The following is a 234,859-nucleotide window of genomic DNA, read 5'->3' as shown; positions in this document are numbered from 1 at the left end:
CGGACTCATTTCAAGTTTCAAAAAAGTGTAGATAAAAGAAGAAAAAACTTGTCCCCAGGGCATTTTGGCTTGTTCATGATTACTCGTCGGCCACAAGACCATGGGTACGACGTTGACCCATCCTTTATTCATTCAGGACTTGTTTGTTGGGGGGAAAAAGGCCCTAGGAGGTTGTGTACACACGGCTTTTGATTTTTGTTTGGGAGATCGAGATGGCGGGAACAAAAACCGAAACAAAAACACAGTACGGTTATCATCGGGATATATATATGCTATAGGAAATTTTTATCTTTGCATGCAACGTCAATCTTCCCCCAATAATGACATTTGAGGAGCATAACTAAGCAGCTTAAGCTCAACTTTAGAGTATATGTAGCTAGCTATAGAGCTAGCGCTAGTTACACATAAAGTTGCAATTTAATTAAAAACTGAAACTGCTATGCCGATAGCTATATGCGCCCACCAGTACTGGTTCTTTCCCAGTTTGGGTGACTCTACCCTGATTGCGAAGGAAATCACCCAATCCAGTGAGTCTACCATATTCTACAATGTCAAAACAAGAGACGAGCACTTTAATTTATATACATAAACGAACCAAAATCCTTAAAATACTCAGTGCTGACTAAAAATACTTTGAGTCAGATATGATATATGTGGACTTTTTTCTTTATATAGCACCTATACTTGCTTTCTACTAAACTAACTCAAAAAAGGAAGTTCCTAGCTAGAGAGCCTGCTGAATATATACGTATTCAGAGCCTGAATATATACATAGTTTACATATAGTCTACTTATAGTCTACGACTTATTTAAACAAAAATCTGCACCATTTCATCAATCCAGGTCAATTAGGCATTAATAGCGCTAGAACCACATGGTGATTTTTTTAATTGGTGATCAGTACATACATAATTAGTTTATGATTTCATGTAAACAAAAATTATTTTGCATTTTTGGCCCATAGCTTACCCTTTTTGAACGCAAGAAAGAAAATAACTCACCCGGTTTAGGTAAGTCTGATTAGGAAAGAGTCACCTGATCAGGGAAAGATCCTGTACTGCCCACTTACATAGCGCTCAAATTTCTTGTTCTTTAACCCTATTTTGTCCCAGATGGTGGACCCCCCATACCCTTTTTTTAAGAACTCTTTTTTTGTTCTGCGTCATGGTAGGAGGCCATTATCACAAATATGTTTGGTTCAGGTCCTTTTGACCTGTTAATTTAAGGGTAGGCAGATGATATGGAATATTATTAGGATCTACTAAAAACTGCTCCTATTTTGTCATCATTCAACAACAAGCTGTGAAGAGTGAAAAATACGATATGGAGAAGAAGTTACTTGTCTTGTTCCCAGTGGTTATTCCATTTTTTCGCTCATTAATTTTATATATATTTTTTACATTTAATTGATTAAACAGCATTTTTTATCATATAAATTAATCAATACAAGAGGTCTAGTAACAAAGTTGTACATGCACACTAACAATATGCAGTGATGTGAGGGAAAGGCGGAGATGGCACACTGTATGGGTCATTGCATACAGGAGGAAGTTGTCTGGTAGAGCTCAGACCCTAATTGGGTCTACAAAGCTCAAAATGAGCAATTAAATGCTACAGAACTCAAAGTTAACAACGTAAACGTTAACAAAGAGATTTTAGACATGTCTGCTAAGAAATTGCAATAGATGCCTGTTATAAAAAGTTTAAAATAAAAGGTTTAAAAATTCTGAATTACTATTAATAACAAACACGGGAGCATAAACTCAGCACACAAGTGAAGTCTTGTGAAACAAAATTTTTATATTCTTTCTGGGAAAACTGACTGTTACAAGTAAATCACAATGTATTTATGAAATATTAATACTCTTGGAAAATCGTTCAGCTTATTTAAAAGTTAGGGTAACAATGGGGTAACAGAACAATTGGTACACCCAAATTTCATGGCCTGAAGCTGGTCATCCTAATTCAGGGTTGACACGTCTTTTTGAAATTTTAACTTTACAACCTGCTCTATGTTTTTTTTTTCAAAATACATAGTAATGCTACATTTCCAAAGCAATATTTTGTTCTTCATTCAGGGAAGTACCTTTAAAATCTTCTTGCGTTTCTTACAAATGGTTGAGAATTCACATTAAAATTTCTCAAATCAAGTGTGACAACTCTAATTGTTCTACCTTTCTAACTTATATCTTACCAAGCTAAAACCTTTATTCTAAGAACATCTACCCTAAAGCCCTCAAGAAATGTTTTTTAATGTTCACAATATATATTTTTATATCATGACTTTTAATATGCATTTTAGATAAAAAAAAATACTTTAAGAAAAATATGAATGATGTTATAGTTGATTGGTCAAATACAAAAGAAGCCCTGGAAAAGCTGGTGTCACTTTTTAAATGTGTATCGTGGTAAAATTATTTTTTACAATTTTTGTATCTGGCAGATAGTTATGCATCTGTCAAATAATTTATTTATTCATTTGTTCATTCATTAGATAAATAAAGCATTCATCATTGCCGACCTAAAACGGTGATGGATGTTGACATTTGCCAGCATTTGATTGTTTAACTATCAAGCTCTTGGTTAACTGACCTAAAACAACTAAAGGCGGTACAGTAGCATGCAATTACATCTGATAAATGCACAGGCTTTTGTGAATTGCATATACAGTGGCAAGCTTCTCAAATATTATGCACATCCTTCAATACTGAATTTAAGCGAGTGTAACAATTTCAAATTCATGAAAAATCAAGGTTTGATTATCCATGTCACCAATAATAAAACTAGTAGATAGTAAATCTACCTTCTTGCATAGCAATGCATTGAAATACTGGTCATATGGAGATAAAAATTATGCCTTCTCTTATTTTACAAAATTGGAAAAAATGTATATATTGTATTTTTCTGTGCAAAACACATTGGATAAGGATAAAAGAAATACAGATTGTCTAATGTCTATGGTCATAGATGGTGCAATAATAGCACCTTTGGTTTTTTATGATAAGGTTTCAGGTTTGGGTTTCCACTTAAACACGCATTAAAGCCTATTGGAAGCCATCTACTGACTGTGAATTCACTTATGTGTCAGGCAAGCAAGTTAGAGCAATGTATATCTGTGGGGGAAATGTAACAGTTACAGTTTGTGTGGAGGAAGAGCCAACCATAAGAGGGTGCATTTTAAAGAATGTTAAACTTTAAAGGATGTTAAACTGTAAACTCTTACTAAACATATACTTATTATTATCGCCATACTAATTTGTCTTTCTTTACTGATTTTCATTTCTATTTTACTATTGTTAAATTTCTTTGTTTTATAGCAAATCCATCTTGAAAGAACCATGTTCATTTGATATATGTAATCATTACTTCTGCAAGTGAGAAAAAATTTGTTTGTTTTTTCTGCATCAACAGGTTTATGATGTCATCAAAAAAACATTAAATTCCAGTATCTTGATAATTATTTTTGTTGAAGGCACATGATTCTGTACAAAATACAAAAAATTTTGTGTGTTGTCAGGTTACAGTTCATGACGTCATTAAAGTATACCCATAATTGTTTGCTACCCTAATCAAGTGGATTTTTTATGGGCCATTCAACTAGTTCACTAATGTTGTGGTGAGTATATTAAAAGGGAGAAGGATTGTAAAATCTTTTTCAAAGGGTACTAAAGTGCTCATTTGAGCACCTAAGACGTTTCAGAATTGTTTCTTAGATAGTGCTACCTATTCGAGGGGAAAATGGAAACAAAAAGAAAATTATATAGATTTTGTTACTTTCCTTTTTTTCGTATTCATGACACAAACACTACTAAATTTGTCCTTTGTTGATGTACACGTAGATACATTTAAAAAGGCTCTTTTTGTATAAATTTGCAGTAGTTTCAATTATGCTCACTAAAATTCAAATAAACTCAATATACCAACTGTTTGTATGATGTATGATGACTATTCATTACTGCAGATGGTAGTCTCAAATTTTAATTACTCATGTGCATATTGCTTAATGTAGTTGACTATGATTCACATCGTCTACAACACACAGAGCCTGCATTGTCAAAACCTATCAGACAAGAAAAACCTATGTCAAAAAAATTGATCACCAATGATTTGTGATATCTTCATAATAATGTTTTGTTTTACATAGGGAATGTGCATTACAGCTTGTTAATAATGCTTTGAAATGTCCCCAGTGCGATGCAGTGCTGTGGAAAGAACACATGCAGATCAGTTTAAAAATCCCAGAAGTGCTTAGCATTTGTAACAAGCTGAAGGGTTTAATCAACTGCAATGGTATGTCGATGCTTGTTTTTATGTCAGCTATCGAGAGCCCTTATTATACCTTGCTATGAGTTATTTTGTGTGTGTTTCAGACAGTGGCACTGAGGTGGTTGAAGCAGAAAAGAAGGATGCAGAAGGAGAAGAAAAAGAAGAAGAAGAAAAAAAAGGACAATTTAAAGAAGAGGCAGAGCAGGAGGAAAGTGAAGGACAAAATACAGAATATGCTCAAGGTGGTGAGACTTATCAATTTCAACCAATGGAAGAAGCTTCATCAAAATCTTCAGATGAAATGGAATTAAAACACAATGATGAAGACAAGGTTTTGCTTCAAAGTTTTGTCTTTATCAAAAAGAGCGGCAAAATTATTAACCAAAACTGGTCACAACCAGTAGCTTATTACCTTTCGTACAGTAAAAAAAAACAGTCTAACCTAACCCAAACTATATCTTACTTGTCAAGTATTAATGTATTAATTTTAGTGCAGCAAAAAAATAATTTGGCGTGTATTAATTTTCAAGCAAATTTTAACCCTATTAGGTCCTTGGGGGGAGGATTCCGCCCTTCCCCCTGACGGTTTTTTTTATAACTCCTTATTACTATGTTATATGGCTATGAAACTTACTGAGTTTCAATATTTATCTATTAGATACCTGCATGCCATATTTTTAGGTCCCATACCTTTCAGAGGCTTTTATATTGGCCATTACTCGAAACTACCCCTATAATGGGAAAAATTTAATAACTCCTGTTAGGATTATCTTTAGAACTTGAAACTTGCAACACAACTTTGTTTTATTAAGAAGAATCATTTTGCATTATTTGGACACGTGATTAATCTGATTTCCTGATTTTGTCGGATTTTACCTGAAAATTGGAAAAAACAGATTTCCGGGCAATATTTGGCACTTTTTTATGCAATCCACATAAAAAGCAGAAGATATGTTAAATAACTTTTATTTAGCTTTCAGAAACTTCAAACAGAATGCAAAAATTCGCTCTGTAACAAAAGTAATTAAATTTTAAGTAGATAGTGGCATTTTCAACAAATTTCGTCATACCATAAGTGTGCCTATGAAAAGTTATTGAGGGGGGCGGATCCCCCCACCCCCCGACATAGTATGTTTGAAAACCCCGGACCGAATAGGGTTAAATTTCCCCTCACAAATAGCAAAAAAATAGTAAAATCAGGGTTTTTCATGTCTTTATTTTTGTAACCTAACATACATTTTTAATGTACAAAATTTTGTGCAAAGGTATAACCTTTTCAGTGTATACAAAGCTGTGTGTTTTTCTTTCACTATTTAAGCTGAACTAATGTATTGATTTTACTATGATGTAATTTCAACTTTACTCTTAATAATAGGAGCGGCCCGTAAAACCAGATCAACAATCAGATCTAGAATTGGATGATGAAGAAGAAAATGATAAAGAAGAAATGGTGGAAACATGTTTCATTGATGAAGACAAAGTTCCCAGCAAGAAATCTTTAAATGAAAAACACACAGCTGATATCCATGCACCCCTATTGTTTTCACGTAACATTGAGGGGGGAGAAATGGAAACAGAAATACAAGAGAATTTTATTAGTCCGCCAAAATCACAATTCTCTAATGCTCTCACTGAAAATGAAGTAAAAAAGGGTATTCAACAGAATCCAAGAAGAATGTTAAAGAAACCAAAATTCACGTATGGTAGAAAACATTCAATTAACACTGATCGTAAAGACATTCCAAACAAAAAAGAAATATTGACATTAATAGAACCTTCTGTATCAGATGCACCAGCAGCTCCTGATGGAGAGTTTTCTGTGTTTGATTTTTCAAGTGGACAGTGCCTAAAGAAAGAACAATCGGAGAAAAATACAAATTTGAAAGCTACAAATCATGGAAGAAGGAGAAAAAAAGTCAAACTGAACCTTCCTGAACAGCGACGAAACTCAAAAGCTAGTGGTTCTTTACAGCATCCTGGTTTGTGTGTTTTAATATTTTACTGTTACTATTGTTAAAGTTTCCACAAGAACTAATTAGGAGAAGGATTCTAGCAGGATTTTTTAACATACTTTCAATTTATTTTGTGTTTTAAAGGGTTGTTATGCAGGAAACATAACAAAGTTTACTGGAGTTGAAGTTTACGTAATTATTGCTGAAGGTAATCTTTAAGAGAGGAAAAAAATTCCAAGCTTGAAGAAAGTAAATTATCCCGAATTTTGCGAATAGCAAGTTACTCAATAATTTTCGCGAGAAGTAAATTTTTGCGAAAATGAAAATTAGCAAAATTCGCTAAAATTAATTCCCTTAAGGTACATATATATATTGTGTATAAATTAACCTAATGTTGGAGTTGACTTGTAGAATCATACAGACACGTTTTTTAGTAGTCTTTGTAATTAAGGGTCTTTTGTGATTTGATTGTTATAAATCCAATATCCCCCATATGGTTAAAGATGACTTTTTTAACCTCAGAGACGGAAACAGACAAGAAAATTGAAAAGCCCAATAATCTTGGAAAGAAAAAGCAAGTAAAGAATTTGGAAAAACGAAACACTAAAGGTGAAACGCCTTTACATGCAGCATGTATAAAGGTAATCTTTTATTGACTGTTTGGTAGCTTTTATTGTTGGTAAACTTTTTATTAAGCGATACAAAAAACCGGTTGGTATAAAAAAATCCTGTTTGGTTTACAGATGTAGTCATGTAATAAAACGGATATTGATCGGTTTTGATATTGTACTGTAAAAATACAATGCTTTGGTCAAGACCCTGCAAGTATGGTCGTTAATTCTGACGTCCGGTTTTATATTTTACTGTACGAAATCAAAAACCGATCAATTTTCGTTTATTACTTGTTTTTGTTTCTAGGGAAAGTATGAAAAAGCTAAGGAACTGCTTCAACTGGGAGCTGAACCGAACACAAAAGATAATGCTGGATGGACACCCCTTGTATGTATTAAAAAGATTAAAAACAATTGCGTTTATAATGGGATATTTAGCAATGCTCATCAATTTTTACAAATTTTTCTTGCCAGTGCTTGCCCATTTGCTGAGTGACATTTAAAAGGTTTTGTAAAATTGACATGGCATTTTTTTCCAACTGAATCTATTCTACCTGTGTTTTGTTAAGCATTGGTGTTTACCAAATAGAGGTAAGTCATATCCTTTTAAAGAAGAGCCTGTTACTATAATTTGAGCTATCCTGGTCCATTGAAATTGTTTAGAGCACAAATAGGAATAACTTACCTTCATTTCTGAATGCTTTTTAAATGTCGTCGATCATTATTTTAAATTAATTTCTGCAGTCATAGACATGGCCTTTTTTTCAAAAATTTGGACCTGATTTTTTTTTCCTTTAAAATAGACAGAATTCTTAAAAATAAAACTTTAAAAAAGCGATAGAGATTAGTGACAAACATTAGTTCGTGTCCACGAAAGGCCACTTATCATTTAAGCGTTATTACTCGCACTGCGACGTTTATACACAGGGACGTGTGGCCACGAATGCTTTTTAAGCTTTAAAGAAGCCTTAAAAAAGTGGTGAGTCGTATTGCTTTCAGTGGACACAAAGTTTTTCCAGAGAAAAAAAAATTTGTATAAAAGCAAATGCGTCTAATTATTCACTAAGGTTTTATTTACCGGTTGTTTTTTGTATTTCTAGCATGAAGCTTGCAACCATGGTCGAGAAGAAATTGTTGAACTGCTACTAGATCATGGTGCTATCATAGACATAGTGGCAGGGGAGGATAACGACACACCACTTCACGATGCTACATCAAATAAACATGTGAATGTTGTCAAATTATTACTTCAGAGGGGTGCACCAGTCAATATTAGGTAAATATTAGTGTGATTTCAGCTAAAAGTGTCTCTTTTCAATTTTTACAACATTTCCTTCTTTGACAGAAAAATGTTTTAGCTGGAACTGTTTTTTTTTAAATCACGTTGAAAATCCTGTTTATAATGCTAATTTACATCTCTAAACTGCTTCTTTGATCTGTAACCACTTCTTGGAAGCTTTAAGGGGGATTTACACGAAGCGAATTTGTGGGCGAATTCGGCGGCGAATTTTTTTTTTTTGATTTCCACCTGAAACAAAAAACTTGTGGCGAACTCTGTTGGGTAATAAAAACAAGACAGTTATTTTGAATTCTTTCCAGTAACTATTTTTTTCTTAAAATAAGCAATGAATATTAAAATTTCGAGTATCCCTTGTATAAGTACGGTAACCTATTATTATTTGTTTCAGAAACCGCGCGGGTTTACTACCGATTGATTACGCTACATCAAGTGAGATGAAAAACTTATTTAAAGAGATTGATATGGTGTGTTCTTATTCTCTCTGTTTGTGTTAATTTTAAAGCTGATGTTAAAGACTTTTTTGAATGGACTGCATTTTCCGCTAGTTTTTAGGTAGCGCATTACAAAACACCGCCGGGTGAGAGGTTTTTTGTGCTGTGGAAAAGTTGAATTCACTGGCGACGTTATTTGAATATTTTAACCTTTGCTTAACCGCGAAAATTTATTTCCGCGAAAAAAATTCAACTAATAGTCAAAATATGATTTGTTGGAGTTGAAATTGCGAACCGCGATATTTTACTTAAGCGAAGTATATGAAACACTTGAATAAGCGAAAGTTTTTTCATGCGAAAATTTGTCAAAAGACTTTGCTGCAAAATTAATTCCTAAAATTGCGCGTTGGTTTTGATAACAAGGAAGCGTGAAAAAACATTTAACTATCAAATCGATTTCGTGGGAATACAAGACTTGGTAAAACATATGGAGATACAGACTTTTTTTACTAAGAGAAATAGAAAAAGAGAGTTATATGTTGCAGTTTTCTTGTTGTAGCTACAGCTGGAAACAAGTGCATGTGACGTCACAATTTATGACGAGGCCTCGAGTAATAAACCAAAAATATTTCTTACAACCAATCTTAGTAATGTTGAAAAGGTAGGCTTTTGTTATGTCGCATTTAGCTCTTTGTTATATCTATGTCAACGTATTTTCCACTAAATTTTTTCAATCATTTTTGATTTGATTTGTTTTTTTATTTTTAGCAACAAGTAAAGAAATGGTGTCAAGATATTGGTGGTACAGAAGTGTCTGAATTTGATGAGACAGGTAGATGAAAAATGATTTTGACTTAAATCCTAATGTTTTATTTTTTAATATATTTCCACCTCTCGACCTATTATATAGATCTATAGGTGGCTATGACGCCATCGCGATAGCTGCGATGTAATTAGCTTTATTCACGTAACGCTATTAGGCTGTGACTTTCCGGGTAACGTTTCATCAGTTTTTACTCTGCATCTTTAGCATCAAGTTTTTTAAACACTAGGTGGACAGACACAGCAATCTAACTACTATTTCTTGTGTTCTTTCTAACAAAACTTTGTTATGTGACGCGAATAAAGTCAGCAGTGAAACTGTCGTATATTTATCTATTTTCCACTGATAAGCAGCCATTATGTTTATAATTTCCCCGACAAGTGGGTCACTCGTCACTATTCCCCCGCGACATGGATAAGGCTAACGGCATGAGTGCTAATGCGTTACAAAATATCGCAGTATAATACAAACAACAGACGTATCTTTTTAGTTAGTCACGTGATATGTGGTGTTAATGAGCATGGCTTGCCGAAGGCGCGGACACTGAAGTACTTGTTCGGCTTGTTAACAGGAAAATGGCTTGTCTCCTTTGAATGTAAGATCTTTGTACCCTACATGCTAATGTATTGTGCCTTATTGTAAGGGATTTTCTTGATATTTTCATGAACTGACTTTTGTAGATTTTATTTATTCTAGGGGCACAAGCATGTATGTCTACAAAAGAATGGATTTCTGAGATCGAATATGAACTAAAAGGTACCTCAGATACGTCTTCGGATGCTCCTCGAAAGTCGCGCATAAATGCTTACAAGAAAGTACGTATGTTTGTGTTGTTACTTTCGGTCAGTCGTTCGTTCGTTCGTTCGTTCGTTCGGTCGGTCGGTCAGTCGGTCGGTTGATTTCGTTCAAAGTATAAAGATTCTCATGCTACATTAATCTAACACATTATTATGCTCTGTTTAGCAACCAAAATTGTTTGACGGTTGTTCGTTTTATTTCTCTGGTTTGTTTGACAACTCTCTACCGAAAGAATCCCTTGTACAATTAACGAAAATTGGTGGCGGGAAAATTCTTATGAGGGAACCGAAAACAAGCGACATTGACCCGTTAATAACTCCGCTCTCGCCCGCTGTTAGTAAGCTCAATCTTCTACCAAAACATTATAAACCTAAGGTTATATACCACGCGATGGAGACATCTGCGCAAACTTGCTGTGCAGAGTACATAATATACGATCCGAAGAAATCTCCAACTCACAAGAAAGTCAGTAGTCCGGTACTATGTACGGCACCTGTATCGTGGTTGCTGGATTGCATCTCTTCATTTCAAATAGTTGATGTGAGAGATGAACATGATACAAAGGTGGGACTGAAGTCTAGTCAAGTGTAGTGTTTTATTATTATTTTTTCATTGTAATAAATTGGATTTGGGTAACAAAAGTGTGTTTCTTTTTTGACTTGAAAAAAATGCTTTCAGGGCACAAAATCTTCCGTTTTTTCGAATCTTTCCCGGATAAAGCTAATTAAGCTTATTTTTAAGGCTTCCAACTCGCGAATGGACCAAAAATTAACCCTATATCAGCAATCTCCTGCTTCAAATATATCAGACTTTAATTCTGAAATCCAATCATATTTGTTATGTTTTTGCTTGGTTGGTTAATTGTATTAGCGAGTTGCAATACGATTTTTCTTGTGCATCATTAGAGCGAATAATAAAAATTTAATCGAATTTCCTTGCACTCTCCTAAATACTTTGCATAGAATTTAAAGCTGGATTTATCCGAAACTAAATTCGCATAAGCCGAAACTTAATTTTTGTTTGTCTGCTAGGTTCAATTTCGTCCCCAGTGCCTCCTTTTCCCCTTCTGGGTATGCGTGCTGGGGCGCAGCCACATATCAGAAAGCCAAAAAGAAGCCCCGGGGACGAAATTGCTGCTTTTTTAAGAAAACAATAAAAACACCCATCATTTTTTTCTTCTCAATGAATAAGCTAAATAAAAATAAAATTTGAATCGCCTTGACCAGCTGATGTTGCGCATGCGTAGAAGTGTGTAGCGCTTTTTAACACGATCTAATTTTGCCTAACATTAAGGTATAACATTTTTACTGATTTCAGGTTATGGTGTTGCTTTAATTTATATAATGCGCCGGTGTAAAAAGTACTTAAAAATAAACGTTTTTTAAAGACTAGTTTAAACTATCCTAATTTATAGAACGAAGCAGCCTCCTGAAATCTTCTCCGAAAGTTGTCTTCTATCTCAAATCTCTTCAGTTTTCGTTAGGGTTTGTGACATGTTTTTTATTTCAAAATGCGTAAAAATCGTGACTATAAAAAAGAGTGGCAACCTGAAAACGTCGAGGCTAAATTACGTCCCAGTTAAATGTATCGAGAGTTCTTTTATAAATTAGAATTGCTGTGGTAGTAAATTGGCTAGTCAAGTTTTGGAAAAAATAAATTTAATTTTTAAAATCTTTGTTTTGTTTTTCTACTTTCTTTTTTGCATGAGTTCCCCTTTAATTTTGCAATCTTCGGAAGAGCACAAAAAATGAGTAAAAAAAACTCAAGCGTCGATAAAAAAAATATTCTATTCTTTTTCTGTAAAAAGCAAGGCTATAGTAAATTTCTATATTAGTAATATATTTTCTAAAACTAATTTAAGTGTACTGAAAATGTCAAATTCTCGTTCCCAGGCTCCATTGTACCGTGGGATAACTGTCCAACCACATAAAAGGAAATTGCGCCCTGTAAACGAGGTTTGGGATCTCACTCATGCAATGCTAAAATCGCCATTCTACTAAGTATTCTGGAAATCTATTAAGAAATTGTAACTCAATCTCATTTCCAGGACTTCTTTTTATTTTAAATTATGGCTTAAGCCCTGGGATTGCGTTTCGTTATACGAAAAGAGGGTATACCAAATGGAAAAAAAGGAAGGTCTTAAATAGAGAATATTTGGTCGAAAGTGCTTCTTCTAAAGTACTAGTTTGTCGGAAATCTCTGTTCAATTTGTTCGTTTGTACATGACCCCTCCCTCTCTGGCGTTCGGAGTGATCATACTTTCTAACTACCTCCCACCCCCTACCTTGGTGCATTGTTTTGGTACGTTCTCTGCCAGGTCTACTCGTTTGCCGAGGTTAATCATCAGCAGCCTGCCGACTTTGGTTGGCGATTCTGTAAACAGCCATTCTCTGAAATAATCTATATTAAAATACCCGCATACGTCTGTCCGTCACGCAAAATGGTAGCTTAGCTGCGCAAATAGCGAGACGCACGCAATGCAGTATAAAAAGGACGGGCGAACCCGTGGATTTTTCCACGGCCTAACGACTAGTAATCTTAAATTGTAGTTTCTAAAAAATCTAAAAAAAGCCGTGCATCGTGCATGTGTGCATGAGTGAGTGTCACACCAACCGATTCCATAGAGAACAAACGAATCTTTTTTTTTTTGGTCGAAAAAGCAACTGCGATATATTCTTGTTAGTTTTTAATTTAAGCGTAGTTGGTTTTTGTTAACGTCACATTAATAAAAAATCTTAATAAAGTCTGCTTATTTTCAATAAGATGTTATGTGTTTCGCGAAACGATCAAAATTTTCTTTAAATTTGGGAGTTTTTTTTGACACTCCAAAACAGATGCTCCTAATGGATTATATTTCCAATGTTTATCAACATCGTTGCAAACGTAATCACAAAATAGCAAGTAGTCACGTGCCACACCTGTTATAACAAGCTCATACCTAGTATCCTTCTCAACAACAGCAACATAAAACGACCCATGTGAGTTGGGAACGAATCTGGTAGCTTTAAATAATTTATTACGTAAAAATAATTTCCTAATTTGTGTACAAAAGAAACTGAAAGAACGTAGTGTTTATCGTGCACATGAAAACACGTGCGAAGGAGAGCAAAACAGTTTTGCGAAAGCTTAACGCTACAGTAAAAAGCCTAAACGTATCAATAAAATATTGTTTTTGATTTTCCATCTTAGTAGATGGATATATTTAAGAGAGCAATTAATCTATTCAATGAATATTGATTTCAAAAAAAATTCTCTGCTTCTGATACCGAAACAAACTCGCGATGGAAACGCAAGATTACGTGGTTTTGGTCGTGCTTATCGTATTAATATTAGCAGATATCGTGTGCTTTTTTCACAATAATCCGCACCATGGTAGTGAAGAAGAAACAACGAAGAAATATCCGCAAGATAACTTAAAAAATCTTCTTCCACCAGTTGAGACTGCGAGTAAATTGCCAAACACCAGAAAATTTTTGGCGCGAAAATCTATATTTCAAGCAGACGAAACATTCGGTGCGCTGAGAAATCTAGAAGAATGTGAATATATCTAGCGTGTTGTTAAAAAATTATTGCATCGTTACTGCCTTGGTTACTTTTAACAGTGGTGTGATTAAAATACAACTAACACAAGATAATCGAGACAATTTTTGTAAACAGAAGTATATTCTTCAAACATGGCCCTATGAATATGATAAGAAACATTTACAAATTATCCTACATATATCGATAAGTTGCATGAATACCACTGCTTATTCAGCGTTTTGAAGTTAACTCAGACAAAGCCGTTTCGATGAAAGATTACGCACATGCAGACTATATAAAGTCCTTACGATGATGCAGACACTAGCTGTGAACGTTACCCAAAGACAAACTATATTCACAATTATTCAAAACCAAAAATTTCATAAAAAATTTACTACAAAAACTATTCTCGCCTTCGCTACCTCGCACGTTCGACAATTGATTTTGTAAGATTAACCAGCGCTTCCTTTTCAACAGAGTCTTGTAATGTGTTTATAGTTTTTGCAGCTTGGTTGGCGTACTGTTTAGCTAGTATGAACGTTTCCTTGATAGCGTCACTCTGAAAAATATCAAGACATAAATTCAGAGAGCTTTATTTTGATAGCTCTTTATCAACTTGTGCCAACAATCAACTTTTTGGAATTAAATAAAGCTTGCCCTTAATAACTAATCTTTTTTATAAGCATGACATTTATAATCATCCGTAGGCTTAAATTTGGTCATTTTTCAAACATATGCTAAGCATTATGTAAAGCCTAAGAAAATGTTGTGAATTTTTGTACTTTTTGTTTCGTGAGTAGTTTTTCTTTTTATTCCTTATGTCTTAATTAACCAATATGTAGTAGGCATTTAAGTTGTAATTACTGATGCTCAAAATTTAAATGCAACATTTTTTCTTTCAAATAAGCATATTTTGAGCATGATCATGTGTTTTTCATACGCATATTCCAATAAATCTTTTTGCGATTAGGCGTAACCTAAGCATATTTTGAGCCTGAAAATGTATTTTTCATAAGCATCCTCAAGTCTAATTTAGGAACTTCAATTGCTTATAAAAAAACATGTAGTTTCACAAAAAAAACTTCCATGCTGCAGCTGACTTCTTTTAGCTGTTTTAATGTTTTCTGGATTTCATCATGGAGGTATAATTTCATTAACTGTGATGAGCTTGACTAAAAATTTCACTGGTCGAGTTTAAATTTATCCATAAACGATCTCCATTGGGGCTTATTCAACGCAAAATCATAGAGAGTTTCAGAAACGAAATCACCCATATCTAAATTTTCGATCGCGCAAATAAATTCATGAATTTTCTTTACTTTCAAAAAAACAGTTCACAAAACAGAACCTAACGACATAACCGGTATTTCTAAAATGAAAATAATTTTTCAGGCTGTGGTCACACCTACCTTTTGTACGTATTGAAAAGCAAGCTCGACATCTCCTTTGTTGTTAAATCGACGACCAATTAGAACATGTAAGTCTGGATACTAAAAAAATTATCAGAAAAAATATTATAAACATGAAAACATAATACAGATTTTCCAGTCAAAACGTCTTGTGTTCTTTTTTGACAAATACCACCACTGACTAAGATCAAAAGGTGTTAAGTTGCAATTATTTTTGTCCGTTAGATAGACAAATGCCTCCCACTAGTTCACTTCTCAATTCAGCATCTATTATTTATAAGGTTCTAAATTTCCCCTGTTATATATTTATATATCTACTGATGTAGTTGTTTCGCAAAACCTTCATGACAAAGTATATAGTGAAGAATAATTATTGCACATAAATGTTTGAATTTAATGATTTTAAATCTTTATTCAATATTACATGAACTTATTCCCAGGAGGGTTGTTTTAGGTATCTGTGACCAGAGAAAATAGAATTTTTTTTCCAGACAGCGTTCGTTCTGTAGAAGACTTTAAAGAAAATTCCGGACTAGGTCTCAAGGCCTTTCTAGCTAGCACCCTGGATCACAAATTTTCTAACTCAATAACCACTACCCTATATTAACACCTCATTTCATTATTCCTCCGACCCTTTAGGCGTTGAGTAGGATTTACTTACCTACCCATCCCACCCACCCTTGCAATCAAGAACAAAAAAATTGTTTGAATTTTATGACTTCCTTTATGTTGTTCTTTACTTGGTGTCTATTACTCCCCCCTTACCTTTTCTGCTGCGAATAACACAGCAGCTACCCATCCCACCCACCCTTGAAATCAAGAACAAAAAAATTGTTCGAATTTCACGACTTCTTTGATGTTGTTCTTTACTTGGTGTCTATTACTCCCCCCTTACCTTTTCTGCTGCGAATAACACAGGAGCTGTCGCCAAACCAAGATTCAAATCAACGCCTGTCAATTTTCCCATTGTTTCTGATGTTGATACAAAATCCAAAGCATCGTCAACCAACTGAAACAGAAAACAAAAACAATGACAACATAATCACATTGAAGACAAATATCAAGGTAGATACTGTAAAAAACACAAAATAAGCTCTTCTTCTCCCCTTTCCGAAAAAAAACCCATATTTACTAATATTATTTCTCACGCGGGGATTTTTACGTAGATCACAAAAAATTAAACTTTACTAAAGTTAAAAAAAGTAATATTTTGTACAATATTAGATTTTTAACCATTTAATATCGACATTCTCTAGAACTCTGCGGAAGCACGAATTTTTTTTTTACTGCGAAAACTTTTGACCTTTAATACATGATGTTTTTGACTTTAAAAAAACGGAGTGGCCAAAGCGTTGATATTTTATAATTTAAGAAGGTATAGCACCAAAGTGAACATACGGTATCGTAAGAGAAAAATAGTTATTTAAGTCATTTTCGAACGCTGCAATTGTGTTTGGCAATTGTTTTCCTTAAATTTAAAATAATTTTACCTGAAAAGCTATGCCTATATTTTTACCATAATCAAACGCTGTTTGTTGAAGTGTTTCATCGCCGCCACCCATAAGTGCAACCTATATAAGAAAACATAAACACACTGTGTTGATCTAACTTCTAACCAAAAATTGAATCCCATTAGATGTTGGTTTTGTAGCAGAGTAACTGTACCATAAATCTCTGAGGTTTTGATAAACCACCTTTTAATTCACAATATAAAAAAATACTCCTCGACATAATATGCAAGACCATGTTCACACGTTGTGGGTAGGTATAATTCTGGAATATGTGTACAGGCAGAAAGAACTACAGTTGTAAACCAATACATAAGCGTTTGTTTATCTTTTATATCGCCATTATGTTTCGATGCTTTTGTTCATTACACGAAACCGTTTTAGTATTGCGGTGAAATTATTTAATTTTTTTAATCACGTGGGAATAATCCAATCCAGCATATCAGAAAGAATTTTGCAAAAGTTTATCCACAACGTACAGAATTTGGTCCAAAAATTCCACATCAACAGCTATGACAAAAACAACTTACGGATTTACAGCTATACGCAACTAATGAAGCAGTTTTGCGAAACGTTTTAGATAAGTAGTGGTTAAAGCGTTCATTGATATCATCCTTTGCAACTAGCTGCATCAATTCACCTAGGATACAATCAAGAAGACACTGCTCTGAAATTGTTAAGGAGCTTACCTTATATTTTTCCCTAATAATTTTCACAGGTACTAATCATCGCAAAATTTGCAAAAATTGGATAAATGCGCCAGCATCTGTATACCAACTTGTCCATTACAAAGTTTGTGGAATTTAAACTTCTGATGAGGTTGTGTTAAAATTTATGCACCAAAACATGCTATGTATTCATTTATGTTCAATAATATAAAAACCACACCTTTGACAAGATTATCTATGATGTGCGCAAAATATTCCACAGCCTTGGTGTTTCCAAGCTGTGCGAGAAGGATTGAAGCTCTGGACAGTATAAAATCGCCTGCTAATATGGCTTGTTTCTGACTAAACACGTGGTTCACTGAGGGTTTATTTCGTCTTGTGGTAGCATCATCAATGACGTCATCATGTAGTAGGCTGGCAGTGTGAATCATTTCTGCAATCATTGCCATGCGCTTTTGACTTTGTAACAAAGAGCTGAAAAAAAAGAAAAGCTTGATTCTTTGATTTGTAATATACAGTAGGCTCTCTGTATTCAAACGTTTAGGAAAACTCTTTCGAATTATAGACTTCCAATTATAGAATATTTGACAAGATATTATAAATTAATAAAATACACGACTGACGCTGTATACTCATTTATTCTCTTGAATGTAAAATGTAAAAAGGTGTAAAAAAAACGTCAGAATAATGAAGCTGTACAAATAATGGTGGTTCATATAATAGAGATTTAAATATGGAGGTTCGAATCATGGAGGCTCGAATCATAAAGATTTACATACAGGATTGTTTAAACTTTTTAACAAAAAGGGTGGAATATATGGGTCCCATATATAATCAACCTACATACATAATCAAACCAAGAGGCAAAAACATTATTTGAAAGTTGCCTTTTATTCGTATATGGAATACAAGTTGAAAAAATTAACTACGGCATATACAGAAAAATTCCACCCTACTTATTCTTGATCCTCGTTTACCTATTATTATCTTATCGTTTACTTGCCCCTTGAAAATGTTTCTCACCTACCTATTTTTTCGAAGATGTGCATTACAAGCTCTCCCTACCAATGTTACAGCCATTGGTCGAAACAACTTGCCTTGTTCATCGAAATAATAATGACAGCAGTCACTTAGGACTCCCAACCTGGTTGACAGTTCCTAGAAAATGTGGTGTATGAATTGCAGAGTTATGGTGAATTTAAACATTTTTTAATTTTGACATCCCATTTGTAAGCATTACCAGGCTCACACAATCTAAGCATACCTCAAAATCACACTAAGGCAAGAGTAAAAAGAAAGTAAAATCAGCCTTTTTAAATTCAAGTCTGCACTTGCCACTTGCCAGAGCAGATGCCAACAGGTTAACAAAAGTTCTTGATTCGTGTCAGTAAATATTTGTCAATGTTAAACACATTGACAAATATTTAAGTTAGACAAAACTTAAACACAAGTTATTCTCTCTTTTAATTTACTATTTTTTGGGTATGGGAGCGTGCAAAATATAAATTGTCTACGTCAAGCACTAGTTTACCAATTTTAAGCAATGTAGGAAAATTGATGAAAATCAATTTATTTTAATTTTATGAAACAGATTTACTTTAAAGCAAAATTGTGGATCAGGACTGACCTTAACTTTTGCAGGCAAAAAAATCTTCGGCAAATTTTACAAAAACCATCAAATTGATAAAATTTACTTCTGCAAACAATTTCTTTTCTCTATTGACCATTTTAAATAAAAATGCCATACCTTCTTTATGTCTTGGTGTAGAGAGGCTAAATCATTTTTCGTCAGAACTACTGGATCAGATTTTTCTTGAATATTTTTCACACTACAACAAAACATATAATTTTAAAAACTGTCTTAAAAACACACCAAGATAAATTTTGAAGACTAAAATGAATGATACCTGTTTTGTTGACATCTGTATTGTTGCGTGATTTGATAAATGGTAGGTTGAAATAGTGTTTTTAAATATAAATGGGATAAAAATTTATGTTTCGATTGCGCCATGACACACTCACAACCTATATTAAACATTTTTATAATAATTGCTAAAACAGAAAATTGACAGTGTGTAAATAAAAACATGAACATCTTTTTGTCAGGAAATATGAACAGAGACTATGAAGATAGTGCTTTAAAATTATTTGTACATTTCATGGCCTCCATCTTTAAATTTAAAACACCAAATATATTTCTATCTATGCACTTTATTATTTTAATGGATTTTAAAGTGTTCGAGATAATTTTAGATCCATGTTGATTCTTTTAGAAAGAGATTTTAAAGACTTATCAAAACATATTAGGTTGGTATCATCAGCAAAGTGATGAACCGTGGAAAATTTTATGGCACAATTTAAATCATTTATATAAATAAGAAAGAGAAGAGGGCCTAAAACACATCCTTGTGGTACACCATGTCTAATAAGTTTGTACTCAGATTCAGTTCCATTAATTGATACAAATTGTTGTCTGCTAGATAAATAAGAATGAAACAGATTAAGAGGAGTTCCTCTGATACCATAATGAAAAAGTTTTTTCAGGAGAATTTCGTGATCAACAGTGTCAAAAGCCTTCTGGAGATCAACAAAAACACCACAAGCAAACTGGCCATTATCAAGGGCATCCATTATTTTTTGGCATATATTTTGAAGAGCTTGTGCAGTGGAGTGTTTTTGTCTGAATCCAAATTGTTGAAAGTACAAAATTCAGTGTTGTGATAAAAACTGATATACACGTTTGTAGATCAGTTTTTTAAAGATTTTCTTTAATACTTTTTTTTTCATATTTTTACCATGCAAAACTTTTAAAAGTTCTTTTTATAAAAAGCAAGGTTTAACAACGCAAATAAAAAAACCTACATTTGAGACTTTTCCTTCATGATAAGATTTTGAAAACAAATTAACTTTAATTTTGACGTTCTTGATAAATCAAAACACTCATTGTAAGAACATTTTCTTTTTGTGATGCGATCTAAAAAAGCAATTCTATCGCTGCTTTTTGTTCCTGATCTTTTAAAAAATGACCTAATGAAGCTTTTCTATTGCCGTTCTTTATTCTTAAATTTTTATAACACGATCTAGAATAAAAGCATTTCTATCATTGCTCTTTGTGTTTAAACTTTTAAAACGCAATCTAACAAAGCCTTTCTATTGTGGTTCTTAGTTTTTAAATTTTTAAAATGCGATCTAAAAAAGCTTTTTTGTTACCGTTTTTAAATTTTTAAAACATGATTTAACGAAGCTTTTCTATCAAAATTTAAGTTTTAATCTTTGTAAATATAATTATTTCTATCGCTTAAAAGTTTTATTTACCCTGCGCAACCAACAGTGCCTTCTCGCTAGTCCACACAAAACTTTTATTAAACAATGGCTCTTCGTGTCACATTGTTGAGTCGATAACATTTGCAATTATATATGCTATTGGAAATAATTATGTTTACACTTTTTAACAATAGTTACGCACAGTTATAATAAGTTATTTTTTCTTCAATAATCTTTTGTTTATTACACGCAAGGTAATGATTTCACAAGATAATACACCCAATCATAGTGCCGTGTTTTTCCAGCGCGCAGAAATGGAGGTAACTTTTCCGCTTAGTTTGTTTACATTTTTCCTCCATTTCTGCACATGCATCGGGCATTACGTATTCACTTAGATGCATGCGCAAGTAAATATCCAGACTGTGATTCCATGTATCAATAAGGACAAAAGATAAAGAACTACTACCTCTGAGAAAAAGGTGTAAAACTTAAGCGTACTCGTACACTTACATCTGGACTGTACTGTACATATGTTGGATAGCCATAATTTATTTGGTATAAAAGCACAAACTCAAGTTTTCTAGTAAAATAAACTTTAAATTTTTTGAAGATGTCTATCTAGCTAGTTATATCCTTCAGAATGTGTTGCTTACAAGATAACATGGTAAAAAGATAGACATCATGAATAAGGTTTTAGAGTCTCCCGACCAACCCTAATTTGTTGTCAAATTTTTTTATACAGCAGATACGCGCTTCTTGTTGTCTTCCTTTTCAAACACCAGCAATGAGCGAAAATTATCCCAAGAACTTGAACACGAAACTCTATTTCTCGCCAGGTTATACTGTGTCCAAAGATTGTGCAAAAAATCCACTACACTATTATCCTGGTACATTATACAATATTATCCTGGTGCATTATATCTGCTTATCTATACTATAAAGCTAGCTAGCTAGCATAAATATGAGGCCACCTCTTTGATACATGAGACACAACCAGTTCAAAGAGACACTTAGAAACCTAAAATTACTGTACTCTATGGAAGCGTATTAGTGCCACTTTTGCCTGCTCACTGCATATGCCTTTTCAAATGGTTTTACACGTGTTTTTAACCTTTTCTTCTTTATATTTTTTTACAAGTGGTTATTTTTAACATTTCCTCAACCACTTAATATTTTATATATAAGTGGTTTTTTATTAAAAAATATTTTTTCAATCACTTAATACTTTTAAGTGGTTTTTCTTATTAATAAATATATTCTCGACCACTTAATATTTTTTATATAAGTGGTTTTTTATTAAAAAATATTTTTTCGACCACTTAATATTTTTTAAGTGGTTTTTTATTAAAAAATATTTTTTCGATCACTTTATATTTTTTAGATGGTTTTTTTATCAAAAAAAATATTCTCAACCACTTAATATTTTTAAGTGGTTTTTTTTATGGCACGCTCCATCGTTCTGTTTATTTAAATTAAATTGGAAGATCCGCAATATACAACCTCTGCGGTAAACCGTTTTGTAAATAAACGAAGCGAATAAGTAAAGTTATGATGAAACAAAAATGTTATTAAGGATTCCCCTAAAAAATTACATTATATAGTAAAAATCTGAAGACTGCAAATATGAACGAATAAATGTTGTGGCCATTACTACTCTCGTCCGCCATCTTCGCCACTTTCCAAAACAAATATTACTGCATACGGCAGGAAAACAGAGCACCACGTGGAGGATAAAAATGAAAACCATTTGTTAATTTAACAAGTGGAAAAATTCTTAACGGAAAAAACCACTTGTAAAAAAATTAAACAAGTGGAAAAATACTTAATGCACAAAACCACTTGCAAAAAATTAACAAGTGGAAAAATACTAATGCACAAAACCACTTGTAAAAAAATTTAACAAGTGGAAAAATACTTAATGCACAAAACCACTTGTAAAAAAATTTAACAAGTGGAAAAAGTAGGTCAGTACAGATGGCACTAATAAGCTTCCGTAGTATTCACATTAAAGCTATGCAAGGAGGCCAAAAAAAAGCGTGTAGTACTGGACTTTCAACCCAAACTATAGCTACCCTGCCATTTTACATTTAACAGCTCTCGTGTAAAATATCACGAAACCTTACGACGAATAACTAACTGTCTGTTGTCTCCTTTAAAAATTTTGCTCGCGCCGTCGGGACGGACGCCGGATTTCCAGGTAAAAAAACAATAGGTGTATGGCTTAAAACGATAGAGAAATAATGACAAGCCTTGTTAGAATTTTGGTATTCTGATAAAAAATAGCGTGTAGCGGTCTGTTTTATTGTTGTTGTACAGAACTTATTTTTTTAGAAATAGAAAAGTCTCCGGAAACCATTGCTGTTTTTATAAACTCTGTTTTTTTTTTGTCATCATTCCTTTTATTTATTTACACACATTTCGGGGTGGCAGTTTCCACCCTGAGTCTTCACTTTGTTGCAAAATTCCTCGTGCTGTAAATATAAAAAAGCGTGGAAGAAGTAAAACAGCACAAAACCTTGTCGCATTTTTTCCTTTTTCTTTTTCAGGTCGATCCCTGGGCTTCCTTTTCACTTTCTATGTGGCTATTTTATTTATTTTCTGATGTTTCTAATTCATCTCTGGCACGTGTATCGAAAAGTGAAACAGAAACTCTAAATGGGAGGGAGAAAGATTCAAACCACGTGAGCTAATATAACGTTTAAACAAACCTAAACATAACAAAGATGTCTTGAATCGAACATTACTACAATTTTTTCTGAACCAAAGAAAAACAGCTTTATAACCCTTGCAGATATAGCCTTCGCAAAATATGGTAACCACAACAAGGTTTAAAAAATCAGTTTATTTAAATCGATTTGCGCGGAGCATTTTCACTTTATACTGGGTTGCAACAATTTTGTGTTGTAGCTCAATTTTCAGCATGGCTTTCTCGTGACAGTCAGGTATATCCATAATCATACGCGTAAGCAATTCACCAAACAGCTCATCTTGAGACTTATTTCCTTCCGTAGGCGTACTTAGAACTAATTCTTTATTTTCAGATGCAGCCGTTTCTTCGCTGTCCGACTTTTTTATCACTTTCAATCTCTTTTTCATATTTTTATCTTGGTAGTTTTCATTTGAAGTATTTAAGGAAGCTTTTTCTGCTTTCCTATCATTAGCTGTAACCTCGATTACATTTCGATGTATGATTTGATCAGCTAAAAAGTTTAAGTGTTTATAAAACTTCCATTTACTCACAAATACGCTCTCACTGGAATTCTTCTTTGAATTTTCGATTAATCTTCTTTGACCGCCATAGTAAATACGCAAACTGATAAGTTTTTCGTTTATCTGTCTCGTAGAAAACATTAGACCATTTGCAACAAGCTCATCTTGAATGGCCTCAAGTGCCTTAATGCGTTCTTCCTTGTTGTTGTAGAAGGGATGTTTGAGATTAAAGAGAATTTCTTTGGTTGCCCAAAGTTCTATAAGTAAACGAACTGCCCTGTCTGGCCATTTTTTGTGCTCGTCTGTCTTGGGCTTCCACGTTTTGTCGAAAGAATTAGCCTCGGAACAACATCCGTCATCTTTTAGGCACTGTTCACACTCGCAGATTTCTAACTCAATGATGTCGCTTCTATGCTCCGTCGAATCCACGGTATCAGCTACAAAAAAATCTAAATCATCAACCTCGACTCCAGGTAATATTTTCTCTTTTTGATATCTGACGGTATAAAAAGAGACAACAAGTCCTGGTGTCGAAGTTGGGGAATAATCACATTGGTAAACAGAAAATTATAGGGACTTTCTGACAATAAAAAATAAACATGAAAAATTTACTTTCCTTTCAAAAATTCAAAAAACAAAAATCAGCATGGAAACATCTAAAAGAATTTTCGCTCATACCTTCGCTTAACTTTCTCTTTCGGGCAGAATCTTTGGTATTTTCCATTGAAAACCTGTTTAATTTTAGCTAAAATTATTTTCCTGACCCAGCAGTCCGCAGCAGTTCGCAGTCTTCAAATTTCTAACATAATTTTTTTTCACTAAAACTTTTTTCAAATCATTTTCAAAAATTTTGCAGGTGCAGTGTAAATAATTAATGAGAAATTATTTAAAGTGACTGGGAACTAGTAGTAAAAGAAATGGTCTCAACATCGTTTCCAGGTCCTTTTTTAGCTTTTTGATACCGTCCTCGACAGAATTTTATAACGCATGCCTTGATAGCTAGATGAAAAAGTGCGAGGTAAGAGTTTGATAGCAGTGACTAGTAATAGTGACTCATAGGTCATTAGACTCCGAGGACGATGGTGGCTACTGTTGAGTCACCGAAAGAAAAAAAGGTTGGTTTTCAGATTTGTTCCCTGGGCCTTTTTTGATTTTTTGATGCAGCAAATTAGTAAAAAAGAACGTCCCCCTCCCTTGTTGTCTTGTTTGAGAAAGATTAAGACATGTGTGTGTCATACAGTGTTTTTACTCATAACTTACTATGTACAGGTTGGTTCACGTATATATATCATCGTCCTGATGCGAGAGTCGCAGTCTTATTTTCTTACTTGACGGGTAGCAAGCCACCGGTTTCAATGTCAAAAGGGCTTAGGGACGAGGTTGTTGTTTGTATATTACTTTCAAGGAATATGAACTTTTGCGACATCGTCCCTAGCAGAGAATATACTGGGGACGAAGTAGGAACTTTCACATGGACATAGTAAAGAGGTTCGGGTGCCAAACAGTTTTCCAGATTTGCAAAGACTTATGGATAATCTGTTGAAATTTTAAAGATGCTTTGCTACACTAGAAACTGGCGTGTTTTACAACAGTAAAGAGAGCTATTTATTTAGGTTGCTGTCAGCATTACTTCATATCTGCACTCCGTTGTTATTTAAACAATCAGTGTACACAAATACACATGTTGTTCAACACGTGAGGTGGAGAGCATCTGAACAGTTAGCTGAAAGAGGGTATTATAGGATTTATTGCAAGGATGTTAGTAGAGAAAATTAACATAACATTTTTTGAGAAATAGAATTTAAATATATCTGAAACTTGAAACAAAACTTCTTATAAGCAACTGATCGGACAGATGGACAGCGTGACAGATTGTTTTGCAGTATGATAAATATGAAGCCTAGGTATACAGCATTTGTGTATTATTTTTTGTTTCTGTTTTGTTTTGTTTCAAAGCATTTACATAAAGCTTGGAGCATAAAGCTAGAAAATATAATCGCTTAATCAAAGCAGAGTGATCATTGAAAGAGGCTACCTTAGAAAAGAATAAGATCATATAATCTTAACGTCTTTTTAATGTTGCTTCCCTGACATGAATACAATGACTGCATCGTTGACGTCTTTTCAACTTCGTTACCTCAACGTATTTTTAATTGACGTGATATAAAGGTTGATACAACGTCGAAAAATGACGTTGTTTGGGCAACCTAAAAACAACGTGTTCATTCATATAAAGCTAGGAAAATCCGGTGAAATATAATTGTCCAATTAAAAAAACCAAGTGATTCGTTGAAGGACCTTGGGTTAGAATAAGATCATACAACTTCGTCCCCGGGGATTTATGCCTCTCACCGACGCTGCAGATCTGACGAAAAAGGTCCTAGAACAGGCTTGTTTTTTTCCAAATTGTGATTGGCTAAGACTTTTCACTTAATTATACAGTAGATAATTCGTTAGTCGTTCCGTATAATAATATCCACGCTGAAAAAAGGGTTAACAATAAAGTCAGAGCTAATGATACATATGTTCTGCCCGATCAGGAAAATGTTTGGTAAAACGTTTTAGCAGGAAATTTAAATCATTTAGCTTTTATTAATTTTAATCTAACTAAACTTTATCCAAAGATTAAGGTATGTGTCCTTGCTGCCGAAAGTTGTAGTTTTTTTTATGAGCAACTGAACAAGATAGTAAGCTAGCGACCTCGACCCCCGGACTCTTTGTATCGCTTTAGTCCTAGGATCAAGGTTGATTTAGGTAGTTGATTACAAAATGTACAAACATAGCTAGCCATGGCTAAGTAAGCATGTATTTTTTGCAGGAGCAAGTTTTTACTGCATAATAATTATATATTATAAATATGGATGTTCATAGACCTATATTAGGGTTTTTATTTTAAGGCCGTCTTCTTTGCTTGAAGCTCTTCTTGACAGCAGCACCGGTGCTTTGTCCGGGCATTTGCACTGGAAATTTTCTCGCCTGTTATTTCCCGATTTTGAAAGTTATGACGAGTCAATTTCCAAGTAGGCAGACAACTTTTTAACAACCAATAAAAATTTCAAAAACACTGCCATTTTTAATGTGATTAAAATTATGGGTATTGAGCGCTAACGGTTAAACCCTTGGAGTTGCGGCTCCAAAGGTCGTAAATTGAAAACAGCTTTTAGAAAGATTACACTATAATACCAAACATCGAATCTAGGAGAAAAGACAAAAAATGACAGAGGGAAAAACCGAATCAGGTTATTACCCACGTAAGTTGGTTAATAGATCTGGGTACCAACTTATTTGTTTGCATTCATTTGAATGATTCGTAATGCCTTAATTAAAGTTTTTGTTTAAAAACTTTCGAATGAATAAAAGGAGACAATACCTTTGTGCCGTATCAGCTATTAGGAAAAATTAATAAAAACCGTAAGTAGAGATATCAAAATAATCAAATACAATCAACTCCTCGGAAAGTAGCATGTCTGTTATATGCTAAAATTTTCTGTGTAAGTGCATTTCGCTTAATGCTTTTCAATGTTTTGTAGCTTTATTTTATAGTTTTTTAGTTTATAAGATTATTATGAAACGCCAAAGTTTGGTGGTATTCAAGTCAGGCAACAGTAATTTTATTAACAGATATTTTGCTTTGAGTTGTAAGTAAGGCAAGATCAGTGACGTGAGCGGACTCAACTCAATGTAAAATCTCCTTATTTGTAGGAAACAAAATGAAATGACGGTCATACTTTCATAATAAAACCTCTATGTAGCGGATATTTTAAAGAGGGCACCTCTATATAATGTAAACTCTTCTTAGGAATAGATAACACGGCAGTCAGACTCTCATAACAAACCTTATGTAGCGGACACTTTATAGTGTCCCAACTACCCCCTAAAACTGACCTTTCTAAAGCGGACACGCCCATCAATAGGTCATATAAAGGAGTGGCATAACATTATTGCAGAACAATTATTTCAGACATTAGCCCGTATTATTATATTAGCGTTTATTCACCAATATTTTTAATTTCACCGCATTGTCTTTTAAAAATTGTTAAAAAGAACTCTAAAAGTTAGCTTAAATGTCGATTTTTCAAAAACCACGAAGCTCAAGCAATAAAGTACGTTTCTTTTAGATAATTGATTGCTATATTTATTTTTATTTTTGGAATTTGATATCTGAAAGGGTAAATAAATACATTAAGATTTATTTGCTGTCAGAAGCAAATTGTTTTGCTCAAAGCAACTCGAAACAAGTGAAATTTGCTCCTCACGAAGAGCAAGATATGTAGAACACAGGGATAAAAACAATTATTGTATGAGATATTTTTTATAAAATCTACTAAATATCCAAACCTTTTCCAAGTACACGAATTTTTAAGAAAGTCCCACTGAGGCTGTCCGGCAGGAATTTCCCTAATTTCAAAGGACTATGACGATGATACTGAGGTTGTTCTTGCTTATAAAATACAAAAAATTCAACAGATCACGAAGGATAGTCAAGTTCCTCAAGGTGTGTTCTACTTTTTGTTTCAGTAAAAAAATTATAATTTTTTGTAAGGCTCCTATTTTTGCCAATAAAAGGCTCAAAGTACTTATTAGTTTTCTATAAAATTTCTAAAAATTGAGCCGTGTTTCCATTGTTTGTTTGTTTGTTTGTTTTGTTTGTTGTTTGTATATAACCTTGGAGTAAGAAATATAACATAACTCAGTGATTTTAATCTCACCAAAATGACTGGAGCTAATGTAGAAAAAAAATCTCACCACCAAGCACTAGAATAAAAACAACAACGATATTTCCAATGATGCTTTAACCCTTAAAAAGCTGTCTTTTCTTCAGCTAACATGGTTGAAAAATGTACCTGGATTAATTTTTCAATAATTTTTTTTGAATTGTACGCGATTTTTTCACAAGAACACGAAATATGGCTGTGACTCAAAAGTTTTTTCTCTTTTAGACTTTCTTATGATCGTGACCATTTTTTGCAAAAAATAACTAAGTGTAATAACTTTCTACACAGCGCTGACACATGCTGACAACAGCTCATATAAGTCTTATAAGCTAATTAAGTTTTGCAAGCACGCAGCTAAATCGTTGCTATCAGCTCATTTACTGCACCAATTTCTTTCAGTCTTATTATTATTATTTTAAAATAGGCAATTGTGCGATATCAAACGTAATTGGAAACTACAGTATTGAACTATAATCAAGGACAAAGTTCTGTTAACAAAACCAGTTTTTTCGTTATTTTTCAGAATAGTCAAAAACATTAGATGACCAATATTTTTCATCCTACAAACCACAACATTGCTACCTTTGTACATACGTAGACATGCGGATAGCGTTTAAAATCTTTTAGTAAAACTTTCTGGCCCCGCTGCCTTGCTGAATAATTCATATCGTCGTCCATGAAGACGCTGTGAATTAAAAAAAAGTCTCAAGGGAAGTACTCATATGAGATCGGTTAGCCAGAAAGACTCGATTTACCGAACTGGAAACGGGCCGGGATAAAAAAAGTCACATGAAAGGTTTTTAATTAAGTTCTCACATATAATTATTTTTTATATATATTATTTTTTAGCGAAAACTTTCAATGCCAAAAAAAATAAATAATTTTGTTGATAAAAGATTGTAGATAAATGCCAAAATTAACAAATTTAAGCAAAACATTCTTTAGTTTTTAATAATCTTTTTTATCTGTCTTAGCAGGTAAATGGCGACGTCATCAAACTTTGAACCACCTTTTCTCATGAAAGGACTCGTCTTTAAATCTCCACCAGAAAAAGATTTCGATAGAAAACGATGGCATGAACGATGGTGTACGTTAAAAACTTTATATACCAAACCAAAAAGTCTGAAAAAGAAGAAAAAGCGCTCCAGTATTAGAAACGCCCTTAGTTTTAGATTAAGCTCTTCCAACACAGAGGAAAAAGCCTCTAGCGAAGCTTCTGAGGATGATGCCAAAGAATATATGGTTTTCTCCTATTATGAAAAAGAACAAAATGATACTCCCATACGTGAGTAATTATTTACAATTTTTAAAAGGTTTACTAATGCTATGCTTGTTTAACTACTAATAAAAGAGATTTTATTGACAATCAACAAGCGAAGCAAGTTGCCGAAACAGATGGGGTCCAACGCATTTTTAGAGTCCTAAAACACGTAAAACGGCTATACCTTGGACTTCAGAAAAGCTTTGTTTATTGGCAGAAAATAAAAAATTATTACTTAGCATAAAAGTGGCGCCGCCCCTGTTTTTGTACCATTCTTTTAAAATTTCTCAGCTATTCGCCTCCGAACTCTTTGCTTCTTGAGACTTCTTTGAAAATTCTTGGGAAAGTGACCCAAGACACCGAAATCCGCAATCTACAAATGCCATTTCAAATTATTGAACATTCATGCGCAAATAATTACTTATCGGTGTTGCATTTTCAGCAGTTTTGTCGTTCAAGAGGTGCTCGTGTTAAATAGTATATTGATGTTGCTGCATCAAATATGCGATAAAATGTTTGTTTGTAAAAATGTTTTCAGCCATTTTTTACATTCTCCCGCTTCTCCGTGAATGTTCTTTCTTCGTCGATTTGTTTACATCACGTGGGTATAAATCAATAACCTCATTGAATAAATTTTAATCGATTGACAAAAAAGTAGAAAGAAATCCTACTTTTGAATTTGATCGCATTCGACTGCCAGATCGACGTCGATGATCGACAAAAATCATGCAATGTTCTATTTTAAGTAACATCGATTCGATCGACGTCGGTCAATTCGATCACAGACAGAATCCGGCTATTAGTATTAAAGACTAGTTGTTTTTCGCGAAAACATTCACGGATGCGCTAGTCGCACATAATTCAGGCAAAAGGTTTTTGTCCGTCGTACGAATTCTGGATGCCGCTATTTTGTGCATTTCAAGCGATTAGGCAACCATATTGAACCATATTGAACAATGTTGCTCCGACATAAGCGTTTTTTTTAAGTTGACTAACACTTCTCGTTTTAATTTTTTAATTACTATTAAGTACCACCCATTTTGCGCCGTTATAGTCTGTTGTCAAATCTTTTTATAGAAGAGTTTATCGTGGATGGAGCCAATGTAACGAAGCATGCGGGAGGTATACATAATTATAAATATGCAATTGAAATAAAGCTCTCTAACTTTGACAATAACAGATTGATATATTTATGCCATAAGGAAGATAAAAAACATGAACACGAACAATGGTTGGAGGCTCTCTTACGTAAAGACAAATTAGATGTAAGTTAAATTTAGCTACTAAAAAGCTGGGGTGATGTTAAAAAGAACGACCCCACTTTGTACTTTATCCTTTTTTTGAGGGTATGGGAAAGGGGGGAGGTTGTTGGTAGTAAATTCACTTTTTTTCCAGATGTGACATTATGTGTCTTAATTACAAGACCTGGAAAGTTATATATCCGCAAAAGTTGGGTTTTTTAACTTTTGTCAAAGCTGGTTGAAACGATTTTTAAGTTTATTTTTTTTCAACAAAATTTTGTTTATTTCCCCTAATCTAAATATACTTCTGAAAGTAAACTAGGCTAATACTTATTGATAAAAAAGAAAAAAAAATCATATATGAAGCCAGCAGATATTATAATCAAATCAGTATTTCCATTTTAGATATATATCGCAGTGGGCCAATTTCTGAGTTTTATTCTTAATAAAATTACGCTAATTAGTTCTACACCGCGACATTGATTTAAGGAAATACCGGTTTATAAAAGTATGCTGTATAGCCACATGACCACGTCTTCAAACTCTTTTGAAAGAAACGGTGGTTTGATAGAATGAAACAACAACAATGAATCCAGAGACTCCAAAAATTCTTAAACTTTATTGACTCACATTTACAGGGAGAGGATAATGACAACGAGTATTCACAGTACACAGAAAAATCCGAAGTTTTTATACCAGACGAAAATAATCCGTAAGTACATCCCGTTTAATTCGACGAATAAGCACTCCTCTTCAATAAGTGTCAACCCCTTCTAAATAAGTACACCCTCTTTGTTTAAAAGCAGCATCATTTGACAGTCCTACCTTTTGTTCTGACAATATTTTCCTATATCTCTCCTCCTGAAACTTCGTCGCGATATGAGTACCACAATAGTGGTTTGACTAACATTTTGAACAAAAAGCGGCTATTTTCAAAGATACGGTTGCATTACTGGTATGATTTTTTTAATAAAAATAAATGCGATGTGTATTTAGGACCTAAAGTTGAACAGACAGTTACATACCAAATTAGAGGTATTTTATACGTATACATTTAGAATACTACAAAATCTTCGTAGAACACAGGAAAAAATGTTACTTGAAGAGAGTTACGATGTATTGCAGACAGATACATTATGTGAGGAAATCAACAGATTCCAAAGTGGGAAGGAACAAACTGACTCAGGAATATCAGGTGGCTCAGATTATGTCGTCATTGATTAATGATATTCTTTGTAAATATGTATTTTAGAATTAAAAAAATATTGATTTTTAGGAGTGTTTAAGTTGCTGCGTTGTTTGTTGCCTTTTACGATGCCAGTTCAAGTTATCACCATTTACATTTATTTTCAAATTTAAACAGTCAAATTTTCATATCGGCATTTTTTATGTCACCATATGACAACTAAGATCAGTCAGTGGAAGATCGGCTAACAAACAACCTAGTCCTTAGTGTTTGCCCATAGAGCCGCCCTGTCGGCATTTCATAAGGCGAACAAATTAGTGATAGTGTATTTTTATATTTATACTTATTTGTCATTGTATATAAAAAATTGTAATATCTTTTTCATTATTTGTGACTAGTGTTATTAAGATATTAATATGGACATCCACACCACAGTCTTGCCACCTTTTAAAGCGCATTTACGATCAAGTTGAAAAAGGGTAAAATTTATGGCATGCATTTTTTAGCATTTCCGGAAGGTGTTTTCAAATGCAATTTTTGGTCACATCTAGGATAACATTTATATTAAGATTTTAAGCCTTGTTTATGTAGCTAACCAACAAACCTTTCAGAGAATTCTGCCATTTAAATAATGGCTAATCATATTGTTTAATATCTTTTTCAAAAATTCACATTTTTTAAGGTTATGATAAAACAAGCCTATAGGTAGCATTTTCAATTTGCAAATTAGGTTTCCGTGTATATTCAAAATTAATTGTTAGTGGTTGTACAATGATACAAATAAACCATGTAGAACCTAGTAGAACAGAAAAAATATCTTCCTCACATTTTGGTTTAACTCTATTTACACCGCATAGAATTTAGACTAAATATTTATCACCTTTTCTTTAAAATTCTAATTTCTCTGCACTTGATAAAGCATGTGATTTGAAACCTAGGACACATTTCATCTATCTGACTTACTTATCTGACTTACTTGACTTGAGAATTGCTTTATTATAATATTTTTATGCACATGCACGCTGTCAAAAACAGTTTATCTGCGTCCCTGAAAATGGCTAAAATTGAAAACTCTGGAACTATGACGCCTGCCACCATTTCATCAAACCAAATCCGAGCCTAAATAGTTGTTTAAAGTTGCGTAAGTGATATGACAAAACGAATCTTTTTGATTAGGAATTTTCAGAACGTTTGACTACATTTGCGAAATTCATTTCTTGTAAAACACCTCCGCACAACTGATTTGCCACTCACACCTTTCTTTTTTTTTTCTTTTTCCGTCATCTGGAATTGACGAGAATTTTTTCTCATATGTTAGTATCCACAACGGCCTACATAATTTAAGACATGTAGCTAGTACCAACCTTTCTGTTCGCTGCCAATGAGTCAGGGACGCAGTACTAAAAGTTCAAGGGCCATCTTTGAGTAATGTGGAAGGACCTACCACTGTTGGGCCTTCCGCCACGTTTTATGCAACTTTCACGAGATTTGAAGTTCATACAAATAAGGAAGATTTAGTTGCAAAAGAGACAAACATAACCAGATCAAACAGGTTAGTAAAAAATTTAAAATATTTTATCAGTATCTTCTCGATAGCCACTTTGAATGTCTAATGCAAAAGAGCATCGGGTTAAATTACATTGGCTAATGTTATTTAAAAGTTTGTGTTTTTAAAACTTTTATAATATCCTAAAATACTAAAAAATAATTGATTTGCGGTGTTTCCTGTTCTAAAATATTTCGAGAGTAAAAAGTTGATTTTTTGTATTCTGCACGTCGCGTAAGTGCATGAGTAGCTAACTATAGAGGACGCACTTGCAAAACAAAGACAAAAAAATGTATTTTCAGTCCATTGCAGACTTTTGCCACCTAAGAAATCATAAGAACCGATCTATTTAACTAATTTATACCCTGGTGTAGGGGCGGTTTCACGGATAGTGACGTTCGTCGTGCGAAGATCCTGCTTCAACGTTATCTTTGCTATTAAATACCGTACTTGTGTTGTATATTATTGTATTCTTCATGTGGAACACGGTCTTCAACCACCACTAAATTTTTTTTCTGTCTTCAGAACAAAAATCGAAGACACCACAAGTAATCTAAGATTATTTACAACTACCTCAACCTGTTATTACTTTCATAAACAGCCTTAAACTTATGAGTAAGGAAAATAAAATCCTGAGTAACGTCGGGATACTGCAATTATATTGCTACAAATATTTGGAGGGTGGCAGGCTGCCCTTGGGTTTGATGCGCCTACTTTGCGTAACACCCTCGTTGTTGCGGCCTCCGCACATATTAACGAACGGAACTGCTTGCATCAATTTTGGCTAGGACTTATCAAACCGAAAAGATGAAATTTTATGTCTTTATTAATTTTGAAATGCCTCTTTCGATCACCGTTGTTTGTTTGTTTGTTTAAAAATGATTTTATAGCCAAGTCATGGCGTCAAGACCTATTCAAAATATATTGTGAACGTGCTTAAAAACGGCGTGATGTGTAAAGACCATTAACCCTGTTAACACATGACTTTTTAGATATTAATGGGTTCGTGTGTGTGTGGTAGGTGGGGTGCGCGCATGTCATATAAAGCAAGTAACGGTGATAATCCATAATCCACTTCCTATTAACTTCGTTGAAAAAATTTTTAGGAGTAAAACTACAATGAAAGTGGAAAGCAACACAACTGCACTTCACGATTGGCTAAGAAATCGTGATCTGGAACTGGAGACAACGCAAACAAATACCACCAACTAGTACAAGTGAAGGAATTTTTATTTGGGTTTACAAATTTTTTTTAGGCACCCGAAAATTAGATTTACAGAACGGAAATCCCTTTCTGATAATAGAGGTTGGTCGCATCTTGGATAACATTTATTTTGAGATTCTAAGCCGTGTTTATGTAGCTGGCCAACAAACGTTTTAGAGAATTATGTAGCTATATGGAACTTTTAGGTATTTACAATCTTCTCAGTCAAGATTTGAGTATATAGGTAGTTATGCAGGGTATTGTATGATGGCCAACAACGATCTGGCTTAAATACAATTCTGCATATCGTCATAAAATAAAAAAAAACATTGGGATCAACTAAGAAGTTTGATAACCAATTTATTATTTAAGTAGCTAGAAGACCTACAGTCTGGATTGAACACTTAGAACAGGTTATATAATGTGTCACAAATCCAGTTGAGCACAAATAGCTATACAGTATTGTATAACATCTTTTTTAAAAAATCATCTTCCTGAGAGTTATGATGAAACCTATTGCTACGTCGCCACGCAGTTAGCCTTTTTTGTTTTGCAAATTAAGGTTCCGTGGATGTAGAGTCTGGAAGAACACAAAAAGTAAGTAAAAAGTCAACCACCACTAAACTTTTTTTTCTGTCTTCAGAACAAAAATCGAAGACACCACAAGTAATCTAAGATTATTTACAACTACCTCAGCCTGTTGTTACTTTCATAATCAGCCTTAAACTTATGAGTAAGGAAAATAAAATCCTGAGTAACGTCGGGATACTGCAATTATATTGCTACAAATATTTGGAGGGTGGCAGGCTGCCCTTGGGTTTGATGCGCCTACTTTGCGTAACACCCTCATTGTTGCGGCCTCCGCACATATTAACGAACGGAATTGCTTGCATCAATTTTGGCTAGGACTTATCAAACCGAAAAGATGAAATTTTATGTCTTTATTAATTTTAAAATGCCTCTTTCGATCACCGTTGTTTGTTTGTTTGTTTAAAAATGATTTTATAGCCAAGTCATGGCGTCAAGACCTATTCAAAATATATTGTGAACGTGCTTAAAAACGGCGTGATGTGTAAAGACCATTAACCCTGTTAACACATGACTTTTTAGATATTAATGGGTTCGTGTGTGTGTGGTAGGTGGGGTGCGCGCATGTCATATAAAGCAATTAACGGTGATAATCCATAATCCACTTCCTATTAACTTCGTTGAAAAAATTTTTAGGAGTAAAACTACAATGAAAGTGGAAAGCAACACAACTGCACTTCACGATTGGCTAAGAAATCGTGATCTGGAACTGGAGACAACGCAAACAAATACCACCAACTAGTAGAAGTGAAGGAATTTTTATTTGGGTTTACAAATTTTTTTAGGCACCCGAAAATTAGATTTACAGAACGGAAATCCCTTTCTGATAATAGAGGTTGGTCGCATCTTGGATAACATTTATTTTGAGATTCTAAGCCGTGTTTATGTAGCTGGCCAACAAACGTTTTAGAGAATTATGTAGCTATACGAAACTTTTAGGTATTTACAATCTTCTCAGTCAAGATTTGAGTATATAGGTAGTTATGCAGGGTATTGTATGATGGCCAACAACGATCTGGCTTAAATACAATTCTGCATATCGTCATAAAATAAAAAAACATTGGGATCAACTAAGAAGTTTGATAACCAATTTATTATTTAAGTAGCTAGAAGACCTACAGTCTGGATTGAACACTTAGAACAGGTTATATAATGTGTCACAAATCCAGTTGAGCGCAAATAGCTATACAGTATTGAATAACATCTTTTTTAAAAAATCATCTTCCTGAGAGTTATGATGAAACCTATTGCTACGTCGCCAACGCAGTTAGCCTTTTTTGTTTTGCAAATTAAGGTTCCGTGGATGTAGAATCTGGAAGAACACAAAAAGTAAGCTCATTGCACTTGGCTTAACTCTATTTACACCGTATAAAACTTAGACTTAATATTTGGCACCCTTTTTTCAAAGCAAATTCCTAATTTCTATGGACTAGATAAAGTATTTGATCTAAATCTAGCGCACATTTCAACTATACAACATTATTTCGATCATGATAGCATAACACAGTTGTGTTAAAATGTTTGTTATAGGGAAAATATCCATTTGAGATCAAAAAAAGGCTATAACGATATACAATTTTCTTCTTCAAGCAATCTCGTTACTAAAGCTATAAGCCACAAACTGGACCAAAAAAGGTGGATTGTTCAGCAACTCTTAAATCTCATATGACTTCCCTGAACACTCCCGCAACAAACTTTCCATTTTGTTACGCAACACTTCCTAAGAAACATATTGGTTCAAAAATGTCAGCGTAAAAAAGTCCGTCAAAATATTACTCATCTGCATCAACCTCGTCCCGGAAGTCTTGTGGCCCCTTAGTCATTATTACGGAAAGGTCAACAATTAGCGTCTTTTTCGCCGCTATTAAATAATCAGAAAGGCAAAATGTCCTGGGAACAAGTTTGCATTAATCTAGCTTGTGACGAGCAGACCCAAAGAATCAAAGTATAGTCCGAGATGTGATAAATGTGTCGGTAAGAAGGGTCTATAACAATCAACAGTGTTTCCTCTCTAAAATGAGTAAAGGCAAAGTTGCACCTTAAAATGTTTTTGCTATGTGCATAGATGGTTTATGAGAAACCAATACTAAACAACCCGAGGTGAATCTTAAAGCTTACCTCCCGCAAAGAAAAAATACTTGGTTTTATATAAAAAGCTTAAAAAGTTATCTAGAAGTCATTTCAAATGTTTGGACTTAGATATTTTAATAAATATGCTAATTAATGCATGACGTCGTGTATTTGATATAAATAAGGTGTTATTTTAAGAGTTTATTAACGTGTGCGGTTGTAAATATGTAAATATATTTCATCTTTCCAGTTTAATATTTGGAATATATTTAAAGAAATCTTTCGCATTTTATGTCCTTAACATGTTCATGGAATAATTAAGTATTATTATTACTTATTTATTATTACTTATTATTACTTACTTATTTTTTTTTCACTCCATTTGTTTTATTCCTGCCAAATATTTTGTACCAGATCTGCTACACGGGGAGCTTTAGGACTCTCTGGAATTACTTTTTCATTTAATCTTTTTTTGCACCAACGAATTGTTTCTGACTCGCTATTTCATGCTGGGTCTTGGTTTTTAATGCGTTATTTAAACAGGTCCTTTGTCAGCAGTATAGTGTCATACTGCCAACGATCATTATAAGACGCTTCCTGAACTTATTTTGTTTATTTTCTTTGATGTGTCGCAGCTTTTTTGGAAATGTTTGTAAAAAAGTATGAAAAATATTTGAAATCCTCGCCAATTTAATAAAGTGTAAAATTGTCAAAATTATACCCTAAACCTTTGTTTGAGGCTTCCAACACAAATCAAAAATGAAGAAGGATTTTCTAAAGCTCAAACGAGTTATAATTAACACGCTAATTTAACTTTACTGACTTTAAACATCAAGAAAAAAAATCGTAGAAAAAAAGTTTTAATGAAATGAAAAAACAGATTAAGAATGAAGCACAAACACGTAGCGTTTAACTCTATTAAAGACTTATGAAACATCACTCACACATTTTCACGACATACGACCATCCTGCACATATGGTGGGCAAACATGACCAGATGAAACAGTTCATAAAAAAATTGGCTTTCCAAGGAGGCTGTTTTAAAGTCTATACTTAAAACGTTTTTTATATCCTAAGATGCTGAAAAATAGTTAGTTTGCGGTGTTTCCTGATCTAAAAGATTTCGAGAGTAAAAAGTTGCTTTTCGGGACTTTGCACGGCGTAAGTGCATATGTAGCTAACTATAGCGGACGCACTTGCAAAACGAAGAGTCCATCGCAGACTTCAAAGTTTTGCCACCAAAAAAATCATAAGAACCGATCTATTTAACTATTGTATACCTTGGTAAAGGGGCGGTTTCACGGAGAGTGACGTTCGTCGTGCGAAGATCCCACTTCAACGTTATCTTTGCTATTTATTATCGTACTTGTATTGTGTAATATTATATTCTTCATGTGTATCAATTAATTTTTTATAGGCTTATAACCGGGTATGTTGAGATACAGTCAATGTACACTTTTCTTTGTCACGTGACCAAGGAATAAGCGGGAAAATGTCACACATCGTTAGTTAGTTTTGCACACCCACCCACCCGCTCTTAGTGTCAGACTTTTTGAGTAAAAAAATTATATCTTCCTTGCAATTCTTTTGTAAATTTTATATTCCGACTGCATAACTAAATAGTCTGATTACTACACTTGTATCGCATGTACGAAGGTTATGCAGAGTTAATAAATGAAGTTATTTTCGATTGAATGCAATGAATTAGAAAATAACGGTTCTTAGCCGCTGCTTCATCTGCGTTCAGAGCAAAAATCGCATACACCACAATTAATCTAAGACTGGTTAAAACTGCCTCAATCTTTTATGACTATCATAATCAGCCTTAAACTTATGAGTAAGGAAAATAAAATCCTGAGTAACGCCGGGATACTGCAAATACATTGCTACAAATATTTGGAGGGTGGCAGGCTGCCCTTGGGTTTGATACGCCTACTTTGCGTAACACCCTTGTTGTTGCGGCCTCCGCACATAGTAAGGAACGGAATTTTTTGGTTAAACTACAATATACAACTTTACTGCACAGTACACGCTATGTCGATAGTCATCTACGAAAAAGTGCGATTCCTCATGGAGAAACAGAATTTTAGATGTCAGAAATCACAAACATTTATAACCGCACATATTAACGAACAGAATTGCTTGGATCAATTCTGGCTAAAACGTAGTAGACCGAAAAGATCAAATTATAATGTGGCGTGTTAAAATGCTAATTTTATCACTTAAGCGTTAGTAGTTCTGGAAGTATGACACGGCACCTTACCCACCACACCCACTCCTCCCATAAGTATCTAAAAATCCCGTGTTAACAGGATTGAAGGTCTTTACACATGACGTCTTCTTTCAACATATCCATAATATATTTTAAGAAAGTCCTGACTGCATGAATTTACTATAAAACTATCATAACAAAGAAACAACAACAAAGAGGCATTTGAAAGTTGATAATGACATAAAATTTGATTTTTTCGGTCTAATAAGTTTTAGCCAAAATAGTTCCAATAATTAAATTTCTGCTTTTCGATGGCATTATTTTTCACGTTGAACAATAAACGAAAGCTTATCATGACAGTTATGAAATGTTTTCGATTTTTGGCACCTAACATTCTGTTTCTTCACAGAATTATCGCACTTTTTTGTACATAACTATCGTCACAGAGTGCACTGCGCGATAATGTCGCGTATTTTGCTTTAACCAAGCAATTACGTTCCTTGCAACAAATTTTGCAGTATCCCGACGTTACTCAGGATTATATTTTCCTTCCTCATAAGTTTAAGGCTGATTTAAGCAATACCAATATTTGAACTTGTCTAATCCCGTTTTCTTCTGCTTGTGGTACCAATTTTAAGCATTGGTGAAGTAACGTTTTAATTATTCACGTGGCTTGAATGGGCGGTTTCTAAGCATCTAACTTAGATGTCATAAATCCACATTGTTAGCCAAACCTATATCTTGGAACACAAGAAAGATTTTGAAAAAAAATAGAAAGATTCATAGTTTTATAGTTTTTTTTGCTGAAAGTAAGCTTGACTAGGAAGAAGTAAAATTAGTATTTTTCTATACAATCTATGTGGTGAAAGTCTTGCTTATAAGGTACGGCAAGTTATCTTTTTTATTTAACTAGGGCGCAAGCTAACTTTATATTGCATTTCAAAAACATTTTTAATAAGACAGGGATAATCTATTTTTTCCTAACTTCGTTGAAAAACCTTTGGGAGTAAAACTGTAATAAAAGTTAAAACTTTCAAAAACTACACGTTTGACAAGGTTTCTTATAAACAAAAAAAAGCATGTATTAGTTTCGGGAGGTGTGTAGGTTGTAGAAGTGATAAGTATCAACTATATTCACATCACAAGCCTAATATTTCTTTTACAGTTTGGTAGATTTCTTTCACAACATTAGAGATTGGAAAGCTCGAAATAAGGGAAAGTTTATATAATAAATAACGAAAATATACAAATATAAAGGTGGTAATTAGTGTTTTAATTTCACGCCTTTTACCATTATAAATAGATATTGTTATTTCTCATTTTTACTCATTACACGCGCAAACCAAACACCTTTTAAAAATAATATTAAAAAAAAGAATAAAATATATATACATCTATATATCTGTTTATTCCACGTGGTGCATGCAGGTGGAAATAAAAGTAGGAAAATATTACGCAAAAAAAAGTTATCACACATTTAGAATATCCGTAAATAGGAAACTTTAGAGCTAAATGATTTTTAATTTTCTACCAGTTCTAGACTAGAGTGTTCCTAATTTATTCTTAAACCCACATAAGCAAATGGAGGAATCTTGCATGTAAATGTATTACAGCATGTCTTAGAAGTTCAACCTCATTGTTTTCTGTAAAGAACAGCTGAAATTCACTATTTATATTTTTCGTGCTCTTAAAGAGAGAATAGTAGTCAGAATAATTCTACGTTATGTATAGGTTCGTTTGTCGAGCTCCAATAAAAACGTATTTTTTTTGCAGTTTAAGTACCATACAGCTAAATGAACACACCCTGGGTGGTATAGGGTGTACACTGGGTTTTCTGCTGATAATGTGATACATACGTTTCATGTTTTTTTACTAGAAAAAGGCAGGTGCATTTTGATAGTTGAAATGTGTTGTTGTTATTCTCTTGAAGCACAGGTGCAAGTTCTTCGTTAATATTGCGAAAAAATACGAACGCACTGCCCAGTGTTAAATTAGACTACGATCCCGGACTTAATTTATTAGACAAGAGGGCCGAATTTCATAGTTTGTCCCACAAGCAGTTGTAAACACTGTTTCTACAAAAGACAAAGGCTTGTCTAATTTCTCTTGTCAATGATCGTAAACGGACTTTGGTTAGTTTCAAATTCTTAACCCTTACTAAATTTTGCTGAAGTCAGCACACCCCGTTTCCCCGATTATAGCACCTTAGCGGGCCGTTGTGTGGATTGTTCCGAAATGCAGACATGACAGAAACTGCCAGTAGGGCATTTTCGACGCTATTTATTTGGCCTATACACATCTCCCAAAGCGAAGTTTTTGCAGCCTACCGGCTGCAGAGTTTTGACAAGGCGATTCCATTTGGACAGTTCGAGAAATAGCCAAAAATCGGCCTTTTCCTATAATATTATGTCGAGGATTGTAGCTGTAACACCCTAAGACAATAAAAACAGTGAAAAAAGATAAATAATGATGAAATAAATGTTGTTAGATTCAGAGAATTGATGTTTAATAGTATTTTTAAAATAGTTAAAAAAAATATAAGATATTAATGTACGAAATATTAAAACAACTTCAGTGTTAAAGAACAAAAGATATAAAGCTGAAGTTAAGTCTTTAGTGATGTGGCTAGATATTGACGTATGGCTATTGGGTGGGGCTGGGGGTACTTAAAATAATCAAAGTTCTCAAATATATATTGTGCAAATTTTTATTGCGATATCAATTGTGATGCTTGAATATGCTTTTAATGTGACCATGAAAAATCTCTAAATAATGTCTTTATATTCAGGTTTAATAAGAAAAATATTAGAACTTTGTTTTTTTTTCGCAGGAAAAAACATGGTAATGAAATATTTTAGCGAGGGCTAAATCTTAAACTTCAATCAAATTTTAATCTTAACTGTTTTTAACGTGTTTTTCTATCAAAACTTGTTCTTATACAAAATGTTTTATTTTAATCTATGACGTCATGCGTTTAATTTATGACGTCATGCGTTATTCCAAGCCTTTCCACTGAATATAGGGATAGAGAAAATTGATCATGCTATCTTTGTTTTTTTTAATTATTTTCTATTTTCTTCAACTTCTGGTTATTTTCTGAAGTTGAGCATAATTTAAAGGTGGTCTAAATTTCCGTGGTAATAAAAAAGTGACAAAAATCTATTCGTATCTCTGCCAGGAAGTTTAATAATTTGATCGGAATGTCTGCCTTCTGCAATCCCTGGGCGTAATAAAATAGCTGGATAATTTTTATTTCTGCAGGTTGTAAACCTGTTTTTTTCAAGTCTTTCCTTTCACACATCTATATTCACTCATCAATGTTAATAGTTAAAAGTATTTCCAGTTATTTCAATGCTAATATAAACCGCCCCGCTTTTTTCTGTACTGCGGTTTATCTTGTCTTAAAGTTCATTTGAAAAACTGAAAAGAAGTATTCTAACTGCCTACAATTTCTCCTATTCGCGTTTTAGCGCCATTTTCCATACATGTTATATGGTGTTCCATGTATATCCATATATATCAACGTCCCAATGCTCCACTAGCCTTATTCTAGAAGAAGAAGAAGAAGAAGAAGAAGAAGAAGAAGAAGAAGAAGAAGAAGAAGAAGAAGAAGAAGAAGAAGAAGAAGAAGAAGAAGAAGAAGAAGAAGAAGAAGAAGAAGAAGAAGAAGAAGAAGAAGAAGAAGAAGAAGAAGAAGAAGAAGAAGAAGAAGAAGAAGAAGAAGAAGAAGAAGAAGAAGAAGAAGAAGAAGAAGAAGAAGAAGAAGAAGAAGAAGAAGAAGAAGAAGAAGAAGAAGAAGAAGAAGAAGAAGAAGAAGAAGAAGAAGAAGAAGAAGAAGAAGAAGAAGAAGAAGAAGAAGAAGAAGAAGAAGAAGAAGAAGAAGAAGAAGAAGAAGAAGAAGAAGAAAAAGAAGAAGAAGAAGAAGAAGAAGAAGAAGAAGAAGAAGAAGAAGAAGAAGAAGAAGAAGAAGAAGAAGAAGAAGAAGAAGAAGAAGAAGAAGAAGAAGAAGAAGAAGAAGAAGAAGAAGAAGAAGAAGAAGAAGAAGAAGAAGAAGAAGAAGAAGAAGAAGAAGAAGAAGAAGAAGAAGAAGAAGAAGAAAAAAGTTAAAAATAAACTTTTATGTCAAACAAGACAGTTGTGATTTTTCTATTTCATTTCTTTTGTTTTATTTATAAGTTGTGTTTTTCTTATGCAATACCAATGTATAAGCTATCAACGAACAAACACTTCCCTCGCCACCCACTTGTTTTGATTGTGTCAACTTTTACAACAATATGACGTCAAGGTATAAAAAAAATAATGTTACATAGCTTGCGTAACCATTTCACACAAAAAAAACGAATTTATACGTTCCACCAAATACTAAAATTTTCCCAAAATTTGTTGTAGAATTTACATTCTCCCCTGTTAAATTAAATAACATGCCAGAGAACCAGTCGTCTAAAATCTTTCTATAGGTGTGGAAAAGGTAATGAACATATATACCTTAGATATTCTTTAATATTCTTCAATATGCTTTTTTATTTATTTGAATATTGTCGATACATTTTTAAGGTATATAGTTTCTAATTTTAAAATGAACCTCTTTGATATAACCAAATTTAGGTAAAAACTTTGCATGCTATGACGTCATTATCTAGCCATTTTCATGCAACTGATGACGTAACAAAGAGAAATGTAGAAATATTCTCAAAAAAGTTTTTTAAAAAAATTCTTTTTCTTTAAAGAAAAAAAAATAAATAAGAATTTTTTCTTTCATGTTGTAATTTAAAGATAGATAACAAAGAACTAAAAAAAGGTGGTAAAAAAATGTAAAAATAAAAAATAATAGGAATAAAGAGAATACGAACAAAAGGATTTTTCAATATTAAACATGAAAAAGAACATTAAAATAGACACCTATTATTGATTCTTGAATTTGATTGGTGGAAATAATTTTATATTGATTGATGTTTTGATTGGTTTAAAGTGAAATTTAAAGAAAATAAAAGAGACGATGAAGGAAAAAAATTTTCTATTTCACATATGGGCAATTAGAAGAAATTACGACATCTACAAGTGAAAAGTTGAGCACCACTGAAAATCAGCTGTTTCTGTTAGAGTAGCATGATGAATAACGAATAAAAAAAATTGTTTATGAAAGATTTCATTTTTTTTAATGGTTAATATAAATTCAAAGCACTGTTTTTTAAAACACAAATAGATTTTTATTTATTAAATTCTTAACCAACTTTAAAATTTAACTTAACTATGTTTGGTTGCGTCCAGTTCATGTTCTTATAACAGTTGTGGTAGGAATATATACCGTATAGTGTACTGTGAAGTAGCAAGAGAAAAAAAGAAGAAAAAGAAGAAGAAGAAAAAGAAGAATTAAAGTTTTTTAAGTTCAAATATTGGTTTTTTGGTTGTGACTTGTTATTCATACATTTACTTTATTTAAAATTAGAGAAAATATAAGATATAGGAAGAAAGAAAAAAAATAACTAAAAAATGTACCGCGGAGAGGATTTGGACCAAGAAGTACCGTATATATACCCAGAGGTAAGATTTTTTTTCTACTTGAAACAAACAGCTTATTATATATACATTAGTGGTTAGTGCAACATCCATAGGATTTATTAAAAACATATCGCATTTGCTATTTCGGCTAAAAATATTTCGTGCGTTTTTAACATGAAATCGAACCGTGTAGCAGAATAAAATATGAATATTTATAAAGGAGGCTGATCGTAAGCCAGTGCAAAAAACCCATGGATACGCCCCTCGTTCATGTGGAGGTCATCAGGCTTCCGCCCGTCGCCCATATCCCGGGTATCGCAATTACGCGCATCAATTATCAAGTATCAATTTGGCTACCATTTTGAACAAAACATGATTATTAATATAAGACTTCTACAGTGTACAAAAACACATACGTGAAAAAGCATATATTTTATCTTCAATATTTTTAATATAGGAATCGCTACCTCTACTATCTCACGAGGAGGAGTTACTATCCAATCAGAGAGATGAACAAGAGAAATTCTCCCTTTATCAGAACGACGACAAAATTTCTTTTGACACACAAGGTAAGGATGTAACAAAGCCAAAAGTTACATCACTATCGCCAACAACAAACCTACGCTTTGATTAATTTTTTATTGTCTTAAAATTTGCTGTATGTAATATATGGTTTGAGGGCGGGAAATTGGGGGAGGGGATCCATTGTTATGGTGCAAAAACTATATCGGTATTTTCTTAGCCTATATATATTTTTTGGATGTTTTTTCGTAATTTCTTTTTATCGATCGAGCTAATAAAAAAACAACCTCGGCACCATTCCCATAACAGAAATAGAAAAGATGTCCTTGGAAGAAAGGTGGGGACTAAGAGCCTGAAGAGATTTTTTGTTATCCTTTGCTTTGCATTTTTCTGATATTTAGACTTATTTCAAGATTTGTCGCAAATGCAAGAACACTGGATGAGAGCTGGTGAGTACAATATATACAAGCTTGCTTTGCTAAGATACATTTTAAAGATGGCACCCATAATTCAAATTTTAAGTAACTGTGAATTTTCTCATCTGTAAACAAAACTAAAGATTCAACATAAGCTAAATTTTACCGTATGGTAAGGGGGAATATAGGGCCGCTTAAAGGCGACCCTTGACGCCTCTCTTGCTCTCATAACTCTTGCTCTCATAAACTTACTCTTCTTCCTTCCTAATGACGTTAAAGTAAAAATAAAAAACTAGCATGCGCTTTTTATTTCACAAAGAATTTGCTGGGTGGTCCAGTTTCAATGATTTCTAATTCTCCGCCACAATTTTTTTTTACTTCAAAAAAGTATGCTCTTGACAAAATCGGCATACATTAATTAATTCTATTTTTTTACCTGGATCCAAAAGCTTTTTTAAAGTTGGGGTGGTAAATAACTTATAAACTGTTTTAGTTAAAAAAAACAGAACACAAAATAGCAAAGTAGATACTTAAAATTAGGTGCAAAAAATAGTTAAAAATTTAACTCTAAGCAATAAACAATTTAAGAATGCTTTAAACTGTAAAGGTTAAAAAGATATAATGAATAAATTTATGATTTAAACACGAACATTAATTTCGCAAGACAAAAAAGGCAAAAATTTATGATTCTTTAATTTTAAGTAGAATGAATGAACATTATATATAATTAAAAATTTATATTTGTTTTCGAGGCACATAGAGAAAGTCACAGTCAGTGACGTCATTACACGAATTGAATAATTTATGCAGCTTTCTTTCGTCCATTTTCCTCATAATGTCCTTGCATTAGTTTGTAGATGAACCTCTCAAAATGGCGCCCCTTAGCAATGAATAATATAATTCCGTGCTGTTATTATTTTCAATGTTATTAATAATTTACTAAGAATAAATCTCTAAAAATTGTTGTGAAAAAGCAACTTAAATACCAGGTCATCAAGCCAGTTTAAATTTTAGGCTATAACTGTCGGTTTTACTCGCTCTTTTGTAGAGCTACTTAGCTCTCAGTTTCTTATGAGAGGGTTAAAACTTTCCCTCTAGAATGAACTTAAGCAAAATGCTGCAAGGATATTAAAATACATATATTTAGAAAAAGAGTGAAGAATTATATAAAATTAAACAAAAAAAGTTTAAAAATAAACAAATACAATTAAAACTAAAGAAGTGAAGAATTGTGTTTTCTTATTTTTCACTTCTGTCTATGTTTGGTTTCTTTCATTTTAACATATTAACGTCGATGCGCTAAACAATGTTTCACTTTACCGCCAAAACAAACATGGCGGAGAGATCAACGAAATTGAAAACATACACGAACAAAAGAAAAATTATCAGAAAGGAAAACGTAGATAAAAACAAAGATAAAAAAGAAGAAAGGAAAAAATAAATCGTAAACAAAAATAATACCAAAAACAAAAAGTAAAAATATTTGGACGGCTTTACAACATCTTCAAACAAACCATTTAGACAAAAATGATTATATTAACCATAAAATCAAGCAGAACTAATTTCTGCGAATCTATTTCATCGCATGTATAAGTTTTCGTGAGTTAACTCATATTTTTCCTACATTTTAATTATAATGTGAAATGAAAAAATTTCTAAAGTAATCATTTCGAGCTTGAAAATTTCCAAGACTTTTTTTTAACAAAAATCCAAAATTTACTTTGTTTATTTTCTCGTTAACGGCCATCCTTCTTAGAGTTATGCCACTTGCTGGAAAGCCACTCCTTCGCTCTTTAATTTTAAGTAATTAACATCGCGCACTCCTTCCCCTATTCTTTCTTTGTTATCGCTTATCTGTCTCTTATTTCACATGTGGTATTTTTCTCAAACTAAAAAACAAAAAACAACTCGCGCACAACTAAACCTTACACGAGCCCAGCATTCGAAAATCCCTTTAACCCCGATTTGTGGCCATCTGCTACCTCAACATTTGTGGAATTGAAAGATGCCGGATAGGCAATGTATTCTTTTTTATATACACTTTGATTTCTCAAAGTTAAGCGGTCACGGGTTTGGCTAATAAATTGGCATATTTGCAGTTTAAACAAAATTAAGTATAAAAAAGATTTAAAATGTTTGAGTTAAAAAACATTGCAATAATAATCCTGTGATTGTTTTAACATTTTCCTGATAACACAAATTTCAAATGTAAAATAGATGGAAATTAAACATTTTTTCCTTTCAGCGCAAACGGTAAAAGAAGACCAGTTTGTCCCCGAAGTTTTGAAAACACCGACAGGAGTAGAAAAGCCAAGAAAACAAGTGGTCCAAACAGGTTAGACATATGACCTTTGTCTTTATAACATCACTGTCACCTGAATATTATCTCTTCCTAAGTACTATATTAGTGGATTAAATCCAGTTTTGCTGGACAGCCTTTATTGTCAATATTGTGTCATATATTTTATTAAATTCATGCTTTTTCATTTTAGAATACGGTCCAGTTCAGATTAAAATTGAGGATGATATTGCTACTGAAAGTGAATACACACCCAATTGCTGTATGGTAAAAGACGAACCGATCGATAATGATGTAAACGAAACCCTTTTGCAATCCAATGATCCATCACAATCGTGTTTATCCCCATCTTGTAATGTCAACTTGTCGCTGTTATCGCCTCGATCAGACGATAACTATCAAATACCTTCTCCATGTAACGTTGAATACATCGAGTCCCTTGGTTCACCAATTTACCCGCCACAACGTTCAGCGTATACAAAATGCGATGATATGATTGGTGGAAACAACAATAACAGCAGATCTTCACCAATGTATCCTGCTCATCCACCGGAGTTGATCCGGTCGAGTTATAACTCCGGACGCTTAAATCACGGTTATCAATCGAACAGCTTTGAAACTATCAAAAGCTTGGAGACGACAAAAACATTTAATCCTGTCAAAATATTTGACTCTGGGAAACCATTTGACTCGATTAAATCAGAAATAAGCGAGACAACTTACGGTGAATCTCCAACCAAAGGTAAGGTTACACCTTTAGCCTGATTATTAATCATAGTACCCATAATGCATTATTTGAATATTCCCAAAGTGAGAAATAATGTTGTTGACGTTCTAGTTTATCCGACAATCAAGCTTTCGACAACAAGCGAATATTATGGCGCACGATATGAACCTCAAAGATATAAACCCCGTTACCATTACACAGGTTAGTATAATGGAACACAATCTAACCTGCACATAGTAAAGACACATGAAAATCCAAAGCCTGCTCACTGCAAACATGTATGAATGTAACAAGTGTACTATGTGTCGGCTAGAGTGCAGTTCAAATTATTGCTTGTCAGCGTTGATATGAATGCACACTAAAGTGTTTTTTTACCTAGGTCGCTACAATCCGTATAAAGACCATTGTGAAACGAATCATCACCATCGATCCTATCATAGGCGTGGAACATTACAGTTATGGCAATTCCTCGTCGCACTTTTGTCAGAGAAAGATTGTCAGCAATATATTGCGTGGGTCGGAAGAGGTCTGGAATTCAAACTTATCGACCCTGAAGAAGTTGCGCGCAGATGGGGCATTCAAAAAAATCGGCCTGCTATGAATTATGACAAGTTAAGTCGCTCTTTAAGATATTATTACGAGAAAGGGATTATGCAGAAGGTTGCCGGTGAGAGATACGTCTATCGATTTGTTTGTAATCCAGAGGCCTTATTCAGTCTCGCTTTCCCAGACGGAATGAGACCATTATTAAAACCTCAGTGTTGTCAGCCTCAAAAAGTTACAGATCAACAGATGTTAGCAGGATCACGTGACCACTACTCAATTTCAGCATACTTGAACACTTCAAATACAGGAGCACATTACCCAACCACTTGGGTGTCGAAACCGCCAGAAAGTTATGCTTTTCAACAGTAAATCAATCCTGCTCTAACTATCAAAAGCTAGTGTTTGTTTCAAATAATAACATCTTCGAGCGTTTTAATTACCTAATCTAAGTGGTATGTATCAAAAACACAAAATATATCCCAATTTTTTTTTAAGTATGAAACTAAAAACAGTAAAAATTTCCTTTTGGCGTTTTTTTTACGAAGAATGTAATTGGATTCTTGACAGAACGATATTCATCGATACGCATCATGTGTCTTTTGGAGCTGCCTTATACCGTATCTATACCTGAAAGAATATATTTTTCAAATAAGGTATATTCTGTACCAAACTTAGCTCGTACCACTACTTCTTACAGTAGAAAGTTCCCTGAAGCAAAAAAAAATTCAATTTCAGAGTGACAGTTGTTTTTTTCAAAATATTAAGTAGTAGACTTTGTTTACTATTTTCCGCTGGTCCGGAAAATATTTAAACTGTTGAACAGACCCGCTCGATCACATGTTGTCTTCTTAGGATGGTCGTCCAGACATTGTTCCTATTTCTGTTGCAGTTGTTGTTGTTTCCTTGTTTCCTTGTGTGTATTTGTGTGCTTGTTTGTTTGTTTGTTTGTTTGTTTGTTTGTTTGTTTGTTTGTTTGTTTGTTTGTTTGTTTATAGTATTGTGACACAAAATTATAAAGTCAATATTTACTTTTATGAATAAACCTTAATTATTTTTATCAAAACATAATTTGTATCATAAATTAATCTAATGTATATTTAATAATATATTACTCAAAATAAATAATACTAAAAATGTTCTTTCCGATTTTCTTTACAATTCCAAATTTTGTCCACATGTCTAACTCTAGGTCGCAGCTAGAGAATCTTTGTTCATTAATATCCTGGAACTCAAATAAATAACACTTGTGCTCTTCCCTTCCAATATTGTTTGATACTGTTGATATTTTCCGCACCTATGCATGGCATGGTATTATTAGCATCCAGGGAAGGGGTGGGAATATGGAGGCCATTGCAATGGCAATGTTCGTACTGAGAATTGCATTTGCACTGTAATGGTGTCTTCATTTATTTTTGGTGAACCCTTTTCCTGTGACAATATAGCTATCACCAATATCAGGAAGTTGAACACGAGTTATCTCAACCATTTTTCGTCTGGCATTCGTAGTCTTCGTTTTTATTTTCAAATGTTCCTGATGGCGATGTTTGGATGCAGTGTGACCAGTAATAAACAATTCTTGCGTCTCATTAAAAGGTGAATTTTGATTTGCTGCGACTTCTTGGTTTCTAAAAAGAGACATGTAGATTTTCTATAAAAAACAGATTAAAAAAGAAAAAAAGCACACATTGAAACGTGATATTTGAAAATAACAAATTTTGTCATTAAGATATACATTTTCATTAAACTTTGCACAAGTGTAGCAATAATAAAGAGCACGAAGGCAACTAAAATATCTCTATTTTGTTTTAACGCTTTAGCGAACGGTGGATGTGTGTGGAGTTGTTATTGTTGATGTGGAAGAGGAAGGGAAGGGAAGGGGGGGGGGGGAAAGGGGTGGTGAGGGAGAGGGGAGAAAAGAATCTGGTAAATGATCATGTTATCACCCTCTGTTTATTTGCAATACCTTTTTTCCACTAATTTTATGATGTCAAATAACTTCTTCTGTATTTTTGTTTGCTATTTCAAGTTTCACAGTCATACCGTTTGTACTTCCTTGAATTTCATAGGAGTGGTGAAAATACCGGCTAAAACGAGACCCCTGTACCCCCTATTGAAGTAGGGTTAATGATTGCATTGCGATACACTAAACAAATGAATACAAAGTAAGGAATAAAAAAAAACACATACAGGATTGGTAAGGTGTCAACACATTCTTCTGTCGCCACACTGTTGGGAGTTTGATGTGTTACGTGCCCAGTAGTTGAGTACATCTCATGATAATCCCTCATATATTTGCTGACATCATCAAGATATGTGAATTTCATCCGATTTCGACAAGAGTACGTGCAATTTTTTGTTAACTTTCTACAGTTTTGGCAGTCTTTCACAAAGTTTTTCAATTTCTTTTCTTTTACGCTCTCGTGACGCGCAGTGACTTTAGTAGTTGGTGCTTCTATCCAAGGCGCCATGTTTACGTTTTTCATGCGACAGCTATATGGCTTATTAGTACCATGTTCTGCACTAATTTCTAATAGATTCTCTGCAATTTTTTCATGGCTATTTTTCACAAAAAAACTCTTGTCCATGTTCAAATTTTGTCCGCATTCAAACTTCTTTGACGAAAACAAATGTTTCTAATTTTAGCTTGCTAATATATTTATGCATCACAAGGTGTCATAATCTGCTAAAATACTTAGCATCCAGATAATCATTTCCTCGTCATCTGCAAGTGTTTCGTACACGTGTTGAAAAGTGACAACAAAACTTAAAAGCGAGAAAATTTCACGCGAATATTAAGCAAATTATAAAAAATAAAATAATATTCAAGATGAATTGAAAATTTTTATCGGGATTTTTTTTAACCTCATAGCTTTAAAATAAAAAAGTTTTAATATTTGATGATAAATTCTTAAAATATAATTTCTAGAATAAATCAACGTATTCACTAAAAACTGTGAGACTTCTGAGTTTGATACAGATGAGTGACAACCCATTTTATTTGATACTAAGATGTAAAGTTGAATAGAAGGTCATTTGCGACGTAACAAATAGCAACCGTTCCTACGCTAAAGACAAAAAGAGACCTGTCTCCTAGTAATGAGGTCGGGTAGCTATCATAGATGTATTTCAAACAACAAACATATTGTCGAGTGTGCACAAATACACTGCTTGTTAAATAAAAACAAAGAAAATTGAAATAAATTATTACATATAAGCAAATACACGAGCGTCTACTGCAATGTTTCGCATTATATTCAAGTCCAATTCATGGTGACTTATTTAGGTTGAATAGTACATAGTGTCTTCTTGTTCAACCTTTTTGCCAGGGCTTTTTGCCTCTCACCAGCGCTATGCTTTTTGATAGGCTTGACGAAACAAGAACGTGGATAAGGCTTGCTTCATGGTCATGATATGTCCACGATAAAACTTAGTAGAGGGATCGATTGGCTTAGTACGAACTAAGCCAATCGATCCCTCTACAAATGTTTTGTAGTTGTTACACAATATTTTTTGGAAAATAAAATTTTTGACGAGTTGTTTAAAACATTTATAACTTTAATCAGTTTTAATTAGGGAACTCAACATTTTCTAGTGGGTGCATGCTGATAAGATAAATTTACGGTCCTGGACGCAACATTTGTATAGATAACCAAATTCTGGCTATTAGCAAAACAAGATTACTTGGTTAGTCAGAAGGCAGAAAATAGAAACTTTTGGCAACTGGAGGTTTGTGCACACTATATTTTCCCCTTTTCTTCAGTACGTTTCCGGAGATAGCTTCCACAAAAACAAAAAAAAAGCTTACAAAATTTAGATATTTTCGCATATTTTAGTCTTAGCGCAAATTTTTTATTGAACATTTTATTTTGGTTTGTCAATTCAGTATTCATATTATTGTGGAAAGTTTATCATTTTGAAGTAGGCTTCTCCCATCATCGGGTAAAGTAAAATGATGTTGAGCATGTTTTTATATAAATATTTTCCCTCTCATTTGCGTATAATTTCGCCCACCAACAAACTTTTTTAGCGCGAATGCTCAATAAACAGTGCACGCGAAAAATTAATACGAATAAGCTAAAAGTGTAAACTAGCTGTGACTGCTAGTTACTTTTATGAAAAATCAAAATGTAAAGCAATAAACTTTTAAATTAGATTTTTGCGAATTGCTTGAGCAGTCTTTGTTGGATGTGGCTGCAAAATATCTTGATGTTTTGAACATTGTGTTTCCTCAACAAGAGATAAAATTTTAAAGAGTAATAACATATGAACCGTTCATCTAACAACATTTACATGCAAACCAATCCTGAGTCTTCATAGTCATTGGTAAAAACATGTGTTCTAAAAATAATGGTAACGTCATCGTCAAATCGCTGATTCTTATCACTGATTATCATTTACTTTTTACTGTATATTACTAAGTTTAATCAACAGAAATAAGACCGTTATTTGAAGTGGTTACCCCTTAGAAGTTTCACATATAATATTATACATGGCATTGCACTTTATAAAGCATAAACCAATTAATACGAAGTTGTTCGTAAAAATACTGCAAAAAATTTCTTGATTTACTTATAAGAACAAAGTTGGAATGTATAGTAGTATGTACGGTATCCAAAGTTAGGCCTCAAACTTTTTCCAAATTCCACACAACCGCAGAGAATCAATTTATTTAACGGCAGTTAGGGGGATTAACGATTTACTGGCCGGTAAATAAAAAGATGGTGTATTAATCCAGCACATTTTTTTTTATTATTATTATTCCCAATATTTATACAGGAAAGCTACTTCAGTGTTGGAAACACTGTTATTAATGTGAGTCCCATGTGCTGAATGTATACATCAAGTATACACCGGCATTGCTTACCCAATTTCCCTCCCAGGACATTGGTTGACCCGTAGCTGTGGTAAAGGAATTTACTAAACATGTCTGCGCTATGAACAGAACCACCGACCTTGTTTTTACGATAAAAAACCACAAGGCCACGCGCCAAAAGTCTTTCCCATTCCAAAAAAACATCAAAATGCACAGTTTGTTTGGTTTCACGACTTCAATTCTTAAAAGAAAGTTCCATTTCCAACCATCATAATAAATTATTGAAGATATTATTTCGGTTTGTCTGTTCAGTATTCATATTACTGTGGAAAGTTTATCATTTCTTGAACATGATAGTTTAGTAGGCGACGTTTCGGGAGATCCTTCTCCCATCATCGGGCAAAGTAAAATGATGTTGCGCATGTATTTATATAATTGCAGAGGATCGAAATTCATAAAAATAACCAATCAGAAACGAGCTGATAATTACAGTTAATTACGGTAATTAACATTTTCGGACCTGGATGTAGGTAACTACTTCTTCTGTAGGGCTGGTAACCAAATCTCAGGAAGTTGATACGAGATGCTGTTTATGTGTTTGTTACGTTCTACACTGTTGATGGTTTCTTTAATCTTCCTGGCCGTTGTTCTGGATTCTCTGTCAATGATTTTCTTCTCATCCCAATTAAACTGATGACTTCTGCTCCAGCTGTGGTCCGCAATTTCGTTTTTATTCACATCTCCGTTTCTCACTGCGCGCATATGTTCTTGTACTCGTTGCTTAAACTTTCTTTTTGTTTCGCCTATATACACTGCATCACAATCTTTACACGGGATTTCGTAAACAACATTGTTTTGCTCTTCCAGGTTTATTTTGTCTTTTGGTTTAGACAAAATGCTTCTTAGGGTGTCTTTAGAGGTAAGAATGCATTTGATCTTGTGTTGCCTTAAAACTCGACGAAGGATCTCGCTGGTACCTGGTACGAAGGGTAGGAATGCTGATGCGATAAATTCCTCTGATGTTTCCTTGTTGTCTCCGTTGCATCTTCTCTTCATTTTATTTTCTACTTGCGTGATGACTTTATGACTGTATCCATTTGTGATTAATGCATTTCTTACACGTCGAATTTCTATTTTCCTCTCCTGTTTGTCACTGACTACACTGTTGGCACGATTCAGTAATGAAGATATGACACTTTCTTTGCAAGATTTCTGATGGTTTGATTCGAAGTTAAGGTACTGGTCAGTGTGTGTTGGTTTACGATACACTGAAACTGAAATGGAACCATTCTTGCGTTTGACCAAAGTGTCCAGGAAAGCGATACTTCCATCGTGTTCAAGCTCAACAGTGAATTTGATTTGTCGATGTAGGCCGTTGATGTGTTCATGGAACTTTTCTAGATGAGATCTTTTGATTATGGCGAATACGTCGTCAACAAATCTTTTCCAAACCTTTGGACGTCTGTCTGATGTGACTAATGCTGTTGTCTCGTGTGCTTGCATGTATATTTCTGCGACTACTGATGATGCAGGGCCTCCCATGGCAACTCCGTCTGTTTGAGTGTAGAAGTTCTTATTAAACAGATACCATGTTTTGGTTAGAACAAGTTCGACCAAACGCAGAAAATCCGGTAGTGGAATCTTTGTCTTTTCACCGAATGCAGCATCGTTTTCGATAATGTCTTTAATGATGTTTAAGGTGTCTTTTATGGGAACATTTGTGTAGAGTGATGTGACATCAAATGATACCATGCATTCGTCGTCTGCTATCTCTATTTCTCTGATGTATTCCGAAAATTCTTTTGAGTTTTTGCTGTGGTCACTTGCTGTGAATTTGCTGAGGATGGAAGTAACAAATTTTGATAGGTTGTATAACGGTGTTCCAGTGGAAACTATTGGTTGAATTGGATTTCCCTGTTCATGAATTTTGGGTAGTCCGTAAAATCGCGGTGGTGGTCCGTCACAAGGCTTCAGTCGGTAATACTGCTTATCGTCGATGTATTCTTTTCTCTTCAACTCCATTAAGATGTTCCTCGCTTCTCGTTTGATGACTTCTGTGGGATCTTTCTTGAGAAGTTTGTAAGGCCCGTTGTTGATGTGTTCGTTGCACTTGTTGATGTAGTCAAGTGTATTCATGATAACCGTTGTTCTCCCCTTGTCTGCCGGTAGGATTATGATATCTTTGTCCTTCTTTAGATTCTTCAATGACAGTCTTTCAGATTTTTGCAAATTGTCCTTTGGTGTTTTGCTTTTCTGTAGCGTGAGGCTTACTTTAGCTCTTACTGTGTCTGCCTCTTCTTTTGGTAGATCTTTAATTGCCTCTTCCACTTTCGCAACTATTTCATTCTTTGGAATTGAAGCTGGTGTCATGCAGAAATTCATTCCTTTTGATAAAAGGTTTGTTTCTTCTGTCGTGAGTTGTCTGTTGGAGAGATTGACAATCCATTTGCTCCTTTCTATACCCGTTGTGTATCATCATTGAATCTGTCATTGATTTTGTTGAACTTTTTAAGGTGTCTGTCTTTAAACGATCTCATTTTTATTCATGATAGCGTGTATGAAAAAGAAATGAGATCGGTTAAAGACAGACACCTTAAAAAGTTCAACAAAATCAATGACAGATTCAATGATGATACACAAACGGGTATAGAAAAGAGCAAATGGATTGTCAATCTCTCCAACAGACAACTCACGACAGAAGAAACAAACCTTTTATCAAAAGGAATGAATTTCTGCATGACACCGGCTTCAATTCCAAAGAATTAAATAGTTGCGAAAGTGGAAGAGGCAATTAAAGATCTACCAAAAGAAGAGGCAGACACAGTAAGAGCTAAAGTAAGCCTCACGCTACAGAAAAGCAAAACACCAAAGGACAATTTGCAAAAATCTGAAAGACTGTCATTGAAGAATCTAAAGAAGGACAAAGATATCATAATCCTACCAGCAGACAAGGGGAGAACAACGGTTATCATGAATACACTTGACTACATCAACAAGTGCAACGAACACATCAACAACGGGCCTTACAAACTTCTCAAGAAAGATCCCACAGAAGTCATCAAACGAGAAGCGAGGAACATCTTAATGGAGTTGAAGAGAAAAGAATACATCGACGATAAGCAGTATTACCGACTGAAGCCTTGTGACGGACCACCACCGCGATTTTACGGACTACCCAAAATTCATAAACAGGGAAATCCAATTCGACCAATAGTTTCCTGCACTGGAACACCGTTATACAACCTATCAAAATTTGTTGCTTCCATCCTCAGCAAATTCACAGCAAGTGACCACAGCAAAAACTCAAAAGAATTTTCGGAATACATCAGAGAAATAGAGATAGCAGACGACGAATGCATGGTATCATTTGATGTCACATCACTCTACACAAATGTTCCCATAAAAGACACCTTAAACATCATTAAAGACATTATCGAAAACGATGCTGCATTCGGTGAAAAGACAAAGATTCCACTACCGGATTTTCTGCGTTTGGTCGAACTTGTTCTAACCAAAACATGGTATCTGTTTAATAAGAACTTCTACACTCAAACAGACGGAGTTGCCATGGGAGGCCCTGCATCATCTGTAGTCGCAGAAATATACATGCAAGCACACGAGACAACAGCATTAGTCACATCAGACAGACGTTCAAAGGTTTGGAAAAGATTTGTTGACGACGTATTCGCCATAATCAAAAGATCTCATCTAGAAGAGTTCCATGAACACATCAACGGCCTACATCGACAAATCAAATTCACTGTTGAGCTTGACCACGATGGAAGTATCGCTTTCCTGGACACTTTGGTCAAACGCAAGAATGGTTCCATTTCAGTTTCAGTGTATCGTAAACCAACACACACTGACCAGTACCTTAACTTCGAATCAAACCATCAGAAATCTTGCAAAGAAAGTGTCATATCTTCATTACTGAATCGTGCCAACAGTGTAGTCAGTGACAAACAGGAGAGGAAAATAGAAATTCGACGTGTAAGAAATGCATTAATCACAAATGGATACAGTCATAAAGTCATCACGCAAGTAGAAAATAAAATGAAGAGAAGATGCAACGGAGACAACAAGGAAACATCAGAGGAATTTATCGCATCAGCATTCCTACCCTTCGTACCAGGTACCAGCGAGATCCTTCGTCGAGTTTTAAGGCAACACAAGATCAAATGCATTCTTACCTCTAAAGACACCCTAAGAAGCACTTTGTCTAAACCAAAAGACAAAATAAACCTGGAAGAGCAAAACAATGTTGTTTACGAAATCCCGTGTAAAGATTGTGATGCAGTGTATATAGGCGAAACAAAAAGAAAGTTTAAGCAACGAGTACAAGAACATATGCGCGCAGTGAGAAACGGAGATGTGAATAAAAACGAAATTGCGGACCACAGCTGGAGCAGAAGTCATCAGTTTAATTGGGATGAGAAGAAAATAATTGACAGAGAATCCAGAACAACGGCCAGGAAGATTAAAGAAACCATCAACAGTGTAGAACGTAACAAACACATAAACAGCATCTCGTATCAACTTCCTGAGATTTGGTTACCAGCCCTACAGAAGAAGTAGTTACCTACATCCAGGTCCGAAAATGTTAATTACCGTAATTAACTGTAATTATCAGATCGTTTCTGATTGGTTATTTTCATGAATTTCGATCCTCTGCAATTATATAAATACATGCGCAACATCATTTTACTTTGCCCGATGATGGGAGAAGGATCTCCCGAAACGTCGCCTACTAAACTATCATGTTCAAGAAATGATAAACTTTCCACAGTAATACATCATAATAAACTTTAGAACAAAAATGAACCTCACTTCCTCGTGACTGGTAAATTAGAAATTCTGGATGAACAAGACAAGAGTACATTCATCAAAAATCATAAATCTTCAATTCAACGTAACCAGCCTTCTTTAGGAACTTTTTTGTCAAGTGTTAATAAGCTAACCGCATTTCACCGGACAGCTCGCTGGTGCCTACTACATGCGCTACGTATATACCTCAACTAAATTGTTGCTGTGGTCAAGCAAGTATAATCACACAGGCTTTTTGTCACAAGATATTCGCGTAAACATAAAAATCTTTCTGTTATTTTCGCTAGTGTAGCAGGTTGATTGACACCGTGTTTACGGAACTTAAAACCGAATCTCCACTGGACGATATTCGCGACGATTTTTGTGACAAAAAGTAAAAACTAATTCAACTTTTCGACAAGAAAAAAAATGCGACGAATTAAATTTGAGTATTGATGACGATCGTCGTAAAAAGCGCCCTGTGAAGATTCGCCTTAAAGCTGTTGCACAAAAGAATCTTCGGTAAGGAGTGTCAAGTATACCTTTTATCGGACAGGATACTGATTTTCTATCCCATCTTAATGAAATTTAGAGTAATGATTTTTCAGTGTATTTGGTTTCATGTACCAAAGAGCGCTGCCTTAGCTATGCAAATCTTGATTCTCTCACATTTTTTATTTTTAGAAGCTAGAGATTTATCACTTTTGTTGAATAAGATTACATGGCCGGCGCACCAATTAAAAAAATTATTGTGTGTTCTTAATGTTCAACCCATACCTGTCATCCTCTTCTCAGTAAAAAAGACTGGAAAGGAGATTGTATTATGTTCTTGTCTTTCTTTCATGTAATAGTTAATCTTTAAATATTCTGGAGATCAAAGCTGCCATTTTGACTCTGACCACAATTAAAGTTTTTGCATAATTACTTCAGTTGTTCTTATTTTTACGTTGCTAGGAGGAATTCAAAAAGGACAATCTTGTTACCACGGTGACAAAATACTTAAACTTAATAAAGTGTATTATTTCATCTATTTTATATTATACATAATAAAAAATTAGCCTTATCTTTATATTTGATTAATGTCATTTTAACTTGGTAAGCTTGGTTTCTGTTTGTGACATGTTTTACAGTAAACAGTAACTCAGAAGTTTGAAATCATTAATATCTGTTTTTATGAATCGAACAAACAAATATGAGGTCAACCACTCCGGAGAAATTCGCATGGAGAAGTTTGTCAATAGTTGTAAATACTGGTTCGGTCTTGTGACAGCGTTATACTATGGTGGTACCATTGTTTGTTTGTCTCTCTTTCATGATGAATCCGCATCTGGTTTACCGAGAAATAGAAGGCAGTTATATAAGGCACTAACAAGACAAAAAGGATTTCTACATAGTCTAATGAAACACGGTGTGCTTTCTCTTGAAGAATGGGATACCATTTTTACAAAGGAAGAGGAAACCAATTCGGAAAATTTTGATCTCGGATTACTTATGGCATTGCTTCAAGCTCTGATTCTTCCCGAACCTAAAAACGGCTGGATGGATCCGGACCCATCAGACATCAGTTACTCTGCTTTTTTAGTCAAACTGAGATTTATGAAGGACAAACTGACCATGATGAAGGACCCTCATGACATGAGTTCGTCAGATTTTCGTTACTACTGGGACGAGCTTTGTGAAATTTTAAATGCATTAGGATTTGACCTGACCAAGATTTACCATCTTTATCGTGCAACGAAACATGAGACATTTCACATCAGCACTCATCATGCATACAAGTTCCAGCATTCTCTTGATGCGTCTAAAAAGATCTACATTCATAAAACATTAGCCGATTTGAAAAGTTTTTATTCACGGCACTTATCAAACGTTTGCACTGTCCTGAGCGTGGTCAAACACTCTAAGATAGAAAGGATTGAAGAAGAATGCTTGAAACAAAAAAAACCACTGGCCGAATTGGAAAACTCATTAGATCACCTACGTTATTCAGATTATAAACACGCGCAGAAGTTTTTAACGCAATGCACCAAGGTACACCAGGCAGTCAAGACAAATGAAGATGCACTCGATATCCTGATAGCAAAATACAACGAAAATTTAGAAAAGGAAGAAGAAAAGTTGAGGAAAAGAGGAGATGATGATGAAGATATGAACATGCGAAAGAGAAGCAACACTTTTAGTAAATATTCTTTAGAAATATTTTTGTATATTTTCTCCCTCAACTTTACTTTTGTTGTTATAGTGGCCATAACAACGGTCTCGATAACCTCAGTCTGAAAGACATGTTTTCTCTTGGAACGTTAAGCAGAATTTATAATAAGTGAATTAGCATATAACTACAGGAATCTGATCAGTAATTTCATATCTTCGTTTGTTTAGCTCTCAAGAAGGCAGCCGTTGTTGGTTGGTTGCGAAGAAACACATTACGTAGTCTGAATCCAAGACGAAGGACCTCGCTGCACCAAACATCTGCACCTCCTGAGGAACAAACTGTGGTTGATTTGGGAAATTATTAAATCAGTGATTGTTTTTTTTTTTGGTTAATTTCAGTTGATAAACAATGACATTGTGTATGCCATAATTACAGGTGATACCAACATATCTCTATGTACTTTTAAATGAAGTACATATATACTCCTGCATTAAATTTTTTTTTGTATATGTTAATTTATTTGTTTAAATAGGCGAACTAGCAAAAAGTATTCTACAACGACCACTTACCCTATGTATGCAGCGAGCGCATATTGTTAGATGCTTTGTCTACTTCTGTTTCCATGATGGTAGACGTTGTGAGAAAATCTATACATCTCTGGCATTTTTTTTCCGTAATGTGATGTTTGTTGCATCATAGTGAATTTTAATATCTCTTTTTAACTGTATCTCCAAAGCGTCAACACAACCCCAGGGCTTGGTTGTTTTTGTACTGGGTTTTATTGGAATATATAAAAAGTCCTGGGAAACAAGTTTATGTATTAGAATATTTTAAAACCACAACCACAATTTTTTTGTACAAATGGCAGACGCAGCAAAAAAAAAACATTTGTCATAACCCACACATAATACACGTTTCCCGAATTTTTTTGTCTTTTTTTTTGACTAACAAGTTGTCCAGCATTTTACCCACCACTTTTAGAAGCAATGAAAAATACAACAGACACGCTATAAAATATTATGGATTTTATAGTCGACATCTATTAACATAAAAAGTTCTATCGGTTTTATCACTTTCATGGAAACGCAAGTTATGCAAGAAAATGTCACAAAAGATGTTACACAAATTTGTAGTTGTTTTTTTTATTGTTAACTTTTTAATAGTTTCTTATATATAGTTGTTATTTTTATAGTTGTTGGCTCAGTTTAAAAAACATTCCTACCTTTTCCTCTGAATAGTTGAATGTAAATATTAGTAACTGTAGAATTAAAATACTCTAAAAAATTTTTTCCTTCTTTCTTTAACTTTTTATTCACTACAGGCTTCACCAACATTCCATCCAACATTTTTTCCCATGTTGAATGAAAAAATGCATGTTGGATGAAGCAAAATTTAAAGTTTGTGGGACTGGTTTTAAAAACATTCGAACGAACTCGTCGATTCAGACGATGAAAAACCAACATGCGGAAAAACAAGAGAGTGGATAAAGAGGATGGGACAAAATGGATATTTTAGTAATATCATTAAAGAAATGAAGATCGAAGACAGATTCGGATTTAGGGAAATGTTTCGGATGGATGTGGGGGATTTCGATTTCCTCTTTAATTAAATATCCCATCTAATATCACCGGGCCAGATGAGCAACTGTGGTGGACACAGACATTTCATGGCAGAAAAAAGACTCGCCCTTACTCTTCGTTTTCTTGCGACAGGAGAATCGTTTCAACTACTTCACCTCCAGTTCAGAATTTCTTTGAATGCAGTATCCTATATAATAAGGGTGTTGCAAGGCTTTGGTGGATAAATTGATGAAAAGTACCACCAAACCAATCCAACATGAAAATTCACGCAACTCAGTTAGAGAATTCTTTTGATCTTGCCGAAAATGTTGGATGAAATCAAACTTCATCCAACATCGTCCAACACTATTTTTCTCTTCTTTTTCGAAAATTTCAATTGTTTTCAAAGTTTTGAAGTGACTCAAACCAGTCCAACATTTCATCCAACATCACAAAAATTGCATGTTGGATGAAGTGTTGGACTGGTTTGCCCCCGACTTACTAAATATTAAAAAGCAACTAAGTATTACCACCGATAAAAGGTTCGCTTTCACAACTGTTCTTCTTGCTGCAAAGGTACGAAAATAATGCGCAGAAGATCATTTACATATTCCTCTGTGCTAAGCAGCACAAGTGTCCACAAACGTTTTTCGGAAAGGATAAAACAACAATTGAGTTTGGCATAGTTAGGATATTCGGTAAGGCTCCATCGTATCAAGCATTGCTGATTTCATATAGTTTTTTCCATGTAAGGATGCAAAGCCACAAGTGTTTACAAACATTTTTTGGAAAGGATAAAACAATATTAAGTGCATGGCGACTATTGCCCTAACGACCTCCAGTGGTCTGGAGTGCGGGTTTAAAACTCGTAGCCGATGAAATTTGGAGTGGATCTATTTCACCTTTGGGGCGTTACAAGAAGAACGTGATTGACATTTTGCATCTGGAATTCCGCAGTTGTAAGGTGTCTGAGTGTCTCATTTCCACCTTCAACGTATCCCAATTAGCCTGTATCGACATGTAGTTTGTTACTTCGTTGTATAAATTTTTTGTAAACGAAGTTTTCATGACAATTTGCTGACTCCATTTCTCCTTAAAAAATGGTTAAAATACAATCCCACGCATCTGCAAATATAAACTTTTTATCATATTAACTTTGGTGTATTGAATGTTATATGGCATAGTGAATCGTACGTTCAAACCTTATCTACTGAGTATCAATTTTTAGGTGCTGCAGAAATTCTTTTGTAATAAACTCGTCTCTCTTTACTTCTCTTCATAATACACCTTTCCCAAATTTCATAAATTATAATAATTATGAGGTCGTCCGAAGTTTTATAATGGTTCTGTGCGCTTCAAATAAGGATATTCAGGTAGAATATTAAATTATCATGACAAAAATTAATTTTTCAGGGTAATATTCTACTCTGGTTGGTTTTTATTTACATTTAAAGGAAATAATTACTTTTAAAACGAGGCTATTCTTGCAAAGGTCGGCTATATGAACGGCTTGACCGTAACTTTCAGCTGGGAATTGATTCAGTAAATTAATAGAAACATTTGTGAAATTAGTTAAATTGTTCAACCTTTTGCTAAGGAAATTTGGGATAAAATCGTTTTTAATATCGACAGCTTTAATTGAGTTTGGCATAGTTAGGTAATTCGGGAGAAGTCTATCGTATTAAGCATTCCTAATTTCATATGTTTTTTTTCATGTAAAAATGCAAGGCCACAAGTGTTTACAACCGTTCTTTGGAAAGGATAAAACAATGTTAAGTGCTTGCCACTATCGCCCTAACAACCTCCAGTGGTCTGGAGTGCGGGTTTAAAACTCGTAGCCGATGAAAGTTGGAGTGGATCTATTCCACCTTTGGGGCGTTACAAGAAGAACTTGATAAACCATTTGCATCTTGAACTCCGCAGTTGTAAGATGTCTGAGTGATTCAATCCCACCTTCAGGGTGTCACAATTAGCCTACTTCGACCTTTAGTTTGTTACTTCTTTGTATAAATTTTTTATAAACGAAATTTTCATGACAATTTGCTGATTCCATTTCTCTTCAAAAAAGGTTAAATACAATCCCACGCATCTGCAAATATGAATTTTTTATCTTATTAACTGTGGTGTATTGAATATCATATGGGCTAGTCAATCGTACGTTCGAACATTTTCTACTGAGTATCACTTTTCTGGTGCTGCAGAAATTCTTTTGTAATAATCTCATCACTCTTTATTTTTCTCCATAATACACCTTTCCCGAATTTCATAAGTTATAACAATCATGAGGTCATCCGGAATTTTATAATGGCTCTGTGCACTTCAAATACGGATATTGAGGTAGAATATGAAATTATCATGACAAAATTAAGTTTTTAAAGTAATGTAATATTTTGGTTTGGTTTTACTTAGATTTGAAGGAAATAAATACTTTTAAAACGAGGCTATTCTTGCAAAGGTCGGTTATATAAGGGGTTTAATGGTAACTTGCAGCTCGGAATTGAGTCACTAAACTAATAAAAACATTTAAGAAATTAGGTAAATTGTTCTATCTTTTGCTAAGGAAATTAGGGATAAAAATCGTTTTTAATATTGACTGCTTTAATTGAGTTTGGCATAGTTAGGAAATTCGGGAGAGCTCCATCGTATCAAGCATTGCTGATTTCATATAATATTTATCCATGTAAAGGTGCAAAGCCACAAGTGTTTACAAACGCTTTTGAAAAGGATAAAACAATGTTAAGTGCGTGACAACTACTGCCCTAACGACCTCCAGTAGTCTGGAGTGCGGGCTTCAAACCCGTAGCCGATGAAAGTCGGAGTGGTTCAATTCCACCTTTGGGGCGTTACAAGAAAATCGTGATTGACAATTTGCATCTTGAACTCCGCAGTTGTAAGATGTCTGACTGATTCATTTTCACATGCAGGGTGTCACAATTAGCCTTTTTCGACCATTAGTTTGTTACTTCTTTGTATAAATTTTTTATAAACGAAGTGTTCATGACAATTTGCTGATTCCATTTCTCCTTAAAAATTGTTAAAATACAATCCCACGCATCTGCAAATATAAACTTTTTTATCTTATTAACTGTGGTGTATTGAATGTTATATGGGCTAGTCAATCGTACGTTCGAACCTTTTCTACTGAGTATCACTTTTTACGCGCTGCAGAAATTCTTTTGTAATAATCTCATCACTCTTTATTTTTCTCCATAATACACCTTTCCCGAATTTCATAAGTTATAACAATCATGAGGTCATCCGAAATTTTATAATGGCTCTGTGCACTTCAAATACGGATATTGAGGTAGAATATGAAATTATCATGACAAAAATTAAGGTTTAGCGTAAAGTAATATTGTGGTTGGATTTTATTTAGATTTGAAGGAAATAATTAATTTAAAAACGAGGCTATTCTTGCAAAGGTCTGTTATATAAAAGGTTTAATGGTAACTTTCAGCTCGTAATTGAGTCACTAAACTAACAAAAACATTTACAAAATTAGGTAAATTTTTCTATCTTTTGCTAAGGAAATTAGGGATAAAAATCGTTTTTAATATTGACTGCTTTAATTGAGTTTGGCATAGTTAGGAAATTCGGGAGAGCTCTATCGAATCAAGCATTGCTGATTTCATATAACATTTATCCATGTAAAGGTGAAAAGCCACAAGTGTTTACAAACGTTTTTAGGAAAGGATAAAACAATATTAAGTGCGTGACAAGTAATGCCCTAACAACCTCCAGTGGTCTGAAGTGCGGGCTTCAAACCCGTAGCCGATGAAAGTCGGAGTGGTTCAATTCCACCTTTGGGGCGTTACAAGAAAATCGTGATTGGCAATTTGCATCTTGAACTCCGCAGTTGTAACATGTCTGACTGATTCAATTCCACCTTCAGGGTGTCACAATTAGCCTTCTTCGACCATTAGTTTGTTACTTCGTTGTATAAATTTTTTGTAAACGAAGTTTTCATGACAATTTGCTGACTCCATTTCTCCTTAAAAAATGGTTAAAATACAATCCCACGCATCTGCAAATATAAACTTCTTTATCATATTAACTTTGCTGTATTGAATGTTATGTGGGCTAGTCAATCGTACGTTCGAACATTTTCTACTGAGTATCACTTTTCTGGTGCTGCAGAAATTCTTTTGTAATAATCTCATCACTCTTTATTTTTCTCCATAATACACCTTTCCCGAATTTCATAAATTATAACAAGTATGAGGTCATCCGAAATTTTATAATGGCTCTGTGCACTTCAAATAAGGATATTCAAGTAGAATATTAAATTATCATGACAAAAATTAAGGTTTAGCGTAATGTAATATTGTGGTTGGATTTTATTTAGATTTGAAGGAAATAAGTAATTTAAAAAACGAGGCTATTATTGCAAAGGTATATATAAAAGGTTTAATGGTAACTTTCAGCTCGGAATTGAGTCACTAAAGTAATAGAAATGTTTACGAAATTAGGTAAATTGTTCTACCTTTTGCTAAGGAAATTAGGGATAAAAATCGTTTTTAAAATCGACTGCTTTAATTGAGTTTGGCATAGTTAGGTAATTCGGGAGAAGTCATCGTATCAGGCATTGCTGATTTCTTATAATTTTTTTTCATGCAAAATTGGAAGGCCACAAGTGTTTACAAACGTTTTTTGGAAAGGATGAAACAATATTAAGTGCTTGACAACTAATGCCCTAACGACCTCCAGTGGTCTGGAGTGCGGGCTTCAAACCCGTAGCCGATGAAAGTCGGAGTGGTTCAATTCCACCTTTGGGGCGTTACAAAGAAAACTTGATTGACATTTTGCATCTTGAATCCCGCAGTTTTAAGATGTCTGAGTGATTCAATTCCACCTTCAGGGTGTCACAATTAGCCTTCTTCGACCATTAGTTTGTTACTTCTTTGTATAAATTTTTTATAAACGAAATTTTCATGACAATTTTCTGATTCCATTTCTCTTCAAAAAAGGTTAAATACAATCCCACGCATCTGCAAATATGAATTTTTTATCTTATTAACTGTGGTGTATTGAATATCATATGGGCTAGTCAATCGTACGTTCGAACATTTTCTACTGAGTATCACTTTTTTGGTGCTGCAGAAATTCTTTTGCAATAATCTCATCACTCTTTATTTTTCTCCATAATACACCTTTCCCGAATTTCATAAATTATAACAACCATGAGGTCATCCGAAACTTTATAATGGGTCTGTGCACTTAAAATACGGATATTGAGGTAGAATATTAAATTATCATGACAAAAATTAAGTTTTTAGAGTAATGTAATATTTTGGTTGGGTTTTATTTAGATTTGAAGGAAATAATTACTTTTAGAACGAGGCTATTCTTGCAAAGGTCGGTTATATAAAAGGTTTAAATGTAACTTTCAGCTCTGAAATGAGTCACTAAACTAATAGAAACATTTACGAAAGTAGGTAAATTGTTCTACCTTTTGCTAAGGAAATTAGGGATAAAAATCGTTTTTAATATTGACTGCTTTAATTGAGTTTGGCATAGTTAGGAAATTCGGGAGAGCTCCATCGTATCAAGCATTGCTGATTTCATATAATATTTATCCATGTAAAGGTGCAAAGCCACAAGTGTTTACAAACGCTTTTTGAAAAGGATAAAACAATATTAAGTGCATGACAGCTACTGCCCTAACGACCTCCAGTGGTCTGGAGTGCGGGCTTCAAACCCGTAGCCGATGAAAGTCGGAGTGGTTCAATTCCACCTTTGGGGCATTACAAGAAAATCGTGATTGGCAATTTGCATCTTGAACTCCGCAATTGTAACATGTCTGACTGATTCAATTCCACCTTCAGGGTGTCACAATTAGCCTTCTTTGACCATTAGTTTGTTACTTCGTTCTATAAATTTTTTGTAAACGAAGTTTTCATGACAATTTGCTGACTCCATTTCTCCTTAAAAAATGGTTAAAATACAATCCCACGCATCTGCAAATATGAATTTTTTATCTTATTAACTGTGGTGTATTGAATATCATATGGGCTAGTCAATCGTACGTTCGAACATTTTCTACTGAGTATCACTTTTCTGGTGCTGCAGAAATTCTTTTGTAATAATCTCATCACTCTTTATTTTTCTCCATAATACACCTATCCCGAATTTCATAGATTATAACAAGTATGAGGTCATCCAAAGTTTTATAATGGCTCTGTGCGCTTCAAATGAGGACATTCAGGTAGAATATGAAATTATCATGACAAAAGTTAAGTTTTTAAAGTAATGTAATATTTTGGTTTGGTTTTACTTAGATTTGAAGGAAATAAATACTTTTAAAACGAGGCTATTCTTGCAAAGGTCGGTTATATAAGGGGTTTAATGGTAACTTTCAGCTCGGAATTGAGTCACTAAACTATTAAAAACATTTACGAAATTAATTAAATTGTTCTATCTTTTGCTAAGGAAATTAGGGATAAAAATCGTTTTTAATATTGACTGCTTTAATCGAGTTGGGCATAGTTAGGAAATTCGGGAGAGCTCCATCGTATCAAGCATTGCTGATTTCATATAATATTTATCAATGTAAAGGTGCAAAGTCACAAGTGTTTACAAACGCTTTTTAGAAAGGATAAAACAATATTAAGTGCATGACAACTACTGCCCTAACGACCTCCAGTGGTCTGGAGTGCGGGCTTCAAACCCGTAGCCGATGAAAGTCGGAGTGGTTCAATTCCACCTTTGGGGCGTTACAAGAAAATCGTGATTGGCAATTTGCATCTTGAACTCCGCAGTTGTAACATGTCTGACTGATTCAATTCCACCTTCAGTGTGTCACAATTAGCCTTCTTCAACCATTAGTTTGTTACTTCGTTGTATAAATTTTTTGTAAACGAAGTTTTCATGACAATTTGCTGAATCCATTTCTCCTTAAAAAATGGTTAAAATACAATCCCACGCATCTGCAAATATAAACTTCTTTATCATATTAACTTTGTTGTATTGAATGTTATATGGGATAGTCAATCGTACGTTCGAACATTTTCTACTGAGTATCACTTTTTGGTGCTGCAGAAATTCTTTTGTAATAATCTCATCACTCTTTATTTTTCTCCATAATACACCTTTCCCGAATTTCATAAATTATAACAACCATGAGGTCATCCGAAATTTTATAATGGGTCTGTGCACTTAAAATACGGATATTGAGGTAGAATATTAAATTATCATGACAAAAATTAAGTTTTTAGAGTAATGTAATATTTTGGTTGGGTTTTATTTAGATTTGAAGGAAATAATTACTTTTAGAACGAGGCTATTCTTGCAAAGGTCGGTTATATAAAAGGTTTAAATGTAACTTTCAGCTCTGAAATGAGTCACTAAACTAATAGAAACATTTACGAAAGTAGGTAAATTGTTCTACCTTTTGCTAAGGAAATTAGGGATAAAAATCGTTTTTAATATTGACTGCTTTAATTGAGTTTGGCATAGTTAGGAAATTCGGGAGAGCTCCATCGTATCAAGCATTGCTGATTTCATATAATATTTATCCATGTAAAGGTGCAAAGCCACAAGTGTTTACAAACGCTTTTGAAAAGGATAAAACAATGTTAAGTGCGTGACAACTACTGCCCTAACGACCTCCAGTAGTCTGGAGTGCGGGCTTCAAACCCGTAGCCGATGAAAGTCGGAGTGGTTCAATTCCACCTTTGGGGCGTTACAAGAAAATCGTGATTGACAATTTGCATCTTGAACTCCGCAGTTGTAAGATGTCTGACTGATTCATTTTCACATGCAGGGTGTCACAATTAGCCTTTTTCGACCATTAGTTTGTTACTTCTTTGTATAAATTTTTTATAAACGAAGTGTTCATGACAATTTGCTGATTCCATTTCTCCTTAAAAATTGTTAAAATACAATCCCACGCATCTGCAAATATAAACTTTTTTATCTTATTAACTGTGGTGTATTGAATGTTATATGGGCTAGTCAATCGTACGTTCGAACCTTTTCTACTGAGTATCACATTTTACGCGCTGCAGAAATTTTTTTGTAATAATCTCATCACTCTTTATTTTTCTCCATAATACACCTTTCCCGAATTTCATAAATTATAACAACCATGAGGTCATCCGAAATTTTATAATGGGTCTGTGCACTTAAAATACGGATATTGAGGTAGAATATTAAATTATCATGACAAAAATTAAGTTTTTAGAGTAATGTAATATTTTGGTTGGGTTTTATTTAGATTTGAAGGAAATAATTACTTTTAGAACGAGGCTATTCTTGCAAAGGTCGGTTATATAAAAGGTTTAAATGTAACTTTCAGCTCTGAAATGAGTCACTAAATTAATAGAAACATTTACGAAAGTAGGTAAATTGTTCTACCTTTTGCTAAGGAAATTAGGGATAAAAATCGTTGTTAAAATCGACTGCTTTAATTGTGTTTGGCATAGTTAGGAAATTCGGTAAAGTTCTATCGTATCAAGCATTGCTGATTTCATATAATTTTTTTTCATGTAAAAATGCAAAGCCACAAGTGTTTACAAACGTTTTTAGGAAAGGATAAAACAATATTAAGTGCTTGACAACTAATGCCCTAACGACCTCCAGTGGTCTGGAGTGCGGGCTTCAACCCCGTAGCCGATGAAAGTCGGAGTGGTTCAATTCCACCTTTGGGGCGTTACAAGAAAATCGTGATTGGCAATTTGCATCTTGAACTCCGCAGTTGTAACATGTCTGACTGATTCAATTCCACCTTCAGGGTGTCACAATTAGCCTTCTTTGACCATTAGTTTGTTACTTCTTTGTATAAATTTTTATAAATGAAGTTTTCATGACAATTTGCTGATTCCATTTCTCCTTAAAAAATGTTAAAATACAATCCCACGCATCTGCAAATATAAACTTCTTTTATCTTATTAACTGTGGTGTATTGAATGTTATATGGGATAGTCAATCGTACGTTCGAACCTTTTCTACTGAGTGTCACTTTTTACGCGCTGCAGAAATTTTTTTGTAATAATCTCATCACTCTTTATTTTTCTCCATAATACACCTTTCCCGATTTTAATAGTTATAATAACTATGAGGTCATCCCAAATTTTATAATGCTTCTGGGCGCTTCAAATATAAAGATATTCAGGTAGAATATTAAATTTTCATGACAAAAATTAGGTTTTTAGAGTATTATAATTTTCTGGTTGGTTTATATTTAGATTTGAAAGAAATCATTATTTTTAAAACGAGGCTATTCTTGCAACGCTTGGCCATATAAAGGGTTTGACCGTACCTCAGAGCTTGGAATTGAGTCACTCAACGAACAGAAACATTTGCAAAATGAGGTAAATAGTTCTATCTTTTGCTAAGGAAATTAAGGAAAAAATCGTTTTTAATATTGACTGCTTTAATTGAGTTTGACATAGTTAGGAAATTCGGTAAAGCTCTATCGTATCAAGCATTGCTGATATCATATAATTTTTTTCATGTAAAAATGCAAAACCACAAGTGTTTACAAACGTTTTTAGGAAAGGATAAAACAATATTAAGTGCATGACAACTAATCCCCTAACGACCTCCAGTGGTCTGGAGTGCGGGCTTCAAACCCGTAGCCGATGAAAGTCGGAGTGGTTCAATTCCACCTTTGGGACGTTGCAAGAAAATCGTGATTGACAATTTGCATCTTGAATTCCGCAGTTGTAAGATGTCTGACTGATTCAATTTCACCTTCAGGGTGTCACAATTAGCCTTCTTCGACCATTAGTTTCTTACTTCTTTGTATAAATTTTTTATAAACGAAGTTTTCATGACAATTTGCTGATTCCATTCCTCCTTAAAAAATGTTAAAATACAATCCCACGCATCTGCAAATATAAACTTTTTTATCTTATTAACTGTGGTGTATTGAATGTTATAGGGGCTAGTCAATCGTACGTTCGAACCTTTTCTACTGAGTATCACTTTTTACGCGCTGCAGAAATTTTTTTGAAATAATCTCATCACTCTTTATTTTTCTCCATAATACACCTATCCCGAATTTCATAAATTATAACAAGTATGAGGTCATCCGAAGTTTTATAATAGCTCTGTGCGCTTCAAATGAGGATGTTCAGGTAGAATATGAAATTATCATGACAAAAGTTAAGTTTTTAAAGTAATGTAATATTTTGGTTTGGTTTTACTTAGATTTGAAGGAAATAAATACTTTTAAAACGAGGCTATTCTTGCAAAGGTCGGTTATATAAGGGGTTTAATGGTAACTTTCAGCTTGGAATTGAGTCACTATACTAATAAAAACATTTACGAAGTTAGGTAAATTGTTCTACCTTTTGCTAAGGAAATTAGGGATAAAAATCATTTTTAAAATCGATTGCTTTAATTGTGTTTGGCATAGTTAGGAAATTCGGTAAAGTTCTATCGTATCAAGCATTGCTGATTTCATATAATTTTTTTTCATGTAAAAATGCAAAGCCACAAGTGTTTACAAACGTTTTTAGGAGAGGATAAAACAATATTAAGTGTTTGTCAACTAATGCCCTAACGACCTCCAGTGGTCTGGAGTGCGGGCTTCAAACCCGTAGCCGATGAAAGTCGGAGTGGTTCAATTCCACCTTTGGGGCGTTACAAGAAAATCGTGATTGGCAATTTGCATCTTGAACTCCGCAGTTGTAACATGTATGACTGATTCAATTCCACCTTCAGGGTGTCACAATTAGCCTTCTTCGACCATTAGTTTGTTACTTCTTTGTATAAATTTTTATAAATGAAGTTTTCATGACAATTTGCTGATTCCATTTCTCCTTAAAAAATGTTAAAATACAATCCCACGCATCTGCAAATATAAATTTTTTTTATCTTATTAACTGTGGTGTATTGAATGTTATATGGGCTAGTCAATCGTACGTTCGAACCTTTTCTACTGAGTGTCACTTTTTACGCGCTGCAGAAATTTTTTTGTAATAATCTCATCACTCTTTATTTTTCTCCATAATGCACCTTTCCCGATTTTAATAATTATAATAACTATGAGGTCATCCCAAATTTTATAATGCTTCTGGGCGCTTCAAATAAAGATATTCAAGTAGAATATTAAATTTTCATGACAAAAATTAGGTTTTTAGAGTATTATAATTTTCTGGTTGGTTTATATTTAGATTTGAAAGAAATCATTTTTTTTAAAACGAGGCTATTCTTGCAACGCTTGGCCATATAAAGGGTTTGACCGTACCTCTGAGCTTGGAATTGAGTCACTCAACGAACAGAAACATTTGCAAAATGAGGTAAATAGTTCTATCTTTTGCTAAGGAAATTTGGGAAAAAATCGTTTTTAATATTGACTGCTTTAATTGAGTTTGACATAGTTAGGAAATTCGGTAAAGCTCTATCGTATCAAGCATTGCTGATATCATATAATTTTTTTCATGTAAAAATGCAAAGCCACAAGTGTTTACAAACGTTTTTAGGAAAGGATAAAACAATATTAAGTGCTTGACAACTAATCCCCTAACGACCTCCAGTGGTCTGGAGTGCGGGCTTCAAACCCGTAGCCGATGAAAGTCGGAGTGGTTCAATTCCACCTTTGGGACGTTGCAAGAAAATCGTGATGACAATTTGCATCTTGAATTCCGCAGTTGTAAGATGTCTAACTGATTCAATTTCACCTTCAGGGTGTCACAATTAGACCATTAGTTTGTTACTTCTTTGTATAAATTTTTTATAAATGAAGTTTTCATGACAATTTGCTGATTCCATTCCTCCTTAAAAAATGTTAAAATACAATCCCACGCATCTGCAAATATAAACTTTTTTATCTTATTAACTGTGGTGTATTGAATGTTATATGGGCTAGAAAATCGTACGTTCGAACCTTTTCCACTGAGTATCACTTTTTACGCGCTGCAGAAATTTTTTTGTAATAATCTCATCACTCTTTATTTTTCTCCATAATACACCTTTCCCGATTTTAATAATTATTACAAGTATGAGGTCATCCGAAGTTTTATAATGGCTCTGTGCGCTTCAAATGAGGATATTCAGGTAGAATATGAAATTATCATGACAAAAGTTAAGTTTTTAAAGTAATGTAATATTTTGGTTTGGTTTTACTTAGATTTGAAGGAAATAAATACTTTTAAAACGAGGCTATTCTTGCAAAAGTCGGTTATATAAGGGGTTTAATGGTAACTTTTAGCTCGGAATTGAGTCACAAAAGTAATAGAAATGTTTACGAAATTAGGTAAATTGTTATACCATTTGTCAAGGAAATTAGGGATAAAAATCGTTTTTAAAATCGACTGCTTTAATTGAGTTTGGCATAGTTAGGTAATTCGGGAGAAGTCATCGTATCAGGCATTGCTGATTTCTTTTAATTTTTTTTCATGTAAAATTGCAAGGCCACAAGTGTTTACAAACGTTTTTAGGAAAGGATGAAACAATATTAAGTGCGTGACAACTAATGCCCTAACGACCTCCAGTGGTCTGGAGTGCGGGCTTCAAGCCCGTAGCCGATGAAAGTCGGAGTGGTTCAATTCCACCTTTGGAGCGTTACAAGAAAATCGTGATTGACAATTTGCATCTTGAACTCCGCAGTTGTAAGATGTCTGACTGATTCAATTCCACATGCAGGGTGTCACAATTAGCCTTTTTCGACCATTAGTTTGTTACTTCTTTGTATAAATTTTTTATAAACGAAGTGTTCATGACAATTTGCTGATTCCATTTCTCCTTAAAAATTGTTAAAATACAATCCCACGCATCTGCAAATATAAACTTTTTTATCTTATTAACTGTGGTGTATTGAATGTTATATGGGCTAGTCAATCGTACGTTCGAACCTTTTCTACTGAGTATCACATTTTACGCGCTGCAGAAATTTTTTTGTAATAATCTCATCACTCTTTATTTTTCTCCATAATACACCTATCCCGAATTTCATAAATTATAACAAGTATGAGGTCATCCGAAGTTTTATAATGGCTCTGTGCGCTTCAAATGAGGATATTCAGGTAGAATATGAATTTATCATGACAAAAGTTAAGTTTTTAAAGTAATATAATATTTTGGTTTGGTTTTACTTAGATTTGAAGGAAATAAATAGTTTTAAAACGAGGCTATTCTTGCAAAGGTCGGTTATATAAAGGGTTTAATGGTAACTTTCAGCTCGGAATTGAGTCACTAAACTATTAAAAACATTTACAAAATTAATTAAATTGTTCTATCTTTTGCTAAGGAAATTAGGGATAAAAATCGTTTTTAATATTGACTGCTTTAATCGAGTTTGGCATAGTTAGGAAATTCGGGAGAGCTCCATCGTATCAAGTATTGCTGATTTCATATAATATTTATCCATGTAAAGGTGCAAAGTCACAAGTGTTTACAAACGCTTTTTGGAAAGGTAAAACAATATTAAGTGCATGACAACTACTGCCCTAACGACCTCCAGTGGTCTGGAGTGCGGGTTTCAAACCCGTAGCCTATGAAAGTCGGAGTGGTTCAATTCCACCTTTGGGGCGTTACAAGAAAATCGTGATTGGCAATTTGCATCTCGAACTCTGCAGTTGTAACATGTCTGACTGATTCAATTCCACCTTCAGGGTGTCACAATTAGCCTTCTTCGACCATTAATTTGTTACTTCGTTGTATAAATTTTTTGTAAACGAAGTTTTCATGACAATTTGCTGACTCCATTTCTCCTTAAAAAATGGTTAAAATACAATCCCACGCATCTGCAAATATAAACTTCTTTATCTTATTAACTTTGCTGTATTGAATGTTATATGGGATAGTCAATCGTACGTTCGAACATTTTCTACTGAGTATCACTTTTTTAGTGCTACAGAAATTCTTTTGTAATAATCTCATCACTCTTTATTTTTCTCCATAATACACCTATCCCGAATTTCATAAATTATAACAACCATGAGGTCATCCGAAATTTTATAATGGGTCTGTGCACTTAAAATACGGATATTGAGGTAGAATATTAAATTATCATGACAAAAATTAAGTTTTTAGAGTAATGTAATATTTTGGTTGGGTTTTATTTAGATTTGAAGGAAATAATTACTTTTAGAACGAGGCTATTCTTGCAAAGGTCGGTTATATAAAAGGTTTAAATGTAACTTTCAGCTCTGAAATGAGTCACTAAACTAATAGAAACATTTACGAAAGTAGGTAAATTGTTCTACCTTTTGCTAAGGAAATTAGGGATAAAAATCGTTGTTAAAATCGACTGCTTTAATTGAGTTTGGCATAGTTAGGAAATTCGGTAAAGTTCTATCGTATCAAGCATTGCTGATTTCATATAATTTTTTTTCATGTAAAAATGCAAAGCCACAAGTGTTTACAAACGTTTTTAGGAAAGGATAAAACAATATTAAGTGCTTGACAACTAATGCCCTAACGACCTCCAGTGGTCTGGAGTGCGGGCTTCAAACCCGTAGCCGATGAAAGTCGGAGTGGTTCAATTCCACCTTTGGGGCGTTGCAAGAAAATCGTGATTGACAATTTGCATCTTGAATTCCGCAGTTGTAAGATGTCTGACTTATTCAATTTCACCTTCAGGGTGTCACAATTAGCCTTCTTCGACCATTAGTTTCTTACTTCTTTGTATAAATTTTTTATAAACGAAGTTTTCATGACAATTTGCTGATTCCATTCCTCCTTAAAAAATGTTAAAATACAATCCCACGCATCTGCAAATATAAACTTTTTTATCTTATTAACTGTGGTGTATTGAATGTTATATGGGCTAGTCAATCGTACGTTCGAACCTTTTCTACTGAGTATCACTTTTTACGCGCTGCAGAAATTCTTTTGTAATAATCTCATCACTCTTTATTTTTCTCCATAATACACCTTTCCCGAATTTCATAAGTTATAACAATCATGAGGTCATCCGAAATTTTATAATGGCTCTGTGCACTTCAAATAAGGATATTCAAGTAGAATATTAAATTATCATGACAAAAATTAAGGTTTAGCGTAATGTAACATTGTGGTTGGATTTTACTTAGATTTGAAGGAAATAAATACTTTTAAAACGAGGCTATTCTTGCAAAGGTCGGTTATTTAAGGGGTTTAATGGTAACTTTCAGCTGGGAATTGAGTCACTAAATTATTAAAAACATTTACGAAATTAATTAAATTGTTCTATCTTTTGCTAAGGAAATTAGGGATAAAAATCGTTTTTAATATTGACTGCTTTAATCGATTTTGGCATAGTTAGGAAATTCAGGAGAGCTCCATCGTATCAAGCATTGCTGACTTCATATAATATTTATCCATGTAAAGGTGCAAAGTCACAAGTGTTTACAAACGCTTTTTGGAAAGGATAAAATAATATTAAGTGCATGACAACTACTGCCCTAACGACCTCCAGTGGTCTGGAGTGCGGGCTTCAAACCCGTAGCCGATGAAAGTCGGAGTGGTTCAATTCCATTTTTGGGGCGTTACAAGAAAATCGTGATTGGCAATTTGCATCTTGAACTCCGCAGTTGTAACATGTCTGACTGATTCAATTCCACCTTCAGGGTGTCACAATTAGCCTTCTTTGACCATTAGTTTGTTACTTCTTTGTATAAATTTTTATAAATGAAGTTTTCATGACAATTTGCTGATTCCATTTCTCCTTAAAAAATGTTAAAATACAATCCCACACATCTGCAAATATAAACTTCTTTTATCTTATTAACTGTGGTGTATTGAATGTTATATGGGCTAGTCAATCGTACGTTCGAACCTTTTCTACTGAGTGTCACTTTTTACGCGCTGCAGAAATTTTTTTGTAATAATCTCATCACTCTGTATTTTTCTCCATAATGCACCTTTCCCGATTTTAATAGTTATAATAACTATGAGGTCATCCCAAATTTTATAATGCTTCTGGGCGCTTCAAATATAAAGATATTCAGGTAGAATATTAAATTTTCATGACAAAAATTAGGTTTTTAGAGTATTATAATTTTCTGGTTGGTTTATATTTAGATTTGAAAGAAATCATTATTTTTAAAACGAGGCTATTCTTGCAACGCTTGGCCATATAAAGGGTTTGACCGTACCTCTGAGCTTGGAATTGAGTCACTCAACGAACAGAAACATTTGCAAAATGAGGTAAATAGTTCTATCTTTTGCTAAGGAAATTAAGGAAAAAATCGTTTTTAATATTGACTGCTTTAATTGAGTTTGACATAGTTAGGAAATTCGGTAAAGCTCTATCGTATCAAGCATTGCTGATATCATATAATTTTTTTCATGTAAAAATGCAAAACCACAAGTGTTTACAAACGTTTTTAGGAAAGGATAAAACAATATTAAGTGCATGACAACTAATCCCCTAACGACCTCCAGTGGTCTGGAGTGCGGGCTTCAAACCCGTAGCCGATGAAAGTCGGAGTGGTTCAATTCCACCTTTGGGGCGTTGCAAGAAAATCGTGATTGACAATTTGCATCTTGAATTCCGCAGTTGTAAGATGTCTGACTGATTCAATTTCACCTTCAGGGTGTCACAATTAGCCTTCTTCGACCATTAGTTTCTTACTTCTTTGTATAAATTTTTTATAAACGAAGTTTTCATGACAATTTGCTGATTCCATTCCTCCTTAAAAAATGTTAAAATACAATCCCACGCATCTGCAAATATAAACTTTTTTATCTTATTAACTGTGGTGTATTGAATGTTATAGGGGCTAGTCAATCGTACGTTCGAACCTTTTCTACTGAGTATCACTTTCTACGCGCTGCAGAAATTTTTTTGTAATAATCTCATCACTCTTTATTTTTCTCCATAATACACCTATCCCGAATTTCATAAATTATAACAAGTATGAGGTCATCCGAAGTTTTATAATGGCTCTGTGCGCTTCAAATGAGGATGTTCAGGTAGAATATGAAATTATCATGACAAAAGTTAAGTTTTTAAAGTAATATAATATTTTGGTTTGGTTTTACTTAGATTTGAAGGAAATAAATACTTTTAAAACGAGGCTACTCTTGCAAAGGTCGGTTATATAAGGGGTTTAATGGTAACTTTCAGCTCGGAATTGAGTCACTATACTAATAAAAACATTTACGAAGTTAGGTAAATTGTTCTACCTTTTGCTAAGGAAATTAGGGATAAAAATCGTTTTTAAAATCGATTGCTTTAATTGTGTTTGGCATAGTTAGGAAATTCGGTAAAGTTCTATCGTATCAAGTATTGCTGATTTCATATAATTTTTTTTCATGTAAAAATGCAAAGCCACAAGTGTTTACAAACGTTTTTAGGAGAGGATAAAACAATATTAAGTGCTTGTCAACTAATGCCCTAACGACCTCCAGTGGTCTGGAGTGCGGGCTTCAAACCCGTAGCCGATGAAAGTCGGAGTGGTTCAATTCCACCTTTGGGGCGTTACAAGAAAATCGTGATTGGCAATTTGCATCTTGAACTCCGCAGTTGTAACATGTCTGACTGATTCAATTCCACCTTCAGGGTGTCACAATTAGCCTTCTTCGACCATTAGTTTGTTACTTCTTTGTATAAATTTTTTATAAATGAAGTTTTCATGACAATTTGCTGATTCCATTTCTCCTTAAAAAATGTTAAAATACAATCCCACGCATCTGCAAATATAAATTTTTTTTATCTTATTAACTGTGGTGTATTGAATGTTATATGGGCTAGTCAATCGTACGTTCGAACCTTTTCTACTGAGTGTCACTTTTTACGCGCTGCAGAAATTTTTTTGTAATAATCTCATCACTCTTTATTTTTCTCCATAATGCACCTTTCCCGATTTTAATAATTATAATAACTATGAGGTCATCCCAAATTTTATAATGCTTCTGGGCGCTTCAAATAAAGATATTCAGGTAGAATATTAAATTTTCATGACAAAAATTAGGTTTTTAGAGTATTATAATTTTCTGGTTGGTTTATATTTAGATTTGAAAGAAATCATTATTTTTAAAACGAGGCTATTCTTGCAACGCTTGGCCATATAAAGGGTTTGACCGTACCTCTGAGCTTGGAATTGAGTCACTAAACTATTAAAAACATTTACAAAATTAATTAAATTGTTCTATCTTTTGCTAAGGAAATTAGGGATAAAAATCGTTTTTAATATTGACTGCTTTAATCGAGTTTGGCATAGTTAGGAAATTCGGGAGAGCTCCATCGTATCAAGTATTGCTGATTTCATATAATATTTATCCATGTAAAGGTGCAAAGTCACAAGTGTTTACAAACGCTTTTTGGAAAGGATAAAACAATATTAAGTGCATGACAACTACTGCCCTAACGACCTCCAGTGGTCTGGAGTGCGGGTTTCAAACCCGTAGCCTATGAAAGTCGGAGTGGTTCAATTCCACCTTTGGGGCGTTACAAGAAAATCGTGATTGGCAATTTGCATCTCGAACTCTGCAGTTGTAACATGTCTGACTGATTCAATTCCACCTTCAGGGTGTCACAGTTAGCCTTCTTCGACCATTAACTTGTTACTTCGTTGTATAAATTTTTTGTAAACGAAGTTTTCATGACAATTTGCTGACTCCATTTCTCCTTAAAAAATGGTTAAAATACAATCCCACGCATCTGCAAATATAAACTTCTTTATCATATTAACTTTGCTGTATTGAATGTTATATGGGATAGTCAATCGTACGTTCGAACATTTTCTACTGAGTATCACTTTTTTAGTGCTGCAGAAATTCTTTTGTAATAATCTCATCACTCTTTATTTTTCTCCATAATACACCTATCCCGAATTTCATAAATTATAACAACCATGAGGTCATCCGAAATTTTATAATGGGTCTGTGCACTTAAAATACGGATATTCAGGTAGAATATGAAATTATCATGACAAAAGTTAAGTTTTTAAAGTAATGTAATATTTTGGTTTGGTTTTACTTAGATTTGAAGGAAATAAATACTTTTAAAACGAGGCTATTCTTGCAAAGGTCGGTTATATAAGGGGTTTAATGGTAACTTTTAGCTCGGAATTGAGTCACTATACTAATAAAAACATTTACAAAGTTAGGTAAATTGTTCTACCTTTTGCTAAGGACATTAGGGATAAAAATCGTTTTTAAAATCGACTGCTTTAATTGAGTTTGGCATAGCTAGGCAATTCGGGAGAAGTCTATCGTATCAGGCATTGCTGATTTCATATAATATTTATCCATGTAAAGGTGCAAAGCCACAAGTGTTTACAAACGCTTTTTGAAAAGGATAAAACAATATTAAGTGCATGACAACTACTGCCCTAACGACCTCCAGTGGTCTGGAGTGCGGGTTTCAAACCCGTAGCCGATGAAAGTCGGAGTGGTTCAATTCCACCTTTGGGGCGTTACAAGAAAATCGTAATTGGCAATTTGCATCTTGAACTCCGCAGTTGTAACATGTCTGACTGATTCAATTCCACCTTCAGGGTGTCACAAATTAGCCTTCTTTGACCATTAGTTTGTTACTTCGTTGTATAAATTTTTTATAAACGAAGTGTTCATGACAATTTGCTGATTCCATTTCTCCTTAAAAATGGTTAAAATACAATCCCACGCATCTGCAAATATAAACTTCTTTATCATATTAACTTTGCTGTATTGAATGTTATATGGGATAGTCAATCGTACGTTCGAACCTTTTCTACTGAGTATCACTTTTTTGGTGCTGCAGAAATTCTTTTGTAATAATCTCATCACTCTTTATTTTTCTCCATAATACACCTTTCCCGAATTTCATAAATTCTAACAACCATGAGGTCATCCGAAATTTTATAATGGGTCTGTGCACTTAAAATACGGATATTCAGGTAGAATATTAAATAATCATGACAAAATATAAGTTTTTAGAGTAATGTAATATTTTGGTTGGGTTTTATTTAGATTTGAAGGAAATAATTACTTTTAGAACGAGGCTATTCTTGCAAAGGTCGATTATATAAAAGGTTTAAATGTAACTTTCAGCTCTGAAATGAGTCACTAAACTAATAGAAACATTTACGAAAGTAGGTAAATTGTTCTACCTTTTGCTAAGGAAATTAGGGATAAAAATCGTTGTTAAAATCGACTGCTTTAATTGTGTTTGGCATAGTTAGGAAATTCGGTAAAGTTCTATCGTATCAAGCATTGCTGATTTCATATAATTTTTTTTCATGTAAAAATGCAAAGCCACAAGTGTTTACAAACGTTTTTAGGAAAGGATAAAACAATATTAAGTGCTTGACAACTAATGCCCTAACGACCTCCAGTGGTCTGGAGTGCGGGCTTCAAACCCGTAGCCGATGAAAGTCGGAGTGGTTCAATTCCACCTTTGGGGCGTTACAAGAAAATCGTGATTGGCAATTTGCATCTTGAACTCCGCAGTTGTAACATGTCTGACTGATTCAATTCCACCTTCAGGGTGTCACAATTAGCCTTCTTTGACCATTAGTTTGTTACTTCTTTGTATAAATTTTTATAAATGAAGTTTTCATGACAATTTGCTGATTCTATTTCTCCTTAAAAAATGTTAAAATACAATCCCACGCATCTGCAAATATAAACTTTTTTTTATCTTATTAATTGTGGTGTATTGAATGTTATATGGGCTAGTCAATCGTACGTTCGAACCTTTTCTACTGAGTGTCACTTTTTACGCGCTGCAGAAATTTTTTTGTAATAATCTCATCACTCTTTATTTTTCTCCATAATGCACCTTTCCCGATTTTAATAGTTATAATAACTATGAGGTCATCCCAAATTTTATAATGCTTCTGGGCGCTTCAAATATAAAGATATTCAGGTAGAATATTAAATTTTCATGACAAAAATTAGGTTTTTAGAGTATTATAATTTTCTGGTTGGTTTATATTTAGATTTGAAAGAAATCATTATTTTTAAAACGAGGCTATTCTTGCAACGCTTGGCCATATAAAGGGTTTGACCGTACCTCTGAGCTTGGAATTGAGTCACTCAACGAACAGAAACATTTGCAAAATGAGGTAAATAGTTCTATCCTTTGCTAAGGAAATTAAGGAAAAAATCGTTTTTAATATTGACTGCTTTAATTGAGTTTGACATAGTTAGGAAATTCAGTAAAGCTCTATCGTATCAAGCATTGCTGATATCATATAATTTTTTTCATGTAAAAATGCAAAACCACAAGTGTTTACAAACGTTTTTAGGAAAGGATAAAACAATATTAAGTGCATGACAACTAATCCCCTAACGACCTCCAGTGGTCTGGAGTGCGGGCTTCAAACCCGTAGCCGATGAAAGTCGGAGTGGTTCAATTCCACCTTTGGGGCGTTGCAAGAAAATCGTGATTGACAATTTGCATCTTGAATTCCGCAGTTGTAAGATGTCTGACTGATTCAATTTCACCTTCAGGGTGTCACAATTAGCCTTCTTCGACCATTAGTTTCTTACTTCTTTGTATAAATTTTTTATAAACGAAGTTTTCATGACAATTTTCTGATTCCATTCCTCCTTAAAAAATGTTAAAATACAATCCCACGCATCCGCAAATATAAACTTTTTTATCTTATTAACTGTGGTGTATTGAATGTTATAGGGGCTAGTCAATCGTACGTTCGAACCTTTTCTACTGAGTATCAATTTTTACGCGCTGCAGAAATTTTTTTGTAATAATCTCATCACTCCTTATTTTTCTCCATAATACACCTATCCCGAATTTCATAAATTATAACAAGTATGAGGTCATCCGAAGTTTTATAATGGCTCTGTGCGCTTCAAATGAGGATGTTCAGGTAGAATATGAAATTATCATGACAAAAGTTAAGTTTTTAAAGTAATGTAATATTTTGGTTTGGTTTTACTTAGATTTGAAGGAAATAAATACTTTTAAAACGAGGCTACTCTTGCAAAGGTCGGTTATATAAGGGGTTTAATGGTAACTTTCAGCTCGGAATTGAGTCACTATACTAATAAAAACATTTACGAAGTTAGGTAAATTGTTCTACCTTTTGCTAAGGAAATTAGGGATAAAAATCGTTTTTAAAATCGATTGCTTTAATTGTGTTTGGCATAGTTAGGAAATTCGGTAAAGTTCTATCGTATCAAGCATTGCTGATTTCATATAATTTTTTTTCATGTAAAAATGCAAAGCCACAAGTGTTTACAAACGTTTTTAGGAGAGGATAAAACAATATTAAGTGCTTGACAACTAATGCCCTAACGACCTCCAGTGGTCTGGAGTGCGGGCTTCAAACCCGTAGCCGATGAAAGTCGGAGTGGTTCAATTCCACCTTTGGGGCGTTACAAGAAAATCGTGATTGGCACATTGCATCTTGAACTCCGCAGTTGTAACATGTCTGACTGATTCAATTCCACCTTCAGGGTGTCACAATTAGCCTTCTTCGACCATTAGTTTGTTACTTCTTTGTATAAATTTTTTATAAATGAAGTTTTCATGACAATTTGCTGATTCCATTTCTCCTTAAAAAATGTTAAAATACAATCCCACGCATCTGCAAATATAATTTTTTTTTATCTTATTAACTGTGGTGTATTGAATGTTATATGGGCTAGTCAATCGTACGTTCGAACTTTTTCTACTGAGTGTCACTTTTTACGCGCTGCAGAAATTTTTTTGTAATAATCTCATCACTCTTTATTTTTCTCCATAATGCACCTTTCCCGATTTTAATAATTATAATAACTATGAGGTCATCCCAAATTTTATAATGCTTCTGGGCGCTTCAAATAAAGATATTCAGGTAGAATATTAAATTTTCATGACAAAAATTAGGTTTTTAGAGTATTATAATTTTCTGGTTGGTTTATATTTAGATTTGAAAGAAATCATTATTTTTAAAACGAGGCTATTCTTGCAACGCTTGGCCATATAAAGGGTTTGACCGTACCTCTGAGCTTGGAATTGAGTCACTCAACGAACAGAAACATTTGCAAAATGAGGTAAATAGTTCTATCTTTTGCTAAGGAAATTAGGGAAAAAATCGTTTTTAATATTGACTGCTTTAATTGAGTTTGACATAGTTAGGAAATTCGGTAAAGCTCTATCGTATCAAGCATTGCTGATATCATATAATTTTTTTCATGTAAAAATGCAAAGCCACAAGTGTTTACAAACGTTTTTAGGAAAGGATAAAACAATATTAAGTGCTTGACAACTAATCCCCTAACGACCTCCAGTGGTCTGGAGTGCGGGCTTCAAACCCGTAGCCGATGAAAGTCGGAGTGGTTCAATTCCACCTTTGGGACGTTGCAAGAAAATCGTGATTGACAATTTGCATCTTGAATTCCGCAGTTGTAAGATGTCTGACTGATTCAATTTCACCTTCAGGGTGTCACAATTAGACCATTATATAAAGGGTTATATAAAGGGTTTAATGGTAACATTCAGCTCGGAATTGAGTCACTAAACTATTAAAAACATTTACAAAATTAATTAAATTATTCTATCTTTTGCTAAGGAAATTAGGGATAAAAATCGTTTTTAATATTGACTGCTTTAATCGAGTTTGGCATAGTTAGGAAATTCGGGAGAGCTCCATCGTATCAAGTATTGCTGATTTCATATAATATTTATCCATGTAAAGGTGCAAAGTCACAAGTGTTTACAAACGCTTTTTGGAAAGGATAAAACAATATTAAGTGCATGACAACTACTGCCCTAACGACCTCCAGTGGTCTGGAGTGCGGGTTTCAAACCCGTAGCCGATGAAAGTCGGAGTGGTTCAATTCCACCTTTGGGGCGTTACAAGAAAATCGTGATTGGCAATTTGCATCTCGAACTCTGCAGTTGTAACATGTCTGACTGATTCAATTCCACCTTCAGGGTGTCACAATTAGCCTTCTTCGACCATTAATTTGTTACTTCGTTGTATAAATTTTTTGTAAACGAAGTTTTCATGACAATTTGCTGACTCCATTTCTCCTTAAAAAATGGTTAAAATACAATCCCACGCATCTGCAAATATAAACTTCCTTATCATATTAACTTTGCTGTATTGAATGTTATATGGAATAGTCAATCGTACGTTCGAACATTTTCTACTGAGTATCACTTTTTTGGTGCTGCAGAAATTCTTTTGTAATAATCTCATCACTCTTTATTTTTCTCCATAATACACCTTTCCCGAATTTCATAAATTATAACAACCATGAGGTCATCCGAAATTTTATAATGGGTCTGTGCACTTAAAATACGGATATTCAGGTAGAATATTAAATTATCATGACAAAAATTAAGTTTTTAGAGTAATGTAATATTTTGGTTCGGTTTTATTTAGATTTGAAGGAAATAATTACTTTTAGAACGAGGCTATTCTTGCAAAGGTCGGTTATATAAAAGGTTTAAATGTAACTTTCAGCTCTGAAATGAGTCACTAAACTAATAGAAACATTTACGAAAGTAGGTAAATTGTTCTACCTTTTGCTAAGGAAATTAGGGATAAAAATCGTTGTTAAAATCGACTGCTTTAATTGAGTTTGGCATAGTTAGGAAATTCGGTAAAATTCTATCGTATCAAGCATTGCTGATTTCATATAATTTTTTTTCATGTAAAAATGCAAAGCCACAAGTGTTTACAAACGTTTTTAGGAAAGGATAAAACAATATTAAGTGCTTGACAACTAATGCCCTAACAACCTCCACTGGTCTGGAGTGCGGGCTTCAAAGCCGTAGCCGATGAAAGTCGGAGTGGTTCAATTCCACCTTTGGGGCGTTACAAGAAAATCGTGATTGGCAATTTGCATCTTGAACTCCGCAGTTGTAACATGTCTGACTGATTCAATTCCACCTTCAGGGTGTCACAATTAGCCTTCTTCGACCATTAGTTTGTTACTTCTTTGTATAAATTTTTTATAAATGAAGTTTTCATGACAATTTGCTGATTCCATTTCTCCTTAAAAAATGTTAAAATACAATCCCACGCATCTGCAAATATAATTTTTTTTTATCTTATTAACTGTGGTGTATTGAATGTTATATGGGCTAGTCAATCGTACGTTCGAACTTTTTCTACTGAGTGTCACTTTTTACGCGCTGCAGAAATTTTTTTGTAATAATCTCATCACTCTTTATTTTTCTCCATAATGCACCTTTCCCGATTTTAATAATTATAATAACTATGAGGTCATCCCAAATTTTATAATGCTTCTGGGCGCTTCAAATAAAGATATTCAGGTAGAATATTAAATTTTCATGACAAAAATTAGGTTTTTAGAGTATTATAATTTTCTGGTTGGTTTATATTTAGATTTGAAAGAAATCATTATTTTTAAAACGAGGCTATTCTTGCAACGCTTGGCCATATAAAGGGTTTGACCGTACCTCTGAGCTTGGAATTGAGTCACTCAACGAACAGAAACATTTGCAAAATGAGGTAAATAGTTCTATCTTTTGCTAAGGAAATTAGGGAAAAAATCGTTTTTAATATTGACTGCTTTAATTGAGTTTGACATAGTTAGGAAATTCGGTAAAGCTCTATCGTATCAAGCATTGCTGATATCATATAATTTTTTTCATGTAAAAATGCAAAACCACAAGTGTTTACAAACGTTTTTAGGAAAGGATAAAACAATATTAAGTGCTTGACAACTAATCCCCTAACGACCTCCAGTGGTCTGGAGTGCGGGCTTCAAACCCGTAGCCGATGAAAGTCGGAGTGGTTCAATTCCACCTTTGGGACGTTGCAAGAAAATCGTGATTGACAATTTGCATCTTGAATTCCGCAGTTGTAAGATGTCTGACTGATTCAATTTCACCTTCAGGGTGTCACAATTAGCCTTCTTCGACCATTAATTTGTTACTTCGTTGTATAAATTTTTTGTAAACGAAGTTTTCATGACAATTTGCTGACTCCATTTCTCCTTAAAAAATGGTTAAAATACAATCCCACGCATCTGCAAATATAAACTTCTTTATCATATTAACTTTGCTGTATTGAATGTTATATGGAATAGTCAATCGTACGTTCGAACATTTTCTACTGAGTATCACTTTTTTGGTGCTGCAGAAATTCTTTTGTAATAATCTCATCACTCTTTATTTTTCTCCATAATACACCTTTCCCGAATTTCATAAATTATAACAACCATGAGGTCATCCGAAATTTTATAATGGGTCTGTGCACTTAAAATACGGATATTCAGGTAGAATATTAAATTATCATGACAAAAATTAAGTTTTTAGAGTAATGTAATATTTTGGTTCGGTTTTATTTAGATTTGAAGGAAATAATTACTTTTAGAACGAGGCTATTCTTGCAAAGGTCGGTTATATAAAAGGTTTAAATGTAACTTTCAGCTCTGAAATGAGTCACTAAACTAATAGAAACATTTACGAAAGTAGGTAAATTGTTCTACCTTTTGCTAAGGAAATTAGGGATAAAAATCGTTGTTAAAATCGACTGCTTTAATTGAGTTTGGCATAGTTAGGAAATTCGGTAAAATTCTATCGTATCAAGCATTGCTGATTTCATATAATTTTTTTTCATGTAAAAATGCAAAGCCACAAGTGTTTACAAACGTTTTTAGGAAAGGATAAAACAATATTAAGTGCTTGACAACTAATGCCCTAACAACCTCCACTAGTCTGGAGTGCGGGCTTCAAACCCGTAGCCGATGAAAGTCGGAGTGGTTCAATTCCACCTTTGGGGCGTTACAAGAAAATCGTGATTGGCAATTTGCATCTTGAACTCCGCAGTTGTAACATGTCTGACTGATTCAATTCCACCTTCAGGGTGTCACAATTAGCCTTCTTTGACCATTAGTTTGTTACTTCTTTGTATAAATTTTTTATAAATGAAGTTTTCATGACAATTTGCTGATTCCATTTCTCCTTAAAAAATGTTAAAATACAATCCCACGCATCTGCAAATATAAACTTTTTTTATCTTATTAACTGTGGTGTATTGAATGTTATATGGGCTAGTCAATCGTACGTTCGAACCTTTTCTACTGAGTGTCACTTTTTACGCGCTGCAGAAATTTTTTTGTAATAATCTCATCACTCTTTATTTTTCTCCATAATGCACCTTTCCCGACTTTAATAATTATAATAACTATGAGGTCATCCCGAATTTTATAATGCTTCTGGGCGCTTCAAATAAAGATATTCAGGTAGAATATTAAATTTTCATGACAAAAATTAGGTTTTTAGAGTATTATAATTTTCTGGTTGGTTTATATTTAGATTTGAAAGAAATCATTATTTTTAAAACGAGGCTATTCTTGCAAGGCTTGGCCATATAAAGGGTTTGACCGTACCTCTGAGCTTGGAATTGAGTCACTCAACGAACAGAAACATTTGCAAAATGAGGTAAATAGTTCTATCTTTTGCTAAGGAAATTAAGGAAAAAATCGTTTTTAATATTGACTGCTTTAATTGAGTTTGACATAGTTAGGAAATTCGGTAAAGCTCTATCGTATCAAGCATTGCTGATATCATATAATTTTTTTCATGTAAAAATGCAGAGCCACAAGTGCTTACAAACGCTTTTAGGAAAGGATAAAACAATATTAAGTGCTTGACAACTAATGCCCTAACGACCTCCAGTGGTCTGGAGTGCGGGCTTCAAACCCGTAGCCGATGAAAGTCGGAGTGGTTCAATTCCACCTTTGGGGCGTTACAACAACAACGTGATTTACAAAATGCATCTGGAATTCCGCAGTTGTAAGTGTCTTAGTATCTCAATTTCACCTTCAACGTGTCCCAATTAGCCTTCATCGACATGTAGTTTGTTACTTTGTTGCATAAATTTTTTGTAAACGAAGTTTTCATGACAATTTGCTGATTCCTTTTCTCCTTAAAAACGGTTGAAATACAATCCTACGCATCTGCAAATATAAATTTTTTTATCTTATTAACTGTGGTGTATTGAATATTATATGGTTAGTCAATCGTACGTTCGAACCTTTTCTACTGAGTATCACTTTTCAGGGGCTGCAGAAATTCTTTTGTAATAATCTCATCACTCTTTATTTTATTCCATAATGCACCTATCCCAAAATTCATAAATTGTAATAACTATGAGGTAATTCCAAATTTTTTAATGCTTCTGGGCGCTTCAAATAAAGATATTCAGGTAGAATATTAATTTATCATGACAAAAATTAGGTTTTTAGGGCAATATTATTTTCTGGTTGGTTTATATTTAGATTTGAAGAAACTAATTATTTTTAAAACGGGGCTATTTTTGCAAAGCTCGGCTATATAAAGGGTTTGACCGTAATTTTGAGCTCGGAATTGAGTCACTTAACGAACAGAAACATTTGCAAAATGAGGTAAATTGTTATATATTTTGCTAAGGAAATTAGGGATAAGAATCGTTTTCAATATTGACTGCTTTAATTGAGTTTGACATAGTTAGGAAATTCGGGAGGGCTCTATCGTATCAAGCATTGCTGATTTCATATAACTTTTTTCCATGTAAGGATACATATCACAAGTGTTTACAAAAGCTTTTTGAAAAGGATAAAACAATATTAAGTGCATGACGACTATTGCCTTAACGACCTCCAGTGATCTGGGGTGCGGGCTTCGAACCCGTGGCCGATGAAAGTCGGAGTGGTTCAATTCCACCTTTGGGGCGTTACAATAACAACGTGATTTACAAAATGCATCTGGAATTCCGCAGTTGTAAGTGTCTTAGTATCTCAATTTCACCTTCAACGTGTCCCAATTAGCCTTCATCGACATGTAGTTTGTTACTTTGTTGCATAAATTTTTTGTAAACGAAGTTTTCATGACAATTTGCTGATTCCTTTTCTCCTTAAAAGTGGTTAAAATACAATCCCACGCAACTGCAAATATAAACTTTTTATTTTATTAACTGTGGTGTATTGAATATTATATGGTTAGTCAATCGCACGTTTGAAACTTTTCTACTGAGTATCACTCTTCAGGTGCTGCAGAAATTCTTTTGTAATAATCTCATCCGTCTTTATTTTATTCCATAATACACCTTTCCCGAATTTCATAAATTGTAATAACTATAAGGTCATTCCTTATATTTTAATGCTTCTGGGCGCTTCAAATAGAGATATTCAGGTAGAATATTAAATTATCATGACAAAAATTAGGTTTTTAGGGCAATATAATTTTCTGTTGGTTATATTTAGATTTGAAGGAACTAATTATTTTTTAAACGGGGCTATTCTTGCAAAGCTCGGCTATATAAAGGGTTTGACCGTAATTTTGAGCTCGGAATTGAGTCACTTAACGAACAGAAACATTTGTAAAATGAGGTAAATTGTTCTATCTTTTGCTAAGGAAATTAGGGATAAGAATCGTTTGCAATATTGACTGCTTTAATTGAGTTTGGCATAGTTAGGAAATTCGGTAAAGCTCTATCGTATCAAGCATTGCTGATTTCATATAATTTTTTTCCATGTAAAGATGCAAAGCCACAAGTGTTTACAAACACTTTTTGAAAGGATAAAACAATATTAAGTGCATGACGACTATTGCCCTAACGACCTCCAGTGGTCTGGAGTGCGGGCTTCAAACCCGTAGCCGATGAAAGTCGGAGTGGTTCTATTCCACCTTTGGGGCGTTACAATAACAACATAATTTACAAATTGCATCTGGAATTCCGCAGTTGTAAGTGTCTTAGTATCTCAATTTCATCTTCAACGTGTCCCAATTAGCCTTCATCGACATGTAGTTTGTTACTTTGTTGCATAAATTTTTTGTAAACGAAGTTTTCATGACAATTTGCTGATTCCTTTTCTCCTTAAAAAAGGTTAAAATACAATCCCACGCATCTGCAAATATAAACTTTTTTATCTTATTAACTGTGGTGTATTGAATATTATATGGTTAGTCAATCGCACGTTGGAAACTTCTATACTGAGTATCACTTTTCAGGTGCTGCAGAAATTCTTTTGTAATAATCTCATCACTCTTTTGTTTCATTCCATAATACACCTTTCCCGAATTTCATAAATTGTAATAACTATGAGGTCATTCCTAATTTTTTAATGCTTCTGGGCGCTTCAAATAAAGATATTCAGGTAGAATATTAAATTATCATGACAAAAATTAGGTTTTTAGGGTAATATACTTTTCTGGTTGGTTTATATTTAGATTTGAAGGAAATAATTATTTTTAAAACGAGGCTATTCTTGCAAAGCTCGGCTATATAAAGAATTTGACCGTAACTTTGAGCTCGGAATTGAGTCACTTAACGAACAGAAACATTTGCAAACTGAGGTAAATTGTTATATCTTTTGCTAAGGAAATTAGGGATAAGAATCGTTTTCAATATTGACTGCTTTAATTGAGTTTGGCATAGTTAGGAAATTCGGGAGAGCTCTATCGTATCAAGCATTGCTGATTTCATATAATTTTTTTCCATGTAAGGATGCAAAGCCACAAGTGTTTACAAACACTTTTTGGAAAGGATAAAACAATATTAAGTGCATGACGACTATTGCCCTAACGACCTGCAGTGGTCTGCAGTGCGGGCTTCAAACCCGTAGCCGATGAGAAGTCGGAGTGGTTCAATTCCACCTTTGGGGCGTTACAATAACAACGTGATTTACAAATTGCATCTGGAATTCCGAATTTGTAAGTGTCTGACTTTCTCAATTCCAGCTTCAATGTGTCCGAATTAGCTTCCATCGACATGTAGTTTGTTACTTTGTTGCATAAATTTTTGTGAACGAAGTTTTCATGACAATTTGCTAATTCCGTTTCTCCTTAAAAAAGGTTAAAATACAATCCCTCGCATGTGCAAATATAAACTTTTTTATCATATTAACTTTGGTGAATTGAATGTTATATGGGATAGTCAATCGTACGTTTAAACCTTTTCTACTGAGTATCAATTTTTAGGTGCTGCAGAAATTCTTTTGTAATAAATTCGTCTCTCTTTATTTTTCTTCATAATACACCTTTCCCAAATTTCATAAATTATAATGATTATGAGGTCGTCCGAAGTTTCATAATGGCTCTGTGCGCTTCAAATAACGATATTCAGGTAGAATATTAAATTATCATGACAAAAATTAATTTTTCAGGGTAATATTCTATTCTGGTTGGTTTTTATTTACATTTAAAGGAAATAATTACTTTTAAAACGAGGCTATTCTTGCAAAGTTCGGCTATATGAATGGCTTGACCGTAACTTTCAGCTCGGAATTGATTCAGTAAATTAATAGAAACATTTGTGAAATTAGTTAAATTGTTCCACTTTTTGCTGAGGAAATTTGGGATGAAATCGTTTTTAATATCGACAGCTTTAATTAAGTTTGACATAGTTAGGTAATTCGGGAGAAGTCTATCGTATTAAGCATTCCTAATTTCATGAAACAATGTTAAGTGCTTGACACTATTGCCCTAACGACCTCCAGTGTTCTGGAGTGCAGGTTTAAAACTCGTTACCGATGAAAGTTGGAGTGGTTCTATTCCACCTTTGGGGCGTTACAAGAAAAACTTGATTGATAATTTGCATCCTGAACTCCGCAGTTGTAAGATGTCTGAGTGATTCAATTCCACCTTCAGGGTGTCACAATTAGCCTTCTTCGACCTTTAGTTTGTTACTTCTTTGTATAAATTTTTTATAAACGAAGTTTTCATGAGAATTTGCTGATTCCATTTCTCTTCAAAAAAGGTTAAAATACAATCCCACGCATCTGCAAATATAAACTTTTTTATCTTATTAACTGTGGTGTATTGAATGTTATGTGGGCTAGTCAATCGTACGTTCGAACCTTCTCTACTGAGTATCACTTTTCAGGTGCTGTAGAAATTCTTTTGTAATAATCTCATCACTCTTTATTTTTCTCCATAATACACCTTTCCTGAATTTCATAAGGTATAACAATTATGAGGTCATCCGAAATTTTATAATGGCTCTGTGCACTTCAAATAAGGATATTCAAGTAGAATATTAAATTATCATGACAAAAATTAAGGTTTAGCGTAATGTAATATTGTGGTTGGATTTTATTTAGATTTGAAGGAAATAATTAATTTAAAAAACGAGGCTATTCTTGCAAAGGTCTGTTATATAAAAGGTTTAATGGTAACTTTCAGCTCGGAATTGAGTCACTAAAGTAATAGAAATGTTTACGAAATTAGGTAAATTGTTCTACCTTTTGCTAAGGAAATTAGGGATAAAAATCGTTGTTAAAATCGACTGCTTTAATTGAGTTTGGCATAGTTAGGAAATTCGGTAAAGTTCTATCGTATCAAGCATTGCTGATTTTATATAATTTTTTTTCATGTAAAAATGCAAAGCCACAAGTGTTTACAAACGTTTTTAGGAAAGGATAAAACAATATTAAGTGCTTGACAACTAATGCCCTAACGACCTCCAGTGGTCTGGAGTGCGGGCTTCAAACCCGTAGCCGATGAAAGTCAGAGTCGTTCAATTCCACCTTTGGGGCGTTACAAGAAAATCGTGATTGGCAATTTGCATCTTGAACTCCGCAGTTGTAACATGTCTGACTGATTCAATTCCACCTTCAGGGTGTCACAATTAGCCTTCTTTGACCATTAGTTTGTTACTTCTTTGTATAAATTTTTTATAAATAGAGATTTCATGACAATTTGCTGATTCCATTTCTCCTTAAAAAATGTTAAAATACAATCCCACGCATCTGCAAATATAAACTTTTTTTTATCGTATTAACTGTGGTGTATTGAATGTTATATGGGCTAGTCAATCGTACGTTCGAACCTTTTCTACTGAGTGTCACTTTTTACGCGCTGCAGAAATTTTTTTGTAATAATCTCATCACTCTTTATTTTTCTCCATAATGCACCTTTCCCGATTTTAATAATTATAATAACTATGAGGTCATCCCAAATTTTATAATGCTTCTGGGCGCTACAAATAAAGATATTCAGGTAGAATAATAAATTATCATGACAAAAATTAAGTTTTTAGAGTAATGTAATATTTTGGTTGGGTTTTATTTAGATTTGAAGGCAATAATTACTTTTAGAACAAGGCTATTCTTGCGAAGGTCGGTTATATAAAAGGTTTAAATATAACTTTCAGCTCTGAATTGAGTCACTAAACTAATAGAAACATTTGCAAAATGAGGTAAATTGTTCTATCTTTTGCTAAGGAAGTTAGGGATAAAAATCGTTTTTAATATTGACTGCTTTAATTGAGTTTGACATAGTTAGGAAATTCGGTAAAGTTCTATCGTATCAAGCATTGCTGATATCATATAATTTTGTTCATGTAAAAATGCAGAGCCACAAGTGTTTACAAACGTTTTTAGGAAAGGATAAAACAATATTAAGTGCTTGACAACTAATGCCCTAACAACCTCCAGTGGTCTGGAGTGCAGGCTTCAAACCCGTAGCCGATGAAAGTCGGAGTGGTTCAATTCCACCTTTGGGGCGTTACAATAACAACGTGATTTACAAATTGCATCTGGAATTCCGCAGTTGTAAGTGTCTTAGTATCTCAATTTCACCTTCAACGTGTCCCAATTAGCCTTCATCGACATGTAGTTTGTTACTTTGTTGCATAAATTTTTTGTAAACGAAGTTTTCATGACAATTTGCTGATTCCTTTTCTCCTTAAAAACGGTTAAAATACAATCCTACGCATCTGCAAATATAAATTTTTTTATCTTATTAACTGTGGTGTATTGAATATTATATGGTTAGTCAATCGCACGTTTGAACCTTTTCTACTGAGTATCACTTTTCAGGGGCTGCAGAAATTCTTTTGTGATAATCTCATCACTCTTTATTTTATTCCATAATGCACCTATCCCGAAATTCATAAATTGTAATAACTATGAGGTAATTCCAAATTTTTTAATGCTTCTGGGCGCTTCAAATAAAGATATTCAGGTAGAATATTAATTTATCATGACAGAAATTAGGTTTTTAGGGCAATATAATTTTCTGGTTGGTTTATATTTAGATTTGAAGGAACTAATTATTCTTAAAACGGGGCTATTCTTGCAAAGCTCGGCTATATAAAGGGTTTGACCGCAATTTTGAGCTCGGAATTGAGTCACTTAACGAACAGAAACATTTGCAAAATGAGGTAAATTGTTCTATCTTTTGCTAAGGAAATTAGGGATAAGAATCGTTTTCAATATTGACTGCTTTAATTGAGTTTGGCATAGTTAGGAAATTCGGGAGAGCTCTATCGTATCAAGCATTGCTGATTTCATATAATTTTTTTCCATGTAAGGATGCAAAGCCACAAGTGTTTACAAACACTTTTTGAAAGGATAAAACAATATTAAGTGCATGACGACTATTGCCCTAACCACCTCCAGTGGTCTGGAGTGCGGGTTTCAAACCCGTAGCCGATGAAAGTCGGAGTGGTTCAATTCCACCTTTGGGGCGTTACAATAACAACGTGATTTATAAATTGCATCTGGAATTCCGCAGTTGTAAGTGTCTTAGTATCTCAATTTCACCTTCAACGTGTCCCAATTAGCCTTCATCGACATGTAGTTTGTTACTTTGTTGCATAAATTTTTTGTAAACGAAGTTTTCATGACAATTTGCTGATTCCTTTTCTCCTTAAAAACGGTTAAAATACAATCCTACGCATCTGCAAATATAAATTTTTTTATCTTATTAACTGTGGTGTATTGAATATTATATGGTTAGTCAATCGCACGTTTGAACCTTTTCTACTGAGTATCACTTTTCAGGGGCTGCAGAAATTCTTTTGTGATAATCTCATCACTCTTTATTTTATTCCATAATGCACCTATCCTGAAATTCATAAATTTTAATAACTATGAGGTAATTCCAAATTTTTTAATGCTTCTGGGCGCTTCAAATAAAGATATTCAGGTAGAATATTAATTTATCATGACAAAAATTAGGTTTTTAGGGCAATATAGTTTTCTGGTTGGTTTATATTTAGATTTGAAGGAACTAATTATTCTTAAAACGGGGCTATTCTTGCAAAGCTCGGCTATATAAAGGGTTTGACCGCAATTTTGAGCTCGGAATTGAGTCACTTAACGAACAGAAACATTTGCAAAATGAGGTAAATTGTTCTATCTTTTGCTAAGGAAATTAGGGATAAAAATCTTTTTAAATATTGACTGCTTTAATTGAGTTTGGCATAGTTAGGAATTTCGGGAGAGCTCTATCGTATCAAGCATTGCTGATTTCATATAATTTTTTTCCATGTAAGGATGCAAAGCCACAAGTGTTTACAAAACACTTTTTGAAAGGATAAAACAATATTAAGTGCATGACGACTATTGCCCTTACCACCTCCAGTGGTCTGGAGTGCGGGTTTCAAACCCGTAGCCGATGAAAGTCGGAGTGGTTCAACTCCACCTTTGGGGCGTTACAATAACAACATAATTTACAAATTGCATCTGGAATTCCGCAGTTGTAAGTGTCTTAGTATCTCAATTCCATCTTCAACGTGTCCCAATTAGCCTTCATCGACATGTAGTTTGTTACTTTGTTGCATAAATTTTTTGTAAACGAAGTTTTCATGACAATTTGCTGATTCCTTTTCTCCTTAAAAACGGTTAAAATACAATCCTACGCATCTGCAAATATAAATTTTTTTATCTTATTAACTGTGGTGTATTGAATATTATATGGTTAGTCAATCGCACGTTTGAACCTTTTCTACTGAGTATCACTTTTCAGGGGCTGCAGAAATTCTTTTGTGATAATCTCATCACTCTTTATTTTATTCCATAATGCACCTATCCTGAAATTCATAAATTTTAATAACTATGAGGTAATTCCAAATTTTTTAATGCTTCTTGGCGCTTCAAATAAAGATATTCAGGTAGAATATTAATTTATCATGACAAAAATTAGGTTTTTAGGGCAATATAGTTTTCTGGTTGGTTTATATTTAGATTTGAAGGAACTAATTATTCTTAAAACGGGGCTATTCTTGCAAAGCTCGGCTATATAAAGGGTTTGACCGCAATTTTGAGCTCGGAATTGAGTCACTTAACGAACAGAAACATTTGCAAAATGAGGTAAATTGTTCTATCTTTTGCTAAGGAAATTAGGGATAAAAATCTTTTTAAATATTGACTGCTTTAATTGAGTTTGGCATAGTTAGGAATTTCGGGAGAGCTCTATCGTATCAAGCATTGCTGATTTCATATAATTTTTTTCCATGTAAGGATGCAAAGCCACAAGTGTTTACAAACACTTTTTGAGAGGATAAAACAATATTAAGTGCATGACGACTATTGCCCTTACCACCTCCAGTGGTCTGGAGTGCGGGTTTCAAACCCGTAGCCGATGAAAGTCGGAGTGGTTCAACTCCACCTTTGGGGCGTTACAATAACAACATAATTTACAAATTGCATCTGGAATTCCGCAGTTGTAAGTGTCTTAGTATCTCAATTCCATCTTCAACGTGTCCCAATTAGCCTTCATCGACATGTAGTTTGTTACTTTGTTGCATAAAATTTTTGTAAACAAAGTTTTATGACAATTTGCTGATTCCTTTTTTCCTTAAAAGTGGTTAAAATACAATCCCACGCATCTGCAAATATAAACTTTTTTATCTTATTAACTGTGGTGTATTGAATATTATATGGTTAGTAAATCGCACGTTGGAACCTTCTCTACTGAGTATCACTTTTCAGGTGCTGCAGAAATTCTTTTGTAATAATCTCATCACTCTTTATTTTATTCCATAATACACCTTTCCCGAATTTCATAAATTTTAATAACTATGAGGTCATTCCTAATTTTTTAATGCTTCTGGGCGCTTCAAATAAAGATATACAGGTAGAATATTAAATTATCATGACAAAAATTAGGTTTTTAGGGTAATATAATTTTCTGGTTGGTTTATATTTAGATTTGAAGGAACTAATTGTTTTTAAAACGAGGCTGTTCTTGCAAAGCTCGGCTATATAAAGAATTTGACCGTAACTTTGAGCTCGGAATTGAGTCACTTAACGAACAGAAACATTTGCAAACTGAGGTAAATTGTTCTATCTTTTGCTAAGGAAATTAGAGATAAGAATCGTTTTCAATATTGACTGCTTTAATTGAGTTTGGCATAGTTAGGTAATTCGGGAGAAGTCTATCGTATTAAGCATTCCTAATTTCATGAAACAATGTTAAGTGCTTGCCACTATTGCCCTAACGACCTCCAGTGGTCTGGAGTGCAGGTTTAAAACTCGTTGCCGATGAAAGTTGGAGTGGTTCTATTCCACCTTTGGGGCGCAACAAGAAAAACTTGATTGACAATTTGCATCCTGAACTCCGCAGTTGTAAGATGTCTGAGTGATTCAATTCCACCTTCAGGGTGTCACAATTAGCCTTCTTCGACCTTTAGTTTGTTACTTCTTTGCATAAATTTTTTAAAAACGAAGTTTTCATGAGAATTTGCTGATTCCATTTCTCTTCAAAAAAGGTTAAAATACAATCCCACGCATCTGCAAATATAAACTTTTTTTCATCTTATTAACTGTGGTGTATTGAATGTTATATGGGCTAGTCAATCGTACGTTCGAACCTTTTCTACTGAGTATCACTTTTCAGGTGCTGCAGAAATTCTTTTGTAATAATCTCATCACTCTTATTTTTCTCCATAATACACCTTTCCCGAATTTCATAAATTATAACAATTATGAGGTCATCTGAAATTTTATAATGGCTCTGTGCACTTCAAATAAGGATATTCAAGTAGAATATTAAATTATCATGACAAAAATTAAGGTTTAGCGTAATGTAACATTGTGGTTGGATTTTATTTAGATTTGAAGGAAATAATTAGTTTTAAAACGAGGCTATTCTTGCAAAAGTCGGTTATATAAAAGGTTTAATGGTAACTTTCAGCTCGGAATTGAGTCACTAAACTAATAGAAATGTTTACGAAATTAGGTAAACTATTTTACCTTTTGTTATGGAAATTAGGGATAAAAATCGTTTTTAATAATGACTGCTTTAATTAAGTTTGGCATAGTTAGGTAATTCGGGAGAGATCTATCGTATCAAGCATTGCTGATTTCATATAATTTTTTCCATGTAGAGATGCAAAGCCACAAGGGTTTACAAACGTTTTTTGGAAAGGATAAAACAACCTTAAGTGCATCACCACTATCGCTCTAACGACCTCCAGTGGTCCGGAGTGCGGGCTTCAAACCCGTAGCCGATGAAATTCGGAGTGGTTCAATTCCACCTTTGGGGTGTTACAACAAGAATGTAATTGATAATTGGAATATAGTATTCCGGGGTTAAAATTTGTAACGAATAAATTTTGTCACAGTTTGAATTTCATTTTTTTGTAAAAAAAAGTGAAAGTAAAATAAAGTAGAGAAGTGCTAACTCGACTTTGCTCAATGTGCTTTAAAGTTCTTAGTGTGCTTCAAGTAGGTCTTTGTGCACCTTTCTTTTCTAATCAACAGTGTTAGCCATGCATAGTACTTCTTGTCTACGCATCTGCTAATGTAGGATGTTGCAACTTACTGATTGTATTTTATTGATCGTTTCATATGTTTGAAAAACTGAAAATGAGACCTGGAGCGTCCGGTGCTGTAGGTAAGTTTTGGGATGCATTTTCATAACTCAGTTTTTATGTGAAGAACAATAAAACTAATGCGTAGAAGGTTATTTATGCAACATAGTTCGAATCACAAACCGAGCAGCATTTCCTTACGTAATCAAGCGCACATCTTGGTATATTAAAGTTTGATAAGCGGTTGCTATTCTTTGGTTTTAAGCAGGATATCCACAAGTGTTTCCTGTTAGAAGAAAAAATTAAGTCCATGCCCAATTTTTCCTGAGCTCTGTAGGTCATGATATTCAGAGGGGTGTAATTCCGCCCTCAGCCGTGGTTTGTTGGAGCGCCATCGCTAACGTGAGACCTGACATCCCACAGTTGAAACTTGTTTTGGAATAAGTGTTTTATGTAAAAGTATTATGTAATAAAGATAAATCAAGAAGAAATCGGCTAAAAATTGGATAAAATCTTACCAGAGAGTGTATGACTTGCTCCTACACGTGATCACGTGTTATAACGTAGTTTGAAGAGGGCAAACTGACCAACAAAAAAAAGAATGTTAGATGACTCAGCTAATTTTGCTCTTATTAAAAATACTTATCATAAACCTAGCTATCTAGCTAGCTATGTCGGACTGTAGAATATTCCGTCCAAAATAGACTTTATTTTCCTAATACAAAAGCCCCTGGAGGAACACATTCCTTTAAAAATAAACATTTTTGCTTGATTAACCGTTTGATTAAACAAAATGTAACACGTGAAGACCCGTTTTTTAATAAACTTTTCAATTAAAAGTGAATTATAATTTCCCGGTCGAAATATTTTAGTCAAGCCCCTCTTAAAATTTAAAAAAATACCTTAAAGTGCCTAAGGTTTTACAACGACGCAACAAACATTTCATATCGGCTTTGTTTTGTCCCTGCGCAATGCTTCGCTTTGCCAATCTCTCTTTCTATATACATTTTTTTATATTTCTTACAATATTTTTCTCTGTAACGAAGCTACAAATAACACGCTGCTACTTTTTATCAGTCTGCCCTAATTATCCGTTTTTTCGTGGCCACATCTGTTTTAATAAAAAAGCTAACTTTATATTTTATCTTCAACATCGTGTGTTCGGTCAATTTGGCTTAATCTATATTGTAAAATCTGTTTGTGAACCAAAAATAGCAGGTGTAAACAGCGACAGGAAAACTCACATTCATCTACGGCCTTACGAAAAAACAAGCTACACCTCAAAAGTTGAGTTTCATTGTTACCGTTTTCGTGCAATTTTTACATCAGAAATGTCAATTTAATATGGCCCACTAATTTTTCTAGTTTCTTGTTTACTCTTTTACTCTTTAATTAAAAACACTTTTGTAATTCTGCAAAATAAGTTGTTTTAGAAGGTTAGATAACTATCTAAGCATTAATCAATAGGTTAAATCTAATAGTTTCTTCATCAAGTTTATAATGATAAAACAACGTAAATTTTGGACATTTTTTTTTCTCTTTGTGGGATACCGTTCAATAAACATTTCCGTTATAACTGTTTGAATTAAGTCCCATTATAAAGGTGTAGTATATAGCTAATGACGTCATTCGTACTTCCCTTAGAGCAGTTTTTAATTAAAGAAAAAACAGCATGTTTACTTGAGAAAGAAGTTTCTATCACGAGGAATGATAATGTTCATATGTTAGATGTATTCGGGTATCTTTTGTAGGTGAGAAATTTATTATAGGGTAACTTGCAAGGATCGTTATTTTATCAACTTTTTTGTCAGCGCATTTTATAACTTAACACTATTTATATAAAGCATTATGGGTAGGAAATATCCAATTGGAAATGGTTAACGGATGATTTTAGTTTGTTAATGTAAGAAAATGAGTAAAACAATACTAGTTTTATGGACCACATTCAGCAACAAGGTTTTCATGGAAACTCCTAAAATAGGATTTTAAAAGCTTTTTGCCAATTACAAAACTATTAAAAGTCATTTAGTTTTAGCCCTACTGAAGCAGTATTTGAAGGTCTATAACGAAAAGAGTGAGTTGATGGTCGAATCGACCATCTTCTCAGTATGAACATGATTAACGTATTCAACAAGGATTCATAGTTATTAAAGCCAGTAATATATGAGAAATTATTATGCTAATTTGAAATAACAACTTTGTAAAGAAGTTTAAATAAAAATGGTAGGTACGCATTACTGTCGAATCCAGAAATTGTTATTTTATATCTTGTGTTAATTTCAATAACATGTCTTAATGAATCAACGGTAAAAAAAAATTACCCTTAATATAAGAAGACAAAGGAAAGGCTCATTTAGATCACCTGTTTATTTGAACGTAAGAGTTTACGCCTCATGTTTACCAAAATATTGAGTAACCTTTTTTCACGCTTTTTGAAGTTTTTATTACAAGTGTATAGCCCGCCGGATTTTAATTTAATACAATCTAATATTATAGTTCGAAGTTTCAAAGAAAATATAGCATTCAAGTTAGTTTTAATCAAATTTAAAACTTTAGTATCATAAGAAGAAAGAACTAATTTGGAATTACGTATCCTCAATCCAGCCTGAGTTTTTCTAATATACGGGATTCTTAGAAATTATTGCCAACACAACCTCGCTGTGAAGGCGTATTTAAAGAAAACAAGATTATAGTATTTAAGGTAAAGTCTTGCAGTGAAGAGATGTTATCCTGTGGAGATGTAATCTTATCATAAATATAATAAATTAAATTCTTAATACCAATTCATTAGTTACTCGACTGGAAACTTGGAAATGTTAATTAAGTGTCCAAATGATTGAATGTCCATTTTTTATGAGAGGGAGTGTGTTGAGAAATCTTATGCCATGCAGCATCACTCGTCAATTCGTCTAATTAATCTTTCTTTACACGCAAACAAGGCGTGCATGTAATTACTTTAATAACTTCTAGTTGTGCTGCTTCTAAAGTTGTAGTTTATTTCATAACATTCAAGCTATCTTACTGTATGACAATGAAGACAGGAAACCGATTGTCATTTCGTGGATCGTCTGCAAAAGTATTACATGGGAAATTATAGGTTAATTAATCTTAATTAGAAGCCAGAAAATAGCCATTATTGTGGAAAAAAACCTTGCAGTTTAATTAGCTGATTATAAATCTGCTGAGTCATCGAAAATTTATTACAAATTTTTATATGACTATTTACACAGGAGACCATCTTCAGTTTCTATCGGCACTGTTTTCGATGACAGTTCTTTGGAGGGCGCTCTTGCGCATTCTAGGTCCTATTTCATTTCTGGATGCCGAACAGAAAACTGGACAATGCGCCAATCCTCTACTCATGCTGGGCGCTGAGCAGAAAGGATCGATTTGCACTTTTCAAACAACTTTGTTCCCGGGACATTTTGCCTTATTAGGGACGAAGAAGCAGCAATGGTGGAAACTTAACTTGGAATGAAATTATTATTCCCTGTAAATGGACGTCATTATATTTTATTAATTCGAAATTTCGACATGTATATGGCGGGGATATGAAGCTAGAGCATGGAACTATGACGTTTTATTGAATTATAAAGCCTCTTTATGATTTGATGAATCTCCAACGATGTGATTACGACAAATGAACTTGATTAGCATATTAATCCTGCTGTTAATATCCGCAGTAATACTTAATTGATCCCATTCATCAGGAAAGTTCCACAAAATAGCCCTCACCCGGACATGTTTAAAACTCGTCTTAATTAACAACATCAGTTAATATATTCGTTTACGGAGGAGAGCAGACAAAGTATTGCTGCATATGAGATATGAATCATTTCAAATCTCAAATGCCATGAAAACTACAATCACAAATTAAAATCTTTTCAATTAGGTTACATCTCTTACAAAGAGAGTAATTAAAATATAAGAGAAAATTATATAGCTTGCTTGCTAAACAAGAAAAGTAAGTTTAGCCATTGTAGTAGGAAGTTTACGAAAAATCATCAACCAGTATGTGCAGGCTGTGGTGATGGTAGGTAGGTATTAAATTAAGGTTTATTTGCGATAAAAATGTGATTTTATATTAGATGTTTACATCAAAAGGCATTTTTGCACGCGTGCATGACATCATGCGCAGGGCAACGTTATACTTTGCATAAAAAGATCGCAGCAGAGAAATTGGTTGACTTTTGAGAATATAATACTTTTGAGATTTTTTTGAGTCCTTAACTGCATTAATTTTTTTTTAGAAAGGAAAACTTAGCTAATTTTAATTGAACACTTTTTTCCGCATCGTAATATAATGGCTAACTTATTTACTTATTTATTTTTTGAAGTTTTGGCTGGAACGGATGAATAAGGGGGAGTTTGAGGGAAAAAAGGTGATGATTATCCACATTACTTATATTGAATGGTTATTTTAAAACATGTCACGAGTATCCATATCACTTAGTAGGTTTTAAAAGCTACCACAAAAAAGAAAATCTTTGCGGTTAGTACCTTTCTTAGATTTAAGGTTTTATCACCAAAGTTCTCCACAACCAATTTTCTTATAGGACAAAAAGTGAATGTTATGACTCAAAATTGCTGTGATCTTTACTATCCCTCTCTTTATAAGATCTAATTTCGAGACCAAGTATTTCAATCTTGCCGTTTTTGGTTTATGCTTTTAGAAATTATAAATCAGCAAAAGTTTTTGCACGCAAAATCATGGATATTGGTCAAGAGGCGAAAGTTTTTCAGCATAAAAAAGTCATAAAAAAGGGGACAGTTAGTAATTTATTTTTTTGCAATAAAATTTTGTGTTTTTTTTCTACTTTGGTGCTACGAATATTTCTCGAATGTCTCGATTTCTTGAAGCAGTAATGGATGCAGACTTCTGATTACTAAAAAAAGACGAAAAGAAAAAAAGAAAATTGTTGCCATTTGCGAAAGATTACCCCTTAAAGGGGTTTTTGTTTTTTGCGAAATTTTTTATGAAAAATTCGCGATAGTTTTTGTCGTTTCTGTTGGTTTCTGACCTTGCGAAAGTTTGTGCCCACCAGTGTTTTTGCATGCAAAATTTTCTGCCCCTAAAGTAGTCACACGATACCACTATTTTTTAATTCGTCTTGTTCCATACATTGTTTTTCATTCACATATTCATTTTTCGTGCAGTGCTATAAAACGTGGCTTTTTCATTTTTAGTTTTCTAAATTTATTCGATCGCCGACTTCAGCATCCATTCTTTCTTTTCCCTTCATCTTCATGAAAAAGAAAGAAAAATTAATTGTGGCAATATGAGCGTCAACCCTCCATAAGCATTAACAGAAGAGTTTCAACCTTCCGGAAGAGTTTTCAGTGAAGTTAAACTCTTCTTTGTGTTGCAAACGCTCTGGTATTTTCTTTATATTTTTTTATAAAAATATCTAACATGTCTTTTGAGATAACCAATTGACAGTCAAGACAACCTTAATTTGTCAATTTCACATGCAACGTTTTAGAAAAGGTGGAGATAGAAATATACAAGACTTGCAAGAGCATTTCACATAGTGTTAAATTCAACAGTCTTGCTTAGGGTTTATATTGATCTGAAGTTTCCCTGACAACACAACAATAAATATCAACAATGAATGTAAGTATTTCGAGTCATTTGGATGAAGTATAAACAGCTAGTTAAAATTGGTTAAATTCACGTTGTACAAGTCATGCTAAATTTGTGGTGTAAATTTGCTTCTGAGTGCACTAACGGTTTTTTTGTGTCTTTGACAACTCGACTGGTTGTCAATATTGACACATTTGTGGTGACGTCTAAATACGCCGTGTTTTTGTGAATATATTTCATCAATAAAGAAATATATCTCATTGAAGCGACAAGGAATCGTCAGACGATTAGTAATATATTTTTATATCACAAAGAATTCGTGTCAAGACCTCTATATTGGATTTACACAAAGAAGTCATTATTTTCAATTATATACAGAGGAATCATTCTTTTAAATTTCGTTCAGGATTTGGTTGTGGTTTTAGATAGTTCTAAAAATATGTATTTTTAGCTTTTGTTATTGTTAACATGTACACTAGAACTCAGCGAAATTAACACGAATAGAAATTTATTAGATCCTGACAAATAAAAACTCCCACACATTAAATTAATCATTATGTACGAGGGACTAGTTCAGATTTTCCGACTAAAGCACTGGGGTGGAGAGATGAAACACGCGCTCCTTTTTGCCGTTTTATTTTTGTTGGTTTTTTGGAGAACACTGTTGACGACTCTTAGACGGAAAAATGAAAAAAATATTTTTAGTGAACTTTTTAAAATTGTTTTTAAGGGTAAGTGAAAGTTTGAGAGCGGAGCGTCAAGCTTTTTTCAACCTTAAATATTCGTTGTTAAGTCTAGAGGCTACACCAGTACAAATACCATAGAAGGAACAGAAAATCTTTGTGCAAATTTTCGCCTCTTTATTTCCTAAGGAGTGTTTCTTAGTAATTTTAGTAATTTTGGTTTTATAATTTATGAAGGAATTCAGACTGGCTACGCTTTTAATATGTTCTTAATTTTTGACAAAACCTAAGATCCAGAGTTCTCATAAGGTTATTAAAAACAAATGTGTATTGGAATGGCTACCAAATTTTAACAACTTCATTCCTAGTTCATTTTAGAATATTATTTTTTATCCATTGAGAAGTAATGTCGATTAAAGAGGATAAAATGCATTAGTTCGCAGTTAAATGACGTGTTGGAGATCCTATAAAAATCGTTATGTTAAGTTGTTGGCGTAGAAAGTGTGTGAGAATTTGCTAACAGAAACGGAATAAGACAAACGAATATGCATATTTAAAAAATATGACATCATCGATCCGTTAAGAACTTTTCTTAAAGAGCTCTAAAGGAATTGTTTGCAAAGTCAAACTGTGCGAAAAGATTATTGTGACCTCATCTAGCATGCAAACATTAAGTAATACAATATCTTCGCTTGATAACGTTGCAAATGACGAAGCGTTTTATTCTTTTATAGGGAAAAAATATAGATATTATTGACAATAATTTGCTTTTAATATTTGTGGATAAAGAAAAAGCGGTGTTTATATCAAGAACCAATATCCAGCAGACCCATTAACCGCTTTGTTTCGACGTACTTTGGATAATGTCTTTTTTGGATGAAGATAACATTGGTAAACGCGCCAGTTTCTACGACGGGCTTTTCAACTGTCCTGTATGTTTGCAAATTTACAAGAATCCAATCAAGCAGTTAAATTGTGGTCACAGATTTTGCGAAGATTGCCTGCAGGCTTCATTAAGGTACGTCTAATGTCAGATATATAATTTAAAGACAGACCAAGTGTGTTTGTATAACAGAAAATTAGACACCCGTAGTCCATCCACGAGTGTCTGAATATCTTTATGTTGATGAGTAAATTCTTTTTTAAAATTTCTGTTTTTGGTTTCAAAGAGTAATGTAACGGGTCATTTCATAAATTAATGCAGTTGTTAAAGGTGATTTAGAAAAAGAAAATGGAAAAATATATATCTTGAATAAAGAAAAACAATTCGCGTCTTTAGTTTGCAGTAAATAAAATTATCTTCTTAGAGCTATGTTTATATGTCGACAAGCACTTTTCATCTTTGGAGTGTTACATCCTGAAATGCGCGTAAATTTAAACATTTTGCCCCAGTGTAAATTCAGCTTTGTTTAGCTGTGTTTACAATGTTTTTGCTTTAAAAAGGGGTAATTAGTTTCTTTCGGTATTTTTATAATGTGATAATTATATTAATGATTTCGTAATTCTGCGGTTACAATTTCTAATGCGTTCTCCTGCAATTACAAAAAATGTGTACATCAAATATGATATAAATTGACCTTTTAAATTGACCTTTCCGAACTAGATAGGTTTTTTGAGGCATTCACGTAAGATTATATTAAATCGCCTCGTGCTCAGTTATAATTGACCTTTAACCATGTTCTGTATGTATGGTACAGCCATCCAAAAAATCTCCATCCGTTGTGTAACAAACCTACAGCAGCATATGGTAACACACTTTGACCTTAAGATTTAGCTTATAGAGCTAAGAAGGTCAGGTCTATATTAAAGCACATTGAGATGCTTACTCTCAGTTGCGGAAATGTATCTTAGTTTATGTTCTATATATTTCCAAAATTTGAGCCAGAGACGACGCCAATAAAGGTAATACTGAATACCTAATGCAGTTAAACAAAAATGTTCGTTTGTATTTTTTTCTTTTTTTTGTACAAATATGATCTTATGAAAGCCAACGTTGCATGTCTCTCACGACTTCAGCTTGATTGTTCTGGTTTGCTACTCTGATAAATTACTTTGACTATTAATTATTGCAATTTTGTTACTATCATTATCACTATTTGTTATTACTATAAAAAGCAAACTTTTGACTTCAAGCTATGAAAGGGAATATCAGTATTTTGACTATTTATTAATTATATGCACGCGTTATTATTATTTTTATGATAAGTCCTAAAGTGAGCGCATTTTAGCCAATCAGAGGGTTCCAATTTTAAAATGCTATTGCTTAATATACCCCGAACCATGGTGGAATTACCTTCGTCACTGAATCCAAAAAAAAAAAAGATTCATTTATCGCCCTTCTAACTAAAAACCTAAATTTGTGTGCACTGGTTTTGAGGTAAAAAAAGAAAATAATTTCTGGCAGGTATAAAATGCCTGTGAACGATTTCATTTCTATAGCTGTAAACCACAAATGGTTTCGGATGATTTCTATTATCTCATTCTGAGGGAAACAGGAAATAATAAATTATATTTTAATAATTATGGTGTTGGTAATGTTGTACTATTGCGATATTTATTAAAAGGAATACAATCTATAAACTGCACAAGGCGCACCAAATGCGATCTAGTTTGAAAGGAGACTTGTAAGTTGTAAACTGATAATTATTTGTGTATCTTTATTTATTTAATTTTTACGGCTTTACCGTGTTGAAGATTTTATTAATTTTTATTTAATAAAATATACAAATATGCAGTGGGAATAAAAATGATAAAATAAGGAATTTTAAGGACAACACCTATGCTAGAGAGACTATGAAAGAAATAAGCCGTTCGTTGATTGGTGTTGTATTGTTTATATATTTCTGCATTTTATTGCATACATATATTTAAGAATTTTGTCGCAGACAACATTATCATATTTAACAGCGACGGCCGCACAAGTTTATTCATTTAACTTTTTAATTCGATACTAAAAATTTCAAAATAAATGAATAAGATTTATAAAAAACAACAACAATTTATCGGCGCGCTTTACAGTTAAAGTGATTCTAATACCCAATTCCTTTGTGAATTGTTTTCTGACACAATTCATGTTGAAAAGAAAAAAAAAGTCTGCAATATTAGAATGAGCAGAAGTAAAATGGATTAATGATTCATATTGTCATACATACAAAAATATCAAGTTGTTTACAAAATTATAATTAGAAGCTATATTTAATAATGAGCATGTTTACGATTTTTCATCAAGGAAATTTTTGAATGAAATTCAAAAATCGACGGCATTGGGTTACAATACTAACATGCCTAATCTCCAGTGACGCTTCTCTTTGAAAACAAAGAGCCGATTTATTCCCTATAGAGGTGGGGCAACCTCCGACTGTCAAATGAAATGACGGCTATATTACTCAAATTGATCTGTTGAGTTTTAAAAGTTTATGATTTTTTGTTTATTCACTTCCACGACAACAAATCAAAAAGTTGATATTTTATGTGAAGACAATCTGTTTATCTATGTCAGCAGTACATGCATGCCAAGGTAGGTTTGATTGCTTTATTATAACAAGCACTTTCTTAGACATACATCTCAATAAGCTCAGGAATTTATTTGTTGAAATTACATATCCTGTTTGCTTTGGTATCAAAGCAATTTTTAAGCAGTTTTCCGATTTATCAGGATAACCTACTTAATAATCGTCCAATTGATTGGTGGTATGTATGAAAAAACGCTGAAAAATGTTACAACAAGGAAATTATCTTATTTTGTTTAGAAGACGACTAGTCAGTTCCTTATAAAAAAACATCTCTATAGAGGTTATCATTACACATTTCCGAATTACGTATTCCAAAATATTATTATTGAATTGTGTGGGTGTAGATTTTTAACTTAGCTGGCGATATGGAAAAGTTGGTGGCATCGTTAACACAGTCAAAGCCTTCTTAATTTTTAACTTCTATTAATAAGCCTCTAGGGTACACAGGTTTTTTAATGAAGAACTAGTTTTCACTACTTGTATATCTTTTTTTGCAGTAGTTTTTTTTGCCGCTTAAAATTAATTTTTGAAGTTGCTAGTATTTTCTTTCCATCATAATTGGACGCAACATCCAAGGTCAAGGTTAAACATCTCTGAGTTACTATTTTTTGTAATATTCAGGCTAATGATAAGCAACTCATGAGCAACTTTCTTTTTAGGCAACTTAAGTACAATGCCTTAAGTCAAATTGCTCATAGATATAAGTTTTTTTATCATCTCACCATCATTGATTCATATACATCCAAACAATTACCATTTTGCCCTAGAAGTCCTATTCAACGCAGCAATGAACGAAGTGAATCAATTACTAATACACTTGTCTATGAGTTTTTTTGAGTGGCGCATGCGCTAATCCTTCACGACATGAAATATAGACAATTGTCTCACTTTGTTTATAATTAAATAACTTTTCCAGAAAGTGTGAAGTCGTCATTTTCTTGTTTGTCAAAAGTAAACAAACGTCACAATAATGTCTTACCATCATTTTATATATATATTTTTTTTCTAATAAATCCTGTTTTTACCCGTTTCTATCTTGTTCTTGTTTGAAAGAAAGGATGTGATTTTAATCCCACTGAAAAAAAATTCCTTTCATGACAAAAGTAGGAAGAAAAAAGAAGCAAATAATGTTACTCAATCAACAAAAATATACATCAAAAAACATGACATTCATTAAGACGCAACATTTTGGACGCTATGATCATCTTGGCTTCCTGCTTATTTGTAACTTCCTTTCAAGTTATCTTGACGAATTAATTAAACACAATGACACACTTCCGAACAAACAAATGACAATAACTATGACTTTTTTAAAGAAAGTTCTCACTGAAAGAACTCTTTTTTATTACCGTAATTAAAGAAAGATGTGTTAATTAAGTGCTTGTAATTAAAGAGTTGATTCATGTCTGAGCAAATCATTTGTGTTCTGCAGATTGTAAAATGAAACAGGAGAACAGATATTACAGGTAATTCAAATTATTCTTAATTCGATTGGTATCTATTGGTATCTACTTTGCGTCAATTTGACTACTACCAACTTTTGAAATCGTTTTTCACTTGTGGTTTATATGTACAGGTAACCAGAAAGGTAATAATAACGGTTTTTGACGGTTAACCTCTTTCAGCCTTTAAGATCTTGGTGTTTAAATTTCAAGCACGTTCCCTTTGACCTCCTAGTTATTATCTTTTTCGCTGGCTTACTTTCTTCTTCATTTGTTCAAGAGTCAAATCGTTTTTGCAACAAAGTTTATTTACATGTATTTTTTTAAGCTTTTTTAATAAATAGAGTGAAAAACATAGTTCAGATCAGTTTCACTAGATTTTTTTAATCCTCTATATATAATAAACTGGCACATGGAACAAAACAAACGCGCGAAATATGACAGTAGAACAAAATTCTGACCTTAGCTATTATTTGAGAAGGGCTAGTACAAAGTTTCTGTAATTAGGAAAGGTAAACACCTTATGTTCATGTAATTACATCTCGTTCTATTGTTAAACCACAAACATCTGGAACGGAATCAAGTTGAATTGCAACTTTAAAAACATAGCTCCTGTCTCTATTACATTGTCGGCTATCACATGTCAATAATATTATTAGCTACAATTTCCGTCAACAAATTTTGGCGATAACTACAACATTTGATCCACATGTAGGTTATTATCAGTGGTACAAATGAGTATTGTGTACACCTGTCGCTTTCATTTCATCGTTAAATATTCGTTGCTCACAGCCATGGTGAAGCATTTGAAGCATCAGAAAGAGCGCCCTCTTCTCAACACCTTTTGAATGCCATTCTTTTAAATGATTTATTTCAATAAACTACCCTTTCTAATAGGCCTCTTTTGGAAGAAATTAAAGCCATTTCAAAGGTATTATGCTTGCAAACAAATCCATCCCGGTATATTTATCCCTAAGTCATTGCCTTGTTATTCTTTATCTTTGAAATCTTTTATAATGACAGCCTTTTAACTTAATTTATTGCCAATTAAAACATATGGCTAGTTAAACTGACATTTGTGGTGAGAAGAGAGAAACTTTCTTTCAGCTCACTTTTTCAAATGCTTAGCTTGCGGGGTAAGTAGACCTGTACTAGCTATATGTGGTAAGAAGAATCTAACTTGAAGTTTTTATCGACATTTGAAGGTTAGTTAATGAGATACATGCTAGGTAAAACATGCAGATCTGAGGAATTAACAATATTTATGGATTATGGCGGCCCGTATTATGACAGCCCGTATTGCGCTTTTTAATAATCTCGCTCATAAATATATATCTTCTAACGTAGTGCCATAGACACCGACGCAATAGGAGTTGCAAGGGAAACTCATTTTTTTCTATGTACACAATAAACCGGCGACACCTTTTAATTCCTGCAGAAAGTGTTGCTATTGTCCCTTATTCCTGCTTAAATATCCTGATATTTTGTTTATATTAACCGGATAGAGTGGGTTTTCAATGTCTGCATGATATTAAAAAAGACAGTAATATTTTTCCTTCTGCTAATTTAGGTTTAAGATAAACATAATAATAAAAAAGATTAATAAAAATTATGGTAAATTCGATTACCAAAATAATATACAACACAAAAAAACACAATTCCGCAATCTGTAGACATCTTATATTTAATAACGGCACAGTTAGTTTGATAGAACTACCGATTCTACCAATTCTTTTCATGTTAAAGTGTCTTCATTTAATTCTATTAGATTCCCTTCTTTTAAGGATTATAATTTTCATGTTGTCACCAGTAATAAGCTTAAGTTGTTGACAACGCTCAGACTATATAAAAACAATGCAATTCGTGTTTTGCACCATTGGTGTAGCTATAAAATCTGTACATTTTTTGACAGTCACTCTAAAGGCAATTGTACGGCACCTAAAGTTATTTTCCAAGCAATAAGTACACCAAGCAAACATGGACAGAAGGAATACATGGAACTATCCTACAATAAAGAAGCTTTAGAGCATATTTCTAACATGTCAAAGCTTTGTTTGGGTTTTAAAATGTGTATTTTTACTCCTTAAAAATAACAAAACTCGCGTACACAAAACTCGTTACAGTGCATTTTGGTGGTATTAAAATGTTTATACAATATTAAAGTTCACCAACTAAAACACTAACTTAAGCGCAGCTCCGCCCTTCCCCTTGATACTTCCTTCCTTAACTAGAAGAAAGAATCGCACCAAGCACGTGCCATGTACCACGGGTTTACCAGCTGCGCAAAACCTTAAACGAAAAACATTTTTCTATACAGTTATCTTTCGGTAACTCGAACACCAGATAATTCAAACTTGTGTTATCTCGAACCATTTGCTTGGGTCTATTACATTCTTGTTAATACTTTCTTCGAGTTACCGGGATTAACTGTATTTCACATGTGTACCGGTTTCGAAAAATTCGAATTTAAGAACTTTGAAAATTAAAGAATAGGGAATACAGGAAGGGATGTTTGTTTATACGGTTTTCTCTTGATTGCTCAGACGAGACAAAACTTCTTGGTGGTATGGTCAAGTCTCACTGATTTTTTCATAACATTCTACCGTCATCTCCTTTCGGATGAAATTATCACGATTGAACTACCTCCCCATTTTGAAATCATTGCTCAATCGTTGTTTTGATTGATCAAATCTTTTTTTGTCGCCTTTTGATTGGACAACTCGCTTGTTTAATATTGTGATTGGGTAAGGTGTGTGAGTTTGATTGACAGTTAGATAGTTATTTATATTTTAAAAAGGAAAGCTGCATTGTCTCCCGTATTCCGTCAATTTACTTCTTCGGAAATTTGTTGACAGATAAACAAAACGTGTTAAATATGACTTATGTAATAAAAATCAATAAACAGTCTGACATTTCTGGTGAACGATTTATTTTTAACGACTGTACTTAGTGTAGTTAAAAAAATCTGATGTTGAAAAAATCTGCTATTAAATCATGACATATTGCGTTAACAAATTCAGGAGGGGGACTAAGTACAAGTAAGTTTAACTACATGTGAGGTTTTGTTAGTAAAAACGGATAAGATTCGCAAACGATTTATACCCGACCTTTATGTTTTATCTTCAGGAACTACTGTGAGAGTAAGAGAAACGCAACTTTGTTCCCAGGGATGATTTTGTGATCAGCCATATAATATAGACTGTGAGCAAAGCTGAGAGTAGAGGAGAGAAGTTGTTTGTTTTTTTTGTCTTGTTTAGTCCGTTTCTTCACGGTTCTCTGCTGTAGGAAATAAAAAGCCCATTTTCTCCTCAGTTAGGGCCTGTAATTTAGCAAATAAATTAGGTTGTCAGTCAATAAGCTGAACAATAACCTTCTCAGTTTTTTCTGTGAATCTTCAAATAAAAAGAGCAAGTACATACATTTAAGGTTCGTTTCTATTCCATACATTTTCCGTGGTAACGCAAAAACCTTGTGAATTTTTATGTTACTGGGTGCCCACTCGGGCAAAATCTCTAATGTTATCAAAGTACACACGCGCTAGCGCAAAACGCCTCAGCTTTTTGCTCTATACCGGAAAATGCGCTCAAGTTGAAACAAGTTTTTAGGTGCCATATAACGTTGTGCATGCTTAATGTTTTAAAGACGTTCTTAAAAAGTCATGAGAGAGGACTCCGTATGAACTTATAAAATAAAAAGAATTAGTTGCGAATTAATAACTAATTTCATGGGTCGACTATACTAAAATGGAGAATTTACTTTGAAATAAACAAATGTAAGAGTAATGAGAGAGCTTCTCATGCGCAGACACAGTGTTTTAGGTTGCATTAATAAACCCTTATGTAGTGTGACCACGGGAATGCATGTATCAACACTTACTTCTTTTTTTAGAATAACACCATCGCGTTGTCCAGTGGACGGGAAATCAATTGACTCTAACAAGGTAGGGTAGTTTTTAACACAGTGCTAAATATAAGTTTCGGTACCTAATTAAGAAAGCAAAAATAATTATTATTTATATTCATTGAAAATCTATTGTTCAGAATGTTTATTTTTATTTGCTAGCTAAGCTAGCTAGATACATTTCGTCGGTGAGAAAATTAAGATTAGTGTATGGGAGGTTTGCAATATAATGTTTATTTAAAACTGTTGTCGAGAAAAATAAACTATGTGATAAAATCAACACAGGGTGGACAAATGTTTTGGCGCGACAAATGGATTAGATATAAATCCTTGTTTCAACAACTCGTTTTTTTTTTTTTAAATCAATTTATGAGAAGCAAGAATTGTCAAATACATCGAGGGTGAGAGAATTTCTAGAAAGAAAAAATCAAATCTGTTTTAAAATTGCAATGCTCGCAGTCTGTCTGTAAGCTAAAGATGGTAGCTGGGCGTATTGCAGCGCAAACTAACGTGAATTGTTCCAACGATTTTTTTTCCACGGGAATACGGCTAGTTATATATATATTGTTGCCCGCCTGCAAAAGTAAATCATTTTGTTGTGGCTTTCCAGTACTTCTAAAATTACACAAATAGCGTTTTGTGGGGCTCCTGTCTTTAAGAATTAGGCTCAATATGGGTTCGAAAGCCCAACAAGAGTCTCTCTAAATTAATTTTGGAAACTAAGGGAATATGGCTATTACAGATGTCCTAAAAATCATTTCGGAAAATTAATTTAAGGTCAAAACAAACGGTGGTCGATAAAATCTCTACATGTCTACACGTGAACTGAGTGTGGAAGTAATTATTTTTTACACTTTTTTACACTTTTTCAAGGTTCTTATTTGTACTTTTCAAAAAAAAAAAAGCAAAATTAGATGTATCCACAAGAACACAGGAATATATGGGTATAGGGTTGGAGGAAATAGAAAGCTAGCTAATGTTTTATCTTATTTAGTAAAAAGCAAAAAAAAAAAGGTTTTGAAAAAAAATATTCTTAGATCTTACTGGTTATTTGTTTTTCATATAAAGGAATTCAAGCTGAACAACTTCTGGAGTTGTTCTTAATTTAGGGGAAATCTCAGCCTAGAAAATCTGATAAACTACGTTCTTTTGAATACAAAGCATGTACATCTCGAAGTAATGTTTAAAGAACATGTGAAACATAGGGAAAAATTTTCCTTCATAAAATTTAATCCGCCATCTTAGACGTAAGAGTCATGCGCAAGCTCAGCAAATAGAACATTTTTTTAAATTTTAATTTGTTTGTTGATGTCGTTATGAATCCGCATGCCATGTTTTTAATCCGTTTAAATGGAAGCATTGTTGATTTTCTGATAATCAGTCGTTACTACGCGGTGTAACAAAAATCAAAACAACATCTTCTTGCGAGAAAAAAACAGAACATTTTCAAGTAATACACTATCTTTATTCTTTATATATTTTTTATATTCTTATATTTTTATATTATACTTTTATTATATTTTTATTATATTTTTATTACATTACGGCCTAAGAGGACACTGTCACACGAAGAGGTCTACAATATATGGTGACTGTTCATAAGGGTAGATTACCTCTTACATCTGTAGCTTCAGAGCGAAAATGTTGTCCGCAAAAGCATTCTTCTGTCTTTCTTAACATGCTCGCCGTCTTTGAATGTTTTAAAAAAAATCATCTAAAGCTCAAAAACCTCAGATATTCACCACCATATACGCATTTTTTAATAAGAGTAGTGCTTTTTCGTTTTCATTTTTAACTTTTGGGTAAAAATCCTCCTGATAAAGTCTTAGCTGTGTGTGAATTTGTTGTATAATGTCCCGCTGTAAAATATCGCAACGTAACGGAAACAAAAATATTGGATTTTCTAAAAATTTAAAATCCGAATGTTATTAAACGCAAATGAATCACAAAAAGGAGAGCGCGGGAAATTAATTGTTGTTTTTTGCTTACACCATTTGGGATGCAAGCAATTCTCACATATACCATGGATATTCTCAGCATATTTTTAACTTTCGTCTAACTTCATTTTGAGCATCTTATAAAAAGCGTGTATAACACAAGTAGGTGAATAAAACAACTTTTCAACTAACTGATTTTTTTTCAGATATTCACCGACACGGCGTTCGAAAAACAAATTGCTGACGTCAACATTGTTTGTTGTTACTCTTCAAACGGATGTGAGTGGGAAGGAAATATACAATCTTTAAAGGTAGTTGCTTGTTTACTTTGTGGACCCCTTAATACACTCTTAATGCCGGTACTTATTATGTGGTAGCGTCAATGGCGTATGTTGTAGCCGTATGCTCGTGAGAGTTTGACCTAAAAATGCTAAAAAAAGAAGAAACAAGTAACAAACAGGGTAAAAATCAAGCGTCTTTGCTTTACGGCTGACGTAGTAAGGGTCAATTTTTCATACTGTTTTTATTTGTTCGCTTGTTTTAACTCACAGGTTTTAAAGATTCGAGTTACATACATTTTAAGTCCAAGGTGCAATCATTAATACCCTAGTTTGTTATAAGTAATACCACAGATAACTACCAGTTTCTCATAGGAGCACACATTAAAACGCATAGTCATCTGTTATGGTAATTTTATTACCATGGTTACAGAAAAGCAAAAATATATGAGCAATATGGTAACCATTGTTGTGTTGTGATAACAAGAAAAGAGGAAAACACATCAGAGCTTTATGATATTTGAGACATAATCGTATTCCTATAACTATTCTATGACTTAATGAAAATATAAAAACATCTATAGTGAATCATGGCATTGTTACCCTTTTAAATTTAAAAGAACCACTTTTATTATTCAGACAGTGGCTTAGGAGTGTTGAGAAAATATAGGGTGTCTATTAAACCTTGTTCCAGTTGAAGGCACAGAAAATAACGCAGTGTATAACGGATTTGTATGTTTATCTATACTAACATGTCGAGTGAGTGTTGATAGTTGCTTGTTTGATTATCACTGTCTAATTCATGGCTTAGTCTCTTATTAGAATAGAAACAAAAATTGAGTGGTAAATACAACAAGAACGTGAGGAATGTTTTCGCTAGGTTCCGTCAGGGATGATATCATAACCTAGTATTTCCACGACTAGAAATTATACTAAGAAAGAGACTAGGAGAGAACGCAAGGTTTTGTTGCGCCTGAAAAGAATTGTCGTAAATTGAAATCACGACGTTAGAAAGTGTTTTATATGGCCACTTAAATGCGCTCCGCCATTTAAAGCAACCTAACTTTTTTCTAAGCTGCTCCGCATAAAATATTTACGCTTTTTAAGACGGATAGTTCTTTAAATCATGTAAAATCACCAGCACCAGCAGGACTGCAGATCGTTATGGAAATAAACAATAACCGTGTTGACAACCAAAGCACGTGCCTAGTTTCTCATTGGTTAATATATCACGGATAAAATATCATGGGCGGTTCGTAAAAGTGCAGCACTTGGCGGAAGAGTCAATGCACTTAATCGTGGAATAGATGGCCTTCTATCAATTTCAATGTGTGATGTTTGTGATGAGTCAAGTTATATAATGAACTTGGTTCATCTCGAGTTACCGTAAAAACAATTCAAAAGTACTTTCTCACGACTAAACACAGAACGATATTTTTTGCGGTTGACAGAGGCTTTCGCAAAACAAATATAGCAATTTAGCGTGTTGACATGTTTTAAAGTCACGTGGATATATCATAATGCAAGAGGCGATGTTTGGGTCCATTTTTAGGCACGTGAAATCCTACAGGTCTTTTTAAGACATTGACATGGTAATTCTTCATATATACATTAAAGATGTTGCATTGAGAGTACTTTATGTTCCTATGTTACTACTATCAACCAGGGTCCTAGTGCTTTAAAAGCTCTCATTTAAGCTACGAAATTCGTGAAAATCGCTTAACTAGACAACCCCCTAAGTCTATTCACACTTCTATAGCCTCTGGCATAACTCGACCGGGGTTTGAACCCAAGACCTCCTGCACTGGAAGCGAACGCTCTACCACAAGGCTACCAGTTGCAATACTGGCTATGTTGCTTTCTTTAATTCAATTTTGACCGATTTAGATTATAACACGATACCTTCGCGCGACATACTTGTTACTTGTATACGGTAAAGTTCTTCAAGTGGCACGTGGCAAAGAACAGCATAAATTGCATTTCTTTAAGATGATCGACTCAAGCTCATTAGAGCTTTCGGGAATGCCACTTTGGGAGACATCAAACAATTAAGTTGATAATTGAAATTATGAAGTAAGCTTTTTAAGGGGAGTTTATAAGTTGTTTAATGTAAAAGTCGAAAATACAATAGAGCTTGAGAACTACTTGTGATTGTATTGATGTTGTGGTCACAGAGCGAAGTGAAGAAAACTTATGAATACATTTGTTCTCAAAAGTCATCTTTAATTTCACAGAAGGATTATTTATGGACAGTGAACACCATTGGACAGTCGCAGTAAGTAAAATTCTCAGTTTTGATATATTAGGTTCCAAAAAAATAACCAAATACAAGCTGCAATATATTTATTTCACGTTTTCTAAGAGCTTCTTTATTTCAAAGTATACACGAGTTGGAACTTCCTATTTTGCTTTTAACCTCTTCAAACCCTCTTACGCCTGAACCGATTAAAAGGGATCAACGATGTTGTAAACCAGGTGAGATGCTGCTATGATTGTCATTGGTAGAAAAAAAGTGGTTAAGAAAACCGTGTTAGCTAGCACGTGACTTAACAGACGATTTAGTGAATTTGCCCAGAAGAAAGAGAGTCATTCGCCTATTTGTACTCGAATCTACTTGATATAGTAGGTAGATCAAAATTTCGTTTGAGGAAGGTCGTGGTCGCGTGTTGGAGCAAAACACACTGGCTATTGTCTCTTCAGCACACGACAGGATATGGACCGGATCTCCTGTGAAGCTTTAATTTTTAACGTCTGATTTACACAAACGAAAAAAATCGTGTTTTTTTTCTACGCTGTGTGGTGCCCGTGTTAACATGTGCTCGTTAAATCCTTTAATTTATGTCTCCCTCTCTCCATCGTTCTTGAAATTATGCATACTACGCAAGTTCTTTGACCCTGATTTAACAAAAAACAGAGTTAACAACGAAGGAGTGTCGGCACAAAAGATAGTGCTATTTGTACGGCAAGGAATTTGTCTTCCTTTGAAGCCGCACGTGGTTTCATATATGCGCAGCAAATATTTACATTTCTTCTCAGCTCTGTTGACTTGTTTTTACACATGGCCAAAATAAAGTGAGCGAGCTAGTGTTCGACACATCTTTGACTCATACTATCTAATCCTCGGCGTTTAAATTGATGGGTTTACTGTCTTACTAACTTGTGGTCTGATTAATCGTTTTAGGAGCACAGAGAGAATTGTAAGTATACCGACATAATTTGTCCAAACGGCTGTGGGAAAAGAGTTAGTAAAAACGAACTGATAAACCATTCTTGTGAAGCCAGAAAGTGTAAACAGTGCCTTATGGAGCTCGATGCGGAATACGAAGAGGTAAGGACTTTCGTTTGTTATCTTTTTTTTTTCTATAGCCATCGATAATTAAGTACCGGGAATATTCACGTCACGTCGGTTGCGTAATTCACGTTAACGTCGTTCTCATGACATAAATCAAAAATAATAACCCAATATTTTTAAAGACAGAAAATAAAGCTGCTATGCTCGGGGTATTTCGAACATATTATGACTGGGTGGTAGGGAGATGCTAATTGCACTCATCCCACTTCCTCCATAACTTTTGATAAGCTTTTTCAAACGAAATCGAACTTCGCTCATATATAGTACGTCATAAAAGGAAGGAAATAGCATTAATAGTTTTCTGCTTATGGCAGCACCTATTCTGTGACGTCATCAGAAACTTTAAATTTGAATAAAAATCCGCATAAGGTATAATTACTTTAGTTCTGGAACGAATTTTAATATTCTGTTTAAAATTTCTGATAGCTAAATAAAAATAATTGAAGATATAGTTTACCAGTTTTTATATAATTCGCATAAAGAAAGCCCAAAATTGCCTATAAACTGACGTTTTCCAATTTTCGGATAAAACATCCAAAAAAAAAATTAAAATTAAATTAATCAGTGGTTCAAACTTCAAAAATGATTTATTTCAATGAAATAAAAGTGAGTTTTAACTTCTAATCCTAAGGAAAGTTTCCCGATTTTAAGAATTAAATAAAACAAGTGGTTTCGAGTCTACGAGTATCATAGTCATAAGGCATAGGAAAGAAGATCTACACGACAAAAAAAACAAAAAAAACGGCATCCGGTGGGTGAATTATATATGTTAAAGAAGTTAACCTGATTTAAGGGATTAACTTTTCCATTTAAAATGTGAAACGATTCTTAGTTCTTTTACAAGATCGTATATTCAAAAAACATCCCTAGGCTTCCTGCTTGAAACGCTGTCTTCTATGATCTATCTTTTTGTCTAATTCGTACTGACAGCAAAACAAGTAAACACCACAAATGCACTATTGTCAACAAACATGTACACTTCATTAACGTCAATCAACGAAATAAACAAACAAAGTCAATGTTTACCTTCCATCAACTTTGCATCAAGCTTGCCAAATTGATGGCTGAGTCAAACTGCTATAAAAAGCAATCAAAACAAACGGTCGAGTGATTGCTGCTCTTATCGTGAGAGAGTTTCCTAATGGATTGTTTTCATTTGTCTAGCATTTTATTATCGATGCAGTAAAAAGCATTTTCTATTACAACAATAAGGAATGTTTTCTATACAGGTTACGTTTTTTGGTTTAACCACGAATCCTCACATAATGATTAGTGGTTGTCTTATATGCAAATATACATTAGCAGAATATTTTTTTCACATTGTTTTTTTTACATTTTAGACTCATGAATGTCCGCTGGAATCAAGACCTGGACCCGAGGGACAACCATCAAAAACAATGCCATCGGAAGAGGTTTGTAATCAAGAATTTATAAAAAATCTACATAAGTCTAGTCCTAAATCAGTGGGAAAATGCACGGGAAATCGCCTGTCGTTACTTGAAGCTACCATTTTAAATCACAGATAGACAGAAATAATGACAGACGCACCAAGCAATATAATACAATTTGTGAAACATATCCTCACTTTTATATTTATTGTTTTTCGTGGTAGTTTGATAATTAATTGTTGTCGTTATCACATGCCGTATGTTATTTGCACTTCCGCAATTAGTCAAAGTAATTACTTTCGTGTTTTAAACCTGTTACTTACGAGGCTTGCTAAAAACTGTAAATACTTAATAGTTGATATCCCATACAAGTAGAAACCACCTTACTTCTTGTCATTTTTTCTGAGCATCAATTAATTTTTCCGATTTCTTTTTTACGTCCCATCTTTACAATTTCGATGACATGCTTCATCATATTGATTACATAAAGCGCACAATGAAGAGTTTAAGTACAAGGTTGTGTTGCATTTTAGGAAACGACACCAACAAACAATCAAGGGGATGGTGATTCATTAAAGATTTGTAAATTTAGCAAGCTTGGTTGTAAATTCAAGGTAAGCTTTGCCACATTTATTCGTTTGTTAATATAAAGCGGTGTAAAGTAAAGCGGTGGTTCAGGTTCGTAGGTTTTTTAAATTGACTACTCGTTAGGCCGCAAAAAACTGTACATCAATTTGCCCGTCGTTACTCAGACAAAAGAATGGCGAAAGCATTAAAATATAGAGATGATTTAAATGAAGCGAAAGAAACAAGGTGCAACAATGCCTAAAATTTAGCAGAATGCTGAAAAAGCCAGGAATTACTTGTACTACAAATTACCCCAAAATGGTTTTCCATGTTAAATGTCAAAATTATGCCTGTTAAAACATACAACTAATTATAAATCTACCCTCAACATAGTAATTTCTTTAGCTTGATTTTTTTAGCATAACATTTGATGTGATTCCTAAGCGTATAGTAGCAGGAATGTTAATTACGACTGTGTGTTTACTAAGAACAAAACTTACAATGTGCAGCAAGTTTCTTTTTTGATAAAAATCACATAAGATCTATCATGTTAGAACCATAAGATCTTACAAAGGCATATCATGTTATACAATTCGAAACGTTTTAAGTTTTAAATCAGATTTTGAACAACTTGAATTGCTTTTTACCTAAAAAACATTGATTATAGCGTTACCATCTGGTTGCCAAGGCAAACGCCAGGTAAAAAGTGATAAGAATATGTCAATGAAAAATAAAATATTTTCTAATTCAAGTTTGTGATTTTTTTTACAGGGTAATCGTTTTGAGCTTGATTTGCACATGGATATTGCATCGGAAAGACACTTGGACATCGTGTGCAAGTCAATTCAAGACATTAAGACAGAATACATAAAAAAAGAGAACAGAGTAATCACAAAACATGACAACAAAATTAAAATGTTACAAGACTATATTGCAAAACAGAACGTCATTATCAAAGACCTGCACGAAAGCCAGCAAACGCTCGAAACATCGTACAGGAGCATAAAAAATAACGTCAACGAAATAACGTCACAATCGCAAATATTTATTGACGAAATAACAAGACTAAAAGTTCAGACGAATTTGCTACAGGACGAACTTTCTGAAATAAAAGAAATGAATTTTACTGGCTCTATGTTATGGAAAGTGAAAGACGTTTCCGAGCACATAAAGAATGCCGTTAATAAAACAGAACTATCTATTTATAGCAGGCCGTTTTATACTAGTCGCTATGGTTACAAGCTGCGCGCGCAGCTCTTTTTAAACGGACTTGGCACTCATACTGGTGAATTTGTTTCCATATACTTTCATATCTTGCCAACTGAGCACGATGATATTTTAAAATGGCCGTTCAGTCACAAGATTACGTTCGCCTTACTTGAACAATCTGACGACATCGACAAGGCGAATAATGTGTCGTATACTCTAATCCCGTCGCCGACGGAAGACAATTATAAAAAACCGACAGAGAAAATGAGCGAGGGGCGTGGATATAATAAGTTTATCTCGATTGAACAATTAAAACATGGAAGATATATTAAAAATAACTGTGTATTTATAAAAATGAGAGTGCACTGCAAAGGAGCATGCAAAAAAGATTAGTTAATGAAAACTGGTTATAAAATATACATAAATATATGTTGCCAAAAATCTTTCTTTAGTAATAAAAGCAACTGCTAATTTGAATGAAGGTAGTGTGACGTCGTAGCGATTCTACTTAAGAAAAAACTTGCCCTAGAAAAAAGAAAGAACTTTGTACATTAAACTCTTTAACTGTGTTAAGGAAATGACATCCTCATTCTTCATTTTTTTGGCAGACCGAAAAACGTTTCTGAAGACTGCTTTAGTAACTCGTGGTTATTGTTAATATTTAACGATAATTTTTTTGTAACTTCATTTATACTGATTTTTTTTCTTTACTATTGTTGTATATGATATACATTAAAATCATTCTAAACATGCCGAAAACTATAACAAATTGGTCTCCAACTTTTAGTGTTCACTACCAGTCAAAATTCACATGAAAGTTTAACATGCTATAGTGATGATTTATTGTGACCTTATACTGTCCGTTCTTTACAGCATCAATGATGCAAAATACTCCCTTAGAGCCATTTTATCTGCGAAGTCACCAGCAATGCACAAAGTATCTCTACATTAATTTGACAACACGATTATACTCGCCCGTTATGATCGGTAGTCCAGTCAGGTTGAACCATCAATTTCAGACGGAGGTGCTTTGCTAAACCTTTGTCTTCTGTATAGGTGAATATTTATCATAGCACATCCGTATTTCATTCTCAACAGAGAATGCTTCACCCCGATCAGACCTCTGATCATGACAGGCGAGTATAATGCGTGTAAGTCATACTGAAAGAGAACTACTTTGTTCATCACTAACATACTGCCTGGCAGTGAGCGGGATTCGATCCGCGGTCCCCATAACTGGACGTAGTGTTGTGGGTTTGTCTGCGGCTCCCAGTTATGGGGACCGCGGATCGAATCCCGCTCACTGCCAGGCAGTATGTTAGTGATGAACAAAGTAGTTCTCTTTCAGTATGACTTACACGCATTATACTCGCCTGTCATGATCAGAGGTCTGATCGGGGTGAAGCATTCTCTGTTGAGAATGAAATACGGATGTGCTATGATAAATATTCACCTATGTATACACACCATCCGGATAAACTATCTGAGTTCATCACTAACGTATAGCCGCACGTAGTGTAGTGGGTTTGTCTGCGGCTCCCAGTTATGGGGACCGCGGATCGAATCCCGCTCACTGCCAGGCAGTATGTTAGTGATGAACAAAGTAGTTCTCTTTCAGTATGACTTTGTCTTCTGCTTTAAAGTAATGAGTCTAAAAGTGATCGGTAGCTAATCATTTTGACACTGCTGAGAAGTATGTAATGCAACTGAAAGTCTCAAGCAACAAAACGAAAGTATGCTTCAAAAGCGAAACCGTATGCATTTCTCAAGCAGTGCGCGTTTTATTTTTTTGGACAGCGTAAATAACAAGGTTAGAATACCAAGCCCTTAAAAGGCATATTTTTTACTTCTTTCTCCTTCCTTATTGCCTGTTAAGAAACTTCGGAAAGTTTAATTCTAAAATGATGCCGAAATACATTAATTTCTAATTATCAACCTGACTCTATAATATTGTTTTGATACGTCAAATAACGGTTATGTTCTAAGCAGTTGGCTTTTCTTTAAACGCTTAGATGGCAGGGGGTAAATTACGAACATGATTGTCGCTCAATTAAACGTTATCATTAATCTCTGAGAACGGTTTATTGGACTAATGAGCTGAGAGAATGTATTTACAAAATAATGGAAAGTGGTTTGTAATTAATGAGCTGAGAGAATGTATTTACAAAATAATGGAAAGTGGTTTGTAATTTTTTTGTCGGACACACCTTTTTTACAATACTGAAGACAACGTTTTTGCAAAGGGACGATTTTTAACTTACTTCTATAGTAGCTATACAAGACCACTATGCTGCGTAGTATGCTGCGGAAAGCCAGATAACATTGAAATTGCGCTCGTGTCACTGTGATGCCCACATTATGAAACAATCCGCGCGAAAGTTCACTACGCCAAAAAAGTTGAGAAAGCAGGGGATACGGACCTCGGGGAAAATTGATATAGCTTGAAGTTTAATTCTAACCAAAAAAGCTAAGATCCTAAGTTCTAAGCCTGTTTGTGAACAATGAATAAGTGAGTATGTCTTACAAAATTCAAAATTCGACCTTTTTTGCCAGGTATTACGTCTGAGATTAAAGGTAATGTACCAATACAAAGTCCTTTATCTCGATTTCGCCTGTACAGCATGCTACTGCTGAAAAAATTTTTTTTTCGCACAAAATCAAAAGAAAATGATTTTGAGAAATTTCCCACGTCGCCCAAAAAATTATCATGTTCAATAAATGATGAACTTTCAACAACGATAAGAGATGATGCATGATTGCACAAACGATATATGAGTGTTAACAATAAATCATGACGGACAAAGATCCCTGCTTGTTACATTTTTAAAAGCACTATTTAGACACTGGTTTTTTTTACACGTTTTCTCTTTTTTCACAGGTATGGCATATTTTTTAAGGACCATGCGGCCGAATTGAAATTAGTTACGGCATAGCTTGAAACAGCACTATCGAAAATATTTTCCCATGCCCACTAGAAGACATCTGTAACGCTTGTTTTAACCAATGCTTTTCAAACAAGACCTTTCACTTTAAGAAGGACAAGTGTAGTGGGGCAATGAAGTGCCCAAGGGCCATAAATCAGAAATTTATTGTGTTTTGGTGATGAAACTCAGCATGGTTGTACACAGTTTGGTTACAAGCAGATTCCTGGTAAAAAAATATTTTCGTGACGTCATTGTGATCAGAGATGACGTCACACACACGAAAATATTTTTTTACCAGGAATCTGCTTGTATTCAAACTGTCTACAACCATGCTGAGTTTCATAAAAATAAGTCATTTTCCCAATTGGTTAATAAATTTGATTTTTTCAAACATTACTGACGATACTCTCTAAGTCTTAGAAGACTTATTAACTAACGGAGTAAAATTGATTTCATATAAAAAAATGAATTTTAACGAACAAAGTAAGTTTTTCCAGATCCTCATGTCATTAAACCCGGTATGTTCAGAATATAGCATTTATAGATAGATGTTCGAGGTATTTAAAATAATGACGTCATTTCGCAGGATCAATATTTCCTTGGGATGTTGGTCTATGTGTTATCCCTAAGATCCATATATTTGCTCAGCAACACCTTAATAACCACCTGGTAACGAACATACATGTAATAAATGCTTAATAACAAATACGGGTTGAACTATGACGATGAATCATTTGGGAATTTGGACATCGAAAGAGATGCGAGTGAGAATATACAAGGTGACGTGCATGTAATGAAAAGAAAGTACCATATGGCCTTCGAAAAATTGAACACTTTTCCACCAATAATTAGCAAATAGTGTAAAAAGTAGGAAAAGAAAAAAAAAATCAATTAGAGCTCGAACATTCTTTTTTATTTTTCGTCTGTATGATTTATCGCCATTTTTTTTAAAAAAAATTATTTCTCTCTCTAATTCGAATTTTTACCTTTTAAACTTGAGAATTCACATAAGGGACTTGGCATCTTGCTATAATTCGATCAACAGTTTGAATTTATTCTGTAAAAAAATCATTTTCCCTGAAGGTAATTACATAGTCGTTTAAGTCGTTAAAAATGCATTTTCAACTGCGCCAAATTGTTTAACCACATTGTCATTGGTTACTTTGACGATGTTTATATTTTGATTCTTCCACACTATTCACTTTGTTTGCCGTCTTTGCCACCTGTAGCTTTCTAAAAAACAATCACAGCTTTAACAAACAAACCACAGGTAAAAAAAGATTTAAAGTGGCAGTAACCCTTTTTTAGCTGTCCAAAGAGCTGAATTATTTACTCAGTGTTTTATTTATACCATTTTTTTACTATTTCCTAAAAATATAGGCCTTAATACATTATAAAATGATTTTAACTTAGCACTATAATTGCTGAGTCAGCAGAAATTTTTATTAAAAAATGTATCATAAACCACAAAAAACCGGTTTTTTACAATCTAATTATTTTTTATCAGCTTCTGGTTTTAAGTGATTCTTGTGTTAATCCTGTTAAAACGGTGTGTGGATTTTTTTGTTCGTTCTTATTTTTTTAACAACAGCCTTCTGTTTTTTTCAAAGGATTCTTTGTTAGCATCCCATGCTGCATCAAACGCTGTTAAAAGAATAATATTCCGAATAAAAAGATTTCAGCACAACGTATCATGGCTGCATGGTTCACCAAGCATGTCTGACAATTTTAAAGTAAAACGAAAATGCTATCGAAAGTTAAAGCTCGTGCAGTGTAGCATAATGAAGATCGTCTTAAATTTCTACACAATGCGCCATCTTTGTTGTTATTACGTCATTTCTTTCTGTACAATTTCTCAAGCGCGTTGAATTAAACTATTCGGCAGAACTAATTAATTATTCATGATTTTGATTTTAAAGAGGAATTGTTGAGGCTGAATATTTTTGGTGAAAGATAATAATATTTTAGCCCTTAAAATCGTGACAAGTGTGTTATAACAGAAGAAATATATGTATACAGTCTGAAAATAACCTTTCGTAACTATTAATGTAAAAAAAATCGATTTTTAAAAGGGTTACTGCCACCTTAACAGAAGATTTCGTTACCTTAGTTTTCTTGGGTGGCGATGAAGCTACGTTGGTGCATACCAGATTACACCCATCTGAACAGCATTTCCGCGTTCCAGAACAGTCATTATCAAATAAACAGCCTGCAACAAGGAATGCTACAGGAGGACACGCTTTCTTTCTCCTTCTACGTACAACTGGGCATTTCCCCAATTCGACATCTGCTATAGAAGCTTTCTAAAGAACAATCACAGCTTTAACAACCAAACCACAGGCTAAAAAAAATTTAACAGAAGATTTCGTTACCTTAGTTTTCTTGGGTGGCGATGAAGCTACGTTGGTGCATACCAGATTACACCCGTCTGAACAGCATTTTTTCGTTCCAGAACAGTCATCATCAAGTAAACAACTTTCAACAAAAACTTGTCCAGGACGACACTGTCTAATCACAAATGGGCATACCCCTGGTTTGACATGTACTATAAAATAGAGCAAAAAATATTATTGTAGTATTTTACTTGTTATTATTTTGTGGTAAAAAACTGACTTTATTTCTAAGTGCATTATCGAACAACTGACAAAAGTTTCTCGGTGATAGTATTACCCGAAATTTTTGTCTAAAATGGTAACCAAAAGTAGCGATATCCGCATGTGTACTACGGGCGACAATCCAATGACCGATTATGTACCACTGGCGAACTCGCAACGACTAGTCTGTATAAAAATAACCATAGTCTATATGTTCGAAGTGATTACGCCGCAGATTTAGATCGGACCACCCGCAGAGTAGTTTTATCAGGCGGGCACCGAAATACCGATGCGGCAGACATGTGAAGATTCTTCCACGAGCTAATGTCTAGTCTGCTATATTAAAACTCGTATGAATATTTCGTATATGCGGAAAATGGTTGCGTCGTAGATTTAATTCTAGTGAGACGCAAAGTAAATAAATTCCTGACAGGATAATCCCGTGGATTTATTCACGGGTTAACAACTATCCTCTAAAGTAGCAGTCGTAATATCTGTGCTTAAATTGACGCAGTTTCATTTCGCTACCCCACAAAATAATTTAATTACTTCATGCTAACAGGAGAACATAGAAGCATGACGTACAGATTCGGCAACAATATACAACGAATGAAATCCCGTTTGGTTATATGATTGGGATGCAACAAGTTAGTAATATAACTCATGCACTAAATTGGATTGGATTGGATCCAAAGGGAGGGTTGTGTACACCCTATTGAAGCGATGAGGTAAAAACATAATGAAATAATCTAATACTTTTATGCCAAATAGTCCATGGTAATTAATTATAAATACAGACACGGAAAAAAGCAATAAAAAGTAAAAAGGATAAGGGAAAAGAAGGTGCTTAGCTAGCTTGAATGATTGTTAAAGAATACCATGCCGCCAATCATTTTATCTTTTAAGAGCATGGCGCTTATAATAAAACGCAACGAGCTACGCATACACTAAAAAGAAAATCCAATATGCTTATGAAAATTACTTTAGTCAGAGTAATATTTACGCGTAGCATTCTGTTCTTGTGTCATCGCCATCAATCTTATGTAATTCCAACTGTGTGAAAATAAATGTCGTCCACGCTATTCTGATTTTTAGTGACGTAGAATGCTCCAGTAAAATGTTTTTTGATATTAACCCTATTGCAATCTTCAATTTATATGCAATAAGAACAAACGTTTTCTCTTACCGTAATGCTTTTTGTTTTTCGTTGGTTTTATTGCGATAATAGTTTATTTGAGTGGTGTATTTGTCTTTGTGTAGAGGAATTTACAGCCATCTGAACAACATTTTTCCTTTCCTCCGCAATCGAAGTCAAGCAGACAATCTGAAGGGCTAGTGTCTATGGGAGGACACTCTTTCTTTTCTCTTCCTGTCACTTTTGGACATATGCCTGGTTTACAAGTATATGTCTACAAGCATGCTAATATGAAACCACATGTGCTACTTTTCGATGCCTGATATTAAAGCCTGATCAATTGAACTTTCTCAGAAGCATTTTTTTTGTCTGGATAAGACTTGTGAAAATTTGTTCCTGACTAAATACACATTTCCCCAATTACATCTGTTATTCAAAATATTGGAATTTTAATTTTTTGATTTTAAGATCATGTTCAGCACTCTTTAATTGGCGTGTATATAAATTTCAAACATAATTCAACATGGCAAAGTGCTATTTTGGCGGCATTATTATTGCAGTAAAAGCATTCTAAATTTTTGAATTGTACGAGCAGAGATTAATAACTACGATTAATAACTTTTCTCATTATCCAAATATGGACAAAACTGTCAAACAGTCAATGTTCTTTAGGCGGCAGGCTGCAAAGTCGCAACATTTGCACACATGTAGGCCAGACAGGCAGGGTTGAAAAGTTGCTACTCATATTTTTTAGCACGCTCGCACACCGAAATAACCACGTCGGCCATCATGAATGCCCCCAAAATCGTGAATATTGGCCTCGCTGACGTTAGCAACAATAAGCACATTTTGAATCCGTAAGGATCGTAAAGGCCGGTTTCCACTTATTTGCTTTGGTTGCGCGACTCTAGCAAATGGATATCTGACCTTGCTCAAAATCTATTTTTGGACAATTACGCAACCCTTCTGTTGGTCGCGCGAATGGTCGCCAGAACTTCAAACATTTTGAACTACCAAACGAATAAATAATACTTTAACCAATCAGAAGAAATCTTGCACACCCAAAATCGTCTGGCTTACTTCTTCTTAGCATAATTTCGTCTGAATCGTCTTCTCAAAAGCAAAAGAATTATAATTTGCCTTCTAATAAAAACCATCTGTATTCATAACCAAGCGAATGAGTGGAAACCGGCCTTAAGTCAACAAGTTTAAAATGTGTAAATCTAATAGAGAAATAGCCGACGAAATCACCTGTGGTGGTGAACTTCAAAACTAGCTGTCTTGTTTTAACATATTTTGTCAACGATTGTAATTATTTGTAATTATAATAAACTTGTACTCTTACAGGAATCCTTTTTGTTTTTCGTGGGTGTTTTTGCGATAACAGTTGGTTTGAGTGATGTATTTGGTTTAGTGCAGACAAGGTAGCATCCATCTGAACAACATTTTTCCTTTCCTCTGCAATCGGTGTCAAATAAACAAAATGAATCGTAAGTGTCTATGGGAGTACACTCGATATCACTTGTTCGAATCCTGTCAGGACACATGCCTGGTTTAACATCATCTATAAGCAAAACTTTTAATATTTAAACAGAAATATTTAAACGGATTAACAATATTTAAACACAACCTCCTTCTATTTTACTAATATGCAAAGATATTACACGAAGTCTAGATGGACAGATAAAATGTTATTCATACGTGTATTACCTAGTTCAACAGCTGCAGTGCCACAAACAGTCACAAAGCATAACAACCACAGAAGCTCGCAAATAGAGAAAAACATCTTTAGTTACGTGAGACCTTAAAGAACAAGTCCCGTATTAAACTTGACCGTTCTTCAAATTACTTTTTGTTTCTTGTGTTTTGAAATTTATTTGCAATTGAAGTACGTTTTTATGCTCTCCTCTCAGTTTTAATTAGTTAGTGTTGTTTCCATAACAAACCGTGACGTAATTTATCTGTTCTGTCATTGGTCATAGAGTAACATAAATATTACCTTGTGTATTTAAGTTTATTTTTGTTCGCGCTATTCCAAATCCTCTAGTTTCTGTTCCTTGTATGACAATAGACACGTTATAGAAGCTTGGAAAGAAAAATGAAGTGTATAGAAGAAATATTAACAATAAAGCTGTCGCAAACGTTTAATCAGAGCAACGCTGTTGAAATTGGTGATACTGATAGCGAAGAATAACATATTTTTTTTGAAACAACAAACTCATTTTTCATTACATTAAATGTGTCAGCTTTTTCTGAATTTCTATTGGTTGTTAAGAAAGTTTGGAAGTTGACTAGTCTAAACTTTGAAAGAAGTTAAAACACAAACGTTTTGTCGTGAAAAAATGTTGTTGTGTAGATGCTAAACTTCGGGACCAGCGGTCAGAAACAGCTTAACAAAAAGCGGCCTTAAAGCGGACACATACGGGACGAAGTCATAAATTTTGCACGCGGAATCGGAGAGTGTCCGCTTTAAGGAAGTATTTGCTTCAGAAGGGTCGCGCTGTGAGTTACTGTAACAAATCTTTTAGAACAAATTAAAAGGTCTGTCTGATAAAGGTGTCCGGCTAAGGGAGGTTCCTCAGTGCGTGTACAATCACATTTCAATTTGTTTTAAACAGTGCTATTTCGGTGGCTTTATTGCTGTAGTCAAAGCCTTCTTCGTTTTTGAATTTTTGTGTGACGCTGTTTTAAGCAAAGTTTAAACATGATGATTTGTACTCAGTCACTTTAAACATCACAAAGAAAATGATGAAGCACACAAAGAAAATTTGTTTTACAGACACATAAGTACACCAGCTTGGCGTAGCATCGTTTTGATATGTACTAACTCACTCAATGTTTGCAAAAATAAACATTTCTCCTTCGTAAGCGAAACTAAAATCGATCCAGCTTTTAGGCCACAGTATGCAGGTTTACCTGTGATGTTTATTTTTTCTTCTCGTTTCCGCTACTGTACCTAAAACAAACACGAAACCTTTACCTTGGAGCCTCCTGACTGTCTACAGATAGGATATTTGAATTTAAAGATTTAAATAGAAACTTATCTGAACACCGCATGCGATATAATGTTTAAAGTTTGTGTTGGAAACAATGGATATTCGCAATCCTGTTTGTAGAAAATATCAACAACAGACGAAAGAAGTCAATTCCACTCTATTATGCCGAGGGAGGGTTTTTGTAGCCCCAGCCTTGTCCCTATTTTTTATTTTTTCTAAAAGACGGGGCAGCGATGTCAGAAAAGATACAAGATGCCATGTCAACGAGCCTTTTAGCACCCCGCCTCCCTCCACTTCCAATTGCTTTGCAATAACTTTTTTAAAAAAATATAATGTATTTGGGGGTAAAATTTGACAACTTTTTTTGATATGATGTTACACTTGTTGCTATGGTGACTCTTAGGCCAGGAAAAATCAGACTCATTTCAAAGTCCAAAGTTTTTTGGCCTTTTCATGCGTCTAATCATGTAAATCAAAAACCTTTTTTTATTACAGAGTTTTGATTTAGTTTTTTCTCAGGCTGATAAAATAGATAACGTCATTTTTGACTAGATAACGTCATTCCAATTTTTTCTTTATTTGTCCTCAAATGTGCTAGGAAACATTACTTCCACCTTTTCTGGCAATACGTTGTCTCTGTCATTACTTTTATTAGGGAGAGGAGGGGGGAGGGGGGGGGGGGGGGGGGGTTAGACAGCTCACTTCATCAAGGCTTTATAAAACACTAAAAAAGCCCGGCCTGAATCGGTAAAACTTTTACTAAAAAAGAGAATACAGTTACAAAAATTAGTTTCAGTGCCTTTTGGAACTGGTGCTTCTAAAAAATCATTGTGAATTTCAATGACAGCCATTTTACCCCGTATTTCGATTGCACATTATTCTATTTTTACGTGCGTCCGCATATACGCAAAATTCCAAACGTTTGTAAACATTGGAAAGTCATCTCTAAGTAGATCACGTCATCATAGAATTTTGCTGTTGGCTGCAAATACAGCTTCTTTTTGTAAAGCATCCTACTATGAAAAACCCAGAACCAAGTAGCTACAACTCAAAAATTAAAAAAAATATGGGGAGCTTGAGATTATACACTCGTGTGTGAAAAAATCCACATAAATAAGTTCGGCAAACATTTCACAAAAGGGTCACCTTCAACAAACCAAATTTTTACACTTTTTCGTATTTTTGTTACATGAAGGACCCAAGGGATCGAGTTCTTTGTTGTTCATTGGAGAATACCTTTATTTCGGAAAGATATATTACGCACAAAACTGACTGTACTTTTAACTAAGATTAGCGTTGTTTTTTTATATATTTATTTATTTATTTATTTTTCTAAAAGGGGGGCTAAATTATTTATCACTTTATGACATTCAGGTCTCGTTTCGGAAAACAAGATTACATAAAAAAAATTGAAAGTAAAGGCGAAGAAGAGAAAACAATAAAAAATATTTTAAATGAATCCAAAAATGTATCAAATATCAAATTTTAACTTGATATAAAAAATCGAAAAAAATCGAACCCTTGCTACCTAATAAACTGTGGAATCATTGAAAGTCATATTTGGAAAGAATTTGCATTCCTTGATGTATCCAATTACTTCTTTGGACTCTGGGGTGTACCTTGAGAAACTCTTTTAATTCACTCAGGATTTCCAAATGTTGGTGTTTCGAACTCCTTGATTTTTTGAACCGCTTTTAGGGTTTCCCCGGAACAATAACCTCGATTTTCGAAGTTTTATTATAGTTCTGAAAAAAATAAAATTCTTTTGATAGGCCATCAGCCGCAGCAATTAACCTTTTATTTCCTGGCACACGATGGCTTTTTACTCGAAATAATTAATTTTCACGTAAAGAATCAAGATTGATTGGTTGCCGTCCTGAAATTATTTTAGTTGGTACAAAAAACACCTTTGAAAAATCAGAGCAGTTTGTTCGGGTAATTATAGAGCAACTTCGTGTGTTCATTTGTGTATGAAAAAATGTTTTTGGCACCAATACTAAGTTTGCACGACGGTAATTATTTCCATCCAACAAAGTATATCAACAAAAACGAAATCAGAAGAAGAAGCAGAAGTTCGGATTGCCTTTTATTACAATTTTCTAATAATTCGGCGTTAAAATTTGTCCATTCTGCTTCAAAATGGTTTGCTTAAAATGATAATAAAAGTTCTTTGGTCAAATCATTGTTCGAAAAGTATTTATAATGTATTATAGCTACAGATGACTTGCCAATGCTTACAAAAGTTTACCAAACTTTGCAGGTTTTACTAAACGCGCCTGTATGTAGTAAAATAGATATTTTTGAAATTCATACAGATTTCTTGGAAGCATACGTTCAAAAAAGGCATTGAAATATTCTTTTAACAATATTCTCTTTTGATACAAAAAGTCACAGCAATTTTAAGGAATGTATAGTTTTATTAATGGATTTATTTGACTTCTGTGGTCTGTTGTTTGTATTTTCCACTTACAGGATTATGTGCACATGTGCATTGTTCTCAACGCAAAACCAAACCACTACGTCGCACGGAAAGTCGCATATAACTAAGAAGCCTATCTGGCTTGTGGTAAAAGCTTCGTACAGAGTATATTACTTGACCTTATGTAATTAAGTTGCCTTTCGCTTTTGCCTTGCACAACAAGGAAATATTAATTAAAGGGGCTGGTTACATAGATGTATTTATATTATTTTCAGTAAATGCGGGTCAGTTTTGGATTCGGTCTTGACGAGATTTTCAAGAATCACCTTTTTTTTGTTTCTCGAGTTAATGATGCTTTCTCTGCCGCACTTTTTCGGCCATCTAAACAGAAGTAATTTTACGGAAAATTCTGATCATGGAGTGAGATTAATAATGTCCATTCTAGTAAGACTGATTATCGGCTATTAAAGTGAAGAACTTAATCTTAGATGAAGTATGACCACCCACTTATAGAACCTAAATTTGCAAAATATTTCCACCATTGCTGTTGAATATATAGTATAGATTATAGGTTTTTCTACATAGCTGAAAGAGCTGATAAATGTATAGGTAATCAACAGAACAAAACAATTTAAATGTGTGCTAAGACTTGATGTTTATTGCTAAAAGAGAAAAGATGCAAAGTTACCTACTCTGGCGATGTCAGTGAGACAGCTGATTGTTTTATTTAACAAAAGTTATTAGGTTTATAAGTTATTTTGACTTAAAAACCTTTCCTTTGTAACTTGAATTAGACAACAGACAAGAATTATGCATGTCAACCATGTTACAGGAAAGATGGGAGAAAAGCAAATACAGATGTTCTTGGTTTCCGCTTGTCCACATGCTGCTATAAACTCATTGATTCTTACAATATGATATTTCTATGGGTAATAAAGGGCTGCGAATTGGCTATTGGTTTTCGACTTTAGTGACTTACACGAAAGTCGAGCTAATGGCGGTGGAAAAGTTTATGATCACTAAGGACTAGGCATCCAAACAGACCGAAAATGTCAGTAACGTTCCCCACATATATTGGATATCAATGATTTATGTGATATAAGTACTTACCTAACTTTTAACTCAAACATTCTAATAAAATGAACTTCGAAGATTTAGAAGTAGCTAGCTAGCTATATCCTTTAAAACAACAATGATTTTAAAACCTCTTTAGAGGTATTATTTACCTTTGTAAAGCTAGTACCACAGCTCCTCGTGTTGTGTCTGTTCCCTCGTCAAAACAAACTTTGATTTACTAATATTCAACATATTTTAGAGACCGTTGCTTATTTTACCGCCAAATGGAGTACTGACGGAAAATTTTTCTTTTTTTAGAAAATAGAAACAAACAGGTTGTCCAGACTATGTGGTTCTAAAGTGTGTATAATTTCTTGTACCTTGACCTTTTGAGTGGTCAGTTTAATACACGCCATTCTCTGGAAATTGAGGGTATTGAGCTGATTAAGTCGTTTCGTAGCCTCTTTAATTTTTTGGCACAACCCAGAGGTGTGAAACTTCTTTGACAACTATATGAATCCCTTGACGTTTATTTTGAAACGTCATCTATGACCTGTCAATAGGAATTTCAATCATTGTGTAGAGCTTACAACGCCGATTAAAATAAGGTAGAATAATGTGCTTTCGAAAAACGGTTAAGCCGATACTTAGAATGATAACTTCATTAGCCTGTCGATTCCGTAAACGAGTGAGCTAACCCAGCCTTGGAGAATTTCACTAATTTTGTTCTTAAAGTTTTAGTTGCCAACACGGAAGATGTTCAACCTCGTTCCCAGGGCAAATTTTCGCATTTTGATTTCCGAGACGGAGCGAAGAAATGGCCCTGGGCCAGGCTGGTTAAAATCAGCACGATTCGTCCTGATTTTTAATTTATGCAAAATTTGGTCATTTTGTTTAGAATTGCATGCGGACCGCCGAGAACACCGTATTGCTAAAATTTATGCAAAACAATCTTGGATCGAAATCAAGGATAGAGTGTTATTTTTAATCAGAAACAAGTTAGCTAAAGTGTTTTGAGTTTTTGCTTCAAGAAAACATGATTGCAGTGTTGCCTTGGCTTTTTTTGGCTACAAACAAATTTTAAATATATATTTATTTTAAAGTTTTCAGCCATCTGTGCTAGCTAGCCAGCAAAGGCCCAAGACGTACTTTTGTAGCTACAAAGGTTGTGGAAACAAGGTAGCTAGCTATACACGTTTTAATTACGATTTTTAGCTATCTTTATTTCATATTATAGGTAAAAGTGAAAGTACTTTTAGCTAGGATAGATTCACACTTTTATAGTCTCTGACATGACTTGGTGGGGTTTGAACCCAAGACCTTCCGTACTGAAAGCGATAGACACATGCACTCTTTCTAATTCCATTTTTGTCTTGCAAGCGACTTATTGCTGACGTGAACTCTATAAACCTAAGTTAAGGCTTTATGTTATACTAGTATTGAGTCATCAACGTAACCTTGTGTCAGTCAGATACAGATCAGATATATACGTTTTGACGTATATAATAACTGGCTCCTTTTGTCTGTTATCGTCGTAACGTCCATATACACCTAAATAAAATCGTATTGTCTAAAAAATTTTACAATTGAAGTATAGCTATTACAGAATCATTTTTATGCTAATCCCATCAGACCAGCCTAAAAGCATCTCCTAACAAGTTTTAACTCAATATCTTTCTTTTTCATCCTTCTTTTTTATCATATTGCAGTTTCGGTTTTCACGAAACGTGTCCCTGGAAACTCATTTACGATTAAATGGCCACTATGGTCAAATCAATTGTCTTTTTTCAATAAATTTGTGTTTGTTGCTTTACTAAGAGATTAAAGTCATAAAACATAGGATGTTGCATTTCATGCAGTCAGAGAAAATTGTTATTTAATCTGTAAAATCGATTGTCATTTAATCCGTAAACGATTTAATTAAGCGTATAACTATTTAGTTATTTAAATGGTATGAACTTCTTAATCCAGTTTTTTAATTTTTTTCAACCAAATCAACAGCATATGATTTTATTTTTTTGTTTATGTGTTCTGCACCAAAAGAATATTAGCTAAAGTGTAAAAGAAGGTCTGTTTGGGAGAAATAGGAGTAGTTATGTATACCTGTATATACGTTGTGTTGTATTTAGCTGCTAAACATGTCTTCAAGGAAACCTTCATTGTGTTTTTTACTACTCCCTGTGCACAAAAGCTAGCATAGCTAGCTTTAGAGTCTAGTAGCTACCTCCTCAACTGCACTGCAAAAAAACAGAAGCTTACTTTAACAGCCTCTGGGTACAACTAAAAGCTATTTAATTTTGCTTGCACGTTAAGCTATACTAACAATGCCAAATATTTTATTTTTCACAAAAATAAATTCAGTCCAGCAGAACATAAACATTCCAGCGTCCCGTTCGCACATAAACTTAGCCGCCATTATTGTTTTTGTGTTATTATTCAATTTTTTACACATAAATTAATTTATTTTCATAATTAACGGAAACTTGAGAAACCAATCAGAACTCAGAACTGACCAGTGTGGCCCAGGGTCATTTCTTCTCGCCGTCGAGATCGTCAAAAAGAGAAAAATGGGCCTGGGGACGAGGTTGGGAAGATGTTGTAATTATTTATGACTGTTTCCAAGTTACGTAGTCTCGATGGTATTACCGCATTGCAACAGGTCTGACTAAAACACTATTGGCGCAAATCCAGTGAAGCGTTTTCAACGATACAGCGTTTCCAGTGTGACGTGTTTCTCCAACCTCGAACCAAGGGCCTGTAGCGTTTTTTATATGAAGATGAAACGCGTACGAGGCCCTGGTACAACAGACTTACTCAACCTATGAGATTGCGTGTTTTTTGCAACCATTTCATTTTTTTTATTAACAACAAATATGGCGCTGAGCATTACGAAGATTTTTATGGTTACTTGCTTATAAAGAAAATATTTATATTCACGTTATTTTTGACTTTTCTATTGTAAACTTATAATAACACAGTAAAGGATGTAGTGAAACATCTGCGAGGTGAACAACTTAAGATGATGTTGCAACCCTATGTGACTCTATCCATTTTTATCTAGGTAGCCACATAATTCAAGCTGTGACTTTCTTAAGTAAGAACTAAATATTTAAATGTCACACCTAAACTTATAATGTTGACTAAGATGACAGAATTTGTACCAAGCTGTAAAAAAACATTAGCTGAGCTGTTAGATTGGATGGTAATGTGTGTTAGCAGCCAAATTTTTTGTTTAAACTGGTTTGTTTCGGATTTGTTCATGGTTAAAAGCATGGTGAAATATTTATTTTAACATATAGAGGAATAAAAAATGTTTAAGATGCCCCCCCTTCCTAAGCTTCAGTAACACTACGTCCAAGCCAAAGACCTTCGTTATGTAGCTCTGATTGCATGTTTCTTCTTCAGCAAGTTAAGGCCTCGCAGAAATTAAATTGGTTACTTTAATTGGAGAAACTTTCGAATTTTTTGGATAAAGTTTAGGGAATGAAGAAATTCGGAAAATTTCGCGAGACTAACTTTCGCGAATGAAGAAACCCGCAAATTTTTGCAAAATAAACTTTCGCAAACAAGAATTATTCAGTTAGAAAATCCTCAAAATTCTTAGCATAATTAAAAATGTTATAAATTTTCTTTCTTGAAATAAGATTTATAAGTATTTTGTGCATTTTTGGTGAAAAATGATAAAATAGCTTACTCGATAAACTTTCGTGAATGAAGAAATTTGGAAACTTTCGCGAGATAAAGTTTCGCGAATGAAGAAATTTGCCCATTCCCGCGAGATAAACTTTTGCGAAAATGCCGAAAAATCGCGAATTCGCGAAAGTTTCTCTCGCGAAAGTTTCTCCAATTAAAGTATTCATAAAAAACAGGATTTGTAATTGGTTTATCACCTGGAAGCCGTCACAATGAGTTGCCGCTCGAAGATTTTGTGCAGGTTTAGCACTATTTTGTTGCGTGCGCAAAGACTACAACATATCGATGTTTTCATCAAAAAAAAAAAAATTAAACATTTCGATTAAGCTGCCATCGTATTTCCCTGAAGTATTTTTTCTTCATAAGGTATATAAAAATCCAAATAAAAATATTAAAACTTTTTTTGAAAAAACGATACTTAACAGTCCTTACGGTAGTTTTCGCCATATTTTACTACCACTTCATTAAACATATTTCGATTAGCTTTCTTCATTGCTCCATCCAATTTGAATGGATGCAGAACGTAAAGATCAACAGTATAGCTTTCGTAAAATGCTTCACCTGACAAATAAGTTTTTGAGTATCCATAGGCATTGTTCAGATAGACACCTGGTAACTGGATAAAATTAGTATCGTTAACAAGAAAAGTCATAATAGTGGAAACTGCAGCTTCTAAAAACACTTTTTTGTTACCAAATATTTCGGCAAATACTTGAAAAGCCGGTGCATGTTCTTTGGGAATGTAAAAAACGTCTGAAAAACCGTTAATACACAAATCTTTATTTTTAGTGTTTTTATAGTACCTCCGTAAGTATATTTCGCCAGAAAATGATAAATTTTCCGGTTTGCTGATTATGCCTTTTACTTCACGAAAGGCTGCTTCGCATGCTGCAGGAGTATTTTGATCATTCCACCAGTACCAGTCATTTATAGGCACAGGTTTGCCAAACTCGTACGCCCTGTGCAAGTTTAAAAGAGAAGATGTCCATATTTGAGAATCGTTAAGTTTTAATAAATTCCACCAATTAATCAACACATCATCATTAGTATGAATATAACCATCATAGCCTGGATATAATTTTATTGCCATGGTAACACATAGGTAACCCTGGTAACCTTTGTTTTCACTGATCTTAATCACTCCATGTTTCTTGTCTTCGTCTTGTCCACAGAATATTACTTTGCCAAAAACAGGTTCATAATATGGTTTTAAGAAGGGTACTGCTGCGTAATGAGGAAAGTTAAAGTTAACAGCTAACACAATCTTTTTTAATCGCTGAATTGAAAGGCAGGTGTTGTTTGGTTGAACAAGTCTATGACGAAGTTCAAATTCTTTTAACATTTCTAAATTTACATTTTCATCCGGTAAGTTAATACTGGCAGATATGTTTAAGGGTATTGGTGGAACAAGTGTATGACGAAGTTCAAATTCTTTTAACATTTCTAAATTTACATTTTCATCCGGTAAATTAATACTGGCAGATGTGTTTAAGGGTATTTCCTTGTCCTTGTTTTCTTCTGGTTGGATTTTTCTTGTCCTTTTTAGTGTAACGTTACCTAGGTGATGGAAACAGTAAACGGATTTTCTTTCTTACATATAGATAAGACATGCACGTGATCTACTGAGCAAAATTTTAAAAAAATCTCAACTCTAGCAAAAATTTCAGCACTGAGGCATATGACATGAAAAAGACCTTCCTGTAGTCTAATTTTATAAAGGAGCAGATTGGTCAAAAAACCCGAATAGTCAGGTTGTACATTATTTTGATCTACTATTATTTAAAAACTTCTGACTTTTTATCAGGAGATTTTCTTTTGCTCAGCTTGGAGTAAACCTAAGCTTAGCTTGCATTTGATTTAGTGACGGACGAAAAATATTAAACTTATGGTTTACTTAAAGACAATTAATTCTGATATATATCACAACCAAATCTCGGTATAGGTTACGGGAAATAGCAAAGCATGGTTTTCCTTTGTTACGTGGTGTCATTCGTAAAGAGTGAGCCAATGACATAAGTTTTTAGGACTTACGTACAGGGCACTTTGGTTACACTCATAAGCGCAAGAAATGAACACATAAAATTTAGTACTTATTACAAAAATACCAATGGGTTTGTTTACAAAAGAGAACAACCTCGATGTTGTTTGATGTTGTTCTTACAGGTAGCTTAGCTACTATAGTTACATTTAGGATTAAACTAGCATTTATTACTTAATACTCAGTAAAATAGGTCAAGTTTGAATATTAAACTTTTTCGCTATAGCTAGCTAGACTAAGCATGAAAGGACAAGGCTGAGCTTTTTAGCTGGGTTAAAAGTCAAAACTTAAAGAGGAAAATTACACATATTTGAGAACACCTGCAGGAAAATGCATTGTTTATCAATTACCCCATATGGCTAATATGGAAGATTTCTTCATAAAAAGCATCAGAAACTTTTTTCATGTGGATTACTTTTACATTAACAAAAATTAAAAATTTGAATATAAACTTGCGATTTTGTCATTCATTAGTTTTCAAATTTCTCGCTAGAAATTTTTAAGGTGTAAAACCCATGTCTCACAGTAACTTTTTCGTTCTTATCCTAATGTTAATACATAAGCTATGCAAGAACTTTTGCAGGAAAATAAAAACACATCAAGAGAAAAAGTTTGTTACTAAAATATTATAAATAATTTCAAACCGATTAGTCCCTGCAGTAATTTTGGTGTAATAAGTAAAAGTCCTATTACTTCAGTAAAAATTGAAATAATGACTTGAAACTTAGTATTACATGTTTTTATACCAGTTTGATGAAATGAACCCAAATATTTTTTTTTACTACTATCATAGTTTCTGAGTTCTTAATTTTAGCCATTTTTGGAGACACCAATAAACTTTTTTTGACAGCATACCAATTTTGACAAGCCATGTGTACAGAAAACATTCTAAGTGATTCTCAGGCTTAAAAATAATTCAAACAGATAAAATGTGTCCCACGTTTGTCCTAAATACCTTATCCAGCTCAGAGAATGTGGGAATGTGTTTCTAAAGCACAGTGCTAAATACATAATCTAAATTTTATGCCGTATAAATACAAAGTGGTTAGAAAGTTATTTTTTTGTCCACCTGGATCTGCAACACGTTTACTTTGCACTAATCGCCTAGTCTGGTGCCACTCACAATTAATTTTTGAATATTCACAGGAACTTTTTATGCAAAATAAAAAATGCTAAACAACTGTATTTGCTTTGCAGAAGTAACAATAGGCTTATCTTTATCATAAGTCCTGTGAATGTTGGTTTATGAAAAAGATATTCTTAATGCTATAAGCGCTCCACTGGATTTGTAACACATTATACTAAGTGTCGTCCATGTGAAACAGTTTACGCTTTACTAAGTCTTAACCTGAAGACTTTAGGTCTTCCCAATTCAAGCGAATATTACTTCTGGCTATACTTTCCCAATTTTGTTATTTCATAAAAGAAAACTGAAAATCTACAAAATTATTTATACATGCAGAAATTTATTTATGAAATATAGGTTTCAGTTTGTCGTGGAAACATGTTTACCAACATGCAATGTCTTGCATACCTAACTAGCTATATATATACTCAAGTCTTGAATGTTCGTCTATGGGAGGTCCAAATAACTACCTAGCTATTTTTATTTAAAATGACAGAATGCCTTGAAAAATCTTTTGTGCAGCTAGCTACATTAAAGTAATATATTTAGCTCTTGTACTTTATCACTTAATTATTTAATAACAAATGTGCCCTGGAGTGCTGGCATGGTACTGGCTAGGTAGCTTAAAATCACAAAATAAATATTATCCAGATGTGACCATCCCTCATCATCAGACATCGGAAAGGCGTTTTTGTTCTTTACTTTTCATTGTGGGGTACCTCAAATTCTTGTAAATCCATTGAAAAAAATTACTTAAGAATTCCTCTTCCTTCCCTTGTACTATTCATGGCATTTCTTTGCATGTCTTTAGTTTCAAGCCACGATCCCTGAGCTTCCAACCCCGTCTCAGTCACAAGTTTCAGCGCTAGCCAAAATGACGGACAACGTCAAGGAACTCTGGGTAATTTTAAAAAAATGTGGTTCTGCTTTATGATTTTCAGATATTTGCTGCTGATATCAGCATATTTTGGCCCTCGGGTGCCACACCTCCGTACATATAGGAGTTAATTATCTTTAATTTGGCGACTGACAAGACATTACGAGTTTGACGTGCATTTAATTTGCCGACGAAAAACATCTTAAATTATCCAATGACTCCCTAATTGAATTTCCGCGCCCGAAGGCGTAGGGAATTCTTTAAAACCGTCGTTTTTTTCTTTCGGAGCATTTTTTGAGAAAAAATCGACCCTGGGATTTCACGTTGGTTCGTCACAGATGTAAACTTCGTACCCAAGCTCCTTAACTACTGGGAAGTCTAGTATTGACGCTTCAGGCCAAAATTGGTATTTGTTTTCGACAAAATTTGACACAGTTAACAAAAAAAGTATGCTGAACATAATGGTGACATAATAATTTTGATTTTTGTCACCTAAATGTCATTTTAGGCCAAAATTGGTCCAAAAATTAGAACTACTTTATTTTCAACAAAATTTGGAACAGTTAACAAATAAAGTATGCTGAACATGATGGTGACATCAAAATTTTGATTTCTTCTTACCTAAATGTCATTTTAGGCCAAAATTGGTCCAAAAATTAAAACTACTTTATTTTTGACAAATTTTGGCACAATTAACAAAAAAAGTATGGTGAACATAATGGTGACATCAAAATTTTGATTTCTTCTTACCTAAATGTCATTTTAGGCCAAAATTGGTCAAAAAATTAAAACTACTTTATTTTTGACAAATTTTGGCACAATTAACAAAAAAAGTATGGTGAACATGATGGTGACATCAAAATTGTTGTTTTTTGCACCTTAAATGTCATTTTAGGCCAAAATTGGTCCAAAAATTAGAACTACTTCATTTTCAACAAAAATTGGTAAAGTTAACAAATAAAGTATGCTGAACATAATGGTGACATCAAAATTTTGATTTTTCTCACCTAAATGCCATTTTAGGCCAAAATTGGTCCAAAAATTAAAACCACTTCATTTTCGGCTAAATCTGGCACAGTTAACAAATAAAGTATGCTGAAAATGATGATGGTACAAAAGTTTGATTTTTTGTCACCTAAATGTCATTTCAGGTCAAAATTTATCCAAAAATTAAAACTGCTTTATTTTCGACAAAAATTGACACAGTTAATAAAAAAATTATGCTGAAAAATGGTCACATCAAAATTTTGATTTTTTGTCAACTAATGCCGTTTTAAGACCATAAACGTTTCAATCGCAAGACTTTTAACCATGAATGATAGGCTGTATTTTTTGTTAGCAATTTCTTTTAAAATGTGAGTTTACAATGACACGTTTCGTTTTGTTTGCGTTTGTTGTAAGATATAATGTCACTGGTGTGCTTTATCTTCAGAGTTTCATGCACCAAACCCCTTCGAATGTTTGGCACAATAACACAACGAATTAGCAGGTTTTTATCAAATATTTTGGTAGCGCGCGGAAATTCTTAGAGCACCCAGGGCTTCTTGTATTCTTTTGATTTCAAGATCTACTTTAAATCTCAGGGTTTCCCGGGTTAATTGGAAACCTCTTTTTGCCTAAGTATGTCAGCTACTAATAGCGAAAACCTTTAAACAACTCACTTGCCGTATTATTATATAAGGTTAGTTAAATAGCAGGTGAAAAAATCCACTTAATTCCGGAAAAATAACATGTTCAAAAATTGATGACGTCAGCAATAACGCCGTCCTAACGCATTAATTTTGAACCAAAAAAGTAATAAGCCTGTTGCACCTATCGTGTAGCTTAAAAAGTCGATTTTTTTGTTAAATTTTATAATGAGGCAACGTATTTACGAAATTCAAAAAAAAATTTAGTTGAATTGGAAAAATTCACTTGGTTAGAGAAGCAAACAATTTAATGACGACATCGATGTTACGCCCATATATTTTCCTGATCCATTACCTAGGTTGTGTAGAACTCGAAATCAAAATAATGTATAGGATCGTGTGCTTTGTTCAAACAGGTAAAGAGAAATTAGGGTTAAAGGTGAACCTACCCAGCTTTAAAAAAATTGACCAATTTCGACCTTAGATAATTCCTAGTTAGACGTACGGAAGATGACGTCAGTTATTTCCACTTCCACCCAAGTTATTTAGTTCCAACATCATTAGCGCAATGCAATGGCTTTAACTTTTAAAACGCTGATGACGTCAATTCATTGTATTTTGTTAATGTCGAAATAAAATGTCTCGCTTGATAAGAGTATATCCAGTTTGTTTGTGACAGACACATTTAGCGTACCCTGATGAATCAACTAGTTTACCAGTCCATATATTTTCGCCCGTTTAACACACCTGTATTTTGTACCTTTTTTGCGCTGAGTAGCAGTTCAGCTACCATTTTGGAAAAGGTTATTATTCGTAATTATCTCAACATTTAACATCTCAACCCTTATTTCACTCACTTGTTTCACCAGGGTATTAGGTTCACTTTAGGCTCATTCCCTAAAGATCAATTTTGCAGATACACAGGTATTCAAAGTGCCTAAAAAATGTTGGAAATTATTTTGTAAAAAAACGCAATGATACTCCATAGCACCTGACCTGCCAACTGTAGTGTTTCCCTTTGTAATCCTTTTGAAATTATTAATCGAATTTGTCGCATCTGTAATCCCAAATCTATCGCAGTTCGTAATCCCTCGCCCTCTCGTAGTTTGCAATTTCAAATTTGTAATCCCACCTTTGTTATCCCAACCCACCACGGGATTATAAAATGATACACTACACCAACTCTGGTATCCCAACTAAGACATAGAATTCAGATGAGAATTCAGAAATGTGTATACAAAGTTAGTATTAAGTCTTACTAAAGTATAGCCAACACAAGATCAGTAAGATGACAATAAGTGCAGCAATAAAACGTGAAGATCGTCGCATCTTTATTAGAAGTCTCCAAATGATCAAAGTTGCTTTACCTAAAAACAAATATCAAATCGTGTTATTTGACTGTCAAACTTCTGCGGTGCAGTAGCTGCAGATTACTGTTCAACTGGTGCTGTTTGGTCCGTTCCAGAAAAAGCTCAAAAAATGACCATCGTTTTTGAATTGTCGGTTAAAATATTCACTAAAAGGGAACCTCAAAATTGTTTGCCAATACAAGTTCATTTAGACATAAATATTAAATGTATTTTATGTACGTGTGTGTGCTGAAAAATAAAGTCATCAAAAGCGCGTTTGTAAATTTGATGCAGTCTCCTGTTTATTTACCATTAGATATTTGTTAGATTAATTTATACAATAAGTGATATCAGTGAATGTTCTACCAGTTCTTCAAACTTTTTCGAGTCGGAAAAGGAAGGCAGTGTGACAGATAATTCCTTTCGTTTACCTTTGAGCGTTAACTTTGGAAAGAAGAACAGAAAACATTAAACAAAACGATAAATATAAGTATCAGGGTGAGCGAGGATTATCGTGTTAGTAACATTATTGGCAATGTGGAGGATATTGTGAACCAAACGTGCAAACACTGAAAGTCTGTGTTGTATACACACTAACGGAATCCTAAACGAACGATTTAAAAGCATGTAAAAGATGCGGTTGTTTCGTGCTATTTCGACATACTAGGGGATTACGTCTCAATTATTGTTTTCCATCTGTAATTATGATCGAATGATATGTAACACAAAAACTATTAACTCAACATTCCCCAAAAAACTGCATGATTTAAAAGAAGTTTGTATTTATCAAACCAAAATAGAAACATTTCTGAAAAACTGAAAACATACAGAAAACGAGTAAACGATTAAAAGTCAAAGATATGTTAAGGACAAAATATACACCGGCTGTTAACAACTTTATTGATAAAGCAAATGTTCTGGAATTATAGGATTTTCATACATATAAGAACGTTCTTGTAAAATATTTTAAGAGCAGAAATTTAAGAATGGAATATTTTTAATAAATTTCTCGAAAACAAGTTTAATAAAATAATATTAATACAGAAAACGTAACACAAGACTACGCATAACATAGATCACGACACAACCTAGTCACCAGGAACACACCTGAATGACTAGTAAGAATGACATAGTCGCTAGATATACAAATATTTCTCCCCTTGTCAGCAATAATAATAATTAGATATATAATAGTGAACCTTTGCGCATTATACGTTGGTAATGTCCACATACATATTGGACGAAATATCCTTAAATAAAAATATCGATCTAACTTCTCGTTATAATTAACTGCATAAATGGCTATAACTTGATGACAACAGCGAGTGCCAGGGATGAATGATACATGTTCATATCGTTTTTTTATTTCCATTTCATGTTTCTTTTAAATTTTTATCTAAAATTTCTTTTTTAAGCTAACAATGAGCTATAGGTGAGCTAATAAACGTTTTCATTACGGGCTCAGTTTACAGTTTGTCATACGCACTATGGTTAGCTCAAGGTTAGTCCATAGCCAGAACGAAGATTTATTGTCACTGTTGATAATCTGTCTAAATGAAAAATACACTAACGTAAATAATATTCTAAAATAGATCATTAACATGAAAAACAGTTAACAGAAAACTTACTTGTTACTGTTTTCTTATGCAATTTGAAGAGATAACAGCTATTTCGTTGAATCGTCGCGTAGAACGTTTTCATGGGGAGCGACATTTTGTTTTTCGTTTTTTTCGCGTTCCCTAACCCCCTGACTGCATAAATGCGTTATTTTGATTTGTTAAAAAACAATAAAATATAATTATGTGTGACGTCCTCGTTATACAATGATTAAGCCCGGATAAAGTTTCCAGCGTTTTTTCTTCTTTACAAAAATCTTCACAAAAAATTCGCGCTGCGGAAGAATTTTTTCATGCGCAATTTAGTCTCCAGTCTGTTTGTTTGTTTTAATTGTACAAGGGTGGAAGGCTATGCTTTAAGTTTATCTAGTTGGGCATCATTGCGACAATCCTAATTAAGTTACCAGGGGGTGGGTAAAATTTACAAACTCTGATTTTTTAAAAAAAAGCAGCAATGAACTCTCTCCTTTCTTATTATCTTTTGTGAAAACATAACTTTGTTAATGTACAATTCGTACATAATCGTAGTATGAAACAAAATAGAAGTACAAAACAAGATTTTCCGATGCCTATATCTTCCACGAGAATGTTATCTGGCTAATCTTTCGCACGAAACTAAAAATATAAACATTCGAATTTCAAATTAGTAGAAAGAAGGTTCTTGCGATAACGAAGCGAAAATACAGCGTTCTTATCTTGGAAATTCTCTATTTACGTTGATTATTTAAAAAAAAGTTGCAAAGTGTATCAAACTTGAAGTGCATTTGCCAGGGGTAAGGTTTTTCCATTTTTCTAATTTTTATTGTTTCCACTTTGGAAAGGATAGTATTTTAATATTCAACGACTGTCAAAAGCATTTTTTGTTTTTTTTGGGAGGTCAATTTGTCAAAAACGTGTTTTTTTACGGAATCATTGATTGTCAGTAAAAAAAAGGGAAGTACTTTCAAGAAAATGCACTTCAAAGAAAATAAAAATCGTTTTTTTTTTGTGTCGTGTACCATATATTTTCACATGTGAAGTCGTTCTACTGTAACCCCCCCCCCCTGTTTTTCGATTTTTTTTCTAAAATGGTAGCAAAACATGCCTTTAAATCTACGCGACTTCGACATAACCACCACATTGTTTGTTCAAAACAACGCCGATATAACATACGGTATCTTCAAAGTATATATACAAATTAATAGTTATACACGGTTTTTTCATAAGAAACATGTTTATAAGAAACCTACATGTAGAATCTTCAAAAATTAAGAAACTTTTACTACTACATTCTATGTCTATTTCTGAAATAAAAAACTTGTTTCTAACTAATTCTTACAATTAATTGAAGAAGATGTTACAATCATCACTAGAGAGAGACTTTGAAACGAAAAATGCTTTATTTTTTTACTTTAAAACTAACTAGTCCAAAGATTAAAGAAACTTTTAGAACTAGCTATTTATTTGATATAAGAAACCGTAGGAAAATTAAGAACCTAAATAAGAAACTTTTAGAACTAGGCCCTTCGCCAGGTTTCTTATGACAGGTGACCACTCCTTCCTAATTTCCTTAATAACGTTAGAAAAAGAAAATCTCTTTAAAAGTACTTTAATTATACTACAAAAAATTGAAATTTTAGCTATTCTCCTTATTTTCTCCTTATTTCCTAATTGTTCTGATCGTAACTTTTTTGGAAATGTGTTCATGGATTATTCATCATCAGTTAAATAAGACATTTCTCTGTTACTTAAAATCCTATATTTTCTATCTTTCAGGGCATAATTTATATGTATATTTGTATAATTATCCTTAATTATCCTTATTTTTTTATATTTTTTTTTCTCGTTCGCAGCAAAATATTCTTAAAAAAATATCAATTTGTCTCCTTAATTCTCCTTAATATTCTTACTTTTATTCATATTTTTTTAGTGGTCATAAAAAAAAACGTGTCTCTATAATAATAGCCGTATTCCGTCTGTCTGTTTCTGCGCGGACCCCCCGCTGAGTTAGAAAATGATGTTACGGAAACACGAATATCAAATGCGATATATTTTTATCCCCTTTGTTGCGACGGGTAAATATAAAGCACAGGCGAACCCGTTGATTTTTCCACGGGCAACGACTAGTATCTCTATAATAATAGCCGTCGTCTGTCTGTCTCTGCTCGGACCCACCGCTGAGTTGAAAAATGATGTTACAGAAACACGAATATCAAATACGACATATTTTTATCCACTTTGGTAAATGTAGCTTAGTTACGCAGGTAGCAAGACGCACGCAATGCGGTATAAGATTGACGGGCCAACCGTGGATTTTTCCACGGGCTAACGACTCTAACTCTAAAACCTTGATAAAAGAACTATGCTCCTCCTCCAACCTTAAAAAATTGAAACTTACCATATTATTTTCAGAATACATTTTATATATACACAACAACTTTCTAACTTTAGCTTTTAATTCTAAAGAAAACATAAAACATAAAATTACTTAGACTTAGTTTCCGTTAGACAATTTAGCGAAGCGTCGCGTCTCAAAAATCAATATGATATTTTTATTTAATGGAAACAGTTTCTATTATTAATTCGTTTTAATACGGGAAGTGCTGTTTGCATTAGTGTTCTCCACCATGGATACTATTATCAAAAAACCCGTGTTTGAGTGCAAGATGAAATTTAAACCAGTGGGAGAGTCCCGATGATTTGAAGATTTTTCGGTTTAATATCTTTTTGTGAAGCAGACATTACTTCTACAGGGTCTTGCCCAGTATCTTGGCAGATTTCGTTCTTTATTCTTCTTGTTTGTTCTTTTATTAGAATCAGCAACCAACATCTTCAAAATAACTTCTCTTTTGCGCTTGTGTCTTCCATACTATATGTTGAAATCCAAATCTTGAATATATATATTCATATATACATCAGATGATAGATTTGCCAAGGTTACATAACGCTCCGCACACAATAACATCATCAAACAGTTTAATCATACTGATTGGGTACTCTGAACCTAAGATACGAAAAAACTTGAGTCAACCAGGATTCTTAAATTTGCAATCCGTTTTGTTTTTCGTATTTCGTTTTTTTTACCAGGAGGTAACTTGCATGAACAATTGTTAACAGATTGATGTAACACATTACGGGTGGCAGATTGTTTATTGAATTGATTTTTAATTAATTTTTTTGTTGTAGTAAGTGACACGATTTTCTTCTTCAAAAGTTTGTTTTTGGCTTTTAGTTTCAGGATATTTTCAGAGAGTGGATTTAAAAGTAATTCTCTTTCCTTATTTGAATCCGAAACTGTAAAATCTGCATTATCTTGATGTGAAACAAGGTTAGGTGAAATCATCTCTTGTGGGGGTGAAAAGCTAGATGATACTGTACTATTAGGTGACAATAACTCTGGTAATGGTGAAGAAATACAAGATTCAATGCTTACCAGGAATTTGAATATCAATATTAATGTCACTGTTTGATGCTATGCTACTAATACAAGGACTTTCAATATTGGGATCCACTTTCTTTGTTTTAGATGTTTGCTTTTTTTATGACGATGTTGAATATGACAACTTTCGTCGACGTGTTGCAGAGGGTAAAAACTTCTCAGTCCTTGAAGCTGATTCATAACCAAGACATACAGTTGGATAAGGATGCTCGTATGATGGTTCCCTGCCAACAAAATGTTTGGAACAAACCCGTTGTTTGAGTAACTGTCATCAATTTTGCTGGATTTTTTTGGGCTGGCACAATTAATAAGTTGCCTCCATTTATTATGAGCATCAGATCTCTTGGTTTTAGAAGGAAAGGTAAACAAGCTAGCTAAAAATAAAATAAAAAATAGTATGTATAGCTAGGTAGCTAGCCCTTTAGCAAGACCTAAAAGGTACCCTTTATTGACTTTGGTATTTGCTAATTACTGCTAGTTTTTGGCTATAAACTTAAACCTGTATAAAATATTTTCTCACCTGTAAGGTTCTTTACATGAGCATGCATCAGAACGTCTGGTAACATTGTAAACATCACAGACGTTCTCCCTCCAAACTTCAAGGTTGTACTCGCTGTTGGCACAACTCAAAACTGCATACGTAACCCGTTTTCTTTTTTACTTGGTGGATCCACTATAACCAGATTTTCTTGAAAAATGTAAGTATAAGTTCTGAAATAAAACGTTCTTTGCCTTTGACTTCTCTGAGCGAAAGATACTTTACTGCCTTTTCTGCGCGCGCATATGTATTACGTAATGTTATGATATGCGCGCGCAGTATTTTTTTGAAACTGTGAGCCGGTGTATTTGCTTACTCAAATCAACTTTACTCGACGCCATTTTGAGCAAAAAACAAAAACTGAACAAGTTGTCATTACTTTTATTAAGTTCAAGCATGCCGCACCTGTTTCCATTTAAAAAAATATCGTTTTAAGAGCTATCCGATACATGTTATGTCACTTTCACGATCGGCATGGAGTGACAGCTGTCCGATAGCCATTCTATGCCAAGACGCTGCGATAGTAAGTCTCAATTTACGTCAAATCAGTTGCCAGTTTTTTAAACTGTTATTTATTTGTTTCATAGGGAATGAATCTGATGATGAGTTACAACAATTCGAATATTTTATTCAATAAAATTGCGTTCTTAGTTATTAAAATTTCCCGAACGAATTGCACTGGCATTTGAATTTGTTAACTTTTTGAACTTTTTTACAAAGTTTTTCTACGGACGCGTTCGCGTTATACAGTGATAAGAATCTTGAAAATATACATCCTTCTTCGAATATAAAACAGATACATATAGACAAATTAAATCCCTAATGACACAAATATATATAACGAGCATTTGGTGACACTAAATAAAATATGCAAAAACCATGACAACACAAGACATTACTCACCAGGTCAAGACATAAAGTTCACAACTTCGATTTCACACGATCAAATTTTGATAACGGGCGGTAAATTTAACAGTCTTTGCACAAAAGTAGCGAGACACACGAAATGCTGTATATAAAGGATGGGTGAACCCGTGGATTTTTCCACGAGTATTTAGTAATAATTTATGCACAATAAGCTATCTTTTCATTTTCAGAAGCTAATATCATCTCAGAATAATGTAAAATGGTGCAAAGAACTATGAAAGCTATGCAGAATACACCTCACAACCAATTACTTTATTACTTTGATCGGATCAACAACTTTTGATGCAACTTCTTGTGAACATTTTTTGAAATCTACATGCAAGAATATGTCAAAGCTGATATTTTCATTCTTCCCGGGCAATCAGAAGCAAAGTTATTACTAAAATTAAATGGCGTAAATGGCTTCATGTAATGTAAATAGACCCTTAAAAAATTTTCTTCCACTTTTGCTTTCACTACTGAGACAGAACATGGGATATCCTCACTCATTTTGGGTGCAAGTCTTACGGATAGGGTGGGTTTTTTCTGCCATGAGAATTTATTAGGTACAGCACCTCTCACCAGTCTTTTTCTTTTCCTAACTTTTCTGATGCATTCTATTTTGAAGAGAAAATCAGAGACGAGAGTAGAATTTGTAGTTCTAAAATTGTCATTGTCATCAAATCCCAGTTTTATTTCTATTTCTATCGTAGTAAGGATTTCCACATTCACGAATGTAGCAATTAAGTCCTTTTTAACCTTCCAATACTCAACACTTTTAATACTATTTTTATAGCTATAAATGACACAAGTTTTCAAAGCCCTACGAAGATTTAAGAGAGAAGAAAAACAAATAACAAAGGAGGCGTCAACTTGCATGATTCTGGCTTGTTCAGCTGCAATGTGCGTTCAAGAAAACGAAGAAAAAAAAACATAGACACGAGAGTTTCTGCGAAATTAAAAGAAATATGGAAGCCACGCCGTTACAGTGGGAAAAAATCTCCCGCTCATTTCAATAGATTTACGAATGAGCAGCGATGTTTGTAAGATACGTTTTAACAACTATAACTATCATTAAATCTTGTACACTGAACTTTAAATGTAGATATTAAAATCAAAATAAGTTCACATTTTTATTTTAGGAATAGATTGACAGATATAGACCATATATAAAAAAGGAAGACACTGTTATGAGAACAGAAATAACAGTCCACGAGCGCTTAAGATTAAGACTGAGGTTTTTGGTCTGTCGCGGTAACGTCTTCCTTCTCCTTTCATCCCATTCCTTGTTTCACTGGGCACACCACAGAAACAAAGTAAATAGAGAAAGATAAAAAAACCCGCTTCGTTCGACGACGAAGTTCGACGGCATTAAAAAGACAAAATTACACCTCTTATTTTGCTGGTTGAAATAAAATCACAGATTTACCTTTGCGTTTCTTTTTACTCGTCTTCGACAAACGCCACTCCTGTCTCGATTTCAGCCCTACATTTGATGCAAATATTTGTTGAAAAACAACTGTTCGGACATTTTTATATAAAATAATTTATCACGAATAAAAAAGGAATGCTGATAATTTTAATTTTGTTTATAATTTTAAATCCACTCCGTTTTTGACATCAACATTCATCACGACAAAGAGAAACAAGTAAAACGGCGTCAAATTTGTGTGGTAGACTCTTCTTCTGACGAAAAAATAAGCTTTTGTTCAAAAAACGTTTAAAATTATATATATGAAAAAAATTTATAAAATAGCTTTTAAAAAATATTTATTCAAAATAGCTATCAGTCCTCGGTCATCGGCCTCGAAATTAATAATTAATTATTTTTAACTTGCACAGCAAAGACAAAAGAAAAATATGAAAGTAGGAAAATTATATGAAACCTAGATAAAAACCAACTAAACATAAAATAATAAAGCAAAATTATTTATTTATAAAATGATAGGTTTTTATACCTTGGTCTAGTTGGATAGTTGTGTTATAAACATTAAAAAGTTAATAATTTACGACCGCAACACTAGACTGGTATTCTTAGTGCTTCACTAGTCTCAGTGGTAAAAAAAGACAAAAGGAGCCCATTTTAAAGTTCTACCGACTTAAAATCCGTAGAAAAGTGCACGTCGAAAACATATACACGTGTTCGAATGTCAGAGGCGGTCGGTATCTTTCAAAGTAACCTTACACTTTCAGAATCAAATAGACCTATTTCGATATCCATTTCCATTCCGCAAATTACACAGGAATAGACATACTAACATGAAAACGAGGTTGGTTTAGAGATAATTTTAATTTGTCAGCGAAGTGTTGCACATATAGTTTATTTAAATTTATTATTTCTCACATTAGCTTGTCAAATGGACAAATTATAAACTTTTATATATTCATAAGTACCCTTGACCCTTGATTTTTTAAAAATCATGGCCTGCATGAATGTTACAGTTGCAGCTACAGAAAGTTGTTGTTTTTAAATTCACAAATTGCTCTGTCAATCAGTAGTATTTCTATAAGTATTGCCAGATTGTTCTTTCCATGTCAGGTATAACTATGGGCATTGTAATTTATTTGTACCTAAAAGCAAAGATGAACAACTTATGGAAAAATATATTTTTTTAAATGATGCTCTTCTTAGACAAATCGGATAAATTAACATAAAAACTTTTCTGTATTATATTTCTTGAGCTTCCAAATTTAAGCATTCTACTGTAAGAGGGCAATAGATTTTTTATACAGAAAACTATGTACTTTAATCAAATAATAATAAATAGGCATTTATTTATTTATTTTTTGAAGGGGGGGAGGTGATTCTTTTGAAACCTAAGAGAATTGTAGATGAATAAACCAGTCACGATTTATTTTAAGTCACATGTTATTTTATGCACTGACTTAGCTAGATATGTTTAATACTCGATCGATTTACCACAATAGCTTAACCAGATGGCCTAAGAAAGTTTTAAATATATACAGACGGCCTTACAACTAATAAATGGCTTTGTTTTATTTTTTTGAGGATAACGCAGACAACAAAACCTTACAAGTTTAACACTGTCATTGTTATAATAGTTGATAGAGGCCTAATCTTGCTCTGTCAAGTTAATTCCACAAAGAACAACCTTGAACCTATTTTCTTAGAGAAGAGAGCAACACTACACCTACTAAATATTTTTCAAGGAGGGATAAACCTACAATACTAATATGAACCTGTAAAGACAAATCGAAAAAATATAAAATTTGTGATTACTAAGTACACTAGGTTGAGCTAAAAATATGTTTATTATAAATGTATACTAAACGCAATGATTAAAGCATATTAGCATGGGGTGTGACAATAATAACTATCTGGACACCACATTATTTCTGTGTAGATAGCTAGCTATAATATCCTATATATAATATCTACCTAGTAGGATGAAAAGTTAGCTAACTTTTTTAGGGAAATAGTTATAACCTAGCTATATAATTGTAATATATATAAATTATAATTATATAAGTTATACTAGCTGTTTCCCGTGGAAGAATCCACTGTATTCCATTTAATTTATGTAGCAGATATATGTCCATCAAAAAACAAACAATACAGCAGTGCGCATCTTCCATCTGCATTATTATATAAATGACCAAAAAAATTTAAGGTTTTCAACAACTGCAGTATGTATGTGACGTTTAAAATCTGAATCTACTAAAATTACTTGCTCTGACCATCTGACAAATGCGAAAATTATTCGGAAAAAAGTTTTTAAAAGCATTTCAACATACATCTCACCCATAAAATTTAAATCACTCAAAACGCCACATATAAAAAAAAAAGCTGATCAATGTCAAACACAAATCTCTCTCATTGTATATGTTAAAATCAGTTAGTTTATTGCAAACCCTGCCAAAGGTTGACACAAAATGTGAAAAATAAACAATAAATTTTGCCTAAGTAGAAATTTTTATCTAAGGTGTTAAAAAGGGATTGCAACGATAAATTATAATGCAATAAAACATTATTTGATATATTGCATACGGTCCTTCCTCACCAAACTTTAGACAAAATGCCAACAAAATAACGGTGTTTAAATCTAAAATTAATAAAGTCCTTTTAGCAATTTGCATGCTGTTTTACCATCAATAAAATAAACAAAATTTCAAATCTCACATAGTATTCTGTCACAAATTTTCATAAAATATATATATAAGTCATAATGAGTCATGTTAAACAACAGCAATCAATCTTTATATAAGTTCATTTTATGTCAATTTTTGCATCAATTTTGCAACACAAAATACAAATTCTAAATAATACTAAAATCTCTTATTTTGGTCCTTCGCATACCGGCGGTCTCCCACAAAAGTTTAATCAAAATGTAAAAAATGAGAGGTAACGACAAAATCAAAGTTTGCAAAATTTAATTATTTCGGTACATATATCTACTGCATATGCCCTCTAAAACAATATTTTAATCCAAAATGCCAATGAAAAACAGTTTGCAACAAAAATCAGTTATTTCGATAATATTGCATACACTCTTTCCTCACAAAAGCTTCACAAACTGTAAAAAAAAGAAATGGTTGTAGGGAGTGCTTCTGATTCAACAAAAAAAGTTTTTTGACATATTGCATCTAGCCCTTACCCATTAAATCTTACACAAAATTTCCAAAACTATATACGATTTAGAACACATCAAATTTAAATCGAGAAGGATCAGTCATTTCCCCAGTAAGAATTTATACAAAACATAGAAAAACAAAGCTTGCAAGGTGTAAAATTGAATTCTTCTTCTGTGTATATATATATAGTCCTTCCTCGCAAAATTAACATAAAAATGTCAAAATGGTTCAGATATAACATCTAACACAACAAAAATCAGTTCTATCAGTATATGTCATGCCATTGTCTTCCACCAAATGTTCCCCTTAAAGTTACACAGACACAGCCTGCAAATTAAAAACAACTAAGATCAGGTATTTCGGTCTATTTCATACCATTCTGTTCCAAATAACTTATAAAATGTAAAAATTGAGTGGTAAAACAGAAATTTCCATTTTTTTATATGCATGTATATTATATGCCTTCTACAACAATAAGTTAATTCAAAATGTCAAAAAGAAGAAAAAAATAGCTTACAAAGAGTATAAAATTGAAATCAACAAAGTAGCTCTTTTGGTGTATTAAATATAAGCCATACGCACAAAAGTTTATTATATAATTATAATTTATATATATTACAATAAAGTTTGAGTAAACTAGGTAAAGATATTATAACTTACAGTATAGAATATGAACTTTTTGTAGGATTAAATAATAGGCTAGCTAGCCAACATTAAAGTTGCCACAAATACACACTTAATATCACTAAATATTTATATTTTTTGTCACACTACCGCTACTAATACCCCCTATGTACTTGTATCCACTACGATCCTTTAAACATGGCAGTTGCAAATTATAAAACCAAAATTTGTTGATAATGAAGGTCAGAACAGCTAGTAAACAACTTCGCGTCCTGAACTTTATCTAAACTAACCTCGTTTTCATGCAATGTTTTGATTTTTCGCCACCACAGCTAATCCTGAAAAGGTGATATTGAAATAAGTCTAGTACATCATTATTCAAAGGCTGTAACATATTTTTTGTTTGTTTTTAAAATGTTATCAACATGGTAGTGTTTCATACACGATAACATATTCTCAGAGATATTAGTCATGCTACTATTTTATTAATATCTTTGAGAGAATGTAAGAGAAAATGTGATCGTCTATCAGCCTTTACTAATTGACATTAATGCTTCAGGTAATGTTTTAAAGATATTTTTCCTAGTAAAGTGTTTTCTTGAGTATAATAATTTTTAGTAGGGGCTGATTTAGACTTCGGAGCTTGGTAAGTAGAAAATGTCAATGCGACAATTTTGCGTATCTAAAACTAGTAATTGGTTTAAAAGCAACGCATAATTTTATTATATCCGTTTAATAATAGGTTCTTTCGCGCCCAGTACCCCGGGCTATTAATTTAATCTCCACTCAGGTGTATTCGCTGGAGCTTGACTCTCCCTCGATGTGCTTTATCGAGGTACTATGGTTCTTACGGTAGTCAAACTACATATTGCTGCATTTCGCTGACTTTGTTGCTTTTGATCCCTTTGTTTTCTGCCGTAAAATCAGTCAACTTCAGCAGCCGCCGAAGTGTGAACTTTTAGACGCTGTCATAACAAAAGAATTTGTGACGTCAAGAAAAATCTCGCTAAAGTTGTAGAAACTTACGGAAGCAGAGAGTGATATTAGGGGATGGGTACGTAGGAATAATCTACTTTTCTTATTCTTTTTGCTTCGCGTTTTTTTGATTGCTTCGGCACAGTTTGGCGATTGATCTCGCAGACTGAGAAACAAAAATTGCTTTGTATTGCTGTGCTAGCAAGTGTCAACAGCTGCTTAGTTTCACTTTTGTCAATTTTAGAAGAGCTCTAAGTGGTTTAGGGTTTTATTTTTATTTACGTTTTTTAACAACACTAGTCCGTGCCCCGTGGAAAAATCCACGGGTTCGCCCATCCTTTCTATACCGCATTGCGAGCGTCTCACTACTTGCGTTACCATTTTGCGTGACAGACAGACGTATACTGTTATTATAATACAGACTAGTCGTTGCCCGTGCAAAAATCCACGGGTTCGCCAGTCCATTTTATTTATCCGTTGCAACAAAGTGGATAAAAATATATTACATTTGATATTCGTGTTTCCGTAACATCATTTTCTAACTCAGCGGGGGGGGGGGGGGGGGGGGGGGCACAGAGACAGACAGACGACGGCTGTTATTATAGAGATAGTAAGTGGAATACCTAATCAGCTGATCAATTTTTGTAGCTGGTAAAGCAAAATGTTGTCGTTAATCATAACTTCTGAAAATAAAAACTTCAGAAACGATTTTGTAACATGCTAATGGAGAACAGAGAAAGTATCAACAACTGTTTTAGATAATCATGTGCTTGCTTTCAATAAAACATATGTTCAAAAACAAGTTTGATTGTACCAGCACTAACCATCGATAGAGTAACTAGAAATATGATGGTATATATGAAGCCAAACATGAAGGCATTGTCAAACAAATGGGATCACTTAAAGAATGTCAAATTGCCTAACGCAAGTTCATATTTAATAGTTGATATGTTAATTGGAATTAATTACACATAACTGTATTCATCTTTAAAAGAAATAAGAGGAAGATCAGGGGAACCAATTGCGAGACTTATCTACACCACTAGGATGGACTTGAACAGGATATTTACTTCCAGGAAACAAAGTGCCTTATCAAAACAATTTAATTCAAACAACCTTATCAAAGGGTAATTTAAAAAATGAGTTTCACCAGATTCCTAAAAGGTTTTGGGAAATTAAATACGTTTCTTCAGAACGCATGATCATTCCCACCCGGCATAGGACGTTTTTAAGTCGTCGTCTTTTTTAAATCTTCTGTTACAAAATGCTATTAAGATGTCTTTAATGCATCTTCTTAAGAAAGTCTTTCAAGCTTTTCTTTTAAGCGTCTTTTGAAAGTAAATAAATTCGAATCTTGTAGTATACGCATTTTAGATGTCTTTTAGAAGATCTTCAAAAGACGTCTTTTTAAAAGACTTCTAAAAGTTATCTAAAATATATCTTTTAAAAGACGTCTTTCTCTTCTTGCTTTAATGCATCTAAAATGCATCTTTTAAAAGACGTCTTCTCCTATTTCTAAAAGTGGTCTAAAATGCGTCTTTCAAAAGACGTTCGTTTTTTATATGAAAAATTCAATTTAAAAAGACGGGGGTGTTTGCAAACTTAGTTAGCATGCTTATTTTTTTCGGAAATCAATTTTTCACGAAATTAAAAGTTGGAACCGTCACTTTTAATTATTTTTAAATACTAATGTATTTTGGTGAGCCTTTTTAAGACGTTTTCATTTCAATACGTCGTAATTTTATTTTCCTACACCCCCTGACGGATATTCTTTGACAATTGATTATCGGAACTGGCGGAAGATGTCTAAAAGACGTCTTTTAGAGCTCTTTGTGTCGGCTGGGTTAATGAAGATGAGTTACAATCGTGGACAAAAATTTTAAGACTAAGGCAGTTTTTTACTCATTATCTAAATATGGACAAAAAAGTCAAACAGTCAATGCTACTTTGGCACACATGTAGGCCAGGCAGAGAGGGTTAAAAAGTTGCTAGTCATATTTATTTAGCACGCCTGCACACCGAAATAATTCACGTCGGGGACCACGAAGGGCCTGAAATTCGTGATTAATGGCCTTGCTGACCCCACCAACAATTAGCACATTTTAAGAATTTCGAAGAAGTCCTAAGTCCACTCTGAACATTGTCAAGTGAACTTTGACAAGTTCAAGATGTGTGAATCTAATATAGAATGAGCCTACGCAATTACTTGTGGTGGCGAGCTTCGAAATTCGTTCTCTCGTACCAGCATATTGTGACCACGATTGTAGAAGCAGTTAAAGTGGAGCTAAAAGATCCGATTACTTTCTGGGAAGGAAGGTATGAAGTGGAAATGTTAACATTCAGAATTCTGGGTGTACTTTGGAAAACCAAAAAATTCTCATACAAGGTGTCTGTAACTTTTTAAAAAATATAGGATTTCTTTTAATCCAATTGTGTTTATTGCATCATACAAAGTTTGTGTAAAGATATTGTTACAACACATACGGATATCGAGATTAGGCTGGGATTTGGCGGATGACCAGGTTGCTACAGTAAAGCAATGGTTTAAAGAAATAAAAGATCTTCAGAACATTTCTATACCCAATGCTTCTAATACCCTGAAGAAGTAAAGAAATGTAACATATATGCGTTCACAAACGCACCGTCGGAGGCATATGGTGCCGTGTGGTGTTTGCTGGAAGTGAGTATGAATCAGGGAACATATTTGTTCACTTAGTAGCATTAAAGTCAAGAGTGGCGCCTTTATTGGTAAAAACTATCAAACTAGGAATTATTTGGTGCAGAAACTTTTAAGATTGAATTCAACAAGTTACTCGTTTGGTCAGACAGCATGGATATATGTATAAGTGGTTAGGGTGTTGTAGTCTCCAATACAAGGTATTTGTGGCGAACCGTTTTAGTGAGATTTAAGCAGTGACTATCCCCCTCAGTGGAGATATGTACCGAAGAAGCTAAATGCCGCTGATTTAGTTTCGGTTTCAAGAAGTTGTTCCGTTAACAATTAATGATTACTGAGCAGTTGTGAACAGGCTCGCTGTTTTCGCATGTAACTAAAGAAAGATGGCAAGACAATAAAATTAAAACACTAGAGAGATTTAGAGACATAATTAACCCTATTCGGTCCGGGGTTTTCGAACATACTATGACCGGGGGTGGAATCCGCCCCCCCCCCCCCTCAATTTCATAGGGTTGTTCAAATTGAATCAAATTTGGCACACTTATAGTACGTCATAAAAGGATCAAAATTTCAGAAATAAATCTCTGCTTGCATCAGCACATTTTCTGTGACGTCATCAGAAGCTTGAAATTTGTTAAAAATCCCACTATCTGCTTAAAATTTGATTACTTTTGTTCCAGAGCGAATTTTTACATTCTGTTTGAAGTTTCTGAAAGCTAAATAAAATTTATTTAACATATTTTCCGGTTTTTTACGTGGATCGCATAAAAAATTGCCCAAAAATCCGGGGTTTTCCAATTTTCGGGTAAAATCCGACAAAATCGAAAAATCAGATTAATCACGTGTCCAAATTATGCAAAATGATTCTTCTTAATAAAACAAAGTTGTGTTGCAAGTTTTAACTTCCAGAGATAATCCCAACAGAAGTTATTAAATTTTCCCCATTATAAGGATTTTATAAAGATTTTTAGGGGTAGTTTCCAGTAATGGCCAATATCAAAGCCTCTGAAAGGTATGGGACCTGACAATTTGGCATGCAGGTGTCTAATAGATAAATATTGAAACTCAGTAGGTTTCATAGCCATATAACGTAGCAATAAGGAGTTAATAAAAAAACTGTCAGGGAAGGAGGGGGAATCCGCCCCTACACCGAATAGGGTTAAATAATCAGTGTGAAAAATAAAAGATTTTAAAATAAATCAATAAATTAACAAATCAATTAATAACTTAAACAACCGGATAATTATTTTGGACTAGTCGTTAACCTGTCGAAGAATTCACGGAAATTCGGCCGTCGTTCTCATTCACCGTTATTTTGTTAACAAAAAGTCATGGTCCCTAAAAAACTCACTTATAGGCACTAAAATGATTTAAACATCAACAATGGCGGACATCCGGCAAAAGTTATGCCGCTTTCTCTTAAAATACATATATATATATATACAATATTCAGAAGTGGAGGTGATCTCTATCGGCGAAAGGGAAAACTTGGACCGAGCGGGATTTGAACCAGGGACCATTGGGTTAGCGCTCCACTGCTCTGCCAACTGAGCTATTGGTCCGATAGTGAGACGAGTTTGCAATTGCCTTTTCTCTCACTACAGGATCGAGCACAGTTGGTGGTTCAAGCCCAGCAGCACAAGCCTTCACTTCCGCCAATCACGGCCACCTACCAAGCCGCGTGTTTCGGTAACATTACCTTCATCATCTCATATATATTTATTTTTTTCTGGGTACAGTATACATATTGTAAAACGGTAGTAGAACAACAGTAGTAGCATACAGTACAAGGCATATATACATTATATAATTATAATGTAATAAAAAATATTGTATAATTTGCTAGAGAAAGAAAAGTTTCTTAATTGTTTGCTTTATTTTTTCGTCCTGATACTTCTATTTGTATTCTAACAAGATTGCAGTTTCTTTTAAAACTACTTTCAGGTATTTTTTTCTATTTGTTTAAATGTTTATTCACCTATACTTTATAGTTAGCTAGCTAGCTAAGCTACTATTCAGCCACCTAAAGCTTTGTATTAGTTTTATTTGCCTCTAACTGTCACGTTCTCTAGCCATATATTAATCTTAAACAAAACCAATTTTAAGATTCTGGCTACCAAGGTAGATGTTAGCTAACATTTCTGATTTTTGTGTTATTTTCGCCAATCTGATTTTTACTTGGTTGTGACTACCTAGCCAACTCTAGCTAAAATGTAAAAGTAACCAAATACAGTTAACTGCAACAGAATTTTTACGTAATCTTTTCATACTAAATGCATTTGAGTAGTTAGCTACTACTTTACTGTAATTTAAACTTTAGCAAAAGTCAAAAGTTTATTAATGAGACACGCAGTACCTGTGCCATATGTGCCTATCCCGTGTTGTTAAACGACGGTCTGTTTCCTGTGTCTTTATTTAAAATGAAGTATTTTGGGAAAGGCTATTAAACTTTAGGCACGTGCGACACATTTTACCTGTACTAAGCGCTAAGCTCAGTGTTAACAACGGACTGTTTTTTTGGAAAAGGCTGGTACGCCTAGGCACATGTGCGATGTGGTTTACCTGTATTAAGGGGGCAGCCCATTGACAATTACTTTTTAAACTTTCTCGGGAATCATGCCTGTACGGATGTGCAACACTGTTTACCTGTACTAACCGCTCAACCCTGTGTTAGCAATGGCCTGTTTCTTCTGTTTTTATTTAAATAGAGTCTGCGAGAAAGTTTTTTTCAAAGGGGTATTGTCCCTACACGCCTGTTCACTCTGTTTAACTGTACTAAGTGCTTAGCCCCATGTCCCAGTTAATTTTTTAACGTTTACTGAAATTTTTTCTGCAAAATAAAATAATATTGACAAATTTTTTTTGCTATGATGGAGTAACAACGGTTTGTAAACTCTGTTTTTATTTCAGCTTTTGTTGCGGGAAAGTTATTTTTGGAAAAATATGTGACAGTCGCAACACTATAATGGTGTATGTGCATCACTTAATTTACGCGCTCCACCTCATCCTGTGGCACAGTTCACGGTTCTTATTAAGCGCTCCACAGACACCGGATCACACCTTGACCTGTGACTTTCCCCGGCGTTTCAACGCCGGGTTTGCCGGCTAGTCTCTTTAATATTAGGCGTCGTCTGTCTGTGTGTCTGCAAAGTCGCGCTGGTTACGGAAACACGAATTGCGATATATAAAGGACGGGCGACCCCGTGGACTTATCCGTGGATTAACGGCTAGTCTATATTATAATACCCGTATACATCTGTCCGCGCAAAATGGCAGCTTAGCTGCGGAGGTAGCGAGACACTCACAATGCGGTATAGAGAGGACAGGTGTTAGGCCCCACTTTGTAATAATTGCCCCACTTTGTAACATCTGCCCCAATTTGTAATTATCTTGCCCCGCTTTGTAATACCTCCCCAACTTTGTAATAACTTTTGCCCCACTTTGTAATTCATCGTTGCCCCACTTTGTAATTTGCGGAGCTGTCCTACTTTGTAATAATGTCTTGCCCCACTGCAGTTAAATATAAAAGACGAATATAAAAAAGTCACAGATTAGTATCAAAATATAAATATCGTTTATATCTTCAGGGATGATGTATATTATAATATAATCAAATCAAAATTATGTGTGATTTTTCTATAGTGTGTGTTGTTAGCACGCTGTGCATATTTTTAAAACTGTTTTTAAACCCTTTATTTGTTTTTATAATGCGAATCTGATGACGGACATCGAAGTATATCATTTAAAAATACATACATTGTTGGTCTTTAAAGCGGTCCTATTTATCTTTACGCCGCAATGTTTATACCTTAGAAAACAAACAAACAAGCATTACAGCTTTCCTCGTCGTCACGAGGGCAGCTAAAAAAGCTAAATTGTTAAAGGAATAATTGCTTGCCTTAATTCTTTAGAATACTAAAAGGTGACACAAATTGTTAGAACGAATACTCTATTTATCGCATAATAATTTTTGTAAAGTTTGAACATTTAAAAAATAGTCACCAAACTTACTTAAAAAACATCAGTCGCCAACCACAGCACACATGCAGCAGATTTTCTGATCGATTGTCACCTAAAATGCCTTCTAAGCGATAGCATTTAGATGGAACGATGTTTGTAATTCTCTGGTTGTTTTTTCTGAATCAGAAAATCTACGATTTTACCCATTTTAACATGACAAAAACAACCACATCTCAAACCCTTAGAAGATGCGGACGCATCTAGCACTCTCCTTCTGCGATAAGAAATTATTAAAGGCGATACTAAAACATGGTTTTAAGCACGGAGAGTGAGTGCGCTAATGTCTTTAAAGTTCAAGTGCAAAATTTAAGAAAAACACATGAAACGTAAACAAAACAATGATTCAAACAAACTTTGAGAGTAGAACGTCTTTATTTGAAGGGATATAAAAACTACATAGAATAAAGACAGTTGCTATGGCCTAAACAAGTGGAAAGACTGCAAAAGGTAGGAGTTTAAAAAATAGATGGAAGTGTTGAGGCTGAAAAGAGAGAGCTGTAAGCAACAGCGAACGAATGTGTAAAAATTAAGTCAGTGTATGTGCAATACTGCAGAAGAATTTGCGCTGGAGAAAGCTGAAAGTTAAAGAGGAAGATCGCAAGATTTAGGGGAAAATTTACCGCTGTTAATGAACAAGTTTATGTAATTTGATAAATTTTGGGGTTGGTTTCCATCTGACGTTAAAAATCACGGTAATGTTTTCGCGCTAATTTCTGAACTGCGAGTTAATCATATTGAGTATTGAGCGCGATATTGTTAAATAGAAAAGGCCAGTGATTGATTATTATGGTGGACCAGCATATTTTTACATATCGTAGCCAAGTACAAATTGCATTTTTGGAATTAATACCTGCAGTGCACGTATGTAATAAACCAGCTTTAACTCAACCCATTATTTATATAGTTTAATGATATCAAATAGTGTCCCTTTTACAAAATAAGATTTTGCAAAATCTCTAAGTATGAATCTGCAAAAAACGGTTTCTTGTCGGCGTGGCAGTTTATATATATTTAATTGGGAACAACATGGCCAATGTTTACATTTTAGAACTGGTAGAAATACAGTTATTATTCTCAGATCTCGGTTATGACCACTTTAAAAGATAAAACAAAAAACTTTTGGAGAAAATGACTTACAAATTTGTTAGATTTTTAATTTTATAAGAGTTTGACTGTATTATTCCACAGTAGTGAACCATTTTCACTGCAGTTGAATCGTGTAGTCATTTTATGAAAAAGCATCGGTAGTCATTTCAGTAACAAAGCATTTAAAACATTAAATGCTTTGCTACTAATAGGGGCAGTTTAGTTAGAGTATAAATTTAAAAAAATGAAAGATTTCATAAATTTTGATGCTGAATTCAAATATTAGTCATTTTCGTTGAAAATGATCAGAAAGTGTCAAGCATGTTAACCTGGATCCAAGATTAATCCATAAATTTAGCACTGCAACCTGTTATTTTTAGTTTTGATTTTAACAATAGGAAAATTTGTTGTGTATATTAGAAAAATTTGTGTGCAACTAGAGTACCCAGATTTTCCTCTACAATTTCTAACGTGTTCTTAACAAGATCACCCACCTGGAAAATAATAGCCATTTAACATATCCTTTATAAATTTGTGGTTGAGTAAAGCTTTCTCAGGATGTCACGTTAGCTAGCTAGGCAGCTACCTTATATAGTACACAGCCCAGCTAGCTAGCTTGAGCTCATTAATTTTAATGGAAACAAACTTTTAAAGCGTTTTCTAAATTAAAAGCCTTTTGCCAATATTGAACAATCAAGCTAAGCAAGTTTAATAAACCTTAGTAATATTCTGACAATTTTGCTTATGTCGAGAAAATAGTTTCATTATCGTTGTGTCTTTTTTCGCCCGCCATCTCTAAATCTTGCTTGTAATCTTTGAAATTTCAAAAATGTCCAGTATATCTGAGCATTTTTGTGTGTGACACAAAAATGCTCCAGCCTGTTTCAGGGTCATTGTTGGCCACTCCGTAATAACGGCTCAGGAGCCACAAGACCCTGTGGACGAGGTTGCTTGTTAAGATTATTGGAGAAAAAATGGATTACGAAGTGAAGGTAAGGCACCAGAAACCAGCAATCCAAACACAATAATATATGGATTAAAATATAGTCATTTCTTTGTCGTTATGGCAGTTAGTTTGTTAGATTTTAGGATTTATAAGTCTATTAATTTTTGTTCACTTGGTGCCATAACCGCCGGGTGGGGGGCAGGGGGGGCACAGGTCCCCCAATAATTTTCCTACTAAAAAAAAAGAAAGAAAGAGAGAAAGAAAGAAGGAAGGAAGGAAGGAAAGAAGGAAAGAAGGAAGAGTGAAAAAGAGAAAGCAAGAGAGACAGAGAAAAATGAAAAAAAAAATCGTCCAGGAATATTAGGATCCTTTCCATAAATCATTATTATAAAAATCACTGAATGTTTTAAGGGGGCTAGCAGCACATTTTAAAACGTCCAAATGCCATATAAATTTTCTAAAAAGTGGCACCACCCTTAAAATTTCTGTCGGCAACCTTGATCTAAAAAAAAAACAATGAAACGAGCACTAGAATCTTAGTGCTGTTATTAAAAAATTTTGATAACAACACTACGCCTCAGTGAAAGCTGTATGTTTCAGTTGAAATAGTGAAAAATTCTGTAATAAATAAAATCAATTTACCCTTATTTTCTGGCATACAAATTGATTATGGTAGTCACTATACATCTGCAATAAAGATCTGTGACGCAACTAAATTTGATTTTTACGGAAGCCGAGAAGGGTCAACCCACAAATATATTTCAAATCCAATATTTCAAATCAGTAACAGAATTTTTTTGAAATCCGAAAATATACTTCAAATCCAAAAATATATATCAAATCCACATATATATATTTCAAATCCGAAAATAATTACAAATCCACAAATTATTTTGATCAGCGATTCCTCGTGGCCATAATGGCATAATGGCGGCTGCAAGTGCATGCTTCTGTTTTCGTTGTGGAAGAGAATTCTACTCAATGGAGCTGTTCTGTCCTAATTGTGGAATGGAAAGACGTGCAATAAAATCTGAAACTGCAACACACAACAAATGTGGAAGATGTTATTAAATGTTACTTTAATAAGGGAACCGAGTACAAAAAGATAGTTATGTATTTGAAACATTACCATGAGATTTATATCAGTGTCAGCACTTTAAAACGCCGTCTAAGAGCGATGGGCTTAAAAAGGAATGAAAAACCTGACGTGGATTCTTCAATTCGTCGAGTTATCGAAACCGAAGTTTTAATTACATATGGAGTCAAGGGTTATCGTAGCATTTGGAACAAGCTACGTGTGATACACGGCGTTTCAGTAAAACGTGACGAGGTTATGAAAGTTGTTAGAGAAATCGATCCGAAAGGCTCTCATAACAGACAGGCACGGAAACTTATACGTAGAGTATATAATTCACCCGGCCCAAATGCTGTATGTTACGCCAATGGCTATGACAAGTTGAAGCCTTTTGGATTCCCTATTCATGGATGTGTAGACGGTTTTCCCGCAAAGTCATTTGGTTAAAAGTTAGTGGTACCAATAATAATCCTGTAATACCTGCTCCCTTTTCCCTAAACGCTCTTGACGAATTTAAAATTTCTCCAGATATAGTGAGAACTGATTGTGGTACTGAAAATGGTATAATGGCAAGTTACCAGTCACTTATTCATAACGATGTTAATGCACATAAATATGGAACTTCACAGTCTAACCAAATGATTGAAAATTTATGGTCTTCTTTTAAGCGAACGTACCCAACTTGTGTAATTGTCTATTTTAAAGATATGGTTGAAAGTGACGCACTTCGTTTAGGTGATCATTTTCAAATGGAATGTGCTTGGTTTTGCTATTCCTGTTTAATACAATCAGAGTTAGATAAAATGAGAGACGAGTGGAATTCACACACCATAAGAAATTCCAGGAACGCCAAAGTATGCGGAATACCAGATGAAATGTTTTATCTTCCAGAAAGTTTTATCTATAGTTTTTTTATATATGCATACTTCTTCTGTAAGCTAATGTAAATATAGTAAAAGTTGTGATAAAAACAAACAAAAAAAACAAACAGAACAATTAGAGCCCGTTTCCAGTTCTTTCAGAAAATTGTCTAGATTTTCTACGCTATTTGCCTTTAAAACATTCAAGTGGGAATTCACCACAACATAACAAAAAATATAACATCAACAAAAGATAGCAAGTTGCAATTTAATCTTGCTGAAGCAACAGCCATCATTAATTGCGAAGGGCATGATCCGTCTCATTTCATCTTCTGTTCGATTGTACATCGTATCCTTTGCATAAATAAAGGTTTACTTTTGAAAATGGCTTAGCTAGCTCCTTTTTGTATTTGTCAATAGTAAAAACTGTTTTTGTCCCAGGTATCATTTCGACCACCTTCTGGTCGGGGTATAGCAAGACATATTCTTCTAGCCCACAGAAAAATTGGTCATGGTCTGCATGCTTTTTGTTTGCGGCCTTCAAAACAGTAACTGTTGAGGCATCCCTAGCAATACGCACAGGTAACTTAGATCCTCTAACACAATGGAGCAGTCCTTGTCCATTCTCTCTCATAATTCCAACGTTAATAACAACACTTTCCGTAGATATTTTACTATGTAAAGATACAACATTTGTTTCTTGCTTTTAAAAACCACATCTTTTTTTATTTCTACAATACGATCAGAAATAATCGCTACAAAATTCGATTTTCTTCCCACATGACGAACAGAAACGGTCTGCCATGTTTATTTTACAAATCATTTCGGGCACATGTGACTTTATGCAGGACAGGGCTCTGGGATATTTGGATTTTTAAAATATATTTATGGATTTGAAATAATTTTGCGTATTTGAAAAACATTTGTGGATTTGGAATATTTATGCAGATTCGAAATATATTTGTGGATTTGAAATATATTTGTGAATTTGAATTATATTTTCGGATTTCAAAAAAATTCTGTTACTGATTTGAAATATATTTGTGGATTTGAAATATATTTGTGGGTTGACCCTTCTCGGCCTCCGTAGATTTTTTAATCAACAATGGTGTGCATCTTTTTACACTTGTAACCTGAACGAATATAAAGTGAAAACAGTGTGGTGTATTCATATGTGAACTGGATTAAAAACTGTCTTCTCTTTGAAGATCCGCTCTCCAATTATTCTGCTTTTGTTCACCTAAGTGTTTAACACTGTTTTCGCATTTATCATATTGTTTAAAATCTTGTGCATCTTAAAATCTTGTGCAAATATTTATCAACATTAATTATTAATAACTCCAACACATGTCTATTGTTTACGATGCAAATTTAAAACTTACATCACGCTGCAAATCATAAATAGGACCTCTTTGTAAAATATTTAATAGATAAACAAATAAATAAAAAGCAAATTTGTTGAGAATGAGTTAAATAAAATAACACTATAAGCGGGGATTATTCTTAAGGTTGGTTTCCATTGGCGTTAAATCGCATTAGTTTTTACGCTAATTTCTGACCTTAGAGTTAATCATATTGAGTGTTTAGCGCAAGAACGTTTCTATTAAGGACCGGATACACTTGTATAATAAACCTTTCCCGAATTTCATAAAAGATTATCATAATCATGACGTCATCCAAAATTTCATAATGGTTCTATGCTTTTTAAATAAGGATATGCAGATAGAGTATTAAATTATCATGACGAAACTGAAGTTTTTGGAGCAATATAATATTCTAGTTAGATTTAATTTTAATTTGAAAAAAAATAATTATTTTGAAAAAAAGGCTTTAATTTTTTTTTAATTTTTTTTCCGGATAATTTGTACTTAGGTCTCCACCGCGGTGTTGAAACCTTAATTTTTAGGTAGTTTATACCAAGCTTAATTGCTTTGGACATATTGTAGGAGAACCTACCTCTATTTTAATTTTACTAAGAGATTTTCCAGTTTCATTTTGTAAACTATTTATCTGTTAGAGTACCTATGTTCCGTATATATCTAAATTAATTCAACTGTTTGTGTTTGTGATGTAGTGTCTCCGCTTTGATTACTAAGAAGGGAGCGGGATACATTAATTTATAACTGTTAGTATAATGTAATTGTATTTGTAATAGTTCGACCGGGCAGAGAACTTTTCAATTTATTATTCTTTACGTCTTTTTTTAAAAACTTTTGTAAATATGTATATACTTTTACAGATTTTATTAAAAATTGTAATTATGTATGCACTACGCACCAGTACTATTTTAATCATTCATACCTATTTTAAGTTACATCAATAGTCTTTTGATACCTTTACTAACTCTTATTATAGAAATTGTGACCCTTAGTTTGAATATACCCTTGCGTAATTAATTTTCATTGTAATTCCCGCAGCCTATATAAACGTGAACTTGTAAAATACTTTTTACTGACTTGATAGAAATACATTCGAAATATTGTCGCAGATGTGTTTTCATTTAACGTATAATATACATTCACACATCCTGGAACACATTGTTACTCTATCTGCCAAATATGTATATTCCTGCCAAATATAGGGATAAACGAATTTTGATGGCGTCATTAACATGTTTATTCTGAACAGCTGCCCTTCATCCTGATGTATGTAGTTTATATATATTATTTTATCAGGTAAGAATTAGTTTATATATAGCTAAATGAGAAAGGTGTGGTTGCCAGCTAGCTATCTCAATTTTTTGTGCTGACTTGGATCTCCTTTAGATTGGTGCTGACATACCTCTTTTGATAGTCATGAAATTACTTACTTGCTAGCTAGCTATGGAGCTAGCTGCACAAAATAGTGGTTTGATTAGAGTGCCTTTTTTCTTAAAGAGCAAGCAACAAAAAACCTTTATCCTGCCTTGTGTAGTTCTTCCATGACTGGACACCAAACTGCTGTTCTTATTGGAAAAAAGGGGGCTAAAAATAACTTCCAAATGACACTTTGTGGGGCTACTTCTATCAGATAAAAAGACATGTTGTCGAAACGTGATAAAAGTTTATTGTTGCTTGCACTGAGCAGCCGGTGAACTGATAATTAACCTGTAACAATATATAGTTAGCTGATGCAGGATAATTAGATGCTACGCCTAGTATAATTAGCCGTTAAAAGCTTCTTTGTGTTCTTTACATTATGTTTTTTTTTCTTGAAACCAGAATAGTTTTGTTGTTTAATAATATATACGACATATATATGTACTACTACCTACAGTAAAATTATAATTTTTTTGCAAAATCGTTTCTTGTTCTATTTCTTGATTTTAATTGAAGCACAACTTTATGTTGATCTATGTAAATATAGATAGCTATGGGGAGATCGATAACGAAGGAAAGTGAAAAGATTTATATCGTATAAGTAGCTGTATAAGCGCTTAATTATACTGTACACACCGTATATGTAATTATTCTGCATAGATAAATAGAATGTCTGTATGTTTTATATGGCTAGCCTTACAAATGGTGTCCATTATTTCCAGGAAAGGCCATAGCTTAGATAGGGAGTCCTAGAGTATTTAATGCTCATTTTGAGCTATGCAGACCCAATTAGGGTGCCTGATCCACCAGACAACTCCCTGTGGGTTAACCCGGAGCTATGGTAGCACTCACCAATATTAAATTGCCGTCAAGGGAAATCGAACCTGTTCTCCCACACAATGTGTCAGAGTTATAACCACGAAGCTATGGCGCCATTGTAAACGGCTAACTATTCTGTTACTGGCTAATTATAAGTTCTCCTTGTGCCTAATTTGCTTGAAAATCTTTCTTTAACTCACCCAAAGTATCACAAAAATATTTTTCTAAGATTTCTTAGAAATGACTTGATTTTTCAAATCTGCAATTTTATTGTGTGTGTACCCTTTTATGTTTCAAATTGTTGGATTCAATTTGTCAACTTGTCAAACAAAACAGTTTCCTCAAAATGAAAACTTGCAACTAATCCGACTCCCCGAAAGAAATTCAAATTTGAGAATTTGAATCAAAAAAAAAAAAATAATAAACAATCAGTTAAATTCAAAATCAATTTCAACAAAATAAATCCTGTATTGTCCACAGATTTCAAAATCATGCATCGCCTGGTTAATATGTTACTTGTTTAACAAAGATATCAAAATCCCGCCTGATTAAATTTATATACATATTTATATATATAAAATATCTGTGCATCACATCGCATGGATTTGTGTCTTTGTATTAAATTCCCTTTTTAAATCAAAGAGGCAAAGAGAGGTTAAAGATACAATAATTAAACAACCTGATTTTAATGCAGTTTAGGTTAAATTGTATTCTTGTTTCTTATTTAAACGTATTTGTTTTTTTTTAGATCAGTTGTTATCAGACCATGTACCATCACCATTTTCAAACAATTTTCAACAAGAGAGTGAATTTTGAAGGCCTATATACTGAAATATTCAAATGCTAATATGTATTTATTATTGAATTAATTAACAATGAACTACATCATTCAAATTGAGCTCGTTCAGAAGTTATTATATTCGAATCGTCAAGTTTCTACACAGCAAGATTTGTATTCTAAAATTTCCAGAATTTTCCTGATTATTTTAAAAATATCCAGTTAAAGTTTTAACTGTTATTTTAGAATACTTTATGTAGCTATGTAAAATTTATTTTTTATTTATTGAGTTGTATTTTAACATTGCAGGTTAGTTACAAAAATAGTTGAGAATTGTGACACTTTCTCCGTTTTCAAGGTCTACTGTAAATTTCAAAATGCTTTAGGCTAATGACAGGAATCTTAAAGCCACAGGGCTTCTTGCTGTGATTCATTTTAATTTAAAAATTAAAAACTTCAACACGTTACACACGTTACACCCTATTTAAAAAAGAATATTTTTTTGATAAATAGAGCGTAACGTATGTAACGTGTCGAGTTTATACCAATGTTGTTAGGGAATTTGGGCAAGGAGGGTGTAACGTTAGGCGTAACGTGTGTAACGTGTGTTAATACTTATTTTGTTTCTTTTCACGTTGTTATGTTTTTTATGTTTGTATAGCTAGTGAAAGATATATTTCCACGTGATACAGCTTTTTTACTTAGCCAAATGTGCTAATGTGGCTTAAAACTCTTATATTCTGTTGACTAGGGAGCACCTAGGACTAATTTGGGTAATTTTCCAAAACCTGGTTGCCCAATCCGTTTCGGATTGGACGGGTTGATGACGTCATCAAAAAACCTTTAAACCCCAATATCTCTGCAACCGTTTGTCAAAAGTACATGATCCTATACATCTTCCTGATCATCGTTTCAAGGTATATACGATGAAGGTAACAGGGATATAAATTTCTGTAAATTTTTTTTTGCGTTTTAACGGGCCATTGCTGACGTCAGCAAAATTTTTAAACCCTTTTATGTCCTTTGTCGTTCGTAGAAAAGATATGAGCCTATATATTATTTTGATCAGCGTTTCAACCTCTACACGTTACAGGCAACGAATAAACTAAATTTCGCCTTTTTTTGAATTTGCAATGCTGACGTCAGCAAGCCAACTTTTTCAATGTCCTATTGCCTAAATGGATTTTTGCATAGGTCTTTATCGACTAGTTATATATATAATTTCCCAAATATAGTTGCCGACACCGGATAACTTAGTTTCCCTGCAATGAAAGAAATCTTAATTTTTCTTGCAGGATATTAAGTCAATAAAAGTGCGTCAGAGAAATTTGCTATATACATGTTAAAACATGCAGCCAAATCAACGTACTTTTCAGTTTGTTTTTATCAATGTACTAGTCGATAAAGCCCGTGGAAAAATCCATTGAGGCAGGATAAAAATGAAAAAGATGCACCATTTGAATTTTCATGACGTCAGCAAACCATTTGCAAAAGAAAATTAGAACCTTGTGTTTACGTTGTCTCTATTGTGTAGAGCTTAAAACGCTGATCAAGAAAATGTATGTAATCATGTGCTTTTGATGAACCGTTTATGAGATATAGAGTTTTAACGTCCGGAGAGACCCGTCAGAACGCAAAAGTCTTTTTTTAGAAATTTGTGTACCTGTTGCCTTTATCTTAAAGATCTAAAAAAAGTGATCAAGAAAATGTATAGATTATGTATCTTTGACAGACGGTTGCAGAGATATTGGGTTTTAATGGTTTTTTGTTGACGTCATCAACCCGTCCATTCCGAAACGGATTCGGGGACCTAGGTTTGGGAAACTTACCCAAATTGGACCCAGGTGGTCCTTAGCTACTCACGTGGTAAAAAATCATTGACGTCACCACCTCGTTTCCAAGTTATTTGGCCTTATCAAAGTTCTAAGTGCACTGTTTAAGTGTAATGGCTTCATTAATATAATATAGGATACTAACGTTAAATTAGTTTTATTGACATCGCGCCGTAATATCATAAAGTTTAACATCTTAGACATGCATTTTTCGGCTACATCAAAGGAAAATAAGCATATCAACTTTGCCTGTTACACACACACAGACAGACTTAGCGTATTATTATAGAGACTAGTCGATAAACTCCGTGGAGTAATCCACTGAGGCAGAAGGACAATGGAAAAATAGGTTGTTTTAAGTTTTTGCTGACGTCGGCTGTGCAAATACAAAATTAATAAATTGAAAAACTTCTTGTGTTCATGTTTCTTCCGTTCTGTAGAGCTTACACTGCTGATCAGGAGAATATATGTGATCGTGTGGTTTTTATGAGCACTTAATGAAATTTAGAGGTTTAAAAATTTTGCTCACGTCAGCAATGAACCGTGAAAACCGGAAATATTGTTTTAGAAATTTATTTCAAAGTTTTAAGTGCACTGCAATGGCTTCACTAATCTTAATTAACTTTTCTCTGACGTCAATACTAATTTAACGGTAACGTTTGGTAAATTACAGAACAATTTTATAGGCAATGTTTTATAGAATTTGTTAAAGAAAATTGTGAAGAATATAATCCACTTTGCAAAAGTGACAGACAGACGGAACTGGCGTTTTATTATAGAGACAAGTCGATGAGGTCCGTGGAAAAACTTAGGCAGGATAACAAAAATAACTGTGATTTAAGTTTTGCTGACGTCAGCAGAGACCTGTTAGAACACAAATTATTTTTTTCAGAAATATGTATACCTGTTGCCTTCATCGTATAGATCTTGAGACGCTGATCAAAAAAATGTATAGGGTCATGTACTTTTGACAAATGGTTGCAGAGATATTAGGGTTTAAAGGTTTTTGATGACGTCTTCAAACCGTCCATTCCGAAACGGACGGACGCAAGTTTGGGAAACTTACCAAAATTGGTCCTAGATGGTCCCTAGTTACCCACGCGGTGAAGAATCACTGACGTCACCACCTTGTTTCCAAGTTATTTGGTCCCAAAGTTATAAGTGCATTGTAATGGCTTCTTTAATTCAATATAAGATATTAACGTTAAAGTTTTTCGGCTACATCAAAGAAAAATGAACTCATCCACCTTGCCTGTTGCAGACAGACACACAGTTAGCGTATCATTATAAGAGATTATACTAAATATCAATGATCACGTTTTGATCTACACCAAGGTTTTGTTTAAAACATATCGAGTTCGCATAAATATCTTAATTTTATCTAGCCTTTGAATTCCTTCTCTCTAGTCGCCCGCTCCCTCAGAAAAGTGGAAGTTCAAGGGACCCAAGAAAATGGTTCAGATATTGGAAGTTTCCGGTATCCGGTGTTCGAGTTACCAGGAGCTAATTGTACTCTTTTCATTCTGTGCTTACAGTTTGAAGGTTTTGAATTCGTATAGTTCGTTACAACATATTACAATTTTTTGCAACTTGCGATCTAAGTGCACAAAAAACGGCAACAAATTCCTGAAAAATTATGTCTTGGAATATATTTTTCCGTGTTTTTAGTGTTCTTTAGAAAGAAAAAGAGGAAGTCAGTAAACTTTTAGCCTCATTGCTTATCCTTTGATCCTGTTTTTAAGTAGTTGTTGGTCTTATTGTTCTAACAAAACTGTCCTTATACATTCTACAAGTGTATTTTTGTTTTCCTCCTAACTATCACCCGCTTCCAAAGCGAGTAAATGATTTTTCCCTACTTTGGCATGAAGGATTCTACATCGTTGTGTGGATTGTTTGTGTCATACCACACAACTTGACATCGGCTACGTCTTCTCACTGCATAAACATTTAGGTGAATCTTCAGAAAAACAAATCAAAACTGTTTCCGTTCTGCGATATACCAAATCACTCCGAAACTATTGTTTTTTTTTCTAATCTATTGTTAGGAAGATGTGAAAAGAACAGTAATTGACCGCGTTTGTATTACATTTTAAAGATTCGTTTTCTTAATTTGATGTTTTAATTTCATACGGATCTTGGATACTATTTTAACTTTGTTGTACCTGCATGTTACAGAATTACCATACTTTCAAACATTAGGCAGCGGTCTTGTCAACATACTTTATAAATATATGCTATATTTCGGTAATCTTTTTTTGTATCGATAGAGCCAAACTAAAATGAAACCACCCAAACAGGTTTCCGTTTTATGAAAATAACTAGTTTTAGAATATAATGTGGCGAGTTAAGCTAATAAGTAAAGAGAAGTCTGCTAATGACCAGTTTAAAAATGTAGCATAAGTGTTCACGCGAAACTTGAAAAAATGTAACCGCTTAAAAGGTAAAAAAAAAAGGTAACCGCTTTAGAGTGGTTTTTATTGCGAGAGTTCCTTTAACTCCATTCAACCTCGGTATCTTTGAGTTTATTATGGATAAATTTCACTATTAAAGCAGAAAATTATATGAGAAGCAAGGCATGTTCATTAAACGAGACGCTCGTTTCCTTTACTCTTTTAACATCATTTCTCTGCGTAAGCTCCGCTGAATCTTGAACCAGACAGCAGTGACAGTAGATCTAAAAAAATCCTTGATTTTATGAGATCTTTTAGCACTGAATGGAGTATGTGAGGATAGGGTGTTGTAAAAAAGACTGTGCGCATATATATTCTGAGCTGCTTATGGTCACGCATTAAGGGGACAGACTTTGCAAGCTCGGTCTGAAAATTTAACGTTAAGCTTTGTATTAAAACATGTAAACTGGTCAGTATCCATTTTATTACCGGACTGCATCATCTTACCTGATTTCCTAATGTAAAGAAGTTGTTATTCCACCATTCTTGGTTAGACACCAAGAGAAGAGAAATCCAAAAAGTAAGTAAGAAAAAATATTCGTTATTTATGGGAATAAATTTTTTTCTTGTGTACTTTGGAAATCTGTTTCATTTTTTAGATTTTGTTTTTATGTTGCTATGGAATAAAACTGATTTGCATGGCTCGATACATCGAGTATCGAGCCATGCCAATGTTAAATGAAACCGTAAATCAATCACATCAGGGGAGACTTTTTTCATCCTAGCCGTTTTTTTATAACAGTAATTTTTGTTGACGGCGCATCCATTTTTACAATTTCTCAATATAATATAGCGTGTTACTGCCATGCCATTGTGTAGATTCTTAGTATCGATGACATACTTAAAAATTTATGTTACTTCCTTTGCAATTCAACATTTAAAAACAATGGCAGTAGTATATCCGTGGAAAAATTCACCCTCTCGTCTGTCATTTTAAGCACTTATTTTGTAGGGAGTCCAGAATCAACCTTTCCGCTGCTACTTTGAACACATTCACCACCGTCTCCTTCACATCACATGCGGATGTGAAGGAGACGGGTGACTCTGCTCTTATTGTGTCATCAATAAATCTTGGTTAAAGTCTAAATACTGCAGATTTTCTGTACTGCAGGAGGCGAAAAATGTTAATAGCTTCAAGCCGGAGATGGAAAAAAGAAAAGAAAGAATGGAAAATAACATGATAGTTATTTCTTTTAAATCCAATTTTCACTCTACTTCTATATTTTTTTAGCAATAATACCTTGGCAATCATCGGGTACTTAAAATATGTACGTAACCAATACAACATCATGCAACAAACACGAAAGTCAGTCATTGTATAAAAAAATAAGCCTCGTTCCAAAAATTGTTTTTTGAATTTTACACACCTACGATTTATTTTCTCCAATTCTAAATCCTCTGATTTTCAACTTTCGACAATGGTAACGTCTTTAAAGGTTGCCTCCCGCAAAAAATAAGGCTAATTGCATATGAAAGAGCTTGGAAAGTTGTGTAGGAATTTAATTTTTTTTAAAAAATTCTTGATTGGTTCTTTAAAAATTGGACTAAGAAGATTCACTAATTATGCAGGATGTCATGAGTATGTTCAGCGAGGGTATCATATGTAACATTTTTGACAAGCCATATAGAGTTAAAAATGTTTTCTGGCCGATGCGTTTTAAACATTTTACATAAATTTCAATATTTAATTACCATAATTATGCTTAATGCTAACTCATGACGTCATAACTTTGCATAATTAGCGCAACTTTTAAGACAACTATCTGGAGAACGGATAAGGATTTTTCAAAAAATGAAAAGATTTCTAGAGAACTTTCAAAGATCCCTCAAAGATCCAAAGACAAACTTTACGTTTTAAAAAAAAATTATTATTTACATATTTCGATTTATCAACAATCGTCATCAGAGTGAATTCAAAAGTTTACAATTCCAAGTTAGATATAAGGTTTTTAAAGGTCAATTAAAATTTGTTATTCTTAAAGGTACAAATAACCAGTGCATAAGGGTAATTAAAATGTAAACTTTAGGTGATAAACGTACAACAGTGGATAAAATCGATGCATGTTGGAAAATGTTGCAATTTTAAATTGTAAATAAATTTTAATTGAGCTTTAAAAACCTTATATATATATAAACCTGCATTGTAAACTTTTAAGTTCATTCTCATATTGATTGTTGATAAAATCGTAAAATGTAAATAATAAATTTTCCAAAAAAAAAAAATTTGGTTTTTTTAAAGATGCTCTGCAGTCGTTGTGTCGTTCAGAAATTTTGAGAATAGGAACTGCTTTATTTTTTTTAATATATGTTGTTAAGACATTCTCTTTTCTTAATTCTCTTACAAATTCATGTGCGCAAAGGTTGCGGCCAGATATGTCAATTTTCAAATCGTGTCGGTATATTGTTATTAGTTTCCTTAGACGTAAGCACCTTGTTCTCGGTTTTTTACTGACTTTGTTCTAAAACAATTATTAGACCATACAAAGTCTAATGTGTGAAGCTTGTATTGAATATAAATAGCTGTATTTCATTGGAAGCTAAATTATTTAGAACAGCAATTCACCACGACGGATCAAAATGATTACGCAAAAAGAAATGAAGAGATGGAAAAGGAAGCGTATGACAACTTATGCGGTTTTTTTGTCTTTGTATTTTCTGGCTGGATTAGAATTGGGATGCATTAACGCAACTCTGTGGATATACGTATCAACAGTTCTTAAGACTGGGAAGGACAAGTTGTATTTTGGATTAATTAATGCTGCCTTCTACGTCCCATCCTTGTTTGTCCCACCCATTGTGTCAAGGTTTGTAGACAAAACTAGGCGTGCTAAAGTATGTTTGGTGAGCATTATGTACTTATCGATAACTGGAAGCTTTTTGTATCCCATTTATTTTTCGCCGCTTTTTCCTCTATTTGGACGATTTTTAAGTGGATTTAGCATGGCAATGAGTTCTGTAATTGTCTCGGAAGTGGCAAGGTCGTATACGGCAAAGGAGTTGATGCAGCGTCTTCCTTTGTTAAATGCAAGCTGTATGCTTGGTTACGTTTCTGGTCCTTGCGTTTCAGCGTTTTTCCTTAAAGTGAACGTATGGGTTGGCCCAGTTCATATTACATACGCAAATATTATTGGACCGATTCTTTGTGGAGTGTGTGTTATTATCACTATATGCATTATATGTTTTTGTCATGATTTGTCACGCGAGTACGACATGAAAGCACACATCATGAGCAAGGAAGACAAAGAAGTTTATGATCTTTCGAACAAGGAGTCAGCTTTTAGAATACTAGGAAAAATACTACGTACCACAGATACTTCATTGATTGCAGTGTTGTCGATATTTCATGGTCTCCAAGAACAACTGATGTTCCGCGTAATACCCATCTTATTCATAGAAACACTAAATTTTAGCTATGCTTTTGTAAACGGCTCGTTGATGGGATCTGCTACAATAAACGGAGTTGTCATTGTGATTCTGGTTTACTATAAAATGTCGGACATGCAGATATACTACACTGGTGTTGCGAGTCTAGTATCGATAATAATAACAACTTCATTTTTGTTTCTTCTTTACCATAAACTAGGAACTATCATGACTTGGTATGTGCTAGTCTTATTGACAGTGATTTCATCCAGTGTATATTTACTCTCGGATCAAACGTTTGGTGTTGTAGTGTGCGCTAAACTTGCTTTCTCTTGCAACCAGGCATTCTTAGAGGGTGTTCGTATTTTTTCTATTCAATGTGGTCGCATTATTGGAGGCGCACTGATTGGTACTTATTATGACCACATGAATACAGTTTATCCAATTATAACTGTAATATCGCTCTTATTGATTTTTGCCATGGTATACAGGAAGAAGACAATATCACACCCAGTGCCTGTGATCTAGAAGCATTGTGATGCGTGGATTTGTGATGTCTTCAGAAGACGCTGAGGAACACTATTTACTTATTTTATTGTCTATAATAAGTTTATGGGTTGCACTACTAGGTTTTATTTTCAACTTTAGGCTTCTTGGTGCGTGTCCCCAAGTTCATAGAATTGGAATTTAATTAAATATCGCTGTAACATTATTTTAATTTGCACGTAAAATAATTATGTTTTATAACGAAGTTTAAATTGCTCTGGTAAAGTTGCAATTTGTTTCTGCTGATTTTCGACCCCTATTATGTTCGATCATAGTTTATCATCAAAAAGAGCCTGCTTAAAACAAATCAAAAATATTTCATTACTTGTTGCATGCTTTAGATCTATATAATAATACGGAGAGTGTGTCCGTCTGTTTGTGACAGGCAAAGTTGATGTGTTTATATTCCTTTGATGTTGCCGAAAAAGTTATGTCTAATATTTTCTGACGTTACGGCGCGACGTCAATAACACTATTTTAACGTCAATATCCTATATTTTAAATTAATGAAGCCATTATAGTGTACCTAAAATTTTGAGGCCAAATAACTTGGAAACGAAGTGGTGACGTCAATGATTTTTCACTACGTGGTTAACTAGGGACCACCTAGGACCAATTTAATTCCCAAACCTGGGTCCCCAAATCCGTTTCGGAATGGACGGGTTGATGACGTCATCAAAAAACCTTTAAACCCCAATATCTATGCAACCGTTTGTTAAAAGTACATGATCCTATACATTTTCTTGATCATCGTTTAAAGGTCTATACGATGAAGGTAACAGGGATATAAATTTCTGAAAAACTTTTTTCGCGTTTTAACGGGCCATTGCTGACGTCATCAAAATTTTTAAACCCTTTTATGTCCTTAGTCGTTCGTAGAAAAGATATGATCCTATGCATTATTTTGATCAGCGTTTCAACCTCCACACGTTACAGGCAACGAATAAACTAATTCGCCAATTTTTTTGGATTTGTAATGCTGACGTCAGCAAAATATCCTAAACAACCAACTTTTTCAATGTCCTATTGCCTAAGTGGATTTTTCCACGGGTCTTTATCGATATGAAAAGATATGATCCTCTACATTTTCTTGATCAGCGTTTCGAGATCTATAAGATGAAGGCGACGGGTACACAAATTTCGAAAGAAAATTTTTGAGATTTTGACAGGCCATTGCTGACATCAGCAAAATTTTTAAACCCTAATATCATATTAAATGCTCATCAAAAGCACATGAATATAAACATTTTCTTGAGCAGCGCCTTAAGCTCTACACAGTAAAGGAAATATGAAAACAAACTTTTGATTTCTTTTTGTGGATGGGTTGCTGACGTCATCAAAATTCAAATAACGCTTCTTTTTCATTTTTATCCTGCCTCAGTGGACTTTTCCACGGGCTTTATCGACTAGTATACAATAAAATAGAGGCTGTCAAGAACCCTAGAGAAATTTTATTAAAAGCATCACTCATACCGTTACAATTCCAACAACATCACAGTACCTGCGATAAGATCTTATGTCTAAGGCTACAGACACTCTTACCGTGACATTCGATACCTGCTTCTGTTCCTCCTCAAGATAGCAAATCTAGGACATGTTACCTTTCCAACCATTTTACTAGATCTTGCGCAACTTGTTAAACCAGAGTCATTATCTGGCCACAATAAGTGGCTTGCAGCGATTACCGAGAAAATACGAAAGTAACATTTATCGGTTACTGCAGAAATGCGCTGATTATCCCATTATTTAGATTTCTGATGCTGAAAGCACTCTAGCGAAGCACATCGGCTCGGCTTCCACTTCTTTAAATAGCAATAATCCCTGACATGACCCTATTTTCATGTATAATGGTATTTCTTAGCGGACGTTTTTTTCCTTACAGTCTAGACATTACTGGACAAACATTTAGTTAAGAACACCAACCGATCTACCATGAATGGCGGACTTGCTAGCAAAATTTTGCATTTGTACGCAAAATGTGTTTACATAACAAAGAAAAAAAAACAAGAAGAAGACTTCCGTCTTGACTATTTACGTAGTTGAACACAATTCTTGATTCTTAGTACTAGCTTATTCCAAAAAAATAATTCGTTTGTTATACAAAAGCAAATACACTTGGTCGATTTAAACAGACAAGATTCTCTAAATATAATATGGAATTGCCTACTATAAAGCATCGCACTTAGCACAGTTTGTCTGTTACCTGGCGAGACCTTTTCTTGTCTTCGTCATACCAGAAGCTGAAAAAACTGGAATTAAGTGTCTTTATCCTATTAACCTGCACTTTTTGGTAGAGTGGAGCACCGGAAGGGAGACCTAGTTGCTAGTGGGCGATAAATCTGGAAAAACCACATGCCTAGTAAAAGAGCCCGCCAAAAATTAATACTATTAAATCCTTAAAGTAAAAACACATGAAGCATTACTTGTAAACCGAATGAAATACTCTACATAGGCGATAATCCATTCTCTAATGTGAATATACAGGATACATGAATTAAGTTGGCGGATTCTCGCGAAACATCAAATCGATTTTTTTTGTTTACGTTCGTTTAAATGCATAATCCAGTATGCGAAAGTTTCTTTCAAAGCCCTAGAGCATCTGTTAGTGATGACCATTCTGGTCCATGGTATGATGAAAGGTTTTGGGAGTCAACATCCTTAAGAGTATATTGAAGATTATCAGCCTCGACACTGAATTGTCACGTTTACATCAATTATTGTATTTTAGCAACATCAGTCATCACATTGGACCAATCAAGTTTTCAGGCTCGTCATATAACATTTTATAATGCTTAAGTTGCCATAGATCAGAATGCAGTATACGATCCTATTCTAGCACAGGTCCCGATACGAAACGAGTCGAACGAGCTTTCGAAATTTTGTGACAGCGATGTAACATTTGACTTTGGCGTAGAAACTACCACCAATCAAACACCACATGACCAGTTAGTGGCTTCTCCAAATTCATCGATCCAGGCAATACGGTCCAGGCAATACAGTCAACGCTCTCCTATTTTTTAGGACGTTGCACTTACCACATTGAATTTAACAACTGCAATTTTTATTTTAATCAGAATTAACGTAATTGTCAAATGGCACATATTGAATCTGTTAAAATGTCTATTTATTAATTTCATTAGTTTTATAACCAAAATTGTTTTTCGTTAAAATGTAAGTTAAAATGCAATTTTTTTTACTAATTTGTGTAATATTGTTTTTTTTAAATTTTCAAGTTATCGAAAAATACAATCATAACAAAATTTTACTTCCTCAAAATGCCTGGCCCGTTTTTTGAATCGATTTTTACTTTTTGTGGTGCTTTTCGACACTGACACAACACATAAACAAAATCGAAAACAAAAAAAGAGGTATTAGGTATACAATAAAGCATATAATACATGCAGCTCGTCGAATATCAGATTTATCCACTCTTGTTGAGGCAATATTCCACTCGGCTGCGACTCGTGGAATATTGCTCACCTCGAGTGATAAATCTTGATATTCAACGAACGGTTCTGCAATATCTGCTTATTAGTGAATATCCGAATTATCGGATATAGAAAAAAATACGAATTCGGATAAAGTTTCTCAAAATTCTTTTGAAGGATGTATAGGAATTTGTTACTACTTTGTTACAGCTGCAAAGTAGAAGTAACTGGGGAAAGAGTTAATCAGATACCCTGTAAACTCCATTTTACTGAGAATGCATATTTTTTTTGAAAAGTTGAAAGAAATTTTACCACCATTGATGCAAAAAAACGAAAAAAAATTTATTACAGTTTTAGATTATAAGTGCGCAAAAGTTCAAGCGTTTTTTAGCCTACGGATCTAAGAAACACTTTGAATTAGCGAAATGTTCAAATAAACGGAGTTCGAATTAAGCACTACAAAATATAAGACTTTATTAGACCAATCTAAAGGGAACAAAAATTTATGTGAAATAAAGAATGTTCGAATTAAGCGGCGTTCGAATTAACGGATGTGCACTGTACATATATAAATGACAGTATGTCATCGGACGTAAAATATTCATTCATTTATATTCTTTTGAACTAATTTGGTCAACATTTTTGTTAAATAAAAGTTCGCTGCTTCAGATTGGATATAATTCCAAAACTCTTGATCGAAATAAACACTTGACTTTCCATATGCCAATTGTATTTTCATGAATATTTTCTAATCCGGCGTTGCACCAAAAATGTAATTAACCGTCTATTGTCAGTCCATCGTCCTCAAATATTGATTGTTTCTTTTGTGATTCTAAGACTACATTTATACATTTTAATTGCAATTGGCTTATGTAAAAATTTATTTCTACGAGCCAAATTCAGCTATTTTCATTTTAGCAACCTTCTTAAATTTCTTTTCATCGAAATTATCCCCATATGCTGGTGGTTCATTTTTTCTTTTCTAGGTCACCTACTTTGTTAAAAAGTTATTTAGTAAATCTGTATTCTTTCTAATTAAACTAATTAGGGTTATCGGCTTCCTCACGAGTAGATTTTTTAATGTTTCTACTTTCCAATCCTTTTTCCATAAGGGCATTCAAACACTTAAAAAAAATTTCTCAGGAAATCTTTTTGATGCAATGAATCATCTAGAGTACAATCATTTGGATAAATTGAGAAATCGGGATATTATAAATGAAATTAAATAGAAAATTAAAGATGTAACAATTAAAACCATATATTTATGAAAACCTATGAATCTGTGCTTAACTTTAAAATAAAACAAAATAGCTTTTAAAAGCCTCTTGCAATTTAACTTAAATAACTTATCTATCAGATAGACACTGTATTACATGTTGTGAATTTGTTAAGCGCAATATTTATGTTCATTTGACATGCACAACGCACCAATTGTTAAATTGCAAAGTTTACCGATGGAATTGAATTATCTTCAGCATTTAAGTTTATTCTTTTGCCTTTCCAATATTGTCTTGGTAATTTGAAAAGAAGACATACATATGTCAGACAACGCCTTTTTTAAAACTATTTAGCATTTGCTGTGTCTACCCATATTCATAAATACAAAATAACCTTACCTTGACCCTTTTAGTAAATTAGTACTTCCTGTGTTTTAAATTGTATTTGATCTAGCAGAACCACAAAATATATCTGTGCTTCAGAGAGTGCGTGCGTTAGCTGTTTCGTCTACTTTTTGTTGTAGAAAATAGTCATGAGAAATGGGGTTTATCTATCTTCTCTCAATGCAGTGTATTCTTCGGAAAACACGAAAGAAAAAAAGGTATTATTAAAAATAATGACACTTTATTTTCTCTCTTTCAGTACATTAACCACCATACCTTTAGTTTTGCAGAATCAAAAAATAAAATAAACATAGAAAAATCACTTTGCACTAAATGAATTTATAGGCAAGACAATTCTTTCCAGTAGCAAAACACTTTACCAGTCAATTCTAAATTTGCAGTTTTTCGTAATCCAACTACAGCGGCTTTTGAAATCTTTTTAAATATTTTTTTACAAAATAAAGCGAAACAAATATGCAAGATTTTATATCTAGATATAATATAAATCTACAAGTTCTTCTCACCTGGGATACACATAATTTACAGTTGCGGCATTTCACAACATACAATAACACATAACCAGAGACAGAGAGATATTTTTTAATTTTCAACTTGCTAATCTTATCATACCATTGTTTACATAATGTGGTGGTGTTGGGAAAAATACAATGATGCTTTGTTTTATTGAATATGCAGAAAAATAACAGGGAAAATAGTAGGCCACGATGGGATTCGAACCCACAATCCCCGAGGTAGGAACCGGGTGCCTTATCCATTGGGCCACGTGGCCATGTTTTCACACGTAAACAATTTGTAATTGTTCTACGTGAACAATTGCATCATTGTTTAATTTTTTAGTATTGTTGAGCTCAAGCACAACTAAATTAGTACAGATTAGACATATGAGTAATTGTAGTGTGTTTCTTTTAAACTAAGAAAAATGTATTCTCGATTCGGCTCCTTGTTTTTCCACATTTTACTTAATTTTTTGTTATTCTATTTGTTAGCTTGTTTATATTATTTTCAGGGTTATAAAATTAAAACTTCTTATTCAATAATCTTAGATAATTACCATTACTCGATATTACCCTTCGAATTTTATGAAATTCTTTATAATGAGGAAAATGTAATAACTTTTTATTAGGATTAATCTCACAACACAACTTTATGTCATCAAGACAAATCATTCTTTTAAATTTGGAAACGATTTCCCGGATTAGCCTGGATTTTTCTACAATGAAAATAATTGAAATTTAAGTAGATAGTAGTATTTTTGACAGATTTCAAGCTTTCGATGACATCACAGAAAAAGTGCTACCCTAAGCAAAATTTTATGTCCCTTTACTTAAGTAGTATAAGTGTGCCAATGTTTATTCAATTTAAAAAAGTCTACCAAAAGTTTTAAAGGGAAAGGGGCGCGGGAAAGCTTCTAGTATTTTTTATCACAAACAGTTTGAAGAAACCGGAGATTAACTGACGATGTAAGAGTTTTTACTTAAGAAAAGCTTTGTGTGTTTTAATGAACATTTTTCATGTTCTTGTATATCTTAACCCGGAGATTACAATTTACAGAAGGTCAAAATCAGGTCAACACTTTTTGTTAAAAATTAAAATCTTTATAATTTAAAAGGGGTATAAACCACTGTTAAATTAAAAATCTGTATTAACAGCTTAGTTCATTCATCTATTACTAAGAGCTGGTAAGAAAAATATCTCGCAATTTTTATGGTAGTGCCGAGGTTACAGTCTAGAAGACGATGATGTTACGGGATTGACTCAAACGACCCCAACGACGTCACCACATTGCCTGCATCACCTCGCACATCTTGAAATGTAGTATTTTTCATGTACTAACTTCAACGACATAACCGTCAACATTTCTGGGAAAAAGGCCTTTTTGATCTGTATGGTTAAAATAGCAAATCTTCTAGCATGCCAATGACGTCACTAAACTCATTTTTTATAATGCCAAATGATTTTTTGTGTGTACAACTAACATGTCCACCAAGAATCAAAGTTGTATCATAAACACGTTTAAAGTTAAAGTGTATATGAAAAAAGGAAAAAGGCCCTCTTAGGTGTGTGCAACGTCATTTCTAATTCCAGTGGGTCACTAAATTAGTTTCTTACCTGGAATGAGTTTGTGTTAAGACATTCTGCAACTTCCACTTCTCCAAAGAGTTGCATAGGCTAAAAATAGGATTGAGAAAAATATACAAAACTTGGCCTCGTATCAATCACTTTTTCTTGCTTTACAACAAAGGTGCACAGAAGTTGTTGATAGTTGTTAACACTCTGCATGAATTCCGCTGTGTTTGTAAAGAAACTAAATATTTAAACAATGATGTAACCTTTAACATAGACCAATTACAATTACAAAAACATTTGCAGTTTATAGCTACGTGGCTAAATGGATAAAGCACCCGATTTCTAGCCGGCGGATTGTGCGTTCGAGTCCCATCGCGGTATACCTTTTTTCAATAGTTTTCCATGAATTTTTCTTCTGATATAAATCCAGTTGAAGAAAGCATGAATGATTACCGCACAAAAGAAACAAATGAGTGTAATACATTCCCACTCGCGCAATAACATTACCACTAACTCGTAATTTGTTAGTTACTGTTATTGCTTAGTTGTAATCAGAAAGTTTGAAAAATTCATTTCTATTTTTTATCTTGATGTAATGCTTTGATCCCATGTTACTGCACGCTATGACGTGCCGTAATTGTGTGTCATGCGTTTAAAAAAAGAATAAAAGACATGTTAATCTATTTTACACTTAAACATCATACCATGCATGTTTGTAACATTTTACTTCTGAAAAATTAAATACGTCTATTCGTTTGAGAGGTTTGAAAAGATACAGATTTGGAATGCCCTAAAGCACTTATTCTGTTGCTAAATGTTTTACCCAAAATGAAGTTACTGCATGAAGATCTTTCAAATGTTATGACAATGCTTGATTAAAGGTTACTTCAAAATAGAAGTTTTGATGGTAAAAGAATCGATAAATTAAGATGACACGTGTGATTTGTCACTATAATCTTTTCTCTTTACTCACATGAACAATGAAATACATTGCAGGGGTATAACATGACTCAACCTTTCTTCTTTTATTAAACGTCTTCTACAACGAAAATGACTAAAATACGTTATGTACATGCACTCTAGAAAACATAACTTTATTACTATCTCGCCTGCGAGGATAGTATTGGTTTCCAACTGTTAATTGACTAACTAATTGACTAACTAACTACTTGGAAGGTATCTAAATGACGTTTCATGCCAAAATTGGTATTTGTTTCGACGGAAATTGGCACAGTTGACTCGTGGAGTTTTAAGAAAAATTATACACAACAGAAGCAATGTGAGAATTAACTTCTTTTTACTTTTTTAAGTTTGCATTGTTTCAGGGCAGTTCTTTCGCCAGTACCTTTATGTCCATACCCAGAAGACAAAGATTGCCGTTGTTAATGGTACACATCTTGGTTTCTGCTGAGGTAACGAAATTTAGCCTACTGGAGGTGCAGTTCATGTTGTTGAATATGTTGCTAAAACGGTTTCCAACTACATGAGAAATGGAAAAGTTAATGCAGCCCTGAAACTACTTAACAAAGCAATAACCTGTGGAAAAACATCCTACAGCAAGACCAAAGAATGAAAATTTCTTACTTGAAGGACCGGTGAATTATGTGCACGAAATCGTTTTTGATGAAATAACACCTGAATTGGTTAAGAAATATGCAGCTGCAACGAAAAGGGGCTTGCAGACCCTCCGGAAATAATGTAGATGAATAGAGGCGAATTTTTTGTTTACATATCTATGGAGATAATGGCAGTTACCTGAGAAGAACAGTTGCACGAATGGTAAAGCAATTATGTATGATCGAAATGGAGAAGTTGAATCAATGTGCAACAATAGAAGCTCTAATGTCCTGTAGGTTAACACCATTAGATAAATGTCCAGGGCTGAGACCTATTGGAATTGCTGAAGTCTTAAGAAGGATTTTGGGGAAATGTGTCATGACTGTATTGAAGAAGGTGTCTTAGAAGCAGCTGGTAATTTGCAGTTGCGTGCAGGTCAAAAATCTGGCTATGAAATTGCTGTTCATACTATGAATGACTTCTTCAAAAGTAACGATCGTGAAGGAGTTTTATTGATGCCAAAAATGCTTTCAACTCACTCAATAGATCTGTGATGATTCATAATATTAAAATCATTTGTCCAGCAATTGCTACCTACGTATCAAAGCAGACCTGCTAGACTTTTTGTGCTTAGTAGAGGCATGGATATACGAACAGAGAAGTATGCACAACGAGAAAAAACTATTTTCAATTTTCTATTATATTACGGAACAATTAAACATGTGTGCGTTTACTAGATCCAGTGTTTTTTGTTAAACGCATCCGGGATCTCTTATTCTGGACAAAAAATATTCGGCGCGCAATATAAAAAATAAAACAAAAATTTTAATATTTTCGTGAGGCGTGGTTCATGTCACGCTGGATTTACTTGTTGTAGGTAGTGTTAGTATTTTACGAAAACTACAGTTGTTCAAAGCTATTCTGACATTTTGTAAATAGTATAATATTTATTTTATCTACTGGAGTCAGCAATTTTATCAGAATTAAAACCTGTCATAATATAAGAGTTTAAAAGTTTGTTTACAATTTTTCAAGAGAATTGCGAAAACTGAAATTATTAAAAGCACCGAGTATCACAATCATTTTTTTGTTTAAACATGGCTGCCACAAGAATAAATCTACAATTTATTTCATTATTTAAAAGTACTTCTTGAATATTGTAATGGATATTGATGTGAATTTGTAGAATCGAATCGAATTTAATTGGAGACCTGCGAGTTAACACCTCTGGGAGACCAGACGCTCGGCCAACAATTGATGTACATGACACAAGACTACCGAGATGCTTTTGTATACTTCTATATTTCTATAACGATTATACAGTAAAAAAAATAGTTTGTTGATAGTCTCATAGTCTGAGATTATAGGTGCTTTCTTTTACAGCTTTTAAAAAAGTCAAAAGGTCAGTCTCGTTTCCACAGCCCTTATCGGCTTCATGTGTCGCGCTGTCTCTTATATCGAAGTGAAAAAAAGTCTATGAGAACCTATGGATGTCGTCACGCATTTCAATCTCAAAACTTTCAACTTCATTTCCATTTTGAAGCAAAGTTTTATTTATCTCTGAATGTTCATCTATTTCATTTCAGCAAAATAACTTTCTTAAAAGTTTTCAACAGCCATCTTGTTTCCTTCTCGTAACAAACTGAATTGTCGTGAAAAAAGCGGTAAATAATTATTACTTACGCACGTGATATAGCTATGCTCCCATTGGCTTGTGTTATTAAATATGCCATTTATGAAAAATCAAGTTTATTGTTATAAAAAAAATCCTTAGTTAATTTCATTTCCTTTGAAATTGAATTGAATAGAGGAAACACGCATAATGCAATAGATCTGTTGGTGTTTGATATCTTTATCCTTTTAGTATATCTATGTCGGGACAGAGATCTTATCTGAAGAAGGGGCAACGCAGGCCGACCCGATTGCCATGACTATACATGCTCTTGAAATAACATGTTACGTGTTACTGTCCCATGTTACTGCACGCTAGGACATGCCGTAATTGTGTGTTATGTGTTTTAAAAAAGAATAAAAGACATGGTAATCTATTTTACACTTAAACATCATACCATGCATGTTTGTAACATTTTACTTCTGAAAAATTAAATACGTCTATTCGTTTGAGAGGTTTGAAAAGATACAGATTTGGAATGCCCTAAAGCACTTATTCTGTTGCTAAAAGTTTTACCCAAAAATGAAGTTACTGCATGAAGATCTTTCAAATGTTATGACAATGCTTGATTAAAGGTTACTTCAAAATAGAAGTTTTGATGGTAAAAGAATCGATAAATTAAGATGAAACGTGTGATTTGTCACTTTAATCTTTTCTCTTTACTCACATGAACAATGAAATACATTGCAGGGGTATAACATGACTCAACCTTCTTCTTTTATTGAACGTCTTCTACAACGAAAATGGCTAAAATACGTTATGCACATGCACTCTAGAAAACATAACTTTATTACTATCTCGCCTGCGAGGATAGTATTGGTTTCCAACTGTTAATTGACTAACTAATTGACTAACTAACTACTCGGAAGTTATCTAAATGAAGTTTCATGCCAAAATTGGTATTTGTTTCGACGGAAATTGGCACAGTTGACTCGTGGAGTTTTCAGAAAAATTATACACAATAGAAGCAATGTGAGAATTAACTTCTTTTTACTTTTTTAAGTTTGCATTGTTTCAGGGCAGTTCTTTCGCCAGTACCTTTATGTCCATACCCAGAAGACAAAGATTGCCGTTGTTAATGGTACACACATCTTTGTTTCTGCTGAGGTAACGAAATTTAGCCTACTGCAGTTCATGTTGTTGAATATGTTGCTAAAACGGTTTCCAACTACATGAGAAATGGAAAAGTTAATGCAGCCCTGAAACTACTTAACAAAGCAGTAACCTGTGGAAAAACATCCTACAGCAAGACCAAAGAATGAAAATTTCTTACTTGAAGGACCGGTGAATTATGTGCACGAAATCGTTTTTGATGAAAAAACACTTGAATTGGTTAAGAAATATGCAGCTGCAACGAAAAGGGGCTTGCAGACCCTCCGGAAATAATGTAGATGAATAGAGGCGAATTTTTTGTTTACATATCTATGGAGATAATGGCAGTTACCTGAGAAGAACAGTTGCACGAATGGTAAAGCAATTATGTATGATCGAAATGGAGAAGTTGAATCAATGTGCAACAATAGAAGCTCTAATGTCCTGTAGGTTAATACCATTAGATAAATGTGCAGGGCTGAGACCTATTGGAATTGCTGAAGTCTTCAGAAGGATTTTGGGGAAATGTGTCATGACTGTATTGAAGAAGGTGTCTTAGAAGCAGCTGGTAATTTGCAGTTGCGTGCGGGTCAAAAATCTGGCTGTGAAATTGCTGTTCATACTATGAATGACTTCTTCAAAAGTAACGATCGTGAAGGAGTTTTATTGATGCCAAATGCTTTTAACTCACTCAATAGATCTGTGATGATTCATAATATTAAAACTTATTTGTCCATCAATTGCTACCTACGTATCAAAGCAGACCTGCTAGACTTTTTGTGCTTGGTGGAGGCATGGATATACGAACAGAGAAGTATGCACAACGAGAAAAAACTATTTTCAATTTTCTATTATATTACGGAACAATTAAACATGTGTGCGTTTACTAGATCCAGTGTTTTTTGTTAAACGCATCCGGGATCTCTTATTCTGGACAAAAAATATTCGGCGCGCAATATAAAAAATAAAACAAAAATTTAATATTTTCGTGAGGCATGGTTCATGTCACGCTGGATTTACTTGTTGTAGGTAGTGTTAGTATTTTACGAAAACTACAGTTGTTCAAAGCTATTCTGACATTTTGTAAATAGTATAATATTTATTTTATCTACTGGAGTCAGCAATTTTATCAGAATTAAAGCCTGTCATAATATAAGAGTTTAAAAGTTTGTTTACACTTTTTCAAGAGAATTGCGAAAACTGAAATTATTAAAAGCACCGAGTATCACAATCATTTTTTTGTTTAAACATGGCTGCCACAAGAATAAATCTACAATTTATTTCATTATTTAAAAGTACTTCTTGAATATTGTAATGGATATTGATGTGAATTTGTAGAATCGAATCGAATTTAATTAGAGACCTGCGAGGTAACACCTCTGGGAGACCAGACACTCGGCCAACAATTGATGTACATGACACGAGACTACCGAGATGCTTTTGTATACTTCTTTATTTCTATAACGATTATACAGTAAAAAAATAGTTTGTTAATAGTCTCATAGTCTGAGATTATAGGTGCTTTCTTTTACAGCTTTTAAAAAAGTAAAAAGGTCAGTCTCGTTTCCACAGCCCTTATTGGCTTCTTGTGTCGCGCTGTCTCTTTTATCGAAGTGAAAAAAAGTCTATGAGAACCTGTGGATGTCGTCACGCATTTCAATCTCAAAACTCTCAACTTCATTTCCATTTTGAAGCAAAGTTATATTTATCTCTGAATGTTCATCTATTTCATTTCAGCAAAATAACTTTCTTAAAAGTTTTCAACAGCCATCTTGTTTCCTTCTCGTAAAAAACTGAATTGTCGTGAAAAAAGCGGTAAATAATTATTACTTACGCACGTGATATAGCTATGCTCCCATTGGCTTGTGTTATTAAATATGCCATTTATGAAGAATCGAGTTTGTTGTTATAAAAAAAATCCTTAGTTAATTTCATTTCCTTTGAAATTGAATTGAATAGAGGAAACACGCATAATGCAATAGATCTGTTGGTGTTTGATATCTTTATCCTTTTAGTATATCTATGTCGGGACAGAGATCTTATCTGAAGAAGGGGCAACGCAGGCCGACCCGATTGCCATGACTATACATGCTCTTGAAATAACACCATTAATGTCAACGATAAACAGACCATTTCGCTACACATCAAATTCTACAGATTCTTCAAATACGACAAAGCAGGTGGCCTACACCAAAGATCCCACTGGGGCTGAAAAGCTGGGAGAATTGCTTCAATGGTGGGATCTACTGATTCTACATGGTCCATCGATTGGTTATTATGTAAATGAGAGCAAGACGTGGCTGATTGTACAGAAGAAGCATTTAGAGTCAGCAGAGAATGTCTTCAAAAATGGGGGAATAAGAATTATCAAAGAAGGTAGAAAACATTTCGGGGCAACCATTGGTACACACACATTCAAAAACAATTTTGTCAAGCAAAAAGTTAAAGAATGAGTTGCAAAATTAAAGTTCTTTCTCGGATTGCTAGAGTGGACCCACGATCCACGTTATGTGCATTCACACATGGCCTACGTGGAAGATACACCAATATCATTGGAAATTGGATTCCTACTTCAGCCGCTAGAAGATTGCATTAAGAAAATTTTCCTTTCAGTTTCTTATAATAACACGGAGAGTGTGTCTGTCTGTGTGTTTATGTGTCTGTAACAGGCAAAGTGGATGTGTTGATTTTTCTTTGATCCAGGCGAAAAAGTGATGTCTTCAATGTTAAATTTTCTGCCTTACGGCGCGACGTCAATATCAACACTTTAACGTTAATATCTCACTTTAAATTAATGAAGCCATTTACTGTGCACTTAAAACTTGAGGCCAAATAACTTGGAAATGAGGTGGTAAAGTCAGTCATTTTGCACCCCTAGGTAACTAGGGACCACTTGAGAAACAATTGGGTAAGTTTTCTAAACCTAGATCCCCGAATCTTAACGTCTTCAAAAAACCTTTAAAGGCACCTAATCACCCTTTTTGAAAAAAATTAACATATACATTTTTTTCATTTATTTCAAAGGTTGGACGGAGTTATGCCTTTCCTGAAAATATGATATAAAACTTACTAGAAATGAAAATATTGATACTTTAATTTCTTAAATTCATTGTTGTTTTTTTCTAGCCGCCATATTTTATTTCCGTCTAATAAACGGGCCGTTACAAAATGTTAGTGTGAAACTGTAGGTAAACAAACGGCGTAAATAAGCACTGAGATGGAGTGCAATAATATTGCCATTTTGGTAGGCTCCGTTCACGCCGTATTTTTGGCTTGTTTTTTCTTTGTAAAGCATGGCATCAAAAAATGGAAAGAAATTTTATCCCAGAGTTTCTATTGGAAAGGCACAGAAGAAAAAAAGAAAAAAAACCCAACGGGGGAGAATGCACATTGTGATAGTTGGAGATATTTTAAAGCATTATGGAGATAATTAAATTTAGAGCATAAAAGGGGAAATTCTAAAAATTTAGGTATTTTAATTGTCTAGATCTGATAATGTCTCCGTAAGGGAACAACTAATTGTTTGAGCAAAGGAAAATAATCAAAAAGTAAGAGAGCTAGCGAGGAGCATATCGGAAAAGTGGGATGCGGGATGCGGGTTGCGGGATTCGGGATGCTGACTGGGACACAGGATGCAGGATGCGGGATTCAAGATGTGGGATGCAGGATGCAAAAAAATCATCGAAATAAAATAATGACCGCGCCGATGTTATTTTTTCTGCATAGAAACCAGGTTCTTTGAAGAAAAAAATGTGTAGACGTAGGTAAAAGTTGGGCTGTCTATAACTGCTACCCTCCATTATAACTGCTACCCTCCCCCTTATTTTAATGTTTACGCGATGTTTGGTAACGGCATGGTCAGTATTTTTTTTAAATGAATTTTTTGCATGCCACATCCCACATCCCACATCCCGCATCCCGCATTCCGTATCCCACATTCCGCATCCCGGTAGGACAACTTGCATCCCACATCCCACTTTTCAGATATGCCGCTAGCTATCTTCAGAAACAACAAGAAAAAGATGTCGTTATGGCAAAGAAGTCTGATTTCAGTAAGAAAAAAAATTCAAATATAAAAATTAACACAGAAACTGCGATTATCTGATTTATCATGTTCGGAGCTTTGTTGATACATTTATAAAAGCATTACGATGGAAACACGCTACAGATGCTCTCCCTCATTCATTATTTTTCCTGTAATGGCATGAATCCAGCAACCATGTGATCGATTTTGCCGTGTGTTTACTATTGCATGATTCGTGCAATGAAATGTAATGGCGAGTCTGTCTGTCTGTCTGTCTGTCTGTCTGTCTGTCTGTCTGTCTGTCTGTCTGTCTGTCTGTCTGTCTGTCTGTCTGTCTGTCTGTCTGTCTGTCTGTCTGTCTGTCTGTCTGTCTGTCTGTCTGTCTGTCTGTCTGTCTGTCTGTCTGTCTGTCTGTCTGTCTGTCTGTCTGTCTGTCTGTCTGTCTGTCTGTCTGTCTGTCTGTCTGTCTGTCTGTCTGTCTGTCTGTCTGTCTGTCTGTCTGTCTGTCTGTCTGTCTGTCTGTCTGTCTGTCTGTCTGTCTGTCTGTCTGTCTGTCTGTCTGTCTGTCTGTCTGTCTGTCTGTCTGTCTGTCTGTCTGTCTGTCTGTCTGTCTGTCTGTCTGTCTGTCTGTCTGTCTGTCTGTCTGTCTGTCTGTCTGTCTGTCTGTCTGTCTGTCTGTCTGTCTGTCTGTCTGTCTGTCTGTCTGTCTGTCTGTCTGTCTGTCTGTCTGTCTGTCTGTCTGTCTGTCTGTCTGTCTGTCTGTCTGTCTGTCTGTCTGTCTGTCTGTCTGTCTGTCTGTCTGTCTGTCTGTCTGTCTGTCTGTCTGTCTGTCTGTCTGTCTGTCTGTCTGTCTGTCTGTCTGTCTGTCTGTCTGTCTGTCTGTCTGTCTGTCTGTCTGTCTGTCTGTCTGTCTGTCTGTCTGTCTGTCTGTCTGTCTGTCTGTCTGTCTGTCTGTCTGTCTGTCTGTCTGTCTGTCTGTCTGTCTGTCTGTCTGTCTGTCTGTCTGTCTGTCTGTCTGTCTGTCTGTCTGTCTGTCTGTCTGTCTGTCTGTCTGTCTGTCTGTCTGTCTGTCTGTCTGTCTGTCTGTCTGTCTGTCTGTCTGTCTGTCTGTCTGTCTGTCTGTCTGTCTGTCTGTCTGTCTGTCTGTCTGTCTGTCTGTCTGTCTGTCTGTCTGTCTGTCTGTCTGTCTGTCTGTCTGTCTGTCTGTCTGTCTGTCTGTCTGTCTGTCTGTCTGTCTGTCTGTCTGTCTGTCTGTCTGTCTGTCTGTCTGTCTGTCTGTCTGTCTGTCTGTCTGTCTGTCTGTCTGTCTGTCTGTCTGTCTGTCTGTCTGTCTGTCTGTCTGTCTGTCTGTCTGTCTGTCTGTCTGTCTGTCTGTCTGTCTGTCTGTCTGTCTGTCTGTCTGTCTGTCTGTCTGTCTGTCTGTCTGTCTGTCTGTCACGCAAAATGGTAGCTTATCTGCACAAGTAGAGGGACGCACGCAATGCTGTATAAAAAGGACGGGCGAACCCGTGGATTTTTCCACGGGCTAACGACTAGTATCTTTCAATTTTTACAATAAAATAGGCACCTAAAAAATTGCCCACAGTGTGATTACGCGCCACTAAGCTTCTGCGTCAAATGTTCATTCTGATTGATCACTATGAATGAGCAGCTCTTGCAATGTTCACAGTTTTTAACAATATAGTCCTCATAACTGTGCAGGAACACTGCGTAACAAATTTCAAGAATAAACGTCTAATAATTCTTGCTGCATTTGAAAGAGATTCCTTTTGCATTGTTTTTGATGACATCATCCTTAGATTCCGCACTTGCAACGCGCTGGAATTCGCATCAACATTCGTTTAATTACATCGATATCACCATCTTTATGAAAATGAAAATACAACGTCACAAATTGCTCAGCCACTGTGAAAGTAGTGCACCTAGACGTTCTGAAGCTACAGCATCAATTTTCTTCCGACAAGCATATTTCAAAGCTAAGTATAGTGTTATGAGTTATGTATTTAATCCTATTCTTTGAATCAAAAGCAATTTAAAAGGTGTTTCTTGGCGGCGTCCACATATATACGCTGTATCTGCAAGCTGCAAATGAATTTAAAGGGAATCGATAAAATTGTCTATGTCGTCAAATAACTTTGTAACATTTCTTACTTGTTAAAATGTATTTCCTTAAAGCGAGCTTATTACCTTGAGTTGATATCAGTGGTTGAAAAGGTCTTGGACGCATTTGAATTAAAGAGAACTGGCAAATCACATCAACCAAGTTTACCACAGAGTTTATCTAAAATACATAAAAAATTACCTTCTTAAGGAAAAAAGTCTTTGTAATAATTCTTTGGATTTTAATGGTCTAAAAGTAACCATTAAACAAAAAATGTAATAATAATCACTCTTGTGTGGAAGAAGTTATAGTAGTGCAATGTTATACAAACTTTAAATTAAGTATAAAAAAATTCTGATAGTGGTTTTGTTTGGGTTATTCTTATTTATAAAAAAAAATTAAAATAAAATAAGGCAATTTTAATGTTTTAGTTACTACTGTGGTACTTCTTTGCTAACAGCATCAATAGTGTTAGCGACCTAAAATTATAGCTGTGTAAATATACACTTTCCCACGTGCTGCTACAAGCAATTGCAAGTAACTTAGATAATTCTCTGAAACAGAAATATGTGGGTTTAATATTTTTCTTTATATATCTTTTCAAGTTTCACCTAAGCGACGTAAGAAGTATAGACCTGACTTGGTTTTATCTATATTTGCGAAACAAACAACCAAGTAAACAAATAAACACTTTTATTGCTTGAGTTTGTTTATTAATCTTGCTCGAAATGCAGAGTGAGGGAGAGAGTCTTTGTTTTTCTAGTTTAAATTCATTGAAATAATATGATCCTCTTAAAAATAAACAAGAAAGGCTGGTGAAATCTTGTAAGTGTATATGTAACATGAGCATCAATAGAACGTTTTTAGCTAATGTAAGCAAACAGTGCAGAGTACCTTATCGGTAAAACATGTAGGAATAGGGGGTAGAATTATACTAATAGGTTATACACTGTCAAGCAGGGCGCAATGGAAAAATAAGGATCCGAGGTTGTGACTTTATGGACTAAACACAGTGAGGTTCTGGCAAACAACCGGTGCTGCTGTTTCCCCACTAAGCGCCCGGTTGGTTTATAAGTTATCCAGTACCTGATTGCCTGATGAAAACATAGAAATTTAATTAATCTATAGCCAAAATAGAAATAATTCTTTTTAGTTCACAAAAACATTGATATCTACAATCGTGTGCAAAAATTTTTGGAAAGACAGTATCGCCCCTCCCCCCAAGTTCAATATTGACTGTTTTGAGAACAGTGACTTTACAAGACCTGAAACTAGCCATCAAAACAACAAACTCAACACTGAATTTTGGGGAGGAGGGGGGCTTTTATGAAAAAGAAGTCTAAAAACTTAAAAATCAGAGAGTTATCCAAATATTTTTGCACACGATCGTAGATAAATAATAAAATAATACATGTAGAAACCATGTGTTCTGACATTACTAAACGTTGGATCAAATAATGAACTTCAATGATATAAATTTTTGTTATTTATTTCTATTGGTAATTTCAACAATTGCTCATTTGATTTTACAACAAACACGACGACTCCATCAGCCAAACGCTAATATTTAGAACTTTCAGAATGAAACTATAAGAATGCTTTCGTTGTATATTTTTCGAACACATCCCGAAGAATAGCGTGTAATAAACGGACCACTCAAAAGGTCAAGGAAACCACATAGACGTCTAGACAATATGTTTATGAATAATTACTTTTTATGACAATTTTGCTACTTTTTTAATTTTATTTTCTAAAGAAAGAACAATTTTCCTTCAGTATTCGTTCTAGCTGTGAAATAATCTACGGTCTGTAAAATATATTAAATATCAATAAATCGAAAGTTTGTTTTGACGAGGGAATAGAAACAACACGAGGAGCTGTATTTGTTCAAAAATGCTATGTTACTAGCTTCAAGAAGGTAATTAATACCTCTAAAATGATTTTAAAGTCATTGTTGTTGCGTTAACGGGCTTTATGGGCAATAAACTTCTATGTTTCCATGCAAAATAGGATATAGCTAGGTAGCTAGTTTAAAAAATTTAAAGTTCATTTTATTTACAAGTTAAAAAGGTAAGTGCTTATATTTAATAAATTATAGATATCCAATATATGTAGAGAATTTTTCTGTCATTTTCAGTTATAATTGGATACCAATACTATATTTGAGATGATTTAAGATGTTATTTTCAACCTCAGTGATCATAAACTTTTCCACCGCCATTAGCTCGACTTCCGTGCAAGTCAATAAAGTCGAAAACCAACCATCACATTCAATGTTCTTTTGTTGATATACTCAAAAGTATATCAAGAACAGGGTGGGATGGGGAATGAGCTAATATTTTTTTCAACCAATCGGCTTCTTAGCAATAACTATTACTTTACATGAGATACAGTATAGCAACTTTATGACTTTTAATTTTTCTTTCATGACCAGAAGTTCTTAAAAGTTGTATGCGTGTTACTGAAAGCAAATCTGAGATTTTTTTCCATTTTGTCGGAGATAGTTGCCAAGTTTTTAGAACTTCTATATCAGATAAAATGATACAAGATGTAAGAAAACGGAATTATATATGATCAAATTACGTATGCACGCACTTATGGAACCCTTTCCCCCACCCCTTTTGCACACACATGTCGTTTTTGTCTGACCCCGCTCTACCTAAATGCGTACATATCTCACGGATGCCCTCTAATTAGTCTGTAGTTCGATTACTGATTAATTACAGGTGTTTCTTTTCTACGATTCTGTGTACAGGTGTTCATGTAACTAGTCTGCATAGTATTTATGCATTGTCTTTTCTATATATTATACCCATTTGTTGTTGCTTGTGGCACTGACTTATGTTGTTGCAAATATACCGATGATGATAATACCTTTTTATAAGCAGCCCAGGCTAAATGCAAGGGATATGATACACGCTCAGTTTTTATATTTATCTTTCAGGCACCTGTCAGCCATGTCGTTAGGCATCATACCTTTCAAATCTTTAAATGTTGGATATTACTAAAAATCAACACTTAAATTTCGAAGAAAGTCTCTCGGTTTGGTGAAGCCAGTTCGAGTTTTAGCGGTTTTTAGCAACAATTCAACCTACTCTTTTTAGATTGCTTTATATAAATAAGAAATATAATATTTTATTCGAAGAGATTATATTCTTTTATTACCCAGGTAAAAGGGCGGCATCGAAATTTTCGAAAATTGTGTAATGTGATTGGTTGGAACATACGTCATAGCGGGCAATATTCCACGGTATTGTCGCTACCATAGCAACCGTGTTTAAAGTTTAAATATGGTAGCATTAAATGTAAATAAGCACGGGAAAAAGTAAACAAATTGCGAAACAGAAGTGAAACTTACTTTTATCTTTTAAAGAATTCTATGTTGTATATAATATTAATGCTTAATGCTTATAATGTTATATTTTTGGTCGTAAAATGCAGTACCCGGATAATAATCTATATAATAACTATTTATTTCGGGCAATACCTTCGAATATTGACCTCTATCCCGTATTGACGTCGGTTAATATTCTCTGGTATTGCCCTCATAAACAGTTATTATAGGGTTAACATAGGGTTAACAAGAAAGGTTGACAAATCACAATAGGCATGTCATCAAGAACTTTAAGTGTCCGTTATATAGCTACTGAATTAATCAGAAAAAAAAATATTTGTAAAGGTTTGATGCTCTGTTAGTGATTTTATTTGACCCTTACAGAATTTTTTTTCTGATCTGTTGGTGAGTAAAGATTTACCTTTTTTTCTTTGTCTTTTTTTCCTACTAAATCGTAAAACATCTCCTGTGAATCACGATGTATCAGATCTGATGTCTAATGATTAGGTATAACACCTCACGCATGGACAAAAGTTTTATTGCATGCTGAGATAAATAAAATTGCAAACATTACTATTCCTACGTGAATCGAAGATGGAACAATTGTAAAAATTACAGAAGACAGGCCTTCCTCTTGCATAGAGGAGCACTAAAACAGTCCAGAAGAAATTAGTTTATAATTTACTTATAATAAAGAAATAATTTTTTTAGTCAAGGGAAATCTAAAGAAAGGCATATGGAACAGGTAGATATTTAATTTGATGAATTTTCGGATAACTTTAATTGTTGCAATGCTTAAAAATCTTAGAAATCAACTATTTAAATTGAATGATTTTCTCCACGAAATATAAAACAGCAAAAAACATGAAGAAATGTTTTCAAGAGTTCTGACAAAAAAGGCTTTGAAAACCACACTTTAAAAATTACTGGTAAAATTAATTGCAGCTGTGACTTTAAATTCCCTGTTGTGCTTATTGTGTATAAAGATTCATTTTTTCTCAATATTAAATTCACTTTATTATCTATTTCTTTGCATTCGCAATATTGCTACCTTCGCAGCAGGGTTATATAAATCTAAATCAGCAATATCAAATTCTTACTCTGTATGATTTTCCACGTTTGTTTAAAAAAAACAATGAAAATTTAACGATTAATTCTAAGTCGTGACATATTCATTAATAATTGATAAAAGTAAAAACAAAGTTGTAGTAAATATATCTTTTGCAACACGAATCACAAAAAAATGATATGCAAAATCACACGCAAGAGGTTACAAGAAAATTAGCAAGTCGTTAAAACACAAACATTACTCGTACAATAAATCCGCCATTATGAATAGATTCACACCAGATCAAATTCGTGAATACAACGATGCGTTTTGTTTATTGGACTCCCAAAACAAAGGATTCATTTTAAGCACTCAACTTCGCGATATGTTAAAAACAATTGGTTATAATCCGACAGATAAAGATTTGGAGAATCTTACTATTGTTATCGACGCCGACGGCAATGGCGAAATTGAATTTCATGAATTTATGGATCTTATTGATAATTTGGAAACAGACAAAAAGAATACAGAGGAAGGTAGTTTGCTTTTCTACGGTCGTCAAAACAAAAAAGAAGAGTCTTTGAAACAAGGGCTTTTAACTTTTTATTGTCACATTTCATGAAGATTGAAATAGTATAATGTAGCAAAAATTTAGCAATTTTGTTACTTTCTTTGTTCTTACTACCACTATTTGATCGCACATATTTAAAAATTTGTATAAAAATATATATTTAGTGTAGAATATACGCGCAAAAATGTACAACGGTACAAACTCAATGCAGATAAACATTTAAAACAAGTCTGTATTTTGTCTAAAATCCTGAATTTTGGTTTTACTTCTTGTTTTATTTTTGAGAAATTTTAAAGTCGGGCAAAATTAATACGCCCTGTATTTTTATGTTCTTTTTTCGTTTCAGCACGAATTGCATTTAACGCGTTTGATTTCATGGGAGAGGGGTTCATTGCAGCTAATGATATAAAGCAAGCTTTAGTTCATATAATGGAAAAAGCTGATGAGAAAGATCTTCAAGACGTTATTAAACATTTCAAGTGAGTTCTTCAGTATGGTTATTCAACTTGCATATTATTCATGAGATAAAGAATGATTTAAGATAACCAACCGTTACTTCTTTCTAGGCTGGAAAAAAATCGAAAAATTGGATTTCAAGAATTCAAAGATATGATGACTTTGCCAAACACAGAACGCTAAGGAACGTTCTTATGACAACAAAAGTATTATCAAACGAGAGAAAAAACTTTACTAACAATGCCTGTTCATACGAGTTGAGATATCTGAACATTTTAAATAAATATTTTACCTGAAAATATTATATGTTTTAATTCAAAAATCGTAGTCCTACTTTACGAAGGACTGGCTATGTTGTAGCTATGTAGGGTTTGGAAATACCTGATAGACTAACGTGGTCGTTTTATGGCAGTAACAGTCTTTATATGAGCCTTCAAAAGCCTGCAAACTTGGTTTTAAAGTTCCATTAACCGTGGCCACAGGAAAACGACATGGCACATTGTACACTTTTCGTACTCGATTTACACGTCTTTTTTATAAATAACAGTGTTCCTTAGTTTGAGGTTAAGAGTACCTTTCAACGGCTAACTCATAAAAAAGGGAAAATTGAAAAAGTATATTGTAGATTTGCTTGTCTTTCGCTGAAAAGGATCAAAGGTATAAAACAGAGATTGATCTCTATAAATATCTCCTTTAACATTTAAGGTGAACACAAAACGTCGATTTACTTATAAAAGAAATCTGTATTACCGCCTGTATTAAGGCATGGAATAACATGATTTACGTGTAACCATATCATAAGAATGCTACAGACCATATCACAGTCTCTATAAGCTGGGTAGTCAGACGCCAGCGTTCTGAGAGCATGGGGCCGAATGAAACTACTTAGAAAACGCTTCCAGTTGAGACTCAAAGAAGACTTATTTTCACGACTAGCATCTGCCTGTAATGCGCCATTTAACAGCGTCTAGCTTATTTAAAACAATGGGAGAATGTTTTTATACTTTGTGAAAAAGGCCTTTGTTAATAGTAGTTTAAAGGCAGGCAAGCTTAATGCGATGATATACATGAATGTATGTTTTGACAATCTAATATTGTGCGATATAAAATGGATATACTGAATGAATAAAAATTAATCTAAAATAACGTAGTTTGAAGAAGCTTTGTTACTTTCGTCATTATCAAATCATTAGTGCATCGATATAAACTCCACGATATCATTAACTATTTAATAACAGATGATATAAACTCCACGATATCATTAACTATTTAATAACAGATAAAAAAAGAAGAACACAATCATTTTCTTGAATTAAAAATCTGGATAATTAATTTATAAGTATTATTTTTAAAACGATGACGCCTGCTGGTAATGACCTCACCATTGTCACGCATTTAACCTTGAAATGTTTTTTTACCCAACTTTTTCTAAATCTTCTACAGCATAAAAAATAAATTGCGAGTAGCGGGTTTTAAAAAATTTATAATAAATTTTTTTGTAAAAAAAAAGTGGCATAAAATAAACTGAAGGCAGATGGTCCAAACATTATTTTTTGAGCCTTATCTGTTTAATTTTTATAAGAAAGACCATATGTAATACCAAAATATTTTTTTTGCCAATAAGATTTTACATCTTTAAATCTGTTATTTTTTATATTTTATGTAAACTTTTGTGACAGAAAACTGTATGAGATTTGACATTTTGATTTTTGTTAATTTCGGATTTACACCTCACCAAAATATTCTTTTGTGACAATTTGTGTAACTTTTAATAATGAAGGAACCGTATGCAATATGCTAAAAAGTTACTCCTATGTAATTTTAATATGTTGTTAACTGTTCACTTTTTACATTTTATGTGAACCTATGGCAGGGTGACTATGCAAGACGAGTTAGCTATTTATTCATTTATTCAGCTGCATATATATGCATATTTACTTGACATGTTCTAAACTGTAGGTTTTGGAAATTTAGTAATCAATCTTTTTTTCGCGCTAGACTGAAATATATTAGAATAACATTTTTATTAGTTAAAATTCTATTGTCTGACCATTGGAATGTATTATATATCGCATTTCGTGTTTTCGTAGCACGACTTTTTTCTGATGCACAAAGAGACAAAATACAGCTAATATTATAGAGACTAGTCAAGGACCGTAGATAAATCCACGGGTTCGCCCGTCCTTTATCTGCCGCATTTCGTGCATCTCGGTGCTGCAGTTGCTATTTTGTGTGACAGACAAACGTATACAGTTAATACAGACGCGCCGGAAATGCCGGTGTTCCAACGCCCGGTTAAGCCACGAGTAACTGTGCGATTTGCCATTTAACACTCTGTAAATGACTTCAGGAGCCGCAAACTGTGTTACACAATTACGTGGAGCGTTTTAGTACAGGTATGCAGTATGTCGCAAACGCGCGCATCATAGTGACTCGGGTAAAATATACTTAAAGAAAATTGCTTCATTGCAACTTTAGCTGAAATAAAATTACAGTTTGCTACTTGTTGTTACCCCGTTGTAGCAAAAACTATTATGCAACATTGTTTTATTTTGCAGACAAGGGTCCTCTGGGAGTTTAGAAATTAATCGTAACACCGGGAGAAACATTCAGTACAGGTGAACCATGTCGCACAAATATATAGGCGTTATACACCTTTCAAAAAATCTATATCGCAATTCAGTCTAAATAAAACCCAGCAAACGGCCATTGTTAACACCAGCCTGATCTCTTTACAGTGAAAACCGTGTCGCATATGAGTATAGTTGTAATATTTTCTAATCGCAACTCCGGTTAAAAAAATTTCAGGAAAAGAGATTTAAATTCTTTTAAAAAGAATATAAAATAAGGCTAGCCATCTAGCTGGTTTGCTTTGATGCTTCCTTAATCTACGTTTACAGCTAAATTCTTAAAAATAGTTTATTTACGATGTATATAAGGCTTGAAAAAGTGTTAATATATTCATTTAAAATGTGAAAGATTCAGAAAATAAATATTCCTAAAAATACAATGTATTAAGAGAAAAAGGTCAAAATAAAACCTACAAACCTGAAACCATCACTTCCCAACTAAAATGGCCCTTGCAGAATGTTTCCGTTTTTTCCGGGTTCTTTTGGGATTCCGAAATTAAGCTGCATGCAACTGAACAACAGAGGGCCATAAAAATCCGGTTCTGCTCGGTATTTACGAAGAAAGCGTCGGGCAACTATAAACAGAGTAGGGCTATTGTCGAAGAGATGTTTTGGTGAACTTTACTTCCGTCCTCTGATAATGTGTAAGTAATTTTAGTGAATTTAGCTTTTTAATGTCTCTAAACATACTGCAGTTGGTGGACACTTTTACTTTCGTTGAACATTTTTGAGGTTGTAATCATTAAATAAGGCGGATTGTAAAATTCATACTGCTGTTGATTGCAATTTAATGTATGTTTGTTGCATAAATTAAAAGAGAAATTCAGTGGAGTCCTCCACGGGTATAAAGCGTTCGGCATATGTGCAGAAAGGAAAAATTCAGTATCTGTAATGATCAGGCCACCTTGCTTGGTAACTAAAATAAGAACAATGAACACAATTGTAGTTAGAATATTGCAACTACGGCTAATGGACAATTTATAAGCACTTTTCCCTGCAACTCCATAACTTTTCTTTTTGTCCTTAAAGGAAATTACTTGATGCAGCCATGAAAAAATTGACGTAAATTGTCCGTTAGCCGTAGTTGCAATATTCTAACTACAATTGTGTTCATTGTTCTTCACACCATCATTTTTAGGTAATCTTTACGGTTTTGTAACACTCGAAAATTGCGAGGCTAAAGTCAGTCATAATTTGGGACACAGAGTATAAAAAACGTTCATTAACGGCATTTTTTGCCAAAATCTTTTTAAATAAAGGGGATTACAACAGCTGTTACGTTTGCTTAATTCATAATTAATAACTCCTAAGAGAACATTTACAGTCTGTCAATTATTGTTTGCGTTCAATTTTCCGTTGCGACATTGGAAGCTAATTCTGAGGTAGATATATCCTCCACAACATACCCAGAATTTCTTGCTATAGCATCTTCGACGACAGCAAAATTATGCGAGCCTTTTGAACAAATTACGGATACATTGCAGTTTCTGTTTGTAACATCTACCTCTTTGACAGAATTGAATACGGTTGTTACAAACACGGTAACCGTAGATGCGGTAATTCTTTTTTGCGTAGATACGTCTGCGGAAACAAAAGTGATTCTGATATTGTAGATGCATTTTCCGCAATATCTATGGTATTTTTTGCTGCAAAGTTTGTAATGGAAGCAATAATGTGTTACGGCGTGGTAAAGTCTGTAGATTCCTCCTAGAATCTATTGTAACTAATTTAGTTTTTATGTCTACAGTCACAGCCACCTAAAGCAGGGCAACTTATTAACAACTTACATCTGTATTGGGCAGGATCTTGAAGATCAATGGATTCGTTGCCACTTTCCTGTTAAATTTCCTCTGCTCGCGCCAAAACACTATGCCAATAAATGCAAGAGCAATATACAGTCTTATCCTAACTAAAAAATACACAATATTACGCCTTGTCATAAAAAATAGATCGAAATATTTTACGAACAAGTTTCCATACAAACCTTAACGCTTCTTGTGAATGCCTTACATCAAGTTAAGCTACGTTAAAATCTAAGTTTATAGCTAAAATCTTGAAATTGGTTTGTTTCATATTTACACAAGGCTAGAAAATGTGATGAAATTTTTATCTTAATATGTGAGTACACAAATTTGACAGAACTGAAATTTAGATATTCCTCTTCCATCTTCGCTTCCAAAAATTTTGATTCACAGCTTCGTGAAGACGCCGGAGAATAATAAATGTGGCGTCCCGAACGAAGAAGAAGAAGAAGAAGAAGAAGAAGAAGAAGAAGAAGAAGAAGAAGAAGAAGAAGAAGAAGAAGAAGAAGAAGAAGAAGAAGAAGAAGGAGAAGAAGAAGAAGAAGAAGAAGAAGAAGAAGAAGAAGAAGAAGAAGAAGAAGAAGAAGAAGAAGAAGAAGAAGAAGAAGAAGAAGAAGAAGAAGAAGAAGAAGAAGAAGAAGAAGAAGAAGAAGAAGAAGAAGAAGAAGAAGAAGAAGAAGAAGAAGAAGAAGAAGAAGAAGAAGAAGAAGAAGAAGAAGAAGAAGAAGAAGAAGAAGAAGAAGAAGAAGAAGAAGAAGACAGCCCGTTTAAGATCTCGGATGTAATCCGAAATCTTAATTAGATTTTTATATATTTTGAAAATAGGTTATATCTATTACAGTTCTGTCGTTTTAATTCTTTTAATTTTAATCGTATGAACTTTTTATTCTATTTTTTCCACAAGCCATTTCAGCAATATTAATATATACGGACGAAAATCGATTCTTTCTATGACCATCTGAAGAAGGGACTAAATATTAAACCAAATGTGAGACATTATAATAATTTTCGATTGAAGTAAGAGACAGGTCACCTTATCTTTAAAGATGTAGATATAACTGACTCTGTGTATAAAAATAACGGGGAATTCAGATCGGTCAGTGTAATAACAAAGAACCTGAAGGCTGATCTTGTGAGGGATCTAGGCTTAACAACTTATACTACTATGCCCAATAAAATGGAAGTGGATTGACAACTTTCGAATCAAATAAATAAGGTGATCAAGAAGGCAGATGATATAGATATGATGCCATTGCTTGAGAATGTTGCTGATGAAATGACAGGTTTCATAGATACTTTCTTTGGAAGCGAAGAAGAAGTGTTTACGGAACGCAAGAGAAGAGGACTTAATCGGAAACTTCAAACCATAAAGGGGAATTTAAAAAACTTGCAAAGTAAAATAATCCTCTATGATAGATTGCTAAGGCAGAGGCTAAGTTGAAGAGGCTTGAGAAAAAAGTTTAAGATGCATGGCACTTAGGTTCACAACTGTGACCATGGACTTTTAAGCGTCAATGTCATCACTACGGGCGTTGGAATTGAGGTCTTAGCAACAAGATTTAGAGCTCCTCTATGCATTGCCATAGGAGGCACTGCAATAACTGTGGGAATCGGGCAAGCCGGCCTGAGGAATGCTTTGAAACGATTAAGCACGAAATCACAAGAACATGAAAGACTATTTGCTGAATCAAAGTTAAAATCTGTCATTGATCTCATTTCGAAAGCAATCTGCGACGGCGTTATCAGTGACTATGAATTCAGTCTAATTATGTAATAAACAGCGATATATGGTGTTAAAAGAGCAAATACACCAACGAGTTAAGCGTATCGTCAATAATATAAACGACCAGGAGCCTGCCCAGTTACTGGAAAGGTAGGCAGGAAGGTAAGGATGAAGTTTTTAAAACAAATTCAATCTGTACAATATGCTGGCACTACTTAAATTCCCCGCCTGCCTATTCGATATAGTCCGGTATAAGTTTTATAGGAAATATATTCTAACAAAACTACATGATGCGTGTATAATCGATCTCGCAACCAATCACATCACCAGTATCAGCATTGATCTGTAGATTCCCATCATGTACTATGCTTTGCAATTTTTTAACGAGATCTTGTAAATATATCTCAAGATTTTTTTCATATGCAATTTCAACACAAGGTTTGCAATGAGGACCGTCTGTTTGCGTTGAAATATCCTTGTACTTTGCTTTGCGAATTGCCTCAACAAGATCGTCCTTATTTAGTGTAGAGTAACGAGGAACATGTAGTAATTTTGCTTCTTTTCGAAGTATATTCATTTACTTATAGTTCCTTATATATAGTTTCTTATCAACTATATAAAATCTTAACAACATAGCTAAGCTCTCGTCGTCATCATCATCCTTAGATTAGTAATTAGCGCCATACCTATCAACCTCTTTATGTTAACACTCTTCCAAATAATCTTGGATGTAATAGTTGCACCCTTGTTTATAAATTCTTTCTATTTTTATGATGACCATACACTCACAACCTTTCTGCAGTATTTTATTCTGATGAAAATTGGTTCTAATTTTATAGTCCCATTCTTTCAATTCGGGGTTGATAAAATGATCTTTCTTTACAGCTAGGTTGGTGAAGCAAGCCCCACTTTCCCACTCCACTTTTTTAAAATTTCCTGATATTTTTCTAAAAATTCAGGATAATCACCAAGATCGAACGACATGATGAACGCTGAATTCAGATTATATTTAGAGATGCCCTGAGAATAGATTTTTTTAGGGGGTTTTATTGGTAACGGTGATATTTGCCGTCTTGGTGATGATATCCAATCACAAAGCGTTTATCTTTACCTTTGTTTGCTGTTATGGAATCACTCATCATTAGGTTTTCAAGTTTCACATTAGAGATATTGTACCGTGTGACATTACTGTAAAATTCTATTGATTTGATCATTTTATCTCCAAATTTAAACATGCTCATTTATTTTATTTTTTATTTGATCAATACTTTTATTTTTTGGCCAAAAAAAATACCAGATGCATTGAAACAAATTCATGATGATGAGCAAAACCATTGTGAGATAGATTGTAATATGTAGGGCTACTCCCTAATAGCATCAATACAATTTCCTGGTTTACTAGATGATCAAGAACATACTTGAGCAGCCAGGGCTTCATTTCAACGGCTTCAACACACATTTCCTTTGTTTTATAATAATCTGAAACATATTTGAGTAACAAAGGACATCCCTGAATGACCCTGATATACATTTCCCGAGTATTGAATCGATCCGTGATATACTTGAGCATCCAATAACTGTTTTCAAAAGCTCCGACGCACATGTCGTGCGTTTTGATGTCATCTGGAATATAATCAAGCATGTGATAGTTCTTTTTAAAAGCTATGATGCACATCTCCTCAGCTTTGAGATGTTCCGGTATATACTATTCTTTAACAGTCATTTTATTTATACAATTTTCTTCGATCAATACTTTTATTTGGTCGCCAAGCACTTACAAAAACCACCATTATACAACATATATTTAGGATAAGAATGCCAACATAATATTTTACCTTGCACCACAAATTTTCTCCCACATTTGCATCTATCATATTAATCAAGAACACATTCATAATCATTGCACTGTTTTTTCATCGTTTATATTATGTTTCTAACGATACGTAAAATCCTGCTCCATTCTAAATCACGAACACGATCCTCCAAATCTTTAATTGATCTATCATTCTTCATCTCCTTCGACGATTCATGCACTAAGGCCATAGCCATAAGTGGTAGAGAGATACCAATGCCAGCCATAAATATCATGACTACTGCATTTTCAAACATTTTGAATTTTGATTTATGGTTGATACACATTTATTATATCATATTTTTTTCAACTCGAACAGACATTGACACTGTGCGCGTTTCAAAATTTGACGGATTTTATTGCCGCAGCGGTTTATACACTAAAACAATCAGCAAAGGAGTACGATGAAGGCAGAGGGTTAACACTATCAACCTTCGGAGGATATCATTCACGGAAGTTCACGGACTAAAACAACCCTCAAATCAGCATCAGGAGGCGGGGAATTAATACTGGAGACTATAGGAGGAGGAGGAGAAGAGAGGTTGCGCCAGAACTTACTAATATATATCTTTATGTGTTGTTGATAGAATAAAATTTGTTGTTGATCCTGTTGTTGAAATTGATAATTTTGTTGAATGACCTGCTTACATCGAGTATTCTAGTGCTAAAATGTATAGTTCTCGGGAACATCATGGTGATATCAAATGTTCTGGGAATTCCAGCGTTAAAACAGATGCTTCAGATGAAATACCTGGTAAAATGTAGTATTCTAGTGATTCTGGGGGACCTCTGGTGATTCTGATGAGGTGTTGAGTTTTAATATCCTGGTAAAATAAGATGGTGTTGTAATTCTGACGTTTAAATTGTTTGGTGCATATCCTTGTGATAGTAATATATTATGACTGTTTTAAGGTCCATACCGTAAATCCGTTTTGCGCTTTTAACTCGGAAAATACTACCTAATGCTAACCACCAAAGCAGTTTATGTTGCGCTATTGTAATATGGCAGTGTGGGAAAATTGCCCTAATCACACACGTAGCAATTTGTTTTCCTGTTTGTAAAAACCACTTTGCTCCGTTATCAAAATGTATAACAAGAACCAATGTTCGATATTGAGTAAAAAGGTGAACAAACTGTTTTAACTACTCATTGGGCATTGTAATTAGGTCTTTACTTTGTGACGTTAATACCTCTTTATTATCTTATCAAGTTGAAATTTAGCAAAACTAAAAATATAAATCATTATTACTTTTATGATCTTAAATTAAAAGAGCAACTTTTTATTCTCAAAAAAGTTCTAGAAAGTTCTATTTCACCAGGATATTCATCAGAAGCATTCATTTTTTAATTCAAAATCACTAGAACATTCAATATTACTAGTACATTAAGCAGAACCATTGGGTCTAACACTAGAATCACCAGAAAATTTGATTTTTAAATTTATAACAAGACGAGACGTTTTTATCAGCCACAAAATTTGTCAGATTTTTCATTACAAAAATAGTCGAAAAATCTCTTTTGTGAGAAAAATAACAGAAAAATAGGTTGTTTTAGGTGTTTTGCTGACGTCAGCAGTGCATAGAACATTGGCGAATTTTGTTTATCCGTTTCCTGTGATATGAAGAGTTTGAAACGCTGATGAGAAAAATGTATAGTATCACGTGCTGTTGACAAACACAGAAAGAGATATAAGGGTTTTAAAATTTCAAAATACAAAAAATGTTTCTTTAGAAATTCTTTTATCTGTTGTATAGATCTTGAAACACTAATTAAGAAAAAGGATAGGATCATCATGCATCTTTGACAAGCAGTTGCAGAGATATTCGGGTTTTAATGTTTTTTGATGATGTAATCAACCAGTCTATTACAAAAAGGATTCGGGGAACTAGGTTTGAGAAACTTATCCACGTCGTGAATAGACGACACCACCTCGTTTGCAAGTTATTTGGCCTTAAAGTTTTAAGGGCACTGTAATGGCTTCAATAATGTGATATAAGATATTGACGTTTAAGTAATGATATTGACGTCGCGCAGTAACGTCAGAAAATGTAACATTTGAGACATAACTTTTTCGGCTACATCAAGGAAAATAACCACATGCACTTTGCCTGTTACAGACACACACACACACAGACACACACACACACGTATATGGAGTTGCTGTATAAAATTCAATATCAATTATTATTATATTTATTTCGATTTTTTAACTAACAATAGTCTCTTCAGTCCTTTTGGTACTTCTATTATGGTGGTTCTGCGAAGGTGGTCTGTGAATGGGATCTTAAAGCGGTAGGATATACAACGATTTGGACAAACAAAATCGACAGTTTTTTTATGACAAAATGACCTAAGGTAACTTTTCTCTGTTACTATGTATGTTGAGAAATCACTTTTCTTAAACTTATTAAAAAACATTTATATACATATATGCTAGCCAAATACTTAAACAGATCGGATAAAACCTCTAATTGACATTCTAAACTTGATTAAGACTTTGATTGAAAATTCATTTTAAAGTCATTTTAAAAATATCTACCTATTCAAACAGTATCCTATTGCATCGACATGTATTTCTTTTCCAGACGTGACCTAGAACAGATAACCTAATAAAACTTGTCATTGCCGTAAGAGCTATCAATATATATACTGCCTTTTTTCTCGCTTGACAGCCACATTATAGAAATTCACTCTTTTGTTGAAATCTAATTAAATAATCTAAGTTCATGGCAAACATTAAAAGTTCAAATTGCATAAAAGCTAATGCAAAAATAATCAATATAACTATTTGTAGAAACAAACATTAAAATTTGCCGAATATTCAAAATTCGATTTTTGTCAGATGTCAGATGTATACAAGAGTATAAATAAAGAACCACCTGGATATCACCAAGGCTTACTTAATGTATTTGTAATTAGTTTAAATTGTTGTAAATGAACTGCAATTACCCAAACAGATTACCTTGATGCCTGAATAAACGGCTTGGTTATGGTTGGTTATCATGAAATTCAGAATTTAAGATTTTTATTCTGTGTATTAATTTCATTGGCGCTTAGACTGTGACCGTCATAATTGTGTTTACAAAATCTTTCAATTAAACTAATTAAAGACCTTATTGACAAGAAATCTATACTGTCTCGCTGCTTTTTATTCTCTACGCCAGCGCATGTAAATGCCTGAAAGTTCAATAAGCGCCCGTATTCCAACAAACGACCATATGCCACTAACTGCTCCTTTACTCAATAAAGAGGGTACTTAATATAAATTAATTTGTTTATTCAATATCTTTTTTCGCAAGGGTGTATAAAAGGCACGCACAGGTCTACAAACAGGTTTTTATTTAAAAATTTATGCAAGGTTCAATTCTTTCGTTTTAAACTCAAATGTTAAAATGCCTGATCAACTATGCTTCAAGAATTGTTACTTTTCGGAAATGGCTGGCAGTTTTTATATAGTCTTAGAACCATTGCAAATTCAAAACTGATTTGCGGCTTAAAATAATAACTGCCATTGTGAAACTGATGCAGATCTCTAGATTGTGATTTAATGTCTTTTTCGCCGCATAATCGATTACGCCGGTTAGTATCCACATCACGGATACTACGAAATGCAAAACAATGTTTGACACAAGGTACGATGTTAGGTAATACGTTGTTGCCATGTTAGATGCTTTTTTTTCTTTTCGTCGTAAGTTGACGTTATCGGACCATTTATTTGGTTCGATCAGCAGTCATTTCTAATAAAATAGAAATTAATATTCAGATGTGGGTTCAAATTGGAAGACTTTAAATAATTCGTTAATGCTCAACGCATATATTAATATGAACGTAACCTAGTTTGAAGTTAGGTTAAATCTCGTTATTATTCTGGGAATTTAGGACAGTTCGCAGCATAATTTTAGCACCCTATATGTTTATACACGTCTTACACAATATTAGAGAAGAGATAACTTAGAATAGAGATTTACATGTCAACGCATTCCCAGAGTTTTTTTGGTTTTAAAAATACAGAAGGGATCTTGCGTAATTCAAAAACGGAAGGAGAAATGACGAAGCTGCTTTATCACAAACATGAAATTTTCCCAAAAAAATTTTAAACAATTGGTCTTTCTCGCAATACAGGTTTTTAAAATCCATGCAGCAAGTTTTATTGTCATACTTCTGTTAAATATGCAAGTTACTGACACGGATTGCCTTGATCAAACATTTACAAATCCACAAATTTTTTTAAAATTTACGCTCAGGTATGAAAAGTTTTAACCCTTACACTCTTAATGACACGAATCGGCATCGAACAGGGGCAAAATACCAACATTCCGTCTATTATCCACAACTCACGATCAATTAACTTTGAAGTATTAAGATACAGACCAAAAGGTATTAGATTTTCCATCAGACTGTGCCCACTAATCAGGTGGCCAAAAACGGGTTTAGAAACGAAAGATTTCCGGTGAAAACCAATGGAAATATCGAATTCTTTCGAAAAACAACTGATGGTTTATTTCAGTTATGATGTTCAAAAAGCATATAAGCGGCCTCTAAATTGTTCACCCTTAGCTCTGTTTGGAATCCTTTTCGTTCTTTCTCACTCTCGAATAAAAATTTCTCGACTTATCATCGTTTTGTGACTTTTTTTCCGCAGATATTTATATTGCAAATTGTCGAAAGTCGCAAAAATAATTCTACGCTATTACAATTTACAGTAAACTCTCGTTATATCGAACTATGCGCTATTTATAACACAAAACTTGTGCTGTTAGCATTAGCAGCCCACTATGTCCAACTATCACGAATTATTCTTTTTTTCAAACGAATCTTTCGTCCGTTGCGAGAAATTATAGTCGTTATCTATGAATAAAAAATGTCGCATAGAGGCAAGTTCACCATGAACATCTTCAAATCCTATTTCAGTTTAAGATAAAGGTAAAGTTGCATTCCTTTATCTTTTTATTGCGTAATAATTCTATGAATATACTGAATATGTGCTTCAACCATCACGGCATGTAAGGGCTTTCTTTCGACTGTTTCGAAACAGTCTTGCCGCAGCGTCATGTGGCAAACCTAAAGTCAGTATAAATCATTTAGCGGCTACTCTATGGTGAAAACGCGCCGCGACGCATTATATTCTCTTTTATGACATCGCAACTTGTCAAAAAAATTGTAACCATGCCATCTCGATTTGTTCCCTAGTGTAATCTCGTTATTTGAAAGTCACGAATTTTATGCCAGCCCTATTAACAGTCCGGAGTAGCGAGACTGGACTGTATTTTACACTTTGTCAAAAAATCTATTTTGCAGTTACCTATGTCACCGCTTTTGGTTTTGTCTTCCAATTCTGTTATGATCAAGCAGTGATTTACGTATGTAAAGCGTCAATTTTAATTTCAAGTTCGTTTCAAACCCTTTAACTAAATTTACGTAAAACGATGAATTAAATACCACCTAGATACCTTTCAATCTATTGCAAGATCAATGTCCATGATTAAATTTAAAATAAATTTTTATAATGCGGTCAGAGTAATATAATTCAATCAAATTAATGAAATCTGCATATCTACTTCAGCAAGGTCAGTTGACATTTCGCATTTTTTACGACTTTGAAGGGTAAAAATATTAATAATAATTTTGAAATGTTGATTTCGTTATAGAATGGCCTAAAAACTTTATAGAATATGGCTTAAAATAAGTTAGCGTCAAGCTATTAGAAATCGACTGTGTTAGAAAAAAAAAATAATAAAAAGTAAGATGAAAAATAATGATAATGTATAATATATGTGTGACAGAGACGGAAACTGCACTAAATGCACGGGATGTTGTTCAGTCCGTCTGAAAAGAGACAACGAAAAAGTAATTGTAGTCTTTATGAAATATCAGTATTTAGAAAGTAAAGTCCTATTATTTTTATCTGAACTGTTATTAAATAATAAATTATTAAATAATGTCAGCAATACGAACTTCTTTCAAATCAAAAAAACCTGTTTTAAACCCGTTACATGGAAAATTAAAAAGTGTCTCGTCCGATGAAATTGAAAGATTTTAGACATTAGATAACGTATGCTTTTAATTGGCTTGAATGTATTTATTGGATTCTTCTAATAAGCGGGGGATGCAAGGTACGCACTGATTAAACTTAAAAATAGAAATTGTGAAGGTTTCGGAAAATTCGAAAGAGTATAATATGTCCATGTTGTGTTGGTGATAGGAGGTAAACAACTTTTGGAATGAAAAGTATTTTTTGTTTTCGTTGTGAAAGGTTTAGAAATACACAAAATAACAAATGTTTGAAACAGAAAACATTCTATTTCAAGAAAGGACGAAGCCAATTTTAAGAATGAAATTAAAAAATATAAAAAACAAGGAGGCTAAGATTGGGTAAAGCAATAAAATAGAAGCTATGGCAAGGCTGTTACTGGTTTTTCACTTTTTTCTAGTAAAAACACAAAAAATTGGAAAAATAATTCCTTGAAGCTGAAAATAAGGACACAAACTAATATGATTTCACGTGAACTGTTTATTTCATACATAATTTTTATAGGAGCCACACCTGTCTAATGTGAGTCTTAGATACTTTCCAAAACAGAAATGAAAACCGAAAAAATTAATTCATCCGACATAATGACCATAATTCAGTAGCATTATATTGCTGGCAGTATTTAGGTGTTATGTCAAATCGTCTTAAATCATGATTTTGGAGGTCATAGAAACTTACGAAATGATTTAATGAATTAAGAGAGGGATTATTGTTATTAGTAAGCTGTTATAGATTGATGTGGAAATTATATATTAAGAAGCACATCCTGCTTCTTTTCAAGCTAGAATTTAAACTTGCTTAAGTCGGCTAGATATCCTGATAGAGCTATTTGTAGTGACTTGACGTCATTACCTGTTTTGACAACGTTTTCCATCTGTTTTACAGTCTGTTAAACAATTTAATGTTGTAATTGCTAGTCAAAAGGGAGGTCAATTAATAGGGCTTTTCTGACAAAGGTTGTTTTAATGACACGATGCAATATTTTGCAAGATTAGATATAGACAGGTTGAAAAAAGAGTATAAATATGGGTACAGATTTATGTTTTGATTATAACATAAACAGGGAGAGAAACGAAACGGTTGTGATTTCGTATGTATATCTTTTTTTTCGGTTTTATTTAAATGTTAAGGCTTAAATATTGTCATCTTTATTCTTTCTTTAGGCAGAATAAAGATGAAGTCTCTCTTAATTGTGGCAACTTTGTTGTGCTTGATTGGTACCGCCTACACGGGTGTCGCATGAATTAATAAACAAAAGGTTGTATATGGGTGCTACAAAAATCAATGTTGGAGTTACTGCGGATTCAACTGGGTAGGTAATTTCCATAATAATAGTAGCTGTAGCCTGTCTATCGGTCATCGCCGGAACATATTTAACCACACAGGGTATCTTTAAAGCATAACGAACGTTCAAGTTTCTCTGAATTTGTCACGAGCTAGCGAATACTTGTTTAATACTTATTTCCAGGAATATCCTTTTTAAAATCTGATGAAGTACTTCATTTAATTTAGACTGCGGGCGGATGGTGCTACAACAAGCCACACCCACAGTTTAACCATCGAATCAGCTGTGTAACTGATGTCACGTGTTCAAAGTTTATTGACAAGTACGACCGTCCTCTATGTCAGGGTGATTGTGGCATAGTCTAACAATAAAGAGGAAACAAATGCATCATTTTTGTTAACGTTGAAAAGTCGAAAATGAAATCACCATTACTTTTTTTTCATAGCACTTTCAATCTCCTGCACCCCATGCTGCATTTAGCCTGTTAGTTATCTTTGTGTGAGAAAAAAATATAACAAATTACGAGTTTACTTGTTTGCGGATTAGAAGTTAAATAGAGGAACTTCATGACTCTTTTATGATTAAAAAAATGATAATTTACGTCAAAAATTTAAAATGAAAAACAATCAAGTTCGCTAGGTGCTTTGACATCAATCTATAATTCCCGAAGGCGAGAAAGCATTGAGTATCTTTAATGAAAGTCGTAAAAATAGAAAATCATACCATTTTTACCTAACTTTTTTATTATTATTTAAATGATATCAACATTTCTTGATAAGATATCCTTATATTGGAACAGAATTGTTTTTACTGTCTATCTTATTGTAACTTTGTAATAAAAATGTTAAAAGGGTCCTTCGTATTTTAAGCTTTTATTTCGGTATAAGTGTTTACCTAGATCAATAGAGTCATAAAGTGATTTTGAATCCTGAGGCTGTTATCAGCATCATGGACGGTCTTCGTTTTGTTTAGATTGCTAGATGCCACTTTTATGCCTCGTGTTTTAGTACAGATTTTACAAGGGCCTCTTTAAAGTAAACTCAATTAGTAACTTTCACCTTAAGGCGAAATTCCACTTTGATCGCACTGTGCATCGTGTATAGCTCTACTCAGATAACCTCAAAATGACCGCTAATTTATCAATATTATTGCCTGGAATCATGGAATTGTAATATAAAATATTAAAACAGTTATAAAAAGTTTCTATTACCGTTCTATGCGTACGTCTTGATCCTATAGCTATAATTGGAGTTTCGCCGTTAAAACTAAAGATAATATGAAATCGCAAGGTTGACGCGTCTTAAAGCAGTCAATTGAAAGGGTAAACCACAATTCAGTTTAATTTTATTGGTTAAAGGACTTCACACTCTTTTGTAAACAGATGTTGTTTTCACATACTTAAATTGCTTGTGTGCTACTTAAATATATAACTGCCTCCATTTACGTCTTTTTTTATATTGGCCTAAATCTAATTTGGAACTTTTATGAGGAAAAAATAATTATAGCCAAAAAAGTGTTTTCCCCTTTACACGGAGATAAGTTGTTGCTACAAGAACTATAAAAAATAGTTATTTATCAAGAATTCGAGTGGAGATTTATTTATTTGCACGGTATTCTTGCAATAATACTCTAAGAACATTTGGGTTCGCTAATAGCTATGAACCTTCTGTTGTTTCAATCATGTTGTTGTATATCAAACCATACCGTCTAATTACTATGTCTTTTCGAATGTACGTCCTACTTTCCAATAGAAGTATACCCTATAAACGACGCATTTTAAAGTATCTTTCAGAACTCCAAGTATTTCCCAGTATTTTTACAGCATCTACCTGAAATGAGTGCTTCGTCCATTTTCGTAAAAACGCTTAGTCGGGCGTTTTTCTTTGGAAATTAACCAATATAGCCACTGACTAATAGAATCAAATTAGTAAGTAGGATTTAACTTCGCCTCTAAAAATCTCGGACTGGAAGCCCTGGCAACTAATTTGTGAATCCATTGCAGTTAATATAACATCGGCGTGTTTAACCAGACTGCATTAACATTGGTGAGAAATAGAACGTATTTTCCCAATCCATTTAAAGTAACATCACCCAATAACTCCATGCACATAAAGCTATCGTTTCTGATGACTCACCCAATTGGCCCAGTTAAAACCTGTTGGTTCAAAGCCTTTATATAGTCATAAATATAGTTTTTTACTTGGTACTGTGATAGTTATCTTAGGAGATTTTAGGATTTAGAATTCTATATATATTTCTCTCTCGCCTAAAATTCATTTTCTGGCTGCCACCTAATAGTTTGTTGTTAGTAGGAACTCAATTTCTCATAAACATCACATGCACAGCCTTTTGTTTACTCAAAGCGAATAATCCAAGGGTTTGATTATTCAATTTTATGCATTGACTTAGAAGTATATAAGGATGGATAACGTATATGTCGATTTTTATTACAATTATAGCTGTAATTTCTTCCAAAAAGAACATCTCTCTAAATGACGTTCTAGCGATTGTACACAATCTAATGTAGCAGTTGTCATTTTGTTTTTTTGTTTCCAAAATGCACTGTAATTGATTTTTATACGTTTTTAAGTCTTAAGATAATTATACTGTCATGTTTTCTAGGCTAACCAGTTTGAAGACATTGACTACATTATTAATCGGATTTGTCAAAGATGACAGACAAAGAAGACATTTTTTGCAAGATTCTAAATTTTCCTGTCAAAATCTGAAGGTTCGGAATGCCTTTCAGTATATTTTGCAATGATGTGTATACTTAAAACAGATACTTATTATGTTGGTAAGAATTTTTGTTTCCATGTTTTCAGCGACATTTTCAATTTTACATAAGTCATGAAAGTAATTGCTTGTGTCAGCAATTTTTATGTGACTTAATCAAATGCCTTAAATTTGTCAATAACACCGAGTTACTTAAAAATTTCCTTACGGTAGTTCTCAAACTTTAATATTTTATCGCTGTCATCATCCGGGATAAAATAAGTTTCTTGGGTAAATGGAAATCCTAATCGAAATTATTTTTAGTAACCGATTATGGCGATTTAAAAAAACTGAAATTGTAGTTCAGGGGCGGGTCCAACATTTTTAACATGTCAGTCACATTTTTTGCGAAGAAAAAAAAGGCGCAGCAATTTGATGCGTCAAGAACAGCTGGGGTCCGGGGTAGCCTAGCCCCGGAAACTTTCGCTATTTTAAGCCTGTGCATTATAAACGGCCTAATAATGACCAAATTATTACCTTTGTTAGAGACGTTTTTTGCTCTAAAGTTTTGAATAGACAAAAAAATAACAAACCATCATCTTTTAAAGATTGCAAAAAAAAAGACTGTTTTTCCCAATATCAGGTCTCGTTAGTATGTCTAGGAAATGCCTATTAAGGTATTGTTAGCTATTCCAGGCATGGACAGTGCTAGTAGGCTTAACTAGGGGAAGCAAGAAATGAAATAAAATAGATTGACGTAACATAGAAAAAGAAAAAAGACATTTATGCGCGTTAAGCTTATTCAAAAAAGGTGTTTTGCTTTTACGTTTTTAAATTGTTTTATGTTTTAGCCAGAATTACAAAAATGGTTGCCTTTAAAATTATCATCACACCCTTTATCAACACCTTGCAGACAAAACAGAATATGAGCCTGAGCATAAGTATTTTTAGCATTTAATAATGTAAATGCAGGTTCAATTTTGCTCCCCACAAATTCTATTGTGTTACACCAGGGTAATTGTACAAAGCGGCGTCATCATATGTAAGATGGAATAAATAAATGACTTACCTTGATTTTCTTCTTAGCAACAGAAAGTAAAACAAAATTTTTACTATATACATACCTCAGGGTAAAGGAAAAACCCTAATGTTGGAATGTTGCAGCACGTCAACCAGTGTATTTTCACAAACATTTAGCTAGGAAATGTAGCTGCACAAACAAATCTGCAGTGACTTTAAAAACTAAAAATAATTATCCCAGGAAATAAGTAAATTGTCGAAACAAACTCCTGTATTATACAACATGTTCGATGTAGCCCTACAGAATAAAACATATATGCACCCTTATGGTTGGTAACTCCCTACTCTACAAAATGTGTTTGCTCAAATATTATTCAATTGATAACATAATAAATAAAAGACAAAAAAAATTTATCACTTAAACCGTAGTCGTAACCATCATTAAGCCTTTGTACCAACATAATTTAAGTTGAACATTCCAGTACTTTACAAATTCTTTGGACTGGTGAAAAAATTTGGACTTAAACTAGTTTCATTATTATTTTTTTTAAAAAAGAAAATACAGAATTGTAGTAATATCAAAATTCCTACGATGATATATCCTAGTACTAAGCTATTAACATCTGCAGGAAGCTCTTATCAGTCCACGTGTGCTCTGGGCCTCTTTCGTGAAAATTAAGAATTAAGTATAAAAAGGATTTTTCATATGAAAGTTAGGTGGTGCATGCTTTTATTAGTGTTTAAGATATTATAAGTGATATTATTATAAGTGTTTAAGATAACAAGAATAATAAAGCATCATCTTCTTAACGTAAAGCAATTGCAGAAATCTTTACGTTTTTGGTCAACAACAACAACTTTAAAAATAATCCACTCTGCATTGAAAGTTATAGCTGGCTACATATGTTCCAATATCTATAGCAAAGCAACTCTTATTACATTTTTGACATAAGGACTTGATTTAATGTAATAACTTTACGTATTTTTCTTGCACATTTACAAAATTATTTCATCTCATTGCAGCACACATGTCATGAGTCACCATGGCTGGTTACTTATTAGTCTTGCATGCTTTTGTTTGGTACGAAAAGCCCTTGATTGCTTTTTTCCGAAATTCAAATTACACGGCGTCAGTTACAAAAATATTCGATGATTGTTAAAAAATACATTTTGTATCACATTTTGAATGCCGTAAATATGTTTCAAAGTCGTCCGTTTTTTGTAAACAAATCAGAATAAGTTATTTCGGCCGGCAAGACATTCACATTGCATGAAATTTCTTCGGAGGTCAGTCGCTTTTTGCCGTATCCATCAACTCAGTCACACAATAGAAAGGTGCGTAAAAAAAATTTCAAGGGTAGCAGGGACATCAAGATCACAGTACCTTTTTACTTTATACGATTCTTAGTAAAAGTTGTGTTAGTCGCGTGACGACACTAACGTACACTGGATCCGCCCTTGTAGTCCCACGATAAAAGTCATTATTTAAGATTCTGGAATGTATGGAAACGAAAACTTCGGTTGGGAAGTGCCTAATTGATTATTGTGTTAACCCTATTTGGTATGGGAGAGGGGACATAAAGTGCCCGCGGCATTTTCAAAGTCTAATAATTTATAGGTAATTCCTGAAATTTTGCGACTTTTCCTAACTTTTACTGGAATTACGGAAAATAAAAAAAAAAAATTTTCAAAGAGTGTTCTGTCAATGTCACTTTGTCCTTTTTGACAGGTGGTCATTTCAACTTTTTTATTGTAGTGCTAAAAATAAATGCTTTCTAAAAAAAACAGTTGTATGAAGATGGAATTATGTATGTGATAGTGACCAAAAGTCATCATACAATATTGAAATACATACTGAGTAATTTGCGGACCGGATTATTGGTAATTTACAAAACAGAATGTTTCCTAATTCTCTATTGCTATTGTCATATGACAACGTCATAGATCATTTTGTCCCTTGTCAATCAATTGTCTTTATTGAGTAGCCACGGATGTAAGTGCTAATAGATATACCAAGTTTTATTCCATGACGGCTGCTAACACTAAGGTTCTCAAATATAGATTTTTCAAAAAAAAATCTTGAAGATTCGAATTCTGATCGATTTCCATTTTCTCCTTAGAGAAATCCTTTGTCTTTATACCACCTATTAATGTTTCTAATAATATCTTAATTTCTTATATTACTATTTTAATGACTAGTATTGTAAATAGTTCTTAAAAAGTTAAAAAAACAAGAATTTCCAAAAAAGGCATATTTTCTCCACTTCCTGTAATGACATGTCAACCTAAATATGTCTGTCTGTCTGTCTGTCTGTCTGTCTGTCTGTCTGTCTGTCTGTCTGTCTGTCTGTCTGTCTGTCTGTCTGTCCGTCCGTCTGTCTGTCTGTCTGTCTGTCTGTCTGTCTGTCTGTCTGTCTGTCTGTCTGTCTGTCTGTCTGTCTGTCTGTCTGTCTGTCTGTCTGTCTGTCTGTCTGTCTGTCTGTCTGTCTGTCTGTCTGTCTGTCTGTCTGTCTGTCTGTCTGTCTGTCTGTCTGTCTGTCTGTCTGTCTGTCTGTCTGTCTGTCTGTCTGTCTGTCTGTCTGTCTGTCTGTCTGTCTGTCTGTCTGTCTGTCTGTCTGTCTGTCTGTCTGTCTGTCTGTCTGTCTGTCTGTCTGTCTGTCTGTCTGTCTGTCTGTCTGTCTGTCTGTCTGTCTGTCTGTCTGTCTGTCTGTCTGTCTGTCTGTCTGTCTGTCTGTCTGTCTGTCTGTCTGTCTGTCTGTCTGTCTGTCTGTCTGTCTGTCTGTCTGTCTGTCTGTCTGTCTGTCTGTCTGTCTGTCTGTCTGTCTGTCTGTCTGTCTGTCTGTCTGTCTGTCTGTCTGTCTGTCTGTCTGTCTGTCTGTCTGTCTGTCTGTCTGTCTGTCTGTCTGTCTGTCTGTCTGTCTGTCTGTCTGTCTGTCTGTCTGTCTGTCTGTCTGTCTGTCTGTCTGTCTGTCTGTCTGTCTGTCTGTCTGTCTGTCTGTCTGTCTGTCTGTCTGTCTGTCTGTCTGTCTGTCTGTCTGTCTGTCTGTCTGTCTGTCTGTCTGTCTGTCTGTCTGTCACGCAAAATGGTAGCTGAGCTGCGCAATAGCAAGAAGCACACAATGCGGTATAAAAAGGACGGGCGATTTTCCACGGGCTAACGACTAGCTTTTTTTTTAATTTAGGAATTACGAAATAAAATAATGTCAAAAGGCGTTGTCATTTTTCTGTGTATATTTTTCTCAAAATAAAAGCATTCAATTGGTTTTTATGTAAAATTGTAAGTTTTTGTATAAAACTTTTATACTTTGCGAATCACATAATAAACTGATAAAGATAAAATGCGTTTCCTATCATTGTTAATAAGCTGTACTAAAGTGGTACACAAATTTCCCCGACATTTTTGAGTAGTAAGTTTAGTGCTGAGTTGCAACCGAAACGTAATATTGACCGTAAAGAAATAAAAGAGGTTAGAAGGAAACTACAAACCTGGGTGTATTATTCGTATAAATAGTATTTTTTAGGTATATCTCAGAATTTCTGAACAGCAGTACTTTGTTATTACTCTGCCGCCGATAGTCTGCAAAGCTCTTTGGCAGGTGTATACATGAAGTAAGCCACGTCGACAGTTACACTTTTTACAATAACTGCATTCTGAAGTGCGCCGTAGATATTGGAAAGTGGAATTTGTGTTTGTAGAAGGCAGTGCTCAGAAATAAGCGAGCAGAAATTAATGGATAAAACAGAGAGACTTTATAATTTCACGCTACTTCCGTGGGTTTTCATCTTAAAAGTTACAAAATGACTATGTCATCACTGGCCTTCTGCTGTAACGTCATGTATGTTCTCTATTGCCTGTCACAGAGAAGAAGTACACAGTTATAATTATAGGCCACGGATAAAAGTTAATGTGAAATGTTTAAAAGCACTTAGCAAAATGACCAAAATGATTTATAACCAAATCTACCTTAGTAAAACCGTTACAAAAACACGCCACTAAGGGCATGTCTTAAGTAATTAATGAAACTTCAAATATTTAAAACTTTAAAAACAGATTACTGTATATATTTGGATTAAATAAAAGTGTTTAAGAGTCATTTTAGATGAACTATCTTTTAAAATCGTTCGATTTAAAGCTGTCCTACGAAAAAGGCTACTTTTTTCTGCTTGTTTTTATAGGAGTAAGCATTTTTAATAATGGTGCTGGCAACGGTGCTGCATAAAACAATAGTTTTGTAATGGTGGTATGAAGTATATAATTGTTGTATAAGCCAATAAACTTTCACATGTTTGTTTTCTCTCAGTCGGGTAAGAAATTATAAGAAAGCTGATTACAACATATGATGTTGTTACATCATGTAGTTTCCAGTTAACATGTGTTTGCAACTTAATTACCACGTTACTTATAGTTACTGCGATTTCGAATATACTGTAATGGTTATAACAAAGAGTAAAGCAGTCGTAACTATGAGAATCTTTAACATGAAAGTCAGAATTAAAAAACAGATTTATTTTATTTTATTGTTTAGCTAGTAATCGGACATATAATTAGTTTATTCGTCCGTAATGAAAAATAAAAAACTTAGTAGAATGAAAGACTTTCTTCACACAACTAGCCAACTATCAGTTAACTGGATTGAAAGAAAAGACGCATGAAAGGAATGTATAAAAAGTTGTTTCGCCATACTGTTGACAATATGCGTGTGGCACTCAGTATTTTTCCGTAATGACTGATGTAGATGTAGTAGGAACATTGCACCTTTGCAATATCCACTTCTCCTTTATAGGGAACTGCCAAATCTCAGTTTATACGTTCGGTGACATAGAACAACCTAATTCAGTGCTAATCGAAAAAGGTCCTGCAAAAGTCTTCATTTAAAAATCTTTGCAACCAAACTGATCTATTTACTCGTTACTAAGAAAAAGCAGGTGCAGAGATTTTTGTTAAAATTAATTTTATTTTAATTCTAATCTAACACCATTTCTACCCCTGTTCTGCCTGTATGTGCATGGAAATAAGTCCTGTCACAGATAAATTGTATTTCGTATCCATCTGTTTCGACTTGCGACACCTTTCAAACCGTATAGCATAAAATACAACGACTGGTGTGGATCATTTTTAGTTACACCAGTAACTTTCAACTTTATTTCAACGTTATTATTTTTATATAATCACGTGTTTTTATTACTGATAATAATTAGTCGATGAAGTTAGTTTGGGTGTGAGTTTTGTTTTAAATAATTCTCACGTACTTATCCTTGCTCTAACAACTTCCTTAACTGAGATGTCAAGTAAAAACCCCAAATATAATTAAGGTTAATCCTTCAAACTTTTATATTGATTATGAGTGTTTAACAGGTGTGCTTGAAATCTATAATGATTGACACGTTTAGAAGGGTTGTTTCAAAATTAGAGAAATCTACGGAGCCTAATTAGGGTTATGTCTACATATTTTGTTGATCAATGTTGTATCTCGAGATCGCAGTTTCCATCTTCAGATTGAAGCTTTTATCTGAAGATCGAATTTCCTTCAATCTTGATCTCGAGAGCGAAGTTCAACCATAAGATTGAAGCTTTGAACCCGAGATTAATAGAAGCTACAATCTTGAAATGGAAGGTCTGATATACGAAATCAAAAAATATTTTTTGGTCTCGAGATGGAGACTTCCGGTATTTTTGAAAATCTTACGAAAAAAGAGATCCAATGAGTGTCATGGTTTTCAAATATTACGTTGTTAAATTAAAAAACATCAATTGGTTTAACCACTAGTCATGGTAAAAAATGTGGCTAGGATGTTGGCTGTTAATAAGTAAACCTACAGCACTATTTTGTGGGAACTAATTAAGAAATAAACGCGGGACATATGAACCACGTTGTTTTCCTCTTACCACAAAGCTTTCGCAAGTAAATAACGTTGGTTCAGCAAGGTATTTTGCATAAAGAAGTTAAATAGATTCCTTTAAAGTGATTCCTTTAAAATTAGGAAGGGTATAATATTTTGGGGTAATTTTGCATTTTGTTAGTTAACTTAATAGCAATGTCCCGTTAGAAATAATTCGATTATCACAACTGACAAGAATATGTGCCTGAAAATTTCTAAAGGACATTTTATTAACCGTTCCATGGTTGTAAAAAAAGCACGGACCCTTTTTTGTTATTTTGTATAAGGTCTTCAACAATAAAATCTTCTTCTAAAATCTACTTCTCTACGGTAAGAGCATATATATAGTTAACCAACAGCAACATTCGCCATTACAATAGTGATCAGAAGTTCCTGCTTAATAATTCAAATTAGAATCTGGTTTTAATTAAAATCAGGCTATTATGTCAAGAGTGATATAAAAGGTTACTTGGGAGATATAAAAAATACTAAATGTAGCTACCAAAAAGTTATTGACAGATACAATGATGTAATTTTTTTTCTCACTGGATGCAACTACATTCGTTGTTTGGTTTAAAGTTGCTAAAAAGTGGAAAAATCTTAACCTTTGTAAAAAATTGCTGGAGATTGCTTCCTTGATTATTGAAGTTTTTGTTGACGGATTACTTTTTAATTCAGTGGCAGCTGTTAAGGCCGGAAACATTAGAAAAAATATTGGAAAAATGTAAATATATGTGTTTATAGAGAAAAAAAGTATCTACTGTGAACAGTACACAATGTGGTAGAAAAAATACAAGAAAAAATTATATCCTACTAGTTGATAAAACCTGCGAAAAAAACCACTTAAGAAAAGAACATTGACAACGGTTCGTTCTTTTAAAATTTTAATAACGTCAGCAATGACCCGTTCATATAGATAAAAAATAATTTTAAAAAGTTTGCAACTCGTAACATCTATTGTAAAGGGCTTATAACTCTGATCAAGATGATGTGTAGCATCGTGTGCTTTGAACAAACGTTAAGGAGATATAACCGTGTGACAAACGTTGCCGACGTAAGAAAAAATCAACCAATGTGTCTATTTTATAGAGCAGAAAAAGCCGTAAAGAAGATATAAAAGTTTCAATCTTAGCAGAAACAAACCTATGTAAAAAAAAAATTTATTTATAAAATTTAATTATCCGTTGCCTATAATGTGGTTTCAATGCGATGGCCAAGAAAATGTTTAGGATAAGGTACTTTTGACGAATGGTTGCATATATATTCGGATTTAAAAGTTTCCTGATGTTGTATGAAAACGTCTGTTCCGAAACGGGTGGCTTGATCCAGCTTCAAGAAATTGCTGCTATTTTACTTCCGAGGTGATCCTTAGTTACCTACGCAGGAGATGACGTGAATTTTTTTCGCCCGTTTCCAAGTTATTTGGCCTGAAAATTATAACTGCAATGCGACAGCTTCGCTAATAAAAACATTGACGTCAACCAAATATATGAAGGTTGTGATGCTACGTCAAAATAAGTTTTGTGTCGTCAATAGCACATAATTATATATATTTGTAGAGGATTATGTGTTTATAGTCTGTTTGTTTGTCTTTGTGTAATTCGTCGTGGTCGGTTGTCGTTAATTGTTTTGATGGCTAAAGAGGCAGATAATAGTGTAAATACAATACTAGTATAAAAATAGATATTCCTAAAGTTCAATTAATTTAAAAGTAAATCAACGTGGCATGATTAGTGAAGTTAATTAGTCATTAATTTCATTCTCAATTACTTGCAGCATTATTTTTATATATGATAAGCTCGTCGATTTCTTGACCTCACAAGAAATAAGAAAGACTGTCTTACAGGGACCTTAATTGCAAATTGAACTGAGTCAAATCTTTAATTCAGAAAGTGTTTCTCGCTTCTCTCC

General features: G+C 33.7%; 11 protein-coding genes and 34 non-coding genes across 58 annotated transcripts; 40 read left to right on the top strand and 5 right to left on the bottom strand.

Annotated features, from left to right (window-relative positions):
* The first annotated feature begins 1,966 nt into the window (after positions 1-1,966).
* LOC130622659 (BRCA1-associated RING domain protein 1-like) lies at positions 1,967-10,822 on the top strand. The gene is made up of 14 exons (XM_057438147.1): positions 1,967-2,408; positions 3,318-3,374; positions 4,145-4,290; positions 4,371-4,597; positions 5,642-6,245; positions 6,741-6,859; positions 7,137-7,217; positions 7,930-8,105; positions 8,518-8,593; positions 9,120-9,221; positions 9,329-9,392; positions 9,874-9,978; positions 10,080-10,198; positions 10,347-10,822. Exons 1-14 carry the CDS (start codon positions 2,329-2,331, stop codon positions 10,770-10,772), a joined length of 2,382 nt encoding a protein of 793 aa, XP_057294130.1. The 5' UTR covers positions 1,967-2,328; the 3' UTR covers positions 10,773-10,822.
* A 3,003-nt stretch (positions 10,823-13,825) lies between these two features.
* On the bottom strand, positions 13,826-19,475 carry LOC130621876 (all trans-polyprenyl-diphosphate synthase PDSS1-like). Its single transcript, XM_057437235.1, has 9 exons — positions 19,196-19,475; positions 19,036-19,117; positions 18,316-18,446; positions 17,509-17,762; positions 17,151-17,260; positions 16,603-16,683; positions 16,008-16,121; positions 15,113-15,193; positions 13,826-14,262 (listed from the first exon to the last, which is right to left on the bottom strand). Exons 1-9 carry the CDS (start codon positions 19,381-19,383, stop codon positions 14,122-14,124), a joined length of 1,182 nt encoding a protein of 393 aa, XP_057293218.1. The 5' UTR covers positions 19,384-19,475; the 3' UTR covers positions 13,826-14,121.
* Positions 19,476-23,261: 3,786 nt separating this feature from the next.
* Positions 23,262-25,344, bottom strand: LOC130621877 (uncharacterized). Its single transcript, XM_057437236.1, has 2 exons — positions 24,441-25,344; positions 23,262-24,199 (listed from the first exon to the last, which is right to left on the bottom strand). The coding sequence occupies exons 1-2, from the start codon at positions 24,484-24,486 to the stop codon at positions 23,394-23,396; spliced, it is 852 nt and encodes a 283-aa protein (XP_057293219.1). The 5' UTR covers positions 24,487-25,344; the 3' UTR covers positions 23,262-23,393.
* A 120-nt stretch (positions 25,345-25,464) lies between these two features.
* Positions 25,465-32,992, top strand: LOC130621878 (uncharacterized). 4 transcript variants are annotated; one of them, XM_057437239.1, is made up of 5 exons: positions 25,465-25,666; positions 29,455-29,762; positions 30,816-31,003; positions 31,618-31,691; positions 32,038-32,992. In XM_057437239.1, the coding sequence occupies exons 2-5, from the start codon at positions 29,459-29,461 to the stop codon at positions 32,201-32,203; spliced, it is 732 nt and encodes a 243-aa protein (XP_057293222.1). In that variant the 5' UTR covers positions 25,465-25,666; positions 29,455-29,458; the 3' UTR covers positions 32,204-32,992. The 4 variants fall into 4 exon arrangements, with proteins under 4 accessions (XP_057293222.1, XP_057293220.1, XP_057293221.1 ...); XM_057437237.1 differs by having other exon boundaries at positions 25,466-25,666; positions 29,452-29,762; XM_057437238.1 differs by lacking the exon at positions 25,465-25,666 and adding an exon at positions 27,141-27,253 and having other exon boundaries at positions 29,452-29,762.
* A 1,317-nt stretch (positions 32,993-34,309) lies between these two features.
* Positions 34,310-34,459, top strand: LOC130622788 (U12 minor spliceosomal RNA). The gene has a single exon (XR_008981102.1). It is a non-coding gene; the product is annotated as a U12 minor spliceosomal RNA (small nuclear RNA).
* A 1,172-nt stretch (positions 34,460-35,631) lies between these two features.
* LOC130622786 (U12 minor spliceosomal RNA) lies at positions 35,632-35,781 on the top strand. The gene has a single exon (XR_008981101.1). It is a non-coding gene; the product is annotated as a U12 minor spliceosomal RNA (small nuclear RNA).
* A 3,612-nt stretch (positions 35,782-39,393) lies between these two features.
* LOC130622789 (U12 minor spliceosomal RNA) lies at positions 39,394-39,543 on the top strand. The gene has a single exon (XR_008981103.1). It is a non-coding gene; the product is annotated as a U12 minor spliceosomal RNA (small nuclear RNA).
* Positions 39,544-44,843: 5,300 nt separating this feature from the next.
* Positions 44,844-50,932, top strand: LOC130622096 (ETS translocation variant 1-like). The gene is made up of 7 exons (XM_057437500.1): positions 44,844-45,326; positions 45,742-45,853; positions 46,208-46,255; positions 48,468-48,557; positions 48,715-49,263; positions 49,360-49,449; positions 49,628-50,932. Exons 1-7 carry the CDS (start codon positions 45,276-45,278, stop codon positions 50,161-50,163), a joined length of 1,476 nt encoding a protein of 491 aa, XP_057293483.1. The 5' UTR covers positions 44,844-45,275; the 3' UTR covers positions 50,164-50,932.
* On the bottom strand, positions 50,751-52,618 carry LOC130622097 (uncharacterized). The gene is made up of 2 exons (XM_057437501.1): positions 51,982-52,618; positions 50,751-51,419 (listed from the first exon to the last, which is right to left on the bottom strand). Exons 1-2 carry the CDS (start codon positions 52,377-52,379, stop codon positions 51,197-51,199), a joined length of 621 nt encoding a protein of 206 aa, XP_057293484.1. The 5' UTR covers positions 52,380-52,618; the 3' UTR covers positions 50,751-51,196.
* Positions 52,619-60,346: 7,728 nt separating this feature from the next.
* Positions 60,347-62,851, top strand: LOC130622486 (uncharacterized). Its single transcript, XM_057437942.1, has 2 exons — positions 60,347-61,589; positions 61,790-62,851. Exons 1-2 carry the CDS (start codon positions 60,584-60,586, stop codon positions 61,924-61,926), a joined length of 1,143 nt encoding a protein of 380 aa, XP_057293925.1. The 5' UTR covers positions 60,347-60,583; the 3' UTR covers positions 61,927-62,851.
* A 3,026-nt stretch (positions 62,852-65,877) lies between these two features.
* Positions 65,878-65,964, top strand: Trnastop-uca (transfer RNA opal suppressor (anticodon UCA)). Its single transcript has one exon. It is a non-coding gene; the product is annotated as a tRNA-Sec (tRNA).
* An 881-nt stretch (positions 65,965-66,845) lies between these two features.
* On the top strand, positions 66,846-66,932 carry Trnastop-uca (transfer RNA opal suppressor (anticodon UCA)). The gene has a single exon. It is a non-coding gene; the product is annotated as a tRNA-Sec (tRNA).
* An 879-nt stretch (positions 66,933-67,811) lies between these two features.
* On the top strand, positions 67,812-67,898 carry Trnastop-uca (transfer RNA opal suppressor (anticodon UCA)). Its single transcript has one exon. It is a non-coding gene; the product is annotated as a tRNA-Sec (tRNA).
* Positions 67,899-68,778: 880 nt separating this feature from the next.
* Positions 68,779-68,865, top strand: Trnastop-uca (transfer RNA opal suppressor (anticodon UCA)). The gene has a single exon. It is a non-coding gene; the product is annotated as a tRNA-Sec (tRNA).
* Positions 68,866-69,747: 882 nt separating this feature from the next.
* Trnastop-uca (transfer RNA opal suppressor (anticodon UCA)) lies at positions 69,748-69,834 on the top strand. Its single transcript has one exon. It is a non-coding gene; the product is annotated as a tRNA-Sec (tRNA).
* An 881-nt stretch (positions 69,835-70,715) lies between these two features.
* Positions 70,716-70,802, top strand: Trnastop-uca (transfer RNA opal suppressor (anticodon UCA)). The gene has a single exon. It is a non-coding gene; the product is annotated as a tRNA-Sec (tRNA).
* An 882-nt stretch (positions 70,803-71,684) lies between these two features.
* Trnastop-uca (transfer RNA opal suppressor (anticodon UCA)) lies at positions 71,685-71,771 on the top strand. The gene has a single exon. It is a non-coding gene; the product is annotated as a tRNA-Sec (tRNA).
* Positions 71,772-73,621: 1,850 nt separating this feature from the next.
* On the top strand, positions 73,622-73,708 carry Trnastop-uca (transfer RNA opal suppressor (anticodon UCA)). The gene has a single exon. It is a non-coding gene; the product is annotated as a tRNA-Sec (tRNA).
* Positions 73,709-75,544: 1,836 nt separating this feature from the next.
* Trnastop-uca (transfer RNA opal suppressor (anticodon UCA)) lies at positions 75,545-75,631 on the top strand. Its single transcript has one exon. It is a non-coding gene; the product is annotated as a tRNA-Sec (tRNA).
* Positions 75,632-76,512: 881 nt separating this feature from the next.
* Positions 76,513-76,599, top strand: Trnastop-uca (transfer RNA opal suppressor (anticodon UCA)). The gene has a single exon. It is a non-coding gene; the product is annotated as a tRNA-Sec (tRNA).
* Positions 76,600-77,482: 883 nt separating this feature from the next.
* On the top strand, positions 77,483-77,569 carry Trnastop-uca (transfer RNA opal suppressor (anticodon UCA)). The gene has a single exon. It is a non-coding gene; the product is annotated as a tRNA-Sec (tRNA).
* Positions 77,570-78,450: 881 nt separating this feature from the next.
* Positions 78,451-78,537, top strand: Trnastop-uca (transfer RNA opal suppressor (anticodon UCA)). Its single transcript has one exon. It is a non-coding gene; the product is annotated as a tRNA-Sec (tRNA).
* An 881-nt stretch (positions 78,538-79,418) lies between these two features.
* Trnastop-uca (transfer RNA opal suppressor (anticodon UCA)) lies at positions 79,419-79,505 on the top strand. The gene has a single exon. It is a non-coding gene; the product is annotated as a tRNA-Sec (tRNA).
* Positions 79,506-80,387: 882 nt separating this feature from the next.
* Trnastop-uca (transfer RNA opal suppressor (anticodon UCA)) lies at positions 80,388-80,474 on the top strand. The gene has a single exon. It is a non-coding gene; the product is annotated as a tRNA-Sec (tRNA).
* An 882-nt stretch (positions 80,475-81,356) lies between these two features.
* On the top strand, positions 81,357-81,443 carry Trnastop-uca (transfer RNA opal suppressor (anticodon UCA)). The gene has a single exon. It is a non-coding gene; the product is annotated as a tRNA-Sec (tRNA).
* Positions 81,444-82,326: 883 nt separating this feature from the next.
* On the top strand, positions 82,327-82,413 carry Trnastop-uca (transfer RNA opal suppressor (anticodon UCA)). The gene has a single exon. It is a non-coding gene; the product is annotated as a tRNA-Sec (tRNA).
* An 883-nt stretch (positions 82,414-83,296) lies between these two features.
* On the top strand, positions 83,297-83,383 carry Trnastop-uca (transfer RNA opal suppressor (anticodon UCA)). Its single transcript has one exon. It is a non-coding gene; the product is annotated as a tRNA-Sec (tRNA).
* An 882-nt stretch (positions 83,384-84,265) lies between these two features.
* Trnastop-uca (transfer RNA opal suppressor (anticodon UCA)) lies at positions 84,266-84,352 on the top strand. Its single transcript has one exon. It is a non-coding gene; the product is annotated as a tRNA-Sec (tRNA).
* Positions 84,353-85,234: 882 nt separating this feature from the next.
* Positions 85,235-85,321, top strand: Trnastop-uca (transfer RNA opal suppressor (anticodon UCA)). The gene has a single exon. It is a non-coding gene; the product is annotated as a tRNA-Sec (tRNA).
* A 1,375-nt stretch (positions 85,322-86,696) lies between these two features.
* Positions 86,697-86,783, top strand: Trnastop-uca (transfer RNA opal suppressor (anticodon UCA)). The gene has a single exon. It is a non-coding gene; the product is annotated as a tRNA-Sec (tRNA).
* An 883-nt stretch (positions 86,784-87,666) lies between these two features.
* Trnastop-uca (transfer RNA opal suppressor (anticodon UCA)) lies at positions 87,667-87,753 on the top strand. The gene has a single exon. It is a non-coding gene; the product is annotated as a tRNA-Sec (tRNA).
* Positions 87,754-89,603: 1,850 nt separating this feature from the next.
* On the top strand, positions 89,604-89,690 carry Trnastop-uca (transfer RNA opal suppressor (anticodon UCA)). The gene has a single exon. It is a non-coding gene; the product is annotated as a tRNA-Sec (tRNA).
* An 880-nt stretch (positions 89,691-90,570) lies between these two features.
* On the top strand, positions 90,571-90,657 carry Trnastop-uca (transfer RNA opal suppressor (anticodon UCA)). The gene has a single exon. It is a non-coding gene; the product is annotated as a tRNA-Sec (tRNA).
* Positions 90,658-92,499: 1,842 nt separating this feature from the next.
* Positions 92,500-92,586, top strand: Trnastop-uca (transfer RNA opal suppressor (anticodon UCA)). The gene has a single exon. It is a non-coding gene; the product is annotated as a tRNA-Sec (tRNA).
* Positions 92,587-93,467: 881 nt separating this feature from the next.
* On the top strand, positions 93,468-93,555 carry Trnastop-uca (transfer RNA opal suppressor (anticodon UCA)). Its single transcript has one exon. It is a non-coding gene; the product is annotated as a tRNA-Sec (tRNA).
* A 1,784-nt stretch (positions 93,556-95,339) lies between these two features.
* Positions 95,340-95,426, top strand: Trnastop-uca (transfer RNA opal suppressor (anticodon UCA)). The gene has a single exon. It is a non-coding gene; the product is annotated as a tRNA-Sec (tRNA).
* An 882-nt stretch (positions 95,427-96,308) lies between these two features.
* Trnastop-uca (transfer RNA opal suppressor (anticodon UCA)) lies at positions 96,309-96,395 on the top strand. The gene has a single exon. It is a non-coding gene; the product is annotated as a tRNA-Sec (tRNA).
* Positions 96,396-97,274: 879 nt separating this feature from the next.
* Positions 97,275-97,361, top strand: Trnastop-uca (transfer RNA opal suppressor (anticodon UCA)). Its single transcript has one exon. It is a non-coding gene; the product is annotated as a tRNA-Sec (tRNA).
* An 880-nt stretch (positions 97,362-98,241) lies between these two features.
* Positions 98,242-98,328, top strand: Trnastop-uca (transfer RNA opal suppressor (anticodon UCA)). Its single transcript has one exon. It is a non-coding gene; the product is annotated as a tRNA-Sec (tRNA).
* An 879-nt stretch (positions 98,329-99,207) lies between these two features.
* Positions 99,208-99,294, top strand: Trnastop-uca (transfer RNA opal suppressor (anticodon UCA)). Its single transcript has one exon. It is a non-coding gene; the product is annotated as a tRNA-Sec (tRNA).
* Positions 99,295-101,077: 1,783 nt separating this feature from the next.
* Positions 101,078-101,164, top strand: Trnastop-uca (transfer RNA opal suppressor (anticodon UCA)). The gene has a single exon. It is a non-coding gene; the product is annotated as a tRNA-Sec (tRNA).
* Positions 101,165-105,450: 4,286 nt separating this feature from the next.
* LOC130621817 (TNF receptor-associated factor 4-like) lies at positions 105,451-126,062 on the top strand. 5 transcript variants are annotated; one of them, XM_057437167.1, is made up of 8 exons: positions 105,451-105,467; positions 108,432-108,715; positions 116,540-116,591; positions 118,695-118,799; positions 121,948-122,094; positions 123,459-123,530; positions 124,040-124,120; positions 124,845-126,062. In XM_057437167.1, exons 2-8 carry the CDS (start codon positions 108,561-108,563, stop codon positions 125,673-125,675), a joined length of 1,443 nt encoding a protein of 480 aa, XP_057293150.1. In that variant the 5' UTR covers positions 105,451-105,467; positions 108,432-108,560; the 3' UTR covers positions 125,676-126,062. The 5 variants fall into 5 exon arrangements, with proteins under 5 accessions (XP_057293150.1, XP_057293151.1, XP_057293153.1 ...); XM_057437168.1 differs by lacking the exons at positions 105,451-105,467; positions 108,432-108,715 and adding an exon at positions 111,051-111,214; XM_057437170.1 differs by lacking the exons at positions 105,451-105,467; positions 108,432-108,715 and adding an exon at positions 112,388-112,675.
* A 3,177-nt stretch (positions 126,063-129,239) lies between these two features.
* On the bottom strand, positions 129,240-135,213 carry LOC130621105 (WAP four-disulfide core domain protein 2-like). The gene is made up of 5 exons (XM_057436410.1): positions 133,646-135,213; positions 133,281-133,499; positions 130,579-130,751; positions 130,312-130,509; positions 129,240-129,439 (listed from the first exon to the last, which is right to left on the bottom strand). Exons 1-5 carry the CDS (start codon positions 133,719-133,721, stop codon positions 129,401-129,403), a joined length of 705 nt encoding a protein of 234 aa, XP_057292393.1. The 5' UTR covers positions 133,722-135,213; the 3' UTR covers positions 129,240-129,400.
* A 7,202-nt stretch (positions 135,214-142,415) lies between these two features.
* On the bottom strand, positions 142,416-168,584 carry LOC130621103 (uncharacterized). Of its 7 annotated transcripts, none has more exons than XM_057436407.1 (4): positions 168,476-168,580; positions 161,106-161,150; positions 149,028-149,135; positions 142,416-143,656 (listed from the first exon to the last, which is right to left on the bottom strand). In XM_057436407.1, exons 3-4 carry the CDS (start codon positions 149,095-149,097, stop codon positions 142,518-142,520), a joined length of 1,209 nt encoding a protein of 402 aa, XP_057292390.1. In that variant the 5' UTR covers positions 149,098-149,135; positions 161,106-161,150; positions 168,476-168,580; the 3' UTR covers positions 142,416-142,517. The 7 variants fall into 7 exon arrangements, with proteins under 7 accessions (XP_057292390.1, XP_057292387.1, XP_057292386.1 ...); XM_057436404.1 differs by lacking the exons at positions 161,106-161,150; positions 168,476-168,580 and adding exons at positions 153,111-153,716; positions 154,146-157,013; XM_057436403.1 differs by lacking the exons at positions 161,106-161,150; positions 168,476-168,580 and adding exons at positions 153,111-154,525; positions 154,672-157,013.
* Positions 168,585-206,948: 38,364 nt separating this feature from the next.
* On the top strand, positions 206,949-208,308 carry LOC130621455 (calmodulin-2-like). Its single transcript, XM_057436741.1, has 3 exons — positions 206,949-207,518; positions 207,900-208,032; positions 208,120-208,308. The coding sequence occupies exons 1-3, from the start codon at positions 207,266-207,268 to the stop codon at positions 208,190-208,192; spliced, it is 459 nt and encodes a 152-aa protein (XP_057292724.1). The 5' UTR covers positions 206,949-207,265; the 3' UTR covers positions 208,193-208,308.
* The last annotated feature ends 26,551 nt before the right edge of the window (positions 208,309-234,859 follow it).

The sequence above is a fragment of the Hydractinia symbiolongicarpus genome, chromosome 12, assembly GCF_029227915.1.
Source record: "Hydractinia symbiolongicarpus strain clone_291-10 chromosome 12, HSymV2.1, whole genome shotgun sequence".
NCBI classification, from domain to species: Eukaryota; Metazoa; Cnidaria; class Hydrozoa; order Anthoathecata; family Hydractiniidae; genus Hydractinia; species Hydractinia symbiolongicarpus.
The sequence above is the reverse complement of the archived record's forward strand: the minus strand, read 5'-3'. Positions and strand labels throughout refer to the sequence as shown.

What these genes read in the sequence shown, in the direction of transcription:
- LOC130622659 (XM_057438147.1), top strand. Translation starts at nt 2,329, where the DNA reads ATGAATGATGTTATAGTTGATTGGTCAAATACAAAAGAAGCCCTGGAA. An exon ending in GGTGCACCAGTCAATATTAG is followed by an intron (nt 8,106 to 8,517) that starts GTAAATATTAGT and finishes TATTTGTTTCAG; the next exon opens with AAACCGCGCGGGTTTACTAC. An exon ending in ATCTTAGTAATGTTGAAAAG is followed by an intron (nt 9,222 to 9,328) that starts GTAGGCTTTTGT and finishes TTTTATTTTTAG; the next exon opens with CAACAAGTAAAGAAATGGTG.
- LOC130621876 (XM_057437235.1), bottom strand. Translation starts at nt 19,383, where the DNA reads ATGTTCATGTTTTTATTTACACACTGTCAATTTTCTGTTTTAGCAATT. An exon ending in TACAGATGTCAACAAAACAG is followed by an intron (nt 19,118 to 19,195) that starts GTATCATTCATT and finishes GTTTTGTTGTAG; the next exon opens with TGTGAAAAATATTCAAGAAA. An exon ending in GCACATCTTCGAAAAAATAG is followed by an intron (nt 17,763 to 18,315) that starts GTAGGTGAGAAA and finishes CTTTTTTTTCAG; the next exon opens with CTCTTTGTTACAAAGTCAAA.
- LOC130621877 (XM_057437236.1), bottom strand. Translation starts at nt 24,486, where the DNA reads ATGGAAAATACCAAAGATTCTGCCCGAAAGAGAAAGTTAAGCGAAG. An exon ending in AAAGAGAAAGTTAAGCGAAG is followed by an intron (nt 24,200 to 24,440) that starts GTATGAGCGAAA and finishes ATTTTTTTGTAG; the next exon opens with CTGATACCGTGGATTCGACG.
- LOC130621878 (XM_057437239.1), top strand. Translation starts at nt 29,459, where the DNA reads ATGGCGACGTCATCAAACTTTGAACCACCTTTTCTCATGAAAGGACTC. An exon ending in ACAAAATGATACTCCCATAC is followed by an intron (nt 29,763 to 30,815) that starts GTGAGTAATTAT and finishes ATCTTTTTATAG; the next exon opens with AAGAGTTTATCGTGGATGGA. An exon ending in ATACCAGACGAAAATAATCC is followed by an intron (nt 31,692 to 32,037) that starts GTAAGTACATCC and finishes GTATACATTTAG; the next exon opens with AATACTACAAAATCTTCGTA.
- LOC130622096 (XM_057437500.1), top strand. Translation starts at nt 45,276, where the DNA reads ATGTACCGCGGAGAGGATTTGGACCAAGAAGTACCGTATATATACCCA. An exon ending in TACCGTATATATACCCAGAG is followed by an intron (nt 45,327 to 45,741) that starts GTAAGATTTTTT and finishes TTTTTAATATAG; the next exon opens with GAATCGCTACCTCTACTATC. An exon ending in AATTTCTTTTGACACACAAG is followed by an intron (nt 45,854 to 46,207) that starts GTAAGGATGTAA and finishes TCTGATATTTAG; the next exon opens with ACTTATTTCAAGATTTGTCG.
- LOC130622097 (XM_057437501.1), bottom strand. Translation starts at nt 52,379, where the DNA reads ATGGACAAGAGTTTTTTTGTGAAAAATAGCCATGAAAAAATTGCAGAG. An exon ending in GTTGACACCTTACCAATCCT is followed by an intron (nt 51,420 to 51,981) that starts GTATGTGTTTTT and finishes GTCTCTTTTTAG; the next exon opens with AAACCAAGAAGTCGCAGCAA.
- LOC130622486 (XM_057437942.1), top strand. Translation starts at nt 60,584, where the DNA reads ATGAATCGAACAAACAAATATGAGGTCAACCACTCCGGAGAAATTCGC. An exon ending in AAAGAGAAGCAACACTTTTA is followed by an intron (nt 61,590 to 61,789) that starts GTAAATATTCTT and finishes TCGTTTGTTTAG; the next exon opens with CTCTCAAGAAGGCAGCCGTT.
- LOC130621817 (XM_057437167.1), top strand. Translation starts at nt 108,561, where the DNA reads ATGTCTTTTTTGGATGAAGATAACATTGGTAAACGCGCCAGTTTCTAC. An exon ending in GAAATATACAATCTTTAAAG is followed by an intron (nt 118,800 to 121,947) that starts GTAGTTGCTTGT and finishes TAATCGTTTTAG; the next exon opens with GAGCACAGAGAGAATTGTAA. An exon ending in AGCTTGGTTGTAAATTCAAG is followed by an intron (nt 124,121 to 124,844) that starts GTAAGCTTTGCC and finishes TTTTTTTTACAG; the next exon opens with GGTAATCGTTTTGAGCTTGA.
- LOC130621105 (XM_057436410.1), bottom strand. Translation starts at nt 133,721, where the DNA reads ATGTTTTTCTCTATTTGCGAGCTTCTGTGGTTGTTATGCTTTGTGACT. An exon ending in CACTGCAGCTGTTGAACTAG is followed by an intron (nt 133,500 to 133,645) that starts GTAATACACGTA and finishes TTTTGCTTATAG; the next exon opens with ATGATGTTAAACCAGGCATG. An exon ending in CGCCACCCAAGAAAACTAAG is followed by an intron (nt 130,510 to 130,578) that starts GTAACGAAATCT and finishes ATTGTTCTTTAG; the next exon opens with AAAGCTTCTATAGCAGATGT.
- LOC130621103 (XM_057436408.1), bottom strand. Translation starts at nt 149,097, where the DNA reads ATGCGACGATCTTCACGTTTTATTGCTGCACTTATTGTCATCTTACTG. An exon ending in CTTGTGTTGGCTATACTTTA is followed by an intron (nt 143,657 to 149,027) that starts GTAAGACTTAAT and finishes TCCATCACCTAG; the next exon opens with GTAACGTTACACTAAAAAGG.
- LOC130621455 (XM_057436741.1), top strand. Translation starts at nt 207,266, where the DNA reads ATGAATAGATTCACACCAGATCAAATTCGTGAATACAACGATGCGTTT. An exon ending in CAAAAAGAATACAGAGGAAG is followed by an intron (nt 207,519 to 207,899) that starts GTAGTTTGCTTT and finishes TTTTCGTTTCAG; the next exon opens with CACGAATTGCATTTAACGCG. An exon ending in GACGTTATTAAACATTTCAA is followed by an intron (nt 208,033 to 208,119) that starts GTGAGTTCTTCA and finishes ACTTCTTTCTAG; the next exon opens with GCTGGAAAAAAATCGAAAAA.